Raw genomic sequence first — 288,358 nt, forward strand, 5'->3', positions numbered from 1 at the left:
TATTATTTATTTCTGACTTTCTCAACCAAACATTCCCCGGCTGTAGTGAACACATTCACGATGTGAGTTACTAAACAATTTCAACTGCTCCGATTGGCTAATTGTAACACCACCAGTGAGCAATTTGCAATGCACTACTGTCACACAGCGGGATGGCAGGTGTGCCAAGCCTTGGGTGTCAATATAACTTGGTCCAGCATTTGGGACATATTTAGGAAATCCAGGAAGCAGGGCTGCACTGACTGCTTTTAATTTAAATGATATAAATGATATGACTTTGATTGACCAATGATTGCAGCCCAGTAACAATGCCTTTATTAGATGTATCCCTAATTTCTTTGTATAATAAGCTGTTCCTTATCTCATAGCTTGACGTGCTGCAGCTAGTGGAAGGGAGGGGTATATTTATACGAAGGGCAACTTAGTGGACTGCTGATTTGTTTTCTTTGTGCTAGTAGGAGTGAGGAAGTAAAATGTTATTTAGTTTCAATTTCAGAATTTGCCCTGTTTAGTGCAAGAAATGAAAAAAAAATGTAATTAGGAAATATGTACAGGTATGTTTCTTGTTATTTTATGATTGCAAATCATGGTGAGATTCTTTAACAGGCCAATTAAAATAAGAAACTATAAATGTAATTGGGAAATATGTATGTTTTTCGTTATTTCATGATTGAAAATCATGGTAAGATTCTTTAACAGGCCACTTAATATAATAATATGATATAAACTGTTGGCTAAGTATTCATACAGGGGGTATAATTTTTCTTTAATAAAACCCTCCCTCTCCTCAGCTGCAGCCTGTTATGCTGTAAGATAAGGAGCAGCTCATTATACAGAGGCTTCTCAGTGAACTGTTGATTTGCTTTTAACTTGCTCAGCAGGACAGGAAGTACAATGTACAATTTTGTTTGTTTAACAAAAGCCCTTTTCCTTGCACTAATGTCGAAAAGCAAATATACTGCCCTCTTAAATGAGATGGTTCTTTTTGGCCTGGTGATTTGTAAGAATCGCTTTTTGTTACTAAGGGGCAAATTCATCAAGGGTCGAATTTCGAGGGGTTTAATCCCTCGAAATTCGACTGGGGAATAGAATCGAATAGAATCGAATAGGCAATTCGGGCGAATTTACACGCTGGCGAATAGTCGAATTGGCGACTATTCGCCAGGCGAATAGGCACTCGATCGAATATTCGCTCGAAGGTTTTTCATTCGATCGAATGCCTTTTTATTCGATCAAAAACGTGGAAAACAAGCCTATGGGACTTTCCCATAGGCTTTTAAAGCAATTCGGTAGGTTTTAGGTGGCGAAGTAAGCAGTCAAAGTATTTTTAAAAGAGACAGTACTTCGACAATCGAATGGGCGAATAGTCGCAGCGTTTTTGCGCTCGATCTATTCGAATCATTCTACTCGATAGTCGAGGAGCACAAAAATTCAAAGTTTTTTTACTTCGAATCCTTCACTCGAAGTTAGTGAATCGGCCCCATTATCTTCTCATGGTCTCTTACGTCTTTAGTTACCCATAAAATATTTTTAAACATTTCTTTTTTTAAAATAAAATGTGGATAATATATTTCTTTAGCTAATGGTCTGTCACAGAAGTCAGTCAGGTGTCAACCCTGATATCTGTGGGGTTAAGGATGTTGCGGTAGGTAAGTCCAGAGCATATTGCCAATGGGGAAATGCTGTTACATGTTTTAAAAATGTTGTTTTCACATTTTGAGGGGCTAAGGGGGCTTTTCAGATCGTTTTGTCTGTCCTTAAAAAACTCATCGTTTTTGTACTGAACCCCCTCTGTGTCATGTGATACCCTAAGCGGAATTAAGGGCCTAGTTGTTTTCACAGCCTAAATAGATGGATTTGCAATGTATGATCAAGTTCCTCTCAGCAATATAAATATCATTGCAGCATGATGGATTTAAACTGTCAAGAACTGTGTTATTTTTGGATTGAATTATTGCGAATATCAAAACTGAATGTATATGTGCGAGACCTGAACATTTAACCCTGGTTTTCCTGGCAGTATCACTTCCTGCTCCCAAAGAGGGCTTTATGTGCTGTTGCTGTTGGAATGAAAAATAAAGTCTCCATGATAAAGGAAAATATATTAAACAGGTCAGTTTCATGTTTCTTGCGTGTGTTTCAGGCATTGAACACATAGAATTTATCAGTGTTCTTCGTGGATCACGTTTCAATGAAGCAAAAAGTCGATTTTTTATGAACACCGACCAAGGCCTTTGCACTGGATCTCAGATTAATGAATCTTTTATTTATTTCAGGAATTATTTATCTTGGATGTGTCACATGCATTCTTATTTTAGTGAGAATTTTTTTTCGTTCAGACACCCAGATAATTGTGTTATATTCCTTGACATCCATAATGCTATTTCCTGGAGCATATCATATTCAAAGTATTTATGTTTTTCTAATGTTAACATCATTGAGCCTCTGTAGGGTAGGGAATGGCTTTTACAACAAAAGGAAGATTCAGAAAGGTCAGGCCTAGTTTATGCAGTAACTTAGTAGCTGAGGATGAAATAAGACACATGTCCATCGTGTGCATGCCATGTTTATGTCATTTCTGCTTTTCTTCTAGCTTATCCAGAACATGGTAAAATAATCTTCCTCTGTTGCTAGTTTTCAATCTTATCCAAAATAGGAACAAAAATAAGCTATGAGGACTTGCCGCATGTGGAATACCTGGAGCCGTGCATAACTCACACAACAGGATCTCCACTCCCAGGGAAATACAGCACAGTTGAGGTGTTGGTAAGTACTGCTAGGATGGTGTGGCTTTGGGGCACTATTCTGCAAAACAAAAATAAGCTTGAAGCTAGATTTGACTTTATTATTAACGTGTATTTATAGAGCGCCAACATATTGCACATCGCTGAATTGATGCCACTGGCAGACATCGATGCTGCCAGTGGTGTAACTAGATGTTACTGGCAGGGCCTGAACTAGGGGTAGGCAGAGTAGGCATGTGCCTAGGGCGCAAAGCTGGGGGGGCGCCAGGCACATACCTGCTCTGTCGCCTACCCCATGTCCGGTCCCCTCACTCCCGTCTTCCTGTATGATGATTGGGGCTTCTGTGCATGTGTGCACGCTGATTGGGGCTTCTGCGCATGCGCCCCGGCGTCAGCTTGGCCATGCATGCCGGCATCATCAACTTGCGCATGCGCGCGCTCACCCGGCACTGCAGCTGGCTAGGTCGCCTAGGGCGCCTGGCCAGTGTGGCCCAGATCTGGTTACTGGGCCTCACAGCAAAATATATACAGGTATCAGGCCCCCAAAATTTCTATAGGTTGACCAGTTTTATCAATATTTATTAAAATTGTTTATGAATTAGGGCCTCATAGGGCCACTATACCTCCTGTGCCCCCCTCCAGCCACAGGGTCTGCTTCCGCTGTAGTTACACCATGGATGCTATACCAATGCCACTCTGCATTTGGGACTAAATAAGTGTGTCCGTGGTGTTTTACCCAGCGACATTGATGCATTTGGAACGGGAGCCCTGCTAGGGATAAAAATTGAAGAACTCCTTAAAGAACACTTTCTAAGTCACTAACTGGAACTGAACATATTTCGTATTCTGTAGGACAAAATTAATGGCATATCAACATGGCAATATCTTTCCAATTATCAGAGTTTTTAAGTTTATATTTGTTTAATAAGGAAACATTCGTTTTTTTTAAAATGTAGGTCATATTACCCATTTGCCTGGCAGTCATTCATATCAATCCCTGCCCACTAACACGTGGATATTTTAGCACTTAAACATGTCATCACTTCCCCATTCACTTAAATAGGAAATGCCTAAAACAGGTAACTTCAGGTAGAGCAGGGAGCATGGCCAGGGGGTATGGCAAGGAATGAGAGGGGAGTGGCAAGGAAAAAGGCACAGTCAGTACACATCAGTCATATAAAACTTCTGTGTTGGCTTCTCTGGATTTGGTGGGAGTTACAAGTACATTGGCTAAATCAAAGCCAGGCAAAGTAATATTTGCGTCAAAACTGTTGTTGGGGGTTCCAGGCACACTGAAAAACCACCGGGCCTCAAAAATATAGTATAAAGCCAACGGGAAATGTTCACGTTTTAAATTTAAACAATAAACTTTTTTATTATATTTTTGAGGCCCTGTGGTTTTTCAGTGTGCCTGGAACCCCCAAACAATGGTTTTGCCATCAGTTTATTCCACCTTCCAAGCTGAGGGTCTGGGGCCACGCAGCTGGACCACAATTAAACTTTAGTGTATTTGTATCAGTAATCGGTGGCACTGGCCCCCTTCTATGTGTTATTTCTATAAGGTAATATTTGTGCCCAAGGCAGTACTCCTTGGCCCAGTGCCCCGACAAACTTTCAGATATCATCGTTCATTTCAATGTAACAATCTACAACTAACCATTCAGATTAAATAAGTAGGAAAAAGAACAAACCCGAAGATGTTCTGGCCACTAATTGACTGGCACTGGCAGCAATCGTACGAAAGTTATATCCTGGAAAGAGTAGTGACGGTCACCCACTGATATTGTCAGGGAATACAGGCAGAGATATCGTTAGCTGACAGAAATTTTCTAACCTGTTCAATCAACCAATAGCCATGGTACGAAAAATAATGGGAAGAAAATGGTACAAAACGTATTTCTTTACATGGCCTGCTTAGGACTATGTCAAATACTATCAGTTTATAATGGGTGCAGCAGAGCAACTTGCATTTATTAGAAGTGTCCCTGATTTTTAAAACAATCTGACTTCTACTCAGGGGCGTAACTACAGAGGAAGCAGACCCTGTGGCTGCAAGGGGGGCCCAGGAGGTATATAGGTAGGCTTGCCACCTGGCCAGTATTTTATCGGCCTTATCGACCTCCCAAAATTTTAGAAGTAAAAAGCGGGACAAAAATTTTTTTTGCACATATAACAGAGAATTTTTTTGACCACGTCCCTTTCTGTGGCCACACCCCCTAATTACCATATTCATTTTACAAAATTTGGCAGGTTATGAAAGTTTGAAAATATTTCTCCTTAACTTAACTGTTTTTTTGTATCTCAAAATTGTTACACTGGCTGTTCAGTGCAGAGAAAATAGGGACTTTCCGGTACAAATGAGGGACTGCAGGTTGAACTGTCAAAAGAGGGACTGTCCCTCCGAAAAAGGGACAGTTGGGAGGTATGGTTGATGGTTGATCCCAATGTTATTTAGGGAAAAAAGATAAATATATAGGAAGGCCGGTATTTTTTTGCTCTCAGTGTCAATGGTACTACCATTGACACTGAGAGCAAATGTATGGAAGTGCATATTGACCTGTAATTGATTATTCACCCAACTAGCTGGTTTAGCAGATGTGCAACCGGGCTTGTGGTCAAACATGACTTTTGTTGTGTCTTATGTACTACTGGAGAACATGATTATTCAACAGTTAAATTAAATTGAGAGCGTCTACTGCTGTTGTGTACCCAGTCGTGTCTGCGGAGTTATTCCTACTGGGCAATGCCAGCAACAGTGGTGTGTATCTCCACTCTTCTTGTGCAATTAGCACTTTCACAGTTTTGTACATACGACTAATGTAAGCATAGGTCAAGCACATAAAGCACTGGGGTGATCAAGACCAGATTTGGGCGCCCCTAGGCCTGCTGGATCCTGTACCCACACCCTCTGAAGTGCAACAACCTCCCGACTCGCACGCACGAGCATGAGCACTGGGGATTACGCGTCCCTATCGCTCCTTAGGTTGCCGCCCATAAAAACTTGCTGCTTTAAAACGGGGCCTTTGTGGCCTCGCCACAAATCCGGGCCTGGGGGTGATAATCCCTTAGTGTGTATTGCAGAGCTGTCAATTCCCCCTGATTTTCTTCCGGAGTTACAAGAATTTGTGGTCTGTCTCCCATCACTCCAACACATTTCCCTGATTTCTGACAATTTACATCAAAAATCCGATTTGTGCATGCGGAGAACATTTCAGTAACGTCGGCTGGAGCGATGTGCTCATGCGCTGAGTGTTCTCTTTGGCTTGTGCCATCCATTCTGCTGACATCACATCTGTTGACATCACATACCTTGAAATTGTTCAGCCCCCCACTGTGCACTCTGCAAGGTTGACAGCTCTGATATTGACCGCTCAAAGATAAGGCCATGTAGGGTCCGCACAAAGCTCTTAAAGGAAAAGTAAACCTTTCAAATAAGTGAATGTAAAATTGATGAGGGTGCTATTCTAAGCACTTTTGTAATTTACATTCATAATTTAATTATTTTTTATTTCAAGATATTAAGGGATACATGTGCTGTTAATATAAATGAATTTTGTTACAACAGCGCCACCTGCCGGTCATTTTCTGACCTGAGGCTGCTCTGATGTTTTTCTGCTTTCGCACATATTTCCGAAGCAGAAGAACTTCAGAGCAGCCTCTTTCTTTCTCCTGACATCTTCCTTGACTACTTGGTGATCAGACTGGTCAGAAAATGACCAGCAGGTGGCGATGTTGTAACAAAACATGTACATGAATCCCTTAATATCTTGAAATAAATAATGAATGTAAATGACAAAAGTGCTTAGAATAGCATCCTCATCAATTTTACAGTCACTTATTTTAAAGGTTTACTTATCCTTTAACTGCTGCAGTGAAACAATAGTTTCCGTAAAGCTCATTTACTGAGGGGATAGGAGCTCCCCCCAATTTTGCCTGGGCTGTTCGTCATCAGTTTTCCAAAAGGGACTAACGTTTTGCATGGTTAAACAGAGATTGTTTTGTTACAAAGGCAAATGCTGCACTTGTTTTTTTATAGCCTGCTGGAAAGCAGCATATAGTGTAACAGTTACTTCAAATGGTGTATACGGGGATCGAGAGAGAACAATAGTACAGGAATGAGACCTGTTATCCAGAATGCTCAGGACCTGGGGTTTTTCAAATAAAGGACCTTTCCTTTTGGTGAAATAACAGTAAATCTTTCGCCCAGTATAGTAAATCAGAGCCCCTAGTGGCTGATTGTGTAATGACAGAATACTAGTTTGAGACGTAAAACATTTTTTTTAAAACTATGCCAGCGTACTGCTATCTCCTGTAGTAAGCAGAAAACTTCAGGGACATTCGATTTTCACCCTAAATTTGTCAGTATAAGGGCCATTTCATTTAATGAAAGTGTCAGACTACATCGCATATACCTAAAACCAATGTGTAATATATTGTATAGTAGCTTATTTGGAAATACAGGTGTGGAATCCGTTATCCGGAAACCCATTATCCAGAAAGCTCTGAATTATGGAAAGACCAATTCCCATAGACTCCATTTTAATAAAATAATTAGCATTTTTAAAAATGTTTCCTTTTTCTCTGTAATAACGAAACAGTAATTATAATTAATAATAATAATTATTAATGTTTAAATATTTTTTTTTGTAGGCTTAAGGTTTGGAGACCCAAATTATGAAAAGATCTGTTATGCGGAAAACCCCATGTCCTGAGCATTCTGGATAGCATGTCCCATACTATACATGTGCATGTGCGTGCGTCAAAATTATCCGGATACCAATTGACTTTAATGCATTTGGACAAAATAGTTGCGCGTATAAAAATTGCCGCGTGCCAAAATTATTTTGACGCCCATTGACTTCAATTCATTTTGCAAATTTTTCTCATTTTCGGGAATTTTGAGGTGAATTTGCGAATTTTTCGGCAAAGCGAAATGGCACAGATTTGCCCATCACTAGTTAGGATGGTTGCATGGTGCATGGATAGAAAGAACCCCAGGCTGGTGCATTCATTTCTGCAGAGGAGAATTAGACCCTGAGTCCAGGGTCTAATTTAATGTAGAGGTGCCTTAAAAATTAGGTATGGGATCTGTTATTCGGAAACTCATTATCCAGAAAGCTCCGGAAAGGCCATCTACCATAGACTCCATTTTATCCAAATAATCCAAACTTCTAAAAATGATTTCCTTTTTCTGTGTATTAACAATTGTGTTGCTAGGGTCCATACTACCCTAGCAACCATGCATTGATTTCAGTTAGATACTGGAAAATTAATAAGAGAGGCCTGAATAGAAAGATGAGCAATAACAAGCAGCAATAACAACACATTTGTAGCCTTACAGAGCATTTGTTTTTTACATGGGGTCAAGCTGGAAAAGTCAGAATTAGAAATAATTTTTAAAAAAAACTATGACAAATAAATAATGAAAAGTTGCTTAGAATTGGCTATTCTATAGCATGCTAAAAGTTAACTTAAAGGTGAACCACTCCTTTATTCCTTATTGTAAGAAACCCCAACCTATTGGGTTTATTTAATGATTTTTCTAGTAGATTTAAGGTATGAAGATCCAAATTATGGAAAAATCCATCATCTGGAAACCCCAAGGTCCCAAGCATTCTGGATAACAGGTCCCAAATTACTTTAGTATATTTGGGTGCTATGTAAATGGTAACACTTATAATGGAGAAGCCTTTTTGCATCATGCTACTGAGTATTTCAATTCCACGTTTCCTTTGTTGCTCAAGTTTTAGTCAATGCCGTTTCCAGTGGTTGCATTTTCCCACGGAAAATGTAGGAAAGGAATGAAAAAGACAATGGCCGTTTCTCAGAAGGAGCGGCCTCTCCTGAGTGGGTGCAGGTCACAGTGACAAATCAATGGCTCCTTCTTGCCTGTTTATTATTCCTTTTGTTTCCCCGCATGCAACTGGATTTAATCTGCCCCAGCCATCAGCCTTCTTAATTTATGGCAGTTTGTTCTCTCTGCCAGCGAGCATGGAAATGGACTGATTGGACATTAGGAGAAACATTGCTGACCATCTTGTGCTTTGTTCCATTTATATTATCTTGGCTTCCTCATGGGCATTATTTAGTTGATGGCGGCTTAGAACCAAATCGCCCACCCAGTTCGCCCTTTTCCGTGTTTTGGAAACAGGAAATTCCATCGGGTCCTCTTCGTGATTTCATAGTGAAAATTGATAGCGACTTCAAAGGGCGAATGCATTTATTCTAGGGTTTTCTTTTTACGTTTCCTTTTTTAAGTTGGTATTGTTATCACTAGGGATGCACCGAATCCAGGATTCAGTTCGGGATTCTGCCTTCTTCAGCAGGATTCGTATTCGGCCGAATCCTTCTGCCCGGCCAAACTGAATCCTAATTTGCATATGCAATTTAGGGGCGGGGAGGGAAATCAGGTGACTTTTTGTCACAAAATAAGGAAGTAAAAAATGTTTTCCCCTTCCCACCCCTAATTTGCATATGAACTATTCTCTGAATACTCTATGAATTAGAGTTTGGATTCGGTTCAGTATGCGGCTGAATCTTTCACAAAGGATTCTAAGGTCCGGCCGAATCCAAACTAGTGGATTCGGTGCATCCCTAGTTATCACATCTTTTAAACTTGCTTTTATAGTTGCTAAATTAGTAATAAATTAATTTTGTTGTACAGGTATTGGATCTGTTATCCGGAAACCCGTTATACAGAAAGCTCTGAATTATGGAGAGGCCGTCTCCCATAGACTCAATTTTATCCAAATAAACTAAATTGTTAAAAACAATTTCCTTATTCTCTGTTATAATAAGATAGAACCTTTTATTTGATCCCAACTAAGATATAATTAATCATTATTGGAAGCAAAACCAGCCTATTGGGTTTATGGGGAGGCACCGCCTTTCAGTTTAAACTCCCATAAATTTCGATAATTTAGGGTCATTTGGACCCTAGCAACCAGATTGCTGAGATTGCAAACTGGAGAGCTGCTGAATAAAAAGCTAAACACAAATAATATAAAATATCACTCTCTACAATGCCTACATCATACTAAAAGTTAACTCAAAGGTGAACAATCCCTTTAATAATAAAACAGTACCTTGTACTTGCTGACCTACAATTAACCCTTACTGGAGGCAAAACAATCCTATTGGGTTTATTTATTATTTAAATGGATTTTTAGCATATGGAAGGTATGCTGATCCAAATTATGGAAAGACCCTTTGTCTGGACCAACCCAGGTCCTGAGCATTCTGGATAACAGGTCTCATAACTGTATTGTATTTTAACCTCTCAGCTGCATAAGTATTCCCCATCAAATTACACTGTAGGAATCCTGATGGGTATTTTGATAAGAGGTAAAAGCCTTCCATTCCCATAGCATCATTACATGTAGGAAATCTAGTCCTGCTCTGGCCTCATTATCTGTCTGTTATACAGGGACACATGCTCCAGAAAGACAAATTGTTTGCATATGCGCCAGTGTGTTGTGACATGTACAGATCTATTTGCTAATGTTTCCAGTCCAAGATATATGATATGGTGTGAGCAGTTTCTCCTCGAGCTGAGGAAACAAATTTTATTTTGCATTCCTCTCTTCCAGATCAGAGGGCTTGTGTGCAGCACGCCAAGGTACAGGAAGGGGGAGTGTAAGGGGAAATGATTCCCTCCGCACATTTATTAAGAAAAAAGGATGTCATGCAATATCATTCCTGTATCAAGTTACACAAAGTCTTACATGGATATTAGTAAATGTCTCAGGGTTTTATTACATAGAAGAGCAAAACCAATTTTGATAGCATTGTCTCTTTGCTGCTCTTAAAGGAACAGTTCGGTGTAAGAATAAAAACGGGGTAAATAGGCTGTGCAAAATAAAAAATGTTTCTAATATAGTTAGTTAGTCAAAAATGTAATGTATAAAGGCTGGAGTGACTGGATGTCTAACATAATAGAACACTGCTTCCTGCTTTTCAGCTCTTTAACTCTGAGTTAGTCAGCATCTTTAAAGGGGGTCACATGGGACATAACTATACCTCCCAACTGTCCCGTTTTTAGAGGGACAGTCCCTTGTTTGACAGCTCAACCCACAGTCCCTCGATTGTGCTGGAAAGTCATATTTTTCTCTGAACTGAACAGCCAGAAAAAGAAACAAAGTTTCAAACTTAATTGGCTTTTGGCAGAGAGCCCAGAACAGCCACAGCAGCAGATAAGATACTTTTGTAACAATTTCTAGATAAGCAAATAAGTAATTGTAACAATATAAAATAGCAAGTCCCTTCAGAAATGTTAGACTCACAGCTTAAAGGGCAATTCACCTTCATTAGCAAAACTGTAATAAGTGGAAAAAAACACAGAAATATGTTCAAACTTTGATAACCTGACGAATTTTGTAAAATTAACATGGTAATTGGGGGTGTGGCCACAAAACGGGCATGGTCACAAAAATTTTCACAGCGCTACTCGCTCCAACTTTTTTGTCCCTCTTTTTATTTCCAAAATGTTGGGAGGTATGCATGACTGTTCAGTGAGTTTGCAATTGATCCTTAGCATTCAGCTCAGATTCCAAAGCAAACAGTTATGACCCATATGACTTCCCCCCCTCCCCAGTGACTGATTGGTTTCTGCCTGGTAATCAGTGGAAACCAAGAGAGCTGCAAAACAGGAAGTAGTTTTCTGGCTATTATGTTAGACATCCATTCCAGACTACGTACATTACATTTTAACATTTAACAATATTAGAAACATTTATTTTTTTTGAACAGCCTATTTATGTAATTTTTATTTTTAAACTGAACCATTCATTTAAGCCATTCCTTTGATCTGTGTCAGTTGAATCAAACTTGTCATGGACGTAGAGTTTTGCATTGGGAAGTGGGCGTCATACTAAATCCGACTGTGGGGTTCTTTGGGGGGTAGAGGCGATTGTGTCCCCTGAGGTGGCTCCTGCAATGCCACCCCCTAGCTCCCCAAAGCTTACCTTTCCTGAACCAGAATAGGTTCAGGGGGGCTGCATCACTTGTTCTGCACTAGAAGAGCCGAATTTCCAGTTTTATAACCATGAATTTGACCCTTAAACAGAGCTGTGGAGTCAGTCCAGGAGTCGGGAGCAATTTTGGGTATCTGGAGTCTCCAAAAATGTACCAACTCCAACTCCTAATAACTTTAAATACAAGCGCTGAAAATAATAAATCTGATTTATGAAGTTTAACTTTGATTTTGGTTTAAAATTACCAAAGGATATGGTTAATTCTTTTGAGCAAAATACCTTGTGTGTTGTGTACTTAACTTATTTCAATCAACATGGAAAATGCATTAGTATATTAAAGGGACAATAACACCAATAAATGAAATCTTTAATTTAAAGTATTTGACATATGATATACTGATGGTGGTTAACTCTGTGTGTTTGCTTCAGAAACGCTACTATAGTTTATATAAGCAAGCTGCTGTGTGGCGATACGGGCAGCAATTCAAGCTGGAAAAAAGGAGAAAAGGCACAGGTTACATAGCAGATAACGGATAAGCCCTGTCCAATACAATGGTGTAACCTGTGCCCTTTCTTCTTTTTTCCAGCTTGAATGGCTGCCCCCATTGCTACACAGCAGCTTTTTTATGTAAACTATAGTAGTGTTTCTGAAGCAAGTTTTACCAGTGCAGAGAAACAGGCCTTCGTTTATAGTATTTTATTTATTTTCCTTCTTCTTCTAATTCTTTCCAGCTTTCAATTGGGGGCCACTGACCCCATCTAAAAAACAAACGGCTTTCCGTAATTCGTAACTTTCTGGATAATGGATTTCTGGATAACTATTACCATACCTATACTACGTCCTCCCTAAATAGGATTATTTGTTGTAATGGACATAACAAGCTCTGTTTAAACAAACCCCTCCATTACCTCCATTGCCGTTACTAGCTTCAATCTCAACCCAACTCTGCAACTTATTGGCCTGTTTATGACCAGCTTAACAGATGACTCCTCTGTGGACGGGTCATTTGTTTTGCTACCTATTGCTCCTCAAACTATGGAAAGTGAACATTGTTTCAGTTGACCCCATTTACTGTAACATATAGCAAAAACCATACATAGGTTGACTTAATGAAAACAATAGGATATAAGTATGCTCAGCACAAGCCCTATTCATTGAATTAATGTTGGGGAAGTTGCCCAAAGAGTGACATACGTAAAGCAAATATTTTGCATATTTTAATCACTTTAAAGGAGAAGGAAAGGTTAAAATTAAGTAAGCTTTAAGTAAGCTTTATCAGAAAGGTCTATATAAATACACCAGTAAATCCTCAAAGTAACGCTGATCTCTGTTTCTCTAAAGAAATACCACATTTCTGTTCTTCTATTGTTTACACATGGGCTTCTGTATCAGACTTCCTTCTTTCAGCTTAAACCTCCAGGGCTAGGGCTTGAGCATGCTCCGTTTGCTCCTCTCCCTCTCTCTACACCAGGGGTGTAACTACAGAGGAAGCAGACCTTGCAGCTGCAGGGGAGGCCCAGGAGGTATAGGGGTCCCATGAGGCCCTAATTCATATACAGTTTCAATAAATATTGGTAAAAAACAATCTCTAAAGATTTTGGGGGCCTGAAAAATAATTTGCTGTGGGGCCCAGTATGCCACTACCCTCCTCCTCCTCCCTCCTGTAATTTTGAGCCCAGCGCTCAGCAGGGAGAGACTGAGGCAGGCAGTGATGTCACACCAAGCTAATATGGCAGCTGCTATCCTAAACAACCAGATATAGCTGCTAAAGCTGTTTACTCAGGTATGGTAAAGCATTCTACAGAATAAATATAGTGTTATAGCTTGCACTATTGTGGCTGAGCTATTGAAAATACACTACCTCTGTAGATTTCCTTCTTCTTTAAAGTGAACATAAAAAGCTGTATATTAAAATTCCTTTTCAAATTAAACATGAAATCCAAATTTTTTTTATTAAAGCATTCATAGATGTTGTAAGCTCATTTAAAAACCTCAGCTGTCAATCAAATATTGCCTGCCCCTCCTCTATGCCTTAGGCATAGAGGCGGGGCAAGCAATTACTTTCACTTTCCATTCAGCACTTCCTAGATGTCACTGCTCTCCCCACATTCCCCCAGTTCTTTTAACCATGATTAAATTGTGTAGCCAGGGCATGGGGGTGGACATCAGGTCCCCCATTCTGGTGCACAAACAAGATTCTGAGATGATACAAGGCTTGTCTTAATAACAGTGTCCACAAAATGGCTCCTGCCTGCTTGTTATAATTATGAATTCCCAGACTGATGGAAACAAGATAATAATTTATACAGTGTAATTAAAGTTCATTTTGCTTGACTGATGTGATAAAATAAATAATTTTTTGGGGTGATGGGTCCCCTTTAAACTCTTTCTAGAAGCAGAAATGATTTTCAGGACCATTCCATCCCCAATGGTTTGTGTAGGCAGAGTTCAGCACAAAGTATCTGTTTCCACTTTCCATTGCAAATCTCCCAAAGCTGCGTGTCCTTTTATGCCTGATGCTCGCCTGCGTATGTGACCCCGTGCAAGTGCTCCAGGGAGACGAGATTAGGGGAAGGGGAGCAGGCAGCGCATCTGCGGGTAGGTATGTTTCTACATGATGCAATGAGCAAGTCAAACACGCGGCGTTCCAACATCAAGGCATGTGCAGCCTCATTAGGAGAGTTCAGGACCGGGCCAATTCAAGAAGGAGGATTACTACAAGAGGTTTGTGGTTGTGGAGTTGTACTTATTTTAAATCTCACTCTTGCAGGGTCAGGTAGGAGACACGTTTGTATAGCTGTTCCGCTGCAAGAGAGGCCCGTCGGATCACACCGAGGAACTGTAAGCCTCAAAAAATATTCTCTGCTGTTATAAGGATCTCTCGGAACATATGAACAGATTAACCCTTCACTTTCAACGGGAGCCTCCTTTGGTATTAATAAGTTTCATGTGTTCCTCTTGGCCTTGAAACGATCCCAGCGCATTGCTGAATGGAGCTACTGGGCCCCCGACACTGTACATAAGTACCTCAACTGCCCTCCTATTTATATAATATTTACACAACCCATTTGATGAAAATTTGGATAAAATATTTTCCAGCTCAGATATGTGATCTCCCATTACATTAGAATCCCCATTTCAGGGGACCAGAGAAAAGTTGTGTAAAATAAGGGGAATATATTGTGCATTATAGATTAGTGGGACCACAAAAAATGGTGTCAAATTTGTGAAAACTTAAAATGAGAGTGTGTAAAATGAAAGGGGACATATTCTATAGAATATTAAAACATTTCAACATTTTTTTATAGTTTTTGAATGATTTCAAAAACGATCTTTTCAGCTCTCAAATGGGGGTCGTGCCGTATGAAGCTACAATTTTATTTTTATTGCTACTTATTTATTACTTGTATTTCTGTTCAAGCCTTCTATTCATATACCAATCTCTCATTCAAACCACTGCCTTTGCGAGTAAGGATGCACCAAATCCAGGATTCAGTTCGGGATTGGGCCTTTTTCAGCAGGATTTGAATTTGACTGAATCCTTGTGCCTGGCTGAACGGAATCCGAATCCGAACTCGGGCAGGGACGGAAATCACATAACTTTTTTTTTAACAAAACAGGGAAGTATAAAAATGTTTTTTCCACTTTTTCCTTCCCGTCTTTAATTTGTATATGCAAATTAGGATTTGTTTGTTATTTGGCCGATTCCCAAATAGTGGATTTGGTGCATCTCTAGTTGCTTGGGTAAATTGGACCCCAGCAACCAGATAGCAGCTGAAATTTCAATCTGCTGAACAATAAGCTATATAATCGTAAAAAAATTAAGACCAATTGTGAAATAACACTGTCTATGTCATACTAAAAATTAAGTTCAAGGTAAACTACCCCTTTAAGGTTTCACTGAATTTTCGATGAGACAATGAAAATGTCATTGATTTGTTTACTGCCCCTCGATAATTACATAGAGGTATTTATTGTGCTATTGTTACAATAAAGGGATTTTAGTAAACTTTACTGCTAATTTCAAGCACAGCACTGAAATATTACTTAGTCCCACACTGCCGAACTTCCCTATTAAAGGACAAGAAAAGCCTGAGTTACTAGGAGATGCCAGTTTGTTAGGCAGCTCCTGGTGATTTTAATCGCTTACCACTGCTGTTCCGCCACTTGCAACTGGTACAGGGGCCCAGGGTTGTTATCAGCCCCCAGTATCCAGGCATCCCTTGTACCTTAGACTTTCAGCTTTGGCTCAATCAAAATACAGAGCTTTTCTGAAGAGGCACAGTGGTGCTTGGGAAGCAGGCGGCAGTTAGCCTTACAGAAAATGATCCCAGTATAGTGCATTTTTAAAGAAGACAAATGCAAGCCTGGGGTAAAAAATAAAAGGTGTTCGGGTTATTGGGGATTGCATAACATATTGGCACATCGTAGTGTAATTTAAAGCTTTAGAAATATTGCAGAAACTGAATGCACTTTAGGGATATTTACCCTGTGTCTGCACACGGCTCCAAGCGTTTGATGTTCGTTCTGTCTCTTAATCTGCCCTAGTTTCCCATGCTATTGTGTTTCTGCTAATCAGGCAGCTGGATTTGGAAAGTAAGGATAATTATGGTCCAAATTTCGTGATTCATCTGTATAACATCATTATTTTAACCAGATCTGGAAGTGGGTGTATCAGATAATCGACCCACTACATCAGAAGAGTCAAGTGAGTCTCGAGCCCAAAGAGCCGATAATTATCCCAACACATAGAGGAAGTTAAAAGGCAGTGGCCCTAGAGCATGGGGGTCAAATCCTTCTTTTTCCTGCTATTGTGAAAAATACTCAGCAGCTTCAGTTTGATATATATGTCAATAGAAAATGTCCCGTTGTGGATGCACCTAATACCTGTCTCTGAATTTGGATCATACCTGGTCAAACCCTGGAGTAACACTGGCTTTTGGGCTTGGGATGGTGTTAAATGTATTAAAAGGGGGTGGGGAGGCTTATTTGTCGCTGATACTAACATATTCAGGACTTTGTTTCCCATACTGTATACAAGCACTGAATATAAATAACTGTTATTATTAGAATGGACTTTTTCTTGTTACAGAAAAAACTGCACCAGCCCGGGGTTATACCAGTGAGCACCACGGGGCGATCCTCTTCCGGCTTCTTTTTTCTACAAATTTCCCGGGGCAGGCGCATGCTCAGTAGAATGAAAAAGTCTAATTTTTAGTTGAAGCTCGGCTTTTTACTATAATGCGCATGCGCAGCCGCGAGAAGAAAGAAGAAGCCGGAAGATGATCGATCCGTGGTGCTCGCTGGAATAACCCCGGGCAAGTGCAGTTTTCTGCTGATAGGAGCACCGGCCGGGGTTTCAGGTAAGTAAATACATTCACTTGGGGGTGCCTAACATTTGGCACCCCCAAGTGCTTCACAACTTTCCTTCTCCTTTAAGACTGGCAGCTTTTCCCCTACAATGCCCCATTTATCATGGCTGATATTCTATTATTCTTAAAGTACACAATGTGCTCTTAATAAACTCCATTTAGATCGTTATCATTCCACTTTTTCCTTATATGACCCGCTCATTATTTCTTAAGTTAGATAATTCCGTTAAAAAAAATGTACATATGAATACCGAGTAAGGGGTCCTATGGATACTCCCACTCCAATTTTTAACTGATACCAATGAACTATTTTTAAGAAGAATTTAAGAAAACCAAAGTGGATTTTTTTTTTTTAACGTAGGGAAAGCGTGCATTGATTTGGTCACCAGGGGGCAGTGTGCCCTAGCTTACTAATGTGTACTTGGAATGCAGGGGGCTGTAGGTCAGGAGCTGTGCCATGACCTTGCTCTGTGTTAAACCAAACCTATAGTACAGTGTACACAAACACGGCTCCCAATTGACACCAGAAACCTGCCACCAGTTAGCTCCCAAATCAGTAAAATGTGCCACTTTGACAGGTATCTCCCCTATCAAAATGCAGCCAGCTGCTCTGCGATGACAGAATTTGCAAACAAACCCCGGTCTTGACCTGGTCAAATGCATTCCTTCTCCGATGTTGCTTTAGGCATATGGACAGACCTACACTGCTGCATAATGGGCTTGTATCTGCATATAAGTGTGATGAAATTCAAGTTCTGCCTATTAGAGCTGCCTCTGGATGGGAACACTTTCCAGTAAAAAGGGTTGCTAATAAAGATGCTCCGAATCCAGCATCCTTGTGCCAAAACCAATTCCAAATCTTAATTTGCATATGTAAAATAGGGTCTGGAAGGGAAATCACATGACTTTTTATATTTATATTGAATTTATATTCAAGCCTTCTATTCATATTCCATTCTCTCATTCAAACCACTGCCTGGTTGCCAGTAGGGATGCACCGAATCCAGGATTCAGTTCAGGATTCTGCCTTTTTCAGCAGGATTCGTGCCTGACCTAACAGAATCCAAATTTGGAAGGGAAGGGAAATCATGTAACTTTTTGTCACAAAACAAGAAAGTAATTTTATTTCCCTTTTTTCCTTTACTATCCCTAATTTGCTTATGCAAATTAGGATTCGGCCTCGGCATTTGACAGAATCTTTCATGAAGGATTCGGGGATTTGGCCGAATCCCAAATAATGAATTCAGTGCATCCCTAGTTGCTAGAATATGGCCTTTAAATATAAATGGGAAGTTCCACCACAACGTATGCTAGAGTCCTGCAGCAGGTTGGTTACCCGTGGGTTACACGCAAAAAAAGCAGAAACCCTGCGGAATGAGGGGAGGATTTTAAGGAGCTTGTATAGTCAGGTTGAAGGTCTCATCTAAATTTCTTACCTTATGTAATATTGTCTATATTTTACAAAACTTGTTTCTGTCCCCACCCACTTTTGATGATGTCACTTCCGGTTTGCCGCACCATCACAGCCTATTTGATGGTGGTCGGCGGGTTGCGGATAAGGCAGTTGCAGGTCTGGGTAGCGGATCAAAGTGGGTAAATATGTGGGGTACGGTTTGGGTTGCGGGGTCGGATCCATTTCTTAGAAATTGGTTCAGCGCAGGACTCTAACATATGCCAATAATATTCAAGGAAATTTACAGTCTGGCATTTAAACTGCTGTCTGGTTGTCAGGCTACTGACTGTAGCAACCAGGCGTTTGAATGTCAGGATGAAGGATGGGGGTTGAATCGGAGAGGACCTGAAAAGAACAATAAAAAGTTAAAATAATAATTATGGCAATAGAAATTGAAACTCATCTTGAGCGTGTCCTCTCATGCTGGTCTAGTAAAGCCAAATCGAAAGGAAAATAATTGAAAAAACACAAAAAGTAAAAAATAAAATAAAAAAGACCAATTGCAAAGTGCTTGTATCTGCAACTTACAAACAGTTCTGCTAAGCTGTTTTACACATTTTTCTTAATTTCTGCCAAAAAGCCACTTTTGGTAACAAGTCAAATTTACATTTTCCCTGCTTCAATGCTAAATAAGCCCCAGAGTTGGACTGGGCCGGCAGGACACTGTGAAGAAACCCGGTGGGCCCCGCCAGTCCAAACTTGCTATCGCTGCTGCCCCCGACTTACCTCCCTGTTCCCGGTCACGAGATGGAAAAAGTTCTGCACGTGGGGGGGGACCAGAGGGGGTTGAGGCTGGGGGGGGGGACCAGGGTGTGTATGTGGGGGCCCCTGAAGCAGCAGTCCCAGAAGGCCCTGTTCCCCCCCAGTCAGGGTTACTTCATTATTATTATAGCCAGCCCTGCAGAAAGCACATTGTGGCCTATAGTTGCAAGCCACCCTGAGATATTGGTAATGATAGCAGTGCTACACTAAGCTGAAGGGCTTATTTAATGCTCCCAGCTGTAGTCTCTCAAGGAATGAACAGCTGGATGGCTGCAGGCTGAACATCCCTGTATTACGCTCGGGAAGGGATATTCCACACTAATATCATCTGGTTACACAGACACCGTGCAGGCTTGGCATATCGCTCAGGACTGTCATCATGCGGGCAACCCTACCCTAATCCCGGCCCTTCAGGCCTTACAGACAAGTGATGAAATCTGGAGTTGCTGTTGAAATCTCTGTAATCACCATCATTTCCTCTGCCCGTGTCTGCAGTTCTGCTCATCAAAGGCCTGTGCAGAAGTGCGGAGCAAATTAGAGGGCACGTAGGAAGGGAGCGTGTGAGTGTCGGTTCAGATGAACCTGTGCTGCCAGGTTTTATATGCCCTTAAAGGGGTGTCTCACCTTTAAGTTAACTTTTAGTATGTTATAGAATGGCCAATTCTAAGCAACTTTTGGTCTTCATTATTTATTTTTTTATAACCATTTCCAGCTTTCAAATGGGGATCACCGACCCCATCTAAAATACAAACGCTCTGTTAGGCTATAAATTTATGGTTATTGCTACTTTTTATTACGACTCTTTTCTATTCAAGCCCTCACTATTCATATTCCAGTCTCTTCAAATCAATGCATGGTTGCTATGGCAATTTGGACCCTAACAACCAGACTGCTGAAATTACAAATTGGAGAACTGCTGAATGAAAAGCTAAATCACTCAAAAACCACACAATGACTACCAACTGCAAATTGTCTCAGAATATTGCTCTCTACAACATACTAAAAGTTAAATCAAAGGTGACCAATCCCTTTATTATTATTATTATTATTATTATGTATTTTTAGAGTGCCAACATATTGCACAGAGCTGTAAAATGAATGTGCTTGTACAAAGAAATCACATGAATTACATGCATAGAACATACAGAGTTACATTTATAACAACCAGTACAAAAAAAGTGAGGAAGGCCCTGTGCAAAAGAGCTTACAATCAAAAGGAGAAGGTTTTCTTGCACCCCAGTCTCAGATATTGTGTGTTTGGCCTGTGCTTGCTGGGCGACTCTACTACTGAGTGATTCAGTGGCTAAAGACTGCATAGTGCAGGAGTGCCCATACTTTACTAATGCGAGGTCTATGTCTAGTGATGTTGTCCCATTAGTAGGGATGCACCGAATATACTATTTTGGATTCACCAAACCCCCGAATCCTTTGTGAAAGATTCCGGACAATACCGAACCGAATCCAAATCCTAATTTGCATTTGCAAACTAGGAGTGGGAAGGGGACACGATTTCACTCCCCGACCCTAATTTGCATATGCAAATTAGAAGTCAGATTCGGTTTGGCCGGGCAGAAGGATTGGGCCGATACCGAATCCTGTTGAAAAAAGCAGAATCCTGGATTCAGTGCATCCCTACCCATTAGGATCTATATCCATAGAAGTATTGTTAGCATTCTGTTCCATGGAAAATATTATTTAAATATTGATTGATGAGAAAATGTATATTGCTATATTTAACAAACAACTATTTCTTGTGTTACCTTAACATAATAAATATCTGCATGAAAAGCATAAAATAGGAGGGTGATATAGACAAGTTTGTTGACAGTGTCTTGAGATCTATTGATCCCCAGCTAAAGATCTACTGGTAGATCCCGATCTAATTTTTAGGCACCTCTGGCATAGGGCAATGAGGAGATGCCCCTGAAGTGCATTGGGCTGCTATAAACAGAAACGTATGCAAGAGGTGCTAAAGGGAATTCTGTTTCAGGCATTACTGTTGACTTCCCTAGAACCTCATGTTAGAGTCCTGCAGCGGGTCAGGTACCCTCTGGTTACCCACATAAAAAGTGGGCACCCTGCGGAATGAGGGGAGGATGTTCATTGGCGTGTATAGATGCTGGTCACGGGTCTCATCTAAATTTCTTATCTTATGTAATATTGTCTATATTTTACTCCTTTTAAAGTTTTACAAAACTTGTTTCTGGCCGTCACTTCCAGTTTGCAGCAACAGCACGTCCTATTTGATGGTGGTCGGTGGGTTGTGGGTCGGGTTGCGGATAAGGCAGTTGTGGGTCTGGTAGCCGATCAAAGTGGGTAAATATGCGGGTTGTGGTTTGGGCTGCTGGTTGCGGTTTGGGTCGCGGGCTGCGGGTTCGTCGGGTCCGGGTCTTAGAAATTGGTTCCGCGCAGGACTCTACCTCAAGTGCATAATCTCACTTACCATCAAATTTCTCTATTAGGTCGAGTGTGTGGTTATTGGATACTTGATGCACGGGATATACACTGGAATAATGACTGGCCCACCGGGATACCAGGAAAACTCCTGGTGGGCCCAGGTGTCAGTGGGCCCTCATGCTGCTCAATGTTGGCCTATTTCATGGCCATTCTATGAGAATAAAGAGCCTAAATAGATAGAATAATAGATTATGGTATGTAAACAAAAGAGACTAGGAGACTGGAGGTTGAGTGAGGAGAGGAAGAATATAGTACAGAGAGTGGGCCCCTGGTCTAAGGTTTTTTTGGTGGGCACCTGGTGTTCCAGTCCGACACTGGCTGTGCCTGAGAAAGGCAGAATATAAGTGGGTTAACATAGGCTATTTTTAGTGTGGCTTTTACTTGCCCTTTGATCAACAGGAAAGTCTTTGGCTCAGGTCTCACATAGCCTCCTCTGCATCTCTCCCTGTATGTGCAGTGCATGTGAAAGAGAAGCAGCCAAGGACAGGGCATAATGCAATAACCAACATATGTGACATAATGCAGGGGGTACAGTTATTAGTATAAAACCCTCCCCAGTGCCTGATGTTCTCCTATAAAGGAATGAAATCCCCAGTGCGTCGGAGATCTTTGTGTTTGAGTGAAAGGCTGCTGTGTCGCCAGCCTGTCCTGTCTCCCAGCCGAAGCCCCTTGTATCAAACAATGAGCGCATTCAGGCCTAACTCGTGTTTTCAGTTATTAAGAAAACAGCCGTCTGTCTCTGCTCGTGACTTTAATCTTCAGGAGTCTTTATTTCTCATGTACTAATGCCCCCTCTCTCCTTTCCTCACAGCTAGCCTTACCAACTCTTACAGCTATTGTGTAGGGAAAGTGGGGGGGGAATGGGACTCAAGGAGACCTGACAAGTGTCATTTCATTTGAGACCCCCCTATAATTGGTGCAGGGGCCAGGCATGAAAACTGCAAGGGACCACTGGCTGCATTTGTGCAGACATGAAAGGTTCTTTCCTATAAGAACCTGCATTCAGCTAATACTTGTCAGCTTTTGGAGGATGCATGGGAGTTGTAGTTCGGCAATATGCAACGTGTTTATTTTTTCAACGTGTTTAGTGTATTCATTTCGATACTATAAATTTAATACACAAGAGCCATGAATATCCTGTAAATGATATCCTTATAAAAGGTGCTTAGTGATGTCATCGGTTATAATCGGAGTTTAGTGATCTCATTTCTGTCACATGACTCACTGAAACTTGTGTATTATAATAAATAAAGTAGGGATGTACTGAATCCACTATTTGGGATTTGTCCGAATCCCTGAATCCTTGGTGAAAGATTCGGTTGAATACCGAACTGAATCCTGATTTGCATATGCAAATCCGGGGCAGGAAACGAAAAAATGAAAAAAATTCTTCTTTTGTGACTGGAATATGAATAGGCAAGGGACTGAATATAAAACAGAGTCATAAAAAGTAGCAATAATAATACATTAATCTTATAGAGCATTTGTTTTTAGATGGGGGTCAGTGACCCCCCACTTGAAAGCTGGAAGAAAAAGTCAAATCATTCAACTATAAAAAAAGAAAAAATGAAGGCCAATTAAAAAGTTGCTTAGAATTAGTCATTCTATAACATACTAAAAATTATCTGAAAGGTAAACCATCCCTTTAAAACAACTATAAAAAATGCAGAACAGTTGCTATGGGTCAGCGGCTTAACTACAGTGTGCTGGGCCCCCCTGCAAAAAGAAAATCTTCACAGGGCCTGGTGCAGTGCACTTCCCAACCCGCCTCATGCCCGCCTGCACCGCCCACTCCCCGCCCCCTTCCCTCCCAGCACCAAAGCAGCCTACATCCCCCTTTGCCGGCAGGGAGGGGGGTGTTCCACATAACTGTAGAGGAAGCAGGAAGCGGGGTCTGCTTCCTCTATAGTTACGACACTGCTAAGGGGACATTGTCTAGTAGAGTACAGCAGCAGGGTGCGTACGCGCGGGTTACCCTCAAAAACCTCCCGATGTTTTGGGAGCAGGTATAGACGCGGGTCAGCAGTTCTTTGGGTATGTGGGTCGGGTTGCGGGTCTTCTCAATAGCGAGTTTTACTCCTTTTTTGGATCATTGCTACTTCTAATGATGTCACTTCCGGTTTACAATGACAGCACTTCCTGTTTCTTGATGGTCAGCGGGTTGCAGATAAGGTACTTGCGGGTCAGCTAGCGAGTCAGATTGGGGCTTAACAAATTGGTTCCGCACAGGACTCTATTGTCTAGCATTTACTGAAAGTTAAAAAACAAACTACCCCTATAAGTGTGACTCTTTTTCATTACTCTCCAAACCTTTCACAGCCCTTTTGTCAGCCTGGCAGTCCATTAATTTGAAGCACGCAGGAATCATTGGGGTTAGTTGAAGTAACTGAACACGGCAATGAAAGAGCAGAAACAGTCCTGTAAGATTGCCCATAGATTGCCATTATATTATATGGTGAACCCAAGGAGTTAATGCCAGGGAAGAGTTAAATTATGGAATTGGGCAGCACAATTAGAACTATGTCTAATGTAGCAATGTTACAATAAGCGCTCAGAGAGTGACACAGGCTGGATAAACTCAGATGTGTTTTTCATTTCTTCCAAAAGCATTAAATCAAATTACATCCAAAGGCTACAGGGGTTATCTCCCTCTCTTCATATTTATTCCTTTGGATGAGGCTCTGTATTTGGGCTTGGCAGATTGCCTGCGAGTGTACGAGATTCACAGCTTGAATCTTCTACAGGAGACAGAATAAAGGCACCCTGATCCTTCTATTCCCTCCCAATTATTCCATTATTGATTAGTAACACTATTTCCTCTTGTTGTCCCCAACCCAACAACACAAACACATATGATCCTGGTGACACAATAATAAGTTGTATGTATAAAGTGAATTAGTAGGGACCATAAATCCAAAAGACTTTTAAAGACCCTTCTGCCTCTTTCCAGTTTCCAAACCTGAGCCCTACACCAATAATGTTCTGTAGGTTTACAATTGTATTGTTACTTTTTATTTCAGGTACTCTTTCTATTTGGGTTCTCTCCTATTCACATTTCAGTATTCCATATTGTAACTATAGAATAAAGGAGAGCAGCCCAGTCGTCCAATAGAGTGGTGAATCTTTGTTTTGCTTAAAGGAATTAACAAGGCTACAGCCTTACGCGTTTTGGACGTTATGGCCATTAGTCATAGGCACCAATGTAGGTCTACATTAAGCAGGGCATATAATGATTCATCATTTTATTGGCTGATTGGGCTGCTGTCTGCTATTCTAACTGTAAATTGTCTAATACAGGTATAGGATCCATTATCTGTAAAACCATTATCCAGAAAGCTCGAATCACGAAAAAGCCGTTTCCCATAACATTTAAATATTATTGCCTTTTCCTCTGTAAAATTAAACAGTACAAGTGTCTGGCAGTTGGTTGCGGCTACCTGAGTGCCACCCCCTAAACTGCAGACCTAGGCATGGGTCTATATAGAATATACAGCACTGCTGGGAGCCTTCGCTGCTTCCAGTTGAGGAACATTTAGGAAATCAGTGTTAACTATTGATGCACAGAATTCAGGATTTGGCCAAGATTTTGCCTTTTTTTAGCAGGATTCGGCCGAATCCAAATCCTAATTTGTATATGCAAATTAGGGGCAGGGAGGGAAATTGTGTGACTTTTTGTTATAAAACAAGGAAGTAAAAAATATTTTCCCCTTCCCACCCCTAATTTGCATATGCAAATTAAGATTCGGTTTGGTATTCGGCCAAATCTTTCGAGAAGGATTCGGGGGTTCGGCCGAATCCAAAATAGTGGATTCGGTGCATCCCTAGTGTTAACATAGGCGCATCTTGGAGGTACAAGGGGATATGTTCATTGGCCAACCCCATGCAAGGTTGGCAGCTTATTGGCCAGTAATGGAGTCCTCCCTTTGGCCTGCCAATCTCAATAAAAAAACCTGAATCTGTCTTTGGCCAATGGGTGGGTGTTCGAATGCTTGCAGTATGGGCCCCAGACCAATGATTGGGTCAGCCCAATTTGTCCCTGCAAGAGCACAATCTTACGGTGAATGGGCAGCTTCATGTGTCTGTCAGTGGGTTGCTGCTTTATCATCAGGCTTATAAAGCTGTCCTCTGCTACAGTTGCATTTAATAGAATCTGCATGGCTGATAAAGCTTTGGTTTAGTTCAGATCTGGGTTCCTAAACAATCAGTCCCCTCCCTCCGGTTTGTGTCATTCTCTCTCCCCTGGTTTCATTACCTCTCGTTTTTTTGCTTCCTTGCTGACATGGTAAGCCGTAAAGTACCTTGGCTAATGATGCAGCAACTTGTGTTCCAATGAAGCGTGTCTAAGCCTCATAAAGCACATTTATTTCTGCTGTTGTGATTTGTAGGGGGATTGCTGCAATATCTCCCAAAACATAGAAAACAAACATCGCCATTATCTGAGGATTTGCTTTTCTTTTTCTTATTCATTTCTCATCCAATGTAGTGTCTAGTGGAGCATCGTTGGCTCGGCGTAGTCTGTTCCCAATTCTCCCCCGATCAGAAGGATTATCGTATTTCAAGGCTGGTAGTCATGGATGGTTGGGAAGGAATAACAGCTCCGCGACTGTGTTTGATGAGCCTTCTGCTTTCAATCAGCGCAGTTTTATTCCGTTTGGGAGTCTGTTTTGCTGTTCAAATTAACAGCCACCAACCACTAATAAAATTGTAATGGTGTTACTTGCTTTGGCTAAACATTGACATATATAATGCAGAACATTCAGACTCCTCCGATATGAATGGCCGTGGAATAGGAAAGATATTCACCCACTACACACAGCTTAAAAGTGATTTTTACCAAATGGGCCATTATTGCCCGGTCACCCTGTTCTTGTACCATGATTGGTGATTGGCAGCCCAGGGGTGCAGTGAGGTCTGGATAAAGATTCAGAAAAGGTGCTGGTATTAGACGCCCAATCAAAGGGCTGCCACCTTCCCAACCAATTTTTACTGGCAGGTTAGGTGCTAATCAGCAATGTTATTGGGGGATGGGAAATGGGCGGCATCACAGGCTGGGGAAATCAGAAATCAGAATGTAAACCCAAAATTAAAATGTTGCATAATGAATGGAATAATTCTAAGCGACTTTCCACTATACGCTCATTACAACCATGCAGTGGTTTATTTGTACAGGTATGTGACCTGCTATCCAGAATGTTCGGGACCTGGGGTTGTCCGGATAAGGGATCTTTTTGTAATTAGGATCTTCATACCTTAAAGGGGTTGTTCACCTTTCAGATTACTTTTAGTATAATGTAGAGAGTGATATTTTGAGACAATTTTCAATGGGTTTTAATTTTTTATTATTTAGCTTTTTATTCAGCAGCTGGGCCCTTTGCAGCCATCTGGTTGCTAGGGTCCAATTATCCTAGCAACCATGCATTGTTTTCACTAAGAGACTGGAATATGAATAGGAGGGGCCTGAATAGAAAGATGAGTAAGAAAAAGTAGCAATAAGAATACATTTGTAGCCTTACAGAGCATTTGTTTTTAGATGGGGTCAGTGACCCCCCCCCTTTGAAAGCTGGAAAGAATCAGAAGAAAAATACATGTAATTCAAAAACTATAAAAAATAAATAATGAAGACCAATTGAAAAGTTGCTTAGAATGTTCTGTTCTATACCATACTATAAGTTAACTGAAAGGTGACCCATCCCTTTAAGTCTGCTAGAAAATCATATAAACATTAAATAAACCCAATAGGCTGGTTTTGCTTCCAATAAGGATTAATTATATCTTAGTTGGGATCAAGTACAAGCTACTGTTTTATTATTACGGAGGAAAAGGAAATCGATTTGAAAAATCTGGATTATTTGATTATAATGGAGTCTATGGGAGAAAGCATTTCAGTAGGAGCTTTCTGGATAACGGGTTTCCAGATAACGGATCCCATAGCTGTATATTTAACTGGTATCAGACACAGTATCTTCATCACTTTCCATTGTTTGCCCTGGTGACACTGACTTTTAAAACATTGTAGCCAAAGCCAGCCGATTAACAGGCCTGCGTTGAAGGAGGAAAACAGACTTTTGCTGCTTTGGTTTAAAGGGGTGTTCACCCTTAATTTAACTTTTGGTATGTTATAGAATGGCAACATTTAAATTTTTTTTAATAATTTGCCTTTTTTTTTTACTTTCCAGCTTTCAAATTGGGGTCACTGACACCATCTAAAAAACAAGGCTACAAATGTATTGTTACCGCTACTTTTTATTACTCCTCTTTCTATCCAGGCCCTCAGTACATGGTTACTAGGGTCATTTGGACCCTAGCAACCAGATTTCTGAAATTGCAAACTGGAGAGCTGAATAAAAAGCTAGATTGAAAAAACACAAATAATAAAAATTGGAAACCAATTGCAAATTGTCTCAGAATATCACTCTCTACAAAACTCAAAGGTGACTGTTACTTGTGTTACTTGTGTTACTTGTTAAACACAAATAACTTTAAACCACTGGAAACTTGTAATGAATGTATATTGGAAAGCTCAGTTTTCTATCATTTGGAAAAACTTTAGGTTTGCATCACCTATTGATACTGACAAACTCTCTTTTTTTTTTCTTTCGGTGCATCCCTAATAGAAAATATCAGAACTATATTTATACAGATCCATTGGACCAGTGGTGTAACTAGAAATTACTGGTCCTCACAGCAAATTATTTTTCAGGCCCCCAAAATGTCTAGAGATTGACTTGTTTTATCAATATTTATTTGAATTGGGGCCTCGTGGGGACCCCATACTTCCTGGGCTGCAGCCGCAGGGTCTGCTTTCTCTGTAGTTACGACCCTGCGATTGGACCTATTCTCAGTACCATAAATGCATTTGACGGTCCATATTCCCTTACAGTGGCAGCAGTCTTCAAGAGAACGTGTTGCACATTTTAAGAATTTGTGATTTATCTTTCACTTTTCATTCACATGTTACCAAATCAATTACTGGGGCTGCTAAAAACCATAATCTGAGCGCAAGCCCTTATTGTAAAAAAAAAAAAGTGATGAGTTTCCAAAATAGAAGGTTTAAAAATCTCTTTAAGTGAATCAGGCTTTGAGTTATGGATCCATTTGTGATTCGCAGGAAGGTTTCCATGTGTCGCCGTCTGCTAATCAGCGTTTTCTTTTCCTTCATGAATGCAATTTTTCAATCTGATAAACTAAAAATGTTTTTATTTCTATTAATGAAGGCTTGGTTTCTTTGCAATCGATCATCCTCTATGTGTTCAAAGGTCTAGTTTCCTTTAATCCCCGAACTGCTTTTGTCAGCTGTTGCAAGAAGCTGCTTGAATTGCTCTAAGCAGGGCTGAGTATGATATTGGTATTATGGGTTATCAGTGTGGTCAGCAGCAAAAGGCCGACCTAAGCCCCATGTCCTATCCAATTCCTTAAAGGTATCTTTTGATGAGTCATGATTTTCCATTCTTTGCTTATTTATCATTCTATATTGGAACTTTTTTTTTTTTAAAAAAAAAGAAGGTTCCCATGCTCGAAATCAATAATGAAATGAAAGGATCCCTTCTCTTGATCACCATAATGAAATCTAAAGATGAAATGAGGCCAAGAATGTTAAACAAATGTGATACTTTCTATCAAATACAATTTGCTATAAAAATAACAGGATTAACAGAATCATCTATTGTAATGCTGCAACCAAGACTTTTATCTTGCTTAATATTGGCCTCATATAAACGTGCCATCTTATTGTGTGTTCAGTGGGTACATGCAGATCCACCATCAGAAATCATGGGACCCCATACAACTAAGTTGACCCGTTGGCCCGGACTGGCAATCTGTGGGTTCTGGCAAATGCCAGAAGGGCTGCTGTATGGTTCCATAGAAAGTTACCATATAGTGGACTGGTAGGGGGCTGTTTGGGCCTCTGTGTACTTGGAATGGCAGGGCCTATTTTGACTCCCAGTCCAGGCCTGCCCTGGGGGCCCGAATTATTAGCTCACTGGTCAGCCTCTTGGATCCACAGCCTAACCCCTGATTTGTACCGACCACTACCCTATCATGCTAAACCCTGCCTACTCCATCACATGCTCCACCCCTTCCACAAATTTCACTTTTCGATCCTGGGCCCCCCTCTGCCACAGGAATTTTAGCATCAGTACCCCCTGTACCCTCCTGATGGCATCACTGGGTACATGTAAAACCCTCTTTAAATAGTATAATAACTTGTGGCTAGGGCTGCACCAAATCCATTTTTTTCGGATTTCGACGAATCCTGAATCTTTCACAAAAGATTTTTCTGAATACCAGATAGAATCCAAACCCAGCACTTGCTGAAAAAAGGCTTGAATTCAGCCAAATCCAGAACCGATTCTGGGATTTGGTGCATCCCTCCTTGTGGCACATCAATAGCCATGTACCTAATGCCTGTGTGTAACTAAGCTCGGTCCTCTTCTGATGCCAGCCTGGTGGACATCTTGATCTAGACATGGAACTTGTCAACTAATGCCCGATTATCTAGTAGTCGATTAATACTACTTGTACTTTGGAACAACATTACCTGTGGCCTCTAGTAGACTGAAGCTTATGGAATTCTAGGGATAATGTAGAGATAATGTACAAATTGTATTAAATCATGATCTTGAGTTTAAATGAATGATGTTTGGTCTACCAAAGCCTTCCTTAATCATCTGCTATAGATGTTTTTAGCTCCTCCCATAAATATCCCCCTGTATCTGTAAGTATCTGTACAACATCCATTCAGCTTAGGCATGTAAGATGCTCTTGCTGCAAATGTTCTGGTTTTACAGGAGGGATAAATACAATTTAGCTTTCAGTACTCTGAAAACTTGACTACCTACAATCTGTTTTTGTTTCAGGTGCCCAGATCATTGACTTAATGATGCTGGTGATAGACGTGACAAAAGGAATGCAGACACAGTCTGCCGAATGCCTTGTCATTGGGCAGATTGCCTGCAACAAAATGGTGGTTGTCCTGAATAAGATCGACTTACTTGCAGAGAATAAGAGGCAGACGGACATACTGTAGATAAAATGACCAAGAAAATGCAGAAGACTTTGGAGAGCACTAAGTAAGTAATGGGGTGAAAGCTATTTGCTATTGTTTTACCTTGATCCCTGGTAAGTCTTGCTCTTACAAGTCAGGTCATTTGTATCATATTGTATTGTCTAAGATTTTTTGCTTTGGCTCCAAAAATATGGGTGCCTTAGATTGGAGTCCTGAAACCTGTTCCAACGAGGGCACTATATGCCGTTAGTATGTTCTCCCTGTGTCTGTGTTGTAGTTTCCATTGGGTACTCCAGTTTCCACCCACTCTCCAATGAGTATACAGGCTAGTTAAATGGCTCCTGATGAAATTGATTCTTTTGTGTGTGCTTTGTGTAAGTGTGATCGGAAACTTAGATGTAAGCTCCACTGGGATAGGCACTGAAATGAATGGTGTGTAATATGAATAAAGTACAATATTGGGTGGGCGTTGAATTATATATTCAGTGTTGGAGTGGCCCACCGGGACACCAGGAAAACTCCCGGTGGCCCAGGTGTCAGTGGGCCCTCCTGCTCCTAAACATTTGGCTTATTTCAAGGCCATTTCTTATTTCTATGAGAATGAAGTGGCTAAATAGGTGGAATAATAGGTTATAGCATGTAAAGAAAAGAGAATAGGCAAATAGAGGTTGAGTGAGGAGAGGAAGAAAATAATCTTAGAGTGGGCCCCTGGTCTAAAGGTTTTTGGATGGGCCCCTGGTCTAAGGGTTTTTGGTGGGCCCCTGGTGTCCCAGTTCGACACTGTATATATTTGTGAAGGCTACTAGTACAGGGCTTTCCACTGAAAAGCTAATTATATATGAAAATACAGTATATTAAGTGGTCCCTTTTTGGAGAGGCTAAGCCTACCTATCATAGTAAAATTGTTTCCCCCACAGGAGGTGCAACTAATAGAGCCTGCTCTTTGGTTAGGAGAAACAATACTATTTGGGCCAGAAAATGCTTCTAGTGAGTGCTGTGCTGCCCTCACCAGGAGGGAGGCCATGTTGGGACTCTAAAGCTGGCCATACATGGGCCGATAAAAGACAGACCGAGTCGGCAGCTTATTGGCCCGTGTGTGTGGCCCTCTGACGGGTTTCTCCGATCGAAATCTGTCCGAAAGTCGGGCAGATGTCGATCGGGCAGGGTTAAAAATCCTGTCGGATTGCGGCCGCATCTGTTTGTTGATGCGGTCCCGTGATCCAACCGACCATATTGCCTGCTTTATCATCCCTAGGGCCCACGATCGGATCAGCCCGATATCACCCACCTCAATGTGGGCATATCAGGGAGAGATCCGCTCATTTTGTGAAAACACCAAATGATCAGATCTCTACATCTATGGCCACCTTAAGGGTGTGGATAATAAAGAGTGTCCCCACTCGCTCATTATGCACATGGGTGTGTGACATAGTATAAGGGGAGGAATCCCCTGATGGGAAACACGCGCGTAATGAGTTATCCAGGATACCTTTTTTTTATGCTTATCTTTCTGAGTAAACATGGCCGCCGACATTGGGAGCTTACTTGCATTGTGGGCAATATAGTACAGTGTTTTTATATTTAATGCTTTAGTAGAGTGGTTTTTAATTATCTTTGCGACCTAAAAATTAGTTTTGATTCACTTTTTCAACTTGCTTTAAACGGTATATTTATTTGTGGCAACATATAGTCATATTTCATGGAGACCCAGCATAAACAGCATGGGGACCCATAGATCAAAAATCCCTGTTTTTACTGTCTGTGAAATATTTAAAGGATTCCCCCAGAGTTCCATATTTTTCCCACTTTCCTGACTGTCAGAAAAGTTTTAGTGAATTGACATTTATGAAATTATGAAATTTAATGAGATGATGCCAACATTGCTTAAAGAGATACTGACACCTGAAATTAAACTTTTTTTTACATCTATAATAATATTGGCTTTGCAAGCTACTTCTAACTTTGCCATAAAGTATTTGCATGATGCTTTTACATTACCTGTCTGATCCCCCATGTTCCTGTATGAGGGGGCTGCCATATTTGTGCAGCAGGAGTCCGTTAGCATTAGAAACTGTAACTAACAGGCTGAGATGGGACAGTCAGGTTGGCAAAGTCAGTCAGTGTCAGAGTGTCAGAGAGTCAGGCTTAGGAACTTCAACTAACAATTATATAAAAAACAAACCTCTCAGCAAAAAATGATCAACATGACCTATAGGTAACATTTAATGTACATTCATATGCTAAAATTCATTTTTTAGGGGCCGATTCACTAAGGGTCGAATATCGAGGGTTAATTAACACTCGATATTCGACTAGGAATTAAAATCCTTCGACTTTGAATATCGAACTCGAAGGATTTAGCGCAGATAGTGCGATTGAACGATCAAAGGATTATTCCTTCGATCGAACGATAAAATCCTTCGAATCGAATGATTCGAAGGATTTTAATCCAACGATCGAAGGAATATCCTTCGATCAATAAAAGTTAGGCAAGCCTATGGGGACCTTCCCCATAGGCTAACATTGACTTCAGTAGCTTTTAGATGGCGAACTAGGGGGTCGAAGTTTTTTTTAAAGAGACAGTACTTCGACTATCGAATGGTCGAATAGTCGAACGATTTTTACTACGAATCCTTCGATTCGTAGTCGTAGTCGAAGGTCGAAGTAGCCCATTCGATGGTCGAAGTAGCCCAAAAAAACCTTCGAAATTCGAAGTTTTTTACCTTTGAATCCGTCACTCGAAGTTAGTGAATCGGCCCCTTAGGGTCAGTATCACTTTAATAGCAGCACTGCTCACTACCACCCGTCTAATTTCTGAAGAAAGAAGCTGGGATGAATCTTTCCAGCACATAAAATAAATAATTAAATATAAAAGGCTTGATTAAGTCCGGTATAGTTTACAGAACCTTTGTAAATCTGACCCTTGGTCACAGACCCTTTTTCAAGGCTCCACCTCGCTATATACTTGTTGGTGTCTGCCACTATCTGTAGCAAACAATAAACCATATGCATAGTTGGCAACCATAACATTACCCTAGAGGGCAGTAATCCTCAACAAGTAGCTTGTGAGCAACATATTGCTCTCCAACCCCTTGGATGTTGCTCCCAGTGGCCTCAAAGCAGGAGCTTATTTTTGAATTCCAGGCTTGGAGACAAGTTTTTGGTTGTAAAAAAAACCAGGTGTACTGCCAAACAAAGCCTGAATGTAGGCTGACCATCCTACCAAATGGCCAATCACAGCACTTATTTGGCACCTGAAGAATATTTTTCATGCTTGTGTTGCTCTCCAACTCCTTTTACTTCTGAATGATGCTCACAGTTTCAAAAGGTTGCGGATCCCTACTAGAGGGGTAACTTACATATGATGATTTTCAGCAGACAGCCTTTATGGATCTTTGGAGCCAAGCGCTCTGCATCATCTTTATCGCATCTTACCCGAAATCACTTATTATCTTTTCTTTGCATCAAATTTTACAAAAAAAAAAAGATCAAATTTAGTTCCTGTTTAAGGTCAACTGTTTCTTTGGGGAATACTTAGGAATATCCTGACCACTGGTTACACTCCACGAAGAGGAGGAAAACATATAGTGTTCCAGAAAGCAAATTAACTGTCCAAAATCCATATAACTGCGTCATAAAGGGACCACTTGGTACCGAGCTCCATGCTGAATGGAAAGGAAAAAAAACCCTGAGACTCCTTTCCTTCTCTCAGTTTATTATTATTTGTTAAAATGAAGACACCTGTTTCAACAATTATTCCTCTTCCATGCAATGTTCCTTTTTCTGCTGTTTGGATTAAGTGTAATTGAATTTCCCCAAGCTTTGTTGTTAATCTTTCGGACTCTCAGAACGAATGTTCCCAATCAGAGCCTCAGGCAAATGGATTATGCTCATTGGATGTCACTGTTGTTGGCTTACAGTAGAACTCATTATGTATCAGAGAGACTGAAGTAGGTTGGGATTCCTCCTTAATCCACCAGTTTTCTGCTTCTTGTGGTGCACTGTGGTGCTGCCTTTGTTTTCGAACGTATAACGTGACAGTGGCCTGGAGAAAAGTGTGTAGGATCTCCATGAATTTGATCTCCATCTGTTTGTTAGAGTGCTTTTTTTTTGAATGCCAGATCTATTCTTTGGTCCTGCTATTCTGGGCATTTCTGTTACTGATTGGTACTTGTTTCCCATGGGCTGCCCATTTTGTTTACCCTTCTCATGTTACCACTGTTTTGTTTTCACCCATTTGCCTCTTAAAACCCCTGTTTATTTGCATTGTTCTTGCTGAATGCAGTGTTTTTATGTTTCCAGTTCAATTCAACTGAGGAGAAAGGCAATTTTATAAACATTATAGGTGTATCATGCAGCTCTCCTTTTTCATTCTTTAGAGAAGGTTCTCAAACTGTAGGATGGGGTTCCAAAGTCCAAAAACAGTGGGTAGGAGGACCCAGTGTTAAAAACATACTCCTTATAGACCCTTGTTACTGAATAACACTAGAAGTCAGGGTGTTGACTGTTTTTCTCTACAGAAGCAAACATCAGGGTGGCTTAGACAAAATCCTGACCCAAACCCACAGATAATGTTTGCCAGGCTTTGTGATAACAAGCTATGCGAGCTGGAAAGAAAAGGTCAAACTGCCAAGGGGAATTTGCTTGTCTCTTCTAACCAATGTGCAAAAAAGGCAAAAGAATTTAGTTCTAAGGTGGCATACCTTCCAAAAGGCCAACTTTGATAAAGGGCTCAGTTTAGGCAAGGGTATGCCCAGCCCCTTTTGGGGTCTTCGAATTGGGTTGCCAATGAAAATCTTTTGGGAGGCATGAGGTGGCTCTACTAAGTAAATGATTGTTGCCTGAATAATCATACAAGCAGTGGTGCTTTGCTGATAAACACCGTCGACAAATATCTTGGGGTTTATTTATTTTCAGGACAGAGCATGTCAATCAATTTTACATCCTTTAGTATGACATTGGGGTAAGACAGTGGCATTGCAGTAGATGGTCTATTTAGATTTTGCCAAGGCCTTCAATGCAGTGCCTAATGGCCATTTATTTTTTAAGATATGTTGGTCTTGAAGGTGCATAGTAAATTAACCATTGTGTGCAGATACTTGTTGTTGATCATGCACAAACCTATATGGAACAATTGACTACATGCAAGGTTTACTATCCTTGCAGAGATATCTGGACAAACACAAAGGGAAAGCTCAATGTAAGACACCAAATCTAGAATTTCAGTGCCTGGCTGAACAAATCTAAAACCTTCAAAGTTGTTAGTTTAAATTCTGCCCATCTGAAAAATAATGCAATTTTTTGATGTTCTGGAAATTTGAATGTGCCAGTTGTGGTTTAGCTGGGTATGTGAACAATCATTTCCAGAGGATTCAGCTTTGCCATATCCAGAATTTATGGATTGGTTCATGCCTAGTATGAGGACTTCGAAGCCATGGAATTCTCTCTACCATATAATAGTACTGGGCTCTTCACTTGGCCCTGAAACATGGGGATAATGTCATTCTGTGGCTACTAAAGCAAATAAAGTTCTGTCTTGCATAAAAAAGGGCATTAACTCAAGGGATGAAAACATAATTCTGCCTCTTTATAGGTCCCTGGTGAGGCCTCATCTGGAGTATGGGGGCAGTTTTGGACTCCAGTCCTTAAGAGGGATATAAATGAGCTGGTGAGAGTGCAGAGACTAAGTGCAACTAAACTGGTTAGAGGGAGGGAAGAGTTAAATTATGAGGGTAGACTGTCAAGGTTGGGGTTGTTTTCTCTGGTAAAAAGGCGCTTGTGAGGGGACATGATTACACTTTACAAGTACATTAGAGGACATTATAGACAAATAGCAAGGGGACCTTTTTACCCATAAAGTGGATCACCGTACCAGAGGCCTCCCCTTTAGACTAGAAGAAAAGAACTTTCATTTGAAGCAACGTAGGGGGTTCTTCACAGTCAGGACAGTGAGGTTGTGGAATGCACTGCCGGGTGATGTTGTGATGCTGATTCAGTTAATGACTATAAGAATGACTTGGATGATTTCTTGGACAGACATAATATCAAAGGCTATTGTGATACTAAGCTCTATAGTTAGTATAGGTATGGGTATATAGAATTTAATTAAAAGTAGAGAGGGGTGTGTGTATGGAGGCTGGGTTTTCATTTGGAGGGGTTGAACTTGATGGACTTTGTCTTTTTTCAACCCAATTTAACTATGTAACTATGTAACTAGGTAACTATGTAGTGTCAATTGGTAGTTTATCGAGTCCGAGTGGCTATATTTTTGGTGTCTCAGCATGGCCATATTGGCCTGTGTTGTTTCAGGTGATAATACTACCCTTACACTACACTGGAGATAGTTTACACATGCTAAGTGTGAGACACAACCTCATTGTGGAAAAGGCTCCCTCAAGTCTCTGTTAATAAGTCCAGGGAAAATGCACATATGGAGCTAATAAGAATGAGCCTGAATCCAAGAATAATAATCAGAGGGAAAATTTGCAACTTCCCCACACCCCATTTCCTTGGCCAGTGTTGTACGTGTCATGGCTTTATCCTGCTTACCCGCATCTTGTGGCTCTTAACACTTTAACCCTGTTATTGTATTGTTTTTCAGGTTGCCACAAACCTGTTTGGTATCAAACTAGCCAATGGAAACTTGCCTCCTATGTAACAGCATTTATTTTAGAGGTTTTTTAAAACAGCTGTGGTCCTTAGATAGCATTAAATGGTCCTGGAGTAGGCTTATAACTTGAAGGGTGGCTATTGCTATTACATAAATGCAGTAAACTGCAGTGGTGCTGTTTATCCAACAGTTTGTCCTTTTGTTTCTTACAGTTGTGTATATATTTAACAGATTTATTTGTGAGTTCAACCTAACATTTTTCCCTAGCTGCAACCAACCTACGGTACTCTTGCTATGAGTCATTGACTGATATTACCTGGTCTAATTGGCTGATTACAGCAATATGCACTGCACTAGTGACAAAGAGCATGGTGGAATTCAGTGCTGTAGGAAAATATTAGGTTAAGAAGACACGCTAAAAACCCATTTACAACTCAAAAACTATAAGAAAAAATAATAAAATCTGTTTATGAAAAAAAGGTTTATTCTATATATTATCTATTTTACCAGCAGTTCGCTCTTAATGTCTTGGTGACCAGAAATTACGTAAAATTCTTTAAGTAATGACAAACAAGGAGATATGACTGCTAAAAATCTGCGCTACCCACAGGCGACATATTTCGATGATATACCTGCCGGCGGTAATACATACAAATTGCATAATTGCTGCAAATTGTCTTCTCTTGTGTTTTCCAGCAGTTATGTGGTTCATATGTTTTACTACCAGCAATTTACAAAACGGCAAAGGGGTTTTCATGAGATTTGCCGTGCGTGGGTAGCTCAGATTTCTCGTGGAAAATACATTTTCTTATCTGCCATTACCCTTAAAGGGGTTGTCCACGTTTGATTTTAATCTTGTGGATGATGATATTCGGAGACAATTTGCAATTGGTTTTCATTTTTTATTATTGCGTTTTATTTTAGTTATTTAGCTTTTTATTTTTCAACTCTCTAGTTTGCAATGTCAGCAATCTGGTTGGTAGGGCCAAATTACCCTAGTAACCATGCATTGATTTGAATAAGTGACTGGAATATGAATAGGAGAGAACCAAAATAGAAAGATAAATGTCTAGCCTTACAGGGCATTTGTTTTTATATGGGGTTATTGACCCCCAGTGGTGTTACTATAGAGGAAGCAGACTCCACATTCGCAAGAGCCCGGGGAACAGGGGACCCAGACTGTGGGGTCTGCTTCCTCTATAGTGAACAAGAAAACCCCCTCCTCCCCAGCCACTCTCAAGAAAGGGGGATGCAAGTCAGGAAGGTATGTGGGTGGACAGAGGCGGGATGTGGGCGGGACAGAAGTTGGTGGAGGCAGGGCAAGAAGTGGGCGGGAGGATGGGGATTGGAGTGCACCTGACCCCTATGAAGATTTTTTTGCAGGGGGGCCCGGCGCACTCTAGTTACACCACTGATGACCCCCATTTGAAAGCAGAAAACAGTCAGAAGTAAACAGGGAGAAAGGAAAAAATCAATGATGAAGACCTATTGGAAAGTTGCTCGGAATTGGCCATTCTATAACATACTAAATTTTAACTTAAAGGTGAAACACCCCTTTAAACGTAAGCTATAGCTGAAACACTGTCTCAGATAGCATTTTACAGCAGAAAGTTCCTCTTGACACCCTTTTTGCATAACACAGAGCAAGACAAAGCAGATATACAGGTACATTTATTGGGCCGTGATATATTGTGATGCAGTTGCACAGACTGAGGCCAGAAATCTTGCACTGTTGGCCAAATTACGCTAAGCTGGTCGGAAGCTTGTACTACAAGCGGAATTATTGCTTGATTTTCTGCCGCCAAGTGCCCTGTAGGCCCTCAGCTCTACCACATCCAGAAATTATGGGCAAATACCAAATCCTCTACAAAAGGTTTGTCTGAATACCGAACTGAATCCAAAACCCAAGTTTGCATATTCAGATGTAAGATTAAGAAAAATTGCGTCATTTGTGTACAAATAATTTTGTATTTAGTTGTCCAGAGATTTAAAAACACTTGACTTTTAGCGTAGAGGCTCACAATGCTATTTGGGGGAGATTAGTTGCCCAGCGACAAATCACCTCTTCTTCGGTGACTAATCTCCCCGCAATACCTTCCCGCTGGCTAGAATCTAAATCGCCGGCGGGATGGCACTTGGAGTGCTTCGTTTTCCGAAGTCGCTGAAGTTGCCTCACGAGGAAACTTCGGGTGACTTAGAAAAATGAAGTGCTCTAAGTGCAGGTAAGGCTTTTCGAGGAGATTAGCTGCCCGAAAAAGGGGTGATTAGTCGCTGGGGACAAAATCTCCCCGAATCTTCCCGTGTGTCTCTGCCCTTAGGGTTCTGTATACAAAATAATAAAAGCTCCTAAACATATTAGAAGTCAATTACTCAACCGATCGCAATGCGTGAGAGGCAAAAAAAAAAAAAAAAGAGCTGGAATCGCCCATTTCTGTTGCACTCTGCAGAGCTGTGAAGTCAGAAGCAATTTTGGGTATCTGTAGTCAGAGTTGCCAAAAATATACCAACTCCTAATAACTTTAAAAAAGTTTTGAGCTTCTATGAAGTAGGATATGGCAGAGGCAATTCTGTTTCTAAGAACAATACTTTAGTTAATTTTGGATTGTATTTGCCTGTTGGATGACTAAATATCATTGAGAGACTTTCCTTGTACTTTAACAGCTATTCTACAGCTACATGCCTGGTTCAGTTAATATATAAGTTGTTTTAGGTTTTCCGATTGTTTTTTCTTTATGTAGGTTAACTTTGATTTTAGTTTAGAATGTCAGAATAATCGCCAGCGGAATGGCACTCGGAGTGATTCATTTTCCGAAGTCGCCCGAAGTCGCCCGAGTGCCATCCTGCCGGCGATTTACATTTCAGCCGACGGGGAGGCAGTTTGGGCGATTAGTCTCCCCGAAGGAGAGGAGATTTGTCGCCGGGCTCTTAATCTCCCTGAATCTGAGCGTGTGCCCTGAGCATTAAAGTAATTAACATTTAGCAATGTGCTGGATTGTAAACGAGAAGCATTTTCTTTCTTTTGCAACCCTTTGTGCGCCAGAACTTTCAGGAAATGTAAATGACTCTTATTGCGTTCTCTCTCTCTCTCTTCCCAAGTTGCATTTTTACACCTCCTGTCTTCTGATCTTCTGCAGAGGGGAAAATTAAATGTGCCACTTGATAATGAGCAGGATGGAGAGCACTATATATTATAAAATGTACAAACATGTGTACCTTGTTATGAGCTAAAGGGATACTGTCATGGGAAAAAATTTTTTTTCAAAATGAATCAGTTAATAGTGCTGCTCCAGCACTGAAATCCATTTCTCAAAAGAGCAAACAGATTTTTTCATATTCAATTTTGAAATCTGACATGGGGCTAGACATATTGTCAATTTCCCAGCTGCCCCAAGTCATGTGACTTGTGCTCTGATAAACTTCAATCACTCTTTACTGCTGTAGTTGGAGTGATATCACCCCTCCCTTTTTCCCCCAGCAGCCAAATAAAAGAACAATGGGAAGGTAACCAGATAGCAGCTCCCTAACACAAGATAACAGCTGCCTGGTAGATCTAAGAACAGCACTCAATAGTAAAAACCCATGTCCCACTGAGACACATTCAGCTACATTGAGAAGGAAAAACAGCAGCCTGCCAGAAAGCATTTCTCTCCTAAAGTGCAGGCATAATCATATGACCAGGGGCAGTTGGGAAATTGACAATATGTCTAGCCCCATGTCAGATTTCAAAATTGAATAAAAAAAAATCTGTTTGGTCTTTTGAGAAATGGATTTCAGTGCAGAATTCTGCTGGAGTAGCACTATTAACTGATGCATTTTGAAAAAAACATGTTTTCCGATCCCTTAAAGGGGACCGGAATTAAGGTTAAATCCCCAAGGGAATTTAGAGACTTCAGTATAAAATATGTTGGAAAATCCACTGCTTCAGTGTAATAGTTAAACTTTTAGTATGATGTAGAGAGACAATTTGCAATTGGTTTTAATTTCTTATTTAGCTTTTTATTCAGCAGCTCTCCAGTTTGCAACTGTAACACTCTGGTTGCTATGGTTCAAATTAACCTAGCAACCATGCACTGATTTGAATAAGAGACTGGAATATGAATAGGAGAAGCCTGAATAGAAAGACGAGTAATACAAAGAAGCGATTAGATTACATTTGTTTTTAAATGGGGTCAGTGACCCCCATTTGAAAGCTGCAAAGAGATGAAGAAGAATGCAAATAATGGAAAAAAAAGAAGGCCAATTGAAAAGTTATTTTGAATTACCCTTTCATTCATAACATACATACAAAAAATTAACCAGTCATTTAAGGTTAACCACTCATAATAAGGCCAGATAAAATTGTTCTAATTTAAACAAGGGTTTTAACTATGGGATAAAAATGAAGTTGCTTCCGCTTCCAGTTTCTTATGTTATAATTCTCTCTCTCTAGGTTCCATGGATCTCCTATTATCTCAGTGGCAGCAAAGCCTCGGGGTCCGGAAGCCCCAGAGTCGGTAACTGGCCTTGGCATCTCTGATCTCATAGAGGTGGGTGATTTTATTTTTTGTTTCCCTTCTCAGGCAATTTAATCGGCTTCTGATAATATTGACAATAATATGTTAATGTTATTGGGACCTTAAACTTTGCTGGGGCATTGACTGATGCAAGTTTAATGTGTTGCAGGATATGTTGCAGCTAAATAAACAAAGCATAATAAAAACAGGCCGACATTACTTATGATTTTTAATCATCATTATACTTTTTACTTTTAGCATATTATCAATGTAACCATAAGCAACTTTTCAATTATCTTTATTTTGTGTAGTTTTCTACATTTTTCCTTTCCCCTCAACCAAAAACCGATTAACTTTTGTCAGTTTTATAGTTATTCTTACTTACTGCTTATCTTTCTACTCAGTCTTGTATTCATTCTGACTTCTAGTTGGATTAAACCATAGCCAACAGATAGAAGATAAAATTCCAAACTTGAGAGCCACAAAACAAAATGCATTAAGGGGCAGATTTATTAAGGGTTGAATAATAAATTCGAATTTTCGATTTTTTTTGGGGGGGGGCAGATTTATCAAGGGTCGAAGTGAATTTGAAGTAATTTTTTGGATACTTCGACCATCGAATAGGATACTACGACTTCGAATTTACTTCGAATTCGATTTGAAGTAAAATAGTTCAAATATTCGACCATTCGATAATCGAAGTACTGTCTCTTTAAAAAAACTTCTACTTCAATACTTCACAAAAATTAAACCTGCCGAAGTGCTTTGTTAGCCTATGGGGACCTTCTACAGCATTTTTCAAACTTTTTTAAGTCGAAGTAAAATTGTTTGATGGTACGATAAAATCGTTTGAATCGTTCGATTCGAAGGATTTAATCGTACGATAGAACGATTTTACTTCGACCGCAGAATACTCAAATTCAATGAAAAAAGTTTTAATTCGATATTTGAATTCAAAGTATTTAAATTTACTTCAAAATTCGACCCTTGATAAATATGCCCCTTGGTGTCAAAATTCACACATTCGAATTTTAATCCCCCAATTTGAATGTACGTTTGAATGTGAGATTTATTACACCTCGACCATGGAAACAGTTCTAATTTGAATATTCGCCACCTAAAACCTGCCGAGTTCATTTATAAGTCAATGGCAGAGGTCCGTTGAACCATTTGAATATGTTTTTTCGGAGGAAAAACTCAATTCAAATTTTCGTGTTGGGACTATTCTAATCAGACTTTCAAAGTGTTTCTTAAATAACCTTAAATAACCTCCCATTTGAGTTGTGAGTATATTCAAATTTATTTAAGTAAAAAAAATTCACATAAATTTGAAATTTGACCTTTGATAAATCTGACCATAAACGTTAAAGGGATACTGTCATTTGGAAAACATGTTTTTTTCAAAATGCATCAGTTAATAGTGCTGCTGCAGCAAAGTTCTGCACTGAAATCCATTTTTCAAAAGAGCAAAGAGATTTTTTTATATTCAATCTTGAAATCTGACATGGGGCTAGACATATTGTCAGTTTCCCAGCTGCCCCCAGTCATGATAGTCTGATAAACTTCCGTCACTCTTTACTGCTGTACTGCAAGTTGGAGTGATATCACCCCCTCCCCCCCCCAGCAGCCTAACAACAGAACAATGGAAAGGTAACGAGATAGCATCTCCCTAACACAAGATAACAGTTGCAAGATAACAACACTCAATAGTAAAAGCCAAGTCCCACTGAGACTGATTCACTTACATTAAAGCTGGCCATAGATGTTGAGATTTTTAAAAGATCCTATCCTCATCATGAGGCCATGATTTTCTCGGAACGATCCTACGAATTGTCCATCAACTAAAAAGACCAATTTGCCAGGAAAACAAAGGGGAGCTGCCTGCTTGGCCCTGCAAACATAGATAGATTGCACTGGGGCCGACAAAGATGTTTTGACCTGACCGATCAATTTCCTGACAGATGTCGGCCAAAAAATCGTAAGATGTTCGATTGTTCGAATCCCACTAACCGCACAATAATTTCGAAGGATTGGTCGGACTTCGCTAAAATCGGTTGCTCGGCAAAAAGAATCGTCTATGGGGAGTACATTAATTAGGAGAAATAACAGCCTGCCAGAAATTAGTTCCATCCTAAAGTGCAGGCACAAGTCACATGACTGGGGGCAGCTGTGAAACTGACAATATGTCTAGCCCCATGTCAGATTTCAAAATTGAATATAAAAAAATCTGTTTGCTCTTTTAAAAAATGGATTTCAGTGCAGAATTCTGCTGGAGCAGCACTATTAACGGATGCGTTTTGAAAAACACATGTTTTCCCATGACAGTATCCCTTTAACGTTTAATATATTATCAATGTAACAATGTAATCATAAACAACTTTTTCATTATCTTAATTTTGTGTGGCTCTCTACCTTTTTCCTTTCCCCGCAAACCAAAAACAGATCACCTTTGTTGGGTCAGTTTTATTGCTATTCTTACTTACTGCTTATCTTTCTATTCAGTCTCGTATTCATTCTGACTTCTAGTCGGATTAAACCATAGCCACTAGATAGCAGATGAAATCCAAAACTTGAGAGCTGCAAAACAAAAGACATTAAACGTTAAATACTTCAAAATCCACCAAGCGTAATGGAGAATAATAAGATTGATTGCATTTTTTTCTGACGATACTGCTTTCTTTATCCTACTAAATATAGGGTAACTATATAATTTATTTATTTTTGGTGAATTCTGTTTTGTGCCCCGTACTTTTATGGGATATTATGGTTGGCCAACCTCCAGTGATATCACACCACACCAACTAGACTTTTAGAGCTCATCTCACTCTGGCTTCTTGTGTGGAGTTTATAATACAGGTATTGAATGAATATGTATGTGTATATATATATATATATATATATATATATATATATATATATATATATATATATATATATACACATATATATATATATATATATGTATCCATTTATAAATAAGATAAATAATATATAGATATTATGGTTGTCACCCAAATCTTTGTGTTTTGGGTAGCCAGATAGGACCCAAAGATCTCAGAATCAGAGTGTATCTGCCGCCATGCCAGTTGCTCGCTGTCTCAGACGGAAAAAAAATACTCTCTTCCAATATTTATTTTTTTAATTTAGTTTTCTGTTAAGGATCTCAGATCTCACATTCTGATTGCAGAAATGTGTGCCCCCCCACAGGAATTATGCACAGAAATTCCTTCAGAAAAACTTTTTGCACTTTTTCCCAATCACACTTGAAACAATAATTATACTTCAGGAAAAAGGCCTTCATTGCAGTTTTTTCCCCCGAAGCTTTTATATTGAATCCTTTTTTTATAAAACCGCATTTCAATTTTCTTTTCTGCTGATGTAACAACTTCAGCGCTTTGTAATAATACAAGGCATCCGTATTTTGTTGTGCCAAAAATATGTATCTATACAGAGGCATAGAATATTATCACTCAAATAAAAACGGCTTATCGCACGTCGACACTCGCTTCTCATTTCCAGTGCGCTCGCGCAGTTGCGTTTTTTTGTTAGAAAAGTTTGTTAAATGGGAAAAGGACCCCCTTTATAATTTGGTTTTAAATAATAGTCTCTGGGGCATAACTTGTTGTGGGAACATTGTATCCCTTATTTGGCACTCATGTTAGAGAGATTTGCAATTGGTCTTTATTTTTTTTTATATGGTTTTTTAGAGCCTCGCTGGTTTCATAGGGTCCAATATACACTAGCAACAAGGCTGTGTTATGAATGACAGAATGAAAGAAGAATAGAATAGGGCCTGAAGAAAGAAAAGTAATAAAAGTTAATAATAGTAATAAGGTTCTACCAAACGTTTTTTGACTGACAGGGTCAGTGAGCCCCATTTACAAAGAGGTGGACACAACATATTAGGCGCATTACACATATTATACGTATTAAGTAGGGATGCCCTGAATCCAGGATTCAGTTCAGGATTTGGCCAGGATTCTGCCTTTTTCAGCAGGTTTCAAATTCGGTTGATTCCTTGTGCCTGGCTCAACTGAATCCTTATTTGCATATGCAAATAATTAGGGAAGGGAAATCATGTGAATTTTTGTCACAAAGCAAGGAACTAAAAACATTTTTTCCACTTTTTCCTTTCCTGTCCCTAATTTGAATCTGCAAATTAGGGTTTGTTATTGGGCCGAATCTTTCACTAAGTATTGGGCGATTCCCAATCCCAAATAGCGGTTGCGGTGGCAATGCAGTGTATGGCTGAAGAGAGCTTTATGGACAAGAATGCAAATATGAAGACTGGTCCTGGAGATCGAATAAATGGAAAACATGGGGCCAACCCAATAAAATATACCCTTTAAGATAAGTGGGGAACATGACGAGCTACAACTAAATGCATGTGGACCTGCTGTATATGTAATTTTGTGCACTAGCTGAATTAAAACAGGCAAACACAACAGCAGGCAAAGGCAATTCATAATAATAGTATTCTTTTCATACCCACAGTGGCACTTAAAGGGATTCTTTTGATTTCTAAATTGTAAATTGTAACACCGTTGACATCACAAATAATTCACTGTACTGTATAAAATTTTATTCCTGATCCAACAACTGTATTTTTTTTAAGCTGTAATATTGATGTTAGGCAGCCTTCTAAGGTCATTTTTCCTGGTCATGTGCTTTCAGAACGAGCTGGCACTTCACAATGAAACTGCTTGCAGATAAGCTATTGTTTCTTATACTCAATATAACTGACAGACTCTTGGGTTAGCTGGACTTGGATTTTTACTATTTAGTGCTATTCTCATATCCACCACTAGGTGGGGCTTGGGAGCATTTTTAGCAATGCAGTTGTCAGGGGGCTGTTATCTGGTTACCTTCCCATTATTCTGATGGACTGCTGGTGGGAACGGGAGGGGGTGATATCACTTTAACTTGCAGTTCAGCAGTAAAGAGTGACTGAAGTCTATAAGAGCACAAGTCACATGATTGAGGGCACCTGGAAAACTAACAACATATCTAGCCCCATGTAGGATTTCAAAATTAAATATTAAAAAATCTGTTCTGCTCTTTTGAAAAATGGATTTCAGTGTAGGATTCTGCTGGAGCAGCACTATTAACTGAGCGTTTTGGAAAAAAAACGAATTTTCTTTGACTGAATCCCTTTAAGCTGCTAGAATAGTGAAAAGCATATATATTGCTTAAAGTGAATGCTGACATGAGGAAGTGTTTGTCATTGCAATAAAGAATACGTATAGAACAATTAAAGGGATAGTGACATGTTCTTTTTTCAGCAGGTTTTAACATGCCAGTTAAAACCTGCCCGGTGGTATTCACACATTGCAAAGATGCACCCTGCCACCCAAAGTAATAAACCGTGTGCTGCCTGCAGATCTGTTGGGCCTGGAACTGATTTCTAAATTGGGAGATTTTGCTTGTTTTATGTAAATCAGGTGGTTGAGTTTAATTGTATAACCAGACACAGTCCAACTGCTGTTTGTTCAGTCTTTGCACTATAAAACCATAACAAATTGCCTTTGCTGTCACATTTGCTACATTTCATTAGACTGTCATTTATGATCAAGTCTCTTTCTCTTCAAAACGTAGCTACTGAAGTCACATACCTACTTGCCTCAGAGAGACCCCATGGTCCCTTCCTCGTGGCTGTTGACCACTGTTTCTCCATCACGGGTCAGGGTACAGTGATGACTGGCACAATACTCTCAGGATCCATCAGCCTTAATGACAACGTGGAGATACCAGCATTAAAGGTAAGAGTCTTCCTCCTGCAGGAATAAGTGGAATAGCGAATGAACAAATTGTGCCAGCTTGGCTGCAGTTTAGGGCTATGGCCCGGGGGAGTGTATTCTCCACAGATATATTTCAGCCAATGGAAAAGCACCCAGAACTACTGCTGCCGCACTCCATTTGCTTGATTAATAAATGCATGACATCACTGGTACTGGTACTTTACACCCTAAAAATGCTTATTAATGTTCTTGGGAGGTTAGCATGTTTTCCATTGGTTAGAATAGGCTGGAAAACAATACTCCCTATGTGCTATTCTTGATATCAGGTCCCATACCTGTATATGACAATTCTTCCTTTTCATTTCTTCCTTATACAAAATCCAATTGTCCAATTGTTTCTGTGCTTTCCCTTTCTAGTTCTGTGCTTTCTCTTCCTCACAACACTTTTCCTTTCTTCTCTGTTTACTCTTTTACATTCTGTACTTTCTCTTTTACATTCTGTACTTTCTTTCTTGCATTCTGTACTTTCTCTTTTACATTCTGTACTTACTTTCTCTTTTACATTCTGTACTTTCTCTTTTACATTCTGTACTTTCTCTTTTACATTCTGTACTTTCTCTTTTACATTCTGTACTTTCTCTTTTACATTCTTTCTCAAATGATTTCCATTTCACATTCTCCACTCTCACATTCTTTCTCACATTTAGAGGAACTGTAACACCAAAGAATTAAAGTGTTTTAAAGTAATGAAAATATCATGTACTGTTGCCCTGCACTGATAAAACTCATCTAGTTGCTTCAGAAACGCTACTATAGTTCATATAAACAAGATGCTGTGTAGCAATGGAGGAAATTGATAAAAGGCTATATGGCACAGGTTAAATAGTGGATAACAGATAAAACTATTACAGAGCTTATCTGCTGTGTAAAGGTCGCCATACACTGAAAGATTTGGCTAAAAGGTGGCCATACACGGGCCGATAAAAGCTGCCGACAGACTGACAGATCGGGCTTATCCGATCGATATCTGGCTAAAAAGTCGGTCAGATCTCGATCAGACGGGACTAAAAATCCCATTGGATCGCGGCCACATCTGCTCGTTGATGCGGTCCAGTGATCTGACCACCCATTACCCATCGTTACCCATTGTTAGGATCCGATCGTTGGGCCCTAGGGCCCACAATCGGATCAGCCCGATATTGCCCACCTCAAGGTGGGCATATTGGGTAGAGATCTGCTCATTTGGCGACATTGCCAAACAATCGGATCTCTCCGTGTATGGCCACCATAAGTCGCCAAATGAGCGAATCTTCCCTCTAACAGGCCTATCTTGGTCCTGGTAATGTGATAATTCGGCCGGATCGCATTACAATGAAGGAGATACAAAAATTCGGATCGAGGACTGAATCAATGAGACAAAGCAGTCCTAGATCCGACAGAAAAACAAGCCTCCCCGAGATCTGTCCAGATATCGATCCAGGAGGCCTGTCAGAGGGCCCCATACATGTGCAGATAAGCTGCCAAATCAATCTTGAGGACTCTGCAGCTTAAATCTGTCCATGTATGGCCACCTTTGCTTGAGCCTTTTCTCCTTTGAATGGCTGTCCCCATTGCTACACAGCAGCTTATTTATATAAACAAATAGAAGGTCAATGGAAGCTTCAGGGAACTGACATTGCAAGAGATCTAGGGTGAAGCACATGGTTGTGGTTTAACAAAGCACCCAGGGGTTGGGAGTACTGGGTATTATAAATTTACCCGCAAGTCCATTTCTGATAAGTTTGTACCGTATATACCCGAGTATAAGCCGAGTTTTTCAGCATCCAAAATGTGCTGAAAAAGTCTACCTCGGCTTATACTCGGGTCAGCGGTACCCGACCCAAGTAGCTGAGATTGCAGTCACTTTTAATCATTCCTATACCAACAGTACACTTGGGGAGAGACTGCAATATCCCACAATGCCCTCTGTTGGTTATATGAAAGAATAACAGTGCGCCCTCTGTTGGTTATATGAAAGAATAACAGTGACTGCAATATCACACAGCGCCATCTGTTGGTTGTATGAAAGAATAACAGTGCGCCCTCTGTTGGTTATATGAAAGATTAACAGTGACTGCAACATCACACAGCGCCATCTGTTGGTTGTATGAAAGAATAACAGTGCGCCCTCTGTTGGTTATATTAAAGAATAACAGTGACTGTAATATCACACAGCACCCTCTGTTGGTTATATGAAAGAATAACAGTGACTACAATATCACACAGCACCCTCTGTTGGTTATATGACAGAATAACAGTGACTGCAAAATCACACAGCGCCCTCTGTTGGTTATACGAAAGATTAACAGTTATGGCAATATCAAACAGCACCCTCTGCACATGGTAGTGGGACAGTGGGACAATGCACATAATACAACATAGCACGTAATACGTTTGGCAATTCTCTGTCACCATCAACTTTGCAAAGAAGTCCGGTTGATCGCTGGGGGGGTCGCTTTGGCAGAATGTGCGCTGCTGGGAGACAGGGCTGTAGTTGTGTCTAGGCTTATACTAGAGTCAATAAGTTTTCCCAGTTTTCGTAGGTAAAATTAGGTACCTCGGCTTATACTCGGGTCGGCTTATACTCAAGTATATACGGTAATACCGGATCTGGCCTTGGTGGTAAATGTGGTGATTGGTGGTGGCTTGAAATACTGGCTTTCTGGCAATTCTACTGATTTTCTCAATTTTTTAAGCACTCCATTGTGATTTATAATGCCAACCTATAATCCCTATCAGGTGCTCCTCCTTATGAAAAACCATTGCACTGTCCGAGTACTTTCTTCTACGTGATATTTTCCTGACATTGCTGACATTGCTTAATAATTCTCAATTTGTGCTATTTCTTTTTTTAGATTTCTTTACATCCCTGCTTTTCACTTTTCTGTTTTTTCCTCCTATTGTGCTTCAATTTTCACCTTTATTTTTCTCAACAATTTGCAAGTGCTTTGGTAAGTGTTTTACTTAAAATGCACAGTGTGCCATTGGCCGTAACCTAAGCTGATGAAGTTCACATCCCATTGCAGGGCTTAAAAGAAATAAAGGATCTGTAAAGAACTTTAGGAAATCTTGTACATCCAGCATATTACAAGGAATTCATCATAATTCAAGTGGATGTCTAAAAAAAATCAAATAAATATGCATGAGGTGCTCCCCTGAGGCGCTATATATATATATATATATATATATATAATATATATATATATATATATATATATATATATATATATATATATATATATAGATATATATATAGAATACATGCAAATAGGTCCCTGCTGTTAGCACTTGAAAAGGAAGCACATTTCACACTTAACTTCATGTGACCCTGACACTTACCAGACATTTTAGGGCTGTGATTGACAGGTGGGCTCCATAGGGAACTGGGACACCACTTTTTAAAAATGAAAGAAAACAAGAGGCCACGTGTTTAAAAGGAATTGGCTTTGGAATTCTCAGCTTCTGCTAATTGATTCTGACATTCTTGACCGAATGAACCAATATGCGGAGAGGTCGCTGCAGTTTACACTTGGTGCCTCCTAGTCTTCTAACCAAATGCTTGGACAATGCTAATTTTAAGGGGCTTATTGATAGCCTATATTCATATGGCGCCGACATGTAAATTTGGTTATGACATGAATACTGTGGAGTTGTTATTTATTCATGAACATTTTCATCTTTATACCATACTTTATTGTCTTTATTATCAAAGCTGCAAGGAATCCATTGGGGCCATAAAACACACATCATTTTTAAAAGTAACTTTTCATAATAAAACCATTGGGCTTGATCATAAACATTCCCTAATGTTCCCATGTTTTTGGTTTTTCACAAATTGTCAATTTGAACAATTTCCATTTAACTTTTTCCCGATAAAAATTGGTGGGAAGTAAGTAGCCATTTTGTATCATTTATTGGAACTCAATGGCTAAGCTCTCTTAGAGACATAAAAAAAACACCAGTGCCCTGAAATTATAATCATTAGGCTCAAAAGTTCTGTCCAGCTCCCCTCATTCTTGGAACTGTGATGATTCTGAGAGATGAACTCATGTGAATGTTTTTTTTTTTTTCTTCATTCCATTCACAAATAAGTGAGAGGTTGTTGCAGCATTCACCAAAAACTAAAATTAATCCCTTTAAAGAATGGGCTATTGTTGGCTTTTCCGGACATGAAAGACAGATACGATCAGATAGAATCACAAATGATAGGCGCATTTTGAAAGATTGATTGTCTGTCTATGGCAACGGATATGAAGGAAGAAGTTGAGTCTCACTCCCTTCTTTGTATTATGCGATTGAGATATGACCAGAAGCTTTATCTAGGAACATCGTGGCATCAGATCATTCCACAAGAAAGGTGCCATTTGCCCTTTTATAAGCATGGTACAGTGTCGGACTGGGGCACCTGGGGCCCACCAGAGAACCTGATCTGAAGGGCCCCTCCATATACTTACGAAAACCCTCAAGTGAAAAAAAAGGAAATGCATACTAAAGTGAACATTTTTATTTATATACTATTAAATAACATCAAGTTGCCATAAATATTAAATAACCTTATTACCGAAAAAGAACAAAGTTGTTTTATAAGAAATATAATTAAAGCACTGCACATGCAGTATAAATGTGTAGAAATCTTAGTCACCTAGAACACACATAATCACACAGAACAGAGCAACCAATCTCAAATTAGTAATTTCTGCAAGAGGGAAGATGATTTTGCAAAGTTATCAATTATATCATCATAAATTAAATTATTTGCAATGTCCCTCTCAATGTTAAGCAGCAGAAACGATTCTAGCAACTCCTGTCCAATCATAGATCTTAAACGGGTTTTTACTATTTTCAGCTTAGAGAACACTCTTTCACATGACACCTGAGTGCAAGCCAAAGTTAGTAGTGTTTTATACACAACAAAGAGGTTTGTGTATGCAGAAGAGTGTAAGTTGTGGTCGTAGAGAAGCCTGTAGCAACAGGTCAGACAGTGTTCACACACACTCTTTTTTAAGTCACTGGCTATTTCCTCCTCCTCATCACTTTCCTCTATAGTGACATTGGCTGTTTGAGGAAGGCTGGGTTTTTTTAGCAGTGGGTAGTTGTCTTTAAAGTTCAAAAGCTCAGATTTTAACTGAACAGTATCCACACCAGCCAAATCAGCAACTGTATGTAAGGATTCTCCTGGAATGTCCTCTTCCCTGATGTTGCTAAACTGCCTAGGGTCTAGAAATGCAAGATCTTGTATGAGCTTTTCATTTTTGGAGAATTTTTGGTCAATGCTGTTTACAGCCTGATCTATGACTGCATAATATGTCTGGACCTCAAATTCTTTCAGAGGATCTACAAGAGGCTCATCTGCAGCCAACTCCCCAGGCATCCTTTTTTTCCTTGCTATTCTTTTATGTGGGAGACTCTTCTCTAGCTCAGCACTGACAGACATCTCATCAAGGGAATGGTCTATCTTTTCAATAAAAGCATTTGCCAGACTCACAAGCTTCGGAAATGATGGTCTCAGTTTCTGAAATTGGCTTTTAGCCATTTCAACCATTCTCCAAGCTTGCAAAATGTCCAGCCCACTAGTCTGAAGGTAATCTGATACAGGTGTGGCTATGTCAAAAATTTGCATGAAGAGAAAAGAAACAAGCAATGTTTCATATCTTGTCCAACCATGAATTAGATATTTTGCCTCACTGACCACTTTGCTGTCAAACTGGGTGGACAAAGAAATGTGCTCAAGACAGCAAATCAGTGCACTGTACAACTCTTTTGACTGATCAGTGCAGGAACCAAAAATAGTACTGAGTGCTCTGGGCTTACTCCACCATCGGGTGGCACCAATTTTTTTTAGTCTGGAAAGTTTTTCCTGCCCTTGACGCAGGGAAGAAACTTGTTCTGTCCACACAGACATCCTCTTGTACGACTCAGAGAAAAAACATGCAGTCTTCTCTAAAAGGCCAAACAGTGATTTTACAGGGATTACACACTGGGTTATATCCACAATTACCAGATTCAGTATATGAGCATAACACCATGTATAAACAGAACTGCAGCTCACATTTCTTATATGGGCCTGAACGCCATTGTAACACCCACTCATATTTGCAGCACCATCAAAAGAGCAACCAATGATGTTACTGACACTCAAAGATACCTTTTCCAGCTGATCTTTGAGAGATAGGTAAAGTGCTTCTCCTGTTGTGCTCTTAACATTTATGAGAGCAATAAGTCTTTCATGTACATCTCTCTCTCTTACATATCTCAGAATGATGCTGCATTGTTCCATCACACCAACATCCTGGGTGCTGTCCATTTCCACACTAAATTTCACTGCATCTTTAACTTCCTGGCTAATTATTTGCTTTACCATCATTCCCATTACAATTATCAAGTTATTTATTGTAGTTTTACTCAGGAAAGTAACTAGGCCTCCTCTCCCTTTGCTCTTGGGATGGTGCTTTTTCCTTTCCTCGCTCATTGCCACTACCTCTTTGACATGATTTTGTAGAACACTGTCATATTTACTAAGAAGTAAAACCAACTCGAGGAAGTTACCATGGTTCAAGTCACTATTTAGTAAGGCATGTGCAGCTTCATCCTTTCCTCTGTAAGCCAGGCCAAGTTTTGCAATATGCTGAATAATGTCAATTAACCTCATTATGACTAAACGATTATGCCTTATTTTTTCCTTTTGTTTGTTAACTAAATTAACATTGATTAGTGTTTCAATGTCGCTTTTCCTTTCTGCTGTCAAATAAGATGTTACTGATGCCTGATGTAGGACAGATTCCTCATGTTCCTTGACTCTTTCATTGACATGCAGTCTATTAACTGGCCAGCCACTAATAAATATACTTCTTCTGTTAGTACAGAAAGCCATGCAGGTTGAGCAGTAAAGTTTTTGGTCATCAACACAAAAAGAAAGCCATTTTCTCTGAATTGCACTTCCACCAGGCACTGATCGGAAATATACTTTGTGTGCTTGGAAAGGAAGTGTGTGAGTAGCATCTGAAAGTGGCTGAACTGGGTGTGCTTCCATAAAATGTAATTTAACAGAAAGATTGCAGGTTTGGTCTGGTGCCTTAAATGGATTACACTGAGCATATGTGGAAGTAACTGGGGAGAGCACATTAGGCTCAGCTGAACTTTCTGAATCTGAGTCTTTATCAGATTCTACAGGAATGGTAGGGGAGTCTTTCTGTTCACCTTCCTGTTCTCTTATAAGCCAAGAGGGCCCTTCACATTCCTCCTCAACCCTAGATGATGATGATGCAGCTATTGGTAGTGGGGCATCTTCATGGGTTAAGGCCTGAAGCTCTGCAGAGCTCTGACATGGCTGGCCTTTTGGTTGCCATAGCCTTTGTTGCCCTGGTGCAGTCCCTGCATCCACTAGCCCTTTTCTGGAAGCCTGTAACCTTTTTTCTGAACCTGTTTTATATTTCTTTTTAGAGATGGCTTCCTTGCTTTTATCTTTTGAATCAGTAGCTCTTTTAGAAGACATTGTAGATCTCCTATCAATAAAGAGTGCATTCTGAGTATTAGTATCATTAACCCTAAATAAACCTAAACTTGTAAGTTTGTGCACCATGCCCAAGCTGAAAAACTGTGATACAAGCAAGAGAACATTGAGCTTCAAACGGACACACCATGCACAAAAAAAACATGCCATCATGCTGCAGCATCATGCTTAAAAACATGCCAAAAAGAAGGAATCATACCATGCATTTGGCTTCATAACAACAAATAACAAATATTGTCTTTCTTTCCCTGATAACGTCAGGGTACAATCTGTCTGCCTATCACTGAATAACTTTTTTCACACGAACCAGTCTTACTTACACCAAGCAACTCAATGATTTCAGAATTCTGCAACAAGAATATGTTATATTTAAAAACACAGAACTGTAATTTTATCATCAAGCAAAATCAGTAGCAAGTATGCAATTGCCCAAATAAATGTATATTTAATATATACAAGTTTTGGCATAAACAGATGGCATAAATACATAAACATACATCTAACTATAGATTACAGTAGCCTTGGATATTATAATTGTCCAGGAAACCATCCAAGACCCTCTTAAAGGCATTAACACAATCAGCACAAAATCACAACATCTTTTGACATTCCCCAACCTCACTGTCCTCACTGTGAAGAACCATATGCACTGCTGCAGGTTAAAATTCTGATGGTCAGTTCAGTATTTAGCAGTACTTGCTTGACTTATGGGAATGTGATAGGGCCTACTTGATATTAAGCTCCACTGGGGCAGGGACTTGTGGGAATTTGATAGGGACCTTAGATTGTAAGCTCCACTGGGGCATGGACTTGTGGGAATTTGATAGGGACCTTAGATTGTAAGCTCCACTGGGGCATGGACTTGTGGGAATTTGATAGGGACCTTAGATTGTAAGCTCCAATGGGGCAGGGAGTGATGGGAATGTGATAGGGCTGTCTGATGGTAAGCTCCACTGGGGCAGGGACTTGTGGAAATGTGATAGGGACCTTAGATAGTAAGCTCCACGGGGCAGGGAGTGATGGGAATGTGATAGGGCCTTCTGATAGTAAGCTCCACTGGGGCAGGGACTGGTAGGAATGTGATAGGGACTTTACATTGTAAGCTCACTGAGGCAGGTACTGATGTGAATAAGGGACTTTAGATTGTAAGCTCCATGGGCAGGGACTGATCAAAATGTGATAATACCTGGTAGGCAAAACACAACTGAAGCTTGAAAGGTAATTTATTAATTGATTAAAAATTCATGTTATACTGCATTAATCAAGTAAAAAATCATTGATCATTTCTTTTATTTTATCATTTTTATTTCTTTTATTTTATCGTTTTTATTTCATTTATTTCATAATTTTTATTTTATTTCATTTATGTTATCATTTTTATTTTAACCATTCCCATCCCAGTCAAATAATAATTAATATCTCAGGTTCAACCAGATTAAGCAACTACTGTTGGCAAAGACTGGAGATGGTCAGATTAAAAAAAAAAAGTTAATGTGGGTTATGAGTCTTATTAACATAGTTCATAGTCCATACACCTCCCTCCCCCCCCCAACCCCCCAGGGTGGTTAAGGGCAGGCCCCCCACTTAAATTATTTGCTCACCAGCACTGCCACTGTAGTGTATATTCTCCAAAAAAAACTTGCTAGCAGAGGAGACAGGGCAGGGCAGGGGACTGCAATAGTCATCACCAGCCCAACTTGCCCAGCGAGCAGCGAAAGATGCAGGCAGGAGGCAGCCAGGATCGACGGTCCAAGCCAGCAGCAGTATGAGTATGGCTATAGCAGCAGCAGCGCCATTGCGCCAGCACCGCTCGCTCCCTCTCTGAAGCCGGCCGCGTCTCTCTCTCCTCCCCCACATGAAGGACGTTCCGTGACGTCACATGCGGTCGCACAGCCACAGCACAGGAGCGCAAATACTTAATGGGCGCACGGCACAAGGCAGCTGAGCTGAGTCAGGGAGAAGGTTTGAAAACTCGGTAGTTGACAGGCCAGTAGGAGTAGCGGCCCATTGCTCCGAAAACAAAAAAATCGGAGTGCTGGCAAAAAAATATTTAAAAAAATTAGAACGTGGTCGTGGGGGCCCACAAGGACTGGGGCCCACCGGGATATTTCCCGGTGTCCCGGTGGGCCAGTCCGACACTGGCATGGTATAATATCCGGGGCATCAGAACCATGAAATCAGAAAATACTTAAGTTAACTCTCTGTGCAGCCACTAGCTGCAAATCCACCTAAATTCTAAAAGCCCCTGAATTCCTTAATGATATAGGTACTGTATACTATTAGGAGAACATTGCTAGGGGGATGCACCGAATCCAGGATTAGGATTGGGATTTGGGCAACTCCTAGCACTTTTTTTGCTGGATTCAGAATAAATCGTTTATTCAGCCAAACTAAATCTAAACCCTTAAAGCTCTGGACAAAATGACGTTTTGGGTCACAACCGATGCATTTTTCATCCATTTTTTTACTCATTGGAATATTCATATTTAGGTACTGTCAAATCTTTTGGGGGTATTTGGTGTTAGGCCAAATCCAACTTGGTTTGGTGCAGTGGCCACTCTGTGAACACAATAGGGCTCATTTATCAACACTGGGCAAATTTGCCCCCAGCAACCAATCAGCGATTAGCTTTTTAAAGCCAGCTGCAAGTAGAAAAATGAATGCAACAATCTGATTGGTTGCCACGAGTTACTGCCCATGGGCAAATTTGCCCAGTTTTGATAAATGACCGGCAGTTTCAATTGACATGACAAGTCTGCTTTTCACGCAGTCACACATTCCTGTTATCCTATTTATCTAAATGATCAGACTTGTGATGTGTGGGTCAGGAAAAACTCAACCCGCACTCGACCATATCTGAAAAACTTTAACGAGCACCCAACCCTAACAAAATCCCACAAAATGTTGACTTTTTGTAGGACCTGTACCCTCATCTTCTCGCTATTTACTCTACGTCTGTGCACACCTCTGGTTCCAAAACAGAGAATCTTTGGGAACAGAGGAGGAGTGTACTTCCCCAGTCTGACCTGCACCCACCCCTAACATGCAGTGGTTGGCCTAATTTCAACCTGATTGGTGCTCAACCCATGGGTCATATGAGTTTCGGGTCAACGTGCATCATTCTGGAGTCATCATTTTGGAGGTTGGAACATATACCGACTCAAGTAATCCCAGCAACAGTTGCAATTGCCTTTTGTGTCACAAACTGGGCAGTTAGTAAAGTGGAGACTTGTAGGGATGCACCGAATCCACTATTTTGGATTCGGCTGAACCCCCCAATCGTTTACGAAAGATTCGGCCGAAAACCGAACCTAATCCGAATCCTAATTTGCATATGCAAATTAGTGATGGGAAGGGGAAAACATTTTTTACTTCCTTGTTTTGTGACAAAAAGTCACGCTCCCTTTCCCTAATTTGCATATGCAAATTAGGATTCGGATTCGGTTCGGCCGGGCAGAAGGCCGAATCCTGAACCAAATCCTGGATTCAGTGCATCTCTACTTAAGAGTATGATGTAATGCCTTCATTGTTGTCATTGGCTTTTCAAGGGCTTGATTCCCTTACCAAAACTCAGTTGGGGACCCCAGAATTAACGTGGCTAACACCTAGGTGAAACTAGCTACATCAGATAGGGATGCACTTGTTAAAATTGAGTAGGGGACTTTACAGGAAATTGCTAATTTTTTGGTGTCCATATAATGTAATAAGTAGGTGTAGAATACAGGTATGAGACCTGTTATCCAAAATGCTTGGCACCTGAGGGCTTTCTGTCATTTGGATCATCATACCTTAAGTCTAATAAAATAATTCAAACATTAGATAAACCCCAATCATCTTCCAATCAGGATCAATATCTTATATTATATTATTATTATTATAAACAAGGTATTGTTTAAGTAATAAAGAGAAAAAGGAAATCATTTTTAAAAAATGTCTATGGCAGATGGCCTTCCCATAATTCAGAGCTTTCTGGATGACAGAGTTCCGGATAACAGATCCCATACCTGTATCAGTATAATTTACACTTCACCCTCATCATTATCTTTAGACCCCATTATTTATTGCATTTTCCGTGCTGATGATCAGGGAACAGACAACACCAAATGTCTCTGACTACAGTTTTTGGTTCAGTCTGCACGAGCCACCCACGGGGCCCTTCTATAAACTCTAATTTGCTTTGTTTGTTTTATGGATCCTTGTTGGCAGGAACATTTTGATGTTGCTTGTAAAAGGGCTTTTATCTGTTTAGTTTTGTCCCTTTATTTCTGGATTGATTTAGTGAGCTCTTTGTGGCCTGGAATGTGGCTTTAATAGTAAAGTGCACTAGTAGGGTGTATTTTACTATTTAAGTACTAGTAGGGAATGGTACATAGCTGTCAACTCCCCCTATTTTATCGGGAGTCTGAGCCCTGATTTCCCGTCACTTACACACATTCCCCTGATTTTCGACGAATTTGCACGACTGCATTCAAAAATCTAATAGCATCTAATAGTGTTAGGTCTGAAACTGCTAGATATTATAAGTTTCTTTATTATGAGTAGGAACTTTTTAAAGATGAAGAGGGAAACCATTTTAAATCAAATTTTACGCACTTGTCCCTTTCTTGATGTAAATGCTTCACTGTTTGGATTCAAATAATGCGCGTCTCACTACGGAACGGATACTATTATGAGTAGGACATTTTTACAGATGATGCGAGGATTCGTTTTTGATCAAATTTGATCAAATTCCAACAGATTTGTCACTTAATGCGTACTTTTTAGATTAAAATAGATAGACTATGGACAACTTGATGCAAATGGTCACTACCTCAATGCACATGTTACTTCGTGGAACGGATAGGGTTGGGGCATATATTTGGGGCATATATTGGGTATTGAAATAAAATAGGAAATGGAATTATATTGTCCTATTTGGCCAATCTCCTGGGAAGTATTATTTTTATGTATTTATTGAAAATGCTAAATTCCTTTATTTTAATTTATTGAGGAGTCTTGGTGAAAGGAAATTTCAATACACTGTAACGAGTTGTAGTTTGCATTGACAATAAAGTATCCTTGTAAATCTGATGTGCGCGTGCATAGACTACCTCAGTGACATCAGCAAAATGGCTTCAGAAGAGACGCTGCACATGCACTTGATGTCACTTCCAGTGATGGGCCAATTTCTCTCGAAAAAGTTGTGAAACGCCCGTGTCAATTTTGATGCCGACGTTAAAGTCAAATGGGTGTCCGAATAGTATTGACGCGCGTTGGTTTTTACGTCCAAATTTTTTGACGTCAGCGAATTTTCAGGCGAAATGCGGAAATTTGCGCCTGTGCACTAGTCACTTCCTGTGATGTCACAAGCCCTTAAATTTTTTCCGGTGCGCTGGTGCAGTCTACAAGTTCCCCTGGACAGCATTGTTCAAAAGTTGACAGCTCTGAATGGTAGAGATGTCGCGAACTGTTCGCCGGCGAACTTGTTCGCGCGAACATCGGGTGTTCGCGCTCGCCGGAAGTTCGCGAACGTCGCGCGACGTTCGCCATTTTGGGTTCGCCATTGTTGGCGCTTTTTTTTGCCCTCTCACCCCAGACCAGCAGGTACATGGCAGCCAATCAGGAAGCTCTCCCCTGGACCACTCCCCTTCCCTATAAAAACCGAAGCCCTGCAGCGTTTTTTCACTCTGCCTGTGTGTGCTGAAGAGATAGTGTAGGGAGAGAGCTGCTGCCTGTTAGTGATTTCAGGGACAGTTGAAAGTTTGCTGGCTAGTAATCGTTTTGATACTGCTCTGTTATTGGAGGGACAGAAGTCTGCAGGGGTTTGAGGGACATTTTAGCTTAGGTAGCTTTGCTGGTTAGTAATCTACCTTCTACTGCAGTGCTCTGTATGTAGCTGCAGTGGGCAGCTGTCCTGCTTCTGATCTCATCTGCTGACTGCTGCAATAACAGTAGTCCTTGTAAGGACTGCTTTTATTTATTTTTTTGTTGTTTTACTACTACTACTACTACTACTACTATAAGAGCCCAGTGCTATTAGTCTAGCAGTGTTGGGGAGTGGGACTGGTGTGCTAATCTGCTGCTCCTAGTAGTTCAGCAGCACCAACTTTAATTTTTTTTTTTAATATTCATTTTTTTTTATTTTACTTTTTTTTATTTTACTACCGCTGTAGTAGTGTATAAGTTGACCTTTTAGGCATTATTTGCCCTGTAGGCATTATTTGCACACTGTTTTCTTCAACCCGCCATCGAGCTGTGTGACCTTGTTCCCATTCTGTCTAAATATCCATAATATTACCGTCTCCAGAAAAAACACCGGAGTCACTTTTTTCAAGCAGCATTCATATATTTTACGTAATCCGTATCCACCGCTGTAGTAGTGTATACGTTGGCCTTGTAGGCATTATTTGCACACTGTTTTCTTCAACCCGCCATCGAGCTGTGTGACCTTGTTCCCATTCTGTCTAAATATCCATAATATTACCGTCTCCAGAAAAAACACCGGAGTCACTTTTTTCAAGCAGCATTCATATATTTTACGTAATCCGTATCCACCGCTGTAGTAGTGTATACGTTGGCCTTGTAGGCATTATTTGCACACTGTTTTCTTCAACCCGCCATCGAGCTGTGTGACCTTGTTCCCATTCTGTCTAAATATCCATAATATTACCGTCTCCAGAAAAAACACCGGAGTCACTTTTTTCAAGCAGCCATAATATATTTTACGTAATCCGTATCCACCGCTGTAGTAGTGTATACGTTGGCCTTGTAGGCATTATTTGCACACTGTTTTCTTCAACCCGCCATCGAGCTGTGTGACCTTGTTCCCATTCTGTCTAAATATCCATAATATTACCGTCTCCAGAAAAAACACCGGAGTCACTTTTTTCAAGCAGCCATAATATATTTTACGTAATCCGTATCCACCGCTGTAGTAGTGTATACGTTGGCCTTGTAGGCATTATTTGCCCAGTTTTTTTGGCCACAGCCACTGAAGCACAGAGGCCAGAAAAAATATGCCATATAAATGCTGAAAATAGTCATTTTTTGCCATACGTTGACTCAACGTATATGGCAAAAAATGACTATTTTCAGCATTTATGTGGCATATTTTTTCTGGCAACTGTGCTTCAGTGGCTGCAACCAAAAAAACTGGGCAAACAATGTCTACAAGGTCAACGTATGGCGAAAAATTACTATTTTCAGCATTTATATGGCATATTTTTTCTGGCAACTGTGCTTCAGTGGCTGCGTCCAAAAAAACTGGGCAAACAATGTCTACAAGGTCAACGTATGGCGAAAAATGACTATTTTCAGCATTTATATGGCATATTTTTTCTGGCAACTGTGCTTCAGTGGCTGCGTCCAAAAAAACTGGGCAAACAATGCCTACAAGGTCAACGTATGGCAGTTGTTTAAAGAGAACAGTAGATTACTAGCCAGCAAAGCTACCTAAGCTAAAATGTCCCTCAAATCCCTGCAGACTTCTGTCCCTCCAATACAGAGCAGTATCAAGCAGATTACTAGCCAGCAAACTTACTATCATCTGTCCCTGAAATCACTAACAGCTCTCCCCCTACACTATCTCTTCCAAGCACACACAGGCAGATTTTTCAGATACATTTTTGCCCTTGATCCCCCTCTGGCATGCCACTGTCCAGGTCGTTGCACCCTTTAAACAACTTTAAAATCATTTTTCTGGCCAGAAATGTCTTTTCTAGATGTTAAAGTTCGCCTTCCCATTGAAGTCTATGGGGTTCGCGAACCGTTCGCGAACCGCTCGCATTTTTGCGCAAGTTCGCGAATATGTTCGCGAACTTTTTTTCCGACGTTCGCTACATCCCTACTGAATGGTAGAGAATGCAGAATCCATCTATGATCCTAATACCAAACTGTTATTTGCATATTTACATTTGTTAAAAATAATACAACTTGTAACAACTGTCAGCTAAAAATCTGAGCAGGGTTTTAAAGTCACTTTTCGGGGCAAATTCCCTAACCGGTGAAAATTCGCCAGAGCCGGCTTCGCAGCCATCGCAACACTTCACCAGGTATAAATTCGCTAGGACAACGCTAATTCACTAAAGTGCGAAGTTGCGTCCAGGGCGCGAACGCTGGCAAATTTATGCTAGCGTTACTTTGGAAATCAAATCGAAGATGCGCTAGCGTAATTTTTTTTTTGCATATGACGGGAAATTATAAAGTTACATGGACGTATATGTTTCAGCAAATACATTACATTATAGTCCAGGGTACAATAATAAATAAAATAGAGTTGTTATAATGCCCTACACATGAGCCCACTGTATAGTTTAAGTTCCATGTGTTAGAAAATGTAGACGGGAACCCAGACCTTTGCAGGATATCACTTTGAAAAAAGGAAAAGACGCCAGCGTTTTTTGTGACTTAGAAAATTTTTGCACTAAAAATTGAGGAAGTCCTATGCATTCCATTGCACTTCACCTGGTCTGAGCTGGCGAATGCAAGTCTGGCGAAAGTTCAGTAAAATCCGCATCTTAGTGAATTTGTAGAGTTACTTCCATTCGCCAAATCGAAAATTCGCCTGGCGATAGAGTGCAAATGATCTGCCCCTAAGGGTTCTGAAACTTATCCTGGATTCTGTGCATCCCTAATGGCTGCTCTTATGCTAAAATATCAAATGTATTGATTCTCGATACATATTGTACTGTATTTTTATCTGCTCTGCTGCCCCTTCTGACTGTCAGCACTGGGACTGAGCACAGTGTATTACTCCATCGCCCATAATTTAAGCCTTGCTTGCATGCGTGTGTTTAAACATGTTTCTGTATTAACACAGGATGGAAGGTCACGAGTTTTACAAGCTCTGGGACCACATAGTGGATAGGACTCAGCCAGCTTAGAGTTTGGGTGGTTGTATGAGCCCAGGATGAAAAGGTAACCAGGAGAGTGAATGGGGGAGAGGAGGAGGAGGAGGAGGAGGAGGAGGGAAGACAGCCAGAGGCGAAAAAGTCAAACACAGGAACACTAATACAAACCATACGTCTCTGCTCTTCAGCCCGTGTGGTTTTGATGGGATTTGAACCTTCAGGGACTCGGTCTTGGTCACTGCTGTTTTGAATAAGAGAAGTCTGCAAGTTCCACTCTGCATTGTGAAATCTCAAAAGTGCTGATTTGTCCTTAAAGCCATTAAAGGAGTAGTTCAACCATTGGAACTGTGTGTGCAGTGGAATGCTGAGACAATTTGTAGTTGGTCTTGCTTTTTTTTTTTTTTTTTTGATATTCTGATGGGGGTAGTTTCCCCTTTGAGTTAGATTTTAATCTAGAAAGTCCTGTCCTTAGTGTTCATGATTTTTTTTATTTTTAAAATAGTTTTTCATATATTTTCTCTTCTGTCTTTTTCCAGCTTTTCTGCTTGTTCTATTGGTCTGCGAGGCTAAAATTTTTATTGTTATTGTTACAGGTACTTTTTATTACTGATCTTTCTTTTCAACCCTCATTCAGTTTAGCTACCAAATGCCGTACCATGTGCTACATCTGTCACCTTGCTTATTTCTGATCTTGCCCACTCCCACACCTTCCTTCCCCTTTTAGATTGTAAGCTCTTTTGTGCAGATCCTTTTTCATCTTTTGTATCAATTACTGGTGGCTATGTATGTAATTCTTTATGTTCTTTCTATAAACACACAGTGCTGTGAAATATGTTGTTAATAATAATACAGGTTTGGGACCCAGTATCCAGAATGCTCGAAAACTGGGGCTTTTTGTATAACTGATCTTTCTGTAAGTTGGACCTTCATACCTTAAGTCTACTACAAAATCATGTAAACATTAAATAAACCCAATAGGCTGGTTTTGCTTCCAATAAGGATTAATTATATCTTAGTTACTATTAGTTAGTTACTTTACAGCTAAAAAGGGAATTGTTTTAAAAATTTTTGATTATTTGGATAAAATGGAGTCTATGGCATTCGGAGCTTTCTGGATAACAGGTTTCCGGATAACGGATCCTATACATGTAATAATAACAATCAGATCTTCTAAATATGGTTTCCAGTCTGTCATTAAAATCAGTTTGGTTGTTAGGGTAAATTGAATTCTAGAAACCATACAGCTGCTGAAATTCCAGACTGGAGAGCTGCTGAAGAAAAGGTTAAAAAAAATGTAAAAACCACAAACAATGAAAAATAAAGACCACTTGCAAATTGTCTTAGAATCCTACTGTCTGCATAATGCTAAAAGGTAATTTAAAGGTGGCACAGCTTACCTGTATTTTTACCTGTATTTTTTAGAAGTCTCCCTCAACTTTTCACTTGCAGCAACAGGTCCACCACCCACTGTCAGTAATTTGCAGCCAATTCCTTATCCAATATATATATATATATATATATATATATATATATATATATATATATATATATATATATATATATATATATATATATATATATATATATATATATATATATATATAATATAATAAGCACCCGAAGTCCTCCCATATTGTGATTAGGGGGCAGGGCCTGGGGGCATGGTAACCATTTTTGGTTACTTGGTTGTCAGGGTCTGTGACCCCAAAAAACAGATATTTTAAATATTATACTAGGACATAAAACATGGGAAAAAAAGTACCAATTGAAAAGTTGCTAGGAATAGGCCAATCTATAATATACTGTATTATAAGCTAGGGGCAGATGTAGTAAGGTTCAAGTTGTGTTTTCCATGAAAATTTGAGTTTTCAAGTTATTTTTTGGGCAAAACTCACATTTAAAAAAAAAACTTAAAATTTTTCAAGATTTAATATAACCCGACCCTGAAAATAGCTTGAATCGACAAATACACCATCTAAAACCCTTCCAGGTCATGTAGAAGACAATGGCAGAGCTCCCTTTAACCATTTGAAGATGTTAATATTCTTTTTTTCTTTTCGGAGGATTTTCTCCGAAAGCTCAGTTGGAGTGATTCGAGTTTTTTATTGATCAATTAGATTAACCCCGAACTTGCTGAGTTTTTTAAAAAATTTTCTTAAATTAGAAATATTTAGGTTGTTACTTTATTCGAGATATATAAAACTCTAATATTCCACCTTTGATAAATAACCCCCTAATGTAAAATGTATGCAAAGCCAATTATTGCAATATGCTTAGATCTCTTTTTATTATACAGCCTGTATAACAAGCTTCTAAGGGTCTGGGTGCTATTTTGTTGTGATTGTGCATAAGATAGAGTCCTGCAGCGGGTCGGGTACCCGCGGCTTACCCGCAAAAACCTGTGGTACCCTCCGGGTTGCGGGTAGAGGTTCCGGGTGTGGGTATAGACGCGGTGGGCGGTTCTCAATAACGATTTTTACTCCTTTTTTCTGATCACGCCTACTTCCGATTATGCCACGTCCGGTTTGCAATGACAGCACTTCCTGTTCTACACCTTTTTTTCCTGATCACGCCTACTTCCGATAAGGTACCTTCCGGTTTACAATGACAGCCCTTCCTGATTCTTGATGGTCAGCGGGTTGCGGATAAGGTACTTGCAGGTCGGGTCGGGCAGAGGGTCCAAGTGGGTAAGAATGTGGGTTGCGGGTCTGGGTTGTGGATTGCAGGTTGCGGGTACGGGTTGGGTACGGGTTCTAAAAAATGGACCCGCGCAGGACTCTAGCATAAGCTGTTTGTTCTGTAGAATTATTTGACAGTTGTAAAATGTATTAATTGGGGGAAAATCTAGCACTTTAAAAATCTCAAGTTTAATTAAAGTAGACATTAAAATGTTTGCAGTGACCTGCTGTGTTATTGTGTGACATTATTGTACAGCCCTTGTGTGCATGTCAGAGCTGTGTTTGACATTTTGCCTCATAGTGGAAAATATTCACTCCAATCAGAATATTCTGTATGAATAAATAAGCCTCCCTTTGTCACCAACAATATATAAATGTCATTTATATACAGTGACATATCACGCATTCTCATCAGCCCTTGCCCCTACAAAGCTTTCAGTCTGGTTTCTTTGACCCAAGCACATACACATAAATGTTATCACAGGTCCGTTGTACTGCCAGAGTGTTTCTGAACTGTGGGAGAAAACCCGCACACAAACATGCAATCTATGTAGGTAGCACCCTTGCACCCTAGCACCCATCCAATTCTATTCACCATTGTTGCAAAGCAGCAGTAACCGTTGTTCTACATTCTCAATGATTTTAACGTTATTTGCATTGTAGTTGCAACGGAAAACCGTATCACTCTCCCTTTCTCTTCACTGTACTTTTAGTTCTGACTCTTGAAACAAAACAGCAGAAATCCAGCTCATTAATAGACCATAAAGAGAACCGCCTTCTACATTGCTTCAAGAGTCCGAGAGCAGAAATTGCTGCAGAAATAATACTTTCAATAGCATTTCCAGTCCATTTTTGTGGTTTGTGTACAAAAAATAATTAGATAAAAATTATTTTGTACAAATTTTTAAAAACTGTATAGTGTAGTAAATAAGCAATGAGCAAATGCTTAGGGGGAGATTTCTCAAGTTTCAAATTAATTTTTTCCCCCATAAATCAACAATTTCTGCTCTAAAACATGGGAATTCTGCTTAAAAAATGACTTACGATATTTATTGCATGCAAAAAATTATAATGCTCGAATCTAAAACTTCACCATATAAAAGCTTCAGAGTTCATGTAGAAGTTGTTGGGACCCTACTATGACAATTTTAAGGCATTTTTTAAAGTTTTTCTTCCAATTTTCAATGATAAATATAGTAAAAACATTTTTCTGAAATTTTTTGAATTGAGATTTTTTAATAAAAAAGCAAGCATTCACATTATAAAAATTAGTTCATAAAATCTCTAACATTACACATATTTGAACTTTGATAAATAAGCCTTTAAATCACCAATGTGAGTCTGAAATGTAGAAATTACAAAATGTTTTGCTTTTAGAGTATAAGCTCTATGGGGCAGGGACCTCCTTCCTACTGTCTCCTTTAACGTGTGCCCCTTTTATCTCTGTTACGTTGTATATTTATTGCATTGATTTTCCCCTGTTTGAACAGGCGTGGGACCTTTATCCAGAATGCTCGGGACCTGGTGTTTTCTGAAAAAGGATCTTTCCGTAATTTGGATCTCCATGCTTTAAATCTACAAAACTATACAATAACTAAAGCAAATAGGATTGTTTTACCTCCAATAAAGATTATTTATACCATTGTTTGGATCAAGTACAAGCTAATGTTTTTTTATTACAAAGAAAAGGGAATTAATTTGGAACAATTTGATTTATTGATTAAAATAGTGTCAATGGGAGGTGGCCATTCCGTAATTCTGAGCTTTCTGGATAACTGATCCCATACTGTACTATCACTCTGCTGTAAAAATGTAAGAGTGCTAAGTATAGACTAGTTCTCTATGCAGATAAACGATACATGAGGCATAACTAGGGTTCACATTCAGTTTAGAGCTGCCCACATAGAGAGTCCCTGAGCAGTGCTTGTCCATTTCCAGCTGAAGGTCATTTGGGGGAGATTGTTTGCTGCCCTAGATATTCGTAAAATTTAAGTGGAATGGCCTATACTACAATATTTTCATATATATCTGTTACCTTGTTATGAGTTAATAGGGGGCCTGTCTAATAGAAAAAAGTCTGAAAGTGACTGGCCTAAAGGGAGCATTAGGCAATGGATATGCTAGCTATTGATATATAGTCATTGAGACTCACTATGCACCCTACAGACTTTTATCTGCCCCCCGTATTTTACTGCTCAGGCTCGGCTCCATGAAATAAAGAATTAAAACACAGTCATAGAAAATGTTACAGGTATGGGACCTGTTACCCAGAATGCTCGGGACCTGCGGTTTTCTGGATAACAAATCTTTCCATAGTTTGGAAAAACTCCCATGAATTCAAATTTTGACCCCTAATAAATCTGCCTCTTAATGTGTACATGATTTTCTAGTAGACTTAAGGTATGAAGATCTAAATTACGGAAAAATTTGTTATCCGGAAAACCCCAGGTCCCGAGCATTTTGGATAATTGGTCCCATACCTGTAACATTTTCTATGACTGTGTTTTAATTGTTTATTTCATCGAGCCAAGCCTGAGCAGAAGAATGCGGGGATCAGCTAAAAGTCTGTAGTCTAATGATCCGAATTACAGAATGATCTGTTACCTGGAAAACACCAGGTCTGAAGAACAGATCCCATAACTGTATCTTAGTTGGGATCAAGTACAAAATACTGTTTTATTATTACAGAAAAAAAGGAAATCATTTTTAAAAATTCTGATTATTTGGATAAAATTAAGTCTATGGGAGATGGCCTTTTCCTAATTCGGAGCTTTCTGGATAACAGATTTGCGGATGACGGATCCAATACCTGTATCAATAATAATAGTGTAAATTTTCCTTTTAAAACAAAGCCTTTTCTATGAGCGGCACCGCTGATGCAATAAATGTAACATAGAAAAACTGCCAAAGCAGCACTTGCTCTGGGCTCTTTCATGCCATTGTTAAACCTGGGAATATATGAAATATGAGATATCTGTGAGTAATCTTCCCAGCTATGCCCTATGTGTATATAGTGAATAAAATACCCCCTATTGTAAAATATACTTATATAATACACAAAATCCATGAATATCCTGTAAATTATATCCTTATAATACACAAAAGCCATGAATATCTTGTAAATTATATCCTTATGTAGCGCTATAATAAACTGCTTTATGTGAAGACAGTTTCAGCTACTTTCCTTTGTTGGCTGGGGCCACAGATGAGCTCTCTTTCTCAGGGGTAAGATCTCGCAGCGGGGTGGAGGCAGGGTGTAGTGTAACTGTAACTGTGTGCAATGCACAAGAGATTGGGCGCCAGTAGTTTTATTTGCTTAAACAATAAACGGAGTTTATTAACCAAAACCAGAGTTCACCATGGAGCATGAAACATAGAGTAAAACAGAGATCAATCAAGGTAACACAATATACTCACTGTATGAATATAGAACAACTCTCTGAGGAGTAAGGAGTACATGTAGAGAACAATGCAGCTTGTTGGAAGGTATTTCCCCAATCTTCAGGATTACCTTAAGTGGAACTCAGAAACTCTTACTTCCCTGAGCTTAACAGTTAGGCCCTACTATGGGGTCAGTAATACCCGGGATCTTAATCCCTTTAATCTCCTCGGCGGAGCTTTGAGCTGCTCAACTAAATACCCTATCTATCATTCCTAGAGTGATCTATTAAAGGGTATAACTATCACTTCACTAAACTCAGGATGAGTTCCACCACCCCTATCCTCTGTGGCCTAACAGAGGAAAGGTTCAGCAGCAATGGCCTCTACCTCATGGCTTTCAAGCCCTTTTATATTATACCACAGTGCCTCTAGCATCCACTGTGTGAACTGCAGGGATGACATAAGCACAAGGTCCCCATAAGGACCCACTGAGTTGTCCATATTACTAGGGATGTGCCTGTCTGTAATGGGTAAGGGTGTCTAAGATTTTCACATCCCTACACTTATAAACGGTGAGTTCTGATGTCATCAGTTATAAACGGTGAGTTCTGATGTCATTTCTGTCATGACTCACTAAAACTTGTGTATTATAATAAATAAAGTACCCCCAGTTGCAAAATATGAGGATATTAGAAGTTACCTCGGAGATTCACTGCCTGCAAGTTTCAGAAGGAACGGCCTTACACTGTTATTGAATTGGTCGCCATTTCTCCTGTCCCATAGTAAATAAAAGGACGTTGCTTGTTTTTTTATTTCTTTCATTCACGGCAGAGGAAGTTTGGGTGTTTGCTTATATGAACGCTGCTCTGTTAGTCTTTGCCAAGCTGCTGGGAAGAACCTCTTGTTTATCTTACTCTAGGAGATTTTCTAAAGTAAACCGACATGTCCACACGCTTAAGAACATCAGCTCGGCGTTCCTTCTGCTGAGTCGGACTTCTTTCGTTCTGCCACATATTTTTTTTTCCTTCCTTTTATCAAGCAGTGGAGTTTAAATAAATTAATTAATTAAATGAATGTGATTTCTGTACAGAATATTAGTGGGATCCGTTATCCAGAAACCCCTAATCCAGAAGGTTCCAAATTACGGAAAGGCCGTCTCCCATAGACCCCATTATAATCAAAAAATCCAAATCTTTAAATTTGATTTCCCCTGTAATAATAAAACAGCAGCTTTTACTTGATCCCAACTAAGATATAATTAATTCTTATTGGAAGCAAAAGCAGCATATTGGGTTTATTTAATGGTTATATGATTTTCTAGTATGTAGACTTAAAGAATGAAGATCCAAATTATGGAAAGATTCATAATGCCCAGGTTCCGAGCATTCTGGATTACAGATCCCATACCTGTATTTATAAAGCGCCAACATATTCCTCAATGCTGTACAAAAGAAAGGGTCTATACAGCAAACATGCAAAGTATATGTAAAGCTGTATGGAGGTTAAAGGAGAACTAAACCCTAAATTAATAAAAATAAATATAGCTAAAAATGCTATACTTGATATACTGAACTTTTTGCACTAATCTAAAGTTTCAGCTTGTCAACAGCAGCAATGATCCAGGACTTCAAACTTGTCACAGGGGGTCACCATCTTGGAAAGTGTCTGTGACACTCACATGCTCAGTGGGCTCTGAGCAGCTGTTGAGAAGCTAAGCTTAGGGGTCGTCACTAATTATCCAGCAGAAAATGAGGTTGGTCTGTAATATAAGCTGATGCTACAGGGCTGATAATTAAATTCTGATGCTAATTGCACTGGTTTCTGTACTGTCATGTAGTAATTATCTGTATTAATTACTAATCAGCCTTATATTGTGACATTTCTATTCTATGTGTACTGTATATTGTGAGTGGGTCCCTAAGCTCAGTAAGTGACAGCAGCACAGAGCATGTGCAGTGAATCAGCAGAAAAGAAGATGGGGAGCTACTGGGGCATCTTTGGAGACACAGATCTTTACTGCTAAAGGGCTGTGGTTGCCTTGGGCTGGTACAGAAGACCAAAACATAATGTACAACATTTCTAAATTCTTCTTTATTTAAGCTTTAGTTCTCCTTTAAGGGAGTCATGCTTAATAGAGCTTCCAATCTTAAGGGAAAATGACCCTCGGGATAATATTAGCGTATTGGAAGTCAATGAATAGTTATTTCCATTAAAAAATCAAAAGAACGCAGTTACAATTATTTTTTTTATTAGAAATAAAGGGTTTATGTGAAATATGGCTTATTTATTTTTCCAGCATTGGTTTACGAACTGGAGACACAGGCATGCTGCTTGATAGAAACCTTGGGATAATGATTCCCCAAAAGCATATTCATTATTACCAGGGGCGGATTAATAAATAGGTTACCCTAGTCTATAACAGAGGAGCCTAGAGTGCTTAGGGGGCCCACCTAGCTTTTTCAGTTATTATTTATCTTTTCTTTATTTGTATTTCTTTTCTTTATGTGTATTTTATTTTCTTTATTTGTATCGTCTTTTCTTTTATATTTATTTTTATCTGTGCTGATGGGTCTGGATGGATTGGCTTCATGATACCTGCTGGGAAAAGCATGACATGCATGGAATGTTCCTCAGCTTTCTAAGACGCATCCCGTGACCCCGATTAATTGTATATTTCTAAACTTTTGGGAGGAGTGGCCTAGAAGGGGGGCCTGTGGAAAGTGTAGCCTAGGGTCCTAACATCTCATTAATCCGCCACTGATTATTATAAAAAGAATCAGTGTTGTACAGGTATAGGATCCGTTATCTGGAAACCCATTATCCGGAAACTCGTTATCCAGAAAACTCAGAATTTCAGAAAGGTAATCTCCTGTAGATTGTTCATATGACCGATAATGTGGTGCTGACACAAGGAACATTTGGTTCACTGCATGCTCCAGTCTGTGTCTACAATTTGCACTGAAAAACGAATGAAATTATTTTCTCATTTTCTATTTTCGTGAAAAAACAAACAAAAAACTTCATAGTGCAACCATTATTTGGGAGGTTTAATTGACAGCAGTGTAGCTCACTTATGTTCTGTTATGTATTATGGTTATGGTTGTGGTTTAAGAAATATGGTAAAGACTATTTTTGCATAAAGATATTTAGAGAGGGGCAACTTCTTGTGGATATTGGAATATTGTGGTTCTTTTCCTCACACAAATGGAGAAATATATGCAGCTGTCCTCTTTTACCTGTTTTTTATTGAAACGTGTCAGGAATGCTTTAATTTTAGGGGGTCGTACAAGTAAATGTTCTGTACTTGGAGTGGTAAAACTGGCTAAAATAAAGAATTACTTGCACAGCAAGAAGTGGTCAAGTGCTTTCCATTCCTGTGAAATTTTGCTTAATTATAGGGGGCCCATTTATTAAACCTCAAATTTTTTCTGGAGGAAGCTTTTAGGGGGAAAACTCGTGTAAAAAAAAAAAACCTCGATTATGTAGAGATACTCGACAGCTGCTAAAAATCGGAATCCGAAAATACGTCATCTCAGACCTGTCGAGGTCATGTAGAAGTCAATGGGATATGTCCCTGAAGTTGTTATTATGATCCGGTCTGGATAATTAAAAAAATTCTGGGTTTTTGGCCAATAATCAGAGTTTTCGAAGTGCCAATTGTACGATATGAATTGACGCTCGATTTTGTTGTGACGTTCTGATTTTCGACGCTCTGATTTTTTCGAGAAAAAATATTGCTAAATGAGTTAAAGTCATGGAAGGGAGTTTGGTTGGGTTTGTTTTCATAAAATAATGAGAGTATAGTAAATCAGTTGTTCATTTAATATTAATTAGTTGTTTATTAATCCTGTAGCTGGTTCAGAGTGAAATCCTAGTGTAAACAATAGGTTTCAGATCAGAACTTGGACTGTTGTGGTCCGAATGCTGATGTGTTAAATACTGCTAGTATCTAAGCCTTAAAAGAGAATTCAACCTTACTTAAAAAGCCGGAGTTCATGGGCGCCAACTTCTCTTCGGAAATATTCGCAATGAGGCCGGGGTGTTGGCCATGCGCAGTTGGAGCGATTTTCTGTTTAGCGGCAACTGCACATGTGCCGAAATTCCAAAAGCGCTGGTCTCATTACGAAGATTACCAAAGGTGGCTGAAGATAACGCCTGTGAACTCAGATACCGAAATCTGCACCAAGGGGTAAGTAAAACGTTATGCGGGGGTAACACTTAGGGGCAGATTCCCTAAAGGGCGACGTGGCTACAGCTAGCAAAAATTCACCAGCGTGACATCATTTCTGAACTTTGCCGATTTCCTAACGGGCTCAGGCGTCACGAAGGAGATAGATGTAGCGTTGCTTTGCACTCTAACGCCAGGCGATTTTTCGCTCGGGCGAACTGACGTAACTCCGCAGTTTAGGGGTGAATTCTCCTTTAAAGCATGCCAGAACTGCTGTTTTCAAGGGCAGATGTAAACGTCATGTTTTGATGCATGTTTTATTTTTATTATTGAAGCCGAACACCCAAGTCCCAGTGAGAATTTAATGTGGGGTATTTTTGGGTAGATTTATAAGCTGTCATACCTAAGGCTCAGGCTTTATATCTGCTACATACATGTGTGGGGAAAAATGTATTTACAATTCCCTATTTTGGAAGAGCTGCAGACTGCTGAGCTGATTGTTTGCTGAAAGGAACAGACTACCAGGCACTGGGCATGTGAATTTGAGGCAGGCATCAGCCAGTTTGACAGCAGATGGAGCCAGAGACTTGTGTTTAGACATAACTGCTGCCTTCCGCTGAGCAGAATGGTACAAGGGGAAGAGAAAATGTGCCTTTTTTTCCCAGGCAAATCCTTGGTCCCTTCAACTGTATTGGAACTGAAACACCCACCATCCCCTGGAGACTTGGATATTGTAGTCAAGCACTAGCTCGGCTGCCATAATGTAAGCATCAACATATAACCATGTCATTCATAACAGAAAGCTTTTAAGCGATATATGGTAATCTTCATACCCTCCTTCTTTTGAACCACAACTCTCAGCTGGGCCTGGGCTGGTGGTCAGCAGACTTGACATTTTTATTTAACACATTTATAAAAAATACAATGATTAATTGGGTCACGATGTAACCATGTCTATCCTGATGAGTCGTTTACTTTATTTGTGGTAGATAAGACTGTAGAGGCAAGTAGAATGAAATACTATGTAGGTATAGTTAATGTTTGTCTCTTTGCCCCCTCTTTGCTGGTTACTGCTGATCCTGTATTTATCTTTTTTACAGGTAATTAAACAAGATAAGATGGATTTGGGTGGGAATGGAAGTTTTCTTATTCTTTCCAGCCTCTGTTTGGGTTAGGGTTAACCCTATTAACTATGCAGCCACTGTAAGAGATAGGATGAAACTATTTAGTTCCTACTCACTGCCCTGGGAGCAGGTTCCCACTCACTGTAACTGTGCCGCCAGCTCAGTAGGCAGGTTCCCACTTACTGTACCATCAGCCCAGGGGCAGGTTCCCACTTGCCCAAAATGCCAGGCTAAAATCAGGACAAGCATCAGCCCAGGGGCAGGTTCCTACTCATTGTATCGTCACCTCAGGGGAAAGGTTCCCATTTACTGTACTATCAGCCCAGGGCATTGTCGGAATGGGACTCCAGGGGCCAGTGTTGGACTGGCCCACCGGGATACCAGGAAAACTCCCGGTGGGCCAAGGTGTCAGTGGGCCCTCATGCTGCTAAGCTTTTGGCCTATTTCATAGGCATTCCCTATTTCCCTATGAGAACAAAGTGGCTAAATAGATGGAATAATAGATTATAGTATGTAAAGAAAAGGGACTAGGAGAATAGAGGTTGAGTGAGGAGAGGAAGAAAATAGTACTGAGGGTGGGCCCCTGGTATAAGGTTTTTTGGTGGGCCCAGTCCGACGCTGCCAGGGGCCCACCCAAAAACCTTAGCCTACTTTCAGTACTATTCTTCCTCTCCTCGCTCAGCCTCTATTCTCCTATTCTCCTTATTTACATACTACAGTATAAGCTATTATTCCATCTATTTAGTCTCTTTGTTGTTATAGAATTAAGGAATGGCCATGAAATAGGCCAAATGTTTAGCAGCATGAGGGCCCACTGACACCTGGGCCCACTGGGACTTTTCCTGGTATCCCGTGGGCCAGTCCGACACTGGCCCAGGGGTAGGTTCCCACTTGCCCAACATGCCGGGCTAAAATTAGGACAAGGTGATTGGCAAAATGCAGTCCTTGCCCAACAGTTTATCTACCATGCCCGATAGACGATTGTCCTTTTGTGTCCAGATATTTCTCAAAAGGAAAGGGAACCTTGAGAATAACAACACCCCCAAGGCAAGTATTTGTTTCAGGCCTTCCTTGCATTTCTGTACTCGGTACTTTGCACCTTACACTTCATTCACTGAAGAAGCATAGCAATAGATGCATTTTTGCACTTGAGCTTGCACTAGTTAATTCTAGTGAGTAAAAGGCAATAAATATATATATTTTTGTTGCTACTGGTCCTTTAATATAACATAGCTGGAATTACGCAAGAATACTCTTTTAAACATTCTTAAACCGAAAGCACTTAAAGAATAATACATAATAAGGAATACGTGTCTGTACTTAGAAATAATTGTTGTTAATTAAACCTCCAAATTAATGGTTGCACTAAAAATAACCCATGATAATGAATCCACTCGAATGTCATTTTTTTTTTTCTGCTCCAAGTTTTCTGTTGTTTACAGGAAAACTGAAAATGAGAAAATCACTTCCTTGCGTCTTTCAGTGCAGATTGTACACACACAGACACGAGCATGCAGGGAACCGAATGTTCCTTGTGTCGACACTTATCAAATTATAGGTCATATGAACATGATATCAACCAACACACTCCAGACCAAATCAAACCCTGTCCACAGCATTTGGCTGGTGGTGCTGGATGTTAGGAGTTGTACAGGTATGGGACCTGTTATCCAGAATGCTCAGAACCTGAGGTTTTCAGGATAAGGGATCTTTCTTTAATTTGGATCTCAATGCCTTAAGTCTGATAAAAAAATCATTTAACATTAAATAAAACCAATAGGATTGTTTTTTCTCCAATAAACACTGATTATATCTCAGTTGGGATCAAGTACAAGGTACTGTTTTATTATTACAGAGAAAAAGGACTCATTTTTTAAAATTTGAATTATTTGATTAAAATGGAGGCTATGGTTACTGCAATGATACATCGCAAAATGGACAAATACAACGAAAGCTGGATCCTATGGGTAACCTGGTGCGAAACTCAAGGCCACCCAATGCAAACAAGAGATGACCCTCAAAATAACAATTAGGGATGTACCGAATCCAGGATTTGTTTCGGGATTCAAGTCCGAACAGAATCCAAATCCTAATTTGCTTATGCAAATATGGGGCAGGAAGGGAAATCGTGGGAAATCGTTTTTGTCACAAAACAAGGAAGTAAAAAATGGTTTCTTCTTCCGACCCCTAATTTGCATATGCAAATTAGGACTCGGATTCAGTATTATCAATTAATGTGATTAAATCAATTAATCCCAACAGTCACATTATGTATAAGAATTTTACAGACCATGAATGTATAACAAGATCGGTGAGAGCCCTATACACCCCTTCCCCCCCCTGTTCCTACTCTTTATTTTTCCTTTCATTTTTTATTAGGGATGCACCGAATCCAGGATTCAATTCGGGATTCGGCCTTTTTCAGCAGGATGCAGATTCGGCCGAATCCTTCTGCTCGGCCGCTCCGAATCCTAATTTGCATATGCAAATTAGGACCAGGGAGGGAAATCGCGTGACTTCTTGTCAAAAAACAAGGAAGTAAAAAATGTTTCCCCTTCCCACCCCTAATTTGCATATGCAAATTAGGATTTGGTTCAGTATTCGGCCAAATCTTTCGCAAAGGATTTGGGGGTTCGGCCAAATCCAAAAAAGTGGATTCGGTGCATCCCTATTTTTTATATACTACAGCCTATGGAAAATACAAGATTGTTGCATGACTGAAAGAAAATGTAATTTTCTGTTTATAATATAATACGCAACAAACAAAGTGGATTTAATACTTGGCTGTCAAAATGTTGAATAAAAAGTTTAAAAAAAAGGGAGGATATTGGAGATTCTGAAGGGTGACAGTTCATGGGATAAGGTTTGGGAAAATGTCTGTAATGTCAAATACTTAGGAGCAAGGTCTGCCTGAAAGTCTAAGAAAGCAAGATTTCCCTGTATCCAAGGTGGCCAATTTTAAACCACCTGTAGCATAGTCACAATGACTGAAAAGGGCAGACGTTCTGGAGGAGGTGACCCTACGCTGTGCCCTTTTCATGTTCACCTTGTGTCTTCACAGCCATAATCAGCTCATGATTATACTTGTCACTGTCCCACCAGCCCCTCAAGTAACATGAGATGCCGACCTCTCTCATTTGGAATATTTTGGCTTTCCACCTTCAGATGGAAGAGCTGGTTCTGCCATGTAAATGTTAGAAGGGCGGGGAAAGAACTTGAGTTAATGAAGAACAGTTGAGAGACATGATGTTCTTCAGTGGGGGCGATTGGGTCCTTTCTCTGAGCCAACACACTGTAAGTCAGGCACAGATTAGTAATAATATATTTCACTAACTGCCAGAAAAATACTTGGGACACAAGGTACCCCTTACATTTAGTTTGCATTTCTTCATAATGTATGGTGCCAGGGTTTATGGGAATTTTTTCTGGCCTGTCTCAAAACAACAAGACTTTAATTCAGACAGTGTTTATTAAACAACTCCATCTCCTTCATGAAGTAGTTGCCATACTACTACAATGATGGGACCTGTTATCGAGAATGCTTATGACCTGGGCTTTTCCAGATAAGGGGTCTTTCTGTTATTTGGATCACCATAACTTAAAGGGGATGTTCGAATATATACTTGAAAGCTTCTTTGTTTCCACTGGATGTGGTATTTCTCCCCTCAATTTTTGTAACCTTTATGGTCAGTTCCTGTACCTCGTCCTTGGTACTAGCATTCAATTGAAAGTGTAGTTGGTGGAACAGACCAAGGTAAACGCAGAGCTTTGCTGCGAAAAAATCCTTTTATTCACACAACATGTTTCGAGCAAAAATGCACTTGACAAAGGGCATTTTTGCTCGAAACATGTTGTGTGAATAAAAGGATTTTTTGCAGCAAAGCTCTGCGTTTACCTTGGTCTGTTCCACCAACTACACTTTCAATTAAAGGGGATGTTCATCTTTAAATGTTTTTTTCGTATGATGTAGAGGGTGATATTCTGAAACTGGTTGCATTTGGTTTTATTTTTTTCTGATTTATGGTTTTTGAGTAATTTAGCTTTTGATTCAGCAGCTCTCCAGTTTGCAGTTTCAGCAGTCTGGTTGCTAGGATCCAACTTACCCCAGCAACCATGCATTGATTTGAATAAGAGACTGGCATATAAATAGGAGAGGCCTGAATAGAAAGATTAAGTAATAAAAAATAGCAATACAAATTTGTAGCCTTACAGAGCATTTTTGTAAAATTTGGTCTGTGACCTCCACCTGAAATCTGGAAAGAGGGCACATAAGAGGGCAAATAATCCAAAAACTCCTAAAAAGAAAAAATGAAGACCAATTGAAAAGTTACTTAGAATGAGTCACCCCTTTAAGTCAACTGAAACATTAAATAAACCCAATAGGCTGGTTTTCCTTCCAATAAGGATTCATTATATCTCAGTTGGGATCAAGTACAGAGTACAGTTTTATTATTACAGAGAAAATGAAATCATTTTTAAAAATTTGAATACTTTGATTAAAATGGAGTCCATGGGCGATGGCCTTCATGTAAATTCTAACTTTCTGGATAACAGGTTACCAGAAAATGGATCCCATACCTGTACCACATAATGTTATGCATCATATGCAGCAAGCAGAGGGTTAGTCGTACAGCCGCCATGCCTTTTGCAGCATCAGATTGTTGCGGCATTGGTGACACAAGAAACATTTTTTTATGGCCACATTGAACAACTGTGAGTTTCCTGGTATTTCTAGAGTAATAAAAGCCCAGTATGTCTGCGTGAAAGGAGTTTGGAATGACTTTTATTAGCAGCTTGAAGTCCAGCCAATACCCCCACTCTACAATATATCCCTTTAATCAGGTTAATCCCTTGTGTCGTGATCAGCCAGAGACCCCCCAGCCTTAATAAGGTGTTAAGTGCGAGGTCAATGCATGTCAGTCCATAAAATATCAGCAAAAAGAAGACAATAACAAGGTGGCATGACGTGTTTATTGCAATTGTATGGAAGCCATTATATGCATGCGGTTATAATGTAATGTTGCTTAACGGCTGCACTTAACCTCTGCTTTCCTGGATTGAGCAGTTCCCAAGGTTTGGGGCTGTGCCACTGCTCCAGGGAGGGGGGCTCCACCTGATGGCCAGTATGGTTTGACATTTGGGGAGAATGTCCATTTCTTCTCCGAGATACACCGCGTCATCTGAAGCGCTGCGACAAAAACACATGCGATAGAAATAAAGTGAGAGATAGAAATGTCGGATAAAGTAGCAGCATTGATCCGACGTGTCACGACTGTCGGATGCATCCGACATGCAGCGCGTCGAAAACGTCTGTGTAGTCCTACCCTAGAGGTTCAGCATGAACCTGTTAAGGTGATTGACAGATTAAAGCTGCCAGTATCAGTCCTTTAGATCAAATCGGCAATTCATCTGCCAGTGTGTGAGGGTTTCCGACGGGTCTCCCCGATGGATATCTGGCCAAGATATCAATCGGAGAGGTTTTTTATTGGCGATCAAAGGCCGCAGCGGCTAGTTGATGCTGTCGTCAGTGGCATAACTAGATGTTACTGGGCCCCACAGCAAATTTATTTTAGGGCCCCCAAAATATCCAGAGGTTGTCCTGTTTTACCAATATATATTGAAAATGCTCATTAAGTAGGGCCTCATGGGGCCCCTAAACCTCCTGGGCCCCCTTGCAGCTTGAGGGTCTGCTTCCTCTGTAGTTACGCCCCTGGCTGTCGTAATCCATTGGCGCCCGTTCTCTTCACTGTAATCCAATCGTTCGGCCCTAGGGATTAACCCAATATCGCCCTACCGTTGGATCAAAACGGATCTTATTGTGTATGGCCTACTTTAGTCTATCCATGTTCCGTTGTTTATGTGGGTGAATTTTTAACCATTTACTTTGCCATGTTACCCCTCTCTCCACCGTTTTCTCTTGATCTTTTCTCTGTTATTGCTCACCCCGCTTGGGTGCATTATTCCTCCATCCTCCCTCATGACTGTATCCTCCGCCCCCCTATATTATACTGTCTCTCTTCCTTTTATTAACCTGCTTTGGAGTCCTGTAGTGATTCTGGTATTTGGAAATATTCACATAATATTGGTATTGGGCACAAAGCGGTTAGCTGAAAGTAGGATCAGAGTAGGCAGGTCTGTGGGTTGGGTCTGGTAAAGACCTTGCAAATAGGATTTCCCACATCCTTTCTGACCTATGGATGACATACATGTTGGTTTTATGATGTCTTTACTTTCATGTTGGTCATGATCATTGGTATCAGATCCAAAATATTGGTTTTGGTTCTGGGTTGGTTGCAGGTCTACTCATTTCGACCCACGCATTTAATCTAATCCACATTTAAAGGGTTGTTCACCTTCCAAACACTTTTTTCAGGTTGAGTTATTTTCAGATTGTTCACCAGAAATAAAGTATTTTCAATTATTTTCCATCTTTTATATTTTACCGGTTTTCTAAAATATAGGTTGAAAGTAGGAATGCAGGATTCAGTTCGGGATTCAGCCGTTTTCAGCAGAATTCAGCCAAATCCGAGTGCCTGGCTGATCCGAATCCGAAAAATCATGTGACTTTTCATCACACAAGTAAGCAAATAAATAAAAAAATGTTTTGTCTTTTCCCCTTTTTCCCCTAATTTACATGTGCAAATTAGGGTTCAGCTGTATCTTTCACAAAAGTACCTGTCCGAATCTGAATACAAAAAATTACGTGACTTTTCATCACACAAACAAGTAAATCAAATTATATTTTTCTCCCTAATTTACATATGTAAATAAGTGTTCATTTTGGGGTATAGTTTTCCTTTAAAAAAAATAATAATATACTTCCCTCACTTGAGTGTATTTCCCTTCACTGACAAAACCTGTCTTGTGGGTTCTTCATGTAGTATTGTAGTTCAACAGCAACAGGGAAAATTCACCGCCCCACGCCGTATAGTAGACAGTGGAGTTGGTAGTGCAGCAGCAGTTGGAAAGCTGCAGTTTTTGACCTCTCATTTCTCAGCATTGTTATCGAACATCTTGTGCTCATTGAACCCATAATAACATTTGCATTTTAAATGCTAAGCAAATGTAGGATTGGCCCACACTAGCAGTTTCATCCATAGATATTTGCTGATATAATGCACCACCCGGGGTAAGGCAGGCAGTCTGCAGTTAACCTATAGGCACCAATAAGTTTTACTTTTCAGAGATGTTTCATACTTGCTATACTGGATGTAAAAGTAAAATTTATAGTCCTTCATCTGACCTTTTGCTCTGTGCCTTGTAGATCTTTTTTTAATTTGTGGCAACACTATTTCATTAGCTAGCATACAGTAATAATTAGTTCAGCTACGATGCTCAAGAACAAAAGCCTTGGCTCTCGCTCTGATTTTGATCTCTTGCCCTTTTTTCCCCCCTGATCAGCCTGAGCACATCTGGGTTCTTTGGGAGAACTAAAAAGTAGAAAGCAAAGATGTTTTACGGGGAGAAATCACTAAGTAGTCTGTTTTGAGGGGCCACAGTGGTCATGATGGTGTGATATTGGCTTAGATTATAAAACACGATTTTTGTATCAAATTTGCTTCACTTGCATCGGAATTAGTTAGGATATATGTGGTATAATCAGATGAGCAGCTGTAGGGATGCACTGAATCCAGGATTTGGTCCAATCCTGCCATTTTCACAGAATTTTGATTCAGCCTATGACTTTAAAGGAGTTTTTCACCTTTGATTTAATTTTTAGTATGATGTAGAAAGTGATATTCTCAGACAATTTGCATTTGGGTTTTCATTTTTTTTATTATTTGTGTTTTTTGATTTATTTACTGTAGCTTTTTTATTCAGCAGCTCTCCAGTTATTAGCAATCTGGTTGCTAGGTTCCAAATTACCCTACCAATTTGCAGTTGGTTTTCATTATTTATTATTGGTGGTTTTTGACTTATTTAGCTTTTTATTTAGCAGCTCTCCTGTTGGGAATTTATCAATCTGGTTGCTAGGGTCTAACTTACCCAAGCAACTATGGATTGATTTGAATAAGAGACTGGAAAGTGAATAGGAGAGGGGCTGAATAGAAAGATGAGTAATAAAAAGTAGCAATAACAATAAGGGAGTTATTTATTAAAGTCTGAATGCTAAAAACCTGAAAAATTCGAGTTGTTTTTACTATAAAATCCGAACTTTTAGTGGGATAAAAACATTTTTTTTCGGTAATCCGGCATCCTCAGACCTGCCAAGGTTGTATATAAATCAATGGGAGAAGTCCTGCGCTGGGTTTCGTGCAATAATCTGAAGATTTCCTAGTTTTTGGGCACAGGAAATTTTCAGAAAAAATGTATTAATAAATAAGAGGGGGAAAACGGTGCGGATTTGGTTGCAGTAGTTTTAAGAAATACTCAGATATTTTTGGTAAATAACCCCCTTAACGTGTAGCTTGAAAGCTGATTTACATAGGCTCGAATATCGAGGGTTAATTAAGATTTTTAGTTCGAATCATTCGATTCGAAGTCGTAATCGAAGGTGGAAGTAGCCAATTCGATGTCGAAGTAGCCATATTCGACCATTCCAAATTCGAAGTATTTTTTCTTCTATTCCTTCACTCTAGTGGATGGAGATCCAAATTATGGAAAGACCCAGCGGCCCGGCACTGCTAAAACCTTCCTTGGCAGACGCACTGAAACGTTACCTCCCACTCGTGTAGGGTTGCCATCTGGCCGGTAAAAATGATGGTTGATCTCAATGTTATTAATAGGGAAAAAAGATAAATATATAGGAAGGCCGGCATTTTTTTCCAGAAAAGGTGGCAACCCTACGCTCTAGTGAGGACACAATTTTTTGCTAAGTATTGTTTCTATAGAGGAAACTGACCGGGCCCTCCTGTTCCCCAGGCCCTGCCACGACCGCGGGGGTCTGCTTCCTCTATAATTACGCCACTGGAATGACCCATTATCCAAAAAACCGCAGGTCCTGTGCATTCTACAGGCTGAAGAATAATAAACCGAAAGAGGAATCATTTGGTGCTTGATCAGAGCCGTATTCACATAGTGCATTGTATTTCTACCAAACAAAGGTCTGGATCACAGCATTACAAAAGAGTTACTTTTAATTTTATAGTGGGATTAGTTAGCATAACAGGGTTGTGTATTCCTTATACAGGGCCATAAAAGATCATGACCTACAAGCGACCTTCGATCTCCGCTTTTAAGTCGCTCTTGACCTGATCCAATAACAGAACTGAAATAGCCCAACATACGGGAGCGGAGATCACTTAATACCTTAGCGAGCGGCCAAGCAGCCTCTAGGACGCTGTGCTTTAATCTCCCCTTCCACCCGGCGCTCATTTTAATTTGCAAAATTGAACCCAGGTCGAGAGCAGTAAAGCCTGGTTTGGGTAAATATTCATGCACCACTGATCTTACATGTCTCCATTTCATTTGTGAGATTGGGAGAATTACCTTCCCGGGCTGCGTACACTCACAGGCTGATTTCTATTTAAGATAGGTGGCTGCTCACACTCCTGTACGTGACACAAAGCAAACACAAATATATTTAGAGAACAGCTTTTTATACCAAAGGGGCACATACTTCAGGGAACACTGTGTTTTGGGTCAGATTCTGCCAAGACGGCATGTTAAACCCGTGGGCCCTAATTGCTTCTCATCAGCTTTGTTACGTTTATAAACCCTTTGCTGTGTTTCTTGGTTTATTCTTTTTAAAAGGTTGTGTTTCTTTGTTTATACATGTGTATAGCCACGCGGCATCTTCTCAGGCCTATGTGTGGAAACTACAGTTACGGGATCCGGAAACCTATTATCCAGAAAGTTCTGAATTATGGAAAGGCCGTCTCCCTTAGTGGGACATTCACTAAGATTCGTAGTTTTGCTGGCGTCCACTTCGCCGCACTTCGCCAGGCGTAGTTTCGCCAGCGCTCTGCAAATTCACTAAAATCGCTCAGGGGTAGCGTAAAGTTGCACTAGCGTTGATTCGCTAAGTGAAGCGAAGTTACGCTAGCGATGGTTAATTTGCATACGGCGCCAAATTCAAATTTCAATGGAAGTATTCGTAGCAACACTATACAAGCCTAGGAAACCTTCAAAACATCAAATAAAATGTTTATTTTGCCCTACACATGTGCCCACTGTATAGTTAAGTTGCCATGAGTTAGGGAATGTTGGGGGGAAGGAGGGGAGCCCCAAAAATTTTTTCGATCTTTTTCAGCCTATCACCCATAATAAAGAAAAATCGCCAGCGTTTTTTGGGACTTAGAAAAAATGTGAACTTTTTTTGAAGGAATCCCTATCTACTCTATTGTGCTTCGCCTGGTCTGAGGTGGCGAAGGAAGTCTGGCTTAAAAGGTAGCGTTCAGAACGTTAGTGAATTTGCGTAGTTACGTCCATTGTGCAACTTCGCCAGGCATAAGGGTGCGAAGTAACACTAGCAAAGTTACGCCAGCGTTCGTCAGTGAATCAGCGAAGTAACGAAAATGCCCAACGCTAGCGAATTCACGCTAGCGTTAGGCGCTTCGGCGCTTAATGAATTTGCCCCTTAGACTCCATCTGTAATCACAAAACAGTAGCTTTTACTTGATCCCTATGAAGATATAATTAATCCTTATTGAAGGCAAACCCAGGCTTTTGGGTTAGTTTAATGCTTAAATGATTTTGTAGTAGAAATAAGTTATGAAGATTCATTATAACCCCAGGTCCCGACCATTTCTAATAACAGATCCCATACCTGTACTACAACGTGTCTGATTCATATAAAAATTCTGGGGAAAATTCTGAATAAAACCATATGATAGCTGATATTGCAGAGTGTTCTCATTTCTGTCTATGAGATGCATGAAAACCAGAGACAACGATATGACTTACGATGTATCATTATTTATATATTTCTGACATGGGATTATACATCATTCATATGCTTACAGTCTGAGGTCCCTATCACATTCACACACACTATGGTCAATTTTACCAGGAGCCAATTAACTTGCCTGTATGTTTTTGGAGTGTGGGAGTAAACCAGAGTACAGGTATGGGATCTGTTATCCAGGTTAACTCCCATTGACTCGGTTATAATCAAATAATTCACATTTTTAAGAATTATTTCCTTTTTCTCCGTAATAATAAAACAGTACTTTTTACTTGATCCCAACAAGAATATAATTAATCCTTATTGGGGCAAAGCCATCCTTTTGGGCTTATTTAATGTTTAAATGATTTTTAGCAGACGTAAGGTAGAGAGAGCCAAGCTACAGAAAGATCCCTTATCCATATCCAGAAAACCTCCAGTGTTGAGCATTCTGGATAACAGGTCCCATACGTGTACCCAAAGGAAGACCACACGGAGAACATACAAACTGTTTATACTGCTACTAGGATAAACAATGCTACACAATTTTACAATGTAGAAAGGTACACCGGGAGGAAAAACACAGTAGGAAGGAAGTCCCTGCCCTGTACAGTCTAAGGGGGTTAAATTCTTCTGAATTCTTTAAAAAAAATTCTTTAAAAAAAAAAAAAAAAGCCTGACCAAACTAGAATCCATGATTTGACCTTATTTATTATTAAAAGCTCAAATTAATCGGATCGCAGAAAAAAGTCCATAAAATCTAGGGAAAATCTGAATCTTATGTTTTTTTTCCGTTTTTTCCATGAATTGTATGATTTTTTCAGGCTTTTTCCAGGAAAGCTGAAATTTTTCGGATTATTGCCCGAAAATCCGAAATGCCTGAAATAGTTGGATTTTCGGGCTAATTCCAGCGAAGACCACAGAAATTTCCAAATAGTATAGGGACCTCTCCCATTGACTTATATACAACCTCGGCAGTAGTGATGGGCGTCACGGTGAATTTGCACGATTCGCCATCAGTGAATAAATTCGCAAAACTGGCGCAGAGATTTTCAGGCAAAAATTTGCCGCCGTAAAAAAAATGAGACGCCGGCGCTGTTTCAGAAATGTTTCGCCATTTCGCAGGTCTGAGATGGCGGATTTTCGTATTCGCCCATTTTCCATCCTCAGTATATAATAAATCTCGAAAAATTCTAGTTTTTTTCCCAACTAAAAATTCAAATTTTATAGTAAAAAAACCTCTAATTTTTCACGTTTTTAGCATTCGGTCTTTAATAAGTAACCCCCTAAGTGGGTTAATAACATACAGGCGCACAAATGAGGGAAAAAGTCTACAGAAATTGTTTCTCCAACGGAGGCTAATAGAGACCCCCAAGTGCTAGGCCACCAGCCCTGGGAGGGAGCTCCTGGTGCGGGCAGCCACGAGGTGGCGAAAGAAACTCTGGCGAAAGAGGTAACGTTCTGCAAAATTCGCACTATGGTGAATTTGTGGAGTAAAGATCATCCGCCTGAGCGAAAATTCGCCTGGTGATAGGGCACGAAATGTTGTTAGCAATGTACTCTTTCACTAGCAAATTTGCCTCTACACCTGTTAATAAATTGACCATGTTCCTGCGAATGGGATTTCTGGCACATTTTTGCTAGCGACAGCCACTTCACCCTTTAGTAAATCTGCCCCATGGATGTTACATGGACATATTAAACCTGCCAATTTGGCCCCTTCAGACCGAGTCAGCAGATTATCGTTCCATGTACAGGTCCATTGGGACAGACAGCCCAATTGACATCTCAAAATTGGGCAGATATCGGACAAGGCTTGAGATCCCATTCAGTGTTTCTTTTAAAATGTGGCAGAACAGCATAAATACAGTGTTCCAAGCGGATGAGCCCGGGCTACAGATGTATACATCCGGTAAATATTACGTTTTGTGTCCCGCTGCGTTTTGGAATTTCCTAAGGAATGTTCGAGCTTTTATTCAGCTTCCTTTCTTTATTTTCGCTGACTCTCTCATTTTTTTTGTGACCTTGAAAGGTGATACTTTAGAATGAATGTTGTTTCCCCTTGTCAAATAATTCTCCTCAATAAAGTATTCAGTTGCAGTCCCACCATCCTATTAGTGTGCTGCATTAACACGGAGAAGTGTACCGACATTTGCAATTACCATTATTAATTGTGGTTTGGACTGGAACCAGTGGCAATCAGTCATACAATACTTGCTTAATGAAAGTGACTTTAACACTACAAAGTGTGACGAGCAGGGAATAAATAATTTGTCAAAGTGGAAAGGGGAGATGTTGCTTGTTTGCTGGAAACCGCAGAGGAAGTGAACTATAGTAAATTGTCTGTGATATTCCCACTGCACAACAGTTTCTTTTTGCACTTCTCACTTCCCTTCCTGATCCACATTTTCATTGGCACACTGGAGAGAAGCTTTGCAAAAGAGAAAATTCACAGGGTCTTTACTGGTCAGCTGCTTTGCCACGAAAAGGATTGATGGCCCTGGATACATAAGGAAAAGAATATTGGTGTTCACAGTAGGTATTGCAGGGCCCCAAACCCTTGTGGACCCTACTGACCCAGACCCGTTCCCCTCCTGAAAGTATTTGCGATGTGGAGAAAAGGGAATAAGGTACTTGCCAGTGGGGGAGAATGAGGATTTTGGTTGGGCCAGAGTGGCTGGACGGCTTGCAGCTGGGGCAGGGGGGTTGCAGATGGGCCCCAACCTGACACTGTTGACCCTGGAACCTACAATTTTGTTCTATTGTTACTTTTTATCACTTATCTTTCCAGTGTCGGACTGGCCCGGCGGGATACCGGGAAAATACCCGGTGGGCCCCCGCCGGGCCAGTCCCCCTCTCCCAAACAGTTTTAAAAAAAAATAAAAAAAATTTCGGCACATCGCAGCGCCGTTTGCGCATGCGCGCCGAGCGCCGTTTCTGTTTGCGCATGCGCGATGCGGCGCCTGGGCGCCGAGCAGGGATCCGCCTAACAAGTAGGTAGTGGGGGTCAGAGGGGGGCCCTGGACACCAGTCCCGGTGGGCCCCGGACCCCCCAGTCCGACCCTGTATCTTTCTGTTCACTCCGTCTCCAATTAAAGATGCATTGACTCCATAATTCTTGGAGTCTTCTGAATTGTAAAGCCTCCACAAATGTTTTGGAGCTGAATACCCAACCAAATCTGAGCCCCATTTCATTCTCAAAAAAAAAATATTGGAATAATTGTGAACAAAAAATGATTGTATTCAATTGAAATCACCTAACTTTAAAGGTGAAGGAAAGGCACTATTTACTTGGAGGTGCTAAAAGTTAGGCACCCCCAAGTGATTGTATATACTTACCTGATACCCTGGGCAGGTGCTCCTATACTGCACCAGTCTAAACAGGGTCGGACTGGGCCGGTGGGATGCCGGGAAAAAACCCTGTGGGCCACCGGCCCAGATCCCCCATCTGGATTTCTTCCCGGGGCTTCTGCCTCAGGGTCCCCCTCCAGACCCTGAGGGCTACTGCCTCAGGGCCTCCCATCTGGCAACTGCGTGGCTGTCATTTGCGCATCAGCACCGCTTTTTGTCGCAACCAAACAGTGTGTGCACTGACGCGCATGCGCGAGTGTGCACACGTACGGCAGGGTGAGGGTTGCAGGACGGGAGACAGTGAGGCAGCAGCCCCCAGTCTGACCCTGAGTCTAAGGTTCATCCAGCTTGCTGGTGCAGTGGCACATGTGCAGTGGAGCAGAATGCCAAACTTTAACGAAGAAGTTGGCTATTTCTTACTACTGCGCATGAATCTGCCCAGGGAAATTTGAAGAAAGAAGAAGGAAGCCGATTGTTCCGTGGTGCTTGCTGGAATAACCCCTGTACTGTTGCAGTTTTCTCCTGAAACTATAAAAGCTTTAAAATGATGACCAATTGAAAAATTGTTAAGAATTGGTCATTCTATACCATATTAAAAGTTATCTTAAAGGTGAGCTACCCCTTTAAAGGTTTGGTTTTGGTTCAACTGATCACTTTGGGGGTTATTTACTAAACAATAAAAAATTTTTGGTCTGGCATTTTGGGGCAAAAACTGGAATTTTTCATATTTAAAAAAAAAACTCGAATTTTTTGAGATTTATTATACCCTGATGCTGCAAAAAGTCAGAATCTGAAAATCCACCATCTCAGACTTGTTGAGGTCCTGCATAAGTCAGTGGGAGGGACACCTATCTCAATTTAAAGTTATTGTGGTTTGCGCTTTGTTTAACCCAAAAAGTCTGGGCTTTCGGGGAAAAAAGTCCCAAAAATCGGACGATTCAAGTTTTTGCGTTTTTTTTTTTTAATTTGAGTTTTTAAATTAATAAACAAGGGCATGGAAGTTTGGTTGTGGTTTTGTTTTTTATAAAATAATGAGATTAATTCTGACATTAGGGGGCACCTTTATTAAGCTCGAGTGAAGGATTCGAATGAAAAAACTTCGACCTTCGACTTCGATTTGAATGATTGGAACTAAAAATCGTTAGACTATTCGACCATTCCATAGTCGAAGTACTGTCTTTTTTAAAAAAAACTTTGACTACATACATACTTTGGTAGTTTAAACCTACTAGGTACAATGTTAGCCTTTGGGGACCTTTCCCATCACTTTTCGAAGCTTTTTTTGATAGAAGAAAAATCCTTTGATCGATCGCTTAAAATCGTTCGAATCGTTTGATTCAAAGGAATTTATTGTTCGATCGAACGATTTTTGCTTCATTAGTTCGATCGTAGGATTTGCGCTAAATCCTTTGAATTCGATTTCGAAGGATTTAAATTAGAGGGTTTATTAACCCTCGATATTCAACCCTTAGTAAATGTGCCCCTAGGTGTAATCCCGATCCAGGCGGATCCTGGATTCCTATTATGTATTCAGCTTCCAGTCTCTCATTCTAACTACCACCTCATTGCTATGGTAAATTTGACCCTAGCCACCTGATAGCTCCCCATCCCCGGGAACATTTTTAAATGCCACTCATTGAGATATGTTATTTTTTCGTCTCCTCTCATATGGGGCTGTTAAGATTTGTTAATATGATTCCCTTTTTAACCTTTCCATCAACTTTCCTTCCCCTTTTCTGCACATTGTTTGTAGCCAATAGCTCCACTGGAGTCAAGTTTGTGTGTGTTGGCTGCGCTCGGTCCCGCTGTTCTCTGTAGGAACGTTTTGCCTAAAAAAACAGTATTGTAAAGGCTTCCTCTCTACCTTAGGTGGTAAATACAGTAGACATTGCAGAACACAAATGGACTATAGTCAGGGCTGAGAATTTCCACCAGTTTACTAGTCAGCGTTGAAAAGAACTTTCTGGCCGAAAAGCAAATGTTTGACTTTTTCTGTACTTGAACAATGAGTGAACTTTCTCCGGCCATGTAAACCTTCATTTGATTTCTTACTTTTTCAACACTGCTAATTGAAATGTGATGATTTTGAACACATCGTATTGTATTTCCAAGTGCCGAAAGTGAATGACACATGTAAATCCAAGCTCTGACTTAACTGGGGGGTAATTATAGAAAAGCATAATGAAAGTGCGTCGCTGGGATGCTGGTGATTTTAGTTACGTTACAGTTCAGCAGGAACATACAATAATAGTGATGGCATGGTACTATTGTGCCTCAGCCGTTTAAAGGGGACTGTCACCCTAAAAAAAAATTCCAAATTCTTTTCTATCATCTTAGTTGAGCAAAATAAACTTTACTTACACTAAGGGGCCGATTCATGAAGCTCGAGTGAAGGATTCGAATTAAAAAAACTTCGAATTTCGAAGTGTTTTTTGGGCTACTTCGACCATCGAATGGGCTACTTCGACCTTCGACTACGACTACAACTACGAATCGAACGATTCAGACTACAAATCGTTCGACTAATTCGAACATTCGATAGTCGAAGTACTGTCTCTTTAAAAGCTACCGAACTCAATGTTAGCCTATGGGGAAGGTCCCCATAGGCTTGCCTAAGTTTTTTTGATCGAAGGATATTCCTTCGATCGTTGAATTAAAATCCTTTGAATCGTTCGATTCGAAAGAATTAATCGTTCGATCGAAGGAATAATCCTTCGATCGTACGATCGTAGGATTTGCGCTAAATCCTTCGACTTCGATATTCGAAGTCGAAGGATTTTAGTTCCTAGTCGAATATCGAGGGTTAATTAACCCTCGATATTCGACCCTTCATACATCTGCCCCTAACGGGCAGATTTATCAAGGGTCGAATTTCGAAGTTGAAAACACTTCGAAATTCGACCATCGAATTGAATTACTTCCACTTCGAATATCGAATTTGGCCATTTGCGGTTGAAGTAAAATCGTTCGAATGATTTTTCAATCGATCAATTTTTCTTCGACTTCAAAAAACGTAGAAAACTGCTCTAGAAGGTCCCCATAGGCTAACATAGCACTTCGGCAGGTTAAGTTTGGCGAAGTATTGAAATTAAAGACAGTACTTTGATTATCGAATGGTCGAATATTCAAACTATTTTACTTTGAATCAAAGTCATAGTATCCTATTCGATGGTCGGAGTATTACTTCGAATTTCGAATTTTTTTACTTCGAAAATTCCCACAAATTCACTTTGACCCTTGATAATTCTGCCCCTAAATGTATTATTTAAATGTCTTGGAATTACACAATCACAGCTAGCAGGCAGGGGCCATTTTGTGGACACTGTTTTTTAAGACAAGCTGTGTATCACCCCAAAATCTTGTGTATTTACTACAATGGGGCCCTAATGCCCATGTGCAGTGCTCTAGACAATAATAGAGTGTGAGGAGGGAAGGGGAAATGTGAGGAGAGCAGGGACATGTGGCATTGCTGAATGGAAAGCGAAAGTAATTGACTCAGACATAGAGGTCGGGCAGATAATATTTGATTGACAGCTCAGATATTTAAACACCTTTTGTACAGGTTTGGAATTTTTAATGAAAAAAAGAATTTGAGTTCCATGTTTAATTTGTAAAGAACTTTTATTATGCAGCTTTTTATGTGTAGGTCCACTTTTAAGGCTTTGCTGTTGCAGGGAATGAGGATTTAGTTTGCATTAAGTGCTTCTTCAGCAATCTTGAGATAATCCTCCCCTACTTATTTAATACACACACAAACACACACACAAACACACACACAAACACACACCCATACATATATATATATATATATATATATATATATATATATATATATATATATATATATATATATATATACACACAAGGGAAAGTTGTGCTCACCACTAGTTTTTAAAACCATTAGGCGGGGGTGCAATGAGGGTGTGACCACAAAATACATATAGACAAATACAAGATTCCTCTGCACTCAACCCATTATCAATATATTTAAGACAGAGACATTTTGTGCATACTGCTACTGAAAAATGCCTTATCCTTTAAACCACAAATAATAAAAAAAGAAACCAATTACAAATTGCCTCAGAATATAGAAACTCTCAATTTAGAATTAGAAAAATGTGATGTTGGGAAGATAGGCTCTTAAAATTCATAGTACACCCAATAGAATACAAAAATAAAAGTTAAGTTGAACAAAAACTCACAAAACTAGCGCTTTTCTATTGGAAGTATATATATATATATAGTCAACTACAAGATTCCTCTGCACTCAACCCATTATCAATATATTTAAGACAGAGAAATTTTGTGCATACTGCTACTGAAAAATGCCTTACCCTTTAAACAAAACAGGGACTGTTTGTCCATATATTGCAATATATTTAAGCTGGCCAACTCAGTCACAGTCATCCCAAATCTGGCCAATCCTATGCTCAATTTTCATCTGATTCATTAAGAATTCTATGGTTTAATTATACATTTTACAAAGGGACTAAGTTTTACCTGCAACTTACTTGCTGCTTTCAAAGTAAAACTCCCAAACTTGGCTGCCCATTTTTACTTCGAATCGAATTCAAAGTCGTAGTATCCAAAAAACTTACTTCGAATTTCTTAACTTCGAAAATTCTCTCTAATTCACTTCGACCCTTGATAAATCTGCCCCTAAATGTTGTTTTTTTATATTTACTTTTTTTTTTCTAAAATATGATTTCTCAATGTCTAAAATAGGAGAATCATGTACAGTTAAGTGCAGTGCAATTTTGGGGCAAGTCACCATGTTTTTTTTTACCCACAATGCAGCACCCCCCATTCCAATTTTATTTCATGTCTGAGGTGACGATGCATCTGTTGCAGTTGCAGCCGATGCTTTTAAACTCGGAAGTAACTGGAGTAATTGGACTCAAAATCGGAAGTAACTGGACTAAAAATCTTTGGAGTTGGGTTGTCATTCTAAGTGCAGTTGTGCTGCGTCTAATGATGCGTCTATTGATAGAGGCCACTGTGGGAACCTTGTAGCTATTGCCACCTTATTACCCTGCATCAATAGCCGTACTTACACACAATTTGAACCAGGAGGTGGGAGAAATACAGCACAGATTCATGCAACTGTTGCACTTTTTTTCCCGTAGCCGCAAATGCGGTCACAAATGGCCCTTAGGAACCAATTAGAGGCAAATTATCGATATTCTTAAAATTCCCACTGTTCCCGTGCAACATGATAATGTTTCAAACAGACAAATTAAATGAATTACTCTAATAATGTCTGAGAAAACACATGCAGCTTCTCTGTAACAGACGGGGACACTGAAAAACGCTTGATATTGATTGTGGTTTCCCAGCATTGATCCCAGAAGTGCTGATTTCATTTATAAAAAGTTCCTTCGTACTAAGCGGCCCCGGCAAAGGGGCACGAAGCGCCAGTGTTTAACCCACGAGCCGGTGCCAGTGGCTGTGTTTAGTAGAGAGACATTTATCTATCTTATCTACCAGGGATCTTTTGTAATTGTACCCACCACATAGTCACTGTCTCTACTTGCATGTTGTGCTCTGCTGGCTGATACATGGCATAAATCTTTTATAATGTCTTTAAGGGACCCGAGTCTCCCAGACAGTGCAGCAGGTCAGTTTCTTTACAAAGATGCTTTGTCAAATTGATGATTGCCCGGAGCTGCAATGTAACACCACTTGGGCCTGCAAGTTCTTTCTGTAGAGCATTTCAGAGAAAATAGATTCCATCCTTATTTATGCAAGCATGTAAGTGCAAACAGGCTGCCGTTTGTAAAAAGCACCAGTCATTTGTGTTAAAGGGGTTGTTCACCTTACAAACACATTTTTCAATTCCGTTTTTAGATTGTTCCCCAGAAATAAAGACTTTTTTCAATTACTTTCCTTTATTTATTTTTTACTGTTTTTCCAAAATTTAAGTTTAAAGTTGAATGTTCATGTTGAGTCCTGCAGCGGGTCGGGTACCCGCGGATTGCAGATAGAAGTTTCTGGAGTGGATATAGATGCAGGTCTGCGGTTCTCCGGATTTGTGGGTCGGGTCATGGGTCTTCTCAATAGAGAGTTTTACTCCTTTTTTTCTGATCATGCCTACTTCTAAAGATGTCACTTCCGGTTTACAATGACAGCACTTCCTGTTTTATTCATTTTTTTCTGATCATGCCTACTTCTAATGATGTCACTTCCTGTTTCTTGATGGTCAGCGGATTGTAAAAAGGGTTGCGGATAAGTTACTAATAAATTGGTTCCACGCAGACTCTAAACTGTTACAATTTTGCAACATTTATTTGATCCATTTCTCAGCAGGATCTCTGGAGTATTAGCAACTATTGTATCAATTTTAACAGCTGCCTGTAATGAAACCCAGAGATTCTGCTCAGCAGGGACAAAGATAAGAAATGTATCAACTAACTGTATCAATTTAGAACAGTTTAACGGGTTGGCGACCCCCCTCCCAGTGCTGCTTCAGAACGTGAAAAATTAGACTTTACACTTCAATATTAGAAATTGGTCACACATAGAAAATAGAAGGTCATTGGAGAAAGTCATTATTTCTGCTGATCTTTCTAAAAACAACTAGTTGTTTGAAGGTGAACCACCCCTTTTAATTCAAAGGCAACTGAAAAAGAATACAGGTATGGGATATAATCTCTGGAAACCCGTTATCCAGAAAGCTGGGTGTGCAAGCTGGTAACTATATTTGTGTCTATGTCTCCCATACAATCCATTTTATCCAAATAAGACAAATTTTGTTTAATAATAAAACAGTAGCTTGTACTTGATCCAAACTAAGACATAATTAATCCCCATTGGAGGCAAAACCAGCCTATTGGGTTTATTTTATGTTTATATTATTTTCTAGTAGACTTAGGGGCAGATCAATTCGAGTATTCGGGTTGTTAACCCCAAACTTGCTGATTCAGGTTTTTTACATTCTAGTTTTGTGTTGTGAGTTTATTCGAGGTCTAAAAAAAGCTCACATAACTCTAAAATTCAACTTTTGATTAATAACCCCCTTAATGAATGAAGATCAGAATTACAGAAAGATCCATTATCCAGAAAACCCCAGGTCCCGAGCATTCTTGATATTAGGTCCCATACCTGTACTGTACTTCCTATTTCAATCGTTCTCACTACCCCAGCAGCAGGATGTATGAAATCTTCCACTGGCTAATATATTTAAGGAATACTGTATATACAGAAGTACGATCCAAGAAGTATGAAAACATAACTGTATAATGCTACATGCTTCTCACTGTTCATTATGTAAAGGAGGTATAATTTTAGAACTGATTTATCAACGTTCTAGTTTGAGTTTTTACAGCGATTAAAGCTTTTTTTGTGTGCTAAAACTCACAAACTCAAACTATAACTTGAAATCAACTATTTATTAAGCTACAAAATGCTAAACTTCAGCATATAAAAGCTTGCGTCGTCCTAGGTGAATTGAATCTGTTTATTCAATTCAAGTTTTTTGCGAGTTTTTATTTTTTTGGACTTTGTAAATTTCAGGTATTTGAGTTTTTTCAACAGTTTTATTCAGTTGAGTTATTTATTTTCCTGTATAACACTCCTGTTTTTTTCTAAATTGGGAGTTTCATCAAAGTCAGAGCACAAGTCACATGACTGGGGGCAGCTGGGAACTGACATGTCAGATTTTAAAATTAAATATAAAAAAAAATATGTTTGCTCTTTTGAGAAATGGATTTCAGTGCAGAATTCTGCTGGAGCAGTACTTTCTCCAACTTGGTTGACTTAAAGGTGAACCACCCCTATACCATTTGCCAAATACTCATTGGTTTTCGAGATAGACTTTCTATTTCTGAACCATCTCTCGTTAATATAATTTCTTTGTTCAAACAGGTAACCAAGAAGGTGAAGATCATGCAGATGTTTCACAAGCCGGTCAGTCGGGCTGTGCAAGGAGATCGTCTGGGGATTTGCGTGACTCAGTTTAAACCTAAACTGCTGCAAAGGGGATTTGTATGTGCCCCAGAATCTTTGCACACTATTCATGCAGCTGTAATATCTGTGAGTAAAGGATCCCTGCAGACCAAGGCCAAGTTTCACATAACGGTCAGCCATGAAACCATCATGGCTAAAGTAACTTTCTTTAGCCTCCCTCCTGCAAATTTCAGTGAAGAATTACCAGCAAATGTGTTTGATTTTGGGAAGGAGTATCTGTACCAGAATGGCTACATTACCAAAGATTCCAAGAACTCAGAGCAGGACAAAGTGGACAACCACCAGGGAGAAGAAGCTGTACCTAAACAGCTTTGGGCCCTATTAGAATTCGAAAAACGCCTGTGACATACCCCAAGTTGTGTCTTGTGATTGGGTCCAAGTTAGACACCGACATCCATTCCAACACCTGTAGACTTGCGTTTCACGGTGTCTTGCTGGAAGGCGTAGAAGTGAAAAAGTATTCTGAAAGCTTTCTTCCCAGTCTAAAAGTCTATAAACTGAAGCACAAGGAAGGCCAGGTGGAGCTGGTAAGACCATATATTGCTTTAGGGCAGTTATTTACTAAACTCCAAATGCAAAAATCATGAAAAATGTGTGTTTTTTTTGTTCTTCATACTTTTAAAAACCACAACGTTTTTGGAATTTATTAAACCCCGAGGATGGAAAAGTCCGAATCAGAAAATCCGGCATCTCAGACCTGTCAAGGTTGCATATGTCTATGGGAGAAGTCCCAATAATTTTTTGATGTGCGCTGGGTTTCGTGCAATACCCCAAAGTTTTACGAGTATTCGGGCAAAAAAAAAAGGTTTTGGGTGGAAAATCTGAAAAAAAAATAGTGAAAAAAGGATGAATTTTTTTTTTCAATCACTTTCCATCTTTTATTTTTTACCATTTTCCCAGAATTGAAGTTTAAAGTTTATTGTTTGTTGGTGTTTCAGTCTGGCAGCTCAGTAATTCAGGTGCAGATTCTGAACTTTCAATTTGCTCCATTAGTTGATACATTTATTTGATACATTTCTCAGCAGTATCTTTGGAATATTAGCAACTGTTGTATCAATTCAAAACAGTTGCCTTTAATGAAATTCAGAAAAGTATCAGCTATGGGGCAGATTTACTAAGGTTTGAATGGTAAACACAAGTTTTTGAAACTTTTTTTTGTGGTCAAAACTCACAAATTCGAATTTAAAACCACCAACTTGAATCTGAATGTAAGATTTATCACATCTCGACCCTGGAAACAGTTCTAATTCGATTATTCTCTACCTGAAACCTGCTGAGTTCATGTAGAAGTCAATGACAGAAGTCCCTTGAACTATTTGAAGATGTTAATAATAGTCATGAGCCAAATTTTTGCCATGTTTCGATTTGAAAATGACGCCCCATACACTCCAATGGTAGAAAACAAATGCCGTGCGTTAAAAAATTGTCACGCACTTTTATGGAAAAGTCTTTATTTCTGGTCAACTGTCTGAAACCAACTGAACTGAAAAAGTGTTTGAAGGAGAACAACCCCCTTTAAGAAAAATAGGAAAACCACAAATTTTTAGAGATTCGTATAGTATGAACCTGTTGTTGGTGAGTAACTTAACTGCTAGCTATAATGGAAACATACCTCCCAACATTTTGGAAATAGAAAGAGGGACAAAAAGTTTTGACCACGCCCATTTTTGTGACCACACCCCCTAATTACCATGTTAATTTTACAACATGTGTCAGCTTGTGAAAGTTTGAACACATTCAGTGTTATATTTAAGTGTTATTACAGTTTTGCTAATGAAGGTGAATTGTCTTTTAAGTAGGGATACACCGAATCCAGGATTTGTTTCAGGATTCGGCCTTTTTCAGCAGGATCCTTCTGGCCAACCGAATCCTAAAGGTGGCCATACACGGGCCGATAAAAGCTGCCAACAGACCGAGTCGGCAGCTTATTGGCCCGTGTATGGGGCCCCCCGACGGGCTTCCCCAATCGAAATCTTGCCGAAAGTCGGCCAGATCTCGATCGGATGGGACTAAAAAGATCTGACCGCCCGTTTCCATTCGTTGGGATCCGATCGTTGGGCCCTAGGGCCCACGATCGGATCAGCCCGATATTGCCCACCTCAAGGTGGGCATATCGGAGAGAGATCCACTCGTTTGGCGACATTGCCAAACGAGCGGATCTCTCCGTGTATGGTCACCTTTATTTGAATATGCAAATTAGGGACAGGGAGGGAAATCGCGTGACTTTTTGTCACAAAACAAGGAAGTAAAAAATGTTTCCCCTTCCACCCCTAATTTGCATATGCAGATTCAGTTTGGTATTCGGACGAATCTTTCGCAAAGGATTTGGGGGTTCGGCCAAATCCAAAATAGTGGATTCGGTGCATTCCTACTTTTAAGCTGCAAGTCAGTTTCACCGAGACCTGCAAATCTTAAATTGTGACAATTGTTTCTTCGTTTATCTTAAATTGTTACAAAAGTGCACCTGCGACATATTCGGGGCTCTCTGGCAAAAGCCAATTAAGTTTTAAAAACTTTTTCTGGCTGTTAAGTGCAGGAGATTCAAAGAGAAAGTCGGGGCATTTCAGTAACAATCTGGGACTGTGGGTTGAGCTGGCAAAATCAGCACTGTCCCGCGACAGTTGGAAGGTATGCGGAATTAGTAAAATATCATTAAGGCACTTATTTATATGTTTAATAAACTCAATGAAGATGGATGGGTAGTTGCTGCTTATTCCCTATTGCAAGACGAATCAAGCTCTACAGAGTCACGCGGCTTCAAATATCCGAAAATCCGTTGTCAGCATTTGAGTTTTTTTGGTTTTGAACATAGTGGAATATCCCCCTTATAAAAGAATCTTTATGATCTGCTAAATACACGAATGCTGAGTCATTTTTATATGTTCCTGCTGTTAATTTACTGCAGTTCGCTCAAAAGCAGTAAAACCCCTCCGTCCCTGGGTTATGAGCCCACTTGGGCCCTGTAACTAATAGTGCGGCTTTGCCATGTCGTTATCTGCTGACTGCTGAGGGGAAGCCAAGTACCTCAGTGCCCTTATCTGGGGTTCCGCATTATTTATTGATTTACGGACAGTCAGCGGGAGGGCAAGCAGAACCCCGGAGACTAGAGCAGGTTTATGAGCACTTTACAAGCAGAGACTTGAGTACAATCTAATTATGAGAACAGAAGCAAAGGTGTGCCAAGTCTCCAGCTATTCAGAATATGTCCTTGGCTTTTTTTCGGTTTGGCAGGGCATTCTGGCAACAATAAGCATTTAATAATGAAGCATCTGTAGCCCTATGGATGCCCTCGCACTTTACGTCTCAGTTACTAGACCCTGTATTGAGTAGCTACATGTCTTTTCCATTTGATTAAAATGAAAGGGATTGTTCACCTTTGCGTTAACTTCTAGTATGATGTAGAGAGTGATTTTCTGAGACAATTTGCAATTGGTCTTAATTTTTTTATTATTTGTAAGTTTTTGAGATATTTATAGGGATGCACCAAATCCACTGTTTGGGATTCGGCCGAATCCCTGAATCCCCAAATGCTTTGTAAAGATTCAGCCAAATCCTGATCCGAATCCTAATCCTAATTTGCATATGCAAATTAAGGGAGGAAAATGTTTTTATTTAATTACTTTCTGACAAAAATTCACATGATTTTCCTTCCTGCCCCTAATTTGCATATGCTTTTCAGCCAGGCACAAGCATTCGGACAAATCCTGATGAAAAAGGTAGAATCCTGGCCAAACCCCGAACTGAATACTGGATTCGGTGCATCGCTAGTTATTTAGCTTTTATCCAGAATTTCTCCAGTTTGCAATTTCAGCAATCTAATTACTAAGGTCCAAATTCCCCTAGCAACCATGCATTGATTTGTATAAGAGACGGGAATATGAATAGGAGAGGCCTGAATAGAAAGATGATTAATAAAAAGTAGCGATAACAATACATTTGTAGCCTTACAGAGCATTTGTTTTTAGATGGGGTCAGTGACCCTCCCATTTGAAAGCTGGGAAGAGACAAATTAAGAAATTAACTAATTTCTTCAGTGCTGGTGGAAATTCGCTGCAAATTCGCGCCTGGCGAATACATTTGCCCATCACTAGTGGCAACACTTTTACACAAAATTTACAGAGGTTACTATGATATTGTAACTATCCTGTAGAAATACATCATGGAGGCAAAACAATCCTATTGGTTTTATTTATATTATTTATTTATTTATTGATTGATTTTTTTTCTTTGACAGATATCATATCCGGAAAATCCCATGTCCAAAGCATATATATATATATATATATATATATATATATATATATATATATATATATATATATATATATATCTACACACACATAGTCATATATATATGGTCTTGTAAATGTACTTGCTGTTAAAACAAGGCAGTTTATATTCTCTACACTACTGGTTCTGACTCCTGAAAAAAAACAGATTAACCTGGAGAAGAAATGAATTATCCTGAAGTCAGAACTAAGAATAATAGAAAGGAATAAACAAATTCTGTTTTTAATTACAAATAATACATTTAAACCAATAGAAAATCTTTAAAGAATGTATATTGGAAAGTTGCTTCAATGTTTTTTTTTTTTATTATTATTATTGCAAACAAAATGTTTTCGGGTTAAGGACCCCTTATGTTGCTTAGATCATGATTAATGTTTCAAAGATTTGGAGAGGAAATGATTTTAATGATTTGATGTAATAATTCTGGGGTGTATTTGCAGATGCAAAGGTGAACGATTTCTTTCTAGAAAACCCAGGAATTACTTGAAAACGTCAGGAAAAAGGTGCGCTTCAATGTGCTTTCAGGTTTGGGTTTACATGTCCCCTAGCAGACGCCAGGATAAATATTTCACCTGCTTTGAAGTCTGCTTCCAGCTTTGTTTTGTTCTGGCTCAGTGCTGCTGGCTTGCTAAGTGGTATCGGGGCTGAAGGCAGGCAAATAAATAGTAATGCTGTGTGCAAACGCCTAATAAAGAGTCATCGGGCAGGAATAAAAGTAAAATGTATTGACTTATCACATTTATGAGCTCCCAGTGGATTTTCAAATGTCTTTTTTTTATTGCACAGTCATTTATTGATATCATTGAAATTTTCACCTCCTGTCAAAGGGCATCATTTTAATTCCAGGTCTCGTGGAAAAAGCTTTTTATGTGGCTGATCCCCCTCTCCCCTTCCATGAGTTGATTCAGTTTAACCTTAATAAATAGTGCCAGATATTCTAACTGGCCCAAAATGCATTGCGTTCAGAATTCTGCATTTACCCCAGATGTAATAAAGGGGTGGTTCACCTTCAAACAACTAGTTGTTTTCAGACAGATCACCAGAAATAACGACTTTTTCCAATGACTTTCTATTTTCTATGTGTGACTGTATTTCTAATATTGAAGTGTAAAGTGTAATTTCTCACCTTCCGAAGCAGCCCTGGGAGGGGGGTCGCCGACCCTGTAAACTGTTCTAAATGGATACATTAAGTTGATACATTTCTTATCATTGCCACTGCTGAGCAGAATCTCTGGGTTTCATTACAGGCAGCTGTTAGAACAGTAGTTGCTGATACTCCAGAGATGCTGCTGAGAAATGTATCAACTAATGGAGCAAATTGTAACAGTTTAGAGTCTGCACCCGAATTACTGAGCTGACTCTAACACCAGAGACACGAACATTCAACTTTAAACTTAGATTTTGGAAAAAAACAGTAATAAATAAATAATGGAAAGTAATTGAAAAAAGTCTTTATTTCTGGGGAACAATCTAAAAAGAACTGAGCTGAAAAAAGTGTTTGGAAGGTGAATAACCCCTTTAAGGGGCAGACTTATCAAGGTTCGAATAGTAAATCAAGATTTGCACATTAAAATTTTAATCCCCCTGTTTGAATATGAGATTTATCACATCTCGACCATGGAAACAGTCCTAATTCAACTATTCTCCACCTAAAACCCACCGAGTTCACGTACAAGTCAATGGCAGAGGTCCTTTGAGCCATTTGGAGTTGTTTATAACTTTTCTGACATTTGAGTTTTTTTTTTCAGATAAAAACTCCATTTGTACGAATCAAATACGATTCAAATTTTCGGGTCAGAAGCATTAGATCGAATATTAGACATTCCAATTTTTCTCTTAAATAACCTCCCAGTTGAATTGTGAGTATATTCGAATTAAAAAAATTCACATGAATTTAAATTTGACTTGATAAATGGGCCTCTAAGGGGCAGATTTATCAAGGGTCGAAATTGAAAATTAAAAATTTGAATTTTTGAGTTTTTAGAAACTGTCAAATTTGACTAGGGAGTTATTCATATTCGAATCATGATTTTGTCACACTTTTTCCCCAAATCGGTTGCCTGAAAACCCCAAATTTATCAGATTATTTGGATATACCCAGCACAAACCATGATATCTTCAAACTGGAATAGGAACATCTCCCACTGACTTATACAGGACCTCGACGGGTCTGAGATGGTGGATTTTCTTTTTCTCTGTAATAATAAAACAGTACCTTTTAGTTGATCCCAACTAAGATGTAATTAATCATTATTCAAGGCAGAACAGTCCTATTGGGTTTATTTAGGGGCACAGTTACCTAGGGTCGAATATCGAGGGTTAATTTACCCTCGATATTCGACTGCCGAATTAAAATCCTTCAACTTCGAATATCGAAGTCGAAGGATTTAGCGCAATTCATTCGATCGAATCAAACGATTCGCAGGATTTTAATCCATCGATCGAAGGATCATCCTTCGATCAGAAAAACCTTGGAAAGTTTATGGGGACCTTCCGCATAGGCTAACATTGGCCTCGGTAGGTTTTAGGTGGCGAACTAGGGGGTCGAAGTTTTTTTTAAAGAGACAGTACTTCGATTATCGAATGGTCGAATATTCGAACGATTTTTAGTTCGAATCGTTCGATTCGAAGGTCGTAGTCGAAGGTCGAAGTAGCCAATTTGATGGTCGAAGTAGCCAAAAAAAACATTCGAAATTCGAAGTTTTTTTCCTCTATTCCTTCACTCGAGCTTAGTAAAAGGGCCCCTTAATGTTTACATGATGGTGATCTAAATTATGGAAAGATCCCTTATCTGGAAAATGCCATTTCCCAAACATTCTATATAACGGATCCCATACCTGTTTGTATTCAGTCGCCTATCATATTCCAGTCTCTCATTCAAACCACTGACATGTTGTTAGGGTTGTTGTTATGGACCCCAGCAACTAGCTGCTGAAATTCCAAAACTGGAGAGTTGCTGAACAAAAGATCAATAGTCCAAAATGTGTTAAAATAAGAAACATCGCAATCATAACAAACGTTAAAACAAATTCAAATATAAGTTTTTTTAAAAGGTAGAGTGCGCTATCGATTACTGATAGATTAATTCCCAGGGACCTGTATAGGGAGACAATATATAGAGTAGTATGTCCAGAAAAGAACCTTTACAGATTTTCTATGGAACTACTCACAGATTTGGTGTTTTGAATGAACGTATATCGTCTCCGATGTGTTCCTGCAATACAGAGGCTTCAAATGGTGTTATATCGTAAGGGCTGCCGGTATCACCCTGCGAGATGTTTTCCACTTACCGGATCGTGGTGAGAAGGGGACTTAGAGTGTAGCGTGTGTTCCTCAAGGTGCCCTGTCGTCCAGGGTTGCGCTTCCTTGTTGGCGAACAGAAAGTATTATCGCCTATTCAGAGCGACTGCTAGACCGGATATTTGCGGCGTCTCTCCACGTATGTTGGCGTTCGTGCCGTTCTTGGATTTCTCCGCTTTGCAGGTTCAGTGGTCCAGAATGTTTGGGGACAAACTTTTCGGCAAAGGTATAAGGGTTAATTTCAGATAAATTAACTCCAAAAGGCCTGAATATAGAAATTGATTTAAAATGTTTTTTAATGGAATAAGTTTTATACGAATTCGATCAATTGCTACCTATTTAATCATGTATTAACTACTTGTTTTTCATTGTCAATTTTAATCTATTTATTGACTGTAAATTAACTGTGATCGTTTTTAACTATAAGGGAATGTTAGCAATTAGCTAATTGCCAATTAGGCTAATGTGTTTAAACCTCTATTTAACTTGTGACGTGTTAATACACGTGTGATGCCCCTGAGGAAGTATCAGGAGATATGAAACGCGTTGGGCTAGAACTAACTAAATAAAATTTATCTGAAATTAACCCTTATACCTTTGCCGAAAAGTTTGTCCCCAAACATTCTGGACCACTGAACCTGCAAAGCGGAGAAATCCAAGAACGGCACGAACGCCAACATACGTGGAGAGACGCCGCAAATATCCGGTCTAGCAGTCGCTCTGAATAGGCGATAATACTTTCTGTTCGCCAACAAGGAAGCGCAACCCTGGACGACAGGGCACCTTGAGGAACACACGCTACACTCTAAGTCCCCTTCTCACCACGATCCGGTAAGTGGAAAACATCTCGCAGGGTGATACCGGCAGCCCTTACGATATAACACCATTTGAAGCCTCTGTATTGCAGGAACACATCGGAGACGATATACGTTCATTCAAAACACCAAATCTGTGAGTAGTTCCATAGAAAATCTGTAAAGGTTCTTTTCTGGACATACTACTCTATATATTGTCTCCCTATACAGGTCCCTGGGAATTAATCTATCAGTAATCGATAGCGCACTCTACCTTTTAAAAAAACTTATATTTGAACACAGTGGACAGGTGGATCCACAAAAACCAGCAGTGCAGCTTTTATCATACAGATTTGAGTGACCGCGCAAACCTCAACCCTATACCGTTAAAACAAATTCCACTTACGTAATTCCATTTCACTAGAATTAGGGGCCTAAACCAAACCATGAATAACAGCCCTATACCATTATTCTACCATTCTACTGTGTATGCCAACAACTTTTCCTGGCACTTGCCAACCCCAGATTTGTCTGTCAAACTGCCAGATGATGAAGGGTGATTCACTGCTTTATAAAGGTGTCTATGTACTTTTGGCATGTAGCATACTTTGTATTGTAAACTACACTGGTGCACAGACTGATATAAATAATCAACTTTATTCTTACATTGTTGCCTATGTTGGTGCCATATGAGTAAAGTACATTTATTAAAATTTGAGATCACAGGGGAAAAAAAGGGATTTCAAATACATTACAGCTTGTGTTTTTAAGACTCAAATATTTGGGCCAAAAAATGTTATTCAAATTACACTGAAAAACTTCTTATTGCAAAGAAAAAGGAAATACCTTTAAAAACTGTAAAATGATATTTTACAATGGACTTTATGTCAGAGAGCCTTCCTGTAATTCTGATACAGGTATGGGACCTGCTATCCAGAATGCTTGGGACCTGGGGGTTTTCTGGATAACGTAATTTGCATTGTCATACCTTGAGACTAGTAGAAAATCATTTAAACATTAAATAAACCCAATAGGCTGGTTTTGCTTCCAATAAGGAATAATTATATCTTAGCTGGGATCAAGTACAAGTTACTGTTTTATTAGTACAGAGAAAAGGGTAATATTTTTTTTAAAATTTGGATTATTTGGATAAAACGGAGTCTATGGGAGACCGCCTCTCAGAGTTTTCTGGACAACAGGTCCCATACCTGTATTGGATTTAAAAAAAGAAATTCCATAACTGTTCAATAATAGGGTAGAGCTAAGTTTAAAGGGATACTGTCATGGGAAAATGTTTTTATTTTCAAAATCAGTTAATAGTGCTTCTCCAGCAGAATTCTGCACTGAAATCCATTTTTCAAAAGAGCGAATCAGCAGAAAAGAAGATGGGGAGCTACTGGGGCATCTTTGGAGACACAGATCTTTACTGCTAAAGGGCTGTGGTTGCCTTGGGCTGGTACAGAAGCACAAAACATAATATACAAAATTCTAGCTAATTCTTTAGTTAAGCGTTGCTTCTCCTTTAACCAAGAACATTGTTTCAAAGCATTTCCTTGTAAATAGAGGTTCCAGGGCTGCAGATGCCCTCTCTGCTTTGTCCCAGTGCATCACCAACAATCACTTTACCTTCAACAGCTTCCTGGAGATACAGTGGGCAAAGTCATGTATTCAAAGTAGGATCTGACTCATTCTACAAAACAAAAGGGCTGAGCAAAGGCAAACAACAAATTATTAAAATTTTTATTATGCTTCACTAATTTTAGGGTAAATGTTAAACTTTACATAATTTGCCTTTATCGCATTTAGGGAAATTGGACATATAAGGCAATCTTAATGCTGAACATAATTATGAGCCAATGTGGGAATGCGAAGACAAAAGCCGTACAAAAGTCCTTAAAATAAACATCGAAAGTGAACGTTATTCTGCCAGATCTAAAAATAGCAGTATATGTATATGCATTAAGTACAGAACCAGAATTCTGCCAAAGACCCAAATTAGGAACATCTGCTTTATTTCTGGGCATCTTTCTGCTGAATGTTTGGAATGATATGTTTTGCTTGGATTTGCTACCTGGCAGGTACATCCAATTGTTTTTATTTGTTCTTCCATTATTCCATTAGAGCAACAAAGATTTGTTATATTCTACGATTAGTCTCTTCAGTTTAGCTTTTAAATTGCCCATGTATGACCTATGTTGACAGCTGTTAGACTTCAAATAGAAAGAAAAGACAACCTTTTCCATGGATATGTGGTTGGGCAAGATAGCTTTGGGTAATGAATTTGCTCCATGTATGATCACACTACAAAGATGTGATTATTGGCCTCAGGGCACAAGGGTGTCTCCCACCTACTCTGGTGGTTCTTCCAGTTTATTTTATTTTTTTGGGAAGATTCGGCACCAGAGCGACGTCACTTCCGGTGATGGGAAAGTTAGTTGGTCTATTGCGGGTAATATAATGTGAACATGTGGGTCAAATTGCGGGTTACTAACGGTCGCTGGCGTAATTTCGCTAGCGAAGGAGATAGACTCTAGCGCTACTTCGCTAGTCACTAACGCTGGTGAAAATTTGCCAGCGTGACTTCATTTCGGTGCACCGATTTACTAACGGTCGCCGGTGTAACTTTACTAGAGAAGGAGATGGACTCTAGCACTACTTCGCACTTCGCCTTCACCACCTCAGACCAGGCGAAGTGCAATAGAGTAGATAGGGATTCCTCAAAAAAAAAGTCCCAAAAAACGCTGGTGACTTCTCATTTTTCAGGGTGATAGGCTGCAAAAGATCGTAAATTTTTTCTGGGGTAACTGGCTTCCCCCCTACATTTCCTAACATATGGCACATAAACTATACACTGGGCTCATGTGTAGGGCAATATAACAATTCTATTTTATTTTATTAAGGTTCCCTGGGCTTGTGTAATGTAATGTATTGGCTGCAACATATACGTCCATTCAACTTTAACTGCCTGCCATATACAAATTAGCCAACGCTAGCGAAACTTCGCTTTGCTTGCCGCAGTAACGCTAGCACAACTTCACTAGGGCTCATAGCCCTGGACGCAACTTCAGATTTTAGTGAATTAGCGTTGTCCTGGCAAATCTACTCCTAATGAAGTGTTGACTGTGAGCGAAGCCATCGCTGGTGAATTTCGGACGTTAATGAATTTGCCCCATAGCCTCTGATTAAGTGCACCTTGGCACAAAAGGCATAAGGCTTCTGAAATGTTGTTGATATATATTTATATATATATATATATATATATATATATATATATATATATATATATATATATATATATATATATATATTTACAGTAGTAATAGATCAGCACACTCATTGTAGAAGTGAATAAAGTGTTTTTATTGGTAACACAGCATTGTTATCCTGTTATGCTGTGTTACCAATAAAAACACTTTATTCACTTCTACAATGAGTGTGCTGATCTATTACTACTGCATATTATGAACATTGATTGTGCACCTCTGCTCTACTGGAGATCGAGTGCGGACACCCAAAGCATTTATATATATATATATATATATATATATATATATATATATATATATATATATATATATATATACCTCCCAACATTTTGGAAATAAAAAGAAGGACAAAAAAGTTGGAGTGCGTAGCGCGGTGAATTTTTTTGTGACCACGCCCCTTTTGTGGCCACACCCCCTAATTACCATGTTCATTTTACAAAATTTGTTATTACAGTTTTGCTAATGAAGGTGAATTGCCCTTTAAGATGTGAGTCTAACATTTCCGAAGGGATTTATCTTATATTGTTACAATTAATTATTTGCCTTTATAGATATAGATGTATTTTTTTTTTACTTTTTTTATACACTTGTGTATGCTTCTAATGCCACTTTACCAATTTTTGCTGTTAACAACCAGATTTGGCCCAATAACTGGAAGACTGAATCAGTCAAAGACCTGAATCGCATGGGTAATCCTACAAATCACACATAGGTGCTATTTTGGCACAGAGCAATAATAATACATGCTATTAATGCTTGATAGAGTGGGCTTCAATTACAGGGCTCCCTTGCAGCTTCATGATTCAACAAACCAGCATATACCTGAGGCTGAACACAAATAGCTGCAAGTACATTAGTGCATGGTACATTGAGGGGTGCAGTTCTGCGACAATTACTGTGGCTAGTGCTGTGCTGAATTTTAATCAATAAGACCTGACAGCTACAGGCTGTTGCCGGAATAGATTGTGCCGTGCATTTTAGCATTTCTAAGCAGATCCCATTAAAGTGAGGGCCACAGAAAAAAAAATATGGTGTAAGAGAGGGAACTGGAGTGAATATAAATAGAAATGCTTTGAAAATATTGTGTTCTAGGTCTGTATAGAGTAACAATGTTACTTTATATGTCTTACAGGTCAATGACGATTACAGTATAATTGGCTGTTCCTGACCAACATTCAACTATTTGTGAGGCTAAAGGTCAAACTCTCTACCGGAGAAGATGGTGTAATTGAAGGAAGCTTTGGACAAAGCGGTAAATTTAAAATAAGGATACCGAGTGAGTACATTACTCTATTATTTTTGGCTGTGAAATGGTCTAATGAATGTTCATAGAATAATAAAATGAAAGCAAATTTCCGCAGTCTTTAAATTGACAAAATTAGAGTTTCTTAAGCTTTTTTTGGGTCCCTATCTGTGGGAAAAGAAGTTTACATTTCACTGACAAAGGACCTGTTTTTTTAACCCTGGATTCAATGATGTTGCTGGACTACAATTTCGAGAATCCTTCTGGTAAAGAATGTTGGGAGCTGTAGTCAGCAACATCTAGGGCCCAACATATAGAAAGAAAGGGCTATAAGTAGTGATGGGCGAATTTGCGCTGTTTCGCTTCACCGAAAAATTAGCGAATTTGCCGCAAAATTTGCGAAATGGCGAAATATTTGCAAAACGGCGCCGGCGTCTTGTTTTTGACACCGGTGTCTTTTTTTTTAAGCCGGCGTTCGTTTTTTGACACCGGCGTCCCTTTTTTATGCCGGCGTCGTTTTGCGAATTCGCCCATCACTAGCTATAAGGCATTCTGCAAAAACTGCAATAGAAGCCCAACTTTAACTTCATTTAGAGTATATTTCCCATTGAGTGAGAGAGTTATGTGGAGATGGATACATGTGCCTCCTGTGCTGAAAAAAGGTGAACTGATTTTTCCATTTTATGCAATATTACTTATAATTGCTTACATCAGCAGGAAGAGAAAATATATTCTGTTTTTTATACAATACTGTACAGGTTAAAGGGACACTTTACTGACCAATACATTGTGCAGGGCTTCAAAAACTATTCCACCATTTCTTTTATTGCACTTTTTATATGAGGTTACCTCATCAGAGCAGTCATTGCTGCTCACATTTATATGAATAAATACCAGTTACAATATATGGGGCTTTATCAAAACAGAAATAAATACAGTACTTTTAATGGGACCCTGCCATGACGGTTTTGCCCAGAAAGCATGTGTCGCGATCGGCACCCAATACCAGAACAAGTGCCAAGCACCCTGGTCTCGGCTCGGCTTCACCAGTAGTGTGACCACCGTTGGGCTTCGGGAGGAGCCCTCAGCTTACTTGGGTGCCACCTGGACTTAACGAGAGGTGCAAGGCGAGATGTTCTGGCTGGCGAAGGGGCACAACTGTTAGCAGAGTCTTTTGGGCCGAAGGTCACGGTACAAATGGAGCAGGCAAGAGAATCATCAGACAGGCTGGGTCGAGGCAGGCAGATAAAAAGAATTGTCAGGCAGGCAAGGGTCAAACCGGGTTGTCAATCAAGGGGTAAAGCAGGAAGAGTTGTCGAAGGCAGGCAAGGGTCAGGATACAGAATGCAGAATAGTTAGGAACAGGCTGGGTCAAACACGGGTAATTAAACAGACAAGATACGGAACAAGGCACAAGGCTCAGGAAACCACTAGAAACAAGTTCTATCATGGGCACTGGCTGGGGGTCAGAATGGGCCTTAAATACAATAAATTTTCGCGCCAAAACGTGCGCCAATGCGCGCTGCCGTAATCATGCCAGCGCGCTTGTACCTTTAAGAGAAATCTAGAAATCAAGATGGCGCTGGATCCGGTGCCAAGGAACCACGCTGCAGGCGTCCCCGCTGATAGCGCGGCGGGCGTTCCCGCTGCACAGGTAATATTGTTACAGCATGCTAGATATTACGTCTTGGGTTTGGAATAGAGATTTTCACTCCCAAACCACTAAAATTCAACCCTGCTCACTCTATAGCAGTGATCCCCAACCAGTGGCTCATGAGCAACATGTTTTTCTCCAACCCCTTGGATGTTGCTCCCAGTGGCCTCAAAGCAGATGCTTATTTTTGAATTCCAGACTTGGAGGCAAGTTCTTATAAGCAGAGCCTCCTGTTGACTGCCAGTCCATAGACTGAGAATAGCTAATATAAATATAGATAAATAGCCAATCACAGCCCTTATTGGAATCTTAAAGAGGAAAACATTCTTCATTGTTTCTGAAATAATCAAGTTTATTTTCACTATTCCTATCTCAGCATCTGCTTCTCCTCATTCTGTCTTCATTCAGGAGTTGGGTGTCAGATGAATGATCCAATATATCTTATAGGGGGGCTCCTTTTGCCTAGAAGATGTATTAGAGCTCACTCTATTAAAATCCCCAGACATCATGTCTCTCTACATGCAGAATTTGTGCAAAAGGCAGTTATTTTGTTAGATTTTGTTTGTACTGGAATCAGTTATTTGAGTGAGCTCTAATTCATCTGCTAGGAAAGGAACCCCCCTATAAGATATATTGGATCATTCATCTGACACCCAACTGCTGCATGAAGACAGAATGAAGAGAAACAGATGCTGAGAGAGGAACAGTGAATATAAAATTCTGAATTATTTCAGAAACAATGCAGAATTTTTAATTTATTGTATTTAGAACGTTTCTTACTTCACTATGAGGAAGCTTATACTAAAATTTAATTTCTATCGTGATAGTTCCCCTTTAAGGAACTTTTTGCATGCTTATGTTGCTCTCCAACTCTTTTTATATTTCAGTGTGGCTCACTTTCAATGAAATAGAAAATACCGTGGCTATTTTAGTTAGCTGGGTTTCTTTATACTCAGGATCTTGGCCTAAGCGGAATCAAGTCAGGAACTGGAGACCTGTGTAACCATAGAAGACACCACATGTAATGTTTTGGGGGTCACCGAGGGGAAGTTTAGACTATTAGAAAAGCTTAGTCAGACTGTGTTTTCATTCTCTTCGCCTTGTATTTATTTTCAGGGGGAGCACAAATATTCAGTGCTGATTTAACAGTTAAAACAAGATGGGGAAGAGGGGCTTGTATGACACAGCTCATGTGAACTGCAGTTCACATTCCATTGCCAGGTCAATGTTGCTTTTTTAATGTGCCTGCATCCTGTTTGTGGTTTGTTTATTTCATTAAAAGCAACTGATCAGATTCCTTTATCCCCGCAAACGTTCAGTCTGTCTTACCCCGTAGATTACTTCCATAAAGAATTAAAGTCAACCTTTCCTTGACTCCCTTTGATGGCAAAGAATACCATAGAAGGCTTAATCTGCACACGCTAAATGTTTGTGGTCCTCTCAGAGCATTAGAGTATAGGAGACATTTCCTCCTCGCTTCCTCTTTCCACCAAACGTTTCTCTATGTTATGAACTTGTAAATCCTAAATATGGGCCTGCAGCCTGCAAGAAGATCTTTTCTGAATGTGCGCCAGCATCCAAAAAAATGGACTCCGGCATCAAACAATAGATTCGCGAATTTTTCGCCATTTCGCAAATTTTTTGATGCTCGTGCACATTCGCCGGTTAAAATGTGCCAGTGTCCAAAAAAACAGATGCCGGTGGTTCGCTACGGTTTTTCGAATGTATTCACCGGCGGCAAATTCGCTGTGAATGTGCGCCTGACGAATAAATTCGCCCATCACTAGTCAAGCAAACTTAATTTTTCGGCGAAACGCCCCAAATTCGCCCATCACTATGCTTGACCAGTTGTGTTTCTAACTCATTGTCCACCTGTAGTTTGGGTTGGCTATCAAACTCTGAATTCTAGAATAATGAGAATTATGTATTTACAGCTGTTTAGATTGTTAGCATAGAGCATTGTTAGAATTATATTCCATAGAAAATATTACTTACATTTTATATTGAGTTATGAGAGAATTTATATTGCTATGTTTAACAAACAACTATTTCTTATGTAACCGTAACATAATAAATATCTGAATGAAAAGCATGAAACAGGAGGTGATTTAGGCAAGATGTTTGTTGACAGTGTCTTGAGATCTACTGATCACCAGCTAAAGATCTACTGGTAGATCCTGATCTACCTTTTGGGCGCCCCTGCCTTAAGTCTACTAAATTATTTAAATATAAATTAAACCCAATAGGATGGTTTGGCCTCCAATAAGGATTAATTATATCTCACGTGAGATAAAATACAAGGTAATGTTTCATTATTACAGAAAAAAAAAGGAAACATTTAAAAAAAATATATATATTAAAATGGAGTCTTTTGAAATCAGAGCTTTCTGGATAATGGGTTTCCGGATAAAGGATCCCATTACTGTACAGTGAACTGCAAAGCATTTATGTGCCTTTTAGACCAAAGAAGGTTTGCAAGAGGTTGTATATTAGTCTAAATGACCCAAAGAAACTTATATTTTCAGAAATATATTTGTCGATGTTTGTCAAGTGAATTGTCCAGGGTCATATGCAGTTAGCAGTTGTACCCTATACCCAAATTTGCCCTAAGGTTTAATTACTTCTTCCTTAGTTCTGTGTTGTTGCTTTTAAATCTTTATAAGGGCAGGAATAGGTGTGGTTGCCCTGTCCAATGCCAACAACAAGGAAGGCTGATTGACCATATTCTATACCATAAGGACAAGCACCCACTTGTATCTAGCCGAAACCTTTTTGTCTATATACTTATTTGTGTACAATTGTGCTATACAGGTATAATAACAGTTTTAGTTCATGCAAAAACAGTTTCTTCCTCTGTGGGCATTACCTATATGTGATCTGTATTCTGTTAAATTCTGCTGTATCCCCAACCTCGTACTGCCATCCAGGGCCACCGTTAGAAATCACGGGGCCCTGTACAACAAAATTTTCGGGGCCCTTCCCAGCCCCCAAGCCCCACCCCTGATCCCGGCCACTCCACATCACAGTTAAAAGACCACACAGACATCAGCGTTAAAAAAGGTAACCCCCCCCACACACACAAGTGGTAAAAAGCTATTGGGGACCAGGGCCCCCCTATAAGTAAAAAAAAAAACATGGGCGCCAAGGCCCCCCATAAAAGTTTTTTTAAAAAAGCATTGGCGCCAGGGCCCCCCTTACAAGTAATAAAAAAAATCGGGACTTCGGCTATTTTCGTGGCTTCGGGTCTTTTCGGCTATTCGGGACTTCGGAACTTTTGGCACTTCCGCATTTCGGCTGTCGGGACTTTGGAAGGAGGCACGGCTTCGCCACTGTCATGGGGGGCCAGGCCCTTTCAAAAACTTCAGCCCTGCCGGGCCCCCTGTCAGGCCCGGGCCCAGTACACTTGTACCCCCTGTGCCCTACTGATGGCAGCCCTGCTGCCATCATATAAAGTCAACTTGATTTTACATCTACAATTTCTTTATTGATGGGAAGGAGGGAGGTTCTTCAAGACGTATGACTCCACTAGCACTCTGCTTTCTCCCAAAGATAATTTCCTTCAGGTTTTGGACAGCTTCCAGCGCACTGCTATTATTCAAGAGACACAAAATTTTTTGGTCCTCTACACATTTTTGGAGCCAGCACCCGAGATGTATTTATACGAATGCATTAATTCTGTCTTTGATGCACCTTGTTTATATATCAATGTAAGTAAACACAAACATATATAGAATATTGTAAAAGTGGCCATAACCACATACCAGATTCATGAAGTGTAACAGTGTTTGAAGAAATCACAGACAAAACGAAAACATTGGTTTCCAAATAGTTATTTTGACTTGTATTCAGAAAAAAGCCTGACCCTTACGGGGCCGACAGATTGAAACAACTGTAATAATGTTTCTGAACCTACTGAAACACCCAAAATTATGAATTTGAAGTTCATTTTAAATCAGTAGGTATAATATCTAAAAGTAGATACAGATAGGCAGATCATGGCCATTTTGGGTGCACACACTAGTGGCTACTTAGATGGTTTGACAGTTATCCAAATGAGCAGGTCAGGTGGTTCTGTCGTCCAAATAGATTTATCAACAAGCCTGGGTGTGAGATCTATTTTTAATAAAACACTTGAATGTTAAGCTTTTTGGTCAAAAGTGGCCAAAATTATCTCAATATATGGTAATGTTGTCCATTTGATTTTGCCCTCCAACTGTATATGGCCTTCATCGACTCATTGTTATCTATAATTCAGCTCAGAATGGCATACGCTCAATGCTGTTAAATCGGGTTGAAAAAAGAAAAAGTCCATCAAGTTCAACCCCTCCAAATGAAAACCCAGCCTCCATACACACAACCCTCCCTACTTTCACATAAATTCTATATACCCATACCTATATTAACTATAGAGTTTAGTATCACAATAGCCTTTGATATTATGTCTGTCCAAGAAATCATCCAAGCCATTCTTATAGTCATTAACTGAATCATGAACAGAATGCACCTGAGGAAGGGGTTTTCCCTGAAAGTTTGTGTTACTTTTCTGCTGTAATAAAAATTTTAAAGGCAAAGCCGGAGGATGGTGTGCTTCATATGCTGTTATTCAAGAAAGTAATTTGGCTGGCTTGGAGGCAGCTTGGGAGTTGATGCACCCAGGAAGAAGTAAGAGGTGTGCTGGACCACTGTATTATCAGCTGGACTGTATTATCAGCCATCACAACATCACCCGGCAGTGCATTCCACAACCTCACTGTCCTGACTGTGAAGAACCCCCTACGTTGCTTCAAATGAAAGTTCTTTTCTTCTAGTCTAAAGGGGAGGCCTCTGGTACGGTGATCCTCTTTATGGGTAAAAAGGTCCCCTGCTATTTGTCTATAATGTCCTCTAATGTACTTGTAAAGTGTAATCATGTCCCCTCGCAAGCGCCTTTTTTCCAGAGAAAACAACCCCAACCTTGACAGTCTCCCCTCATAATTTAAGTCTTCCCTCCCTCTAACCAGTTTAGTTGCACTTAGTCTCTGCACTCTCTCCAGCTCATTTATATCCCTCTTAAGGACTGGAGTCCAAAACTGCACTGCATACTCCAGATGAGGCCTCACCAGGGACCTATAAAGAGACATAATTATGTTTTCATCTCTTGAGTTAATGCCTTTTTTTATGCAAGACAGAACTTTATTTGCTTTAGTGGCCACAGAATGACACTGCTCAGAATTAGACAACTTGTTATCTACAAAGACCCCTAGATCCTTCTCATTTAAGGAAACTCCCAACACACTGCCATTTAGTGTATAACTTGCATTTATATTATTTTTGCCAAAGTGCATAACCTGCATTTACCAACATTGAACCTCATTTTCCAGTTTGCTGCCCAGTTTCCCAACTTAGACAAATCCCTCTGCAAAGTGGCAGCATCCTGCATGGAACCTATAGTTCTGCACAATTTAGTATCATCTGCAAAAATAGAAACAGTACTTTTAATGCCCACCTCCAGGTCATTAATAAACAAGTTGAAAAGCAAAGGACCTAGTACAGAGCCCTGCGGTGCTCCACTAACAACACTGGTCCAATTAGAAAATGTTCCATTTACCACCACTCTTTGTAGTCTATCTTTTAGCCAGTTATAGCCAGAGACATCATGATTCTGTGTCTGCAACAGACCCACAGATGAACCCCTGTCCCACAAAAAGCCAGAATCCCAGTACATAGGTGGTTACTATGAGTTTGAGCTGCTACTAAGCCAAAATAAGTGCATGTCTTTACCAGAACCATTCATTTCAGCACAATATGCTTTAGAATAGCTTGATACATTCCATGATATATACAGTATAGCTTTGTCTTGGGGGCAGGTTCAGATATGGGGGAAAATCATTTCACGCAAATGTTACATTCAAAAGAAAAAAAAGATATATTCTAGTTTAAATGTGTGCTATTGCACAATGTTATACCCAGCTACTTTCAGCATTAACGTAATCAATTGCACGCAACAGACTTGATGAAATGACTCTGTCACAATAGTGCTCTATTCCTTTGTCGGGATCAAATTTTTATCTGAGCTGTCTGATGGCAGTCTAACTAATCATATAATTCTTCGTATAATAGGCTTCTAAAGAGTTACATATCCAGATGAATTGAGTTTTACAGCTCTTATAATCCAGGTTTAAATATAGTTCGTCTAGTGGAAGCAAGAAGTCAAATGATTGAATTGCAAATGTGCCGTGAACTAAATTATACGACTGTAATACACATTGTAACATTATAGCAGCATCAAGGATTTCTGCTCCCTTGCCAAAGTGCCTTATTGTAAAATGGCTAAGTAAGACGGATATTATTACTGAAGGCAAGGATCAAACGCTTCTCAGGCACAATCTGGTTGTACAAATTGTCTTTGCCGCGGAGTTAAGATAGTATGACACGAAATAAGATAAGTTCATTAGAGGGTTGTTGAACCAGCTCCTGAACATCATCCTTCACGTTCTGGAACCACTTTCTGGCGGCAGCCGTTTAATGATATTGATTGCAAACCAAAAATATATTCCCTCTGCTCCTGCGTTAAAAGGGAAAAGTTCCAGCCAACCGTCAGCAGTAACCTCAGACATCAACGTAATATGAAAACATCATATTACCTTTAAGAAGATGGAAAGGATATTTTTGCATTAAGTAAACAGTACTCTTTAAACAATAAAATATAATCCCTAGTGATGAATTTGTCCTAGTGGCATGACCTTGGAGAAGCATTGCTTAAATTTATGGAATAAGGAGACCTGCTCGTTGCTTTACTGTCAGCCTGTCACCTTCGGTTCCTTAATAAGAACTTGTCTTCTACACCCCAAATCCCTTCATATTTTATCTGATCAGATCATGTCAGATGCTTTTAGTTACTTACAGTCATGATGGTCTACTTAGCTTTTTTTGGAACTTTAATTCATAAAAATCAAGTCTACATGTATTCACAATGCTTGAGACCAAAGCTTTCTGTTATACAGGGAGGGATTTGTTATACTGTAGCCTTGAGCCTTTATATACATTTGCGACCCCTTAGATTGGGGGTCAGCAACTTTTGGTATCCATGAGCCACATTCAAATGTAAAATGAGTTAGGGAAAAACACAAGCATAAAAATAGTTCCAGGGTGGTGCCAAATAATGGCTGTGATTGGCTATTTGGTAGCCCCAGTGAGAACTGGCAACCTACAGGAGACTCTGCACATGGTTTTTATAAAACCAAAATTTGCCCCCAAGCCAGGAATTCAAAAATAAGCATATTTTGAGGCCACTGCGAGCAACATCCAAGGGGTTGGGGAGCACCATGTTACTCACTAGCAACTGGTTGGGAATCACTGCCCTACATACTAATATTTTTGCAATAAAGGTACATTATTACATTTATCCACATGCCTTTAAAAAAGGTATAATGAAAACTCCTACATGTCGTTGTTTCCTTCCAACATCCACCAAAGCAATGGGGTAGTTGACCTTAAAATTATCTTTTAGTATAATTATAGATGATGGAGTGAATATTAAGGTGTGTCATATAAGAAGTCATTATAGATAATTAGGGGCCCATTTACTAGGAAAAATAGTTTGAATTTCGAATTTCTTTTTGGCTACTTCGACCATCGAATGGGCTACTTTGACCTTCAACTACGACCTTCGACTTCGAATCGAACGATTCGAACTAAAAATCGTTCCACTATTCGACTATTCGATAGTCGAAGTACTGTCTCTTTAAAAAATTCTTCGACCCCCTAGTTTGCCACCTAAAACCTACCGAGGCCAATGTTATCCTATGGGGAAGGTCCCCATAGGCTTCCTAACAATTTTCTTTCGAATCGTTCGATTCAGGGATTATTCCTTCGATCGTTCAATCATAGGAATAACGGTAAATCCTTCGACTTCGATATTCGAAGTCGAAGGATTTTACTTCGACGGTCGAATATCGAGGGTTAATTAACCTTCGATATTCAACCCTAGGTAAATGTGCCCCTTAGTGTCGGCATGAATGTGGCATGGATGTATGGGTGTGCATTAATACTATATAGACTGTGTAACTAATAAAGTAATGTAGAGTGTGCATAACCCCTTACAATGGAAGCTAATGCTCTTCAGTAGACTGTGAAGTAGAATGTGATGGCAGTTTTGTTATCTTTTTAAGTGTTATGAAGTGTGTATGTTGCTGTCTTGTATGTGTGTCATTGTGCTAAATAAATTCTTCAGTGTGTTTGGACACTATAGGAGGAATTCACTAAAGGGCAAACTTTCGCCAACAAACGCTCCACCACACTTTAAGCCACTTAACCAGGTGTAAATTCGTTACCACTACGCTAATTTACGAAAATGCAAAGTTGCATCTCTGTAGCCGAACGCTGGCGATGTCTCGCTAGCATTCATTTGTCATCACGAGCATTTCTTAGCGATCTTTTGCTAGCGTTCAATTCTGCCTAGCGAAACTTCGTTAGTACCCTTGAGCTTAGGTGAATTTGAATAGGACGGGTACATATATACAGGTATTGTATAGACGTCTTTATTAGAGATGTTGGTGCAAATGTTTGAAGTGGCCACTTATTATTACACAGGTGTAACTACGCTAGCAACGGTCTCTTTCGCTAGCGAATTGTCGTCTACACCTGTAAGTAAATTGCCAATGTTCCTGCGAATGAGATTTCTGGTGAATTTTCGCTAGCGACGGCCCTTTAGTTAATCTGCCTCAATATTTTTATTAGAAGCCAAGGTGGAGCAGTGGGTGGAGAAAGAAGTGTGGGAGTGGTATGTATGCTCTTTGCATGTCTTAACATAGGTGAGAATTGAGTCTGTAATGTGTCTGTGCTTATAGGTTACAACAATGAAACTCTAAAGCATCCCATACACAAGCCAATATAAGCTGCCGACAATCGGATCAGCCCAATATCATCCACCTCACGGAAGGGAGCGAAACGAGCGGATCTCCCCATGTATGGCCAGCTTTACCCTAGAAAACTGATAGGATATCAGAGGATTTTTTTCCTAGTTGCCCTTTAAATTATTTTCTTTTCACTGGCTGTTCGGAATCTTGTTTGTTTTGCGCTTGTCATTTTTGGGATATTTTGATGTTAAGCTAGTATGGAGCGGCTTTCCTTTTCTTCCAAATCTGAATACAAGAGAAGTGACACTGTTTTGTTATTGGCAACAGTGACCATGTGTTCCCATACATGTATGTGGCTGTTACTTCATCCAGAGCCAATCAACATGCAGTTTCTATCTCTTTCACGTGCCTTCAGATTGCAGTAATCTCTATACTTGTCCATAAATCATAACCACCCTGTTGTCACTGCTGACAAATGGCCACTTAGCAGCCCTTAACTTGTGTAAGACAAACATAAGAGGAAAGCCTGGAAGGAAGTCCCATGTGGACAATCCTTTCTGGTCCGTTAAGCAGCTCAGGTCATAACCTTCACAGTAAAGCAGCTTGTGCCAAGTGTAACCATTACTGGTTATGCCAACTATGTAACTGGAAGGAATCAACCTTTCCCCACCTGATGCCTTCAAGCCAGACTAGAGCCCATCTCCCCCCAGTTCCTTTTGAGCTTCACATTTTGTTGACTCACCAGTCAAACATTTGAAAACAACCAAACTGGACTTTGGTGTTAATGGCAGCAATTGAGATAATCTGAGGAAATGATTACTCTCTGATTTTGTCGGCCAAGTGTATCCTGCTCCTTTCTCCCAGCGGACAAAAAAATGTCACGTTGAAAAGGCAGTTTTCATTCTATGAACATGTATTTTACTTTGTTTATTGTGTTGGAAATGGTCCGCCTTATACGTGACACCAAGCTTTAGTACAGCTGCACAATGAATTATTGCAATAAAGCGCACAGGGAAAAGGAACGGATTGCCATATGAAGAATTAGCTGGTAGCTCAGCAATAGTACTGCTATGGGACCTATTATCCAGAATGCTTGGGACCTGGGTTTTCCTGATGAGGGATCTTTCCGTAATTATTAACATTATTATTATTATTATTATTAACATCTATTTATAGAGCGCCAACATATTTTGCAGCGCTTTAATTTGGACCTCCATACATTATTAATTTATCTCATATTTTATTTTAAAAAAAACTCAACCAAACTCCCTTGCTCAATGTGACCTTATTTATTAATAAAATAACCCAAATGAATCGGATTGCGGAAAAAAATAGGATTCTTTTCCCTACAATAGGGATTAAAGGGGTTGTGCACCTGAAAGCTGAAGTCAAAAAAAGGCAAATAATTAAAAAAAAAAAATATATATATATATATAAAAAATAATGAAGACCAATTCACAGCTTGCTTAGAATTAGCCATTCTATGACATGCTAAAAGTTAACGTAATTATATCTTAGTTGGGGTCAATTCCAATGTTCTGGTTTATTATTACAGAGAAAAAGTAAATCAATTTAAAAATGAATTATTGAAATGGAGTCTATGAGAGATGGTCTCGCTGTTATTCTGAGCTTTCTGCATAATAGGTTTCCAAATTACAGATCCCATACCTGTACTTCTGCCTTTTCTCTCAGGGGTCTGAAGTTTATGGGACAAATTTACTAAAGGGCGAAGTGGCTAAAGCTAGCGAAAATTCGCCAGCGTAACGTCATTCGCCGATTTACTAACTGGTGCTTAGGGTCGGTTAGGGTTTAGGTAGGGAGGGATTGGGCTAGGGTCTGATGTGAGTCCTATTTTTGTCAACCTGTTTGAAATTTGTAGACAGTGTCCCATGGGTTTTCCTAAACAGAATGGGGCTCATCACTAGCAACCTCGCTGTCAGTAGCTTTTACTAGACATTAATGATTATTATTTTTGTAATGCCGTCAATGTATTTATGTGTATTTGCAGTGTTAGTAAAAAATAATGCTAGCTTAACATACAGTATTATAGAAAATCTTCATCTAAGCTGTAAGCATGGTCTCCCCTTGCAAGTTCAGTAGACTTTTCACCGTTTGGCATGTTGTATCATAGCCATCTAATGGGGGGGGGGTATCAGTCTGCAGTGCAAACAGGGAGACTGTGCAGGTTACAATAACTGGAAAACATGAGCATTCTCATCTCGGCGACTCATGAGATAAGTGTCTCCTTTGGCAGCCTGAATAACATGACCTGTATATTGATACTTTAGTCTAGCAAGTCTCTCTAATTAAAGCTGTCTGAGTTTATCCTGTTACTGCTGCTTTCAGCAGTCAGGGAGACTTTACCTTATTTATAGGACATGGCCCATCAGAACTTTCTCTGACCCCTGCATGATTGTAAATATGCTAGAGCCAGGTCTTGGAGAAAGCCGTCCCGGATAGCTGGGCCTTTCTTTAATAAGTGTGGGATTGATGTCTTTCGCAGTTCAAGGGTTAGATAAACAACAGGCCTACGGTTCAAGGATCTCCATGTTCTACTGTTTATTTATATGGCTCTAAAAAGGTTAAGAGAGCCTACATGTCTTCTCAAGGGAGGCTTTCTGACCAGGCCATAACCTTCCCCTCTTGTCCATGGGACCAGTCTGCTGGTGCCATTCCATAAATAAAAGTAGAATTTTTACCTCGACATTTGCTCACAATAATAGTTAATTGCTGTGAGCCGGTAACTCTCGATCTTACAGCGTAAGCGCTATTTAACTAAGGATACAAAAGCTATTATTTAGAAGAACGATCAAATATGTTCCGATGAATATTCCGCCGAAATACAATTTATGCCAGCGGTTCTAACAATGAAGCCCGTGGCGCGAATAAAAGAATAAAAAGTAAAAGATTAAAAAAAAAAAAGGTGTTTTATTTTCTCTCCCGACCTTTCAAATTTCAAAGCAGCCCTGCACTTAATAGAAATTTATATTTGTAAGCTAATGCAATCACTTATCCACAGTGATAAGGCCTGCTTGTTCCTTTTCTCTTCTTCTCCCTGCTATCGCGTGAATACTGATAAAGCGGAAACAAAAGGAGCAAGTTGTTCTCCAAAGAGAGTGCATATTATATTTCCTAAATATTTTCCTATCTTGGGGGTTAAAAAAACGCGAGTTGTTTTCGGTTTCCTGTGAACACCGTATCTATACAGCATCTCGTAAAACAAAACAGCCGTATTAAACCTCCTTTGTGAAACAAGCATTCTAAATAGAAAAGAACGAGTGGAAGGGAAACATTCACAGCGGCTGCTGATAGGAAAGAAAAAGTTTAGGCGTATTTTTAGCGTTCTGCTTTTAAATACACACTTTCTGCAGAATTTGGAGATTTTTCTACTTATTTCGTTTTGGAAATGGAAGCGTTTCTTTTGTCGGCCCAGTATTGCAGTTGCCTGAGAACAATGGCTTCTGCAAAACTGATCATTCCGTTCTTAGGTTTCATTGATAAAACTATTAGACGCCATTTTATTTGAGATTAAATAATGTTTCTAAAACAAAGGCTACAAGGTGCGAAATCATTACAGGGTGAGAAAACGCTCACAGCCAGATTCAAAGACGAGTGTTTTCTCCCATAGACATTTCATAAAGTTCTTTTTGTGATTAACTTCTCATGACATTAAGGACAGAGACAAACGCTCAGATTTGGGGAGATTAGTCGCCCAGCGACAAATCTCCTCTTCTTTGGGGGCCACTAATCTCCCAAACTGCCTTCCCGCCGGCTAGAATATAAATCACCGGCTGGATGGCAATCGGTGCGTTTCGTTTTCTGAAGTCACCCGAAGTTGACTCACAAGGAAACTTCGGGCGACTTCAGAAAATGAGTGCCATCTCACCGGGATTTATATTCTAGCTGGCAGGGAGGAAGTTCAGGGAGATCAGTCCCTGAAGTAGAAGCGATTTGTCGCTGGGCGACTAATCTCCGCCAGTAGCTTCATGTGCCCCTGCCCTAAAACACCACAAAAAGTTACCAGGCTGACTTAAAGATGTTGTTTGCCTTTAAATTAACTTTTAGTATGATGTAGAGAGTGATATTCTGAGACAATTTGCAATTGGTTTTCGTTTTTTATTTTTGAGTTATTTAGCTTTTTATTCAGCAGCTCTCCAGTTTGCGATTTCAGCAATCCGTTTTCTAGGGTGCAAATTCCCCTAGCAACCATGCACTGATTTGAATAAGAGACTGGAATATTAATAGGAGAGACCTGAATTGAAAGATGAGTGATAAAATGTAGCAATAACAATGAATGTGTAGCCTTACAGAGCATTTGTATCTAGATGGGGTCAGTGACTCCCATTTGAAAATGTCAGAAGAAGAAGGCAAATAATTAAAAAACTATAAAATAAATAAATAATGGAGACCAATTGAAAGGTTGCTTAGAATTGGCCATTCTATAACATACTAAATTTAAAGGTGAAGCACTCCTTTAAAGGGGATCTCCCCCAAATGCAATTTAGTGAGCAAAATTGCTAGCCTTTTGTCTTGGGTCACTGTTAGTGATGACCAAATTTATTCTGGATTTGAGCCCATTACAAAAAACGCCCATTGACTTTAATGCATTTGGAGAAAAAAAGTCGCTATAAGAAAAAAATGGTCATTGACCTTAATGCTTTTTGAGGAAAAAGTCGCCATAAAAAACACCCACCAATTGACTTTAATGCATTTGGAGAAAATAAGTCGCTATAAGAAAAAAACGCCCATTGACTTTAATACATTTGGAGAAAAAAGTTGCCATAAGAAAAAAACGCTCATTGACTTTAATACATTTGGAGGATAAAAGTCGCTATAAGAAAAAAACGCCCATTGACTTTAATACATTTGGAGAATAAAAGTCGCTATGAGAAAAAAACGCCCATTGACTTTAATACATTTGGAGAAAAAAGTTGCTAAAAGAAAAAACACCTATTGACTTTAATACATTTGGTGAATAAAAGTCGCTATAAGAAAAAAACACCCATTGACTTTAATACATTTGGAGAAAAAAGTTGCTATAAGAAAAAAACGCCCATTGAATTTAATGCATTTGGAGAAAAAAGTTGCTATAAGAAAAAACACCCATTGACTTTAATACATTTGGAGAAAAAAGTTGCTATAAGAAAAAAACGCCCATTGAATTTAATGCATTTGGAGAAAAAAGTTGCTATAAGAAAAAACACCCATTAATTTTAATACATTTGGAGAATAAAAGTTGCTATAAGAAATATAACGCCCGTTGACTTTAATACATTTGGAGAATAAAAGTCGCTATAATGAAAAAACGCCCATTGACTTTAATGCATTTGGAGGAAAAAGTCGCTATAAGAAAAAAACACCCATTGACTTTAATACATTTGGAGTGAGACTTCAATACGTTTCACAAAATGTTGCCATTTTGCTAATTCTTCTGTAGTTTCGCAAATTTTTGGGCAAAGCGAAACGGGACACATTCGCTCATTGCTAGTCACTGTGACTCTTGTACAAAAAGCTAACTGGCCCAGGGAACTGCTGGGAATTGTGGTGCCACCATGTTGCTTGTTCAGGCTGGGGCTCATGCACAGTACTCTCCAACCTATTCCTAAAATAAGTGTGTGCCCAGAACACCTGGGAGCAGAATAAACATGGTGGCACTGTGCTGCCCATCAAAGTACCATGGGATGGTTTGTTATTAATAGAAGAGGAGAAGTGAAAGGTTAGCAATCGGGAACATGGGGATCCCTAACAAATTGGCAACAGGGCCGGATTTACATAGTGGGCACCCCTAGGCCCACTGCCGTTTGTCGCCCCTGTCTCCTTCAGGGGGACAGGAGCAATTTAAAAAATGATTATATCACCAGTGCATCCTCAGTGTTTTGAACCAATGTTGGGCAGCATGCCGCCCCCCTTAAATCCTGCCGCCCTAGGCCCGGGCCTAGGTGGCCTTTCTACAAATCCGGGCCTGATTGGCAAGCCACAGTGGTTTTCTAGGGAGACTGTCATGGATACAGTTTAGCAGGAGGCACTCTGCAGTCTCATGTGTTTCTCAGGCAGAATTCATATACAGAGTCCTGCTACACAGGATATTAATGCCCATCATCTGCTTTTACATATGTAGGTCAGAGGTCCCGTTGGTTTTAAAACATTGTTACACAGACGCTCTTCAACTGACCAACTTTTTCATTTAGTCACTGCCCAGCGACGTGACAAAGGCTTTATGTTCCCCTCCTTTTTTCTGTTAAACCCTGGGCTGTCACACAACGGTGTATTTTTCGACTTTAATAAAAATCATTTTGTACATTTTCTTCTGTTGTAACACTCTCTCATAATAAAAAAAAATGATTTTAAGATTCCCTGCAGACAGAGCTTGTCTGAAAGATTGTTTTGGTAGCAAAACTGAACATCCCTTTCAAGTAAATGTGGACTGGGCTGTGTTCTAATAAGGCTTTGCTCCCAATTCCCGCTTTACTCCTTTTCTTTATGATTATCGATAAATCTGAACTTCGTATTGACAAATACATGAGGTCCTCTGCACTCAACCCATTATCAATATATTTAAGACAGAGACATTTTGTGCATACTGCTACTGAAAAATGCCTTACCCTTTAAACAAAACAGGGATTGTTTGTCCATATATTGCAATATATTTAAGCTGGCCAACTACGTCACAGTCATCCCATATCTGGCCAGTCCTACGCTTAATTTTCACCTGATTCATTAAGAATTCTATTGCTTAATTATACATTTTACAAAGGGACTAGGTTTTACCTGCAACTTACTTGCCATACTGGGGATGACTGTGACGTAGTCCAGCTTAAATATATTGCAATATATGGACAAACAATCCCTGCTTTGTTTAAAGGGAAAGGCATTTTTAGTAGCTTAGTGCACAAAATGTCTCAATGTGTTAAATATATTGATAATGAATGATAAGAATGCAATGCAGGTGAGCGGCAGTTCCCATCAGAGAGGACAAATATGTAATAAATAAGGGATATCTTATCTGCTGGATTGTGTGATCTACAGTTGCCTCTATCCATTTGCAGTTCAACACCAGTAATGGGCGAAAGTCTCCCACTTTGCCGAAAAATGTGCGAATCTCCCGTATAATTTGCGAAACGTTGAAAAATTCACGAAAAAATCATGAAAATCTAAATTGACACCCGCGTCTAATTTTGTATGTGCGTCCAAAATGTCGCTCATGTCAATTTTGAAGCTGCCGTTAAAGTCAATGGGCGTCCGAACAGTGTTGACGCACAGCGATTTTGACGCGATCGACTTTTCCAAAATTGTCTGATGCAGGCAAATTTTCACGGGAGATTCACTGGCGCCAAAAATGCGGAAATTCGGAGTGAATTCGTGACAGGGCGAATTTACTCGCCCATCACTATTCAGCACATTTGGAAGCAGGCAGGGTTGACATTCTTAAATGTAAAATGTATAATGAAGCAATAGAATTCTTAATGAATCAGATGAAAATTGAGCATAGGACTGGCCAGATATGGGATGACTGTGACGTAGTTGGCCAGCTTGAATATATTGCAATATATGGACAAACAATCCCTGTTTTGTTTAAAGGGTAAGGCATTTTTCAGTAGGTTAAGGCACAAAATGTCTCAATGTCTTAAATATAATGATAATATGTTGTTATATGTATTTTGTGGTCACAGCCTCATTGCACCCCCGCCTAATGGTTTTAAAAATTAGTGGTGAGCACAACTTTCCCTTGTTTTTTTAAATCTTAACTTTCTATATCAATGGCTTAAAAAAGTTGATAGTGTTTCATAGTGAGAGGGGAATTGTAGGTAGGAATAAATAAAACTCTGTTCAGAGTTTTTTGGTGACGGTGCAAAATGTATTATTTTTCACAAATTTAAATATGCAAATTACAGTTTGATATTAGGATCAATCGTTAGCGAAGGATTCTGCATTCTCTGCCATTCCCTACCAGTACTTAAATAGTAAAATACAACCTACCAGTGCACTTTACTATTAAAGCCACATTCCAGGACACAGAGAGCTCACTAAATCAATCCAGAAATAAAGGGACAAAACTAAACAGATAAAAACCCTTTTCCAACTTTACAAGCAACATCAAAAATGAAGGATCCATAAAACAAACACGTCCAATTAGAGTTTAAAGAAGGGCCCCGTGGGTGGCTCGTGTAGAGTGAACCAAATAACTGTGTTCCCTCTTGATCATCAGCAAGGAAAATGAAATAAAAATGGGGTCTAAAGATAATAATTAGGTTTAAGTGCAAATTATACTGATACAGGTATGGGATTTGTTATCTGGAAATCTGTCGACCAGAAAGCTCCGAATTATGGGAAGGCCATCTGCCATAGACTTCAGGTTAATCAATGAATAAAACAGTACCTTGTACTCGATCCCAAATAAGATCTAATTAATCATGATTGGAGGATTAATGGGGTTTATTTAGGGGCAAATTCATCAAGGGTCGAATTTCGAGGGGTTAAATCCCTCGAAATTCGACTGGGGAATAGAATCGAATAGAATCGAATAGGCAATTCGGGCGAATTTACGCGCTGGCGAATAGTCGAATTGGCGAATAGGCGCTCGATCGAATATTCGCTCGAAGGATTTTCATTCGATCGAATGCCTTTTTATTCGATCAAAAACTTGGAAAACAAGCCTATGGGACTTTCCCATAGGTTTTTAAAGCAATTCGGTAGGTTTTAGGTGGCGAAGTAGGCAGTCGAAGTATTTTTAAAAGAGACAGTACTTCGACTATCGAATGGGCGAATAGTCGCAGCGTTTTTGCGCTCGATCCAGTACTTCGACTATCGAATGGCGAATAGTCGCAGCGTTTTTGCGCTCGATCTATTCGAATCATTCTACTCAGGCGAATTTACGCCAATTCGATAGTCGAGGAGCACAAAAATTCGAAGTTTTTTTACTTCGAATCCTTCACTCGAAGTTAGTGAATCGGCCCCTTAATGTTTATATGATTTTTTAGTGATCCAAATTACAGAAAGACCCCCTTATACAGAAAACCCCAGGTACTGAGCATTCCGAATAACAAGTCCCATACCTGTATAGCCAGCCGGGTAACTATCTAAAATGGTATCGTTTATTAATTTATAGGAACTGTCACAGTTATAAAAAATAAAAATTTTTAACACATAACATTCATTACATTTAGGGGGAAATTTACTAAGCTCGTGTGAATGGTTGAAATATCAAAAAGTTCGAATTTCAAAGTAAATTTTTGGGTACTTCGACCATCGAATAGGCTATATTCGACCATTTGATTCGAACGATTCGAAGTCAAAATCATTCGACTATTCGACCATTCGATAATCGAAAGTACTGTCTCTTTAAAAAAAACTTCGACTTCATACTTCACCAAATTAAAGCTACCGAAGTGCAATGTTAGCCTATGGGGACCTTCCACAGCACTTTTCTAAGTTTTTTCTAAGTCGAATAGAAATCCTTCGATCGATCGCTAAAAATCGTTGGAATCGTTCGATTGGAACGATTTAATCATTCGATGGAACGATTTTTATTAGACCGCAGGATTGCCAAAATTTGTTGAAAAAAATTCGAATTCGATATTCGAAGTTTTTTAATTCAATGCTCGAATTTCGAAGCTTTTTGTACTTCGAAATTTCGACCCTTAGTAAATCTGCCCCTTAAACTTGACCACAGTGGAGTGAGATAGTGGAATGAGATGGGTAGCTCTGCTCATTAAAAAAAAAATTCTTTATCGGGAAAACCAGAATGATTTGAAGGGTAATACGTGTGCTGTTGGGTATTTATTTAAATCGGCAATATAATGGTTGGGGGCTTATTAGTAGGGTTTAGTCACAATTGTAATACAAATAAAGTATAAAATCTTTTGAGCAGGGCACTCTTTACCTCCCCTATTGGTTTTTGGTTGTACAGGAATGGGATCTCTTATCCAAACAGCTCTGAATTATAGGAAGGGCATCTCCCGTCATTTTACTCAAATGATTCTTATGTTTGAAAAACATTTGTATTTCTCTTTAATAAAAATACAGGACCTTATACTTGACAGTAACTAAGATGCATAAATCCATATTGGTGGCAAAACAATCCCAATCTGGTTTATTTAATGTTTCATTTTTTTTACGGTATGGTGATCCATATTACAAAAAATTATCCAGAAAACCCTAAGTCCCAAGCATTCCGCATTAAAGATCCTATACCTGCATTTTTGTATGTAATCTGTATGTTCAGTGTATACACCCATTTATTGTACAGGTATGGGATCCGTTATCCGGAAACCAGTTTTCCAGAGAGCTCCAAATTACAGAATGGTTATCTTACATAGACTCCATTTTATCCAAATAATCCAAATTCTAAAAAATTATTACCTTTTTTCTCTGTAATAATAAAACAGTAGCTTGTACTTGATCCCAACTAAGATATAATTAATCCTTTTTGGAAGCAAAACCAGTATAATCGGTTTATTAAATGTTTAAAGGATTTTCTCGTACAATTAAGGTATGAAGATCCAAACTATTGAAAGATCCCTTATCCAGAAAGCCCCAGGTCCCGAGCATTCTGGATAACAGGTCCCATATCTATACAGAACTGTAGAATATCCTGGCAGAATATTAAACATAATAATATTATTACAGTTGTTGGACCTATTATCCAGAATGCACTGGACCTGGGGGTTTCTGGATAAGGGATATTTCCATAATTTGGATCTCCATACCTTTTTTCTACAAAAAAAAATTGTTTAAACATTAAATAATCCCAATAGGATTGTTTTGCCTCCAATGTACTGTTGCATTATCAAAGAGAAAAAGATAAACATCTTTTAAAATTTTGAATTATTTGATGGAATCTATTGGGGATAGTTTTGCCATAATTTGGATCCTTCTAGATAATGAATTTAAAACAAAAGAAAAAAACTTGCATTTTTACATGTATCCAGATTTGCTATACAGGTATAGGACCTGTTATCCAGAATGCTCGGGACCTGGGGTTTTCCAGATGAGGAGTCTTTCCGTAATTTGGATCTTCATACCTTAAATCTACTAGAAAATCATGTAAACATTAAATAAACCCAATAGGCTGGTTTTGCTTCCAATAAGGATTAATTATATCTTAGTTGGGATCAAGTACAAGGTACTGTTTTATTATTACAGAGAAAAGGGAAATCATTTAGAAAAAAAAATATAATTATCTGATTATAATGGAGTTTATTAAATTCTGTAATTCGGAGCTTTCTGGATAACAGGTTTCCGGGTAATGGATCCTATCTAATGATTGGCAAATTTGTCCCGTTTTGGCGAAAAATGTGCGAATTTCCCGCAAAGTTCTGGAAACGGCGGAAAAATTGGTGAAACGCCGCCGTCCAGCGTCCAAAAAAAAATGGACGCCGGTCCGTGACAGTTTCGTGAATTTATTCGCCAGCGGCGAAACACGTGAATTCGCTGCGAATTCACACCTGGCGAATAAATGCGCCCATCAGTAATCCCATCTATACCTGTATGTGTTTCCTCTTGTAACATCAAACAGCCCTGTGATGTTCCTACTATCCTTTAGTCTTTCTAAGATAAACGTCGCAATTATTAGTAATCTGTATAATTACAAGGACGGCTATGATTTGATTTACTATCCTTTTCAGAGAACAAACGTGTGATATTCCAACTTCCAGATTTACTTCCTTTTTTTTTTCTTCCATGGTTCAAGCATTGACTCTTTCAGAATGCCAACGTAAGCTTTAATTATGGAGTTAGTAACGTGCCATGGGAATGTGTATGGTGGGCACTCTACTGAATCACTGGGAACATTAAAGTCTGAGACACTAATTAGCCAGTATTTGACATCTGACCTTGCTTTATCTTTAAACTCCTTTTTGTGACAGTTAGACTAAATGTGGTGAAAAGCCAGTGTCTAGGCAGGCCTTCAGAACTGGTGGGACTGTGCATGCCTTGGTCATCCTCCCTGATGGGAAGAAAGGTCTGTAGACATGAGTTCAAGCTGTGGGTTCACAAGCGGAAGTGTATGAACAAGGGAGTATTGGCTGGAGGCTACAAACTGGCCGGCTCACATCAGGCAGGCAAATAATTGACCTTGTGCAGAAAGGCCATGGAAAAATGAAACTGCCTCGTCTGAACTTCTCTCGTCCTGAGAATCTGAAACCCGAGGATTACTTTGAGGCCTAACCACAAATGTCCCCTTAATGTCGCTAAAAGGCGAAAATATATTTAATCATAACAGGAATGTTGGACTGATGACTAGGGCTGCTGGGAGTTGTAGTTAGATAACAGCAAAAAGCTTCTATGATGAAGTCTGGTTTTTACTTTTCCTGAAACCATATTTTTTTTTTCTCTGTGAAGTTCCTCATTCATCCAGAGGTTGTTCACCTTTAAATTAACTTATATTTGCCTTCTTCTGATTCTTTCCACCTTTCAGATGGGGGGGGGGGTCACTGACCCCATCTTAAAAATAAATGTTCTGTAAGACTACACATTTATCGTTATTGCTACATTTTCTATTCAAGCCTTTCCTATTCATATTTCAAGTGTTTTATTTTGACCCATATCCATATGGGTTGAAATATTGCTGAAATTACAAACTGGAGAGCTGCTGAATAAAAAGCTAAATAACAAAAACTACAAATAATGAAACCGGAAAACCAATTGCAAATTGTCACTCTCTACAGCATATTAAACGTTTATTTAATAGTGAACCCCTTTAATGTGAATGATGAAAAATCTTTGTAAAGCTCTGTGGCAGGGCTGTATAGCATAAATAGCATATTAATAATGGGATTCATTTTCAGAATATTGCTATACATTATATTTGTAAACTGTAAAGGCAGTCTTGCTTAAAGGGGAACTCCAGCTTCCAAATCAAAATTTGATAAAGAGGCCCACATAACACAGAAACCCCTAATATACTCATCACATTTACCTGTTTTTTTCAAAAAGTATGAAATGCCATTTTCTATGCTGAAATCCAGTTCTTCTCTTTCTGCATCATTTGAAATCCTGGCAGGGAAGGAGGGACTAAACACTGATGTTACAAATTGTAACAACTTCTCCACAACTTACAGACAGCATGCAGGAACTACATAACCCACAATGCATTGCACTGGGATGTTCCTTTCCTTATTGGAATAACGTGTGCAGGGAATTGTGGGGTTTGGAGGATGCAGTATAAGGACAGCTGGCTGTTGATACAAAGTAACAATAGTCAGTCAGCTCAGCAAAGTAGTCCGACAGATCAGCAGGAGAGCAGGGGGCTAGGCTTAGGGAACTGTCAGAAACCATTAAAAATCATGAAAAGTCTGCATATCTTTTAAATTATGTATATTGCAAAGTTGCTTGGAATTATGTTTACTTTTCAAAAAGTTATGTTTTTGTAGAGTTCCCCTTTAAGGAAATATATTTAATTCTGCTTCCTTGCAGCTGTAGAATTCTAGTCTATATAGGGCAAAATTAAGCTTTTAGTTGACGATATAGACTTATTTTTACAAATTTGGATAAATCACAAATTACCACTGATTCTTAGAACATTGGGGGGGGGGGTCGGGTAACACTGAACTAGAACACAACCCCTCATTTTCCTAAATGAGTCAAGACAGTTCCATATTGCATCTCAAAAGGGGGAGGTTCTTAGCAGAAGATAGGACTGCCTTTGGGTGGAGATGGGGTGGAGCTGCGAGTGGTCATGGTCGATCTAAAATGTGACAACTTAACATTGTATGAGATTGTATCACATGACTGGAAAAAACATTGGTAGACCTGCGTGTAGAAGGGAATTCGACAAAATGAAGAGTAAGAAGAACTTAATGTTTTTATAATGAAAATCCACACACTTAGGGGCACATTTACCTAGAGTCGAATATCGAGGGTTAATTAACCCTCTATATTCGACAGCCGAATTGAAATCCTTCAACTTCGAATTTAGCGCAATTCGTTCGATGGAACGATCGAAGGAATAATCGTTCGATGGAATGATTAAATCCTTGGAATCGTACGATTCGAAGGATTTTAATCCATCGATCGAACGAAATTCCTTCGATCAAAAAAACATTGTAAAGCCTAAAGGTTTTAGGTGGTGAACTAGGGGGTCGAAGTTTTTTTTAAAGAGACAGTACTTCGACTATCGAATAGTCGAATAGTCGAAAGATTTTTAGTTTGAATCGTTCGATTCGAAGTCGAAGGTTGAAGTAGCCAATTCGATGGTCGAAGTAGCCAAAATAAACATTCGAAATTCGAAGTTTTTTTCCTCTATTTTCCTCTATTCCTTCACTCGAGCTTAGTGAATGGGCCCCTTAGTCCTTCAGATATTATATCATGTACATGTTCTAGATGATAAGGTTTGAAGCTGTTATGAATGTTATACACATGCCCTTATAGAGAAGTTCACAAAGATGTTTTAGTTATTGAGCACTGGGGAATCTTTCCTTGTTTTTTTTTTTTTTTTGTCTTAATGGGGGCAGAAAATAATGTTCTTTGCGATTAGTCCAGTTTACTTTTCTTTAAGTAGTTTTTATTTTCTTCATGACCAGTCCTCTCTCAATAGACGGGTGTTTTGTGCTCTTTGTACTTCGCAATCCTTAGGGCACAAACTTCATTCACATTTCCAAATGTATGAGCCGTCTGTTAAATAACGTTCCTGCTTTCTTCACCGCTGTATCCGCATCTGGTCACACAGGCAATGTGGTCTGTTTTATTCTTAGCTTCTACAGTTCTCAAGTAACTGTCCATTATGGAGAGATGTAAAGGTCCTACTGGCAAGAGGACACAGGCCTAATATTCTGCCTAATTCAGAAGTCGGTTATGGAATAATGTTCATATCTTTTTTTCTTTGCACCTTTAAAAAATCACCTTTTCTGAACCTGCCTCTTGTACCTTTGTGCTCATGGTGGCACCACAACCACACCACATACAAACATAGTGGAATTTGGTTTGCCTTTGTAAATTGATTAAGGCTGTGGGATAACAGGTATGCAATGGAGACATTGTGACTATAATAGCAGTGGTATAATAGTCTCTGGGAAGGGAGTGTGACTGTGGGATAGCAGGTATAGTAGGGAGAGATGGTGCCTATAGTAACAGTGGGATAATAGTCTCTGGGAAGGGAGTGTGACTGTGGGATAGCAGGTATAGTAGGGAGAGATGGTGCCTATAGTAACAGTGGATAATAGTCTCTGGGAAGGGACTGGGGCTGTGGTATAGCAGGTATAGTAGGGAGAGATGGTACCTATAGTAACAGTGGATAATAGTCTCTAGGAAGGGAGTGTGACTGTGGGATAGCAGGTATAGTAGGGAGAGATAGTGCCTATAGTAACAGTGGGATAATAGTCTCTGGGAAGGGAGTGTGACTGTGGGATAGCAGGTATAGTAGGGAAAGATGGTGTCTATAGTAACAGTGGATAATAGTCTCTGGGAAGGGAGTGTGACTGTGGGATAGCAGGTATAGTAGGGAGAGATAGTGCCTATAGTAACAGTGGGATAATAATCTCTGGGAAGGGAGTGTGACTGTGGGATAGCAGGTATAGTAGGGAGAGATGGTGCCTATAGTAACAGTGGGATAATAGTCTCTAGGAAGGGAGTGTGACTGTGGGATATCAGGTATAGTAGGGAGAGATGGTGCCTATAGTAACAGTGGATAATAGTCTCTAGGACGGGAGTGTGACTGTGGGATAGCAGGTATAGTAGGGAGAGATGGTGCCTATAGTAACAGTGGATAATAGTCTCTAGGAAGGAAGTGTGACTGTAGGATAGCAGGTATAGTAGGGAGAGATGGTGCCTATAGTAACAGTGGGGAAAATAGTCTCTGGGAAGGGAGTGTGAATGTGGGATAGCAGGTATAGTAGGGAGAGATGGTGCCTATAATAACAGTGGGATAATAGTCTCTGGGAAGGGAGTGTGACTGTGGGATAGCAGGTATAGTAGGGAGAGATGGTGCCTATAGTAACAGTGGATAATAGTCTCTAGGAAGGGAGTGTGACTGTGGGATAGCAGGTATAGTAGGGAGAGATGGTGCCTATAGTAACAGTGGGATAATAGTCTCTAGGAAGGGAGTGTGACTGTGGGATAGCAGGTATAGTAGGGAGAGATGGTGCCTATAGTAACAGTGGATAATAGTCTCTAGGAAGGGAGTGTGACTGTGGGATAGCAGGTATAGTAGGGAGAGATGGTGCCTATAGTAACAGTGGGGAAAATAGTCTCTGGGAAGGGAGTGTGAATGTGGCATAGCAGGTATAGTAGGGAGAGATGGTGCCTATAGTTACAGTGGGATAATAGTCTCTGGGAAGGGAGTGTGACTGTGGGATAGCAGGTATAGTAGGGAGAGATGGTGCCTATAGTAACAGTGGGATAATAGTCTCTGGGAAGGGAGTGTGACTGTGGGATAGCAGGTATAGTAGGGACAGATGGTGCCTATAGTAACAGTGGGATAATAGTCTCTGGGAAGGGAGTGTGACTGTGGGATAGCAGGTATAGTAGGGAGAGATGTGGCTGTGGGATAGCAGGTATAGTAGTGAGAGATGGTGCCTATAGTAACAGTGGGATAATAGTCTTTGAGAAGGGAGTGTGGCTGTGGGATCCAGTAAGGAGAGATGGTGCTATAGGGTGGGGGCCAGGTAGTAGGGAGAGATGGTGGCCTATAGTAACAGTGGGATAATTAGTCTCTGGGAAGGGAGTGTGACTGTGGGATAGCAGGTATAGTAGGGGAGAGATGGTGCCTATAGTAACAGTGGGATGATAGTCTCTGGGAAGGGAGTGTGACTGTGGGATAGCAGGTATAGTAGGGAGAGATGGTGCCTATAGTAACAGTGGATAATAGTCTCTGGGAAGGGACTGGGGCTGTGGGATAGCAGGTATAGTAGGGAGAGATGGTACCTATAGTAACAGTGGATAATAGTCTCTAGGAAGGGAGTGTGACTGTGGGATAGCAGGTATAGTAGGGAAAGATGGTGTCTATAGTAACAGTGGATAATAGTCTCTGGGAAGGGAGTGTGACTGTGGGATAGCAGGTATAGTAGGGAGAGATAGTGCCTATAGTAACAGTGGGATAATAGTCTCTGGGAAGGGAGTGTGACTGTGGGATAGCAGGTATAGTAGGGAGAGATGTGCCTATAGTAGACAGTGGAACAGTGGATAATAGTCTCTAGGAAGGAGTGTGACTGTGGGATAGCAGGTATAGTAGGGAGAGATGGTGCCTATAGTAACAGTGGGATAATAGTCTCTAGGAAGGGAGTGTGACTGTGGGATAGCAGGTATAGTAGGGAGAGATGGTGCCTATAGTAACAGTGGATAATAGTCTCTAGGAAGGGAGTGTGACTGTGGGATAGCAGGTATAGTAGGGAGAGATGGTGCCTATAGTAACAGTGGATAATAGTCTCTAGGAAGGGAGTGTGACTGTAGGATAGCAGGTATAGTAGGGAGAGATGGTGCCTATAGTAACAGTGGGGAAAATAGTCTCTGGGAAGGGAGTGTGAATGTGGGATAGCAGGTATAGTAGGGAGAGATGGTGCCTATAGTAACAGTGGGATAATAGTCTCTGGGAAGGGAGTGTGACTGTGGGATAGCAGGTATAGTAGGGAGAGATGGTGCCTATAGTAACAGTGGGATAATAGTCTCTGGGAAGGGAGTGTGACTGTGGGATAGCAGGTATAGTAGGGAGAGATGGTGCCTATAGTAACAGTGGGATAATAGTCTCTGGGAAGGGAGTGTGACTGTGGGATAGCAGGTATAGTAGGGAGAGATGGAGCCTATAGTAACAGTGGATAATAGTCTCTGGGAAGGGAATGTGGCTGTGGGATAGCAGGTATAGTAGGGAGAGATGGTGCCTATAGTAACAGTCGTATAATAGTCTCTGGGAAGGGAGTGTGACTGTGGGATAGCAGGTATAGTAGGGAGAGATGGTGCCTATAGTAACAGTGGGGAAAATAGTCTCTGGGAAGGGAGTGTGAATGTGGGATAGCAGGTATAGTAGGGAGAGATGGTGCCTATAGTAACAGTGGATAATAGTCTCTGGGAAGGGAGTGTGACTGTGGGATAGCAGGTATAGTAGGGAGAGATGGTGCCTATAGTAAGAGTGGATAATAGTCTCTGGAAAGGGACTGTGGCTGTGGGATAGCAGGTATAGTAGGGAGAGATGGTGCCTATAGTAACAGTGGGATAATAGTCTTTGAGAAGGGAGTGTGGCTGTGGGATCGCAGGTATAGTAGGGAGAGATGGTGCCTGTAGTAGGTGTGCAATAAAAGGTTTGGGGTAAATGTGGTTGTAGAATAGTATTTACTGAAGGGAATTTGGTGACAGTGTTACCCCTGCCTTTACACCTACATTCAGTTCTGCACACACCTGCAGTTTATGGCTGTAGTTGTTGTTGTGAATAGTTGTACTTCAAGAAAAGCTAAAGTACCAAAGGTTAAACATTTAATTTTACTTACATATAATGAAGCTACTGCAAACTTTTTTACTAGCACTGCTGCAACCAAAAGATACCCATTCACTATTAGTTTGTGTAGGACTCGTCCATGCCCTGCTGTGTAATACCTAGAATTACAGGGATGCCACATGTGCAAGATTTGAGTCTTTACTTTATCTCAGTTTTAGCTGAAAGTTGTAACAGGTTAAATGAGGCTGAAATTCTGGGAGAAATCTGTATTGTAAATGTAGATCCTTCTCCAAATATATGACTCAATGTGTACCAGAATTTAAACCCTAATTTGCATATGTAAATCTGAGTGCAATCACCAAAATGGCCTGAATTGTGAATAATAATTTGTCTCCATCAGTAACGTAGAAGTGAAATGGAAATCTTGCACAAATATACAGAGTAGTGTGTCCACTTGATGTTTATAGGATCAAATTCAGTGTTTTTAATGGAAAAGCTAATTTATGGGATTTTCAGACTATGACGAGCGGCTGTGTAATTTGCTCTAACTAACAACCGCTCCTTTCACTCCTTTTTTCCCCCATTTGGAAGAACAGCCGAGCGCAGGTCACTTGCATTTATTTTCCTGCAACTCACACTGATACGGCAATCGGGATGCAGCCGGTGCAGCTTGTTAAAGTGCCGCCTCGTGGTCCATTGTTCCCCTTTATTATATTCAGAGAGAATATTTTTTTTTTTTCCACGAGACACAAAGATGGCATTTTTAATATGCAGGGATAAAAAGCAATATCGAGAAGAATGAGGAAGGTCACTAAGCTTTTCCTTGAAGTCAGCTATCAGGGTTTTCTGCTCTAGGAATTTTAATTGAAGATTAAGCACTGTTAAAAGAATATATACAAATGTAGGTAGTGTGTATTTTAAGCATTAAAATTAAACTTAATAAAGAGCTTGGCAATGGAGGACTTACAGTTTGCCTTTTGTTGCAGTCACTATGCATGTAACCGGCAGTTGGCTCTTCATTAAAACTCACTGGACCTGATGTTTTCATAATATGAGGCTTATACTAATGAAGTGCTCTCAGAAAGGAACTTTTACATGCCGCACATCAGAAATGCTAAATATGCTCTTGTGCCGTGTCCGTCCTATTAAGATTCAATACGTTTTTACATTTAAAAATGATTGCCACTGACTTCAGTGATATATTAACTGTGCATTTATATATACAGGTATGGGACCTGTTATCCAGAATGCTCGGGACCTGTTATCCAGAATTCCCGGATTACGGATTTTACCGTAATTTGGATGTTAAGGGGCAGATTCACTAAAGGGCGAAGTGGCTAACGCTAGCGACTTTTCGCCAGCGTTGCCACCCGCAGGTACATCGTCAACTCACTAACAGACGCAGATGCCAATTCGCTAGTGAACGGGACCATCGTTAGTGTTCATTCACACTCTGGCAAAGGATCATTACTCCGCAAATTCACTAAAGTGCGGATTTTACTGAACGTTACCTCTTTCTATCGGAGTTGACTTTGCCACCTCAGACCAGGTGAAGTGCTATAAAGCAGCTAGATCTTCCTCAATCGTCTGTCACATCATATCCTGTGTGCCGAAAAGGCATTAAAGTCTAAAAAACGCTGGCGACTTTTCCTTTTTTAAGATGGATTGCCTGCAAAAGTCCTACTTTAGACTTTTTTGGGGTAAGTGGTTTTCTCCAGACATTTTATGACATATGAAACATTAATTTTACATGTGTAGGGCATTATATGATCTCTCCTGTCTTTATTAAGGTTCCCTGGACATGTAATAAAAAGTGGTAACCTTCAAGCATTTGCACCAACATTTATTATAAAGACGTCCATACAACTTTAATTTCCCGCCGTATGCAAATTATCCTACGGTAAACAGAAGATCACTAGCGAATTTTCGCTAGGCACAAACGAATGCTAGCGCATCTTCGCTATGAAATGCTCGCCCTGCCGAACTAACTCTATTGAAAAATCGCCAGTGTTTGGCACCCAGGATGCAACTTTGGTACAATGTATGCGAAGCATTTGCTGGCAACAATTCGCCCTTTAGTGAATCTGCCCCTAAGTCTACTAAGAAATCATGTAAATTAAGGATTAATAATATCGTAGTTGGGATCAAGTACAAGGTACTGTTTTATTATTACAGAGAAAAACAAAATCAGTTTTAAAAATTTGGATTAGTTGGTAGTGATGGGCGAATTTGGGGTGTTTCACTTCGCCCAAAAATTAGCAAGTTTCCAGCGAAATTCGCGAAACGGCGAAAAATCCGCAAAACTGTGCCGGTGTCTCGTTTTTGCCGCCGGCGTCCATTTTGACGCCAGCGTCTGTTTTTTGACCCGTTTTTTGATGCCGGCATATTTTCACGGTGGTTTCACAAATTTATTCGCCGGCGGCAAATCGCGGGAATTCGCCACAAATTCGCCCATTACTATTAGTTGACAGCAAATTTCCCAAAAAATGTGTCTACATTGGAAATAACTGAAATCGCTTGTGGTAAAACCAACATATCGTGAAGTTGCCTGAAGTTTCACCTTGAGGCAACTTCGGACGACTTCGGAAGAACAAAGTTACTAGTGGAAATGCATTTCCGGGAGATTTGCTTTTATATCGCGGGCGATGAATTTCCCCGTCTGCCATTAGTGGAAAGGAAATTAGGAAACCAAATAATTACAACAAGCCTTGATCAAGATTTGCTTTAAAAATAAATCTATTGTTTCTTTTTTTTTCTCAGGGGAAACTTGGATTGTTTCATTTTAAAATAAACAGTATTTAGTCTATAAATGCCTGGAGCAGAATCAATATAGGATTTTTCACCTTAACTTTTATGATGTAGAGAGTGATATTCTGAGACAATTTGCAATTGGTTTTCATTTTTATTATTTGTGGTTTTTGAGTTATTTTGCTTTTTATTCAGCAGTTTCAGCAATCTGGTTGCTAGGGTCCAAATTACCCTAGCAACCATGCACTTAGTTGAAAAAGAGACTGTAATATGAATATGAGAGGGACTGAATAGAAAGACAAGTAATAATAAATATATAGCCTTTCAGGCTTAAATGGGACCCCCATTTGAAAGCTGGAAAGAGTCAGAAGAAGAAGAACTACAAACTATACAAAATAAATAATGAAGACCAATTGAAAAATTGCTTAGAATTGGCAATTCTATAACATACTAAAAGTAAAGTTAATGGTGAACCTCCCCTTTAAGATGCTTTATATTGCACAGGTTCTGTTATCTGGAAAGCCATTCAGTAAGCTCTGAATTACGGGAAGGCAATCTCCCATAGGCTTCATTTTATCCAAATAATCCACATTTATAAAATCACTGCCTTTTTTAATGTAATACAAAAATAGTGCCTTGTAATTGATCCCGACTAAGATATAATTAATCCTTATTGGAAGCAACCCCAGCCTATTAGGTTTAATTGAAGTTTAAATGATTTTCTAGTAGATTTAAGGTATGACGATCCAAATTGCAGAAAGATCTGTTATCTGGAAAACCCCAGTTCCCTTACTTGTACAACATGCACCAGTCTACATCCCCTAAAAATACTTAAGCAGAAAGAGGAAAATGATTACTACATTCATAAGAAGTAATAAATCCCCTATGTAAATGTAGGTTGGACTGGGCCAGACATGCAGAAATGCCTTGGGTGGTGATTACATACCGACTCTGATAAACCCTCCTACAAACATTAGAATTTGTTTAACTCAAAACAATCACTGATGCCCCACATTCTGCAAAAAATCTATATGTCAATCTTTCCCCTACTGTTGCACTCTGGAAGTTTTGGAAAACAGTGGTTTTCTGACAACCCCCTCACTTTAGATGTTTTTTTCATTTTAGCTTAAAGGGATACTGTCATAGGAAACATGTTGTTTTCAAAACGCATCAGTTAATAGTGCTGCTCCAGCAGACTTCTGCACGGAAATCCGTTTCTCAAAAGAGTAAACAGATTTTTTTATATTTAATTTTGACATGGGGCTAGACATGTTGTTAGTTTCCCACGTGCCCCCAGTCATGTGACATGTGCTCTGCTAAACTTAAGTCACTCTTTACTGCTGTACTATAAGGGTCAGGGCACACGTTCAGATTTGGGGAGATTAGTTGTCCGGCGACTAATCTCCTCTTCTTTGGGGTGACTAATCTCCCCGAACTGCCTCCCGCTGTCTATAATCTAAATCGCCGGTGGGATGGCATTCGTAACGCTTCATTTTCTGAAGTCGCTTGAAGTTGACTCAGGAGGAAACTTCAGGCGACTTAGGAAAATGAAGCACTCCAAGTGCCATCCCATCGGCGGTTACATTCTAGCCGGTGGGGAGATTAATCTCCCCAAATCTGAGCATGTGCCTTGACCCTAAATTGGAGTGATATCACCCCCCTCCCTTCCCCCCCAGCAGCCTAACAACAGAACAATGGGAAGGTAAGCAAATAACAGCTCCCTAACACAAGATAACAGCTGCCTGGTAGATCTAAAAAAGCACTCAATAGGAAAATCCAGGTCCCACTGAGACACATTCTGTTACATTGAGTAGGAGAAACAACAGCCTGCCAGAAAGCAGTTCCATCCTAAAGTGCCGGCTCTTTCTGAAATCACATGACCAGGCAAATTGACCTGAGATGTCTGCCTACACACCAATATTACAACTAAAGTAAAATACACTTATTGGTTCAGGAATTACATTTTATAGGGTAGAGTAAATTATTTGCAGTGTAAGTATAATTTAGAAATAAAAACGACATCATAAAAATCATGACAGAATCCCTTTAAGTAAACAAGAGCATCAAATCTGGGGTCACTCTCTATATAAACAATTTCTACTAGGATAAATACAAACGTCCCCTATTCAGATGCCTGTAGTTAAAACATAATTTCTGCTCACAGTTTGGGGATTTAGTCTTTTAGATATAGCAGAATTGTAGTATTGATTTCCTGTGACAAGAAAATCCACCCAAGGTTGTTTCTACAATAGGTAAAATAATATAAAAAAATTCTCAGGAATCCCCATTCCAGCTAGTTTCCCATGAGTGGCAGAGTTGGATGAAGAGGACTAAAGAGGAAGTGGATAGATTTCATAATTCAATTTAAACTCATTCACAAACTGTGTACCCTTTCATGGATATGTCGGGCTTGGTGCTAATATCTCCCTCCTTATGTGGACTATGTAGACTAGGGTTCCCCAACCTTTTTTACCTGTGAGTCATTTTATTAAAAAATAAAGAGTTGGCATGACAGACACAGGCATGCAAAAATTTCCTGAGGTGCAAAATAAGGGCTGTGATTGGCCATTTGGTAGCCCCTGTATGGACTGGCAGCCTACAGGAGACTGTTTGGCAGTACAACTGGTTTCTATACAACCAAAACTTGCCTGGAGTTCAAAAATAATCACCTGTTTTGAGGCCAATGTGAGCAACATCCAAGGGGTTGGTGAGCAACATGTTGCTCGTGAGATACTGGTTGGGGATCACTGATGTAGACTATTACAAATTATAGGAGGGAAGTTCTAGCTTATCTAGAAGAAAAAGAGTTGGTGGTGCCATGTATTGTAAACTCTAAGGCCATGAACACACATGCGGTTTAAAAAGCCAACCGCCGAGTATTTGTGCTAACCTAGAGTGCCATTGCCTAAGCTTGAAACCTCTAGTATATTTATGTGGCGGTTGTCTTTTTTAAAAACCGCACCACATTATCGCGCCTGAAAAACTGAGTGTGTGTCCATGCCCTTATGTGTCTAGTGGTTCCCCCCTGGCCAAGAAGAGGTTGAGTAAAATTCAAACTGTTTTCCACCTAAGAATTACCTAATCCTTTGAATGGAAGAGGCATATCCTACAGGGGCTTCTTGGTTGGGTTTAATAGATAAAATACTCCCTCTATTTCAATTAGTTCACACATCTAGGGAAAGGAAAAAGTCATAATCCTATCCATGAATAACCTATCCATTAAAAACAGGCACCCTCTCCACTCTTCCTGTGACCCAGACCTGCAGATGACATAATTGTGGGGGAAAGGACTCCAACAGTGATATCACCAAGGGGTAGGGGTTACAGGACAAAGGCGGAGGGGCTAAGGCAGCAGGTCTACCAGCCCAAACTCAGGCCAATAACCCACCTTGTGAATCACTTGAGTGCGCAGCCATTCTTTTTTAAATATCAGCATTAATACTAGGGATGCACCGAATCCACCATTTAGGAATCGTCTGAATCCCTGGATTCTTCGTGAAAGATTCGGCTGAATCGGAATCCTGATTTGCATATGCAAATTAGGAGAGGGAAAGGAAAAAGTGTGTGGGGGGAAATATTTTACTTCCTTGTTTTGTGACAAAAAAGACCCTCATTTGCATATGCTAATTAGGATTTGGATTCAGTTTGGCCAGGCACAAAGATTCACCCGAATCTGAATCCTGCTGAAAAAGATCGAATCCTGGATACGATGTATCCCTTATTAATACTGATGATATTGGTGAGGTTCTACCAGCTACTATATATGGAGACAAAACGTTGATTGCATGACTTTTACCAGGTAACTTGTCTTTCGATACTCGCCTTCGAACAACTTTACTTCTGTTCTGTATGGTGAGAATTTGCTGCAATAGGAATATTACTGTTCTTGGGAAAGACCAAAAGTAACGTCAAACTTTTCTGCTATTCTTTTAGCCATGGTTTCCCGTCAGAACTTCTCGAAATCATTGTTTAATGCTACTGCCCAACGCTAACTTTACAGTCTTCTAGTCGGCGTTGTATCCCTTTCCTGAAAATGCTAATGAGTTTATATTAACTCCTGCCGCACGTGTGCCTTGTGGTTTTGGTAAAGGGACTAAATTATTTTGTAACTTGTTTATATGTTTTTTTGGATAGTTACATTACACTGCCTTAATCTAATTTCCTGACTTCCTAAGAAGCTCTTCCCCACGTTAAATTCTCTCGAGCATCTTGCACGGCTTTGTTTTTCCCATGAACAGGCCAAACTGATTATGTGCAACTCAATCATTCTTCGCCGCTGTAGACTTTAGGAACCCGATGGGAATTAAACATTACGAGACCACATTTAAAAATGAAATACTGCAAGAAAACCCCACTGTACTGTATAAACCTTCCCAGCAGGTACTGCACATAAAATATAAGAGAACATTTCCTATGCTTGCTGAAAAAACATTTACATGAAATACATATAGTAACATAATTCAGATTAAGGGTTTGTTTCCTATGGAGGGGGTGCCACATGCAAAGTGCTTTATGTTTGTTTATTGCTGACAGTTCACCTGTCCCCAGGAGTTGGGCTGCTGCTCACAAGAGGAGCTTTTTGAAGACAGAAGGTTGCAACATATAGGGGCTTATTTATTATGCTGCGTAAAACGAAACTCGCTAAAAAAAATGGTGTAAAGCTATGTAAAATAAATGGCTGAATTTATCAAGATGTATTTTATTTTACACCATGTGAACGCCAGATGTATCACCGTTATTTTACACTGCTGCAGACCTTTGTAAGGAAGTTCTGGCGGAATTTGCTTAAAGGAGAACTAAACCCCACCACAGCCGAAAGTCCCCACTGAATTCAAGCAACTATATTTTTATGATTGCAAAGTGGAGAGCTGCTTAAAGGAAAACTATACCCCTCAAACAATGTAGGTCTCTATAAAAAGATATTGCATAAAACAGCTCATATGTAAAGCCCTGCTTCATGTAAATAAACCATTTTCATAATAATATACTTTTTTAGTAGTATGTGCCACTGGGTAATTAATCCATTTTAAAAAATAAGGGCAGCCCCCTTGGATCATATGATTCACGGTGCACACAAACATACCAAACAAACCGTACATGTGACCCAATTAAAATGCAGAGTTCTGTCTTTTGCTTCCACACTACTTCCTGTTACAGTTATGGGCACATTTACTAAGGGTCGAATATCGAGGGTTAATAAACCCTCGAATTCGACCATCAAAGTGAAATCCTACGAATTTGAATATCGAATTCGAAGGATTTACCGCAAATCCTACGATCGAACGATCGAAGGAAAAATCGTTTGAACGATTCAAAGGATTTTAGTCGATCGATCGAAGGATTTTCCTTCGATCAAAAAAACCTTAGAAAAGTAATGGGGAAGGTTCCCATAGGTTTAAACTACTGAAGTATGTAGTCAAAGTTTTTTTTAAAGAGACAGTACTTCGACTATTGAATGGTCAAATAGTCAAACGATTTTACTTCGAACCGTTCGAATCGAAGTAGAAGTCGTAGTCGAAGGTCGTAGTAGCCTATTTGATGGTCGAAGTACCCATAAAAATACTTTGAAATTCTACGTTTTTTTACTTCGAATCCTTCACTCGAGATTAGTAAATGTGCCCCTTAGTGTTGTAGTATTTCTGGTCAGGTGATCTCTGAGGCAGCACACAGACCATCACAAAGGCAAGAGGTTCAAGGCAAGAGATGTAAAAGGGCAATATTTACAGATAGATGATAGATAGATAGATAGATAGATCCTATAAATAACTCAGAAACCACAAATAATAAAAAAAAAGAAATCCAATTACAATATCACTTTTTTCACTACTGTATTAGAATGTAGCTGGTAAGGCAAGTAGCCAGTTGCAGTCAGGGCCGCCATCAGGGGGGGACAGGGGGGACAAGCGTACCGGGCCCGGGCATGAAGGGGGGCCCGGCAGCGCTGCATTTTTTGAAGATCCGGGCCCCCCTTACGAGCGCCCGAGCCGTACGTCTTGCCTCTTCAGTGCCGAATGCGGAAGTGCCGAAAAGCCGAAGCCGATGCGACGAAAAGACCCGAAGTCACGGAAAAAGCCGAAGTCCCGAAGTCACGAAGCGCCGAAAAGACCCGAAGTCACGAAAACAGCCGAAGCCGAAGTCCTGAAGCAGCGCAAAGACCCGAAGTCACGAAAACAGCCGAAGCCGAAGTCCTGAAGCGGTGAAAAGACCCGAAGTCACGAAAGGAGGCGAAGTTGAAGTACTGAAGCCATGAGTTCAATTCTACTGAACACCAGTTTGTGTTTTTTTTTTTTTAATCCCCTGGCCACCAATGTATTATTTTAATATTCTATAGGCCCCTGCCACCAATCTTTTTTTTAAAACTTTTGTTTTTGGGGCCCCAATTTTTTTTTTAACTCGTAAGGGGCCCCTTGCCACCATTGTTTTTTTTTGGGTTTTTTTTTAAAAAAAAAATTAATTTTCTTTTTGGTGGCCCCAAATTTTTTTAACTTGTAAGGGGGCCCCTGCCACCAGTTTTTTTTTTTTTTCAAAAAAAAATTATTTTTTTTTTTAAATTTTTTTTGGGGCCCCAATTTGTTTTTAACTTGTAAGGGGGCCCCTGCCACCATTTTTTTTTTTTTCAAAAAATTTTTTTTTTTGGGGCCCCAATTTGTTTTTAACTTATAAGGGGGCCCCTGCCGCCAATGTTTTTTTTTTTTTTCAAAAAAAATTAATTTTTTTTCAAATTTTTTTTTGGGGCCCCAATTTGTTTTTAACTTAGAAGGGGGCCCCTGCCACCAATGTTTGTTTATTTTTTAGTTTTTTTTACATTTTTTTTTGTTGGGGCCTCAAGTTTTTTTTAACAGGGGGCCCCTGCCACCAATGTTTTTAAAAAAAAAAAAAATTTAATTTTTTTTTTTTTGGGGCCCCAATTTTTTTTATAAGGGGGCCCTGACCATCAATAGCTTTTTACAACTTGTGTGGGGGGGGGGGTTACTTTTTTAGCGCTGATGTCTGTGTGGTCTTTTAACTGCGATGTGGGCGGGATATGGGGCGGAGCTTGGTCGTCAGTGTGGGCGGGGCCCAGGGGGCCCCAAAAATTTTGTTGTACGGGGCCCCGTGATTTCTAATGGCGGCCCTGGTTGCAGTGGTGTGTTTTGTACCTCTCATCCTGTAACCTCCAGGCTAAATAACCCTGACCAGAAAGTAATTATACACCCCTATTAGATTCAATGCATCAAAACATTGACTGGATAGAGATTCTCAGTAGTGATGTGTGGGTCGGGATTTCCCCACACCCGCCACCTGACCTCCCACCACCCGCGGCAGCCTGAGCCCGACTTCCAGGTTCCTTTTATAGACCCACACCAACCCGCCCAGGCGTAGCGTCTATAAAAGAAGAACCCGGAAGTCAGAAGCCGGCATTTTGCGGTGGCCTTTTAAAGAAGAAAAGTGAGAGTATTGGGCCAGCCCACACATCACTAATTCTCAGGCCACGGTAGGCAGAATACCAGTAGGGTTGTAGTAAGGCTGTAGGTCATTAGCAGTAGCCAGGCAAACCATGTTGGAACTTGCTATGTCCGGCCATAAGCCGCCAGACTTTGGCCTAAAAGGGAATGAGTGGCCTGCCGGCTTAAGCCTATTGCTGGCTAAGTCTAATGCCCCTGGCAGTCTCATCCACCTAGCATCAATTAACAGATAAAAGCGTAGACACGCATTTCACCCAAGGTTCCTTGGGCTTCATCAAGGCTTGCAATAGGTGCAAAAAGGCTGCATACATCAATGATTAACTCAATGGGAGGTAAATGCTCTGCCAAAAAATTTCAAAGTTTGGTGAGGTCACGTAACAAAGAAATGTATTGCTTATTTGAAACTGGTCTGATCCTGATTTATCCAATAATCTGGAGACATGTGGAGCCTGTGCAGACCTATTAGGATGGTACAGCATGCACGATTTGCTTAATAATCTGACCCAGACAAATGGCAGCCATATATACGGAAAATGTTTCTTTCCTTGGACATATGGGCATCCCAATACTAATTGAGTACAGAGTTATTCTTAGTCTAACCTTGGGGTAGGGGCCACTTTAGCTTATAACAAAGTTAAAAAAATATATTGGAAAATATAGATGTAGAATAGTGATGTGCGGGTCGGGATTTTTCCCGTCCCACACCTGACCCTAACCCGCCCGCCCACATCCGATTTCTGGGTTCCTTTTATATACCCGCACCGACCCGGGTTGCCTATGATGTCATAAAAGGGGTAGGGCGAGCAGGCACTAAAAAGCGAGCGGCAATAAAGCCAGAAGCTGGAATTTGAAAGTGGCAGGCGGAGAGAGCAGAAGAAGAGCTCAAACTGCACCCGACCGCTACCCGCGAAGAGCAGTGCGAGGTCGGCCAACCTGCGGGTATTGGGCCGGCCCGCACATCACTACATTCAGCCACAGTTTCAAGACTATCTGGAACAGTACAAGTTTTCTTTCCAAAATTTTTTCTCAATTGACTTTGAAATCAGATTTCAGGTGTGACTAGAAAAGCAAATACTTGGTCTCCCTAAATCCTAACCTTATTGGCCTTTAGGCTGAACCCACCTTCGTAAAACACTGCCCTACATCAAGGCTGGTTCTGCTACTGAGCAGATGGGTCCAGAAATTTTTTGTATAAATTAGTACAGGCATGCGATCCGGAAACCCATTATCCAGAATTACGGCAAGGCTGTCTCAATTGGCTCCATTTTATTCAAATACTCCAAATTTTTAAATATGATATCCTTTTTCTCTGTAATTATAAAACAGTAGCTTGCACTTGATCCCAACTAAGATATAATTAATCCTTATTGGAAGCAAAACCAGCCAATTGGGTTTATTTAATGTTTGATTTTCTAGTAAACGCAAGGTGTGAAGATCCAAAATACAGAAAAATATGTTTTCCGGATAACAGGTCCCATACCTTTACCATACAACATCAATTTTAATTAAATCTTAAAAACAGTCTAACCCATAAAATCTTGCAGTGCCCCTTCCAAATGAACTCTCTTATGTATTAAGATCATAAACGGTAACAAAATCTATGGAGGCTTCTTCTCTAATGTGACAGTGAAAAGTTCACATCTATCTTATAATTAACATACAATGTAGACTGTGCACTTTATATTAAGTTCTGTTATTTTGGGGGGCATCAAGCTTTTTGTTGCAACTCTCTAGTCTGAAATGTTTAATGTATTTTGCTAGCATGCAAGCAGTGGTGTGTATGACAGAATGGGTAACAGGAGAGGGACAGAATAAGAAATCTATCCATATTATCAGTCTGCTGTATGGCTGCTATCACAGGAAGATAATGCCAGTATGGGGCCCGTTATATGGAATCCAGAAAGCTCGGAATTACTGAAAGGCTGTTTCCCATATATTCCATCTTATCCAAATAATCCACATTTTTATAAATTATTTCCTTTTTCTTCAACACCACCGCCCGGAGACACATAGTAGGCGAAACATAGTCATCCCATATGTAGATGGAGTGTCAGAGAAACTCCAACTACTGTGGGTTTTTCAAACCTAGCAACACTCTGAGACAAAAACTGGTACACGCAAAGGATCCAACACCAAAAGAAAAACAAAGCAATGTGGTATACGGAGTCCAGTGTAGTGAGGAGTGCACAGATCTATACATTGGGGAGACAAAGCAACTGCTCACCAAGCGAATGGCTCAGCATAGGAGGGAGAACTCTACAGGGCAAGACTCTTTCTACACCTAAAAGACAAGGGACACTCCTTTAAAAATAGCAAGGTCCAAATCTTGGATAAAGAAGACCGCTGGTTTGAACAAGGCGTGAAAGAGGCGATTCATGTTAAAGGTGGAGAAACCATCCCTAAACAGAGGCGGGGGCCTTCGACACCACCTGTCTCCTACATACAATGCTGTTCTAACATCTGTACTCCGGCAGTTTCAGAACACTTCACACATCCATTCATGCAACTCTCACAAGTAACACCTGTATCTAGGAGTTGCATGACACATTGGATAATCCTATCACAGTAACTACACCGAATCAACACCTGTAAATTTCAGATGTCAGCTCTTTAAAGAGTTACAATGTGCCGTTGTGATTGGATTAGTGGAAGAGTTTATATGCCTAGGACTTCCCACACCAGTCAGTTGAACTGAAGAAGTTGCTCGGATGAGTAGTGAAACGTCTTCAATGATTACTCAGCAAGTCCAGTTGTTTAAGAATTACCTATACTAGACATTGGACAAGGCTCGTTTGACTCTTGGGCATCACAGTGTAAATGTTGTTCTTTTTCTGGATGCAAATATCTGACATAGTAAAAAAAAAATGGATGCGTTTAAAGTTTTACAAATCATCCAACTTTGTTTCTCCGTCTTGACATTTGTTTAGACAAGATGAAGTGTCCCTAAACTAGTCTAAAATATCCTGTGTTAATACATACTGCAAAAGGCCGGGTTCCGCTTTGTCTATGGGGCTTCCGAGTACAATTACAAAAATATGCAAGGGGAAAGTGGCAGTTGCATAGCAAGGACCTCTGTGCTCAGAAGCGGTGTCCAGTATCCTGTAGTAGTAGCAACGTGAGCAGCAGCCGCTCCCAGAGGAGGCCGTCGGCTGGTTTTCTTTAGGCCTCCCTCGGAAGCAGACTTCACAGAGATGTAGAGTAGGGTACCACGGCAGAGAGCCAGTGAGCAAGAGAAAACACTAGAAATTATTATTTGGGTGGATGAACTCCCTCCCCATCCCCATGATTCTCAAAGTACATGGTTTGAGAGCCCCCCTATTTTGGGAAATATATTCTTAGTTTTTCTAGGCACGGCAATTTAGGAAGTAGCATGGGGCGTTTCAAGACAAAGAGCAGTTGCATTGGCCGTATTTATATTGGTTCCCATGCACAGGGTTGTTCTGGGAAGGAAAAACACAAGACTGAGACTTGGGCTCTCCAGGCAATTTGGAAAAGAACCAGCATTCACTGCTCATCATGATTTTGTGTTGCTGTTAACCTGTGCGGTGCCACAGCGGGTTAGATAGCATGCGCTCAGATGGAGAACGCTGCAACCACACTATATATGTTCACAGCCATACTGCCATCAAAGCGGAGGGTACAATTACTTAAATTATTATTAAAATAATTTCTTTAAATGAAAGAAAGAAAAAATGCAATTAGCTGGTTGTGGGCTGCTGGGTGTTTAAGTACAAAAGCAGGATATACAGGTATGGGATCTCTTATCCAGAAACCCGTTATCTAGAAAGCTTCAAATTACAGAGGCTGTCTTTCATAGACTCTACTTTTTTTTACAATTAACCTTTTTTAAAACTCAAATTACCCTTTTCTCTGTAATAATAAAACAGTACCTTGTACTTAATCCCAACTAAGATATAATTAATCCTTATTGGAGGCAAAACCAGTCTATTGGGTTTATTTAATGTTTATATGATTTTCTACTAGACTTGAGGTATAAAGATCCAAATTATGGAAAGAACTGTTATCCAGAAAATCCCAGCTCCTGAGCATTCTGGATAACACACCTGTATATCTTTAAACTTTTATCACCGGACTGTCCCAGATATTGGATAAAAGGGATAGTGTTAGATGGGTTGTTCACCTTCAAATGAACTTTTAGTATGATTTGCAATTGTTTTTCATTTTTTATGATTTGTGGTTTTTAGTTTTTTTATCTAGCAGTTCTCCAGTTTGCAATTTCAGGAATATGGTTGTTTGGGTTCAAACAGGAGAGGTCTAAATAGAAAGATGAGTAATAAAAAGTCGCAATAACTATACAGTTGTAACCTTACAGAGCATTTGTTTTCTAGATGGGGTCAGTGACCCCCATTTGAAAGCTGGAAAGAGTCCGAAGAAAAAGGCAAATAATTAAAAAACTAAAAAAAATTAAGGCCAATTGAAAAATGACTTAGAATTAGTCATTTTATAACATACTAAAAGTTACTGAAAGGTGAGCCATCCCTTTAAGGAGGCCATACAAGGACTAGTAAAAGCTACTGACCGACTGATATCTGGCTGAAAATTGGGCAGGTTAGAAAAACCTGTCGGCCGATGAGGGAAAAAAGGGCCGGTGATTGGCTATTGGTATTCCCTATGTGGACTGGCAGCCTACAGTAACTTGAAAAAGTCGGATCAGGAAAAAACTCAATAAAATAAATCAAAAACCCACATTTTTAGGATTTGACGGCCGAATCGTTCGATCTTTCGTATTATCGGATGAAAACCAGCGCAGATCACGATATCTTCGAATAGTGAAAGGGACATCTCCCATTGACCCGATAGGTTTGAGATGGTGGTTTTTCGGATTTGGACCTCTTGCAGCTTCAGGGTATAATAAATCTTGAACATTTTTGAGGGTTTTTTTCCCCTCTAAAAATGAGAGTTTTTGGCAAAAAAACCTTGACCAGATAAAAATCGAGTTTATTAAATAACCGCCTTAAAGTACAGAATTTCACATGACTCCCTTCCAATTTCTGTGTAATGGAACAGCCTAAAACGAGCGTTATTTCCTATTTCTCCTCCCATTTTTTTTTTTAAATTTGTGTTTGAACAAAATTTTAGAGGCATTAATCATTGAAAGTAGTTGACTGTGGAATTCACATAAATATAATTAAAATAATTTCATGTAGTTGGAGATGTCGTTTGGTGAATGAACAGTAATAATTCAAAATAAGTTGCTCATGAGATAAAAGCCAACCTGACAATACCAGTCATTAGTAAAATCTCCCTCATACACAGAAATAGCCATTCTTCTGCGATTGTTTCCTTCTAGAGCCGATTTAGACAGGGTCCTCCAGTTACTAATTAGCTGCTTTCAATGAGAGGTTTTCATGCTCGGGAATGCTCCATTCATGGAACAGTCTCCCTTGGCTGCTGTCAAGTGTTAGATACGACTAAATGTGTATTTAAGCTGTACAGAGCTGCACTGGCATGCACAACTTCGACGTTTTTACAGTATGTGCACTATAAATACCATGCCAATGGCTTCACCAGGTGTATATCCGCCACCACTACACTAATTCACTAAAGTGCGAAGTTGCGTCTCTGTAGCCGAACGCTGGCAAAGTTTCGCTTGCATTAATTCGTCAGCGCGAGCATTTCATAGCGAACTTTCGCTAACGTTCATTTCTGCCTAGCGAAACTTCATTAGTACTTTTATGCTCGGGTCAATTTGAATAGGGCGGGTATATATATGTTTTTATCATATATTTTGGTGCAAATGCTCAAAGTGGTCACTTATTATTACAAATGTCCATGAAAGCAAAATAAAGACAAAAGAGATCCTCTTATACCCTAGACATGAGCCCCCCTAAAACAAATGTGGCATGCCCCTCAAATGGTTAAAACAAATTTTAATAACATTTTTTAATAGTTAAAAGTCTTAAAGACAATCCGTTTCAAAATATGAAACAACGGCTTCTTTTTTTGGCACACAGGATATGATGTCACTGACATAAGATTGAGGAGGAGGTGGCTTCATCTTATCAGTGTGCCAGGTCTAAGGTGGCAAAGGATATTCTGGTGAAAGAGGTAACGTTCTGTAAAATTCGAACTTTAGTGAATTTGTGGAGTAACGATGGTCACCTGAGCGAGAATTCGTCCGGCGATAGGTCACGAAACTTCGCTAGTGATGTACTCTTTCGCTAGTGAATTGTCCTCTTCACATGTTAGCGAATTGGCAATGTCCCTGCGAAATGGGTTTTTCTGGTGGTTTTTCGCTTGCGACATATACTTCACCCTTTAGTAAATCTGCCGCCATGTTTACAAGCAAACTTAATAAATAAACTTATTTTAACCTTCTAGTCGAGAAGGAATCTGTGAATAAACATTGCTGGAAGTAAATCGGCAAGACTTACAACAAAGTGGGTGTTTGTGGGCAGATTTTAAGGGGGTGTTCACCTTCCAACACTTTTTTTCAGGTCAGAAATAAAGACTTTTTTTCATTTACTTATATTTTTTAGTTTAAAGTTAATTTACATCTAAGGGATGTCGCACGGTCAGATTTGGGGAGATTAGTCGCCCGGCGACAAATTCCTCTTCTTCTTCCATACATTAAATCTACTAAAAAAATCATTAAAACATTAATCAAACCCAATAAGACTGTTTTGCCTCCAATTAGGATTAATTACATCTTAGTTAGTACAGGGTACTGTTTTATTATTACAGAGAAAAAGGAAATAATTTGTGAAATTTTTTTGTGAATTATTTAATTATAATAGGGTCTACAGGAGATGGCCTTACCTTAAAGGACCAGTAACATCAAAAAAATGAAAAAAAAATTGTTAGTATACCTTGAAAAAAACCCATCAAGATAAATTAAAATCGCAAAGCCGTTTTTAAGAAATAACTCCGCTTCTGCTCCGCTTCAGAAAAGGTGAAACGGCGACGATCCATTGTGCAGCTCTCGATTTCTCCTCTAAGCAGGCCAGGGAAGAGAAATTGAGTGCCGCATGATGGATTGCCTGATCACTTTCTGAAGAGGAGCGCAAGCAAAGTTCGGTAAGTTATTTCTTAGTAGAGACTTTGCGATTTTAAAGTTTAATTTGTCTTGGTGTTTTTTTATGTATAGTACCGAATTTTTAAAAAAAACATTTTGATGGGGAGCTTTCTGGATAATGGGTTCCCAGATAACAGATCCTATACCCCAACAAGTCCCAAAACAACATCTCTCATTGGATTTGGAAAGTTTTATAAGTTTGTTTTATAACTTTGTTTAACAACAGAATATTTATATTTACTTTCTTGTTCAAAACGACTGGCAGCGTTAGCACTAAACTAGAAATCTTTCAGAATTGTTTTTTAAGGGCTCTTACAGACGAGCGTTTGAAGCTGCGCTCCGTTTTTAATGCGTTCAGCCGCAGGGGAGCGCAAAAGTATACGCCTTCAGTTTTTTTTCAATGGGGCTGTACTCACACAAGCGCATGTAGGCGCCGAACACAAGAAAAATGCAGCATGTTGCGTCTCAACCTGCATTCGGCGCCTACATGCGCCTGTGTGAGTACAGCCCCATTGAAAAAAACTGAGTGCGTCTACTTCTGCGCTACCCTGCGGCTGAACGCATAAAAACGGAACGCAGGGGAGCGCAGCTTCAAACGCTCGTCTATAAGAGCCTTAATGAGCATCTCGTTAGCTTGAAGTTCTGGTGCAATACAAGGAAAGTCTTACCAGCAGAGTTGCTTGGGAATGTCACTTTTTTTTAGCTGTAATAATGTCTGAAGGCACAATTTAGAGGCAGAACATGTTTTAGAAATGACTAAATCCCCCTTTTAATGGTACTTGCATTTGTCACAAAGAGGGTGATCACTTTATACTCTCATTAATCCTTTATATGTGATGTAATTATTTGCCATGAATATTTGTTATTTCCAAACAAAGTTAGCGTGTGCTTTCTCGGCACCCAAAATACATTTGTTTGCTGCTTTTTGTTTTCCCCAAACCCATCGCTCCGCCACGTAAGGAGCTTAGCGGAGGTTATACAAGGTATTAAGCAACATTAAGACATCAGAACACACAGCATTTCTCTTCTTTGTGTTACGGGGAAAGCAAGCACGTCGCATCAAAGGCAATCAAAGGCTTGCTTGCGAATATTAAGTATCTGCACGGCTGTGCTGTGAAGAACCTCGCTACAAATAAGGAGGGACGCCTGTTTTTCTTCCTCTTAATTTGCTTTGTTGTAATGACAACGGAGAACAAACCTGATTTCCAGAAATGAAAAATGTAATCTCCTTATCATTTAAAAGCAAGCTGCATGTTTGTTTATGCACAATATACGCGGCATAGAAGTTAAATAAAAGGGCTCTTCATTTTCCCCTCCACTGTCTTATTAGCACTTGTGTTCTATTCTCCACTCTCACTCCTGGTGATTGGAATGAGCTCGGAGGCCAGCATGACACAGGCCGAACAATGGGCAAATGGAAGCCCATCTCAAGTAGGAGATAACTGGGGAACCTTAGGAGAATAATGAACATACCGCTGGCTCCCTCATTGAATACTCTTCGTGTGAACAAAACAACGGACCAGATAACACTCCCCATGTAAACACACTCTCTACTAACAAATTTGGTTTTTTTTTATGTTCTTTATTGCTCTGTGGGATATTAAATGGATTTGTCGGAGAGGCCTGAAACACAGCTAAAGGAAAGTGATACATATGGTAACTGACACACACTATTGTGCATTCCTGGCTTTCGGCAGCTAGAAAACATTCAGAAACATTTGGGAATATTCATCTGTGGCCAGTGCCAGTATGGTCCAATATATAAACCAAACATTTTTTTTTTTACTCTAATAAATTCGAATGTACTCACAACTCAAATGGGAAGTCATTTATGAAAAAATTTGAACGTCTAATATTCGATCGAATAGTCCCAACCCGAATTCGAATCAAGTTTTCCTCTGAAAAAATTACCAGGAAGGCAATTAACATATTCAGATGGTTCAACAGACCTCTGCCATTGACTTGTAAATTAATTCGGCAGGTTTTAGGTGGCGAATATTCAAATTCGACCTTTTTCCATGGTCAAGGTTGGTAAATCTCACATTTGAATTTACATCGAGTTGGTGCTTTTAAATTTGAATTTGAGAGTTTTGACACACAAAAAAATTAAAAAATTCAGATTTACTATTCGAAACATTAATAAATCTGCCCCTTAGTAAGACAAACTAAGTGAAAGATACTGACCAAAGAAATTCTATAGCCCAGATGTATAAAACCCCAGGCTTGACATATAATATCAGCAACCCAATTGGTGTGTATAGAACCTCAGGTCCTGCACTTATGGATTTGCCGGCATAAATTTGCTTCAATTTTCAAGTGGAAACAAACGTACTCACTATTACTCTTTGGCGGCCCAAGTGCATTGCCCAAACCCATAGCTAGACGTTAAAGGCAAAAGCAAGTAAATCTACAAGCACTCATTCTGCCACCAAGTAGATGAATACCAACTTTCATTCAGCAGTTAATATGTCCTGACTCGTGATTATGTGCTTATGATTACGTGTCCTATGACACAAAACATGTGAGGACATTTTAACTGCTGAAATAAAGTTGATTTTTATCTACTGTGCCAGTATGGTGGCAAACGAACTTCAGGCTGCATTGCCCCAGTTAATACATGTCCATTAACTATTTCATTAACTATTTCTCGATCAGTCCCATTATATTCAGCACGTCCAACACATTGCATGCATTTTGTCGCCTTGCAACGAATCGCTCCATGCAGTTCAGCCCTAAAATAATCTGGTGCCTCCATTTCTTATGGAACATACATTTGGCTGTACGTGTAAAATAATTAACTCCATTACAATGTGATTAACGAGTTTGTAATGCTACACAACACCACTCACTATTACTGTTTGAATCTTTCTGCACTTGGACACCTGCCTTTCTCCACATTCTCCACCATAGTCTGGTAGGGACCAAAAAAAAGTGGGAAAGAGAGGTAATTACATGATTCTAACCCAAGCTGACGTATCAGGTCTATATGTGTGAACTCTCACAGATAGTGTGGCATCATATCTTTTGCTTCCCATGTATAGGAAGGTAAAGTGAGAACACCAACGTACTGTATATTAAACATACTGTAAACACAAGCAGCATTTGAGGCTTATATCACACGAGGGGTGATCTGGGCCTGCAGAAAAAAGCAAGCCTAGAATTAGCTGGCATCTGACTCCCTTTCCGTCTGCAGGCGAAACCAATCATCACCTGGGTGCAGGCATACACGGTGGATTTTAGTGCAGAAATGATAGCTGACACGTTTCGGCTCCAAAATGCTACGTTTGCCTGCACCTGGACCAACGCAGTGGTTCCGGGTGTAGGCAAATAAATAGGCAGATTGCAGTGCAGGGACTGATCGTCGAGCCGCAGTTTTCAGCAGGCCGTGTTTCAGCCTTAGTCTACCCTTGTGGTAGAATGAACCATCTTTTCTATTGTGTCTTAGCTTTTATAATGCACAGAGGGCTTTATTTATTCTTCATGGGGAGTAGCAAAGTTCAACTTGCACCCGTCCATCAGGTTTGAGCCAGCGCTTATTGATAGAGGGCAGGTCTTGGGCATCCCCTTGATTGCCCCTTAGCGTGTGCATCACTACTCGTTACTTCGCTAGCGTTTGTCATTTTCGTTACTGCGCAAATTCACTAACGAACGCTGGCGTAGTTTCGCTAGTGTTACTTCGCACCCTTACGCCTGGCGAAGTTTCGCTAGCGACGTAACTACGCAAATTCACTAACGCATGCAGTGTACTGAACGCTACCTTTTACGCTAGACTTCCTTCGCCACCTCAGACCTGGCGAAGCGCAATAGAGTAGATAGGGATTGTTTCAAAAAAAGTCAAAAAATTTTCTAAGTCCCAAAAAACGCTGGCGTGTTTTCTACATTATGGGTGATAGGCTGAAAAAGATCAAAACATTTTTTGGGGCTCCCCTCCTTCCCCCCTACATTTCCTGACTCATGGCAACTTACCTAGACAGTGGGCACATGTGTAGGGCAAAATAACATTTTTATTTGATGATTTGAAGGTTTTCTAGCCATTTGTAGTGCTGCTACATATTCCTCCATTGAAATTTGAATTTCACGCCGTATGCAAATTAGCCTTCGCTAGCGTAACTTCGCTTTACTTAGCGAATCAACGCTAGCGCAACTTCGCAACCTTACGCTACCCCTGAGCGCAACTTCGGATTTTAGTGAATTTGCGAAGCGCTGGCGAAACTACGCCTGGCCAAGTGCGGCGAAGTTACGCCTGGCGCAACTAGTGAATTAGCCCCAAAGATGGATGCTGGTAGTTTGTAATACGCTGGTTGGGGCTCATTACCTTATGTTCATATCCCTGGATGTTGCCCTGTGTTGTTTTTATGGTAGGCTGCTATAAATGTAGACCCTTATCTTTAATTTCACGGGTCTTCTTAAATATACATCTAATTTTAGTTTGTTTCGGCGGAACTGATCCATTGGCTCTTTACACCCTTTGGATCTGCTAACAAAGTTCATGTTCTTTATCATCCTTAATGTAAGCAGTGCAAGCTCTGTGTATATATATTAGGACAACTGCTGATTCACAGCTCTCAACATGCGGAATGATTTATTTTTATAATGAAGTTTTTTAACTTCGCGAGATTGTTCTGCGGGGATGTAAAGCAGATCGATGTGCAAATAAATGAGGGTGCAGATGTTCCCCTCGGCATTAGAAAAACAAGGAAAGGCTTAGGAAATGCCAAGTCTTGCTATACTGTCTCTGACCTTGCGTTGAACGGACAGAGCTGTGGGAACTCAGGAAAAAGTCTACACCATTTCATCAATTTTCCCTCTGTGCTAAATACAAACTGAATAGGAAAAATAACATTACTCTAAATGGTTTGTAATGGGCCCCCACCGGGACCCCATTACTGTTCAAATTATCCAAGACCCGATTTGGTTCCCACTGCACTGAACAAAGGTCAGCAGAGGAATGGTTAAAAAAGGAGTCGCGTTTGCTCGTCTGGCATCCAACATGAAAGTGATGCTGGCAATTGGAAGCAATTTGCAGGACTGTTTGATGATTCTATTAATTATGGCACCAACAAACAGGGCTTGGAAATCAGCTTTGCTTTTCTTGCATTCTTCTTTGATTACTCGCAGTGAGAGCGCAGCCAAAATATGCCTCTCAGGGCACAACCATTGTTCTTTGTAGGAGAATAACCCCCTTAGCTTTTTGTAGGACAGTGACTTTATTTTTTGCTTTTACAATTGGTCTTTTAACCACTGTGCTAAAAAGCTTACAATCAGTCTCATGACACCTTAGACTTGAGGAATAAAAGTGTCAGATGCATCAAACAAGACTTCATTTCTTCAGTTTGTTTTTAGGCGTCCCCCCCCCATCTGACACTTTAGCTTGTTCCCTTGAGGGTAAAAACAATTTCCGAATTTTCTGTGTAGGCGGGAGGTGCACAGAGTGCGGGTCAGGAGACAAATCTCTGGGACATTACACCCACTTCCTGGGCAGGGTCAGTGTCATTGGCTGTCTGCTTGTACACTGAATTACAAACAGCTATTTGGCCCTTTTTCCTATGTTTTCCTTTTTGCTACAGTTCTGTGTTCATTTTGTAATCATGCTCCCTCCTCTTAATTTTGACACTGAGACACATGCCTGGTTGCTGGGCTCAGCTGCACCTAGCAACCACATATCCGTTTAAATTCCAAACTTGACAGAAGTAGAACTGGGGGGGAGACCAACTGCAATTCACTTAAAATGCCATTGTCCCATACCTCCCAACTGTCCCGTTTTTAGAGGGACAGTCCTTTTTTTGACAGCTCAACCCGCAGTCCCTCATTTGTACTGGAAAAGTCCAGTTTTTCTCTGCACTGAACAGCCAGAAAAAGTAACTATTTATAACTTAATTGGCTTTTGGCAGGGAGCCCAGAACAGCCACAGCAGCAGATAAGATACTTTTGTTACAATTTCGATATAAGCAAATAAGTAATTGTAACAATATAAGATAACAGGTCCCTTTGGAAAAGTTAGACTCACAGCTTAAAGGGCTATTCACCTTCATTAGCAAAACTGTAATAACTGAAAAAAACACAGAAATATGTTCAAACTTTCATAACCTGCCAAATTTTGTAAAAAGGAACATGGTAATTAGGGGGTGTGGCCACAAAAATGGGCGTGGCCAAAATTGCTGCACTACGTGTGCCAACTTTTTCGTCCCTCTTTTTATTTTCAAAATGTTTGGAGGTGTGCCATACTGCAAGTTAGTTATAAAGTGAATAGTTCCTTTAAAGTTTAACTTTGCAATGCAAGCCAATATGAATGCATAAAAAAACCATTCTGTGTTAATACTCCACCATATGTATATAAAACCATATTAAAAGTCAGAAAATATCTGACATTTTTCAGAGAGTGCTAAGAGTCAACAGGGGGTACTTTATTTATTATAATACACAAGTTTCAGTGAGTCATGTGACAGAAATGACATCACTAAACTCAGATTATAACTGATGACATCACTAAGCAGTGTTTATAAGGATATCATTTCCAGGATATTCATGGCTCTTGTGTATTATATATATATATATATATATATATATATATATATATATATATATATATATATATATATATATATATATATATATATATATATATAATATAAATATATATATATATATATATATATATATATATGTGTGTGCATGTATAAAATGGTATGTTGTGACATCTACCATCGCTACATAGAACATAAGAGACATGATAGTCTTTGCAATCTTCCCGCATCCCGGTGAAAGAATGGAATTGATCTACTAGACTAGATTTCTATCAGCTCGTTCAAAAGCGCAAATGGTGCAGAGATTTCTAAGCCATCATATGGACACGCCCACTTAAAGCACGATTAACCCCAAAAAAGTGAAATATATATATTTTTTTAAATGTAACATTTGTATCTGTTTATCCAGCACCTACAACTAAACTGTATCTTGGCAACATATGGCCTGTTTTATTTAGAGTTTTTATTCTATGGACTCATGCAGACAGCCGTGATGTCACCTGACTCCCTATTTATCTCCCTGGTACAGGAATCGGACCTGTTATCCAGAATGGTTAGGATCTGGGGTTTTACAGATAAGGGATCTTTCTGGAAATTGGATCACAATACTTTTATATTTTCTATAAACAATAAACCCAATAGGCTGGTTTTGCTTCCAATAAGGATTAATAATATATTAGTTGGGATCAAGTACAAGGCACTGTTTTATTATTACAGAGAAAAAGGAAATCGTTTTTAAAAATAAAAATAGTTTGTTCAAAATGGAGTCTCTTGGAAATGGCTGTCCCAGAGTTCTGAGCTTTCTGGCTGATGGGTTTCTGAGTAAGGAATCCCATACCTGTGCTAAACCATTGTATTCTACTGATATTATTTATTATCTGCTGTGTAAATGTATGCCCTAATGGCAGTGGCACATGGTCCACGACATTTTGCTGTTCTACAGGCCCTTCCCATAGTCTGCACTGCCTAACTTTGTCCATGTATTACAATACATAAAATGAGTAAAAAAAAAAAAAATTATGGTGTTATTCGAAGAAGCTGAACATGCCCCTCAGTCAAAGGTAGGTTGGAAGGTATGTATCTGGCCTGAGGGTCTCCAGCTGGACAGCTCCGCTACAGGACATCTTCACTATAGAACAACTCCACTATAGGACATCTCCACTATAGGACAGCTCCACTATAGGACATCTCCTCTATAGGACAGCTCCACTATAGGACAGCTCCACTATAGGACATCTCCACTATAGGACAGCTCCACTATAGGACATCTCCACTATAGGACAGCTCCACTATAGGACATCTCCTCTATAGTACAGCTCCACTATAGGACAGCTCCACTATAGGACATCTCCACTATAGGACAGCTCCACTATAGGACATCTCCTCTATAGGACAGCTCCACTATAGGACAGCTCCACTATAGGACATCTCCTCTATAGGACAGCTCCACTATAGGACAGCTCCACTATAGGACATCTCCACTATAGGACAGCTCCACTATAGGACATCTCCTCTATAGGACATCTCCACTATAGGACAGCTCCACTATAGGACATCTTCTCTATAGGACATCTCCACTATAGGACAGCTCCACTATAGGACATCTCCTCTATAGTACATCTCCACTATAGAACAACTCCACTATAGGACATCTCCTCTGTACAACAGCTCCGCTATAGGACAGCTCCTCTATAGGACAGCTCCGCTATAGGACAGTTCCACTATAGGACAGCTCCGCTATAGGACATCTCCGCTATAGGACAGCTCCGCTATAGGACAGCTCCTCTATAGGACAGCTCCGCTATAGGACAGTTCCGCTACAGGACAGCTCCACTATAGAACATCTCCGCTATAGGACAGCTCCGCTATAGGACAGCTCCGCTATAGGACAGCACTATAGGACAGCTCCTCTATAGGACAGCTCCACTATAGGACAGCACTATAGGACAGCTCCTCTATAGGACAGCTCCACTATAGGACAGCACTATAGAACTAGCTCCGCTATAGGACATCTCCTCTATAGGACAGCTCCTCTTGGGTTCATCTCATCTTTAAATTATTTTTTAATAGACTTAAGCAATGGAGATCCAAATTACAGAAAGACCCATTATCCGTAAAGCCGGATACACAATATGGGGCAAATTTATCAAGGGTCGAATTTCGAATTGAAAAAAACGTCAACATTCGAATTCAAAAAGACCAACCGAAATGAAGTCGAAGTTTTCTTTTGGTCGAATAGGTCCGTTTTCGATTGAATAATTCTGTATTCGGCCGAATTCGAATCATACGAATGGAAGGAATTGAATTCGATTCAAAGTTTTTCCCCCAAAAAAACTTTGATTTTTCAAAGTCTACCAATTGACTCCAAAAAGGTTCTAGGAGGTCCCCCATAGGCTAAAACAGCAATTCCGCAGGTTTTAGATGGCGAATGGTCTAAGTTGAATTTTTAAAGAGACAGTACATGATAATTTTCGATTTTTTTAAAAATTTGAATCAAATTTTGGATTAATACCTAGTTGAAGTACACAAAAAAAATCGAAATTCGAACTTTTTTCATTCGAAAATTCACCTCGATCTTTGATAAATCTGCCCCTAGGTGAGTTTATATATATTAGGAAACCTGGATTTTGCTTCTTTAATCTGCTGCCATTTCATTGGATTTTAAGTATTCGTTTTTTTTCTTGGCCGCTGCACATGCTTTCGTTTCATTTATATCATCTTTTTTTTTTATTTTTACATGACACAAACTGCCCAGAAATCAATTCATTTACAAAACGAAGTAATTTTCTAGCGGAAACAGAAAAAAAAATGACTCTGAATGTTTTCTCTGATTGAGCACAGCGGCCAGAACTTAATTAAAGGCAGAGATTATTTTTTTTCTCTACCTTGTGGATTGAAGCTTTGCTCGCTCATTGTTCAGCAGAGATTAAACCGTACAGTAAGTTAAACAAGGCTCCCATCTAAAAATATCCGTCAGCTCGGGCTATTAAGTAGCCAATGTCGTCTTCACTGACAGATATATTTCCTCCATTTCCTTGCACTCAAGGAACGCCAGGCATGTGTTGTGTAAGGGGAGAATTCCACGGAGAGATGGAAGGACTGATTGGAACTCTGTCTGGCTACAGGACAGTGGCTTTTAGGAGCTTTGTATAACTAAGCCAATGGAGTCCACAGACCTCCTGGCACCAGATAGAAAAGAAAGCGTTGGCTGCCATTTTGTCAGGTTATGATACCAGTTTCCTGCTTAACTGGGCAGAACAGATCCTGGAGGGGCAGATTAACTCATTCAAAGCTATGGAAGTAGCAAGTTGCTGACGTCTCAGGTTAAAGCACTAAATGGACAATATGCCAGACTTCCAATTTCTCTGTCTGGTTACAGGGAGTCTTCTCTTCAGGGATTAAATGCAGTGTTAGGGCAGAAAAAAAAGAAAAAGTACTACTGTCATCTCTGTTTGTTCTATATTAATATCTGTATTTCAGCACACGCCACTAATCTAGTTGTTCATTGGATCATTATCCAGTGCTGCTCAATGCAAACAACCACATACACTGGCACACACAAGGAACTAGGCTTGCACCGAATCCAGGATTTGGTTTGGGATTCGGCCAGGATTCTGCCTTATTCAGCAGGATTCCTTCTGCCCGGCAGAACCGAATCCTAGTTTGCATATGCAAATTAGGGGCGGGGAGGAAAATTGAGTGAGATTTTGTCATAAGACAAGGAAGAAAAAATGTTTTCCCCTTCCTACCCCTAATTTGCATATGCAAATTCAGATTCGGTATTCGATCAAATCTTTTGTGAAGGATTCAGGGGTTCGGCCAAATCGAAAATAGTGGATTCGGTGCATCCCTACAAGGTACAACTGTGCATACAGATATGGCATCCGTTATCTGGAAACTCATCCAGAAAGCTCAGAATTACGGGAAGGCTGTCTCCCATAGACTCCATTTTATCCTAATAATCCAAATTCTTAAAAATCATTTTTTTTTCTGTAATAATAAAACAGTACCATGTACTTGATCCAAACTAAGATATAATTAATCCTTATTGGAGCCAAAACCAGTCTATTGGGTTTATTTAATGTTTATATGATTTTCTAGTAGACTTAAGGTATAAAGATCCAAATTATGTCAAATACCTATGGAAAACCGCAGGTCTTGAACATTCTGGATAACAGGTACCATACATGTATTCTGGGTTTTGCCCATGTAACCAAAACCATGGTATATTGCCAGCTGCAGATGAGATCTAATTATTCCAGAATCAAACAAGTAGATATGGGGCAGATATAAACTATTGTACTTCAATCATTTTGCCTTTCATCAAGAATTTGTAAAACTAGGTAAATATGGCACAAGAGCAGATAACTGGCCGACTTGACTACACACACACAACAGGTATGGGACCTGTTATCCAGAATGCTCGTGACCTAGGGTTTTCCATATAAGGGATTTTATCTCCGTAATTTTTAGGGATGCACTGAATCCAAGATTCGGTTCGGGATTCGGGCAGGATTCTGCCTTTTTTTAGCAGGATTCGGATTCGGCCGAATCCTTCTGCGGCCAAACCGAATCCGAATTGGCTGGGAGGGAAATCGTGTGACTTTTTGGCAGAGAACAAGGAAGTAAAAAATGTTTTCCCCTTCCCACTCCTAATTTGCATATGCAAATTAGGGTTCGGATTTGGTTCGGTATTCGGCCGAATCTTTCACAAGGATTCGGGGGTTCGGCCGAATCCAAAATAGTGGATTCGGTGCATCCCTAGTAATTTTGATCTCCATACCTTGTCTAAAAAATCATTTAAATGTTAATAGGGTTGTTTTGCCTCTAATAAGGATTCATTATATCTTTTTGGCCCAAAATCCCTGAAATCATCGGATACTGACAGCAGCACAGACACTGGGACCTTTCCCATTGACTAATACAGGACCCCGAGAGCTTTGAGATACCGGGTTTTGGATTCTGAGTTTTCATACCATCGGACATTATTAAATTCTGTTTTTTTTAAGGATTTGGGTATTCAGAGCTTAATAAATAGCCCACTAAGTGTACTAGAAAATCATGTAAACATTACATAAACCCTATAGACTAGTTCTGCCTCTTTTTTATTATAACAGGGAAAAAGGAAATCATTTTTTAAAATTTCCCATCCCTGTACAAGGCACTGTTCTATTATTTAATAGAAAAAGTTAATCATTTTTCGAAATGTGAATTATTTCCTTAAATGGAGTCTATGGGAGATGGCCTTCCTGTCATTTGGTGCTTTATGGATAATGGATAATGGGTATGGGATCTGTTATCTGCAAACCTGTTATCCAGAAAGTTCCAAATTACGGAATGGCCGTCTCCCATAGACTCCATTTTATCCAAATAATCCACATTTTTAATAATGATTTTCTTTTATAATAATAAAACCGAATAATAAATCAGAACCTTAAGATACTAAGATATAATTAATCCATATTGGAAGCAAAATCAGCCTATTGGGTTTACTTATTGTTTACATGATTATCTAGTAGATTTAAGGTATGAAGATCCAAATTACGGAAAGATCCATTGTCCGGAAAAACTCCAAGTCCCTAACATTCTGGATGCACTAGCCAAATTGGGCAATACAGACCCCAATCTGTGTTTAGCACTCACTTAAATGAGTGATCCCATGAATCCATATGAATATATGCACATGTTTATATGATTAGTAGCTGAATTGATACACAGGGGCATTCTAAGGTCTATCAGATTTCGAATCGAATATTGGTTTGTTGGACCCAACACACAGGCATACTGTATGTTTGGCAAATTTGGTTCAATTCCTGCGTGCAGCAATTTTATGAAGTTTGTGGCAAGAAAAATAAAAGTGGGTTTGAGTTGAATTCATGTATAATTGTTTCTCATACCAATATTTTCTTTAGAAATCACCATCTGCTTCCAAATTTCAGGCACATTGTTCCAAAAATCTGGGGCAGACTGTGAGTAAATTTAGATGGAACAAGAAGTCTATTATTTTTGGCTAGCGTTAGGTACAGCTTTCATTACTCATCTTATATATTCATCGTGCTTCTTAGGTGTTCTGTCTTTTTCTCATTCAGTAGAATTGTGCCAGTGTTCTGTACACAACACAATTGCCATTTACTTTATTGCACAATTTCCCTGACTGTGGGGCTGCCATTCCTAGAAGGGTTGAAAGTAGGGATGCACCAAATCCAGGATTTGGTTCAGGATTCGGCCAGGGGTTGGTCTTTTTCAGCAGGATTCGGATTCGCTGGAAATTCGCTGGCCCCAAATTCGCCCATTACTACTAATTTGCATATTAGAGGCTGGGAGGGAAATCGCATTACTTTTTGTCACAAAACAAGGAAGTAAAAAATGTTTTCCACTTCTCACCCCTAATTTGCATATTAGGATTCGGTTAAGTATTCGGCCGAATCTTTCACGAAGGATTCAGGGGTTCGGGGGGCCGAATCCAAAATAGTGGTTTCCGTGTATCCCTAGTTGAAAGCAGTGACTAAAGGCCCAGACTGAAGTCCAGTAGATATGCAATGCTGGGGATGCTCCTGTAATTTGTAGCTTTCTGGATAAAAGGTTTCCAGATAAAGGAGCCCATAGCTGCTTATTTCGCTGCTCATTTCCTGTTGTTGTGAAAATGCTAATGCTTTGTTTAAAATATACTCTTGATGAAAGCAGGAATATGAGTTCAGTTGGAGTGGCAATAAATTTTTATATATCAGATGTTGCATCGGCACAGCGGATGGAACATTTATAATAAGAAGGATAAGTGATGTCAGCGCTCCAGAAGCAGCGGGATTCAGCAAAACATATTGAGATTGCACATAAAAGAAGCTGGATGACCTCCATCTTTCATCTGGATCCAGCAGCCTCGCCAAGGCTGTGACAGGCTTTAGAAGTAACACGTGGCACATTGGGGACTGGGATATTTTTTTACTTTTAAAGGACCAGTCACACCAGAAAATGGAAATGACGTAATTACATTTATGCACAACGTTTACTTAAAGGGAAACTGTTATCGGAAAACATGTTTTTTTCAAAATGCATCCATTAATAGTGCTGCTGCAGCAGAATTCTGCACTGAAATCCATTTTTTATATTTAATTTTAAAATCTGACATAGGGCTAGACATAATGTCAGTTTCCATGGAGCCCCCAGTCATGTGACTTGTGCTCTGATAAACTTCAGTCACTCTTTACTGCTGTACTGCAAATTTGAGTGATATCACCCCCACCAGCAGCCTACCAACAGAACAATGGGAAGATAACAGCTCCTTGGTAGATCTAACAACAGCACTCAATAGTAAAAATCCAGGTCCCACTGTGACACATTCCGTTCCATTGAGTAGGAGAAACAACAGCCTGCCAAAAAGCAGTTCCATCCTAAAGTGCTGACTTTTTCTGAAAGCACATGACCAGGCAAAATGACCTGAGATGCACCTACACACTAATATTACAACTAAAAAATACACTTGCTGGTTCAGGAATTAAATTTTATATTGTAGAGTGAATTATTTGCAGTCATGTGTCATTCAGAAATTCAAAAAGTGTGTGACTTCAACAGTCTAGGTATTTGAATGTGACCATTTTTTTCACAGATGATGCAATTTTTTAAAATGTTGTTTAAATATAAATATCTAAATAAGGGTTCAGATTTATTTTTGGAGGACTTTGTATTTGAACTCCCTAACTTTCTCATCATTTGGACTAGTAGGATCCAGAGGGGGGGACATTTACATGCTTCCCCCGCCCTCTTGAATAGTGGGCTGCTTTAAATTAATGTAGAGAGGATATTCTGAGAGAATTTGCAATTGGTTTTTATTTTTTATTATTTGTGGTTTTTGAGTTATTTAACTTTTTATTCAGCAGCTCTCCAGTTTGCAGTTTCAGCAATTTGGTTGCTAGGGTCCACATTATCATAGCAACTCAGCAATGATTTGAATAAGTGACTGGAATATGAATAGGAGAGGCCTGAATAGAAAGAGGAGTACTAAAAAGTAGCAATAATAATACATGTGTAGCCTTACAGAGCATTTGTTTATTAGATGGGGTCAGTGACCCCCATTGGAAAGTTAGAAAGAGTCAGAAGAAGAAGGCAAATAATTCAAAAACTATTAAAAAAAAATCCAATTGAAAAGTTGCAGAGAATTAGCCATTCTATAACATACTAAAAGTTAACTTAAAGGTGAACCTGCCCTTTATGGGGGGATGCTGCAGTTTTTTGCATTTGACATAAATCCATGGAGCTGTGCTTATAGTATGAGCTGATTTAAAGCTCTGGAATCCAATCCAGGTCACTTATATTATCAGGGCTAGTGATAGGCAAATAAATTTGCGAAACCGCCAGCGAATTTGCACCAGCGTCAAAAACGGACGCCGTCGCCTTTTGGTGAATTTTTCGCCATTCTGCGAATTTTGCAGGAAATTTGCGAATTTTTCAGTGAGGATTAATGCCCCAAATTCGCCCATCACTAATCAGGGCTGTATTTAGGTCCCATGCCGCCCTAGGCATTGGACCTAAACACGCCCCTACGTTGTGTGCGCTGATGACGGCACGCAACGTATTAAGCAGTAGTGACATCAGCACGCCGTGTCATCACTTAATTGATCCCAATTAAGATATAATTAATCCTTATTGGAAGCAAAACTGGCCTATTGGCTTTATTTAATGTTTACATGATTTTGCAGTAGACTTGAGTATGAAGAATCAAATGACATAAAGATCCGTTATCTGAAAAACCCCAGGTCCTGAGCATTCTGGATAACAGACTTGATAGAAAAAAGATGGTGTTGCTGGCAGCTCAGGGGTTATATGCAGTTGACACCATAAGCAAGGAAAGAAAATGCTCATATGGATTACAGGGCCCATACCTGTATCTGGAAACCTGTTATCCAGAATGCTCCAAATTACGGTTTGGCCTGATTTATTTATTTTTCTCAGTAAAAATAAAACAGTACCTTGTACAGGTACGGGACATGTTATCCAGAATGCATGGGACGTGGGGTTTCCGGATAATGGATCTTTCTTTGGATCTCCATACCTTAAGTCTACAAGAAAATCATGTAAATATTAATTAAACCCAATGGGTTGGTTCTGATTCCAACGAGGATTAATTATATCTTAGTTGGGATCAAGTACAAGCTACTGTTTTATTATTACAGAGAAAAAGGAAATCATTTTTGAAAATCTAAATTTGATAATAATGGAGTCTATAAGAAATGGTCTTTCCGTAATTCTGAACTTTCAGGATAATGGATTTTCGGATAACCGGATCCCGTGCCTGTACTTGATCCCAACTAAGATATAATGAATCCTTATTGGAGGCGAAACAATCCTGCTGGTTTTATATAATGGTTAAATGATTTTTTAGCAGACATAAGATAAGAAAATCAACTGACAGAACAATCCCTTATCCAGAAAACACTAAGGGGCAGGTTTATCAAGGGTTGAATTTCGAAGTTAAAAATACTTTGAAATCCGACCATCGAATTAAAATACTTCGAATATCGAATTCGAACTTTTTTTCATCAAATTTGGCTATTCTGCGGTCAAAGTAAAATCGAACGACCGAACGATTAAATCCTTCGAATTCGATTTTATCGTACGATCGAACGATTTTTACTTTGACTTCAAAAACTTAGAAAAATGCTGTAGAAGGTCCCCATAGGCTAACACAGCACTTCGGCAGGTTTAATTTGGCGAAGTATTAAAGAGGCAGTACTCCGATTATCGAATGGACGAATATTCGAACGATTTTTACTTCGAATCGAAGCCGAAGTAAAATCAAAGTCGTAGTATCCTATTCGATGGTTGAAGTATCCAAAAAATTACTTTGAATTTCAAATTTTTTAACTTAGAAAATTCCCTCAACTTCACTTCGACCCTTGACAAATCTGCCCCTAAGTCCTGAGCATTCTGGATAACAGTTGATAGAAATGAGATGGTGTTGCTGGCAGCTCAGGGGTTAAATGCAGTTAACCCCATCAGCAAGGAAAGAGAATGCTCACATGCTGCCACCAGTAGCCCTTCATGTATTCAGAACTGAGCAAATCACCTGGGTCCGTAGACCTCCTGTCTCCAGCAATTTGTGAGCATCGGAATCTTTTGTCATGTCTTGGAATGGGAACGCTGATCAGAGTTCCACTATGAGGGCAGAGAGGCTGATTAAGTGTTTGAGATAAGGTTATGCGACACCACAGGTTTATAAATACCACAAGTGAAATTGGCCCTCCGTCTGGCAGTTCCATTTCAGAGCATTCAGCTGACAGTCAGCACCATGTGAGCGTCTTGGGTTCTGAGCTATCGGAAAGAGCAATGGCACAATACAAGACGCTGCCTGGTGACCCGGCTGCACCTACATTCTGTCTGCCCGAGGCAGCGGCGCAATTCTAGCCCATGGAGAGGCCTTATCACTGTGACTGTGTAACAACTAGCCCAGGCATTCCTGATAATGAAAACCAAGATGCAAACGTTCCCCCAAAGTCTAGTGTTATTGCTTACTATCAATATGACAATCAACCAGCTCAACCTGAACGAGGCTGGAGGTTCTGTAGAACTTCTCATTTGCCGTCCGTCTGTCTGAAGTATAAAGTTTGTGAAATGTTTTATGGCAAATTAAATGGGAAAGTGCTAATTATGAAACTGTTGTTCTCCTTAATCACAGCCCATCGCTATCATTGAGTCAGTCGGTAGAATCCTTTACAAAGCTAAAAGTGGCACAGGTATGGGACCTGTTATGCAGAATGCTTGGGACCTGGGGTTTTCCGATTAACAGGTCTTTGCATTATTTGGATCTCCATACCTTAAGGCTAGTAAAACATAATTTAAAACATTATATAAACCCAAAAGGATTGTTTTTAATTCAATTACGACTTAGTTGGGATCAATTATACGGTACTGTTTTATTATTACAGAGAAGATTTGCAATTTCACCTATTTGGTAGCTAGCGTTCAAATACCCTAGCAACCATACTTAGGGTTGCAACCTTTCTGTACAGCTGAGACCGGGCAGGGGGGCGGGACGTCAGTTGGAGGGGTCATGACATAGATGAGAGTGACATCAGGGGGCGGCACTATGATGCCGCGATCGACGATTGGCCAATCGCCGTATCAATGAAGGGAATCTTGCCAGGTTTTCCTTATTTGGAAAACCCGGTAGGAAGTTTTGACCCGAGCAGCCCTTCAAAACCAGACAAAACTGGACAGGTGGTAACCCTAAACCATACACTCAATAAGAGACTGGAATATGAATAGGAGAGGACCTGAATAATAAGATTAGTAATAAAAAGTAGCAATGCCAATACATTTATAGACTTACAGAGCATTTGTTTTTAGATGGGGTCAGTGACAACCATTTGAAAGCCACAAAGATTTAGAAGAAGAAGGCAAATAATTAGAAATTGGCCATTCTATAACATACTGAAAAGTTAACTTAAAGGGGTTGTGCACCTTTAAAGGGCATGTAAAGGTAAAAAAATAAAATCCCCTTTTTACTTTCTTCAATGAAAAAGAAACCTATCTCCAATATACTTTAATTAAAAAATGTGTACAGTTTTTATAAAAAACCTGACTGTAAGCAGTGAAATTCTCTCTTCATTTACTGCTGTGGATAGGAATTGTCAGATGGTCCCTAACTGCTCTGCAGGGAAACAATCATACTTATGTACAGCAGGGGGAGCCTCCGCCTTACTTCCCAGCCATGCAGAACTCAAGCAGCTTTGTTTATGACGATCCCTAAGCAGCCCAGACCACACTGAGCATGTGCACAGTCTTAGTCTTGCAAAGATGTTTAACAAAGTTACAAGATGGTGACCCCCTGTGGCCAACTTTGAAAGCATAAATTATTCGTTTGATTAGGCTTGTGGTGCAGTAAGTTCATGTTTATATTTAGTATACAAAATACAGCATTTCTAGCCTTATTCTATTTTAGTCTTAGACTTTACATGCCCTTTAAGTTGATGGCCATTTAGTGCATTAGCCTCTATATGTAATGTTAAGCTCACTACACTGCCTGGGGCATTTTGTAATTGATTCTGCCCAATCTGGCTCTCCGTATATGTTTAGTTAGATTAATGAATTTTTCTTTTTGAAACAAAAATCATTTTAGGGATGTGAAATGCAGAAAATAAAGGATAATGTAATAGTAAGCCTCTCCTATAAATGAGGGATATGTGGAATGGGAATAGTCCAATTAAAACTTTGTCACTATACTCTTAGGAGGGTTCAATTAAGGAAAAATATTTTTGCAATGGTGTAACTTCAAGATCTGTAATAATAAAACAGTACCTTCTACTTGATCCAAACTATGTTGCGATTAATGCTTACTGGAGGCAAAACCAGCCTATTGGGTTTATTGAATGTTTAAATGATTTTCTATTAGATGTAAGGTATGAAGATCCAAATTATGGAAAGATCCATTATCTGGAAAACCCCAGGCCCGAGCATTCTGGATAACAGATCCAATACCTGTACAAAAGGTATTGTTTGGTAAATCCAACAAAACCTTTCTAAACATTGCAAACATTTTTTAACTGTAATTTGTTCCTTTGGGGGAACTTTGTGTATAAATCTTTAACCTGCGCAGAGAAAGCCTTATAACTAATGGGCAACAAGACACTTAAGGGCAGACAAGATGGACCAGCTGGTTCTTCTCTGATCATATTGTCTGTTTCTGCACAGTTCAAGTGCACATAAACACTAAGGGAAGATTTCTCAAGCTGGATAATGAATGTGATGCTGAGAGTAAAACAAATAATTCTGGTGTGACTCTCAATGCAAAGAGCTGTAATGTCTCACTGCCTTTTGTAAGTCTCTGGCAGAATTTGTCCCGTTGACTTTGAGTTAAATAATGATATAGGGTATACATTTTGAGTAACTCAAAATACTCAACTTAAAGTCGGGTTTCAACTTTAGGTCAGAGACACACGGTCAGTTTCGGGAGATTAGTTGCCTGGCGACAAATCTCCTCTTCTTCGGGGCGACTTATCTCCCCGAACTGCCTCCCGCAGTTCTAGAATGAAAATTGCTGGCGGAATGGCACACTGAGCACTTAGTTTTGCAAAGTGGCCTCACTAGGAAACTTTTGGCGACTTCGGAAAATGAATCGCTCTGATTGCCATCCCGCCGGCGATATTCATTCTAGCCGGCGGGAGGCAGTTCGGGGATATAAGTCGCCCCGAAGCAGAGATTTGTTGCTGGGCGACTAGTCTCCCCGAATATGACCCTGTGTCTCTGCCCTTAAGTGAACTTTAAGGAACAAGTTGTATTAATGGTCGAGTTGTGTTTTTTATGAAAAATTTGAGTTTTTAAGGTTATTTTTTGCTTTGAATGTTCGTGTCTCTGGTGTTTGAGTCTGGCAGCTCAGTAATTCAGGCTCAGACTCTGAACTGTTACAATTTTGCAACATTGAGTTGATCCATTTCTCAGCAGCATCTCTGCAGTATTAGCAACTATTGTATCAATTCTAACTACTGCCTGTAATAAAACTCAGGGATTCTGCTCAGCAGGGACAAAGATAAGAAATGTATCAACTAAATGTATCCATTTAATTTTGATCAAGTTTCAATCAAGTTTAAAGGGTCAGCGACTCCCCCTCCCAGAGCTGCTTTAGAAACTTTACACTTCAATATTAGAAAAACGGTGACACATAGAAAATAGAAAGTAATTTGAAAAAGTCGTTATTTCTGGTGATCTATCTGAAAACAACTAGTTGTTTGAAGGTGAACAACCCCTTTAATCAAGAATTTCTACTCAGCCCCACTGACTTGTAATGAGTTACGCCAGCTCTGAGATGGTGGTAAGTCTCTGTGTAATTAATATATATATATATATATATATATATATATATATATATATATATATATATATATATATATATATTTATAAATAGTACTATTTAGTACTATTTTAATTTTGGAGACCAGAGACCCAAATAATAAAACACTGCATGCGTTTGGCAGCCTTGTATCTATGAGGGGAGTAACTGGAGGCTTGAAGGAAACGTTTCTGCTGATTTTAGAAATGTTGAAGAACGGTATTAAAGGAGAAGGAAAGCTACAAAGGCAGTTTATTGCCAATAGATTAGCCACAATAATATAAGCTATAACACTATATTTATTCTGTAGAATGTTTTCTAGATTCTAGAAGCTCTAGAAGCTCTCTCTGTTTGTTTATAATAGCAGCTGCCATATTAGCTTGGTGTGACATCACTTCCTGCCTAAGTCTCTCCCTACTCACTCATAGCTCTGGGCTCAGATTACAGCAGAGAAGGGAGGGGGAAGAGGAGCAAACTGAGCATGCTCAAGCCCTAGCCGGGAGGTTTAAGATGAAAACAGGAAGTCTGATACAGAAGCCCATGTGTACACAATAGAAGGAAAGAAATGCTGTGTTTGTTTTGACAGGGGACCCTCAAAGCATCATTACTTTGAGGGTCTACTGGTATATTTATATAGACCTTTCTGATAAGGCTTACTTAATTTTAGCCTTTCCTTCTCCTTTAAATGAGGAGTAAGTGGAACAACCCAACTTAATAGTGATTTAGTTTAACTGTAAACTATTTTGCACAAAATGATACATAAGACACTAAACACATCTGTAACCATTACAGACTGAACTGGCCATGGGCTTATGTCTCAATAGAAATGAAAAAGACACAGTTCACAATTGTATTCTATGAAACTCCGTGATGTCACAACATCTCCCATCGCTCCCTGACACTAATTAATGAATGTTCCCATGTGCCTCTGCTTTGATCCTTTCTGCTTTGCGTGATATGTTCTGCAATTTATCAACACCCCCAACTGATGACCTTGACCTCAAACTGCCTGTCCTTTTTTTCTTGCCTTCTTTCTGTGTTTTTTTTTAAATTTTTTTACAAAAAGAAGTGGAATTATTCTGGGTTTTATATCTGAAGGTCTATATAAATTTTAAACGTTTAAAGGTCTATATAAATTTTAAAGTACCCACCTATAAACCCCCTAAACATCGTTTGGATACATGCCTGCACTGTTTGGGTAAAAAGGTGATGGTAACAACCATAAAGGTAAAGGAGAAAGAACACTCCCCTTATAGAATGTGTGGTCACCTTAATACTAAGGGTTAAGAATACTACACTATATTAGTCAATCTGTCCATTTTGTCTACCCTCAAGATGTTTTTAATGCTGGTCCTTATTTGTGTTGATATTTTCTTGATGGTACATCCAAAGGAGAGTGGATATTGGCCACCGGCAGAGGGAGTGGAGCGCAGGATCCTAGATCACCCTTTTTATTTTATTCTGGGTATATGCCTGGTGAGAACACTGCTATTCCATTAACTAGACTGCAAGCTCAGTGGGGAAAGAATCACTGTATTGCCTTCCTCTCTAAAACATCAAATACATTTACCCTAACTATCACTCTAACTGTGCCACCAGGAATTTCTAGAAAAGCTTATAAGCATTAGGGATGCACCCAATCCCGGATCTAGTTCGGGATTTGGCCTTTTATAGTAGGATTAGATCTAATCTTTGCGTGTGCCCGAACTGAATCTGAATCCTAATTTGCATATGTAAATTAGAGGTGGGAAGGAACATAACATGAGTTTTCATCACAAAACAAGGAAGTTAAACATTTTTTTCCCACGTTTTCCTTTCCTGCATATGCAAATTCAGAATCGGCTCAGTATTCGGACGAATTTTTCACAAAGGATTCGGGGATTTGGCCGAATCCCAAATAGTGGATTCAGTGCATCCCTAAATCTCATATGAATGAGGAAACATGGGGTTAGCTTGCATTTATCTTTTATCATCTCTGCTATTTTTCACTAGGCCATTTTATTTTTCCCCCCAAATAAACCAATCTCTATCTCAGTCGAGTGCAAAGAATTACTTTTTATTTCCAAGATGATGAACACAAGCCCTTTATGTATTACTTCTCAAAAGCAGACCTGAAGCCCTCTCCCCCAAAAGACTTATTATTTACAGGCAGGTGCTGCTCCCTCTGTGCCCCCGGCTGTCCATACTGCCTCTTGTTAAGGTGTTTTTTACCCAAATTATTTATGTCTCCACTCTACCTTGTGGCATCTTTGTGTATCTGCACACCATCAACAAGTATGCTTGTAAAAGCAAAACAATGTTGGAACAAACTTCCAGTGTGCAGGACAAACATGCAGAGACAAAACATGGAATAGAAGTGGGAAAGGTAAACTACACCCTTTGAAAAGCAATTATCTTGCCTGCACGGCGGTTCTTTGAAAATCACTTATAAAAAGTCTGCACTTGTGATAGCAGATGGCTGCTCAAAGAGAAATATGTGGCCATTGGTGTTTTGGCGTCATACAAGCGTCTAACAGAGAGCCATGTATTACTGAATGAAGAACCAGAAATTGCTGACTGATTGACAAAAAAACCCAATTTGCACATTTGCAGAAATTAAATACAGTTATTGGAACTGTTATCCAGAAACCTGTTATCTAGAAAGATTCGAATTATGGCAATACCGTCTCCCATAGACTCCATTTTATCCAAATAATCCACATTTTTAAAAATCATTTCTTTTTTCTCTGTAATAATTAGGGATGCACTGAATCCAGGATTCGGTTCTGGATTGAGCCAAGATTCGGCCTTTTTCAGTACGATTCTGCCTGGCCGAACTGAATCCGAGGAGGGAAATCACGTGACGTTTTGTCACAAAACAAGGGAACAGTATTTTTCTCCCCTTCCCACCACTTATTTGCATATGCAAGATTAGGAAATTATGATTAGTTCGGTATTTGGCCAAATGTTTCGCAAAGGATTCAGGGGTTCGGCCGAAACCAAAATAGTGGATTCAGTGCATCCCTAGTAATAATAAAACAGTAGCTTGTACTTGACCCCAACTAAGATATAATTAATCCTTATTGGAAGTAAAACCAGCCTATTGGGTTTATTTATTTAAAGTTTATATGATTTTCTAGTAGATTTAAGGTATGAAGATCCAAATTATGGAAAAATCCATTACCCAGAAATGTTTTTATATATTTGGTCTTGGAGGTTTTTTGTTTTTTTTTTTTCGAATCACCATACTTTAGAGTTACTAAAAAAATCATTCAAACATTAAAGGAAAAGGAATGGTTAAAACTAAGTAAGCTTTATCAGAAAGGTCCACCTAAATATACCAGTAAACCCTCAAAATAATGCTGCTCTGAGTCCTCTGTCAATAGAAACACAGTATTTCTTTCCTTCTATTGTGTACACATGGGCTTCTGTATCAGACTTCCTGCCTTCAGCTTAAACCTCCTAACCCCGGGGGTGAGCATGCTCAGTTTGTGCCTCTTCCCCCCCACTTCTCTGCTGTAATCTGAGCCCAGAGCTATAAGTGAGCAGGGAGAGACTCAGGCAGGAAGTGATGTCACACCAAGCTAATACTGCAGCTGCTATCCTAAACAAACAGAGAGCTTCCAGAGCTTTTTACTCGGGTATAGTAAAACATTCTACAGAAGAAATATAGCATTCTAGCTTGCACTTTTGCAGTGAATCTATTGGCAATAAAATGCCTCCATAGCTTTCCTTCTCCTTTAAATAATAAATCAAATATTACAATTTAGTTTAAATAATTAAATAAACCCAATAGGATTGTTTCTACCACCAATCGGACAGAAATCTTTGTGTGTATATATTCCCTTCACAGCTGTTTTCCGTGTCGCTATATTTTGGGAAATGTCTTTTTAATTAACTACTAAGGGACCAGTTTAAACAGGAGCCTCCGAACTGTGAGCATTTAGCCTATCCATGTGTATTAGATATGTACAAAAAAATGTTTGGTGTCTTTGGGATATTTGCTTTTACTTGACTAAGATCTAAATGTTGCCTTTATTTTACTTGTTTCCAACAGCATCAATATTACAAATACTGGTCTGTTTCCTTTGGCTGCTCAGTACCAGAAATATCAAGTGACTGAATAATATGATTGGAATAGTAGGCACATTTCTTTTACCTTTAAATGCAGGACTTTTGCTGCATTGTAAATAACATCTGTTACACCCTGGGTAATTACTGCTATTCATTACACCCCTACATGAGGATTAGTGTGTATCCACACAAATGGGGTGGTTAACTGTGCACTGGTATTCTCTGCACAACAGGCATAATTATACTAAGAGCATGGTAAGAATGAAAAATAAACTGCAGATTTAAACTCACAAATTCCACTGCATGGCCTTGTTAGATCCCTGCAGCAGATTAAGGGATTAGGAATGAGATTATTTTCTTTACAGTAGGATATCCCCCCTCCATGATTTACCACCATATGCCAGGGTGTAGGGTAAAGGCCCAGGCCGATACAAGCTGCCGACAGACGGAGTTGGCAGTTTATTGGCCTGTGTGTGGGGCCCTCCAACTGGCTTCCCTGATTGATGTCTGTCCAGATATAGATTGGGCAGGGTAATAAATCCAGTCAATCGCAGCAGCATCTGTTCGTTGATTCAGTCCTGCGATCCAACTGCCTGCATCGCCGCCATTCTGATCCGATTGTTGGGCCCTGAGGCCCATGATCGGATCAGCCCGATATCGCCCACTTCAATGTGGGCATATTGGGGATGAAGTCACCAAACGAGCGGATCTCCCTGTGTATGGCCACTTTAAGAATGGCCCCTGGGAATACTGGTGTGCCCTGCACACCCCAGGTCCATGCGTGGAGGCTGATGGGGGGGGGTTCTGTTATCAGGAAAGTGAAAGGAGGTTGTGGTGGACGTTATCTGCAGCAGTAATAGAAGTCAAGTTCACCAGTGGGTCCAAGGGTCCCAAGACCATCACTGATAAGATCACAGTTTAATTCCCATATATTGAGAAGGTAAGACAGTAAGTACCCTGCAGAGTTTATGGAATTTAAAAAAAATGCTACCAATTTTAACAATTTGTGTATTTTGTGTTCTTGAATGTTGTCACAGTGAGTGTGCTTTGAAATTGGAAAAGTAACTCAAATATTTTTTATCTTGAGCCTGGTAGGGTGGGTACAGCAGGGGTTACAGAGATCTACTCGTTCAGGGTCGGACTGGGGGGCCCGGGGCCCACCTGGGCTGCTGTTGAAGGGCCCCCTGCCAAGCCGCCACCCGCCAACTTGTCCCCCTGCAGCACTGCACATGCTCGCTTTGTATTTGCCGCGACCTGCCCGAAAAAGGGAGGTCGCGACAGGAAGCTTACTCTTGGGAGCGAGTCTAGGGAGTTGGTCTGGGCCAGTGGGGTTCTCAAGAGCCCGCTGGCCCAGTCCGACCCTGTGCTTGTTTGACCTTACTCAATGAGCGGATCTTTAAGGGGTGGTTCACATTTAAGTTCATTTTTAGGGGATTATTTATCAAAGGTAGAATTTTAGAGGTTTGTGAGGATTTTTATAACTCGAATGAACTCACAACTCAAATGTTTTCTAATTAAAGAAAAACCTTGAATGGGAAAAAACAGATGAACATGACTGACAGAATTAACTTGATTGATAACCCAGAAAACTCAAATCAATTGAGTTTTCCACACTAAGGGCTCTTACTGACGAGCGTTTTTACCTGCGCTCCCCTGCGTTCCGTTTTTCTGCGTTCAGCCGCAGGGGAGCGCAGGAATAGACGCCTTACATTTTTTCCAATGGGGCTGTACTCACACAGGCGCGTGTAGGCGCCGAACGCAGGAAAAAGGCAGCATGTTGCGTCTCAACCTGCGTTCGGCGCCTACACGCGCCTGTGTGAGTAAAGCCCCATTGGAAAAAATGTAATGCGTCTATTTCTGCGCTCCCCTGCGGCTGAACGCAGAAAAACTTAACGCAGGGGAGCGCAGGTAAAAACGCTCGTCAGTAAGAGCACTAAAGATCTCTTAATTGTTTTCAAGTGAAACTCACAGAAAAAAACCCTGAACATCATTAACATCTTCAAATGGTTGAAGGAATCTCTGCCATTGACTCCTACATGACATTGACAGGTTTTTAGATGGTGTATTTTCGTATTCAAAGTTTTTCCAGCTTCGGGGTATTAAAAATTTTGAAAAATTCAAAGGTTTTTTTTTTTTACAAAAAAAAAAAAAGAGGGTCTGCTTCCTCTGTAGTTACGCCCCTGCTGATATCACTTGAATGATACTTGAGTAATGATGGGCAAATTTGTCCAGTTTTTCTTTGCCAAGAATTTCGCAAATTTCCCGCAAAATTCACGTAGCTGCCGAAAAATTAGTGAACCGATGATTTTGATTTGCAGGCGTCAAAAAGGGCAAATTCGCTAATTTATTTGCCAGTGGCAAAATGCGTAAATTCCCCGTGAATTCGCTCCTGACGAATAAATTCACCCATCACTTTACTTGAGCAAAATTTACACCCCTTGGGAGGGACAAACCTTGGTTGCTCCCGACGACAGGTTTGAAAAATGATTACCAGGAATTTCAATAAACACGTTTTAATATTATCCTTGATTTAATCTGATGATAATCCCATTCATTGGATAAAAAAGTATTTCCCCAAAAGAGATATTATTTCAGAGAATTAAGCTTCCATTACAAAATAAGCATTGAAATCCCGTAAGCCATTATGAGCATGGTCCTCTTCATCTGTTAAATATTGTATCTGTCCTGCCTTATTTTATACCTCTGTGAAATTTGGTGGTACAAGTATGAAACCTAGTATCCAGAATGCTCTGAACCTGGGGTTTTCTGGATAATGGATCTTTGCACAATTTGAATCTTCATACCTTAAGTCTACTAGAAAATCATTAAAAAATTACATAACCCCAATAGGCAGTTCTTTCTTCCAATAAGGATTAATTATATCTTAGTTGGGATCAAGTACAAGCTACTGTTTTATTATTACAGAGAAAAAGGAAATCATTTTTAAAAATTTGGATTATTTGAATAAAATGGAGTCTGTGGGGGACGACCTTTCCATAATTCGGTGCTTTCTGGGGGTTTCCGAATAATGGATCTCATACGTGTACCTTATAAATCTGATAAATAAACTATTAGACTTATTGAGATAAACATGTTTTCCTTGGCCAAAAGGAAACGACAAAGCACATTTCCAGCTCTAAGTATGGCTAGATTACTCAGCTAATTGGGCAAAGTGACTAACGCTGGCGACGACTCACCAAAAAGTCCTTTTTTTTGGGTAACCTGGTTCCCCCATACATTTTCTAACATATGGAACATAAACTATACACTGGGCTCATGTATAGGGCAATATAACAACTCTATTTTCTTTATTAAGGTTCCCTGGACTTTAATGTAATTAGTGATGCGCGAGAATTCGCCGGCGAAAATCCTTTTTTTTTTTACGCCGGCGTATAAAAACGGGACGTCCAAAAAATTTGCAAAACAACGCCGGCGTTTATTCGCCCATCACTAAATGTAATGTATTTGCTGCAACATATACATCCATTCAACTTTATAATTTCCCGCCGTATGCAAATTAGCCTGAGCGAAGACCTCTAACGAACTTGTGCTAGGCATAATTGAACACTAGCGCATCTTCACTTTGATTGCCGAAGTAGCGTTAGCTAAAATTCGCCAGCGTTTTGGCGGCCTGGATACAACTTTGCATCTTAGTAAATTAATTAGTAAATTAATGTTGTCTGAGCGAATTTTCGCCTGGTGAATAGGGTTGCCACCCTATTCGGAGGCGGACCATGATGCAAAAAGGGGCAGGGCTACGCAGTGTGCCACAAAAAGGGGCTGAGCAACATTGCGGTGATGTGAAGAACACTACAAAAAAGGTAAGTTATGCGCAAACGGGTGCAGGCCGAGGGCTTTTTTTTAAAGGATATTACAAATTACCGGCAACTGCATTGCCGGTAAATTTGTAATACCGGCCCCGGCATTGGCAGGTGTTAACCCTACTGGTGAAGGGTGCGAAGCCGTCGCTGGTGAATTTTCACAGGTTAGTAAATTTACCCTATGGAGTGCTATCCTTGGATATATTACAATATAATACAATAATAAATAGGTCAGAAGTTAATTGACTCCACGTTTGTAGCAGTTTTCAGACCCCCAATATCTGATTTCTTTTCTTTGTCGCAGCAGTATAAAGCATATAAAAACACTGTTTACTTGGTAACTGAAGCTCCAGTAATACAAGACGTTGCCAGTGAATAAAAATCCCCGTTAATGCATTGCTCCGTTTTCTTTAGATCAAAGATTTAAAAGTTATTTTTGTCTGATGCTCACAATATTTCTAGTCCCGCAGGTGCGGTTTGAACTTTTTGTTTTTCTTGTATTGATTCTGGAGAAAAATGAAGAGTGCAGAGTGCCGGGCTTCTTCTTCTAAAATCTGGCCTCTGTTCAGATGTTTATTTTAATACCTTTTCTAAGGTTCATGTTTCCACTATATCACAATACCTGGGGAAGTCTGGAGCAAATATATAATGTGAGCAAATGTAGAAATAGTGGTACATTATATACAAATGGATGTGAAACTTTCTGTTACAGGAAACATAACCAGTAACTACTTCTAATTGGCCTACTAAATCTGCTAAGAACACAAGTGCAGAATATCCCAGACATAGGAAGCATGTTGGGAAATTTTCTTCTGAAACAGCTGGAGGTCTGCAGGTAGATTCTACTAGTGGTTGCTTCCATCTCTAATAAAGATTCTTGTTGAGAACTGTTCTCAAATAGATGTAGAACCATAAGTAGTTTCTAGTAGAGTCATTGCATTTGCTATCTATTAGTACAGTTTCTTCTGCAACAGAAAAGTTTCTTCTGCAACAGCTGGAGGTCCGCAAGTAGCATCTACTAGTGGTTGCTTTCAATAAAGGGGAAAAAACTCTGGCACTCAAGGCAAGTGAAATGCAGGGTTCCCCCTTGCTTTTATTTCTTGTGCAGACGTGCGACGTTTCGGGGTTACCCCCTTTATCAAGCACGTCTGCACGTCTGCACAAGAAATAAAAGCAAGGGGGAACCCTGCATTTCACTTGCCTTGAGTGCCAGAGTTTTTTCGTTCAAATATATATTGGGGACTGCCGTACCTCCACCCTGTGCACCAGGCGTTCTCTGGTAAGCCATTTGAGTGTGCTCTGCTTCATCCAAAGTTTCAATAAAGGGGCAAATTTACTAAAGGGCAACTAACGTGGTCGAAAATTCGACAGCGTGACGTCATTTCGTTACTTTGCCGATTTACTAACGGTCGCTGGCGAAGGAGATAGATTAGCTCACTTATACCTGGCGAAGGTTTGCTCTGGCGAATGGACGTAACTGCGCAAATTCACTTAGATGCGGATTTGTACTGAACGTTACCTCTTGCGCCAGACTTGCCTTCGCCACCTCAGACCAGGCGAAGTGCAATAGAGTAGATAGGACTTCCTCAAATTTTAGTTGAAAATGTTTCTAAGCCCCAAAAAACGCTGGCAACTTTTCTTTTTTCAGGGTGATAGGCTGCAAAAGATCGTGATTTTTTTGGGGGTACCCAGGTGCCCCCCTACATTTCCTAACCTATGGCACACAAACTATACACTGGGCTCATGTGTAGGGCAATATAACAATTGTATTTTATTTTATTAAGTTTCCCAGGCTTGTGTAATGTAATGTATTTGCTGCAACATATACGTACATTCGACATTAACTTCCTGCCGAATGCAAATTAGCCAACGCTAGCGCAACTTTGCTTCGCTTGCCACAGTAACGATAGCGCTACTTCGCCAGCGATCGGTGCCCTGGACGCAAGTTCAGATTTTAGTGAATTAGCGTTGTCCTGGCGAGTCTACTCCTGGCGAAGTGTTGTGATGTGAGCGAAGCCGTCAATGGCGAATTTTCGAAATATTCTGAAGCAGTTAGAGACCCATAAGTAGCTTCTAGTACCGTTATGGCTATCTACTAATACAGATTCTTGTTGGAAAAGTTTTTTTCTGGAGCAGCTGTAGATTCACAGATAGTTTTGCTTCTGTCTCTTCTGTCAATGGCAGATGGGAGGTTTTGTCGCACCTAATCTCCTCCATTGTGAGTGACAAAATGCCTGAAAACGTATACGAAATTGCAGTCGGGGAGAAGTAGCCGGTTTATCGCGAGAGCGGTGATCGAAGAGGAGATGGAACGTGACGGGTGAGCTCCGCCATTTCTGCATCACTGTTTGTCGAGCTGCTCCAATGAGGCTACACCGTGTAGGTCCCTTGTACGATATCCGGCGATTCACCCCAGAACCCCATGGGTCAGATAGCATACGGTGTCTGTCTGTGCATGCCGAATTTAAACTCCCGGAGACAGACTGTTACAACATTTTGCATATATTCTAGAAATGCACTGAATCTACTTCTTTTGTGATTCAGCCGAATCCTTAAAGATTCAGCCGAATCTAAAAGGGCTAAAAAAAGTCACGTGATTTTAAAGATTCAGATTCAGTTCAGCCAAGCACTTGGATTCATCCGAATCCTGATGAAAAAAAAAGCCAAATCCCTATCCGAATCCTGGATTCTGTGCATCCCAAATATTTTAAAGGGACGTCAATGGTCATTTGTAATTTGCACAGTTCAGGTTATTTCAAACATAGCATCATAAAAGTTTTTATGAGGTTTCCAGTTTTTCAAGGTAAAAAAAAAATGTTGAGACTTACATGGTAGTACAGGTATGGAACCTGTTATCCAGAATGCTTGGGACATGGGACTGTTATTTGGATCAACATACCAAATAATTTTAACATTAAATAAACCCAATAGGCTGGTTTTGCTTCCAATAAGGATTAATTATACCTTAGTTGGGATCAAGTACAAGCTACTTTTTTATTATTACAGAGAAAAAATTATTTGATTAACATGGGAGATGGCCATCACGTAACCCAGAGCTTTCTGGATAACAGGTTTCCGGATAACAGGTCCTATACATACAAAATACAATACAAATGACATGCCTTATGCGTATCCCAATTTAGGGGGGAGCATTCAAATTACAGAGTTACAATTAGCCATTGCTTACCAGAAAGTGGCCAATATTTGTGATAAATTGCATTGGGATTATGGCTGCAGATAACAAGGGCTGGGTCCTTGGGCATGACCTAGAAAACCCTGGATTTGTATTGCTCTATTAACTGCAGGTTAAATGGAGGGGTTTAGTGCATCAGTGTTATTTTGTCAATAATACAGGAAGAGCGTTCTGCACTGGGATCAACCCAGGTCTAGAAAAAATCTACACAAAACAATGCTCATTTTGAGCTGCACTTTTACATGATTTGCTGAAGGGATGCACCGAATTCAGGATTTGGCTAGGGATTCGGCAGGATTTGGATTTGGCTGAACCAAATCCATAAAAACATGACTTTTCATCATACAAACAAGGAATACATTTTTTAATTTTTTAACAGCACGCAGTGTGTTTGGTCCTCTTAACCCTTTTTCTCCTAATTTACACATGCAAATTAGGGTTGGATTTGGTTAGTTATTTGGCTGACTCTTTAACAAAGGATTCAGGATTCACCGTTCCCGAAAGGGAAGAATACTCGGTAACTGTTTGGGGGTGCCAAACAGGACCGCCATCAGAAATCACAGGGCCCCATACGAAAAAATTTCCTGGGCCCCCTGGGCTGTGCCCACCACAAGCCCCACCTACAGGTCCACCCTCCCCACCCCACAGGTCCACCCCCCACCACACACTAAAAAAAACAAACTGGTGGCTATGGTTCCCACATGTTAATAAAAAAATATTGGTGGTCAGGGCCCCCCCATTGAAAAAAACATTTGTGGTCACGGCCCCCCATTAAAAAAACATTTGTGGTCAGGGCCCCCCATTAAAAAATATTGGTGGCTAGGACACCACATGGGGAAAAAGAATTGGTGGCCAGGGCCCCCCCCCCACGTTATAAGAAAATTGGTGGCCAGGACCCCCTTAAACATCCATGTAAAAAAACTTGCCCCCCAGAAGGAAAAAAAATTTGGTGCCCAGAGCCCCACCACACAACAGGGACCACAAAGGGTTACCTTTAGGGGGGCCCTGCCATGTTACACTTACTTTATTAGTGTGGCCCACCTGCTGTCAGTGCTGTCAGCTGCCAACTACAGAAGGGAGGAGGGGAGCACAGGTGGCTGCATCTTCTTCCAGTGACAGCATTTACTTCCCTTATTGGTCACAGAATTGCAAGTCCTGGTAAAGCTGCATGGTGATTGGATGAGCTGGAGAAGAAGTTCAAACCTCAGCTATCCAATCCCTGAGCAGCTCAACCGGGACTTAAACTCAGTGACCAAAAAGGAGAAGTAATGGACAGAAGATACCTCCCCTTGTGCTCCCGCTCTGCCTTCCCAAAGTCAGCAGCTCTCAGAAAGCAGGGGGGCCCGGCTAATCAAAGAGTGCGGCGTGGCCCCAATTACCCTCGGGGTAATTACTTGGAAATGCCTAACATTTGGCATCCCCAAGTGGTTAAGTGGATAGTGATGGGCGAATTTATTTGTTAGGCGCGAATTTGCGGTGAATTCCTGCGATTCGCCCCAGCAAATAAACCGCCGCGAAAATTCGCCAGTGAAAATTCACCAAAAAATGGACGCCGGCGCAATTTTGCTAAAAACGAACACCGGTGTCCATTCAGCCATTTTGCGAATTTCGTGGGATCAGCCATCACTAGTTAACGACTTTCCTTCTCCTTTAATTTTCTGTAGCGCATTGCTCCAGGTTTTTCAGCAGTAAATTTTGCAATGAGTTATTACTAGGGTTAAATCCATGTTGTGTACATGTCTATCTGACCCAAGATCTCATCAGGAATCTTTGCTGGATGCACCAAGCATATTTCTCCTGTGTTCTGGCCCTGCCTCTCCCCGAAACTGACCTCCTCCTGCTCTCATCTCCTATTAGAGACCCAGGATTTATAACCACTGGCATAGGCTCCTGCACCATTTTAATAACTAAACAAAACACGTTTTTTTTAAGTCTTAAAAGACTTTTGTTATTTTTGGCTCTCCTGTAGCTCAGACCAGTGCCTGCCCTGTTAAAATAACCTTTCCTGACAGCAATGTAGGATTCTCTTATGTTCTGTCATCATGTTTTCTGCATTCAATCTTCCTATAAAGACATGTAATAACTGATTCTAAGCTGGTTGCTGATATTTGTGCCAATGCTCTTATTCTCTCAGTAATATAGTTCACAGCGGTTGTAAACAACGACTGCTGGAATGAGTGTGTTAAACACAACATTATACAAATGATAATTCACATGTACATTTAATTTTCACACTTTAAAACATAGGAACAAAGTAAATACAGTAGTAACAGTGGCATGTGCAAATGCTTTGACATTCTAGTAAGATCACAGCTTTTGTATACAGCTAAGAGACTTTCCACTCTTGTTATAGGGATTTTTGCCCACCGTTCCATGCAGATCACTTCTAATTTTGAGATCTTCTCATGCATGATTAAAGCTCCCCATAGATGCGACGATTCTTCTTGCCGAACGACCGATTTTAGGGAAGTCCGACCAATCCTTCGAAATTATTGTGCGGTTAGTGGGATTCGAACGATCGTACATCTTATGATTTTTCGGCCGACATCTGTCAGGACATTGATCGGCCCGGTCAAAAAATCTTTGTCGGTCCCAGTGCAATCTCTCTATGTTTGCAGGGCCAAGCAGGCAGCTCCCCTTTGTTTTCCTGGCAAATTGGTCTTTTTAGTTGATGGTAAATTCGTACGATCGTTCCGAGAAGATCGTGGTCTCACGATGAGGATCTGATCTTTTAAAAATCTCAACATCTATGGCCAGCTTAAGATCTACCCAGAGAATTTCTATGATGTTTAAGTTAGGGGACTGTGCCATCCGTTTCAAAACATTCCGCTTGGTTCATGTAGCTCATGTCATGACTTCAGCAGTTCCCCTTAACTGCCAGTTCATGATGATATTACAGGCAGTGGAAATTGGGTGCTGTAGCATTTAAAGGACATGTCCACCCAAACAATACTGTTTTACCTAATAAATGAAAGCACAATTCTGACCAACTTTCCAATATGAATTTGTTAACAATTGTAAGTGCTTTAAAAGTTATTTATAAATGTAATTGCTATTGAAAGCAGCATTTGCTTAAAGGGATACTGTCATGAGAAAACATGTTTTTTTCAAAATACATCAGTTAATAGTGCCCCTCCAGCAGAATTCTGCACTGAAATCCCTTTTTTCAAAAGAGCAAACAGATTTTCTTATATTCAATTTTGAAATCTGACATGGGGCTAGACATTTTGTCAATTTCCCAGCTGCCCCCAGTCATGTGACTTGTGCTCTGATAAACTTCAGTCGCTCTTTACTTCTGTACTGCAAGTTGGAGTGATATCACCCCCTCCCTTACCCCCCAGCAGCCTAACAACAGAACAATGGGAAGGTAACCAGATAGCAGCTGCCTGGTAGATCTAAGAACAGCACTCAATAGTAAAAATCCAGGTCCATTGGGACACATTCAGCTTCATTGAGTAGGAGAAACAATAGCCTGTCAGAAAGCAGTTCCATAGTGCAGCACTCAGGGCCACCATCAGGGGGGCACAGGGGGTACTGCGCTGCTCTTTTCGAAATAGTCAGCCCCCCTTGACAGCGTCAAAGCCGTGCCGCCTCTTCCTGAACCGACAATGTCGCGAAAAGCCGATGTCCGGAAGCTGCGAAAAGACGTTATTAATGTCTATTCATGATTAATTGCATAGATCAGTAGTATTTGACCCCAGAAGACAATGGTTTATCAAATGTACAGAGAGGAACCAGATGAGATTTAATCACAGGGTCCAGTCTCTCTGTAAAAAACAGTCAATGTACATGCTGGGATTATTGAGTTTAGTTATTGTATGTATTCTGCTACGCTATAGGTGTATTCATTATTTCTTGCAGGTCTTTAAGACTTCAAGAATTTTAGCCTTCCAAAAACATGAAACCCCTCATAAATCTTTGGTTATGGAGACAACCAATAGAATATTACCATTGGATACCATTAGTGTGAATATATAGCACTTGGTCTCTTTTTGGAGAGGCTTGTGTACAGGTCTGGGATCTGTTATCCGGAAACCCATTATCCAGAAAGCTCCGAATTATGGAAAGTCTGTCTCACATAGACTCAATTTTATCCAAATAATCCGAATTCTTAAAAATGATTTTTTTTTCTCTGTAGTAATAATAAAACAGTAGCTTGTACTTGATCCCAACTAAGATATAATTAATCCTTATTAGAGGCAAAAGCAGCCCATTGGGTTTATTTAATGTTTACATGATTTTCTAGTAGACTTAAGGTATGAAGATCTAAATTACAGAAAGATCCATTAAACATAAATTCCTAGTTCATGAGCATTCTGGATAATAACTCCTATACCATTCATTTTAAAGAGATAATTAAGGAATGGAGATCAAAATTACAGAAACATCCCTTATACTGAAAATCCCAGATCCTGAGCAGTCCAGATACTAGATCCAATACCTATAGTTTGTAGCAATGAGTAGAAATATTTGAAAAAATTTGAAATTTGCTTTAACGTGTGCCTTGGTTAGATATGCAAGAAGCCCACAATTGGGTTCCTTGTTTTTATTAAAATAATATCACTATGTAATGCAAAAACACAAGAATGGTCCTAGAGAGCAGGTAGTTTATGGTTACCCAATATTTTGAGGTGCCTTAACGTTTTCTTGAAGTCTTTTGTGGTTCCCGTAAATTCTTGGGCTGTCTTGCATGAACAGCACGTTTGAGGTCTCCCCAGAGTGGCTCAATGATATTGAGGTCAGGAGACTGAGATGGACACTCCAGAACCTTCACTTTATTTTGCTGTAGCCAATGACAGGTGGACTTGGCCTTGTGTTTGGATCATTGTCATGTTGGAATGTCCAAGTACATCCCATGCGCAGCTTCCGGGGCTGATAGGGGCAAATTTTCCTCCAGTATTTTTGTATTTCATCTGAAGTTATTTGTGGGTTTTTCCTTGCATCCCGAACAATTTTTCTGGCAGTTGTGGCTGAAATTTTAGTGGGTCTACCTGACCGTGGTTTGGTTTCAACAGAACCCCTCATTTTCCACTTGTTAATTAGAGTTTGAACACTCCTGATTGGCATTCTCAATACCTTTGATATTTTCTTATATCCCTTTCCTGTTTTATTGAGTTCAACTTACCTTTTCCCGCAGATCCTTTGACAATTCTTTTGCTTTCCCCATGACTTAGAATCCAAAAAACATCAGTGCAGCACTGGATGAAAGATGCAAGGGTCTGTTAGAAGTTTAGAAAGTCATTGACCTTTTATACAAACCCACTAATTACAAGCAAACAGATCACAGGTGAAGATGGTTACCTTTAATAGCCATTCTAACCCTTTTGTGTCAAGTTCAAGCCATTCTAACCCTTTTGTGTGTATGTTATCAGGCCAAATCACCAGGGTATGTAAACTTGATCAGTTTGAAACCGGAGGCTTTTTGCCAGGAAGAATGGGCAGCTTTACCATCTGAGAAGATAAAGAGCCTCATCCACAACTACCACAAAAGACTTCAAGCTGTCATTGATGTTAATGGGGGCAATACACGGTATTAAGAACTGGAGTATGTAAACTTTTGATCAGGGTCATATATATATATATATATATATATATATATATATCTATCTATATATATATATATATATATATATATATATCTATATATATATAGACACATACAAGAGTCCTCTGCACTCAACCCATTATCAATATATTTAAGATAGACATTTTGTGCATACTGCTACTGAAAAATGCCTTACCCTTTAAACAAAACAGGGATTGTTTGTCCATATATTGCAATATATTTAAGCTGGCCAACCACGTCACAGTCATCCCATATCTGGCCAGTCCTACGCTTAATTTTCATCTGATTCATTAAGAATTCTATTGTTTCATTATACATTTTACAAAGGGACTAAGTTTTACCTGCAACTTACTAGCTGCTTTCAAAGTAAAACTCTCAAACTTAAAAATTGAGCGTAGGACTGGCCAGATATGGGATGACTGTGACGTAGTTGTGCAGCTTAAATATATTGCAATATATGGACAAACAAGGGAAAGTTGTGCTCACCACTATTTTTTAAAACCATTAGGCACGGGGTGCAATGAGGCTGTGACCACAAAATACATATAGTCAAATACAAGAGGCATTTTTCAGTAGCAGTATGCACAAAATGTCGCTGTCTTAAATATATTGATAATGGGTTGAGTGCAGAGGACTCTTGTATTTGACTATATATATATATGTGTGTATATATATATATATATATATATATATATATATATATAATCTGAATGTAGAGCACAGAATCTAAGGAAAAAGAGCAGTCTATTGGGGTGAAATCTCGCAGGCTTTGTGCTTTATTAGGGTTGCAGGCCAGGCTTCCAGTGATCACTGCTGCTTGATGCCAATGTCCGTTTACTAGCAGTTAACTGTTCTGGCTGCTCACAAAGCACATGATTGACAGGTCCTTGAGATTTCAGTTGCTAATGAACCGTAAATGAGATAAGGCTTATCAGCAAATGTTCTCAGAGTTGCTGCTTTGATGGGAACATGGTCTGGTGTCAATGTACTTTTAAGATATTGAGCCGAAAGGAAGAAAATAAATGTTTGCAGTATATCTGCTCAAATGGTTCACAACCTGCATTCATTTAGTGTAGCTTTGCTCTATTCTGTGCAGATAATATGCTTTTCATGTTTTGCTGTATGAGTCCATATTGTGTTTGTTTGGTTTTTTTTTATTCTTCCTCAATCATAGGCACGAATATCTGTATATATTTGTTATAAAGCATGGGGTGTTTTCACTCTGCAGCTTTTCTTATTTTCAGGGCAGGGTCAACAGTGGCATGAATAGAGACTTTTGCAAATAAAAAAAAAAAAAGTCCAGCATATCTTAAGCCTAATTTCACATTAACACTTTAACTATCCAAGCACAAGGAGTGGAAGGCAATTTAATTCTTTTGTAAATAGCCTGCAATTTGAGCCTTTTTAAAAAAATAATTTTGCCAGTGTGTGTATTTTATATGCAAATATGGTCCCTAATACACTCTCCATCTATATGGTCATCAGTTGGTTGGAGAGTGAACCTGATTGGCTCGCACATGGCCTCTTTAAGGTGGTCTGTATCATAGCGAATATATAGTAGGGAGAGATGGTGCCTATAGTAACAGTGGATAATAGTCTCTGGGAAGGGAGTGTGACTGTGGGATAGCAGGTATAGTAGGGAGAGATGGTGCCTATAGTAACAGTGGGATAATAGTCTCTGGGAAGGGAGTGTGACTGTGGGATAGCAGGTATAGTAGGGAGAGATGGTGCCTATAGTAACAGTGGGATAATAGTCTCTGGGAAGGGAGTGTGGCTGTGGGATAGCAGGTATAGTAGGGAGAGATAGTGCCTATAGTAACAGTGGGATAATAGTCTCTGGGAAGGGAGTGTGACTGTGGGATAGCAGGTATAGTAGGGAGAGATGGTGCCTATAGTAACAGTGGGATATTAGTCTCTGGGAAGGGAGTGTGGCTGTGGGATAGCAGGTATAGTAGGGAGAGATGGTGTCTATAGTAACAGTGGATAATAGTCTCTGGGAAGAGAGTGTGACTGTGGGATAGCAGGTATAGTAGGGAGAGATAGTGCCTATAGTAACAGTGGATAATAGTCTCTGGGAAGGGAGTGTGACTGTGGGATAGCAGGTATAGTAGGGAGAGATGGTTCCTATAGTAACAGTGGGATAATAGTCTCTGGGAAGGGACTGTGACTGTGGGATAGCAGGTATAGTAGGGAGAGATGGTGCCTATAGTAACAGTGGGATTATAGTCTCTGGGAAGGGAGTTTGACTGTGGGATAGCAGGAATAGTAGGGAGAGTCTTTGTCTATGGCAAAGGCATCACATGGTATATATCATGCCTAAAGATATAGATATACAGGCCCGGACTGGCAATCTGTGGGTTCTGGCAAATGCCAGAGGGGCTGCTATAAGGTGCCATAGAAAGTCAGTATTTAGTGGGCTGGTGGGACTGATTGGGCCTATGTGTACCTGAAATGCCAGGGCCTATTTTAATTCTCAGTCCTGACCTGTAGATATATATATATATATATATATATATATATATATATATATATATATACACTCACACGAATGTCGGATAGGACCATTAACACTTTATACCAGTTTGGCTTTACCTACTGTTGGGAGTTCCATGAGCAGCAGGAATACAATACATATTTTGCCTCACAGCTGCACCACAACTTAAGACACTATTGTCCATAGCTTGTCATTTTAGTTTCAACCACCTTGTTGAATTTGAGTATGTGATAATCATGGGCTAGTAAATTCATGCAGTTAATACACCACGTACACCATAGCCCTTGTTGCCCATAGAGAATTGGTATTTATCAAATGCAGGGTGCAGATTGGCAGTGCCACGTATGCTGAGGATATGATACGATATGAATGGGATTTGCAGTGCAGATCTGCTGTTACTTTCGATGCATTTGTATCACAGAGACAAGAGAGTTAAATTAAATTCTCAATTATTCTCCCTTGCAATGCACGACTAATTAAAACTGCAGTTATTTTAATATAACATGATGTTGTGCCTGTACATCCCTTTTTTTAAAAAAAAAAAATTATTTCTCTTTTAAGTTGGCATAATGACAAAGTGGGAAACAGATTTTTCATAGACCTTAATTACAACGATGAAAGGGAGAATTTTAATTAAGACAATTCCCTTCCATATTCCAGCTTTCAAATCTCCTATCAAACAGCTTCCCCCACCCTACACCCCGGGGCTGTCTAGATTATATTATTTGGATTGGCTGGCTTTATTTAGATGGATGTGTGTGCCCCCCATATCTACACATTTACCCCCTTTGCTGCGTCTTATATGTGAAGCTAAACTTGATGAAAACACTTGAATCATTTTGTTTAGTCGGGTGAATCCCAAAACGTTATTCAGGTAAATCAAGATAAATTAAATGGATTTTTTTTAAAAAACAGCAAAGACATTGCAGAGCCACAGACATATTAAAGGGGTGGTTTAAGATAACTTGTAATATGTTATAGAATGGCTAATTCCAAGCAACTTTTCAATTGGTCTTCATTTTTTCTTTTTTTATAGTTTTTTTCTAATTAGTTGCCTTTTACTTCTGACTCTTTTCAGGTTTCAAAATAGGGGTCACATATAAAAACAAATGATCTGTAAAGCTACACATTTACGGGGTTATTTTCTAAACTCCGAATTCCAAAAAACAGTGTTTTTTTAATATAAGATCCAGATTTTCAGTGGAAAAAAATAATCCCGAATTTGTCGGAATTTATTACACGCCGAGGATAGAAAAAGTCAGAATCCGAAAATCCGGGCATCTCAGACCTGCCGAGGTTGCATATTAGTCAATGGGAGAAGTCCCAAAGATTTTTTGATCTGCGCTGGGTTTGTGCAATACTACAAAGTTTTCGGGGTTTTCGGGCAAAAATCCAAAAAAGATCAGCGTTTTCGGAAATTCCGAAAAATTCTAAAAATTCGTATTTTTCCCTTTTGTTTTTCGGATTTTGTGCTGCAAACAAAATGTATTAATAAATAAGCTGAAAAAACCTGTGTGGATTTGGTCTGAGTTTCTTTCAGAAAATATTTTTCTGATAAATTTGGACTTTGATAATTAACCCCCCTTATTGTTATTGCTACTTTTTCTTACTAATCTTTCTATTTAGGCCTCTCCCATTCATATTCCAGGCTCTTATTCAAATGAATGCATGGTTGCTATGGTAATTTGGACCCTAGCAACCAGATGGCTGACATTGTAAACTGGAGAACAGCTGAATAAAAAGCTAAATAACTCAAACACCATAAAAAAATAAAAAACAATTGGAAATTGTTTTAGAATATCACTCTCTCTATCATACAAAAAGTTGACTCAATGGTGAATATCCCCTTTTATTGAATGAGAATTATTGGAAAGACTTGCACCTGGAGAGAATAGAATGGACAAATAAAGCTGAAATGTACATTCTGCACTAAATACAAAAGGTCCTCTGCACTCAACCCATTATCAATATATTTAAGACAGAGACATTTTGTGCATACTGCTACTGAAAAATGCCTTACCCTTTAAACAACACAGGGATTGAAAGAGGCAGCACTTTAGGATGGAACTGCTTTCTGGCAGGCTGTTGCTTCTCCTACTCAATGTGTCGCAGTGAGACCTGGATTTTACTATTGAGTGCAGTTCTTGGATCTACCAGGCAGCTGTTATCTTGTGTTAGGGAGCTGTTATCTGGTTACCTTCCCATTGTTCTGTTGTTAGGCTGCTGGGGGGAGGGATCTGATATCACTCCAACTCGCAGTACAGCAGTAAAGAGTGACTGAAGTTTATCAGAGCACAAGTCACATGACTGGGGAGAGCTGGGAAACTGACAATATATCTAGCCATATGTCAGATTTCAAAATTAAATATAAAATAATCAGTTTGCTCTTTTGAGAAATGGATTTCAGTGCAGAATTCTGCTGGAGCAGCACTATTAACTGATGTGTTTTGAATTTTTTTATTCCCCATGACAGTATACCTTTAAGGCACAAAATGTCTCAAAGTCTTAAATATATTGTTAATCTGTTGAGTGCAGAGGAACTCTTGCATTTGGTTGTATGAATTTTTTTGGTCACAGACTCATTGCACCCCCGCTTAATATTTTTAAAAATTAGTGGTGAGCACAACTTTCCCTTGTTTGTATATGCTGCACACTCTGCAGGGAAACTGATACAACTGTTCTCCGACTCCTACAATATGTGCCAAATTCTTGGAGCTGTGTGGTTACTTCAATTTAGTGACAAATTGTCCTCTGTTACATGATAGTATGATCATCTGTAACTCTGGGACTTTCTCTAAGGGGTACACATGAACACAACTTGGTGAGCATTAGTAAACCTAGGCAGAACTGCAACACACCCATTTAAAAGAGAAGGAAAATTCCAATCCAAGCCAGTTGCCAAATGTAAGGACATGCCCCAAAGATTGTAATGACTTACCTGATACCCTGAGCTGGTACTACTGAGCTGGTACTACTGGGCTGGTACTACTGAGCTGGTACTACTGAGCTGGTACTACTGAGCTGGTACTACTGGGCTGGTACTCCTATTAGTAGAGATGCACCAAATCCAGGATTCAGTTCGGGATTCGTGCAGGATTCGGCCTTTTTCAGCAGGATTAGGATTCAGCCGAATCCTTCTGCCAGGCCGAACCAAATCCGAATTTGTATATGAAAATTAGGGATGGGGAGGGAAATTGCGTGACTTTTTGTCACAAAACAAGGAAGTAAAAAATGTTTTCCCCTTCCCACCCTTAATTTGCATATGCAAATTACGATTCAGATTCGGTTCCAGGGTACCTGCTAACGACAGATCTTCAAAATACAGTGGCCAACTTATGCACAGTAGAGGGGAAAAGCTAGCTTATTTGCTAAAGTCTGCCTTTTACCTGGTGCCTGGTGCAGTTTTCTGCTAACAGGAGTAGTGATGGGCGAATTTGGGGAATTTCGCTTTGCCAAAAAATTTGTGAATTTCCTGCAAAATTCGCGAAACGGCGAAAAATCCACAAAACGATGCCAGTGTCTCGTTTTTGCCGCCGGTGTCCGTTTTTGCTGCCGGCGTCCATTTTTTTTACGCCGGCGAATTTTCGCAGCGGTTCCGCAAATTTATTCACTGCCGCCGAATCGCAGGATTTCACCACAAATTCATGCCATCACTAAACAGGAACACCTGCCCAGGGTATCAGGAAAGTCATAACAATCCTTGGGGGGGTGCAATAATATTTGGCACCCTCCATGGGTTAAAACTTTTGGTCTCCCTTAAAGTGGATACTACTAGCCTGCTGGAAAGTGATCAGAGAGGTTAAGGGATATATATATATATATATATATATATATATATATATATATATATATATATATATATATATATATATATAAATATATATATATATATTCCTGGTTAGCCAGACCCCCTTTACCTAATCCAATACAGGCCCTTCCAAATAGCCTGCCAAAGCCACTGGAACCGAAGCCGACAGAACCGAAGCCACTGGAACCGAAACCGACAGAGCCAAAGAAGCTGGAGCTGCTGGAGGAGAACGAAAAAGACATTGCTAAGGAGGAATAAGACCCGCCCACACAGCGAACTGTAAAGGTAAGTTCTAGTGATGGGCAAATAAATTCGTCAAGCGAGAATTTGCGGTGAATTTCCACGTTTTGCGCCAGTGCATAAATTCGCAAAACTGCAGCGAAAATTCAGTGTCAACATTATTCGGGCGCCCATTAACTTTAATGCAAGTGTCAAAATTCAAGCGGGCATCAGAATTGACGCGGGTGCAAAATTCGAGTTTGGCAAATCTTTTGCTGTTTCACGAATTTTGCTGGAAATTCGTGAATCTTCCGGTGAAGCGAAACGGGACAAATTCACCCATCACTAGTAAGTTCCACTGAACAACAATGTTCTTAACTCCTGGCCACCAATGTAATTCTTAGGTGTCCCCGGACCACAAATTTTCATTTTTTAATAACTTGTAGGGGACCCTGGCCACCAAAACAATGTTTTTTTTAAATGTTTTAGTGCTCTTGTCTGTGTGCCCTTTGTACTGATGGGTGGCCCAGAACATTTTGTTGTGCGATGCCTGTGACTTCTGATGGCAGCCCTGCTGATGGTTACACAAGGGTTATCTTGCACAACAGTGCCTCAACTCATATTTTATGTGCATGAGTGTGCTCCACCAGGCCTGCCAGGGTTGCTTGGGTAATTTGGACCCTAGCAACCAGATTGCTGAAATTGCAAACTGGAGAGCTGCTTTAACAAAAACTCAAAAACCACAAATAATAATAAATTAAATCCAGTGCTAGAGCGGCAGGAAGGAGCCTGCAAATCGCGGATCTAGGCTGGTGGGGTCCACAAGAGCCGGGGGCCCATTTGTTTTTTTCCCGGTGTTCTGCTGGCCCAGTCCGACCCTGATGAAAACCAAATGCAAATTGTCTCGGAATATCACTTTCGACATCAGTGATCCCCAACCAGGCCCAGATTTACAAACTTGCCGCCCCCTAGGCTGGCTCTACTCATCACCCCCGCTCCCCTGCCGGTACTGTTACCTCCACTTCCGGTTTCCCCCTGTCCAGCGATGTCCCCTTGCCTTCCAGGGCCTTCCGCTTTCTGTGCGCGCATGTGCATAGCTTAACACTCGGGAACAGCACTGTGCCATCCCCTTCGCTTCCCCCTGTCCAGCACTGGTGCCTCCACTTCACTTCCCCCTGTCCAGCGATGTCCCTCCCCTTCCAGGTGCCGTCCTCTTCCCCCTCAGTGTGTGCGCGCGCATGCGCATCTTAACACTTGGGAACAGCACTGGAGACTGACGTGAGTCTCCAGTGCTAGTTACTGATGCGGCTGGGCCGCCCCTGAAATTGCGCCGCCCTAGGCCCGGGCCTATGTGGCCTTGCCACAAATCCGGGCCTGTCCCCAACCAGTAGCTCACAAGCAACATGTTGCTCTCCAACTCCTTGAATGTTGCTCCCAGTGGCCTCAAAGCAGGTGCCTTGTTTCGAATTCCTGGCTTGGAGGCACGTTTTGTGTGCATACATACCAGTGTACTGCTATATTGAGTCTCCTGTAGGCTGCCAGTCCACATAGGGGCCACCAAATAGCCAATCACAGCCCTTATTTGGCACTCCAGGAACTTTTTGCATGTCTGTGTTGCTCCCCAACTCTTTTTATTTTTGAATGTGGCTCGGGTAAAAAAGGTTGGGACCCCTTATCTAAGACATTATTTTACACTTGAATGTGGCTCACGAGTAAAAAAAGGTTGGGGACCCCTGCTCTACACCATACTGAAGGTTAATTTAAAGATGAAAAACCCCTTGTACTTTAATCTTTCATTCTGGAAAAACAGTAAAACAGTAAAAACACAAAACATGAATATCAATTGAAAAACTTTTATTTCGGATGAACAATCTGAAAGCAACTGAACTGTAAAATAGCGTTTACAAGGTGAACCCCTGTAATAAATGATCATTTTAAGATTTTACTGCTGTAGAAAGAATCCTGGTGTACACTCAATTCTTTGCAGTGGTTTCTGACACAAATTGCTCATTACTTGTCCTTTAAAACATCTGTTTGGAGAAAGAGAAATCGTGCTTCATGTTTATGTGATTTGAGGCACAAAATGACCGTATCCAGAAAACAAGATGTTTGCTCCATGACGTTGCTTTTCTTGTGCTATGACACGCAACAACAATTGAAAAATCATTTGAGGAAAAAAATTGTAATGAATCTGGCAAGGAAACGGTTATTTCGAGAGAACCCCTTCGTATTCTCTCTAGCTTAAGAATTTTTTTTTTTAATCAAATTTTTTTTTTTTGAACGGTTCACTGCAATTCTCTACAGGATATCCTCATTTTACTTTAATGGGTAGGAAATTAATGAAATACACAGAGCCCAAGGCATTAAATCCTATACATTAATAGCACCCTGTCCCGTTTCGGTAGAAACGCTAGATTTTTTTTCTCTGTTTGAATTAAACATTGCCAAAATACATGTTGAATATCCTTTAATGCAGGGCTTCTCAGTTTTTTTTTTAATTTAATGTTCAGTACCACAAAGGGATACTTAACAAACAGCCAGGTATGTTTCCAACCGCTAATGCACAGTTTATGCCAAACCCGAGGCTTCGTAGCCAAAGTGCAGCAATTTAGAATTTCTCGTAAATGGGGAAAGTAAAAAGAATGATGTTGCCCATGGCCTGAGTGCCGCAAAGGGCAGATCTGAACACATTAACGAAATGGCGGTTTATCCTGCAAATTCCGAACTCGGTCAAAGGGGCAGATTTACATATGGTCGAATATCAAGGGTTAATTAACCCTCGATATTGGACTGCTGAATGTAAATCCTTCGACTTCGAATATCGAAGTCGAAGGATTTACCGCAAATAGTTCGATCGACCGATCAAACGAAAAATCCTTTAATCAAACAATTTTTCTTTGACCAAAAAATTGCTAGAAAGCCTATAGGGACCTTCCCCATAGGCTAACATTGCACCTCGGTAGGTTTTAGGTGGCGAAGTAGGGGGTCGAAGTTTTTTTTAAAGAGACAGTACTTCGATTATCAAATGGTTGAATATTTGAACCATTTTTCGTTCGAATCGTTCGATTAGTAGCCAAAGTTTTTTTTATTCTATTCCTTCACTCGAGCAAAGTAAATGGGCCTCAAAGTGTTTTACATGCGGCAATCCCCATGTTAATTATGGGAGAGGTATTTTCAGGAGATCAGGATTTGCTTGTCTGCCATTGCCCTAATGAATTAGGCAAAACACATTGATTATTTATTTATGTATATTTATAAAGTATCATAATATTTTGCAACGCTGTACAGTTACGGGGTTATTTACTAAACTCCGAATGCAAAAATCACAAAACATTTTGATTTTTTTTTTATAAAATGGGACTTTTAAAAAAAATCACTAATTTTTCTGAATTTATTAAACCCCTAGGATGGAAAAGTCCGAATCAGAAAATCCAGCATCTCGGACCTGTCGAGGATACATATAAATCAATGGGAGAAATCCCAATTATTTTGTGATGTGCGATTCGTTTCGTGCAATACCCCGAAGTTTTCTGAGTTTTCGGGCAAAAAAACATATGAAATCTGAGTTTTCGGGTAAAAAACCTAAAAAAAATAGTGAAAATCGGATGAAAAATCCGAAAAAATCATGACAATATGATTTTTTCCTGGAAAGCAAATTTTCAGGGGAAAATTTAATTATAAATAAGTGTATAAAACCAGAGCAGAAGTTTGTAGCAGAAAATATTGATAGTGTACTGTAAAATGTAACAAAGGGGGTGGCAGCATCAAGAGCGGCATGCTCACGGTTAGGCCGGCCCCATTGACGATCTTTTGTGTTTGGGGGTAGTTACGCACCAATAAGGGCCCTGTCCAAAAATGAATTGAATTGCAGTAATATGCTCATATTTAAAGAGGGACAGCCAATGGGGCTCATTGAATAACAATAGCCACATTCTCATCACTGCTGTAACCCATTGAAACTAGTGATGGGAGAATCTGTCAAGTTTCACTTTGCCGAAAAATTCGCAAAACTCCGGAAAAACTATGTGAAACGGCGAAAGATTTGCGAAACGCATTGAATTCAATTGGCGTCAAAATAATTGCGCAACAAGTTTTACATGAGCGACAATTTTTACATGCGCAAATTTTTTACCCAAATGCATTGAAGTCAATGGGCATCAAAATTATTTTGACACCTGACAATTTTTACAATTTTGTCACAGTGAATTTTTGTAGCATTTCGCAAAACAATTCGCAGGTGGCGAAACGTGGAAATTTGCCGCGAATCCATGCCTGCCGAATAAATTTGCCCATCACTAATTGCAACTAATCAGGAATTTGCAGAAGACTGGTCAAAGCCAACAGGTGAGCGACTTATTATTGGGTTTAGAGTGGCACAGGATATTATTTTATGAACTGATTCAGGGTCAGACTGACTGAAAAAACCCAATGGGGCCCCCTGCCGGGCCTGACCCAGGGGCGGATTTCAGTTGAGGTCACTCGGAGGCCAGAGTCTTCTGCCCCCCCCCCTTCCTGAAGCATGCGCATACTATCTGACTGCGCGGCTACCGCTTAGTGCTCCAGAATCCAGCAGAATTACCCAGCGGCTGGGTGGCATGCTGCCCCTTTATTTATGCCGTCCTACGCCCGTGCCTTTGTGGCCTCACCGCAAATCCAGGCCTGGCCAGACCCCCTCTCCCGATCTACTGGCCCTACAAAAAAAAAAAGCAATATGCGGCTCCTTTTGCGCAGAAGGAGAGCCAGAGGGGGGCCCTGGACAGGAGTCCCGATGGGCCCCAGACCCTCCAGCCCAATCCTGAACTGATTTGACAAACGTATTTTTTCTAGCCATAATTTCACTTAATTCAATATCCTCTTTAGTAATAAGAATTGCATTGACTGTATTGTTCTTTAACTGACTCTAACTCAGGGATCCCCAGCCTTTTCTACCAGTGAGCCACATCTGAATGTAAAAAGAGTTGGGGAGTAACACAAACATAAAAACATTTCTGAGGTGTAAAATAAGGGCTGTGATTGGCTATTTGGTAGCCCTATGTAGAATGGCAGCCTACAGGAGTCTCTGTTTGGCAGTGCACCTGGTTTTTATACAACCAAAACTTGCCTCCAAGCCTGGAATTCAAAAATAAGCTCCTGCTTTAAGGCCACTGGTAGCAACATCCAAGGGGTTGGAGGGCAACATGTTGCTCAAGAGCTACTGGTACCAAAGTGGCCAGACTCGTAGCCACCAGGAAGATAAAGAACATTTCAGAACCTCAGACTCAGATGTAGGCTTAAAAATGAAATGATCTCATGTATTGCAGCAAACCTTGGCACTTCTGTAATTCAGCACTCTCCAATACAGGGCATGCTTATATTCTGGACAGGTATTCAAATAAATAAATAAAGTTGTTTCTCCTGTCATAGGAAATACTGAGATTTCACCAGGTCTGAGCAGGTGAGTAAATGTCAAAGATGTTTTGGTTGAAGCAGATGTTATAGTTATAAATAAACAGGAGAAAATAAGACAACGTCAACGTTGTGCTGGATATTTTCAGGAATAAAACATTTTTCCATATACATTTAAAAATAGACAAAAATGGAAAAATCAGTAACCATTTACATCTGTATGACCGTACATTTTATTTGTGGAAAGTAGAGAATAAAATATACTAGAAATGATAAACTGCATTATATACTAGAAATATATCTACGGTTTTGTGAATCACTTTATCTTCTAGAAATGATGTAACGTGAGCAAAAAATGGGTATTAGAAACTTGAAAGTCACGAATAGACCATCAGAAAAAACGGTTAAAAAACAACTTTATTTATAGTATCAAATGCCTTACGCGTTTGTGCCCACAAGGCTTTTGGCCATAGGCCTATGACTAAGTGCCACGTGGGCATGAAGCGCGTATGGCTTTTGATGGTATAAATAAAGGGTTTTTATAGCTTTTTACCACTTTTTCTGATGGTCTGTTTGTGGGTTTCCAGTGTGCCTGATACCCATCTTTTCTCCCGTTATAATGGTTTGTCCTCTCCCTCAAGCTGAGGGACTGGAACAAATGGATCACTGTATCTACATTGGTGAGCGTTTACAACAACTACAAGTTGCATTTTGGCGCTTTTCGTTTTTTTTCCTCCATTCTAGAAAATATGTTTCTGAAATAGGGTTACTATCCTGTAATATTGCTGGGACAGAAGTGGCCCTTATTGGAAATGATATTTTATCATTGATGTGATGTGTTAAACTAACTAAGGGTGTTATTTACTAAAATCCAATTTCATCTCATTGTTTCAATAAAAAAAAGCTTGACTAAACTCCCATCCCTGATTTTGCTTATTTATTATTAAAATAACTTGAATAAATCGATCAGGGAAAAAACTTGATAAAACCTAACGAAAAAGCGGTAGTACGTTGTTTTTTCGGGCTTTTCTCCTGAATCGCTTTTAGCCCGAAAAACTACAAATTTTTCGGATTATCGACTAAACCCAGCGCAAACCACAATATCTTCTAATTGGATTAGGGACATCTCCCAGGACCTTGACAGGTCTGAGATGGCAGAATTTTGGATTCTGGCTTTTTGCAGTATAATAAATCTTGAAAAATTTGAGGGATTTTTTTTCCACTAAAAATTTGAGTTTTTGCCCCGACCAGAAAATATTGAGTTTTAGTAAATAACCCCCATAATCTCCATACAGGATACCTGAGTTAAAGGAGTGGTTCACCTTTACATTAAGTTTTAGTGTATTATAGAATGGCCAATTCTATGCATTATTTTTTTTTTTATATATATTTTTTAATTTATTTCTTCTTCTTCTGAGTCTTTTCCAGCTTTCAAATGGGGGTCACTGAGCCCATCTAAAAAACGAATGCTCTGTATGGCTAGAAATAATTTTTGTATCCAGTCCCTCTCCTATTCATATTCCAGTCTCTTATTTAAATCAGTGCATGGTTGCTAGGGTGATTTGGACCCTAGCAACCATATTGCTAAAATTGCAAATTGGAGAGCTGCTGAATAAAAGCCAAATAACTCAAAAAACACAAATAATGAAAAAAATTAAAAACAAATAAAAATTGTCTCAGAATTTCACACTCTACACCATACTTAAAGTTAATTTAAAGGTGAACAACCCCTTTAAATATCTGAATGGTATGATTTAATTCCTTTCTCAATATATAACTGCATATTATTTGTATTGCCGTAAGATAAGGGCACACACAAAGAATCAGTGTCGGACTGGCCCGGCGGGATACCGGGAAAATACCCGATGGGCCCCGACCCTAGTGGGCCCCCGCCGGGCCATACCCCCTAGCGCCGTTTGCGCATGCGCGATGCGCCGCCTCGGCAATTATGCCGAGCGGTGATTCGCCTAACAAGTAGGTAGCGGGGGCCAGAGGGGGGCCCTGGACACCAGTCCCGGTGGGCCCTGGGCCCCCCAGTCCAACCCTGCAAAGAATTGAGGAGATTTAGTCGCCCAGTGATAAATCGCCTCTTCTTCGGGGCGAGTAATCTCCCTGAACTGCCTCCCGCCGGCTAGAATCTAAATCGCCAGTGGGATGACACTCGGAACGCTTTGTTTTGCAAAGTCGCCTGAAGTTTCCTCGTGAGGCAACTTCGGGCGACTATAGAAAACTACGCGCACCGATTGCCATCCCGCCAGCGATTATATTTCAGATGGTGGGAGGCAGTTTGGGGAGATTAGTCGCCCTGAAGAAGAGGAGATTTGTCGCCGGGCAACTAATCTCCCTGAATCTGAGCGTGTGTCTCTGCCCTTATCTTACGAAGGTTGCTGTGAGCCTATTCGTTTGTAGTTGCCCTTGAAGATATAAAGGTACTTTGGAATAAAAGAAATGAATGAAATAATAAAGGGAAGGGAGTCATTATATGGCAGTTTTATTCTTAATTCTGAAAGAGAATCCACCTTCATTTGCTGTGTCATTAGAATGCCAAGTGAATAGTCCTGGCAGGATTTGCCCTCCTGGGTTTTTTTTTTTGTAGTTCTTGGTTTATTATTTGAAGTATTTTCAAATTCTTCAGATTTTCTGCAGACTGCAATTCACTCCTTACCATGGAGCTGCCTATTTGATTTTAAACGTTTTTGAACTGCTCGTTTTTATGGAAAAACCACAGCTTGAATATTACCACATTTTGAAGAGACGCTGGCCCTGCCTCAGGTTACTGCTCCAATTTATTAGTGGAAATATCTTTAATTAATTTGTGCATGAGTTCGTGTTTTCTTTAATTTTTTCCCCCCAGGCTCTTGACCCAAGTATAGAAATCTGAGAGCTTTATTTGAAATGACTTTCTCAGCAATTCTGCTCTTTTTAAGTTGAGTGTATCACATAATGGGCATAAAATGTTATAGTTTATTAGGAACATATTTTAACTTTGAGTCCTCAGTTGGAGGATTAATACGGAGAATGTTACCCTGGGTGATTGGAAGTTGTCCTCCACACACTGGCCGTCCTGTTTGGGTGCCAGAAAAAAACAAGGCAGAGATACATTTCTTGCTCTGATTTACATGTAGGGAAAAAAAATCTCTTAGGAATCTCACATAAAAACAACATGATACTCTTTCTACCCCGACCTTGCTAGTAACCCTTGAAATTGTGCAGATCTAAGGAACCATAGTGCGAGCACCATTGATTTCATATTTCTGGTCGCTCTTTGATGCACGCCACACATTTATGGTGCAATACACAACATGCCAGATCAGTGCCCTGTCACTCAAAGAGTTAAAGCAACAATACACACACACACACATCTATATACATTGTTTATACATTGTTGTATAGCAGCAAGTACATGAACCAGGCACAACTGTGCTTACGTTTTGTTACCTCTAGGGATGTAGCGAACTGTTCGCCGGCGAACTAGTTCGCGCGAACTTCGACTGTTCGCGTCCGCCAAATGTTCGCGAACGTCGCGCGACGTTCGCCAATTTGAGTTCGCGTTCGATTCGAATGAAAATCGTTCGACCATTCGACCATTCGATTCCTTCGACCGCTAAAATCGAACGATTTCCATTCGTTCGAACGATTGTAAGCATTCGATCGAATGAAAAGCATTCGACCGAATGGCTTCGATCGTTCGATTCGAACGAAAATCCTTCGATCGAACGATTAAAATCCTTCGATCGTTCGAATCGAACGATTTTGCGGGTGTTCGAAGTTCGCGAACTGTTCGCATTTTTGCCGGTGTTCGCGAACGGCGTTCGCGAACACCAAAACGGCAGTTCGCTACATCCCTAGTTACCTCTGCTAAAACTGCTTATCTGGGAGTTCTTTCTTTCCAGAGTTTTAAAGGGCTTGGAGACATGGGTGCAGTCATTTATTATTGGGCACATAGGCTGGGAAAGTTTTTCCTTAAAGGAGAAACAAACCCCTTATTAAAAAAAACCCTACCCCACATAGACCCTAACTTTTTACTTACCCCATGGTGCAGATTCAGGGATTGGGTTTTCCGGCAGCCATCTTCCGGGTCTTCGTGTCTTCTTCCGGCGTTTTGGCAATTACCGTCAATTTCGGCGCATGCGCAGTTGTCGCGAACCGGGAAATTGCTCCAACTGTACATGTACCGCCACGCCAGTCTCGTTCTCAGATTACTGAAGACCTGGAAGATGGCTGCCGTGAACTTCGATCCCTGAATCTGCACCGTGGGGTAAGTAAAAAGTTAGGGGCATGGGAGGGGTAGCAGCTAGGCTCTGGGGGAGCAGGGAGGGGGAGTCTATGTGGAGTGGGGGTAGGGTTTTTTTTAAATAAGGGGTTTGCTTCTTGCTTCTCCTTTAAATGGCAACAGAGGCCAACACATGCCAACACCCACATACCCCTAAACACATCACCACCTACACCCTCAACAACCCTACCCACACCTTTTTTTTCTTCTGGGCAAAATAAAGCTTTATTTCCTAGAACATGCTCCTTTACATGCTACCCACACTGGGAGGGAGTTTCTGGTGCTTTTGGGGCACACCCATGCATACAATTAATGAACTCTCCAGCTTGCTCACTATGTGCATACTTATGTCATAGGATCAGCTGCTGCATCAAATGATCCTACATCACATGCATGCGCATAATAATTGGGACACTTACTCATTATGCGTGTGCCCCAAAATGGCCTTCCACACCAGGAGCTCCCACCATATTTTAGGGCATTAACTACTCTGGTCATTTATTTCTGGTGAAATCATTAGCTTATCCACTGTGAGTCAAAACTGTACAAGACATGGATGTCCATTTATACCCATTTTTCTTGTGCTTACTCTTCAATTGCTTCTGAATAAAATGCATGGAAATTCTGATCTAGAAGTGGCCTTAATTCACCATTCACAAATAGAAGCCTTTCTTGCATTACTTTAGCACATTTAAATAGAGAGGTTAAGGATAATGGAATGTTTTTTTTCAGTTTTAATAAATTCAGTACAAGGGATAGCTCATTCTTTCTCTAAAAACAATACAAATCGTATTACCAACCTGAACTTAAAGAATAAAACTATATCTTGGTTCCATCATCAACATGAGTTGATGCTAAAATCCTAAAAAACATTACCAGTACAGGTATAGGATCCCTTACTCGGAAACCTGATATCCGGAAAATGACAAATTACATAAAGGCCATCTCCTGCACAGTCTCTTATAAGCAAATATCTATTTTCTATTTTTCAAAATGTATTTCCTTTTGCTCTTTAATCTTAAAACAGTACCTTGTGCTTGATGGTAACTAAGCCGCATGAACCCATATTGGTGGCAAAACAATTCTACTGGGTTTATTTCATGTTTAAATGTTTTTAGTAGACTATTTGCGTCATGAAATAATTGGAGTTTTTCAGATGCTGGGGCGCCAATACCTGTAATTAAAAAATGATCACTTGTTATATACACATCTATAGCATATTTTATTAAGTTATAAGTGGTTCTAAGCAAGTTTTCAACTGACCTTAATTTTATAAGTTTTTAAATTATTTGCCTTCACTGACCCCATCTAAAAACAAATGCTTTGTAAGGCTACAAATATATTGTTATTGCTACTTTTTATTACTCATCTTTCTATTCAGTCCCTCTCCTATTCATATTCCAGTCTCTTATTCAAATCAATGCATGGTTGCTCGGGTAATTTGGCCCCTAGCAACCAGATTGCTGAAACTGCAAACTGCAGAGCTGCTGAATAAAATAACTCAAAAGCCAAAAATAATTCAAAATGAAAACCAATTGCAAATTGTTTCAGAATATCACTCTCTACATCATACTAAAAGTTTATATAAAGCTGAACAACCCCTTTAACATCAATGAAGAGTAAAGCTCTGTGTTATATTTTTTTCATACCCAATACATTTTCTTCCATATAAATATTATTTATATATATTTATAACTACATTTAAAAAAAAGTATTTTTCAGTATAACTTTTCTGTAAATTATCTTAGGTGCAAGGATAAACTGATATGATGCTTCCAGTTCCCATCATTATTACTACCACATATGCTTTATCTATAAGCAATACCAATAATCGCCTTTATCTTATCTATTGATCTGCACATTGTTACATTGTTGGAAAAAAACTAAAAGCGAAGGTTAGAGGCCAGACCAGAGAGAGTTTTACAGTGGACATTCAGAGAACTCAGTAAATATTGTTTATCAGAAAGGCTCAGGATATTGATAGCAGAGATGGAGAGATGGAGACTGCCACGAGGGCCAACAAAAAAAAGTATAATAAAGAAAAAACTGTCAGTTCCCTTATCATTTCTCGACCTGCTGCCTTAAGAGATAAAACAGAGAGAGCGCGTGGGATTCCTATCACAAGGCAGATTTGCCGGATGATTGCGAGACAATATAGATTTACAGACTTGCACTATGGTTTAGAAACGAAATCAATGAACAAGCGAAGCATGACAAATTAGTTAGAACGCTGAGCACTCCAGGGGGGCATACAAAGGCACTCGTACTGTGATACACTGCCAAGAGAATAATAATAATAATGGTTAACACATTTCTTACCAAAAAAGATCTGCAATTGGCTTTGTGACAGCAACGATGATTTTAGAGTATTGTTATAGATATGAACTGCAATGTTTCATTGACCCCCTAACTGCTAGGAGTCTTCATAAGTCAATGCAAACTTGGCTGCTCCTACTCCGGCTATTATATGAATATGGCTATTATATGACTATGGCTATTATATGAATGACTATTCTGTGGTCACAATCATTTGTTTTATGCTGAACTCTTACTAAGTGAATAACATTTTAAGACCTTGTTTCTATAAAGTAATAAAAATGTCTCCAACAGCCACATGTAAATAATGTTATGAGCACATCTCCTATTGACATTGATTAGCATTGTTAGCCCTTAAGGGCAGGGGCACACAAAGGTACTGGGGGAGCAGGGCCGGCCTTAGGCCTATTGGGCCAGTTGGGCCCAATAGGGCCCCGCTCCTCTGGGGGCCCCGCACCAGGGGTGAGCACAGACAAGAATTACCCCAGAACATAACACTGCCTAGCACCCCCCCAACTTCGTAGGTCCAGCCTGCCCCCAACTACACAGGTCCAGTCCATCCCCAATTCTGATAAGCCCGCTCCCAACCTGACTGAGCCCGCTCCCAACCTGACTGAGCCCACTCCCAACCAGTATCGGTCCAACTTGCCCCAATCCTGATTGGTCCAGTCCACTCTGGTATTTCCTTCCTCTCTATCTCATGCCCCTTTCTCTCTCTCTCTCTCTCTCTCTCTCTCTCTCTCTCTCACTCTTGCCCTGTGTGCCCCTATTTCTTCCTATTTCTCTCTCTTACCTGTGTGCCCCTATTTAATCCTTTCTCTTTCTCTCTCTCTCTTACCCTGTGTGCCCCTATTTCTTCATTTCTCTTTCTCCCTTACCCTGTATGCTCCTATTTACTCTCACTTTCTCACTCTTACCCTGTGTGCCCCTATGTGCTCCATTTTTGCTGTTCCTTTGGGCTCTATTTGCTTTCAATCTTTTGTGCACTATGTGCCCCTGTTTCCTCCCTCTCTCTCTTCCCCTGTGTGCCCCTAGTTCAATTCTATCTTTGTCCTGTATGCCCCTATTTTCTTATATACTTGGTGTGTCAGTAAACTGCAACACTTCGTCTGGGGGGCCCTGCCAAAATGGTCCCAATTGGGCCCCACATTTGATAGGACCAGCCCTGTGGGGGAGATTAGTCGCCTGGCGACAAATCGCTTCTTCTTTGGGCGACTTATCTCCCTGAACTGCCTCCCCGCCGGCTAGAATCTAAGGAGCAGATTTACTAAGCTTGAGTGAAAAACTAAGCTCGAATTGGTCAAATTCGACTGAATTCAATCGAATCGAATGATTCTAACGTTTCTAAGTAAAAATCATTCAACTGTTCGACCATTCGATAATTGAAGTACTATCTCTTTAAAAAATACTTCGACTTCATACTTCGCCACTTTAAACCTACCGAGCTGTAATGTTAGCCTATGGGGACCTTCCCCAGCACTTTTGTAAGCTTTTTTTGATCGAATAAAAATCCTTCAATTGATCGCTTAAAATCGTTCGATTTGAACGATTTCATTGTTTGATCGAATGATTTTTATTCGATCGTTTGATTGAAGTATTTGCGCTAAATCCTTTGAATTCGATATTCTAATTCGAAGGATTTAACTTCGAGGGTCGAATTCGAGGGTTTTTTAACCCTCGAAATTCGACCCTTGATAAATCTTCCCCTAAAAGTTATCTCAAAGGTGAACAACCCCTTTAATAAATAAACCCCTACCAGTCAATATTCAAGCTTTTTTTCTATTCTAGTTTTATCGTTAATGTGCTATTATGACTCTATCAAATATAACCACAACTTATTTTTAATGACCATATTTTGAAAAAAACCTTGAATTTGAAAGTGAATAAATGTGGCTCCTTGTCTGTTTTGTCCCAAGTTCCTGTTTTAAGAAACCACAGGTTAATTGTATTCAAATATAACAGAAAATGTGCCACAATGGCTCCTTAAAAGAAGCTCAACGGAAACAGCTAAAATGCTGATGAAAATAACTGGTAAAAAAGGAGATTTTTTGACAGCTAACTCATTTCCATACATTCTGACCTAAATTCTATCCACCTATGTAAATGAATAGCAACGTTGGAGTCATAGCCACCAGCAATTTGCACAGCAGCATTCATAGATAAGAGCGCGGCTACGGGGGCTGCTGTTCTGCAACCTTAAGATATATATACACAGAGAATACTCTAGGCACTTGGGTTTAAAACGTCGGCAGGATTGCAAAGTGCCACTTTTAAAAAAATGATCCACTAGTAACATTCATAAACATACATACAAAAATTTCCCATTTTCTTATTAACTAAATATACTGAACATATCCCTTTGACCGTGCTGTTTTTCCTATTCACGTTTGTGCCAAACTAAGGATACGGCACTAGCGGGGGAATGTAATAAAAATCGCTAACGGAAAAACTATTCGCAATGCGAAAAGTTCTGCCTTTGCGCGAACAAATTTTGCTTTGTGCGAATTTAATATAGCTTTTACGAGCCCGGAAACTGTTTAGCGACCACTTACGACAGTGAAAGACCGTTTGCGAATTTTATAATTTGCGCCAATGCGCAGTCAATGTAATAAAACTTCTTACTGAAAAAGTTGTTATGTTTGCTCCAAAAGATTACGACACCTTCAAGCACTTCTTATGAGTGCGCAATTAAAATTCGCAATGCAATAACAGTTTAAGGAACAATATTACATTGCGAGATGTGGATTTTTAGTCTTATTGTTGCGAATTGTTTTGCTCTTTGCGACTTTTATTACATTCCCCTGTAAGACTTGTAGAGAAGCGGATACAAAGAATGCAAACTCCCCAAACTGGAGCTTTTATTACACGTTGTAGGCCGTATAAGGCACCATCACATTCAGAGATTTACAGAGATTGTTCCTCATTCAAATGAGTCCCTGCCCGTGCGGAGCTGATAATCGAAGGTTCCTATCACATACACACAACAGACACACAAGGGGGGTAGATTTACTAACGTCGCCAGCACCCAGTGCGACACTTCGCCAGGTGAAAATTCGCTCAGACTATGCTAATTCACTAAAATGCTAAATTTCATCCTGGGAGCCAAACACTGGCGACTTTTCTCTAGCTTTACTTCGGCAATGCGAGCATTTGATAGTGAAGATGCGCTAGCGTTTATTTCTGCCTAGCGACACTTCGCTAGTGATCTTGTGCTCAGGTCAATTTGCATAGGGCGGAAAAAATTTTGGTATGGACTTCTTTATGTTAAATGTTGGTGCGTATCCTTACAAATGACACTTTTTAAAAGACATGTCCAAGACAATAGAGTTATTCTAATGCCCTAAACTTGCCCCCCCCCCATGTAAAATGAATGTTCAATATGTTTGCAAATGTATGGGGAAAACCGGTTACCCAAAAAAAGTTCAAGTTAAGTCTTTTGCAGGGAATCAAGGAAATAAGGAAAAGAGTTTTTTGGACTTTGATGCATTTTCGGCACACAGATATGATGTAAGTGACAGAAGTGCGAATGACCGCTAGTGCCAGTCTCTTTCGGTAGCGAATTGGCACCTGCACCTGTTAGTAAATCCAGGCCCAGATTTGTGGAAAGGCCACCAAGGCCCGGGCCTAGGGTGGCAGGATTTTAGGGGGGCGGCATGCTGCCCAACCACACCCACATTGGTTCAAAAACACTGGGGATGCGCTGGATGCGCTGGAGATACAACCCTGGAGGGGAGTGGGGCGATGAACGGCAGTGGGCCTAGGGGCGCCCACTATGTAAATCCGGCCCTGAGTAAATCGGCGATGTTCCTGCGGGAGGTTTTACTACTGTGGGCAGATTTAGTAAAGTGCGACAATTCACTAGCGTTAGCCACTTTGACCTTTAGTAAATCTCCCCCAATAACTCCTCAGGATGGTGCTCCTACAAATCTTTGCCAAAAGGGACCTCATATTCATATTTACAAATTTCTCACACGATAGCTTTATACGTCTTGGCATGAAATTGTCCGATTAGGTGTCTTGGCATGAAACTGTTTTATTAGATATATAACTACTGCAAAACATTTACACCTTTTTAAATGTATCCAAACCCTGGGAGGCCTATTTAATCATTTGAATTTGTGTCGTTTTAGAGTTTTTTTTCCACTACAACTAAACATTTTTATTAAAAGATCTGAAGATATAAAACACGGAACACAAAATCCTTGATTTCCAAATTTTCGGAAATTTTTTCATGCAAAACCCCCTCAAAAAGACCTCTAAAAGTTCAAAGCAAAGAAAGATTTTTGCCTTTGACTTCTACATGACCTCGCCAGCTTTTACATGGAGATTTTTTTTTTGAGTTTGTCATGGATTTTACACATGGAGACCTATTTAGAGGACGAATTTTAAGTTTTTGAAACCACGACTAAAGTTTCCTCATGAGGCAACTTTGGGGGACTTTGGAAAACAAATCGCTCCGAGTGCCATCCCGTCTGCGATTTAAATTCTAGCCAGTGGGGAGGCAGTTCTATTAGTCGCCTGAAGTAGAGCCGATTTGTCGCCAGGCGACTAAATCTCCTCCCGAATCTTCTCGTCTGTCTCTGCCCTTAGGGTCAGGCCACACTTGGGCGTTATGGGGAGATTTGGTCGCCTGGCGACTAATCGCCTCGTTTTTGCGGCGACCAATCTCCCCAAACGCCTTCCCTGACTCCGCGCTGGCTTAAAATTAAAAAACGCCGGAGCTAATCACACGCGGCAATTAGTTTTCTGAAGTCGCCCGAAGTTTCGCAACTTTTTTACAATTTTTTACAATTTTTTACAATTTTGCAAATTACCCCAAATTGGAAATTGTATAAGACTGTTGGTATTACTAATTCTATCTGCTATATTAAAAAAAGATGAAGTTGGTGTGAAAAGGACAGGCAGATTTTTTTTATCTTTATTAAAAAAAAGCTATTTACCAAAGCTAATGCAAATTATTTTAAATTGATATTTACATATCAATAAGATTGTTGTTAGAACATTTTCTACTGTATATTAAGATTATTACAGGTGTGGGATGCTTTATCCGGAAACCTGATATCTAGAAAGCTCAGAAGTATGGGAAGGCTGTCTCCCATAGACTCCATTCCAATCAAATAATTCACATTTTTTAAAAATTATTTCCTTTTTCTCTGTAAAAAAAAGTACCTTGTACTTGATTCAAACTAAGATATAATGAATCCTTATTGGAAAAAAAAGAACCCTAATGGGTTTATTTGATCGATTTTTTAGTAGGCTTAGGAAGTTATTTTTCAAAGGTCGAATTCGAGTCTTCAAGGGTATTTTTTTAGTCAAAATTCAAATTTTTGGGTTAAAATAACTCAAAAATGTTGCTTTCAAAAATATTTTTTTTAAAAATTATTTATTAAACCCCGAAACTGAAAATAGCTTGAATCCATATTACACCATCTAAAACCTGTCAAGGTCGTGTAGGTTTCGCTCGAAAACTCAAATAAATTCGATCTATTTGAGTTTTCGGGTTTTTCACCCTGATTTCACTGATCTGAGTTTTTCTGAGTTGCGAGTTCATTTGAGGTATAAAACACCTCAAAAACCTCTAGAACTTGACTTTTGTTAAATTACCCCCTTAATGTACGGATTTCCAAATTACAGAAAGATCCCTTATGCGGAAAACCCCGAACATTCTGCAGAACCTGTTCCATACCAAATCTTAACTAACGCCTAGGGCCAGATGTATCAAGAGTCAAATATCGAGGGTTAATTAACCCTCGATATTTGACTGCCGAATTAAAATCCTTCGACTTCGAATATCGAAGTCGAAGGATTTTGCGCAATTCCTTCGATCGAACGATTCGAAGGATTTTAATCCATTGATAGAAAGATTATCCTTCGATCAGAAAAACCTTGGAAAGCCTATGGGGACCATGGGCTAACATTGGCCTCGGTAGGTTTTAGGCGGCAAACTTTTTAAAGAGACAGTACTTTGATTATCGAATGGTCGAATATTCGAAGATTTTTAGTTCGAATTGTTCGATTCGAAGTCGAAGGTCGTAGTCGAAGGTCGAAGTAGCCAATTCGATGGTTGAAGTAGCCAAAAAAAAACATTCGAAAATCGATTTTTTTCCCTCTATTTTCCTCTATTCCTTCACTCGAGCTTAGTGAATGGGCCACCTAGTGATGGGCAAATTTGGGGAGTTTCGCTTCGCCGAAAAATTCGTAAATTTCCCGCGAAATTCATGAAACGGCAGAAAACTAGCGAAACGACGCCGGCGTCTCGTTTTTGCTGGCGAATTTTTGCGGCGGTTTTGTGAATTTATTCGCCGGCGGTGAATCGCGGGAATTCGCTGAAAATTCGCGCCTGGCGAATATATTCGCCCATCACTACTAACGCCAGTTTTCTGAATTCCCTCCAATGTATGACAACATTTGGGAAATATCGTACATTACTTTTTGACGCTACAGTTGGCTCTATACAGTATTGGAACACTCTATACAAACATAACTTTTATTGAACATTTAAAGTAAAAAAAATCCCAGAAAGACACATATGAGACGAATTAGATATATTTACACTGAAACAAGCAAAGATGGTATTCTCTCTCTTCAAAGGGGCTTATAAATCATATAATTCTAGTATCGGATTAATTAAAATTTTTATTTTATATATTTATTTCCATTTTGAAACAAGTAACTTAAGATCTTAGAACCAATGACTTTTTCTTAATATCAGTGTGATCTTGTTAAAAGGTACAGTCATCTACACACAGTCTTTTTGACTCCAACCATCAAAGTCGAATGGTTTAAATGTGACTGATTTGATAAGGCACGGCCTGGTTTTACTATGGATCTGAAAGAATATAAAAAGTTAATAACTTCGTTTCAGACTGTTGGAATAGAAAACCAGGGAAGGCCAAATAAAATGTGAAAAGGCAGCAGTGGGTATTTAAAATGTTGACATGAAAAGACATTATAGGAGTTAAGCCAGGTTTTATTTTTTTATTATTCGATATATAACATGACCTGTTTATTAGTGGAATTGATGATTCATTTACTTTTTTAAGTCTATAGAGAATTATGAGGTCATCCATTCCTGAATGTGTGTAAATATAGGAGCTGTTATATTGTGTAGCATTGGCATCTCACATACAGCGAGGCAATTTAGCAAAATTCCAAATTTGAGCCGTTTTAGACGGTTTTTTTGCAACCACAACGAAGTTCACATTTTAAAAAAGCACGAATGTCTACTTATATATTTAAAGGTCCAAACATAGAAAGCACAAATGAATCCGAATAAGAATTCGAAATCCTAGTTTGCTCTCATTCTAAAATTATGGGGCAGATTTATCAAGGGTCGAATTTCGAAGTAGAAAAAAACTTCGAAATAAAAAAAACTTCAAAATTTGACCATCGGATTTAAATACTTTGAATGCGAATTCGACGTTTTTTACCGAATGTGACCGTTTTGTGGTCGAAGTAAAATCGTTCGAATCGAACGATTCAAACAATTTCAGAGATCGATCGAACGATTTTACTTCGACTACAAAAAACTAACATAGCACTTCGGCAGGTTTGATTTGGCGAACTATTGAATCGAATTCAAAGTAAATTCGAAGTCGTCGTATCCTATTAGATGGTCGAAGTATCAAAAAAATTACTTCGAATTTCGAATTTTTTTACTTCGGAAATTCCCTCAAATTCATTTCGACCCTTGATAAATCTGCCCCTAAAAGTAACTAAATATTTTACAATTTACTAAGGACAGCTCCCACTCATTTCTACATGACCTCGGCAGCTTTTAGTTTTACATTAGTTTTCCATGGTTTTTATGCTTAATAAATATCAAAAATTTTGTTTTAAAACCATTCTTTACATGTAAGAATTTAAGCACTAAAAGGTTTGAATTGGGGGGGGGGGAATTAACTTAATAAATCAGCCCCCTAGTCTTGCCACCTTACCATTTATAACAGGAACAAAAGTAAAGGTGGCCATATGTGGGCCAATAAAAGCTGCTGACTCTTTTCATTTGAGTTTTTGAGTTATTTAGCTTTTTATTCAGCAGCTCTCCAATTTCAGCAATCTGGTTGCTAGGGTCCAAATTATCATAGCAACCATGCATTGATATGAATAAGAGATTGAAATATGAATAGGAGAGGGACTGGACAGAAAAAAAGAGTAATAAAAAATAGCAATAACAATAAGGCCCTTATTTATCAAAGTCCAATTTTTTACAACTATTTAACGGGATTCTGTCATGATTTTTATGATGTATTCTTTATTTCTAAATTACACTGTTTACACTATAAATAGTTCACTCTACAATATAAAATTTCATTCCGGAACCAGCAAGTGTATTTTTTTTAATTTATAATATTGGTGTGTAGGCACCATCTCAGGTCATTTTGCCTGGTCATGTGCTTTCAGAAAGAGCCAGCACTTTAGGATGGAACTGCTTTCTAACATGCTGGTGTTTCTCCTACTCAATGTAACTGAATGTGTCACAGTGAGACCTGGATTTTACTATTGAGTGTTGTTCTTAGATCTACCAGGCAGAATTCTGCTGGAGCAGCACGGTTAACAGATGCGTTTTGATACCTATGACAGTATCCCTTTAAATAAAAAAAGTTTGATCAAACTAGAATCCACGATTAGACCTTATTTATTATTTAAAAAGCACAATTTAATAGGATCGGGGACAAACACGAAAAAATCTAGCGAAAATCGGAATCAAATTAATTTTTGTTTGTTTTTTCTGCATTTTGCCTGAAAAGCCCGAATTTTTCAGATTTTTGCCCCAAAAGTCATAAATAGTTGGATTTTCATGCTAATTCCAACTCAGACCACAGAAACTTACAAATAGGATAGGGACCTCTCCCATTGACTTATAAACAACCTCGGTAGGTCTGAGATGCCCGATTTTCCAATTCTGATTTTTTCCATCCTGGGGATTTAAAATATCTTGAAAAATTTGAGGGGTTTTTTTTCCCACTAAAAATTCGGATTTTATAGTTAAAAAAAACTTTTTTGAGTTTTGGACATTCGGACTTTAATAAATAACCCCCTTAGTATGATGTAGAGAGGGATATACTGAGAAAATTTGCAATTGGTTTTCATTTTTTATTATTTAAGGTTTTTGAGTAATTTAGCTTTTTATTCAGCAACTCTTCAATTTGCATTTTAAGCAATCTGGTAATAGTCGAGGCCTGAATAGAAAGATGAGCAATATAAAAAAGCAATAACAATACATTTGTAGCCTTACAGAGCATTTGGTTTTTAGATGGGGTCAGTGACGCCCATTTCAAAGCTGCAAAGAGAAAGAGAAAAGAAAAAGGCAAATAACTATAAAATTATAAAAAAATAAAATAATGAAGACCAATTGAATAGTTGTTTAGAATTGGCCATTCTATAACATACTTAAAGTAACCTTAAAGGTGATCTACTAGTGATGGTCGAATTTATTCGTCAGGCGCGAATTCGCAGCGAATTCCCACGATTCGCTGCCATCGAATAAATTCGCAAAACCGTTCGCCAATTTTTCGCCCAAATTCACCCATCACTATGATCCACCCCTTTAAGGATCAAGTTGTGTTTCCCACGAAAATTCGAGTTTTTGAGGTTATTTTTTTGGTCAAAAAACATATTTTCGGGTTAAAAAAACGTAAATCTTTTCTAGATTTATTATACCCCGACCCTGGAAATAGCTCAAATCCAAAAATATACCATCTAAAACCTGTCTAGGTCATGTAGGAGTCAATGGCAGAGGTTCCTTGAACCATTAGGAGATGTTAATAGCCTTCATGATGTTCAGGGTTTTTTTTTTCTGAGGGTTTTGCCCTAGAGCGATTCGGGGGTTTTCGCCAAAAACTCGATTAATTTGAGTTTTCGGGTTGTTAACCCCAAACTTGCTGAATCTGGTTTTTTCCATTCCAGTTTTTTCTTAGATTAAAAACCATTTGAGTTGTAAATTCACTAGAGGTATAAAAAACAAAAAAAAATTCGACCTTTGATAAATAACACCCTAAATATTTATAATATGTTTTACTTGCCAAACTTTACCATTCAAAACTAGATTTTTTTTCTGTTGATAAAATCTGAATTCAGAAGATTGGAAATAAAAAAAAAAAAATAAGATTGCATATATTTCAATTTATATCAATAGGAGAGTTGAATTGATTCAGAGTACATGTATATTATCCATTACCTGGAAACCCATTATCCAAAAAGCTCTGGGAAGGCCATCTCCCATAGACTTCATTTTAAACAAATAATTCTAACTTTTCTCTGTACAGGTATAGGATCCCTTATCCGGAAATCCGATATCCAGAAAGTTCCGAATTATGGAATGGCTGTCTCCCATAGACTCCATTTTATCCAAATAATCCAAATTTTTAAAAATGATTTCCTTTTTCTCCGTAATAATAAAACAGTACCTTGTACTTGATCCCAACTAAGATATAATTAATGCTTATTGGAAGCAAAACCAGCCTATTGGGCTTATTTAATGTTTAAATTAATTTCTAGTATACTTGAGGCATGATGACCCAAATTATGGAAAGATCCATTATCCGTAAAACCCCAGGTCCCGAGCATTCTGGATAACAGGTCCCATACCTGTAATAAAAAAAACAGTACCTTGTACTTGATTTCAACTGAGATATAATTAATCCTCGTTGAAGGCAAAACAATCCCATTGGGTTAGGTTTAATGTTTAAATTATTTTTTACTAAACTTAAAGCATGGAGATCCAAACTGTGTGAAGATCTCCGGAAAACTCTGGGTCCCGAGCATTCTGGATAACAGGTCCTATACCTATAATGGAAAACCTTATGACTGATGAGCTATCACCTACTTCTCATATATTGTACAAGATCCACCACACCAAGAATACAAAAGAGTCTTTTTGGGTATTGTACCTTTTACTTTTATTTAAAAGGAAGAAAAGTATTTGCATCACAGAGGAGCCATTTTTAAGTAGTATATGATGCATGCTGGGAAGTCACTTGTGTAGGGACTAGGGATGGGCGAATTTGACCCGTTTCGTTTCGCCAAAAATTCACCGCCAGCGAAATGTCGCTGACGCCCATTAAAGTCTATGGGCGTCTTTTTATTTTGACGCACAACGACATACAAGTCTATGGGCGTAATTTTTTCGGTGAAACAAGGCGAAAAAAATCGCCCATCTCTAGGGACCAATGTTTTAGGAAATATAAGATAGGGATGCACCGAATGCAGGATTCAGTTCGGCCAAGAATTTGGCCAGGATTAGGCCTAATCCTTCTGCCCGGGCCAAACCAAATCCAAATCTTAATTTGCATATGCAAATTAGGGACGGGGAGGGAAAAGTAAAAATGTTTTCCCCTTCCCACCCAAATTAGGATTCGGATCGGTATTTGGCCGAATCTTTCGAGAAGAATCGGGGGTTCGGCCGAATCCAAAATAGTGGATTTGGTGCATCCCTCACATAAGCGGTTATTTGCGACCTGCAACAAGTTAACATTTAGGTTCCATTTAATCTCTACTTAGAATAAACATCCAGCCTTCTACCCAAACTATGAACTTTCCTGCCTTTTTACATGTCTGGTTTACTGCATTAAACACTTGTAAGGAGTTTACTCATTCTTTTATTTTCCTGACATTTTCACTCCCCTGGAAGCGAAGAGGTAACAGCACAGATACGAATCTCAATAATAAAAAATGTGATATATTTTTTGCTTCATATCTCCCACCAGCATCATAAAAGATGAAACCCCATCTCTGCCTTTGATCATTCCCAAGTGAAGACAATCCTTCAGGATGGAATGTCTTCCTTCCTCCTCCTCCTCTCTGCTATACGTGGATGTTCGGAGTTCTTTGAGAAACCTGCATTTCATTCTATCTCTCACACTTTGATCTGTCCATATTAGATTTTTTTTTTTTTGCTCCCCCTTTATGATGTGGGGGTTTGTAATTGGAGACTGAAGTTCATAAACAATGTGGGTTTCTTTGATAGAATTTTTGATGATAGGTGTAATTACCTCCCACATTACTACAGATAAAGAAACACAAGCAGCATCAGACTTAGAAATATCATCATTTTAATTTCCTTTGTGTCAAAGACATAGTTAAGTGAAGTCATCCCAATTTTGGTAAAACCCTGATTTAGGATTTGGCAAAACACTGTCTCTCATTCTTATTTACTTATTTTTGTATATGGACTCTCTAACTAAGATACTGATTTTTATTAGCTTTTATATCCACATTTACTTTCTCTCTAAAGCCAAAAATGTAAACTTTTTCAGAGAGGGTCTCTAATTACTTTTACATTAAATTATTAGTGGTTTCTGAAATATTAGCAGATTTAGATGGTTTTAGACATCTAATACAGGTACACAATCCATTATCCAGAAACCCTTTATCCAGAAAGCTCTGAATTACAGGAAGGCCATCTCCCATAGACTCCGTTATAATCAAACTGAATTTTTTAAAAAATGATTTCCTTTTTCTCAAAACAGTAGCTTGTACTTGATCCCAATTAGGATATAATTAATCCTTATTGGAGGCTGAACCAGCCTATTGTGTACAGTACATAGCAGATAAGTTCTGAACAATCCCATTGTATACTACAGAGCTCATCTGTTATGTGCTCTGTATTCTGTGCATTTTCTCCTTTTTCAGATTAGAATGGCTGTCCCCATGGCTACACAGCAACTTCTTTTATATAAACTATAGTAGAATTTCTGAAGCAAACACCCCAGTTTTACCAGTGCAGTACAACAATACATTATATTTTCATTGCTTCAAAACACTTTCATTTTATGGTATAACTGCTCCTTTAAACCTAAGGTTGTCGACTGTCTGACTTTCAGTGTGGTGAGCCAAAATCCTGGTATTAGTAGTCTAAACCTGCTAATATAAACTGCGAAAAATAGAAAATGAATATAAATGGTAAAAGTGCTCTCGAGTAAGTTCACATCAATTCATTTTTGTGGGATCAGATCCCTTTAAATTAGACTTTCATGCCTGGCAGCCTACGTTGTTAAGGGTACGGTGGCTGCTTTGGCACATATAAATATAAATACAGATTATAAAATTCAAAAGTTAAACGATTAAATCCTTCGAAGCGAACTTTTGGAAGGATTTTAATCCATCGATCGAACGATTTCCCTTCGATCAGAAATAGCTCAGAAACCATAGGCTAACATTGGTGCTCGGTAGGTTTTAGGTGGGGAAGTAACATAGTAACATAGTAACATAGTAAGTAAGGTTGAAAAATGACACATGTCCATCGAGTTCAACCTCTTTTTTTTTTTTATTAACTACCTATCTGCCAGTTGATCCAGAGGAAGGCAAAAAAAAAAACCCATCTGAAGCCTCTCCAATTTGCCTTAGAGGGGGAAAAATTCCTTCCTGACTCCAAAATGGCAATCGGACTAGTCCCTGGATCAACTTGTACTATGAGCTATTTCCCATAACCCTGTATTCCCTCACTTGCTAAACACCATCCAACCCCTTCTTAAAGCTATCTAATGTATCAGCCTGTACCACTGATTCAGGGAGAGAATTCCACATCTTCACAGCTCTCACTATAACGAACCCCTTCCCAATATTTAGGCGGAACCTCTTTTCTTCTAATCGGAATGGGTGACCTCGTGTCAGCTGGAAAGACCTACTGGTAAATAAAGCATTAGAGAGATTATTATATGATCCCCTTATATATTTATACATAGTTATCATATCTCCCCTTAAGCGCCTCTTCTCCAGCGTGAACATCCCCAATTTGGCCAGTCTTTCCTCATAGCTAAGATTTTCAATACCTTTTACCAGCTTAGTTGCCCTTCTCTGGACCCTCTCTAATACAATAATGTCCTGTTTGAGTGATGGAGACCAAAACTGTACGGCATATTCTAGATGGGGCCTTACAAGTGCTCTATACAGTGGAAGAATGACCCCCTCCTCCCTTGACTCTATGCCCCTTTTAATACAGCTCAATACCTTATTTGCCCTTGATGCTGCTGACTGGCATTGCTTGCTACAGCCAAGTTTATCATCTACAAGGACTCCAAGGTCCTTTTCCATAATGGATTTGCCTAGTGCAGTCCCATTAAGGGTATAAGTGGCTTGGATATTTTTACATCCCAGGTGCATGACTTTACATTTATCAACATTGAATCTCATTTGCCACTTAGCTGCCCAGATTGCCAGTTTGTCAAGATCATGTTGCAAGGATGCCACATCCTGGATGGAATTAATTGGGCTGGATAATTTTGTGTCATCTGCAAACACTGATACATTACTTACAACACCCTCCCCTAAGTCATTAATGAACAAGTTAAATAAAAGTGGACCCAATACTGAGCCCTGGGGGACCCCATTAAGAACCTTACTCCAAGTAGAGAATGTCCCATTAACAACCACCCTCTGTACCCGATCCTGTAGCCAGTTTCCTATCCATGTGCAAACGACTTCATTAAGCCCAACAGACCTTAGTTTAGAAAGCAGTCGTTTGTGGGGCACAGTATCAAACGCTTTGGCAAAATCCAAATAGATCACATCTACTGCCCCCCCACTATCCAGAATCTTACTTACCACATCATAAAATGCAATCAAATTCGTCTGACATGACCTATCCTTCATAAAGCCATGCTGATTGTTGCTCATAATGCCATTCATTAGGACAAAATTTTGAATGTGATCCCTTAACAAGCCTTCAAATAATTTGCCCACCACAGATGTCAAGCTTACTGGCCTATAATTGTCAGGCTGAGATCGTAATCCCTTCTTAAATATTGGAATAACATCAGCTTTTCTCCAATCCATAGGCACCATACCAGATGAATGTGAATCTGAGAAAATCAGAAATAAGGGCTGGTCTAAGACTGAACTAAGCTCTCTTAGAACCCGGGGGTGTATGCCATCAGGCCCTGGAGCCTTGTTTACATTAATTTGTATTAAAGCTTTTTGAATCATATCCTGAGTCAGCCACTGACTAGATTGAGCTGAACCATTTGTGCAGTTATTAAGTGAGCCTGTGAACCCAGACTCCTCTATTGTATACACTGAAGAAAAGAACTGATTTAATACATTTGCCTTATCTGTATCTGATACAACCATACTGGTACCATTATTTAATGGTGCAAGGTAGGTGGTCGAAGTTTTTTTTAAAGAGACAGTACTTCGACTATCGTATGGTCGAATAGTCAAAGATTTTTAGTTCGGATCGTTCGATTCAAAGTCAAAGTCGTAGTCGAAGGTTGAAGTAGACTATTCTATGGTCGAAGTACCCCAAAAAAAATTTGAAATTCAAAGTTTTTTTACTTCGAATCCTTCACTCGAGCTTAGTAAATGTGCCCCTCAGTGTTCCTGCTCTCCCCTATAGCAGAGACACAAGACTCCTGTAGCGCCAAGCAAGAAAAACAGTGCTAGATGTCCTGCAGTAGCAGAATAGGGCTAAACAATGCCCACTAGGACTGCCAACTGGGCCCCCCAGCCACAAGCACCACTAACCCCCCTGCAAGTGACAAACCCCCCCCCCCACCACTGCACATATATAGTAGCAATTCATGGAAATCACAAGGTCTGGGATTTATACTTGGATAGACCTGATAACCGGGAACCATCATCAGGCAAATCACAGCTATAATTAAAAATGCGTCCAGTTCCTACTTTTTGCTGCAAACTGTCGTCGTTAAAATCTTTATTTAGGTTATGATAATGATAAATTCAAAGGTTTTACAAGAAGTAATCACGCTAAAAATTAAAAAATATGGACTCTGTGGCTTATTATGTGTGTTTATATCATGAACAGCTGGAAAGCACCTCTTTCTCTCTCCATTTGCTAGTTGGATAATTTCACAGGTTGATAAACCTTACAATGTGACACTTTAATAACTTGTTAATCTGATTACGATACGATATAACTAAGGAAGTTATAAGTTAGATGAAGTTCCTATTATTTATCATTTCTGCTGGTTGAACCCTTAAAGGAGAACTAAAGCCTAACTAAAGAAGTAGGGCAGAAATGTAGTACATTATGTTTTGTGCTTCTGTACCAGCCCAAGGCAACTACAACCCTTTAGCAGTAAAGATCTGTCTCCAAAGATGCCCCAGTAGCTCCCTATCTTCTCTTCTGCTGATTCACTGCACATGCTCTGTGCTGCTGTCACTTACTGAGCTTAGGGACCCACTCACAATATACAGTACACATAGAATAGAAATGTCACAATATAAGGCTGATTAGTAATTAATACACATAATTACTACATGGCAGCACAGAAACCAGTGCAATTAGCATCAGAATTTAATAATCAGCCCTGTAGCATCAGATTATATTACAGACCAACCTCATTTTCTGCTGGATAATTAGTGACGAGCCCTAAGCTTAGCTTCTCAACAGCTGCTCAGAGCCCACTGAGCATGTGAGTGTCACAGACACTTTCCAAGATGGTGACCCCCTGTGACAAGTTTGAAGTCCTGGTTCATTGCTGCTATCGACAAGCTGAAACTTTAGGCTGATGCAATAAACTCATTATATAAAATATGCCATTTTTAGCCATATTCCCTTTTAGAAAGTTTGGTTTCTCCTTTAATTCTCCTTTAAAGAAAGTTTGGTTAAAGGGTAACCAGGGAAGAAATGCACAAATAGCCACCGGTAGTTAATTAATTGGGAAGGTCCGGGGCTGCCGCAACAGGGTCCCCCACACACTTCCCCCTGGGCCAAATTGTGCCAGTCTCAGTGGTTCGGATATATAAAGATATATATATATATATAATGCAAAGGGAAAATCAAGAAGGACATTTCCTCGTCAGAAACATAAGCTTCTGCAGCAACAGTTCTGCAGTGGTTCATTGGTATTTCAAGGAAAGAAAGCAGATCCACTAATGAAATTACCCAGTTATGTGGCTGCAGACTGGGCTGGTGACAAAAGAGACCACTGTCATACTGGGGCTCATTTATCAACACTGGGCAAATTTGCCCATGGGCAGTAACCCATGGCAACCAATCAGATTGCTGCATTCATTGTTCTACTTGCAGCTGTTTTCAAAAAGCTAATCACTGCTATAGGTAACTGCCCATGGGCAAATTTGACCAGTGTTGATAAATGAGCCCATTGTGTATATTTAATTTATCAACCGCAGGCAATTGACTTATAGACAATGTTGTACTGAGCCACAAATGACATATTTTTATAAAAGGCTACAAGGAAAAGTTAGTTAATATGTAGATGTAGTAAAGAAAAAAAAAGTCTGTTTTCTATATTACAGTATGGGGCAGATTTATCAAAGGTCGAGGTGAATTTTCGAATGAAAAAAATTCGAATTTCGAGCGATTTGGACTAGGGAATAGTCCAAATTTGATTCAAATTTGAAAAAAATTGGAAAATTCGAATATCGCAATTTATCATGTACTGTCTCTTCGAATTCGACCGAATATGAACCTATTCAATTGAAAATGGACCTATTCGACTAAAAAAAACTTTCGACTTCATTGTGGTTGGTCTATTTGAGTAAGAATTTCGAATTCGACCCTTGATAAATATGCCCCTATATGTTAAAGGGGTAGTTCACGTTGACGTGGAGTCTACCACAACAACGTCATTTAACTTTTAGGGGCCGATTCACTAAGCTCGAGTGAAGGATTCGAATGAAAAATACTTCGAATTTCGAAGTATTTTTTGGGTACTTCGACCATCGAATGGGCTACTTCGACCTTCGACTACGACCTTCGACTTCGATTCGAACGATTCGAACGAAAAATCGTTCGACTATTCGACCATTCGATAGTCGAAGTACTTTCCCTTTAAAAAAAACTTCGACCCCCTACTTCGGCAGATAAAACCTACCGAAGTCAATGTTAGCCTATGGGGAAGGTCCCCATAGGCTTGCTAAACTTTTTTTGATCGAAGGATTTTCGTTCAATCGTTGGATTAAAATCCTTCGAATCGTTCGATTCGAAGGATTTAATCGTTCGATCGAACGAAAAATCCTTCGATCGATCGAACGAACGTTTAGCGCTAAATCCTTCGACTTCGATATTCGAAGTCGAAGGATTTCAATTCGAGGGTCGAATTTCGAAGTATTTTTTACTTCGAAATTCGACCCTTAGTGAATCTGCCCCCTAGTGATAAAATGGCAATGTTATTTATTTTTTAAAAGTTTTATAGTTCACATGCATTTTTGGTTGGACTCTTTACAACTTTCAATGGGGGTCACTGACCCCCATCTAAAAACAAATGCTCTGTAAGGCTCCAATTTTATTGTTATTGCAATGTTATTGTTTTATTACTCCTCTTTCTATTTAGGCCTTCTCCTATTCATATTCCAGCCTGTTATTCAAATCAATGCCTGGTTGCTGGGGTAATTAGGACCGTAGCAACCAGATTGCTGACATTTCAAACTGGAGAGCTGCTGAATAAAAAGCTAAATAACTCAAAAAAATAATAAAAAATAAAAACCAATTGCTAATTGTCTCAGAATATCACTTTATACATCGGGGGGGTTGTTGAACTTTAAATTAACTTTTAGTATGATGTAGAGAGTGATCATTTATTTATATAGTGATAGTCTTTCTAATTAATAAAAGTTTATCTTAAAGGTGAACAACCCCTTTAAGACACAGCCAAGAGCTCCCCTTTGCTCCTATCAAGTACATGTAAACATCCCTGTTTCAGCTTCTGCGCTAGTGATAAAGATGAGGGAAATTGAGCGCAAATAAATAAAAGATTAATGCAATGATATTAATGCTGCATCCCAGTTACTGCTTTAGGATTGCCTTGGGATCCAGAAAGCAATTTATCTGTCATTATTCTCCTAGTGACTGGATAAATCTCACTTCTGCAGAGCAGAGGAGCGAGTCTGAAAAATGTTATGTTCCGCGGGGATCATAAATTAAAAAACAAAATGCAATCGTTTTCTAAAAATAAAGAGATTTAATTGAATAAAGTTAAAGGCACTGGTTTTAATATTAAAAGCCCTTTCGCCTCGGAGCAACAAGTTTATCATCCCTGATGCTTTAAACAGATTCCCCACGCCAGCTGGAACCATTATAATCCGGATATTATGGAGGTTTCCCAAGCTGTAGTTTATGAAGACCCTGGTTTAACCCACTCCATGTTTATATTCAATTCAAGGTTTATTTAAAAATAGACTCTTGGTTGCATTTACCTTGTATAAGAATTTTTTTCTAGGGTTTAGCGGCAATTCAGCGAGCTCACATTTATCAGCAAACCAATCGCCACGTGGCAGATTAATCAAAGGTCCAATTGAAAAATTAGAATTCCAAATTAGCATTTTCAAGGTTTTTTTTGTTTTTATGGTCAAAACTGTCAAATTAGACTAGGGAGTTATTCAAATTCGATTTGAGTTTTTAAAAAAAAATTGAATTCGTTTTTCGAGATTTATCATACTCTGGCCCTTTAAGAACTTGAATTAGACTATTCGCCACCTAAAACCTGCCGAATAGATGTTTAAGTCAATGAGAGAGGTAAAGGAATCAATTCTGAGTTGTTTGCAGCTTTCCTGACATTCGAGTTTTTTTTCAGGGAAAAAACTCAAATTGAAAAAAATTTGATTCGGGTTTTCGGGTTCCATTCATCCGAGTTTTAAAATTTAAGATCACAAAGTCTAAGTTCAAAGCTGCTAGGAACAGGACATTCTATCACATACTAAAAGAAAATGTTATATGGTGGACCACTCCTTCCGGGGAAAATCTGAAAAAAATCAAAGTTTTTGGCCATCAAATCAGAAAAATTTGTACGATTCGAATTTTTCATGTTTTTTTTTTTTTTGAGTTTTTTCCCGCACAGGTAATTTACGGAAAAATGTATTGATAAACAACAGGAAAAAAAACCCGTTTGGATTTGGTCGGAGTAGCTTCTGGAAAATAATGAGATATTTTCGGATTCTGATAAATAACCTCCTATGTGTTGCTTTGCAAAGGAGAACCAAAAACATGAAATCTATGGCATTGACATCCAGGTATTTGACACTCAGCACCATAGAAATTATGATTAACACCAGATAAGTGGTTGCGCAAGCACTTCTAATTAGTAATAAGTGCACCAAGTGGCCAGTAAATAAACGAAAACCCAAAGCAGCTGTGTATATGGTGCTATAGGGGTTAAGAGAACTGGAAACCTTAAAGGGATATTGTCATGGGAATTTTTTTTCTCCAAAACGCATCAGTTAATAGTGCTGCTCCAGCAGACTTCTGCACTGAAATCCGTTTCTCAAAAGAGGAAACAGATTTTTTTATATTTAATTTTGAAATCTGGCATGGGGCTAGATATATTAGCAGTTTCCCAGCTGCCCCAGTCATGTGACTGGTGCTTTGATAAACTTCAGTCACTCATTACTGCCAGGGCCGGAACTAGGGGTAGGCAGAGTAGGCACGTGCCTAGGGCGCAAAGTTGGAGGGGCGCCAGGCACGTACCTGCTCTGTCGCCTACCCCATGTCCGGTCCCGTCTCTACCCGACTGCCGCTTCTATTCACTGTGTCAATGTGTTTCTGCGCATGCGCACTGGAATGCAGCTTTGCGCATGCCCGCTGGAACACAGCTTCGCGCATGCGCTATCGAGCGTGCACTCAGGCGGCGCCATGGCCAGCCAGGTTGCCTAGGGCGCCTGGCCGGGTTGGCCCGGCTCTGTTTACTGCTGTACTGCAAGTTGGAGAGATGTCACCTCCTCCCTTTCCTTCCAGCAGCTTAACAACAGAACAATGGCAAGGAAGGTAACCAGATAGCAGCTCCCTAACACAAGATAACAGCTGCCTGGTAGATATAAGAGCAACACTCAATAGTAAAATCCAGGTCCCACATACTTTCAGTAACATTGAGTAGGAGAAACAACAGCCTGCCAGAAAGCAGTTCCATCCTAAAGTGCTGGCTCTTTCTGAAAGCACATGACCAGGCAAAATGACCTGAGATGCACCTACACACCAATATTACAATTAAACACAAATACACTTGTTGGTTCAGGAATGACATTTTATATTGTAGAGTGAATTATTTGCAGTGTAATTCAGAAATAAAAACTACATCATAAAAATCAAGACAGAATCCCTTTAATGACAGCTGTAATTGCAGCAAGTTCATAATATATAGTGTAATATAACACGTCGGATAAGCCTATAGTGAGCTGCTTGCTGAATACCAATAACCCTTGGGTGTTTCTGTACATGCCGCCGTTCACACCAGATAAAACACAAACAGCAGTCGAAAATGGGAAGAAAAACAGTCAATTTAGACCATGTTCATTCTGCCGTTTATTGTCTATTTGAAATGCTTTTTAAGCTGAAAGGAGGTTTTTATACATTCCACTTAGGGTCCTGTGATGCCTCAGTCTATGTGACATCCCTTTGAAGTTCCTCAAATATATTTTTCTTTCTTTTGCATGAAAATTAGAATTTTTAGTGCATGTTAATAAGACAGCGCCCGCAGCCAGGGAATTTTAAATGGTTGGATGCTTGTTGAAAAAAAATATATATATTTTTCAATGCTTCTTCAAATAACAGAGGGCAGAAGATATTAATATAACCACTTATCATCCGCAACATTACCGTGGGCCAAGGAATGGAATATGAGAGCTGGGCCCTAAGGCTTTGAGTTTCAAACCTGTCCTCTCTCCCAACAACAACGCATGTTTTCTAGATATCCTCCTAGCAGCACAGCTGGATAATATCAGTAATGCAGATAGACCTGCCAGAATTATTCATCCGCTTAATGATCCTCTTGAGCAGCTTTGTGGGTAACCCTTTAGAGGGGGCAGAGATACGAATGGAAAGGTTTCATATCTGTTGGCTGTAACTATACATTGTAGTTCAAATGAAACCTCAGGTGCTCACAAAACCTTCCAACAATTGTTTGTATAACATCCTGAATCAGAAAATACAGGTATGGGATCCATTATCCAGAAACCTGTTATCCAGAAAGCTCTGAATTAAAGAAAGGTCATCACTCATAGACTCCATTTTATCCAAATAATCCAAAATTTTAAAAATGATTTCCCTTGTATTTGTAATAATAAAAATATACCGTGTACTTGATCCCAACGAAGAGATAATTAATCCTTATTGGAAGCAAAACCAGCCTATAGGGTTTATTTCATGTTTTTTATTTTAGTTTGCCTCTAATAAGGATTAATTATATCTTAGTTTGGATCAAGTACAAGCTACTGTTTTATTATTACAGAGAAAAGGGAAATTGTGTTTAAAAATTTGGATTATTTGAATAAAATGGAGTCTATGGGAGATGGCCTTTCCATAATTCAGAGATTTCTGGATAATGGGTTTCCTGTATCCAATCACCAACTTCGCAGGGAGAACCATAATTGTGAAAACACCATTCCCCACCAGCAGTCACCTGTAGTGATGGGCGAATTTATTCGCCAGGCGCGAATTCGCGGCGAATTTGCGTGATTCGCCGACAGCGAATAAATGTGCGAAACGCCTGCAAAAATTCGTCCGAAAAAAATCGCCATTTCGCAAATTTTTCGCTGTTTCGCGAATTTCGCGCAAAATTCGCAAATTCGCAAATTTTACGGCGAAGCGAAATGGCGCAAATTCGCCCATCACTAGTCACCTGTGATGTTCCTAAGCCATCCTCACCTGACACAGCCAACTCTGTATATTTAGTGAATAAAGTATATACAGTATTTCATTAAAATGGAGTCTATGAGAGATGGCCTTTCAATACCTGTATAACATACGATTGCATGAGAAAGTCATACTAAATAACGCACTTGATTCACTCTCAGGGCAGAGACAAACGTGGTGATTCGGAGAGATTTAGTCGCCCAGCGACTAAATCTCCCGAACTGCCTTTCCGTCGGCAATTCACATTCTAGCTGGCGGGAAGACAGTTCGGGGAGATTAGTCCCGCACTAGGATCGCTTCATTTTCTAAAGTCGCCCAAAGTTGCCTCACGAACAAACTTCGGGCAACTTCGGAAAACGAAGCGCTCCTTTACTGTATATACCCACTGAATTTGAATTGACCTAAGTGTAAGTTAAAGTTTCGCTAGGAAGAAAGCAACGCTAGAGAAAATTTGCTGAGATGTATTTGCACATTTTGATGAATGGGCATATTTGTCATGAAATAACATCTGAAGTAGTTGCACGAAGTCTGGCGTAGACTTGCGAAGCTAAAATTCGCATGTAAGTAAATGTGCCCCATAGTTCCAAAACAAGGTGGTTCATGGTAAAAAAACAGACAGAGAATCCATTCTTCTTTACGAGTGCACTGTCAGGCACCACATAAGCATGTGAGCGCACACAGAGTAGAAAATTAAGCCGGAGAAAAGCCCTGTGTGCTACTAGCTTATAAATTCACTCTTTTCCTATGTATTGCAGTTTGTCAAGAATGCTGAAAGGGCCACATTCATTCATATCTAGAGCTCTGAATAGAATAGGCAGTGATCCCCAACCAGTGACTTAGGAGCAACATGTTGCTCTCCAACCCCTTGGATGTTGCTCCGAGTGGCCTCATGGCAGTTGTTTATTTTTGAATCAGTTTTGGTTGTAAAAAAACCAGGTGCACTTCCAACCATTTTGACACCCCTTTGTCAGTGTTACACACCACGTGTGGTGCTTACCTAATGGTATGGGACAAACCTGAGCCACTCCGCAGTGGTATTAGGAGATTGGGTACCTGGTACTTACTAAGGCAGTGCCTCCACCTAGTGGAATCCGGGAATGCACCTACGGGTGGCCCCACTAGTAATAACCCACTCACAGCATTGGATAAACTGAATAACTGTTTACCAATGCTGTTTACCAACTGTTTACCAATTATTATAATAAATAAAGTACCCCCAGTTGCAAAATATGAGGATCTTAGAAGTTACCTCGGAGTTCCATGACCTGCTGTTTACAAAACATTCCGTTTTGCTCTATAATAATAAAACAGAACCTTGTATTTATTCCCAACTAAGATATAACTAATCCTTATTGGAGACAAAACAATCCTATTGGATTTTAATTAATGTTTAAATGATATTTTAGTAGACTTAGGGGGTTATATACTTAAATCTGAATCTATCTCATAATATTAATATAAAACGCTTGACCAAACTCCCATGCTCGATTTAAGCTTATTTATTGATTTTAAAAAAACTCTATTTAATTGGACCGTGAAAAAACTCGACAGATATATGATAGATAGATGATGATAGATAGAAAGATAGATAGATAGATAGATGATAGATAATAGATAAATAGAGATAGATAGATAGATAGATAGATGATAGATAATAGATCTCTAGAAAATCTAGTTAAACCCTGAATCACTTTTCGGCCTTTTTCCTCCAAGCTTTTTGCCTGAAAACACTGAAAAAGTCGGGTATTTGAGCTAAACCCACTGAAGACCATAATAACTTAAAATTGAGGTAGATGCCTCTCCCACTGACTTATACAGGACTTCGACAGGTTCTGGCTTTTTGCAACATTTGGGGTATACTAAATCTCGAAAAAAAAAATTTTTTTTTCCTTGGAAGAATTCAAGTTTTATTCCAAAAAGCCCAACCCAAAAAATAAATAACCCCCTAAAAGTATGGAGATCCTAATTACAAAAAGATCTCTTATCTGGAAAACCCCAGGTCCCGAGCATTCAGGATAACAGGTCCTGTACCTGTATGTGTTTTGTAGCTGTTCTCAGTCTTCTGGATAAATCACGTCTCAAACCAGCATAGAGTGAGTTAAGCCGTTTTTGCTGCAGGCCAAATCTAGTAAGCAAGATGCACAGTATGTAAGGGCTGAGTTGTAGCCAGCTGCAAGGCATCGAGACTGCTGTCCCAGGCAGACTGTCTGTATCCACACAGGCCAGAAAACCCATTAAGCTTAATTCTCTTAATTAAGTACATGTATTGCATACAAGGTGCACCTTTGCTCCTAGTTCATTGGATGTAAATTCAGTCTAAACTAATTACAGAACAACATAGAGTACACAGCCCTAAGCAAGCTAAATCTTGTTCTCTCAGACCCATAAATAATGTATCCTCCCTCCCAGGTGTTGTTAATACCATTTCCTGAATGAAAAATGACTGTAAACAGACAAAGTCTTGCTGCAAGACACCGGGTGTGTAGGAGCCTCGGGATCTATAGGAAGTATTGATTTATCACATTAACAAAGGCTTCTATGTTTTATACTTCTCATTAAGGACATCCAGTATTGGTTAGAAGAATTAGAAAGTATATGTGACCCCCCTCCATTATATCCCAGCTTGTAATGTCCCAGAAGATTATTCGTTTCGGCAACAGAAGGCCGGCACTATGGATCACTTCCCATTATGAGTATCATTGTGACTATGGCAGGCAGGTTTGATTATCGACTGATAATACAAATACGGAAACAATTGCAGGCCTGTATAGAGACCTTCTCTCTAACTGACCTACAACATTGTAATACAGGTATGGGATCCATTATCCAGAAACCCTTTATCCACAAAGCTCCATATTACGGAAAGGCCATCTCATTTAGACTCCATTTTATCAAAAAAATCCAAATTTTAATAAACGATTTCCTTTTTCTCTTTAATAATAAAACAATACCTTGTACTTGATCCAAACTAAGATATAATTAATCTGTATTGGAAGTAAAACCAACCTATTGGGTTTATTTAATGTTCACATGTAGAGTATGAAGATCCAAAATGCACATAAAATTATCATCCCCGCTCCAGAAATCCCCCTTGGTTATCTGGTTGGAGCATCTTATCACTCCCATTGTTCATGCGTGTTTCCACCAGCACAAGTTCAGGGCAGGACTCCTTAGCTTTATTTCATAATGCCCTTATAGGTTGTTGAGTTATCATAGTTCTCGTGCTTCTCTTAATGTATTTTGGCTCTAAAAATGCTGTCCACCTTTTTGGCACGATAATTATTAATTTAAGGGGGTTATTTATCAAGATCCGAATTTATCTCAGTGTTTCTAATACCCAACTACGAGCAACTCCGAATTCCCGAATGGACCTTTTTTATGAAGAAAAAAGACAGAAAAAATAGGGTCGGGCAAAACTCAGAAAACTTCGGAGCTTTCCCTGAAAACTCTGAATTGATCAGAGTTTTCCACAAAAACTTCAGTTTTTTCCGAGTTTTTTGCACCGAAACCCCAAAATCATCGGATATCGGTACGGACATCAGCACAGACACTGGGACTTTCCCCATTGACTTATACAGGACCTCGAGAGTTTTTTGATGCCAGGGTTTCGGATTCTGAGTTTTTAGACCATCAGACTTTAATACGTTTCAAAAGATTCTTCGTTTTTTTAAGCTCCAGTGGTGCAGAGAGTGATGTGAATGATGTATCATCTGTGGCAGAATATGTCTGCACTAAAGTAAGGATGATAATAACCATCTAATACAGCAGATGGCAACTGTAAGTATTTTACATGCCATTGGCCTTCATTAAGTGAAAATTTGGATGTTTTTCAAAATACATCTATTAACAGTGCTACTGCAGCAGAATCCTGCATTGAAATCCATTTTTCAAAAGAGAAAGCAGATTTTTATATATATTTAATTTTGAAATCTGACATGGGGCTAGACATGTTGTTAGTTTCCCAGGTGCCCCCAGCCATGTGATTTGTGCTCTGCTAATCTTCAGTCTCTTTTTCAATACAAAGAAAGTTCATTCAGTGCTTATACTGTGAATTCTTCGGTTGGTATTACGTGGTCTTGATTGCAGCTGCCCTTCACTGGTCCACTCTGCTGGACTCCACAATGCAAAACAAATCTCTGTAGGGAAGAGCAAAATGCATACTATGGTGCAGTACCCTTGATAAATTATAAAAAAGTGGCAGGTACAACACACTGTGCTATGTTAATTTTGTAATAAATTTTGTTTGTTTAGTAAAGTACCCTGTAGACCTTTCAGGTAAGTTAGACTAAGGATGATAAGTCAGCCACCCTATGCTAGGGTAAAATTGCCTACGTCAGCCAAATTGACCTACCTATGGCACTGTGATGAAGTAGAATCAAATACCTTCAGCTACAGAAGACTGGTTAAACCCTCTGCAGATTCCCCGGGAGCTTGTTCTCTAGCTGACCTTGGTCACTAGTACCCTGACCTTGAGGCAGAGCCACCTTCTTGGCTCAAAGAGCAGTTCTTTGTTTTTTGTGTGCTGTGAAGAGATATCTCTATGGTGTCCCACCAGTAACTCCCTTTTACTCCCCTACTTATGTCCATAAAACTCTGTGATTCCTTTGTTTGGGGGTTCTGACTCTTTGTGAGTTCAGAATCCGCGGAGCTTGTGTTAAATAAACGTTATCTTTTCACCTCGAATGATCTCCAGTTGCTGAATTTCCTCGACAATATCTTATCAAAAAATTGTAAGGAAGCTATAGGCATTTTGAAAAACAAACACTTTTTATCTTTTACATCATATAGGTATCTGGTACTATTTTCTGCCCGAATATGAGACACCACTGGAGATGCATCATCAAAATGAATTGTGTAGCTATGTGGGCCTTCTTCCATCACACCAGCTCACAAACACACAACACCAAAAAAGGCTTTTCAATGAGGCCCAAGTTTGTCTCATTTCCATTGGAAAATATATTCCTGTTGTCGAAAATGCCAGGAAATCACCAGGAAACTGTCAATTCATAACTTAACCCTTACTACTTCTCTGTGTACAGGGTCCGCTGTTGATATATGTATTCCAAAATAAGGCTGTATTAATTCCTTTTTAAAGGATTTACAGGCAGTGTTGGTAGAAGGAATTTACAAATATGAGTGGGACATTCCCTGGAATTCATCATATCCTGGGTGGTAAATGTTCAGAGACTTCATTTTCCTATCAAGAGGATCACTTACAGTAAATATTTTTATGAGTCTCCTCACCCTATGATGCAAGGGTCGTAGCCTTTAAAAGACGTTCTGCAGACTATCCATTGGGGGACTGAAAAGTCAGATTGCACAACAGCTCAAAAGGAATGGCAGTATGTGCTCAAAAAGTGAAATACATAGCATTTTGAATATTATCTAACTACTTGCAAAAAACGACTTCTGAGCAGCTATTGAAATATGAATGGTAATGTCTCAAAGGGTCAGAAAACTCTCCATCACTCCCCTTTCAACCGGTAAATCTTACTAAAATAAGATTTTAAATTGAATTAAACCCAGTAGGATTGTTTTGCCTCCAATAAGGATTAATTATATCTCATATTAGATCAAGTACAAGGTACTGTTTTATTATTACAGAGAAAAGGGAAATCATCATTTAAAAAATTGGATTATTTGGATAAAATTAAGTCCATGGGAGACGACCTTTCCATACATAGCTTTCTGGATAACAGGTTTATGGATGACGGATCCCATGCCTGTACTTTGGTTTCCTACCACATTCCGAAACTACATTGTCGGGTTAAAGGACCAGTAACAGCAAAAAATTTTTTTAAAAATTCGTTAGTATGCTACGAAAAAAAGACACCAACACATCTGAAACTTTAAATTCGCTAAGGGGCAAATTTATCAAAGGTCGAATTTCGAAGTGAAATATACTGCGAAATTCGACCATCGAATGGCTGTACTTCGACTTTGAATATCGAAGTCAAAGGTTTTTTTTTACTGAATTTGACCGTTTTGTGGTCGAAGTATAATCGTTCGAACTATTTCAGCGATCGATCGAACGATTTTACTTCGACTACAAAAAACGTAGAAAATGCATTAGAAGGTCCCCACATGCTAACATAGCATGGCGAACTATTGAAGTCGAAGTTCTTTTTAAAAAGACAGTACTTTGATTATCGAATATCCAAACGCTTTTACTTCGAATCGAAGTCAAAGTAAATTCAAAGTCGTAGTGTCCTATTCGATGGTCGAAGTATCCAAAAAATTACTTTGAATTTCGAATATTTACTTTGAAAATTCCCTCTAATTCACTTCGGCCCTTGATAAATCTTCCCCTAAGTCTTTATTAAGAAATAACTTAACAAAACTCCACTTGTGCTCCTCTTCAGAAAATCGGCGATCCATTGTGCGGCGCTCCATTTCTCCTCCCTGCCTTCCATATAGGAGTTAGCCAAGGAGGAGTAATCGAGCGCCGCCTGATGTATCGTCACCCTGTCGCCGTTTCTGAAGAGGAGCGCAAGTGGAGTTTTATCTTAATAAAGACTTAGCGATTTTAAAGTTTAATATGTATTGGCGTCTTTTTTTTTTTGTAGCATACTAACAAATTTTTTTTTAGAAATGTTTTGCTGTTACTGGTCCTTTAACTGGCTCCTGATAAAACTCCTGATAAAACTGACCATGGTCACACTGAATGATCTTTTATCATCACGATTTATCTCTACTGCACATGATCGGTAAATACATTTTACATTACCCTGAATGTAGCAGCTATTAAAAAGATCTTGAATCGGTTAATCACAGGCAAGTTCATCTGAAGAAATTATACAGGTATGGGACCTGTAATCCAGAATGCTCAGGACCTGGGGTTTTCCAGATAAGGAATCTTTCTGGTAATTTGGATCTCCATGCCTTAAGTCTGCCACAAATCATTGAAACATTAATTAAACCCAATAGGCTGGTTTCGCTTCCAGTGAAGATTAATTATATAACGTGTTTCCGGATAACAGATCCTATACCCACATTTGAATGTTTGCAGAAGAGAATCCCAGCATACTCTGTGGTCTCCAGCCGTATGATGACTTAGGTGACATCTGAAATACACGTGTTTCTTTGAAACAAAAACAATTGATTATCTAAATTTCAAATTTCCACTTCTATTGATTTCTATGGTATCTTTGTAGATCTGAGCTGGAAAGATGTGACTTTCCAAAAAATTCCACTTTGCTAAATGGGCGGTTCACCTTTAAGTTCACTTTTAGTATGTTATAGAATGGCCAATTCTAACCAACTTTTCAATTGGTCTTCATTATTTTCTTTTTTAATTATTTGCCTTTTTCTTCTGACTCTTTCCAACTGGTTGTGCTTCCAATAAGGATTACAGATATGGGATCCGTTATCCAGAATCCCATTATCCCAAAAGCTCAGAATTACAAAAAGGTTGTCTCCATTATAATCAAATAATCAGATATTTATAAAATTGATTTCCTTTTTCTCTGTAATAATAAAACAGTAGCTTGTACTTTATCCAAACTAAGAGATAATTAATCATTATTGGAAGCAAAACCAGCCTATTGGGTTTATTTAGGGGGTCATTTATCAAACTCCGAATATCTTAACATCGAATAATTCGTAGTTTTCCGAGCAAAAAAACCCCCTAAAATTCCAATGGTCTAAAAACTCAGAATCCGAAACCCCGGCATCTAAAAGCTCTCAAGGTCATGTATAAGTTAATGGGGAAGGTCTTAGTGTCTGCGCTGATGTCCGTACCGATATCCGATGATTTCAGGTTTTTGGCGCGAAAAATGCTGAAAAAAACCTAGTTTTTGCCGAAAACTCCTAACTATTCTGAGTTTTCTGGGAAAGCCCTGAAGTTTTCGGAGTTTTGCCCGACCCCATTTTTTGGGGCTTTTTTCTCCATAAATAAGGATGGGTGAATTAGACCCGTTTCTATGGGCATAAAAAAATGTTTTTTTTGACGCTCGTCTTTTTTTTGGACGCACAATGCCATACAAGTCTATGCGGCGAAACAAGGCGAAAAAATTTGCCCATCCCTATTCATGAATAAGGTCCATTCGGGGATTCTGAGTTGCTCGGAGTTGGATATTAGAAATACTGAGATAAATTCAGAGTTTGATAAATAACCCCCTAAATGTTTATATGATTTTCTAGTAGACTATATGATTTTTCTTGTAGTACGGAAAGATCCATTATCCGAAAAACTCCAGGTCCATTCTGGATAACAGGTCTTATACCTGTAATTATATCTTAGATTGGATCAAGTACAAGGTACTGTTTTATTATTATAGAGAAAAAGGAAATCATGTTTAAAAATTTGGATTATTGGGATAAAATACTTGTATTTGCCTTTTTGTAGTTTTTCAGTTGTTTGTCGTTATATTTGCTGAAGCTATAGGTACTTTTGAAGTATAGTGCAAACTTTACAATGCTTTCGCTTCAGGTATTCAATCCATTCAAGTCTACGAGCGGCACCAGGTTTACCTTTTTGTGCATATGACTAGGAAAAGCAAACAGGATTATTATGGCATAAAACAAAGGGAAGACTTATCTGAACATTTTCTCTTTTTTTGTGACTCATTTCATTTTCCTGTGGGAATAGCTGTGAATCCTACACACGGCGAGCGAAAAGATGAAAACAGAAAAACTCACCAAAATATTTTTAAAAAGGCAACGAGATGATAAAGGCCCCACACAAAAACCCCGCGCAATTAATGTTTTCATCTTTTCCGAGCTTTATTAAGCCTTTTGTTCTGCCTCCCATTTGTTCCAAGCAACAGTGTTTTGATATATAATGTATTTACTTTTGGTAATTAATTTAAACGGCATTCATATGAAAATGTTGACAGATAAAACAACAAGCGTGCAACTTTTAATTACACGTTGAGTGACAGCATTATAGAAACCAAAATATTGTCTGAAGGATTTCCTATTAGTCGTTCTTCTTTGGCTCTATTTAGCGGATTAAAGCTTTCCACGTAGAGCACACAGAGTTTTTTTTTTTTTCTTAATGGGAAATTAAAAGATTACAAACAATAACCCGTGAATCATTCAATACACAAACTAAAGATGAATCGTAATTAGGCAAAGAATGATTAGCGGCAGATAATTTCGAAAGCAATTAAATGATTTGTTTGGAAAGGTACTGGTGGAGTTGCGGGTGGTATTTTGTTATCAGATCCCCTGGAAGAAGAGTGAAAACCTCGTACTTCTTATGCATTAAGGGGCAGGAATATGATGTGAAGATGCTTTAAATCAGTGTTAAGCATCTATGTCATGGTTTCTTGAAATGGAAAGATGGAAAGATTTTGTATGATGAGTTGTTATTTTAAGCTGGGACATAGGGTTAAAGATTTACTTGCCCAATGTTCAATGGTCTGGGGGGACTTATCAGAGCTGAATCCAGATGTCTTACATAACATTACAGTATAACGCATTAACATTTTGGTTTCTGTTCTTGTTGTAGGTATCAAGAACCACAACCAAATGATCATATGCAAATGAAATGGAAAAACCAGCCCCCAATCACTTTTGAGTCAGCAGATGACCCCTCACAAGACAATAAAGATAGATTATCAGACATGATTTTCTGTCCAGACTGTGATCTTACTGACTGAGAGGCCCCATGCAGAGCAATGGTTGGTCCAACTATCCAACCTTATCATTCAGAGTAAAGCAAGCATGTAACATAGTAAGTTAGATTGAAAAAAAGACACACCGTCAAGTTCAACCTCAAGTCTATATATAACCTGCCTAACTGCCAGTTGATCCAGAGGAAGGCAAACAAAAAAAAACATTTGAAGCCTCTCCAATTTGCCTTAGAGGCGGAAAAATTCCTTCCTGACTCCAAAATGGCAATGGGACTAATCCCTGGATCAACTTGTACTATGAGCTATCTCCCATAATCGTGTATTCCCTCACTTGCTAAACACCATCCAGGGGTTGTTCACCTTCCAAACACTTTTTTCAGTTCAGTTGTTTTCAGATTGTTCCCGAGAAATAAAGCCTTTTTCTATTACTTTCCATTATTTATGACTATGAAGATTTTCATTCATCCAGGTCATGGTATATCTAGTATAAGTAAATCTTCACTACTCATCCGAGCAGCTTCTTCAGTTCAACTGTTTCATCTTCAGTTTCCATTATTTAATTATTTTTTACTGTTTTTCCAAAATCTAAGTTTAAAGTTGAATGTTCATGTCTCTGGTGTTTGAATCTGGCAGCTCAGTAATTCAGGCGCGGACTCTAAACGGTTACAATTTTGCAACATTGAGTTGATACATTTCTCAGCAGCATCTCTGGAGTATTAGCAACTTTTCTATCAAGTCTAACAGCTGCCTGTAATGAAACCCAGAGATTCTGCTCAGCAGGGACAAAGATAACAAATCTATCAATTTAGGGGGTTATTTACTAAACTCCAAATGCAAAAATCAAGAACAATTTGTGACTTTCAAAAAATCACTAATTTTTCGGAATTTATTAAACCCCATGGATGGAAAAGTCTGATTCTGAAAATCCGGCATCAGACCTGTTGCATATAAGTCAATGGGAGAAGTCAAAATAATTTTTTTGATTTGCGCTGGGTTTCATGTAATACCCTGAAATTTTAGTAGTCTTTGAAAATCGGATGAAAAATCTGAAAAAAACGTGAGAATCTGATTTTTATTCCCGTAAAGCAAATTTTTGGGAAAATTTAATAATAAATAAGCGTAAAAAGCCCAAACGGGTTTGCAGCAGAAAATATTGAGATAAATTCAGACTTTGATAAAAAAAAACCCTTAATGTTTCAATTTAGAACAGTTTAAAGGGTGGGCGACGAACCCCCCCCCCCCCCAGAGCTGCTTTAGAAGGTGAAAAATGACCCTTTACAATTCAATATTAGAAAACCAGTGAGACAGAAAATAGACTGAAATTGGAAAAAGTCATTCTTTCTGGTGAACTATCTGAAAACAACTTGTTGTTTGAAGGTGAACAACCCCTTTAAAGCTATCTAATGTCAGCCTGTACCACTGATTCAGGGAGTGAATTCCACATTTTCACAGTTCTAACTGTAAAACATCCCTTCCGAATATTTAGCAGGAATCTCCTCTTCTAATTGGAATGGGTGCCCTCTTGTCAGCTTGAAGATATGTATTTTGTTGGGACTGTATCCTCTATTTGCTCTTTGAGACACTGGCAGGTGACCATATGGTAGAATTTTGGCATCTGCCAGTGTTTTTAAAGGACAAATAGAGTGAGTAGGTTCATTGGCAAGCAATTCTCTAGATTTTTTTTTATTTGTGCTGCCAATGTTTTAAGCTATAAATAATAAATGATGGGTATTAAACTAATATGCAACATTTTATGTGTTGATGAAAACACTTCATGCAGGTACAGGTATGGGATCCTTTATCCAGAAACCCGTTATCCAGAAAGCTCCTACAGAAAGACAGTCTCCCATAGAGAAACCACAATTTTTCCTAGCTGTCTCCGGCTAAAGCATAGAAATGCTTTGGGGAAACAACAGTTTCATTTAATAATGACATTTATTTTTAAGAATTGTGTAAATAAATGTAAAAATAAAATAGGGGCTTAGTTTTAGAGAACCACTAGAGTTCCCTTGATGCAATGCCTCATGGGTAACACTTTCTAGTTGCTCCGACCTGGAAGTGCTTCCCACATTGCTGACCACATGATGAAGAGAGGTCTAGACTTGTAGCTGATAGGTAGTTATTTATACAACTAAAACATTATCTGGTCAGGACTATGAACTCACCTTCCCCCCCCCCCAAAAAAAGAAAATGCACAAAACACAAATATACCAAATAAAGGAAAAATTATTATCATAAACCTGTTCAAACAACTTAAGTCACCGCTAGGTACACAAGGTTGGGAATAAAGTTTGCTTTTTCTTTGTAAATATGAATATGAGATAATATGGTGCAAAAAGCAGATTTTGAGTTGATTTTATATGAACATTTTAAAAATCGCAAATTGTTTCGATGTTAAGTGGTTCGGAATTTTTGTGTTTGCCCCAATTTTAATTCTGTATTTACTGTAGTTTCCAAAAATATATCGTTTTGTATAGGGATACACCGAATCCACTATTTTGGATTCGGCCGAACCCCCGAATCCTTCACAAGAGATTCGGCAGAATACTGAACCGAATCTTAATCCTAATTTGCATATGCAAATTAGCATATGCAAATTAGGGGTGGGAAGGGGAAAACATTTTTTACTTCCTTGTTTTGTGACAAAAATTTACGGGATTCCCCTCCCCGCCCCTAATTTGCATATGCAAATTAGGATTCGGTTCAGCTGGGCAGAAGGATTCGGCCGAATCTGAATCCTGCTGAAAAAGGCCGAATCCTGGCCGAATCCCGAACCGAATCCTGGTGCATCCCTAGTTTTGTGGCATTAATGTACTGTTAGGGGCTTTTATGATACATCTGTGCCAGAGTGTCAGCCATAAAAATGTATTCGCACCACTGATATTCTTTGGTCTTTTCATTTACCAGGGTTTCCAAATATTCAAGAAATTCATATAATTAATATTCATGGAATGTTTTTTTAATACATGGTAGATATCATGTCGTAAAATGCAGGTTTTGACTTGATTTCCAGAACAAAACTGCTAATTTTAATTCTACATTAGCGGTTTGTTGCTGCATCTATAGTCAAAGACCACAAAATGTTGAAAAATAGCCTGAAATTGTATGCATTTGGGGTGAGCCAGCTAGCAGTTAAAGGGTTAGAAAAGATAAAGGAAAATTTGAATGTTAACACTGAAAAAGTGGCAAATCTTTGCTACTGACTAGTGATGGGTGAATAAATTCGCCTGGCACGAATTTGCGGCGAATTTGGCGTTTCGCCACCGGCAAATAAATTCACAAATCTCCCGCAAAAATTTGCCAGTGAAAATTCGCCTGCGTCAATTTCCGATTTTCAAAATTTTTTCGTGAAAATGTCAGATTTTCACGATTTTTTTGTGAAATTCTTCAAATTTCACAATTTTTTTGTGGAAACCTTAAAATTTCATGATTTTTGAGTGAAAACGTTCAAATTTCAAGGTTTTTTTTCGTGAAAACATTAGAATTTCAAGTTTTTTTCGCGAACTTTCCGATTTCACAATTTTTCTCGAATTTTTTTGCCGTTTTGCAAATTTTTTGGGAAATTTGCGAAATTTTCAGCGAAACGGGAGAAATACGCCCATCACTAGTACTGGCTAGTGATGGGCGAATAAATTTGCCAGGCGCGAATTTTCCGCAAATCTCTGTGTTTCGCCGCTGGCGAATAAATTCACAAAACTTTAATGCCGGCATCAAAATTTACACCAGCATCAGAATTGTCGCTGGCATCAAAATCCGTTTTTCGCAAATTTTTCAGCAAAACTGTACAAATTCGCCCATCACTACTACTGGCTATTTTTTCACTAGTTTCTCACTATTTTTCCTACAGATAATACAGTAAAATATCAATCATTCCTTCTTCATTAAGAGAAAATGCCTTCCAAAAAGGCAAATGCAGAAAACCAGGCAAGACTAATAAATTGAAGGTTAAACGTAAAAACGTTCTCTGCCAAGGTCACTTCTAGGTCTTCCATAAATTGACTTTAAAAATGAGTAAAACATTATTCCACCCAAACTTGAACTCCACCATTTCTTTTCCGAAGATTTCTGCTAACCAGTTCTGCTGACCGTTAAATCTATAACAATCTATAGGCGCATACCAATAAAAATTGAAATAACAAAAAAGGAAGAGGTTTGAGTTGGAAAAAATAACACACCGTCCATTAACAGGAAATGGAAAGGGTAGGGGGTTACTCACTTACTCTTCCACAGAATACATTTTAGTCTATACCAGAAAATTAAAAAAAAAAATCTATAAAAAAAAGTAATGAAATTCAACTCTGTGTAAACTTTGTCTGGCCGAAACATCCCACTCCCCCGCCTTTTCTGTGCTCCACCTTCTCTTCTCCCCCACAGATACTGAGCAAGTCATCCCATGAATAAAAATGTATTACAGAGAATAATCGGCCAGCTCTGTTATACGTTGTATCAATGAGTCACCATTCCTTACTATTATTAGCAGTAAGGTAAAATAAGATGCATTTTTGGAATGTTTCCAGTTTTAAATTCCCAGAACTGATAAAGAGTTTGAGTATATTACAGGAATGACTTATAGCTCTCTAGCTTTCCTGGGCTATATCTTCTAGCTGGTGATGGGTGAATTTCTCCCGAAAAATTTGCAAAATGCATTGAAGACAAAATAATTTTGACGCGCGGCAATATCGTCACCCGCAACAATTTTTATACATGCGCCTATTTTGTCCAAATGCAAAAGTCAGATGGTGTCTGAATAATTTTGGTGCGTGACAATTTTTATGGACGTGACTATTCTGCCGCTCACCCAAATTTTTATGACGCAGTGGATTTTTCACCAGCGAATTTTCGTGAATTTATTTGCCGGCGGCGAAACGAGGAAATTTGCTGCGACTTTGCACCTGGCAAATTTATTTGCCCATCACTACACCTAGCATAACCTCCTCATGAGAGTCATAAATCTTTTCAACTTTAAGGGGCACATTTACTAAGGGTTGAAGTGAATTTGAAGTGAATATTCGAATTGAAAAACTTCGAATTTCAAAGTAATTTTTGGGTACTTCGACCGTCGAATAGGCCAAATTCGACTATGACTACGATTCAAAGTGAAAATGCTTTGACTATTCGACGATTCGATAATTGAAGTACTGTCTCTTTAAAAAATGTCAACTTCGACCCTTCGCCACCTTAATCCTGCCGAATTGCTATGTTAGCCTATGGGGACCTCCTAAAACATATAGCCAACATTTGGCTATGTTTTTCGAAGTCAAAGTGAAAACGTACAATCGTTTGATTAAATCGTTCGAAAGGTTCCATACGATCTTAAAAATCCTACGAATTCGACTTCGAATGACGAACTAGCCTATTCGATGGTCCAATTTCTAAGTTTTTTGCACTTCGAAATTCGACCCTTGATAAATCTGCCCCTCAATATATGTTTTATGCCTTGTTTACATTATGGGGCAGATTTATCAAAGGTCAAATTTCAAAGTGAAATATACTTCGAAATTCGACCATTGAATGGCTATACTGCAACTTCAAATATCGAAGTTGACGTTTTTTTTACCGAATTTGACGGTTTTGCGGTCGAAGTAAAATCATTCGCTCGAACGATTAAATCGTTCAAATCGAATGATTCGAAAGATTTCAGCGATCGATCGAACGATTTTACTTAGACTACAAAAAACTTGGAAAAATGCATTAGAAGGTCCCCATAGGCTAACATAGCACTTCGGCAGGTTTAATTTGGCGAACTATTGAAGTCAAAGTTTTTATAAAGAGACAGTACTTCCATTATCAAATGGTCGAATATCCGAACGATTTTACTTCGAGTCGAAGTAGCCTATTCAGTGGTCGAAGTTCCCAAAAATTTACTTTGAAATTCGAACTTTTTGAACTTGGAAAATTCACTCAAATCCACTTTGACCCTTAATAAATCTGCCCCTTAAAGGAGAAGGAAACCCCCAGGGCGCTAAACCCCTCCCCCCCTCCCCTGTGCTGCCCCCCCTCCCTCCTCCCCCCTGGCCTACCTGTCCCCCTGGGCAAATGCCCCTAACTTTTTACTCAACCCTCTGCGCAGGTCCTGTCCACGGAGTACGCAGTCGCCATCTTCTCCCACGCGCGTCTTCTTCCTGCTCTGATCGGCGTTTTCTGGCGCATGCGCAGTAGGAACAGGTACCGGTACGGCTCTACTGCGCATGCGCCGAATGTCACGAAGTGAAATCGGAAAACTTCGTGACATTCGGCGCATGCGCAGTAGAGCCGTACCGGTACCTGTTCCTACTGCGCATGCGCCAGAAAACGCCGATCAGAGCAGGAAGAAGACGCGCGTGGGAGAAGATGGCGACTGCGTACTCCGTGGACAGGACCTGCGCAGAGGGGTGAGTAAAAAGTTAGGGGCATTTGCCCAGGGGGACAGGTAGGCCAGGGGGGAGGAGGGAGGGGGGGCAGCACAGGGGAGGGGGGAGGGGTTTAGCGCTCTGGGGGTTTCCTTCTCCTTTAACATTAAATAAAATTTTTGCGTATTAAAAAAGATTCCCTCCATTAATTAGAGGCCCCTTTATTAAAGGTTGAATTTTAGTGATATTAGAACTTTTGAAACCATGATTGAACTCTGTTTCTCTAAACCCACAAAAGCCATGAAGGTTATTGAAAGATCTGAATATAAAAAGTACGAACAAAAAAACTGCTCATCTGAAAAAAAGAATTTGTACTTTTTAGCTCAAACATATATGTACTTTGTGATTTTAACGGAATATATCAACTAACTTCGAGTGAAGGATTCGAAGGTAAAAAACTTCGAATTTAGAAGTTTTTTTTGGGCTACTTCGACCATCGAATGGGCTACTTCGACCTTCGACTACGACTATGACTTCGAATCGAAGGATTCGTAGTAAAAATCGTTCGACTATTCGACCGTTCGATAGTCGAAGTACTGTCTCTTTAAAAAAAACTTCGACCCCCTAGTTCGCCATCTAAAAGCTATCGAAGTCAATGTTAGCCTATGGGGAAGGTCCCCATAGGCTTGCCTACCTTTTTGTGATCGAAGGATATTCCTTCGATCGTTCGATCGAACTATCTGCGCTAAATCCTTCGACTTCGATATTCTCTATTTACTAAACTCCCAATGCAGAAAATCAGAAAAAGTATAAAATCGTAATTTTAAAAAAAAAAAAAATGTTTGAAGATTTATTATACCCCAAGCATGGAAAAAGTCTGAATCTAAAAATTGGCATCTCAGACCTACCGAGGTTGTATATAAGTCAATGGGAGAGGTCCCTACCCTATTTGGAAGTTTGTATGGTCTGCGCTGGAATTAGCCCGCACATCCGGATTTTTTCAGGAAAAAGCCCAAAAAAACAGAGCGATTCGGGAAAAATACCCCAAAAAATCGTACGATTCAGATTTTTGCTCAATATCTTCGTGTTTGTCCCCGATCCGATTAAATTGTGCTATTTTACTAATGGCACAATTGTAGATTCTAGTTTGGTCTTACTTTTTTAATTAAAATAATCCGAAAAAAATCGGATTCTGATAAATACGGCCCTAAATAAACCCACCCTGCTTGTTTTGCTTCCAATAAGGATTAATTATATCTTAGTTTGGAATAAATACAATGTACTGTTTCATTATTACAGAGAAAAAGGAAATAGTTTCTAAAAATTTGAATTATTTGGATAAAATAGAGTCTATGCGAGATGGCCTTTCCGCAATTCTGATAACAGGTTTTCCAGATAACGGATCCCATACATGTAATTAATTATTAAAGTACAAGGTATTGTTTTATTATTACAGAGAAAAAGGAATTATTTAAAAAAAAATTAATTGATTAAAATGGATAACAGGTTTCCGCATAATGGATCCTATAGTTATACCAAGGTCATATTGAATCCGGTCACAATCAGTTGATTCAATTACTACTGTGTCTGGTGGCAAAAGAAAGTTTCAAGATACGAAGCACAAACGGAAATTCATGAATATTTTTATTATAGCAAATCTATATATTTAAACGCTGTTGAAGCAAACACACATATTTAATACAATTATGCAGAGAGGGTTTTTTTTTTCAATTTAAATAAACAAACTGGAAATTCTGACAGCTGGAGTTAATTTTCTAACAGCAGACTTTTCACTTAAAGCTGTCAGAAATCAAGAGGCTTTTTTATTAGTATAAACAAAATGAAAAATTCTGGAATTTACATCAACGGATTCTGATTGGAATGACAGGAGTTTGGCACTTTATGCAAAGATGGGAGTTCTAGGGAACAGGAACACTTGAAGCAGGGATCCACTTTTACCTTTTTATGTATTTAAGGGGTCCTTGAAAAAATTGTATTTTGCACAGTGATCTGAAAGATATGTTAATTGAAAAATCTAATGAGTTACTTTATAATTGCAACAGAAAGAAAGATTTGTTTATTGCTTTCTGTGCCTTTTGCTATAAAGAAAGCAGAACAGAAACAGGTACAATTTTCAATAGCGCTGACACTTACAAATAAACTTTTAAAATAATATAATTGCTAATTTAAGGAAACTGCATTCAAAGGCGTTGATCGTGGGTCTGGGTTGGTAAGTCTGTATAAATATAAAATGTACAGCGTTTTTAGCCTTATTCTTTTCTCATTTGAAAGAGAACTAAAGCCTAACTAAAGAAGTAGCTAGAAATGTTGTACATTATGGGGCCCATTTACTTAGTTCGAGTGAAGGAATAGAATAAAAAAAACTTAGAATTTCGATTGGTTTTTTTAGCTACTTCGACCATCGATTTGGCTACTTCGACCTTCGACCAGGACTTCGAATCGAACGTTTTGAACTAAAAATCGTTAGACTATTTGACCATTCGATAATCGAAGTACTGTCTCTTTAAAAAAAAACTTCGACCCCCTACTTCACCACCTAAAACCTACCAAACATCAATGTTAGCCTATGGGGAAGAAAAATCATTCAATCGATGGATTAAAATCCTTAGAATCGAACATTTCGAAGGATGTAATCGTTCGATCGAACGAATTGCGGTAAATCCTTCGACTTCGATATTCGAAGTCGAAGGATTTAACTTCAACAGTTGAAATAACTTCATCAAATATTGAGGGTTAATTAACCCTCGATATTCGACCATAAGTAAATTTGCCCCTATGTTTTGGGTTTCTGTACCAGCCCAAGGCAACCACAACCCTTTAGCAGTAAAGATCTGTGTCTCCAAAGATGCCCCAGTAGCTCCCCATCTTCTCTTCTGCTGATTCACTGCACATGCTCTGTGCTGCTGTCACTTACTGAGCTTAGGGACCCACTCACAATATACAGTACACATAGAATAGAAATGTCACAATATAAGGCTGATTAGTAATTAATACAGATAATTACTACATGGCAGCACAGAAACCAGTGCAATTAGCATCAGAATTTAATAATCAGCCCTGTAGCATCAGCTTATAATAAAAGGGCTGTTCGCCATTAAGATAACTTTTAGTATGATAGAGAGTGATATTCTGAGACAATTTGCAATTGATTTTCATTGATTCAGTTTGCAGTTTCCAAAATACCCTAGCGACCATGCATTGATTTGAATCAAAGAGACTGGAATATGAATAGGAGAGGCCTGAATAGAAAGATGAGTAATAAAAAGTAGCAATAACAATATATTTGTAGTTTAAAGCTGGCCACAGGCGCAAAGATCCGATCGTACCAATCAACGTACGATCGAACTTTCCCATCTCCCGACCTGCCACTAAACATTCAGATCAAAGTCTCACCATTCAGATCAAATAAAGTAGTAAAAGAACAGATGAGCCGATGTTCTGCCCCTGACAGCAATCGTACGATAGTTATGTCCGACCAAAGATGGCGACAGTCTTCCACTGAAAATCGTACGATCGGCAATACATGCAGAGATATTATCGGCAGCCACACACACTGTAGCAGACAGCACCAACAGGAATATCTTTTAAAAAGCCTTTATTTTGCTTTTCTTAGGCTTAATGATCAGGACAGTTAAAACGTTTCAAGCCAAACAATGGCCCTTTATCGGCAGCCGACAGAAATTTTCTAACCTGTCTAAATGTCGGGACTCTCCACACACCGTCCGAAAATTGTACGAATCCTCGATTCGTACAATCGGATCTTTGCGTCTATGGCCAGCTTAACAGAGCATATGTTTAGTAGCTGGGGTCACTGACCCCAATTTGAAAGCTGGAAAGAGTCAGAGGAAGAAGACAAGTAATTCAAAAACTATAAAAAGTATACAATAAAGACCAATTGAAACTATAACATACTAAAAGTTACCTTAAAGGTGAACCACCTCTTTAAAGGCCAACCTCATCTTCTGCTGGATAATTAGTGACGAGCCCTAAGCTTAGCTTCTCAACAGCTGCTCAGAGCCCACTGAGCATGTGAGTGTCACAGACACTTTCCAAGATGGTGACCCCCTGTGACAAGTTTGAAGTCCTGGATCATGAGAAGCTGAAACCTTTGGCCGGTGCAATAAGCTTAGTATGTAAAATACAGCATTTTTAGCCATATTCATTTTTAGGGTTTAGTTCTCCTTTAAGAAACTACAGGCTATGAAGATCCATGTAACTGCTGCAGAGAGGCAGAGGCATAAATGTGGCCAGTACAAACACAACCTTGCAGCCTAGGGACAACTAACAACAGGGGTTGGGGTAGATATAATTTGAGCCGACATGAGTGAGACCAAAACAGAAAAGAATCTTTCTTAGTTCATTCCCTGTTTTTGTTTGGACCCCAAGGGTAAGGTCACACTGAGCGTTTCAGGGAAATTTAATCGCCTGGCGACCAATTTCCCCGAACGCCTTTTTGCGATGGCTAGAATGAAAAATCGCCAGCGCTAAGCACACGCTTCGTTTTCCGAAGTGTGACCTTACCCTTATACCGTAACCAATGCTCTACTCTACACTAGTGAACTAACTTCAAGACAGCGATAATTAGCAGAGAATAATGAGCAGTCCCACAGCCCTTATCAAATAATCTGAGCTGAGCTGTTTTATCAGTAGAAGTAGCATCTTCTCCAGGCAGGAATCTGATGAAACAGCCCGTTGCCATAATAGTCCTAATTCTTATCTCAATCCTGCGTCTCTATCTGGATACTCAGCGATCTCCCTTTCAGATGCAACATGGGACATCAAGTCAGAGATTATCAGACAAAGACTGGTCCATCTTATCTAATGGAACAGCTTTAATCTTATTCAGGCCATGCCGCTGTTTAAGTCAAAAGAAAACTGCTTTTCTTCTTCGCTAATCATGGCTCAGGGCTGGGGAATTCTCTATAGGGTCTTTCAAACTTGTGCCAGTGGGGGGAAAAAAATCTAAAAAAAAAAAAACAAAGTTGTCTGAAAAAAATACACAGGGTTCATTGTTTGTCATTTTTATAAATCTCTTTAAGAAGTCATGAAAGGGGAATTTAGTGACATCTGGTTTATCTCTGTGGGCCACAGACAGACAGCACAACAGTTAGATAAATAAACAGCAATGGCACCTACTGCATGAAGTGAAAGTCAGTAAAGCAGCTTACGGCAGTTGTTATATACAAAACACAATAACCCTGGCAGGAAGAACCAGCAACAGTGGGATATTTAGAAAAACAAAAATATGTTTGGTGCATGTATAGCCATATATATATATATATATATGTGTGTGTGTATTCATAGGGGTAGCACTTTGCTTAAAAACGATACCCAGACCTGAACAAAGAAAAGAAAAAAGAGATTAATCTTCTACTTAAGGATATTTTTAACTTAGAGCAGAAACATAAGAACACCTTATCCAACGAAACGCTTACCAACCTGGAAAGCAAACGCATACAATTAAAATCAATTCTGGACGCAAAAACTCAGAGAGCATACCTAAGCAGTAAACAAAAGTGCTACGAGCTTAATGACAAATGCACAAAACACTTTGCACAAACTCTCAAAAAAATCCAACCTCAGACACACATAATGTCGATTAAAGACGGAAATAATGAAACGCAACATAGCACGAAAAATATAGCTCAGGCTTTTCAGGAGTATTACCAAACCCTTTATAAACTTAAGCCTTCGTCCCCATCACAAGATCTTCTTAATGATATAGATCAATTTATTGCTCAGGCAAAGCTCCCTAAAATTACTCTTCAACAAGCCAAAATCCTAGACGCTGATTTCACGTACAGAGAAATTGAAGAGTGCATTATGTCTCTGAAAAATGGAAAAAGCCCGGGACCTGACGGTTATACCGCTTCCTTTTATAAATCCTTCAAAGAGGATTTAATCCCGTTGCTACTAGATTATTACAATGACATTTCTGACCTCAGCCACTTTCACCCACAAGCACAAGAGGCCCACATAACAATAATCCCAAAACCAGACAAGGATCCCCAACAATGTTCTAGTTACAGACCCATTTCTTTAATAAATTTGGATATGAAGATGCTAAAATAATAGGGAACAGATTACAGCATCACTTACCTCACTTGATTCACCCAGATCAGGCAGGATTCGTGCCTAAAAGAGAAGGAAAGGACAACACTGCCAAGGTTATTTCCCTACTACAGCTCGTTAAAGATAAAGGCATTCCCACTCTCATCCTTACCACAGATGCCGATAAGGCATTTGACAGGGTTTCCTGGTCATTCCTGGAACAGACAATCTCCGGATTCAGGCTAGGAGAAAAAACCAAACAAAGAATTATGGCACTATACAATAATCCGACTGCTAGAATCAAGGTAAACGGTATCTTCTCTCCCAAAATACAGATCCTTAACGGGACTAGGCAGGGGTGCCCTCTCTCTCCTATCTTATTCGTTATGGTAATGGAAACCCTATTAGCCCATATCAGAGCAGACCCTAACATATCAGGACCTATGGTTACAGGGATAGAATACAAATGTGCAGCATTCGCTGATGATCTATTGCTGTTCATCACTAAGCCCACAGTTTCCCTACCAAACGTACTTAACTTGATGAAACTATATGGCAATCTTTCAAACTTCAAAGTAAATTTAACAAAATCAGAAATATTAAATATAAATATAGCACCAGCCAAAGCTGAGATACTTAAACAAAGCTTCTCATTCAAATGGGCGTCCCCGCATATAAAGTATCTGGGGGTCAAACTTCAGGCCAACCTGGGCATGGCCTATGACGATAATTATATTCCTCTTATTAAAGCTCTTCAAAAGCTTTTAGAGAAATGGGGCAAACTGCAACTTTCATGGTTGGGAAGAATCCAAGCCATAAAGATGGTCATCCTCCCGAAAATACTGTATCTATACCAAGTCTTACCTATCCACATTCCTCAATCTTTTTTCTCATCAGTTAAATCCATGATCTCCCGGTTTGTATGGAATGGGAAAAATCCCAGATTAAAACATAACCTGCTAATTCTACCTAAAGAGAGAGGTGGCCTTGGCTTACCTGATCCATACTTATATTACCTTTCAGTACATCTGGTGCGTATTCATAACTGGACCCAAAGAAAGAATGAGAAAGCCTGGAGCCTACTTGAACAAACCTTTATTCCCTTTCCGATTGAAAACACACTATGGACTATGGACAATACCTACCTCCAAACGACTCTGGCACATCCCCTGATTAGAGCTACACTAAAAATATGGCAAAAAAACAAAGAAAAATATAGCCTCACTAAATCACCTTACCTTCTATCAACGCTGTCTAATAATCCTGAGTTTATTCCAGGGAAAGATCTAGGAGCCTTCAAAAGATGGAATACCTGGAAAGGAAGAGAAACGAGAATAAACAATAGAATAATCCCCTTAGCTACAATTCAGAAAAGGTGGGGTCTCACCCGAGAGACACTTGGAACTACAATCAACTATATGGCTTTTTACAGTCTAGAAAATCGGGATATTGGTCCAGACAGCTTACACCATGGGAAAGAGCTTTAACATCCCCACTAGAAAACACTAAAATGCTGTCTTTCTCTTATAAGCTACTGCTGAATTCCATCCCTAAAACTATCCCTACCTTTTGTGCAGCTTGGGAAAGAGAACTTGATATAAATCTTTCTGAACAGGACTGGAGTACTATTTTTAAGACCATACATAAAACATCTAAGGCCTCCAAAACAACTGAAGCGATTTATAAACTTACTACAAGATGGCACTATACACCAGCTAAGTTGCATAAAATGTTCCCTAACTCTTCTAATGTCTGTTGGAGATGTAATAAAGAGGAGGGGACACACTCTCATATCTGGATAACATGTCCAATGCTTAAACTGTACTGGAAACAAGTGTTACAATCTATTCACATAGTATCAGGGATTAGTATTGACAGAACAAACTATGCTTTAATTCTTCTAAATTTACCTGATAACCCCAAAAGGAAAGCCTTAAACCCTCTCTCGCAACACTTACTACAAGCAGCTAAAGCTTTAATTCCAGGGAAATGGAAGAACACTCACCCGCCCACCTTCAGGGAATGGATAATAAAGGTTGAGGAAATACGAAAGATGGAGGAACTTACCCACTTGATTCACTCTAATAGCTCTAAGTACTGGAAAATATGGTCTCCATGGTTACGATACATCCAAAATTTAGGTAGTAATTAGATCTATCTCCGAAACCTAGATCACATCAATTAATAACAATTTATACAATATACCCCCTCCCCTCCTATCTCAGTTAATTTCTAGAGGTTTTAGATGGCTCTTAGTAGTTATTAGTCATTAGATGTTTGATCAAGGATGACCAAGAGTATTTCATATGTGAATTGTATAGTTTATAAACTGTATTAGAGCAATAACTTGATGTCAACTGTTTTGCCAAGGATATTTTCTATGTACAATATACCTAGCTCATACTGGCAATTTCCTTTCTCCCCCCCCCCCAATTTCTTCTTTTGTTCACATAACCCCACCCCCCTTCTTCCTTCTGTACTCCCTCCCCCCTTTTTGTTCTATTGAAAATGAAAAATAAAGATAATAATAAAAAAAAACAAAAAAACCGATACCCAGGTGTAAGGTAAACTAGACCTGCACCGCCCTGCGGATGATGTCAGAAAAGGGGCGGCGTGAGCAGGTGCAGCCTCTTTAAAAGACGAACCCGGAAGTCGGAAGCATCTGACGCATTTGACGAGAAAAAGCATGCAAGGTTGGCCTGAACCAGCCCGTCCCGCGAGTAAACCCGCTGGTCCCACAGGTATCGGCCAGTCCGCAAATCACTGATATATATACTGTATATATACATATGGGATGCACCTAATCCAGAATTTGGAATTGTAAATTAGGATTCATATTCGGTTTGGTATTTGGACGAATCTTTCATAAAGGATTCGGGATTCATAAAATAGTGGATTTGGTTCATCCCTAATATATATATATATATATATATATATATATATATATATATATATATATATATATATATATATATATATATATATATATATATATATATATATATATATATAATAGTGATGTGCAGGTTGAGTTTCCCTCGAACCACACCCGACCCTGACCTGCCCCCTCTCAACCAGAACTCGGCTTCCGTCTGCTCCGTCCCCTCTATTTATAGACCCGCGTCTGCCCCACGGTGATGTCACATAAGGGTCAGAGCAGACAAGAGTCTATAAATTCAAGGAAAGGAAGCCTGACTATTTTTTGTAGCCGCACATCACTAATATATACATATATAATCTTTGGAAGAAGTCGCACTCACAGGACTCATGAAAAAGAAAATGTATTTATTGTGGACGCCCTCAAGGCGCGACTTACATTTCGACTGACTCCTTAGCCTTTGTCATATATATATATATTCCAACACTTTGCATTTCATTTTAAGTCATAAACTGGCTTGTGCAGTGAAAATCAACATTTTGGGGGGAAGAAACTAGCTCGGACTGGCTAAAAAATGCCATAGAAAGTCACTATTTAATGAGCTGATGGGGGTCTGTTTGGGCCCCTGTGTACTTGGAATACCAGGGACTATTTTAAATCCCAGTTCAGACCTGGAACAAACCCTCCCATCATCAGATTCCCATGTGACTAATATTCAGTGTTGGACTGGGGTGTCTGGGTCCCACTGCTGGGCCCCCTCACCACAGTTGCAAGCTCTACACCCCCCCACCACACAACTCGTATCTAACTCCTTGCAGACAAGATCATTAAGGGGGTGCCACTAGGTTTTTCTCCCGGTTCCCCGCCAGCCTAGTCTGACCCTGTTAATATTCTTGTTTTTCCTCTACGCACACTACATGGTAAAGAAGACAATGCAGAAGAGCAATTGAAAAGGAGCGTGGGTAAGTTCTTCTATATACCACTTCTTTATTTACTTGTGCAATGCTTGAAGGAGCAGTGCAGGGTTTAAAGGGCAAATTACACTTACCCCCTATGAATTAAAAACAAAAACAATGAGGACATCATGTATATTTTATAGATTATATATTGTTGTTGACATAGTAGAGCAGTGATCTCCAACCAATGGCTCATCGGCAACATGTTACTCACCAACCCCTTGGATGTTGCTCCCGTTAGTAGAAGAAGCACCGGAGTGCTTTAAAATCCAAAATCTTTATTGGTCCATAATCATAGGCACACAGCACGTCTCGCTTGACGCGTTTCATGTGCAGGCGCCCTTAATCTTATGCATATGCTTATGATTAAGAGTGCCTGCGTCTGAAACGTGTCAACGTGCTGTGTGCCTATGATTATGGACCAATAAGGATTTTGGATTTTAAAGCTCCCCAACACTTATCAATATGGCTCATGGGTAAAAAAAGGTTGGGGACTCCCTGTACTAGAGCATTCAATATCACAATACATGTGACATCATTTGTGTCTAAAGCAAGACTAGCCAAGTATTCAAATTAATTTTAATTCAGTATATAACTATAACCACAGTACAACAAGCATTTCCCTCTAAAAACCCACAGCTGGGATGGAAGCACACTGACTGAAATAACGCCAATTTAGCCAGGGGGCAATATATCACAAGCGCATGTTTCAGTGCAATCACGTTCTATCAACACCCCCAATCACAAAATGTAGACAGTGTTATTCTATTCATTTATTTATAAAGTCTCTGCAAGTTATGAAAGTCTGTGTAATGGGCATCCAAATCCCATGATGCAGTGATAAGATTGCTATGGGGGTTTCTTCATTCGTTCGACTAAACCACATCTACAAAGGAAAATGCTCTGCTAAATTCACCAGCGTTCTGGTGAACAAGTAATCGGGAAATAGAGCCTAATTCATTATACAAGAGAAAACGGAATGTTTGGGGACTACCTCACAGAACACCCGGTTACGAGAATATTTTATATGGTTAAAATGAGATGCAAATCTATGGATTCCTCGCTTTATCAAACACACATGTTGAGTGGAGTTTGGCCTGAGTTATTTCTGGAAGCAGCGAGTCGCTTGATTTCAGGTGACCGGTGGTGAGTGAAGTTATGTTAAGCAGTTGGAGGAGGAAATAAAACAAGGTCTAACAATAAAGCTGCCATATAAATTGACAGAACTCAGAGAGACAAGAACAAACAACACGGTGTAATGCTAATCATGAAGGATAGATCCGAACGCACAAATCCTCGATTCAAACGATTTTCGGACCGTGTGTGGAGAGTCCCGACATTGTTCATCCCACGGAGATCGTTCGTTCAGTCGATCGGACAGGCTGATGATAATATCTCTGCATGTATTGCCGATCATTGATTTTGATCACGATTTTCAGAGGGAGACTGTCACCAGCTTTGGTCGGACATAACTTTCGTACGATTGCTGTCAGGGGCAGAACATCGGCTCATCTGTTCTTTTGTACTTTATTTGATCTGAATGGTTAGTGGCAGGTCTGGAGATGGGGCAGTCCTAATGTTTGAGGATTTGAAAGATCGGATCTTTGCGTCTATGGCCACCTTTAGTCTGGTCTTTGTAATAATTCATCATATGGCTGATACTTCTGACCATAAATGAAGCAGTGCTTTTGTGCACAGGAAAATATAGGATTTTCATCGCCACAGGCATAAAGTAAATCCTTGTCAAATTTAGCGTCCTTACACGTATGTTGCTGCTTAATAAAAAAACAGTTTGGGGACCCCCGCTCTAAAGGCAGAGACACACGGTCAGATTCGGGGAGATAAGTCAAACGGCGACAAATCTCCTCTTCTATGGGGCGACTAATCTCCCCGAACTGCCTCCCCTGCCTTCCCGCCGGCTAGAATGTAAATCACACTCGGAACGATTCGTTTTCCGATGTCAACCGAAGTTTCCTCGTGAGGCAACTTCAGGTGACTTTCGGAAAATGAAGAGCTCCAAATGCCATCCCGCCAGCCCAGAAGAAGTGGAGATTTGTAGCTGGGCGACTAATCTCCCCGAATCTGAACATTTGTCTCTTCCCTAAGCATCAAGAGACCGCCATGACGGTTGCAGCGTCGATTCTGCACCTTTCCCTTTTGCCCCAAGCACATACCTTCCATCCCCAAATAATACATACACACACCATTGGTTTGGAAAGAGATGGCCGCAGTTGTTTATTTTAACACAGTAATAATAATAAATAACATGTATAACATTTTAACCTTTTACTAACCGTTTGTATAACAAACCTTTAACCTTTATAACATTATTCCCCCACCCGAGGGAAGGGGAATGGGGGTGGGGTGGCTGTACCCCAATTGTAAAGGTAGGTTCCTGTTCCATTCTCCCAAGCCCAAATGCGGGCTGCCTACATTCCCATGAGGACCCAGGCCTACCTTGCTACTTCCACTCACTTTGAAATACCCCCTTTTAACTTCCCCTGGGGGTCCTTGTAAAGGTACCCTCCGCCAACTGCGACATAAATCACCCATCTACGGGAGGGAGGGCGGGATGCTGCGTCCTGCTGCCTCCACGTCCCGGCGCTGAATGTAAATATCCTCTCTTCTCCTACAGGAATCGCGAGCCCAGGGTCCCTCCAGCCAATCACCGCCTGTAATAGAAAAAAGGGGGTGGGGCCGGCGCACTCCTACGCACCGTCAAGGCCCTGCTACCCCTACCCGGGTCGTGGGGTCCCAAGAGACAGCTCAACTTATTTTTAAACTACACTCTGAATAATACAGCTATCAAAGTGTTGGAACGTGGGTTATTTTTTACTTGTTTATTCCCACGGACAATAACATTATGGGCAAGTATTGCACAAGAGATAAACTCCTTGCCTTGTCACCATCATATACCACAGGCATTTGATGGGACCATATCAGCTTTTGTGGCAACCTTATCTTTTTCACCAGGTCCACCCTAATAAAATCTTTGACATCGCTATTTTAATATGTTTTTTTTTTTCTGAATACTCTTCCAACACAAGAGCAACAAGGGCAACAGAACCCCATAACAAAATCATTAAAAATAAAACATAAACAGTATATTCAGGTTTTTTAACATATTCATATGTCCCCCTTTTATAATCATAGTATAGAAATACATTGGCACTCAAGGCAATTGAAATGCAGGGTTACCCCTTGCTGTTTATTTCGTGCGAAATAAACAGCAAGGGGTAACCCTGCATTTCAATTGCCTTGAGTGCCAGTGTATTTCTATACAATTGTCCTTTGGGGGTTGCCGTACCCTCTTACATTTAGCACCAGGCCACCTGAAGGAAGGAAAGAGTGTGCTCAGCTTTACCTTGTTTTAGTTCCCCTTTCATAATCATCCATTCTAACAATTAAACCTGAAACATAAAACTGTAGGTAAACTGTACAACTGTATGACGTAGAGAGTGATGTTCTGAGACAATTTGCAATTGGTTTTGATTTTTTATTATTTGTGGTTTCTGAGTTATTTAGCTTTTTATTCAACAGCTCTAGTGATGGGCGAATGTATTCGCGGCAAAAATTTGCCCGCGTCAAAAAAATTTTTTTCCGAAAAACGGGCGCCGGCGCCGTTTCGCAAATTTTTCGCCGTTTCACGAATTTTTCGTCGTTTCGCAAATTTTTTTTGGCGAAACGGCGCAAATTCGCCCATCACTAAACAGCTCTCCAGTTTGTAATTTCAGCAATCTAATTGCTAGGATCCAAATTACCCTAGCAACCATGAATTGATTTGAATAAGAGACTGGAATATGAATAAGAGAGGCCTGAATAGAAAAACGGGTAATAAAAAGAAGCAATAATAATACATTTGCTGCCTAACAGAGCATTTGTTTTTTTAGATAGGGTCAGTGACCCTCATTTGAAAAATGGAAAGATTCAGAAGTAGAAGGCAAATCATTCAAAAACAATAGCATATAAAAAATGTATCTTTATCTGCATAATCATTTTATAATATCCTAATAATCTCCACCTGGCTGGTAAAAATTATACTTGATGCCAATGTTATCAATATGACAGGAAGATAAAAATATAGGAAGCTTTTTTTCCCCCCAGATGGTGGCAACTATGTATATATGTATACGGCTACTGTCACACCATGTTGATACTTGTCCTATGAATAACCCAGGCCGAGAATCAGCTCCCATGTTTGCATCAGCCTAACCCTGTGACTACACCTGGAACCACTGTGTTGGCTTGGGCGCAAGCACGTGGAGCAGATTCACTAAAGGGCGAACGCTAGCCAGAAATCCAATCCACAGGGACATCGCCATTTCGCTAACAGGTTCAGACGACAATTCGCTAGTTAGCAGGACCGTCACTAGCGTTCATTAGCACTCTATCGCCAAGCGACTTTTCCTTCAGGCGAATGGTCGTTGATCTGCAATTTCAGTAAAGTGTGGATTTTACTGAATGTTACCTATTTGCCAAAGTTGACTTCGCCACCTCAGACCAGGCGAAGTGCTAAAATGAAGCTTCATCTTCCTCAATCTTATGTCATCATATCCTGTGTGCCGAAAATGCATTACAGTTTAAAAAACGTTGGCGACTTTTCCTTTTTTAAGCGGGATTGCCTGCAAAAGTCTTGGATTAAACTTTTTTTTTCCTTAACAGACATTTTAGAACATGTGGAGCATTCATTTTACAGTGGGCTCATGTGTAGGACATTATATAGTGAATAAAGTACCCCCTCTTGTAAAATATAAGGATATTATAAGTTACCGAGGAGTTTCATGACCATATAAAAACACGAGGCCGAAGGCCGAGTGTTTTTATACAGGTCATGGAACTCCGAGGTAACTTCTAATATCCTCATATTTTTCAACTGGGGGTACTTTATTTATTATAATACACACGTTTCAGTGAGTCATGTGACAGAAATGACATCAGAACTCACCGTTTATAACTGATGACATCAGAACTCACCGTTTATAAGGATATCATTTACAGGATATTTATGGCTTTTGTGTATTATATATATATATATATATATATATATATATATTAACTCTTTTGCCTTTATTAAGGTTCCTTGGACATTTGTTATAAAAAGTGGCCACTTCAAGCATTTGCACCAACATCTCTAATAAAGATGTCCATACGAATTTACAGGCCCGGATTTGTGGCGAGGCCACATAGGCCCGGGCCTAGGGCGGCAAAAAAATAGGGGCGACATGCCGCCCAGCCGCATTATGGGGACGTGTGCGTCCCCATTCAATTACACTAGGGCCGTCTGTGCTTTTTCGCAGGCGCGCCTGGAATGAGAAGTGTAGCGGGGCGCTAGGACGCCTCATCGGACCGCGCGGCCTAGGGGCGGCAGCTGAAGAAATCCGGCACTGCGAATTTAATGTACCCGTCCTATTCAAATTGACCTAAGCATAAGATCAGTAGCGAATTTTCGCTAGGCACAAACGAACAGTAGAAAATCTTCACTATGAAATGCTCACACTGCCGAAGTAACGCTAGTGAAAAGTCGCCAGCGTTCGGCACCCAGGACGCAAGTTTGCATATTAGTGAAATAGAGCAGTGGTAGCGAATTTGTGACCGTTTTTTTTTTAATATTTAAATATTGTCTTTCTAAAGCAGCTCGGGGGGGGGGGGGGTCACCGACTTTGTCCCTGCTGAGCAGAATCCCTGAGTTTCATTACAGGCAGCTGTTAGACTTGATACAATAGTTACTAATATTCCCACAGATGCGGCTGAGAAATGGATCAACTAATGGAGCAAATTGTAACAGTTTAGAATCTGCACCTGAATTACTGAGCTGCCAGACTGAAACACCAGAGACATGAACATTCAACTTTCAAATTGTTTAAAATGAAGAGCAATTGAATAATATGAACGATCTGAAAACAACCGAAGTGGGAAAAAAAAGTGTCTGGAAGATGAACAACCCCTTTAATGACAAGTCCTGCCTCCATAGGAGGATGTTACATAATCACATGATTATTATTACTACTATAGTCCTATACTGTTCATTTAAATCCCCCTTATTGGTTTATAATTAGTGTCAGTAGATGAGAACAATTGCCCGGCTCAAACAAATCAGGTATGTAGATATGGATTTCATTAAACATTGAGCCCAGTCTTAAAAGATATAATGAATGCTTAGAGAACAATTAAGCTGGCAGCCAGGGCTTTGCTTGTCTCTCCAAGTAGTTGGCGAGGGTCTGGCAGATGTTGGTATCTGGTGCAAAGGTTCACCTGCTCAGGGGATTAAGGTTTTATCCCAACCTCAGACAACGTGAGATTATTCTGTATGACATTGACACTGTACTATGTTACTCTATATCTCCAAAGGGCAGGTACATGTTTTCCAATCTGTTTGTAACTGTTCGCTTGTCGCACACATCTGAAAGCACCCACACCATTTTGAAGGGATAAACTGCCGGCTATAAACACAGTCTTACATAAAGTACTTGTACTAAAGCAAGTAAAAACAAACAGAGTAAATAAAAGGCACCTGTTTTATTAACACGGCTAAAGGCATTTTTGTGATTGAGTAAACCTACGATACTGTATATTATATTTAACCAGACACTTTAATGTTTAATGGAACTATTTGTCTGTTAGGGAGTGAGGCCAGTAAACACCTTATAAAATACAAATACAGGTATGGGACTTGTTATCCAGAAAGCTTCGGACCTGGGCTTTTCTAGATGGGGGATCATTCCATAATTTGGATTGCCACACTATAATTAAAAAATAATTGAATCATTAGATAAAGAATCATTTTGCCTCCATTAAGGATGAATTATATTTCGGTTGGGATCAAGTACAAGGTACTGTTTTATTATTATAGGAAAATAAAAAGGAAATCATTTTTAAAAATGTGAATTATTTGATTAAAATGGAGTTTATGGGAGACGGCTTTCCTGCATTTCAGAGCTTTCTGGATAACAGGTTTCTGGATAATGTATCCCATACCCTGTACAGACATTTTGCACTTCTCTTGTCGCAAATAGCGGCAGTATAAGAGTTAACCGCTATAAGAGTCCAGTGCACTGAAATATACACTAATAGGGCAGATTTATCAAGGGTTGAAATTTCGAGGTGATGGGTGATTTAAAAACTCCCATCACCTTGAAATTTGAATAAAAAAAGGCCAACCGAAATGTATTAAAAAAAAAGAATTTTTTAACTTCGGGTGAATAGGCTGTATTCGAATTCGAATCAAAGTATTTTCCAGAAAAAACGTTGATTTTCAAAGTCCACCAAATAACTCCAAATAGGTTCTAGGAGTAGTGATGTGCGGGTCAGGGTTTTCATGACCTGCAACCGACCCTAACCCGCCCTGCTCCAACCCGCGCCCGCCCGCACCCGTGCTTCCGGGGGGGTTTTATAGACCCGCGCCGCCCCGCCGATGATGTCACAATGACATCACAAAAGGGGCGGGCGAGCAGATGCTAGACTATAAAACCGGAACCCGGATGTCGGAAGCCGGCATTTGAAGGTGGCGAGGAGCACTGCAGGTCGGCCCGCACATCACTATCTAGGAGGTCCCCCATAGGCTAAAACAGCAATTCGTCAGGTTTTTGATGGTGAATAGTCAAAGTCGAATTTTTAAAGAGACAGTACATGATAAATGTCAATACTTTTTCAAATTCGATTCGAATTTGGACTAATCCCTTGTCGAAGTACACTAAAATTACCTTGAAATTCGAATTTAAAAATTAAAATTTTCACTTCGACCCTTGATAAATCTGCCCCTTAACTGAATCCCCTGCTACACTATCCAGTATCCTCTGTACCTTTATAATGACCCTTGACAAGGGGGTTACTGGTGTGCCTTGTGTTAGCCATCTGCCCAATTCTCAACTGGGTGACTCGCAATGACAAATTGTCAGCACAAATTTAAAGGGGTGGTTCACCTTTAAGATAATTGTTAGTATGTCATAGAATTGTTAATTCTAAGCGACTTTTCAATTGGCCTTCATTTGTTACAGCGGTTTCCTTTCAGTCCAAGGACAATGATGGAAATAATGGCTAATTATAAACAACTTTCATTTCATTTTATAGGGATGCACCGAATCCAGGATTTGGTTGGAATCCGTCCTTTTTTAGCAGGATTTGGCCGAATCCTTCTGCCTAGCTGATCCAAATCCGAATTTGCATATGCAAATTAGGGCGGGGAGGGAAACCACGTGACTTTTTGTCACAAAACAAGGAAGTAAAACATGTTTTTCCATTCCCACCCCTAATTTGCATATTTAAATTAGGATTAGGATTCGGTTCAGTATTCGCCGAATCTTTCGAGAAGGATTCAGACTTTTGGCCGAATCTAAAATAGTGGATTCGGTGCATCCCTAATATTGTAGGCAGCCATGTCCTAAAGGAGAAAACCTGATAATGTGAAAAAGGGCTGATCTCTGAATTAAAAAAGGAGAATGGATAAGTTTTGAAAGGACTGGATCCAGATGGCAGGCAAATAAATGTGATGGAGAAAAATAAAAATGGGGTGAAATGAGCTTAATGTTAGTTCTGGAGTTGGTTCCCTGATGTGTAAAGGTGGCCATAGACGCACAGATAATATCGTACAAAGCTAATTTTCGTACGATATTCGATGTGTGTATGGTGGGAAAAGAGCCGACCGATATCGTCAGAAGACTTGGATATAAAGCTGGCCATACATGAAGAGATCTGCTCATCTTGCGACATCACCAAACGGGCGGATCTTTCACTGATAAGCCCACCAACTACAGGACTATATCAGGGTAATCCGAACATTCTGCCCTAGGGCCAAACAATCAGGTTACAATGAGGAGCAATGGGCTCCGACGGATAGGTTGGTTGGAAAAAAAGAAAACCTTCTCGATCAATACACGGGCAGATAAATTGCCCAATTGGACTACAGGACTGATATCGGCAGCTTTATCTGCCCGTGCATGGCCATCTTAAGTCGGCTCGTAGATCGGGCTGGACACATTTCGTTTGGACACCTTTGAAGGCACCCAAACTTCGGCCATTGTTAGTGCTGAATCGTCAGATACAGGTAGAATTCTAGTGTTTCTATCTGTATATCTGACGATTCAGCTCTACACATGTGTATTGAAATGAGCGATCTTTCTTGGAAATATCTTTTCCAAGAAAGATCGTAATTGTTACGTCTATGGCCACCTTTAGTTACTGATAGAACCAAATTTATTTTTACCAGTAAAGTCGTATAGTCCAACCATTATGACATTGTCTCTGCAAAGTGGAGTTTGATTCTACATGAGATATTTACCATCCATTCAATATCTACTTAATCTGTTCATTGAAATACTTTGCATTCCCTTTCCACCACCCAAAACTAGAAACCTGTCCTCTTCTTCAAAGTCATATTGACCTAAACATTCTTATTATTCATGCTTTTTTTTTTTTTTACTACCTAGGAGTTGTCATATATTTTAAAGACAGCAGAGACAAGAGAAATTAATTTATTTTGCGGCAGGAACATTCCTATACATCCATAAAACTATTTTGAGTTGTATTTTTCGAAGCTCTCCAGCACTCTCTAATGTTCACTGCGCAAGGAAATTAAAAATTAATCTTTATTTCCATCTTGGGGTGAAGAAAATCGTTAATTCTCTGTACTGAAATTATATGGGTAATGGCCGGTTATAAATTCAGGTTTTCACACGCAACTAATCACAGCCGCTTGCACGGAGACACCTTTCATTTTTCCTCACGTCATTTCGCTCCTGTAGAAATGTAATTTATGTGGCAATCTTTTTTGCACTATGTTAATGTAAAATCTGTCTTATGAGAATGTGAAGTCAGCAGTGAAGAAAGGAATAAAAAAACACATTTTAACCATTTTATTGCAGGACAGTGATGAAATTCCAAATGAAATGAAAAAAAGTACAAGAGGTATTTTTTCTACAGTAAAAAGACTTTATTACAGGTAGGGGATCTGTTATCCAGAAACCCTTTATGCAGAATTACAGAAAGGTTGTCTCCCATAGACTCCATGATAATGAAATAATTTACATTTTTAAAAACGATTTCCTTATAATAAAGCAGTACCAGTACCTATTTGATCCAAACTAAGATATAATTAATCAATAATGAGGGCAAACTAATCCTATTGGGTTTATGAGGGGGCACATTTACTAAGCTCGAGTGAAGGATTAGAATAAAAAATACTTTGAATTTCGAAGTATTTTTTTGGCTACTTCGACCATCGAATTGGCTACTTCGACCTTCGACTTCGACTTCAAATAAAAATCGTTCGACTATTCGACCATTCGATAGTCGAAGCACTGTCTCTTTAAAAAAGACTTCGACCACCTACTTAGGCTTTCTAACCAATTTCTGATCGGACGATCGAACGATCGAAGGAATAATCGTTCGATCAAACGATTATTCCTTCGATCGAACGAATTACACTAAATCCTTCGACTTCAATATTCAAAGTCGAAGGCTTTAACTTCGAGAGTTAATTAACCCTCGATATTCGACCATGAGTAAATGTGCCCCTTAATGTTTAAATGTTTTGATATGAAGAGCCAAATTACAAAAAAATATCCTTTATCTGGAAATCCCCAGTTCCAGAGCATTCTGAATAACAGGTAGAACACTGTAGAACACTTTCCTACTAAGATAAATCCTCTTTCTTGATCTACATTTCCCTTCTATTGTATCTGATCAATGAAGACAAACTATTTGACAGGTTCAGGGATGGAGGGGAAACTAACAGAGTGAAATGACTTCTTGCATCACTGAAAACAAAGTACAGGTATAGGATCTGTTATCCAACCCCTTTATCCAAAAAGCTTTGTATTACTGGAAGGCCGTCTCCCATTGAATCCATTATAATCAAATAATTCCGATTTTTAAACTTGATTTCCCTTTACTGTGTATTAATAAAACAGTACCTTGTACTTGATCCCTACTAAGATATAATTAATCCTTACTTACAAAACAATACAATCGGGTTTATTTAATGTTTAAATGATTGTTATCCAGAAAGCTCTGAATTCTATCTCCGATAGGCTTAATTTTATTTAGTTAAATCCTTCGACTTCGAATATCAAAGTCGAAGGATTAAGCGCTATTCGTTCGATCGAAAGATCGAACGAAAAATTGTTTGATCGAATGATGAAATCCTTCGAATCGTTTGATTCGAAGGATTTTAATCCATCAATCGAACGATTTTTGTTCGACCAAAAAAAGATTGCTAAGCCTATGGGGACCTTCCCCATAGGCTAACATTGACTTCGGTAGCTTTTAGGTGGCGAACTAGGGGGTCGAAGTTTTTTCTTAAAGAGACAGTACTTCGACTATCGAATGGTCGAATAGTCGAACTATTTTTAGTTCGAATCGTTCGATTCGAAGTTGTAGTCGAAGTAGCCAAAAAAAAACATTCGAAATTCGAAGTTTATTTTCCTCTATTCCTTCACTTGAGCTAAGTAAATGGGCCCCATAGACTCTCACCAATTATATATTGTGGTCCGGGTGCTTTAGCCCCGAACCCGACACTGGTTTAATGTCATGCACAGTTTTTGAATACAGGGTCACTCACCCCTCTCCAGGGATGGCTGCGCCCCTACCCAGTAGCAAGGGGAGAAAATCGTCCGACCAAATTTCAACTTTTAGGCATTCACTCACAAACTTCTTGGAGGTGATGCAGAATTCCAAAAGAGCTTTATTTCACATTAGTTAAAACATCTGACGCGTTTTGTGTGCTCCCAACGTAGTCTTAGTTATCTGTGTGAGAGCACACAAAACATGTCAGATGTTTTAACTAATGTGAAATAAAGCTCTTTTGGAATTCTGCATCACCTCCAAGAAGTTTGTGAGTGCGTGCCTAAAAGTTGAAATTTGGTCGGACAATAATAAAACAGTACCTTGTACTTGATATAATGAATCCTTATTGGAGGCAAAACCAGCCTATTGGGTTTATTTAATGTTTACATTTAGAGTATGAAGATTATGGAAAGACCTGTTATGCAGAAAACCCCAGGTCCTGAGCATTTTGGAAAACAGGTCCCATACTTGTACAGACTGTAGACTGTTGAAACACCAGGTTCTGACTGCCATGGTGCTCTCGGGAAGGATAACTGCTGTAATGATTCTCTAGTACCATTGTGGGAGTTTGGACAGGAACACTAATTTAGCTCTTGCATACGCACACACACACATCAATATTCAAGTTATTTTCTAATTCTAAAAAGGTATAAACATTATGGTGGTTATTTATTAAGGTTCTAATATCAGAACCTCAAACAAATAGTAGTTTTCGGATCAAAAAACAAAAATTACGAATTTTTCGAGATTTATTAAAGTCCGATGGACTAAAAACTCTCAATCCAAAACTCTGGCATCTAAAAGCTCAGAAAAAAACGTAGTTTTTGCGGAAAACTCAGAACAATTCAGAGTTTTCATGGACAGCTCCTGAAGTTTGCCCAACCGTATTTTTTCTGGATTTTAAATAAGGTCCATTCTAGAATTTGGAGTTGCTCGAAGTTTGATATTAGAAGTACTGAGATAAATTCGGACCTTGATAAATAACCCCCTTAAAGGGATCCTGTCATCAGAAAACATGTTTTTTTTCAAAACGCATCAGTTAATAGTGCTACTCCAGCAGAATTCTGCACTGAAATCCATTTCTCAAAAGAGCAAACAGATTTTTTTATATTCCATTTTAAAATCTGACATGGGGCTAGACATTTTGTCAATTTCCCAGCTGCCCCTGGTCATGTTACTTGTGCCTGCACTTCAGGAGAGAAATGCTTTCTGGCAGGCTGCTGTTTTTCCTTCTCAATGTAACTGAATGTGTCTCAGTGAGACATGGGTTTTTACTATTGAGTGCTGTTCTTAGATCTACCAGGCAGCTGTTATCTTGTGTTAGGGAGCTGCTATCTGGTTACCTTCCCATTGTTCTTTTGTTTGGCTGCTGGGGGGGAAAAGGGAGGGGGTGATATCACTCTAACTTGCAGTACAGCAGTAAAGAGTGATTGAAGTTTATCAGAGCACAAGTCACATGACTTGGGGCAGCTGGGAAATTGACAATATGTCTAGCCCCATGTGAGATTTCAAAATTGAATATAAAAAAATCTGTTTGCTCTTTTGAGAAATGGATTTCAGTGCAGAATTCTGCTGGAGTAGCACTATTAACTGATTCATTTTGAAAAAAAAAAAATCTTTCCCATGACAGTATCCCTTAAACTACTGAATGTGTACTGTTTTAAGAAAAAGCTTAATCTCTTCAAAACATGAAAAAAAATCAGCCCATAAGCATAAAACACACATGTCCGACGAGTGCCAAATTATGAATTAATTACCTGTATACAACTCCCATGGATTTTCTGCATGAAATCACCAGCTTTTAGATGCCAGATTTTCCTATTCGAGTGCTTAATTAATCTTGAATATCTGAGTTTTGGAAACTCAAATTTAAAAATCACCTTTTCTGCTGCGAAAAGTAGAGGAAAAGTAGAATTCGAATGATCATACATCTGCCCCATATGATACAGAATTTCAACAATGCAAAAAGCAAAAAGAATGAGCACACCGCCTCCAATCACTGAGCAGCAACAAAAACCCACAAATAAGACAAATATACTGTATCTCTTAAAACGGGATTGTTATTGATATAACAAGTTGATGAAGCCTCCATCTATTTTATAACAATTAAAGGACAAATAAAGCTTTGTAAGAAAATTAACCATGGAATACCATAGGGCACATTCTGTTTTCAAACTACTGTGAACCTTCAGGTAATTGGGACTCACGTTGGTTACAGCAATGTAATGAAAGAGTTAACATCCAACATGTATCTTATAGTCTCAAAAGGAGAAGCATAGAAACCCTTATGGAGATAGAAACCGCAGCGGATGTAGCCGCTACTCGTGGCACCTGCTGAATTGGTGCTGAATTGAGGAAGGACAGTTAACAATTGCTAGATAGTTTTCTTTTCTAAAATTAAACTCTCTTTGTGGGTAACCAGCTGCTCAGTGATAGACTCATCCCAGAATCCTCTGCAGACTGAGGCAGAATAAAGAAGACTTTGTTGTCTCCGATCATTAAGAATGTAGGTATTAAGATGCCAAAAATGGTCTTTTGGGCATTTATTGTAGCAATGAACATGACAAGTGAGTAAGTTCAGTATTTCAGAGGGGATCCTCCCTTTGTCAGTAAAGATTATCTTGTGCCAAAAAGCCTGACACAGAACATCCAGTAGGGCTCTCATGTCATTCTAAGCTCAATTTGGGAAGATTTACACCTGGATTTGCAAATTTCATTAGCTTCTTTTACATAACATCGGCAAACCTTCCAGGCATTCGACACAATGTTTATCACTGGATTTGCAGCACACAGTGTACTGTAGTCTTGTCTGTTGTATGTCAAAGCCATTGTTTTGTCCACCCACCATTTGTTTGCTCAGATCATGACACATCGATAAGGAGGTAAAGAGGTGCTACAGATTCACTTTTGGCTGTACAATGGTTCCTGTGCTTTTCAAGAACAATTAGGAGGTGCCCATACCACATGGGGCCTCTTGTAAACTGTCCATCTATACCAGTGATCCCCAACCAGTAGCTCATGAGTAACAAGTTGCTCACTAACCCCTTGGACGTTGCTCCCAGTGGCCTCAAAACAGGTGCTTTTTTTTAAATTCCAGGCTTGGAGGCAAGTTTAGTTGTATAAAGGTGGCCATACATGGAGAGTTCCGCTCTTTTAGCAATGTCGCCAAACTAGCGGATCTCCCTCCGATATGCCCACCTTGAGGTGGGCAATATCGGGCTGATCCGATCGTGGGCCCTAGGGCCCAACGATCGGATCCTAGCGAACGCAAACGGGCGGTCAGATCGCGGGACCTCATCAACGAACAGATGCGGCTGCGATCAGACGGGATTTTTAGTCCCATCCGATCGAGATCTGCCCGACTTTCATCCAGATCTCGATCGGGGAAGCCCGTCGGGGGCCCCCATACATGGTCCAATAGTCTGTCGGCAGCTTTTATCGGCCCCTGTATGGCCACCTTAAAACCAGATGTGCTGCCAAACAGAACCTCCTGTAGGCTGCCAGTCCACATAGGGGCTACCAAAAAGCCAATCACAGCCCTTCTTTGGCATCCCAGGAACCTTTTTCATGTTTATGTTACTCCCCAACTCCCCAATTGAATGTGGGTAAAAAAAGGTTGGGGACCCCTACTCTATACCCTGCCGGCCCAAACCCTCAATACACCCAGATCTCTGACAAATGAAGAGCCTGAAAGCGAACTAGCTGTTACAATTGGCTCTGTTCTGCTTCCCTGGCTCACGTGTGCAGGTAGCAAATCTGCCCATAGTAAGCATTTTCATCAAACAGTTGGTAATTAGCTGCAGGAGCAGCCGGCCCCTTTTAAGAATTCTTACTCTTTCACCTGCATTCAGAAAGCAGCACTTTACTTAAGTCACAAATACTGTCATAAAAGGGATGTAATTATTTTCATTTTTGAAGCTGTCTCCTAATTAGCAGATTTGTCCTGCAGCATTTCTGTTTCATGTAACTCTTCAAAATGAATCGTACAGTTGTATGGCATCGCTGATAAGGCATTGCCGCTCTCAAATTCAATATTCTTTGAGCAGTCAAACAATGGCGGCGCATACTCGCCTTATAGAGACTGACTCTCTAGTGTTAATTGTGGAAATTAAAACAGTTGCTGCAAGACAGTAGTGTAATACGGCATATCGGACTGGGCTAGCGGGACACCGGGAAAAAACCCAGCCCCCACCCCCCGATCTGCTGGGCCCCCCAAAAAACAAATAGATCCGGCGAGTGCTGGACCTTGCGCATGTGCGCCGCATTTGCGCCCCGTGCCCTGTGCATGCGTGCTGCTAGGGGCAGGGGCTCAGAGTTGGCACATGCAAATGGGGGGCCCCCAGAGGTTTGGAACCCAGTGGTACTCCCAATGTCCAGTTCGATCCTGCACATATGTGTATTTATGTGGATCTTTTCAAATGGCATCTTGTGACACAGCATAGGGCAGCCACACCATTCCCCACTTTTTTTTTGGGGTCCATGGAGTGTTCATGGCATCATTGCATTTTCCCAGTACAAAATATCTCCCTAAATAGTTTCCCCTCAATAGTTTCCATAATATCAGATGCATCCAACTATTTCACATTCCACAACCAAGCTCCCATGCCTGATTTTAGCTTTTTTTATTAATAAAAAAAACTTGATTTAATTGGAATCGCAAAAACCCTCATTGATTGACTTTTTCTGGCTTTTTTCCCAAATTGCTTGAATTTTTTAAATTTTTGCCCAAAACCCCAAAAAGTTGCCGAATTGCTGTTTTAGCCTATGGGGGACCTCCTAGAACCTATTTGGAGTCAATTGTTGGACTTCAATCGAATGCGCTATTACTTTGATTCATACAATTTGAATTCGATCGAAAACTGACCTATTTGGCCAAAGAAAAACGTAGTTTTTTTAAATTAATTTTGGTTGGTCTTTTTGAATTCGTTTTTTTTTCAATTCGAAATTCGACCCTTGATAAATCTGCCCCATTATGTGTAAAAACCATGAAAACCTGTAATACAAAACTTTGCCAGGTAAAAGTAGCCAATGTCCTATAGAATTCTATGGGAGCTGTGCTGATTCTATTCAAAATCAATTCAGACTTTAGAAGTTTTTTTTAATCTGATCTTTTACTAAATTTCAAGACATTCATAGATTTAGAGAAAGTGAGTTTAGTCGTAGTTTCAAAAACCTCAAAAAACCGACCTTTGATAAATAGGTCTCCACATGTTAATTTAAAGGTGAACAATCCCTTGAAATGTGATGTTAATCAATAATTCATAACATTGAATTTTTGCCATATTTCCTGGAAGAAGACATAAGTCTCCCTATGTCTATTATATTTCTTCTCAATCAATAACATTGACATTAGCGGGCAGATTTATCAAGGGTCGAAGTGAAAATTTTAATTAAAAAAAATAATTTCAAGCTAATTTTTGTGTACTTCGAAAACGAAATAGTCCAAATTTGATTTGAATTTGAAAAAAATTGATCATGTACTGTCTCTTTGAAAATTCGACTTCGAACATTCGCCATCTAAAACCTGCCGAATTGCTGTTTTAGCCTATAGGGGACCTCTTAGAATCAATTGGTGGACTTTGAAAAATCGAAGGTTTTTTGTGGAAAATCGTACTATTTGAATGCGCTATTACTTTGATTTGTATGATTCGAATTTGATCTAAACGGACCTCGATTTAATTTCGTTTGTTTTTTTTTATTCGAATTTCGACGTTTTTCAAATTCGAAATTTAACCCTTGATAAATCTGCCCATAGATCTTAATTATAGAGGCTGGGATGGTACAATTCCAGCCTTTAACCATAATTTCGCCTCTTGCTTATTTTCAACATAGAAAAGCCATGACACTGCGTAGGATGGAGGAGGCACAATGATGGGCATATCATTTAGGCTTTCATGAGAGTTTACAGTTTTTTCATATTTTGCAAAATTAATATCAGCCCTCTCTTATGGCCGACTGCAGAAAACAGATGATTTTGCTGAACAGATTGAAACACAATGAAATACACAGTGTGTAAGTTCTAATGTGTAGCCACTAATGCAGAATGCTTCAATAGAAACACCGCACTGGCTGACTTTCTCCATTACACGCTTCTCTTGCTTTGTGTTATTGCCTCTTTCTACCAGAGTAAGCAATGGGATTTTTTTAACCTCTCGCAAATCCAACATTCGCTGGTGTTGAATCTGTTGTTAGATTCTGAAATTCAGGTTGCTTTTTCCTTAAATTATACCTTTAAAGCGCTTATAACTCATTGTGTGCCGCGAGCTAGATGTGCCTTTATGACTAATGTGTAGTGTATTCTCCGCTATAGTTTACAGCCGGCTGAAAAATAAAAGTGAAGAATACACAGAGAGGATCATTTATCAACATTTTCGCTTTAGTGGTTTTGGAAGGTTTTGAAGCCACGGATAAACTAATTTTCTCTAAACCACAAATGCCATGTAATTTATTAAAAGATCAGAATAGGGGCCCATTTAGTCAACCTCAAATTTACCTGGTCGAGGTTTTTAAGAGGAAAACCTAATTTTTTTGTGAAAAAAATAACTTTTTAATTTTTAGAGACTTATTATACCCCAAAACTGCTAAAAATCTGAATCCGAAATCACTCCATCTTAAACCTGCCGAAGTCATGTAGAAACCAATGGCAGATGTACCCAAAGTTGTTTCTTGACGTTGGGATCTGTGCTGATAAAGTTGGGGTTTTAGTCCGATAATCTGAAAAAGTCGAGTTTTCGTAGTGTCAATCTCACGATATGAATTGATGCTCGATTTTGTTGCAACGTTTTGTCGTTTCGACTTTTTTGAGACAAATGATTGATAAGTGACTTCAATTCTTGGAATAGAGTTTGGCCGACGAGATTGATTGATTTTTTGGTATGTAACCTGCAAAAAGTACAAATGAGAAAAAAAACCCACTAAATTATGCACTAAAGAATACAAAAAACTAAAAAATTTGTGTTTTTTTGACAATTATTAATTAAATTATTATTCGCTAAAACCTCTAAAAGTCGAAATGACTAATAAAAAAAAAGGTCCACTAGGATCCACGCAGCTCCCTTTTACTTCTATGGGACCTTGACTGCTTTTACTTGCCAAAGTTTGTATGCTATTTTTTTGGTTTTTACACAGGGTCATTTACTAAAATCTGAATTTATCGCATTTTTTAAATCAAAAAAAACTACGACCTTGTTTATTATAAAAAAAAGCTCAATTTAATTGGTTTGGGTAAAAACTGGATAAAATCTAGCAAAAACCTGGATTTTTCCCAAATTTTTCGGATTTCTGCACGGAAAAGGTCGGATTTTTGGGCTAATTCCAATGTAGACCACAGAAACTACAAAATAGTATAAGGACCTCTCCCATCAACTTATACACAACAATCGGCTGGTCTGAAATGCCGGATTTTCTGATTCTGGCTTTTTGCTGCATTGGGCTTTAATAAATCGCAAAAAGTTCGAGCCGGCGGGATGGCACTTGGAACACTTCATTTTCCGAAGTCGCCGGAAGGCATTTAGGGGAGATTAGCAGCCTGAAGAAGAGGCAACTAATCTCCCCCCAGTAGCAACCTCTGCCACCGCCCTTTCTAAGCTACAAACATGAAATATGGCCAGGGTTGGATTGGACATGGGGGAGCCCACCGGGTAACCATCGGAGACATTGGGGGAGAGAGTCAGGACATTCGGGGAGGGGGGCTTTGTCGGCAGGGGCCCATGTTTTTCCCAGCTTCCCGCCAGCCCAGTCCGACGCTGAATATGGCAAATCTATGGGTTTTTTTGGGGGGGGGACATCCTGACCTTCCTGAGAGGCCGGCGTTCTCCGTTACCCCCTCCCTCTCAAAGGATAGCGCTCATGCGCATACTTTCTTCTTACTAAAACACTAGAGCCAATGGCTAGTGCTCCGGAATCAAACTAATTGTCCATGCAGCTGGGTGGCATGCCACCCCTTAATTTATGCCGCCCTAGCCCCGGACCTTGGCTAATAATTGCTAAAATTGGCTAATAGCCTTTAAATGCAGAATTTGCTTTTAAAATTGGGCATCTGCTGCCACCAAAGTTGCTTGGTGCTCAAACCCTGCCTAAACCCTTGTAAAGGAGACGTGATAGATCAGCCCCATGTATTCTGGCCAACATGCGTAATTGTACTGTGTCAGCTTTTTTCAGTTAACTGAAAGCGTTTCTACATCTATTCCTCTGTGATTATCATGAGCTGAACTTGATGTAATGTAAAGAAACCCATTGCTGAAAACATTCAGGCTTTTCACTTTGGCAGGAGAGGGTCTTGGCCACGAGGGAGACACACAGGCTTTTTTCAAGGTTTGAATGACGTTCCCTAATAACAGTGCATATTTCACGGTGAAGTTTTCCTACCCTGGGACAGAATGACAAGGTGTCAGAAACATGGAGACTAAAGTGTGGGATACAGTTTCAGTCAAACTGAAGGGCTACTGAATATACCATATGAGGCATGTTGACATTATCCTCTCAAGCACAGCTCAGGGGTGGGATGGGGAGAGCTTGATCGTGGCTATTTATTCAGTTACTGTAAGTCTTACATCTCTACAGACTGGTCTAAAGACAAAGCACCACACCATGGTGGAATTTCAAAAATTTGTTCTGGGTAGTGAAACTGTACCCAGTAGAGAACCAGTTGCCCATGCCAGTAGCATAGCAGACTATTTATTAGGTTTTACACTAAGTTCAGAGGGAACCCTGTACAGAAGACCTACAGGCAATAAGTATAGGGCTCCCTTGCACCCAAGACTAGTAGTGCACCAAATTCAGGATTATGATTTGGCCCAGATTCATTGATTTGAATCCGATTAGCCTGTGAGCCCAAGCTGTGAGTCAGCCTGGAGATGCCTCCTTTCAAGTATTGGTTATCTGTTAACTTCTTTGGACAAAATTATCATCATTTGTTACACTTGCTGTTCCAATGTATCTGAATGTTACAGTGGCTTCCCTTTCAGTCCAAGGAGTCAGGACAATGATGAAAATAATGGCTAATTATAAACAACTTTTCAATTTCAATTTTCCTTCATTTTTTCTTTTTTTATAGTTTTTTTAATTATTTACCTTCTTCTTTTTCTGACTCTGTATAGCTTTTACATGGGAGGTCACTGGCCCCATCTAAAATTAAATGCTCTGTAAGGCTACAAATCTATTGTTATTGCTACTTTTTATTCCTCATCTTTCTATTCAGGCCTCTCTCATTCATATTCCAGTCTCGAAATTATATCAGTCCATGGCTTGCTAGGGTAATTTGGTCCCTAGCAACCAGATTGCTGCAACTGCAAACTTGAGAGCCACTTGAATTAAAAGCTAAATCACTCAAAAATCACAAATAATAAAAAACAATTGCAAAATAACTCAGAATATCGCTCTTGACATCATACTAAAAGTTCATTTAAAGGTGAACAACTCCTTAAAGTGGCAGGTGATATAAAAATATGTTTTTTTTACTACAATTTTGTTTAACCATGGCGTGCCACTGGTTATGTGTTAAAGTGACAGTATTACATATTACATATTTTACAGCTCTTAATTTGACTTTTTGTTTGATTGGCAGGGAAAGGTTACAGTAAATCAGCTATTTGTGGTCTACAAGTCACCCAACGCACTTCATTACTGGCGTACAACTCACTGCCTGTCATGTCTCATTGCACCTATATGTCTGCCGTGTCCTCAGCATGTGGTCCTTACTCTCTGACAGATTGGCTCTGCATGTTGAGAGCTTGTATTATGGTGGTGGAAATTGCACTTTTTTTCAGAATTCCATTAAGCTGAGCAGCTAATATCTCAGGATGGAGGGTTAGGCTGTCATGAACTGACCATGTATGAGCAAAGAATGCATGGCCTATGGAGGTGCTTGGCTTGATTTTTCCTACAATTAGTACTGGATACTGCATATTCTGTGTACATGATGGGCCAGGGCCGGGCCAAGCTCCCTAGGCAACCCGCCGGCTAACCCCCCCCCACTTTAGTTCCCGCCGACTGCGACGAAGGGGAGATCGACGGAGGGGAGGGAGGGGTGAGGGATGGAGTGGTGGGAGAGGTGAGCGAAGGTGGAGAGGGAGGGAGGAAAGTGTGACGGAGGGGAGGGAGGGGTAATCGACAGAGGGGAGGGAGGAGAGCTGATGGAGGGGAGCCAAGTGAGGGAGGGGGATGTGATGGAGGGAAGGGAAGAGAGTGCAACGGAGGGGAGGGAGAGTGAGCAGGGAAGGGGAGGGAGGGGTGAGTGATGGAGGGGAAGGGAGGGGAGAACAATGGAGGGGAGGGTGACAGAAGGGAGGGAAGATCAACGGAGGGGTGGGTGACAGGGAAGGAAGGATAGTAACACTGATAGGTGCAAACACAGACTAGGGGTAGGTAGAAGACAATTTTAGAGGTAGCTGCCCAGTGTCCCCCTATCATTGCACCTTAGGCAGCTGCATCTTCTGCCTTCCCCTAGTTCTGGCTCTGACATGTGCAAAAACAGTGCAGTCCATTCCCTAAAGGGTGACATTGTCCTTTTTTAATTATACACAGTTCCAGGGAATGCACCTGCTATTTTTGTTACCGTTAAGTCTTAGGGGCAGATTTATTAAGGGTTGAGTTGTGTTTTCCATGAAAAGGTTGAGTTTTCGTGGGTATTTTTGAGTTAAAAATGTTTTGGGTTAAAAAAAACTAAAATTTATTTAAAAGATTTATTATACCCCAACCCTGGAAATAGCTTAAATCCAAAAATACACCATCTAAAACCTGTCAAGGTCGTGTAAGAGTCAATGGCAGAGGTCGCTTGAACCATTTGAAGATATTAATAGCCTTTATGATGTTTGAGGTTTTTTTTTTTTTAGGGTTTAACTTGTAATTTCGCTCAATTCGAGCGATTCAAGTTTTTTCTCATGAAAATTCGGGTTTTCAGGTTGTTAACCCCAAACTTACTGATTCAAGTGTTTTTATAAATCAGAAACCATTTGAGTAGTGAGTTCATTCAAGGTCTAAATATAGCTTGCATAACTCTAAGGGGGGTTATCTATCAAGGTCCGAGCTTATCTCAATATTGTCTGCTACAAACTCCGATCTAAGCCGCTCGGGTTTTTAATGCTAATTTATTATTACATTTTCCCGAAAATTTGCTATGCGGTAAAAATTCCAGTTTTCACAATTTTTTCAGAGGTTTCACCTGATTTTCACGATTTTTTCAGAGTTTTTACCCGAAAAACTCTGATTTTTGCCCGAAAACTTCGGGGTTTGGCAGCGCACATCAGTAAAATCATTGGGACTTCTCCCATTGACTTATATGCAACGTCGACAGGTCTGAGATGCTGGGATTTCAGATTCAGAGTTTTCCAGCCTCGGGGTTTAATAAATTCCGAAAAATTTGTGATTTTATAAAAAAAAAAAAAATCACACATTTTTCGGAAGTTTTGCATTTGGGGCTTAGTAAATCACCCCCTAAAATTTGAGCTTTGATAAATAACCCCCTTAGTCTGCACGTGTGTTTCAGTGTGGGTGGCTGCGGTATGTGTGTCTGTACATGTATGACTTGCATGTAATTGCATAAAGGGTACTATGTTATCCTGACTGTTCTCTCTGTTTATGTTTCATTTCTATGCAGTAAATGCTCGGCAATTTCCAAATGCCAAATATAGAGATGGAGCAAACCCCTTATTTGGGGATAACATTTTTACCCTACAGGTGCCCTTTAGTGTTAGCTACATAATGAGCTGATTTGTGTTCAATGGGATATATCTACAATATCTACAATAAACATTTTGCAACATTCACAAATCAACCCCTAAGTTACTGTTGATGGTTAATGACATTGAAAATATGGAAGGTCAGAGACATAAAAGAAACGTAGAAGGTAGGAAATCCCTAACATATCGGAAATCCATGGCTGTGTGAAGTCATTCGCTGTTACTTGTATCTGTTGTCGTCTCAGGATCAGGTAAAGAGTCAGCCGGGAAGCTGAATATTGAATACTGACATTTGTTTATAGGTCAAGTAATATGAACCTGCTGGCTCTCTGGTCTGGTTTCACAGAATTTGCTTTCATAGTTCTGAGAAGAAAATGTTCTAATAACATAGAACCGACTAACAGTTTTAACTTGGTTCAACATAGTGCACCCATTTTTCCAACTTAAAGGGGTTGTTCATCTTTAAATGAACTTTTAGTATGTTGTAGAAAGGGATATTCTGAGACAATTTGCATTTGGTTTTAATTTTTTATTATTTGTGGGTTTTGAGTTATTTTATTTTTTATTCAGCAGCTCTCCAGTTTGCAATTTCAGCAATTTGGTTGTACCCTAGCAACCACGCACTGATTCGAAGAAGAGACTGGAATATGAATAGGAGAGGCCTGATTAGAAAATGCGTAAAACAAAGCAGCAGTAACAATAAGGGGGTTATTTACTAAACTCCAAATGCCAAATAATACATTTTTGTATAAAATCAATTTATTGAAAAAAAATCACAAATTTTTTGGAATTTATTAAACCCTGAGGATGGAAAAGTCTGAATCAGAAATCAATAGGAGAAATCCCAATGATTTTTTTGATGTGCGTTGGGTTTCGTGCAATACGCTGTAAGTTTTTTGAATTTCCAGGCAAAAAGCACAATGGAACTTTCGAGGGAAAAATCCTGAAAATCAGGTGGAAATTCCGAAAAATTGTAAAATTCTGATTTTTTTCCCGCAAATAAAATTTTCAGGAAAGTGTATCAATAAATAAGCCAAAAAAAAACCCCTGTTGCGGATTTGGTCAGAGTTTTTTTCCAAAAATTTTTTAGATGAATTCGGACTTTGATAAATAACCCCCGAAATGTGTAGCCTTACAGAGCATTTGTTTTTAGGTGGAGCCAGTGAACCCTGTTTGAAAGAGTCAGAAGAAGAAGGCAAATCATTCAAAAACTATAAAAAAGAAAAAAAGAAGACCAATGGAAAAGTTTGCTAAGTCATTCTGTAACATACTAAAAAAGAACTCAAAGTTAAACTACCCCTTTAAAGGAATACTACCACTGAGATATCATTTCTTCATAAAGTATAAAAATATCAGTTTCTGTGATTTGTGTCAAAGGCCGTGCTCATTTACTAATCCAAGCATGTCGTGACAAAAGTAAAACAAGAACTGAATTGTTTCCTATCCTAATGTAGTTTATCTGGTTTAGCAAATTATTCCACCATCAATCTATGCAGCTTACACCTATAAGCACAGGTTTGCAGACAGTAGGACTGGTCCTCCTTGGGGGACACAATCAGCCCTGGTGGCAGTTAGAGTTAGATCAGGGGTCCCCAACCTTTTTTACTCATGAGCCACATTTAAATGTAAAAAATAGTTGGAGAGCAACACAAGCATGAAAAGACCCCTGGGGATGTCAAATAAGGGCTGTGATTGGCTATTTGGTAGCCCCTGTTTAGACTGGCAGCTGACAGGAGACTCTGTTTGGCAGTACACATGGTTTTTATACAACCAAAACTGCTACGGTAATTTGGACCCTAGTAACCAGGTAGCTGGTGAAATTCCAAACTGGAGAGCTGCTGAACAATTAGATAAATAATTAAATAATAAATATAAATAATGAAGACCAATTGCAAATTATACTAAAGGGGTCATTTATCAAAATCTGAAAATTTCTCCCCTTTTTCCTTAATAAAATTGTGAAAAAATCTGAATACCGCAACTTTTTCGATTTGACACACCCGAATACTGCAAATTTTTTGGATCTGACGCCAGAATACCACAACTTTTTTGGATCTGACGCCTGAATACCGTAACTTTTTCGGATGTGACACCCAAATAAACTCGATAAAATTGTGAAAAAATCAGAATACCGCAACTTTTCCGATTTGACACCCGAATACGGAAACTTTTTTGGATTAGACGCCCAAATAAACTCATAAAAATTTGGGGGGGGGGTCAGAATACCACAACTTTTTGGATTTGACACCCGAATACAGCAACTTTTTGGATTTGACGCCCGAATACTGCAACCTTTTTGGATTTAACACCTGAATACTGCAACTTTTTTGGAGTTGACGCCCGCATAACGTGACTTTTTGGATTTGACACCCGAATAACGTGACTTTTTGGATTTGACACCCAAATATCGAGAATTTTTCAGATTTGACGCCCGAATACCGTGACTTTTCGGATTTGACACCAGAATATTGCGACTTTAACGGAAACCCAGTGCAAATCAGTGTATCTTCGGGACATCTGCCATTGACTTCTACATGAACTCGGCAGGTCTGAGTTGGAGTCCTTTTTTATTCAGACTTTTAACACTCTCAGGGTTTAATAAATCCCGAAAAATTCTAGGTTTTTTTTTTCGCTAAAAAAGTTATAATTTTCTCCTTTAAAAGGCCAATGACTTTAATAAATAATCCCCTAATAGTTAAGGTCAGAGTAAACAACCCATTTAAAGTAAAGTTTGTGTATCTGAGCAAGTTTCAACTGCATTGAAACAAATCACTTTCCCGTTTAGGAAAATGAGAGTCTCTCTACACCCATGAAAGAGTTCCTTCCCTTTGCATTATGAAGTATTGAGATTCAAAAAAAAAATCCTTAAAATGCTCATGACTACTGAATGTTTAGTGTTAACGCTGGCTCCTTCCTGCTCCTGACCCTCGGATAACCTCAGCATAAAACATCTGAAAGGATCTCATTTTGTAGCAAAGCCTTAGCAAGCGGCTCCAGTGCGAGTGCTCCATGTGCCGGAGTACAGACCCAGAGACACACATACCAAAAAAATTCATTTGGATTTTATTATAATATATATATAATATATATTATAAAAGTTTCCATTACAGACAGATATTAAGATATATATATATATATAGTTTAAGCAATAAGGGCAAATATTTCTACCTGAACTTACTATTTTCCAGCCTTGCTGATGTACAGGTGAGAGTAAGGTCACACTGGGAGATTTGGGGAGATTTAGTCGCACGGCAACTAATCGCCTCTTCTTTGGGGCGACTAATCTCCCCGAAAATCGCCTGGGCATGGCACTCGCGGCGCTTCATTTTCCAAAGCTGCCCAAAGTTTCTTCGTGAGGCCACTTCGAGCGATTTCGGAAAATGAAGCAAGTGCGAGTGCCATGCCGCAGGCGATTTTTCATTCTAGCAGGCGGAACACAGGGGGAAGCAGTTTGGGGAGATTAGTCGCCCCAAAGAAGAGGCAATTAGTTGTCGGACGACAAAAACTCCCTGAATCTCCCAGTGTGACCTTACCCTAAGGGACCTGTTATGCAGAATGCTCAGGACTTGGGGTTTTCCAGATAAGTGATCTTTCCATAATTTGGATCACCATACCTTAAGGGGCCGATTCACCAAGGGTCGAATATTGTGGGTTAATTGACCCTCGATATTCGACTGGGAATGATTTTTCCTTTGATCGAAGGATTAAATCCTTCGAATCGAACGATTCAAAAGATTTTAATCCAACGATCGAAGGATTATCCTTCGACCAAAAAAACTTAGGAAAGCCTATGGGGACCTTCCCCATAGGCTAACATTGACTTCGGTAGCTTTTAGATGGCGAACTAGGGGGTCGAAGTTTTTTTTAAAGAGACAGTACTTCGACTATCGAATGGTCGAATAGTCAAACGATTTTTAGTTCGAATCCTTCGATTCGAAGGTCGAAGTCGTAGTCGAAGGTCAAAGTAGCCCATTCGATGGTCGAAGTAGCCCAAAAAACACTTCGAAATTCAAAGTTTTTTTACTTTGAATCCTTCACTCGAAGTTAGTGAATCGGCCCCTAAGTCTATTAAAAAATCATTTAAACATTAAGGGGGGTAATTACTAAAACTCAAATCCATCACATTTTTTTCTCATTTATTTTATTTATTTTTAAGTCAACCGAACTCCCATCCACGAATATAATTCATTTATCAAAACATCAGCTTGAAAAAGTCAGTGCAGAAAAAGTCTAGACAAAATTGTGCAACTTTTTAGAATTTGACGCCCGAATCGAAGATGTTTTCAAGTTGTTGTCTGTTATCATACAAAAACCAACACAGATCACGATGTCAAGAAATATCTTCATATTGTAAAAGGGACATCTGCCATTGGCTTATACATGACCTCCACAGGTTTTAGCTGCAGTATTTTCAGATTCTGAGTTTTAGCAGCTTTGGGGTATAATAAATCTCTTGAAATTCGAGTTCTCCACCTAAAAACGGAAAAATTGGAGGCTTTATAAATAGGCCTCTAAATATACCCAACAGACTGGTTTTGCTTCCAATAAGGTTTAATTATATCTTAGTTGGGATCAAGTACAAGGAACTGTTTTATTGTTACAGAGAAAAGGGAAATCCTTTTAAGAATTTGAATTATTTGGATACATCTACATCATCTACATCTTACTAACTTTTAATTTAAAGTTGAACAACCCCTTTTAATTGGCAACATTTCCAAGCCTTCTGATCCTTTATCAAACCAAACACATTCCAAGACTGCATCCAAATGATTTAAAAGTTTTTTATTATTTGTGGTTTTTGAGTTATTTAGCTTTTTATTCAGCAGCTCTCCAGTTTGCAAT

At 39.6% G+C, this 288,358-nt stretch overlaps 1 long non-coding RNA gene and 1 pseudogene across 1 annotated transcript; one reads left to right on the forward strand and one right to left on the reverse strand.

Moving 5' to 3' along the window:
* Positions 1-14,321: 14,321 nt before the first annotated feature.
* LOC108713583 lies at positions 14,322-199,985 on the forward strand (annotated as a pseudogene).
* Positions 199,986-256,476: 56,491 nt separating this feature from the next.
* LOC121402862 lies at positions 256,477-257,763 on the reverse strand. Its single transcript, XR_005966830.1, has 3 exons — positions 257,684-257,763; positions 256,618-256,687; positions 256,477-256,529 (listed from the first exon to the last, which is right to left on the reverse strand). It is a non-coding gene; the product is annotated as an uncharacterized LOC121402862 (long non-coding RNA).
* Positions 257,764-288,358: the final 30,595 nt, after the last annotated feature.

This window comes from Xenopus laevis, chromosome 4L (assembly GCF_017654675.1).
Source record: "Xenopus laevis strain J_2021 chromosome 4L, Xenopus_laevis_v10.1, whole genome shotgun sequence".
NCBI lineage: Eukaryota > Metazoa > Chordata > Amphibia > Anura > Pipidae > Xenopus > Xenopus laevis.